Source organism: Malus domestica, chromosome 05 (genome assembly GCF_042453785.1).
Source record: "Malus domestica chromosome 05, GDT2T_hap1".
In the NCBI taxonomy this organism is placed as follows: Eukaryota; Viridiplantae; Streptophyta; class Magnoliopsida; order Rosales; family Rosaceae; genus Malus; species Malus domestica.
In genome coordinates this window covers 36,512,865-36,740,888 of record NC_091665.1, presented here as the reverse complement: position 1 = coordinate 36,740,888, position 228,024 = coordinate 36,512,865, and the positions used below count along the sequence as shown (strand labels likewise).

At 37.7% G+C, this 228,024-nt stretch overlaps 22 protein-coding genes, 3 long non-coding RNA genes, 1 other non-coding gene and 2 pseudogenes across 37 annotated transcripts in view; 15 read left to right on the top strand and 13 right to left on the bottom strand.

Moving 5' to 3' along the window:
• The first annotated feature begins 61,701 nt into the window (after nt 1–61,701).
• On the top strand, nt 61,702–64,583 carry LOC103435313 (zinc transporter 1-like). The gene is made up of 3 exons (XM_008373699.4): nt 61,702–62,427; nt 62,605–62,754; nt 64,172–64,583. Exons 1-3 carry the CDS (start codon nt 61,813–61,815, stop codon nt 64,475–64,477), a joined length of 1,071 nt encoding a protein of 356 aa, XP_008371921.2. The 5' UTR covers nt 61,702–61,812; the 3' UTR covers nt 64,478–64,583.
• A 3,469-nt stretch (nt 64,584–68,052) lies between these two features.
• Nucleotides 68,053–69,788, top strand: LOC103435312 (uncharacterized). Of its 2 annotated transcripts, none has more exons than XM_008373697.4 (3): nt 68,053–68,307; nt 68,810–68,919; nt 69,404–69,788. In XM_008373697.4, the coding sequence occupies exons 1-3, from the start codon at nt 68,270–68,272 to the stop codon at nt 69,619–69,621; spliced, it is 366 nt and encodes a 121-aa protein (XP_008371919.2). In that variant the 5' UTR covers nt 68,053–68,269; the 3' UTR covers nt 69,622–69,788. The 2 variants fall into 2 exon arrangements, with proteins under 2 accessions (XP_008371919.2, XP_008371920.2); XM_008373698.4 differs by having other exon boundaries at nt 68,055–68,231.
• A 335-nt stretch (nt 69,789–70,123) lies between these two features.
• Nucleotides 70,124–74,761, top strand: LOC103435311 (protein SUPPRESSOR OF FRI 4-like). 2 transcript variants are annotated; one of them, XM_008373696.4, is made up of 7 exons: nt 70,124–70,489; nt 71,462–71,562; nt 72,161–72,287; nt 72,428–72,801; nt 73,354–73,499; nt 73,634–73,687; nt 74,387–74,761. In XM_008373696.4, the coding sequence occupies exons 1-7, from the start codon at nt 70,296–70,298 to the stop codon at nt 74,456–74,458; spliced, it is 1,068 nt and encodes a 355-aa protein (XP_008371918.3). In that variant the 5' UTR covers nt 70,124–70,295; the 3' UTR covers nt 74,459–74,761. The 2 variants fall into 2 exon arrangements, 1 of the variants encoding a protein (XP_008371918.3); XR_011581542.1 differs by having other exon boundaries at nt 70,125–70,489; nt 73,634–74,291.
• A 694-nt stretch (nt 74,762–75,455) lies between these two features.
• LOC103435310 (GTP-binding protein ERG-like) lies at nt 75,456–79,321 on the top strand. The gene is made up of 8 exons (XM_008373695.4): nt 75,456–76,067; nt 76,729–76,818; nt 77,206–77,351; nt 77,715–77,873; nt 77,975–78,041; nt 78,258–78,365; nt 78,496–78,635; nt 78,719–79,321. The coding sequence occupies exons 1-8, from the start codon at nt 75,573–75,575 to the stop codon at nt 78,801–78,803; spliced, it is 1,290 nt and encodes a 429-aa protein (XP_008371917.2). The 5' UTR covers nt 75,456–75,572; the 3' UTR covers nt 78,804–79,321.
• A 594-nt stretch (nt 79,322–79,915) lies between these two features.
• Nucleotides 79,916–81,731, bottom strand: LOC103435309 (protein UNUSUAL FLORAL ORGANS-like). Its single transcript, XM_008373694.4, has one exon. It carries the CDS (start codon nt 81,411–81,413, stop codon nt 80,091–80,093), a length of 1,323 nt encoding a protein of 440 aa, XP_008371916.2. The 5' UTR covers nt 81,414–81,731; the 3' UTR covers nt 79,916–80,090.
• A 1,357-nt stretch (nt 81,732–83,088) lies between these two features.
• Nucleotides 83,089–85,688, top strand: LOC139195968 (uncharacterized). Of its 2 annotated transcripts, XR_011581055.1 has the most exons (4): nt 83,089–83,709; nt 84,914–85,001; nt 85,147–85,246; nt 85,434–85,688. It is a non-coding gene; the product is annotated as an uncharacterized lncRNA (long non-coding RNA). The 2 variants fall into 2 exon arrangements; XR_011581054.1 differs by lacking the exon at nt 83,089–83,709 and having other exon boundaries at nt 84,070–85,001.
• Nucleotides 85,689–93,324: 7,636 nt separating this feature from the next.
• LOC103435314 (UDP-glycosyltransferase 43-like) lies at nt 93,325–94,953 on the top strand (annotated as a pseudogene).
• Nucleotides 94,954–96,310: 1,357 nt separating this feature from the next.
• Nucleotides 96,311–96,498, top strand: LOC114825277 (U2 spliceosomal RNA). Its single transcript, XR_003773920.1, has one exon. It is a non-coding gene; the product is annotated as a U2 spliceosomal RNA (small nuclear RNA).
• Nucleotides 96,499–105,673: 9,175 nt separating this feature from the next.
• LOC103435504 (receptor-like protein EIX2) lies at nt 105,674–108,944 on the bottom strand. The gene has a single exon (XM_070822664.1). It carries the CDS (start codon nt 108,910–108,912, stop codon nt 105,970–105,972), a length of 2,943 nt encoding a protein of 980 aa, XP_070678765.1. The 5' UTR covers nt 108,913–108,944; the 3' UTR covers nt 105,674–105,969.
• Nucleotides 108,945–115,905: 6,961 nt separating this feature from the next.
• LOC114825159 (receptor-like protein EIX2) lies at nt 115,906–118,848 on the bottom strand. The gene has a single exon (XM_029103543.2). It carries the CDS (start codon nt 118,846–118,848, stop codon nt 115,906–115,908), a length of 2,943 nt encoding a protein of 980 aa, XP_028959376.2.
• Nucleotides 118,849–125,552: 6,704 nt separating this feature from the next.
• Nucleotides 125,553–126,585, top strand: LOC103427960 (uncharacterized). The gene is made up of 2 exons (XM_008366042.1): nt 125,553–125,860; nt 125,961–126,585. Exons 1-2 carry the CDS (start codon nt 125,553–125,555, stop codon nt 126,583–126,585), a joined length of 933 nt encoding a protein of 310 aa, XP_008364264.1.
• Nucleotides 126,586–131,857: 5,272 nt separating this feature from the next.
• Nucleotides 131,858–134,815, top strand: LOC103435315 (proteasome subunit alpha type-4). Its single transcript, XM_008373700.4, has 2 exons — nt 131,858–132,031; nt 133,927–134,815. The coding sequence occupies exon 2, from the start codon at nt 133,938–133,940 to the stop codon at nt 134,688–134,690; it is 753 nt and encodes a 250-aa protein (XP_008371922.1). The 5' UTR covers nt 131,858–132,031; nt 133,927–133,937; the 3' UTR covers nt 134,691–134,815.
• A 2,736-nt stretch (nt 134,816–137,551) lies between these two features.
• LOC103409066 (receptor-like protein EIX2) lies at nt 137,552–138,772 on the bottom strand. Its single transcript, XM_008347885.2, has one exon. The coding sequence runs from the start codon at nt 138,770–138,772 to the stop codon at nt 137,552–137,554; it is 1,221 nt and encodes a 406-aa protein (XP_008346107.2).
• A 42-nt stretch (nt 138,773–138,814) lies between these two features.
• LOC103435505 (receptor-like protein EIX2) lies at nt 138,815–140,227 on the bottom strand. The gene has a single exon (XM_008373902.3). The coding sequence runs from the start codon at nt 140,225–140,227 to the stop codon at nt 138,815–138,817; it is 1,413 nt and encodes a 470-aa protein (XP_008372124.3).
• A 10,409-nt stretch (nt 140,228–150,636) lies between these two features.
• LOC108172566 (uncharacterized) lies at nt 150,637–153,770 on the top strand. The gene is made up of 5 exons (XR_011581053.1): nt 150,637–151,049; nt 151,569–151,733; nt 152,421–152,806; nt 153,064–153,103; nt 153,305–153,770. It is a non-coding gene; the product is annotated as an uncharacterized lncRNA (long non-coding RNA).
• Nucleotides 153,771–155,100: 1,330 nt separating this feature from the next.
• On the top strand, nt 155,101–157,383 carry LOC139196244 (uncharacterized). The gene has a single exon (XM_070821917.1). It carries the CDS (start codon nt 155,101–155,103, stop codon nt 157,381–157,383), a length of 2,283 nt encoding a protein of 760 aa, XP_070678018.1.
• Nucleotides 157,384–158,389: 1,006 nt separating this feature from the next.
• LOC103409020 (uncharacterized) lies at nt 158,390–161,757 on the top strand. 2 transcript variants are annotated; one of them, XM_029102918.2, is made up of 11 exons: nt 158,461–158,601; nt 158,691–158,811; nt 158,925–158,981; nt 159,075–159,137; nt 159,282–159,350; nt 159,524–159,616; nt 159,843–159,947; nt 160,019–160,096; nt 160,209–160,337; nt 160,822–160,927; nt 161,190–161,757. In XM_029102918.2, exons 2-11 carry the CDS (start codon nt 158,698–158,700, stop codon nt 161,381–161,383), a joined length of 1,008 nt encoding a protein of 335 aa, XP_028958751.1. In that variant the 5' UTR covers nt 158,461–158,601; nt 158,691–158,697; the 3' UTR covers nt 161,384–161,757. The 2 variants fall into 2 exon arrangements, with proteins under 2 accessions (XP_008346060.2, XP_028958751.1); XM_008347838.4 differs by having other exon boundaries at nt 158,390–158,811.
• A 617-nt stretch (nt 161,758–162,374) lies between these two features.
• Nucleotides 162,375–178,830, bottom strand: LOC103435319 (pentatricopeptide repeat-containing protein At4g20090). 6 transcript variants are annotated; one of them, XM_070821263.1, is made up of 7 exons: nt 176,595–178,830; nt 175,895–175,950; nt 175,696–175,777; nt 174,124–174,953; nt 173,136–173,868; nt 163,560–164,240; nt 162,375–163,142 (listed from the first exon to the last, which is right to left on the bottom strand). In XM_070821263.1, exon 1 carries the CDS (start codon nt 178,600–178,602, stop codon nt 176,602–176,604), a length of 2,001 nt encoding a protein of 666 aa, XP_070677364.1. In that variant the 5' UTR covers nt 178,603–178,830; the 3' UTR covers nt 162,375–163,142; nt 163,560–164,240; nt 173,136–173,868; nt 174,124–174,953; nt 175,696–175,777; nt 175,895–175,950; nt 176,595–176,601. The 6 variants fall into 6 exon arrangements, with proteins under 6 accessions (XP_070677364.1, XP_070677366.1, XP_070677362.1 ...); XM_070821265.1 differs by having other exon boundaries at nt 162,375–162,626; nt 162,740–163,142; nt 173,136–174,953; nt 176,647–178,824; XM_070821261.1 differs by having other exon boundaries at nt 162,375–164,240.
• Nucleotides 162,510–164,495, top strand: LOC103435508 (cationic amino acid transporter 5-like). The gene has a single exon (XM_070821266.1). The coding sequence runs from the start codon at nt 162,510–162,512 to the stop codon at nt 164,283–164,285; it is 1,776 nt and encodes a 591-aa protein (XP_070677367.1). The 3' UTR covers nt 164,286–164,495.
• On the top strand, nt 173,225–175,416 carry LOC103435509 (cationic amino acid transporter 5-like; annotated as a pseudogene).
• A 796-nt stretch (nt 178,831–179,626) lies between the features above and the next one.
• On the bottom strand, nt 179,627–181,475 carry LOC139187464 (small ribosomal subunit protein mS33-like). 3 transcript variants are annotated; one of them, XM_029102905.2, is made up of 3 exons: nt 181,340–181,475; nt 180,434–180,655; nt 179,627–179,947 (listed from the first exon to the last, which is right to left on the bottom strand). In XM_029102905.2, the coding sequence occupies exons 2-3, from the start codon at nt 180,649–180,651 to the stop codon at nt 179,854–179,856; spliced, it is 312 nt and encodes a 103-aa protein (XP_028958738.1). In that variant the 5' UTR covers nt 180,652–180,655; nt 181,340–181,475; the 3' UTR covers nt 179,627–179,853. The 3 variants fall into 3 exon arrangements, with proteins under 3 accessions (XP_028958738.1, XP_028958736.1, XP_028958735.1); XM_029102903.2 differs by lacking the exon at nt 181,340–181,475 and adding an exon at nt 181,110–181,266 and having other exon boundaries at nt 180,434–180,663; XM_029102902.2 differs by lacking the exon at nt 181,340–181,475 and adding an exon at nt 181,110–181,251.
• On the bottom strand, nt 181,413–185,449 carry LOC103409022 (protein PLASTID TRANSCRIPTIONALLY ACTIVE 14). Its single transcript, XM_008347842.4, has 8 exons — nt 185,321–185,449; nt 183,352–183,502; nt 182,870–183,012; nt 182,520–182,591; nt 182,228–182,333; nt 181,925–182,125; nt 181,798–181,840; nt 181,413–181,697 (listed from the first exon to the last, which is right to left on the bottom strand). The coding sequence occupies exons 2-8, from the start codon at nt 183,431–183,433 to the stop codon at nt 181,619–181,621; spliced, it is 726 nt and encodes a 241-aa protein (XP_008346064.3). The 5' UTR covers nt 183,434–183,502; nt 185,321–185,449; the 3' UTR covers nt 181,413–181,618.
• Nucleotides 185,450–201,458: 16,009 nt separating this feature from the next.
• Nucleotides 201,459–202,598, bottom strand: LOC139195771 (protein PLASTID TRANSCRIPTIONALLY ACTIVE 14-like). The gene is made up of 4 exons (XM_070821260.1): nt 202,526–202,598; nt 202,287–202,352; nt 202,043–202,207; nt 201,459–201,682 (listed from the first exon to the last, which is right to left on the bottom strand). Exons 2-4 carry the CDS (start codon nt 202,329–202,331, stop codon nt 201,575–201,577), a joined length of 318 nt encoding a protein of 105 aa, XP_070677361.1. The 5' UTR covers nt 202,332–202,352; nt 202,526–202,598; the 3' UTR covers nt 201,459–201,574.
• Nucleotides 202,599–203,197: 599 nt separating this feature from the next.
• LOC103435322 (uncharacterized) lies at nt 203,198–205,679 on the bottom strand. Its single transcript, XR_011580711.1, has 2 exons — nt 204,768–205,679; nt 203,198–203,701 (listed from the first exon to the last, which is right to left on the bottom strand). It is a non-coding gene; the product is annotated as an uncharacterized lncRNA (long non-coding RNA).
• A 1,467-nt stretch (nt 205,680–207,146) lies between these two features.
• Nucleotides 207,147–212,251, bottom strand: LOC103435321 (vacuolar-sorting receptor 6-like). Its single transcript, XM_029102898.2, has 13 exons — nt 211,611–212,251; nt 209,682–210,374; nt 209,507–209,595; nt 209,299–209,368; nt 209,075–209,158; nt 208,861–208,937; nt 208,677–208,758; nt 208,499–208,581; nt 208,272–208,335; nt 207,992–208,120; nt 207,759–207,862; nt 207,531–207,648; nt 207,147–207,451 (listed from the first exon to the last, which is right to left on the bottom strand). Exons 1-12 carry the CDS (start codon nt 211,906–211,908, stop codon nt 207,532–207,534), a joined length of 1,890 nt encoding a protein of 629 aa, XP_028958731.1. The 5' UTR covers nt 211,909–212,251; the 3' UTR covers nt 207,147–207,451; nt 207,531.
• A 4,002-nt stretch (nt 212,252–216,253) lies between these two features.
• Nucleotides 216,254–218,080, bottom strand: LOC103435323 (uncharacterized). The gene is made up of 2 exons (XM_008373708.4): nt 217,749–218,080; nt 216,254–216,582 (listed from the first exon to the last, which is right to left on the bottom strand). The coding sequence occupies exons 1-2, from the start codon at nt 217,963–217,965 to the stop codon at nt 216,440–216,442; spliced, it is 360 nt and encodes a 119-aa protein (XP_008371930.2). The 5' UTR covers nt 217,966–218,080; the 3' UTR covers nt 216,254–216,439.
• A 6,279-nt stretch (nt 218,081–224,359) lies between these two features.
• On the bottom strand, nt 224,360–226,303 carry LOC103426401 (peptidyl-prolyl cis-trans isomerase FKBP13, chloroplastic). Its single transcript, XM_008364493.4, has 5 exons — nt 225,793–226,303; nt 225,515–225,607; nt 224,850–224,910; nt 224,688–224,756; nt 224,360–224,591 (listed from the first exon to the last, which is right to left on the bottom strand). The coding sequence occupies exons 1-5, from the start codon at nt 226,177–226,179 to the stop codon at nt 224,527–224,529; spliced, it is 675 nt and encodes a 224-aa protein (XP_008362715.3). The 5' UTR covers nt 226,180–226,303; the 3' UTR covers nt 224,360–224,526.
• Nucleotides 226,304–227,105: 802 nt separating this feature from the next.
• LOC114824967 (F-box protein At5g07610-like) overlaps nt 227,106–228,024 on the top strand; it is a 2,124-nt gene continuing 1,205 nt past the window's right edge. Inside the window, exons 1-2 of the mRNA XM_029102897.2 lie at nt 227,106–227,344; nt 227,569–228,024. The exon at nt 227,569–228,024 is cut by the window's right edge and continues 1,205 nt beyond it. Of these exons, the coding sequence (XP_028958730.1) occupies nt 227,756–228,024 (269 nt within the window). The 5' untranslated portion in view covers nt 227,106–227,344; nt 227,569–227,755. The remainder of the gene's footprint in view (nt 227,345–227,568) is intronic.

The window sequence follows — 228,024 nt, the reverse complement described above, 5'->3', positions numbered from 1 at the left end:
GTCCTTTTTCATGGTTGGGTTAGCGACCAAAGTTGAATGAGTTGGCATGGATTTACATATCGTATACAATATAGAAGCAAATTTGTCATGTCTATGTACTAACAAAGAAAAAGAAAAAGAAAAAGTTATAGGCGGGTGGGAAAAACTCGGTTTTTATACACCATCTTCAATTCATGGAATATAATTTAAAATATAAGCTTTAAAACCCTTCCAAACCATCTCCAACTATGGGCTAAAATAAGCATTGGGGAGAAAATATATCTTTGGGTTAGATTCTCCTAGAAATTAAGTCTGAATTAAATTATTCTGGACGCATCAAACGATCATATTTCTAACCTTTTTCTTTTGTTTTTTGCTTATAATCCAATGACTGTGATCAAATGAGATCAAACCTAACGGTAAAAAAAAAAAAAATTGACGGTCCAAAATTAAATCTAACATCTAAAATAATTTTAAGAAATAATTTAAATCAAATTTCACTTAAAACTTTATAAATACCTATGTATTTGTATGTTTTTTTAATTATTTGTCATAATTTAAATATTTTTATGCTAAAATGTTCATAAAAATAAATTAGGATAATCTAAATAAATTTTATTTTCAAAAAAGTTACCAAAAAATGAAAATTAGGCTAAAATTATTATTTAATAATCTCGGGCTAAAGATTTAAGCCATAAACAGTTTCTAGGTTATGGTCTTGGTGGGAGGGGGCGTTTGATAACTATTTGGTTTTTAGTTTTTCTCACATTTTTGAAATTTGAAAACCAAGAATTGAAAACTACTTTGTTGAGTATTCAAAATTTGGCATTGAGTTTTCACTTTTTGCTTTTCAGTTTTTAATTTTTCTTTAAACTGAAAGTAGTTACCAAACAAGATTTCAGTTTTCAATTTTGAAAACGATTGTAGCTTATTTTATCAGACAAAGGGAAGGGGGCCGACAACAAAGAGAGAAGAGAGAGATGTGTTTGTAGAATTGTGTAGAGGAATGTGTGTTATTCCCCCTACGTAGTGTTTTTATTTATAGTAATAAGAGGGAGAAGAAATCCTTCATCCCCAAGCAATACAAGTCCATATAGGAAATAATAGCTATAATCAAATCTAATCTAGGATTTACACAATCACACTTAAACTAGAAAGTTTATAACAAAAACGAAATAGTTATCAGACGCTCGTAAGTTACGCATATGGTGATGGAGGAAAAAACTAAGAAGGAAAGAAAGAAAAGGGCATGTGTGGAGCATGACAACTGAATTCACAAAATCACAAAAGCTAGTAGCCATGATGTTTTGGTGAACAGATGCCTCCATAGACTAATGAATAACTATTTACACGAAGTTCATAATTTTTTATAAAGTTTTATTTGAACATGTCAATTATTTTGAAAGAAGAACTAATAAAAGGTACCTCACGAACAAAAATTCGCCGGAAAACACTTTGAAATTTTTTCTTATTATTAAGGATTTTTTATATTACAATTAAGGACAAAAAACAAAAAAGAAGTTGCACTTCATAAGAGTTTTGAATTAAAAAAGTAATTAATATTAAAGAAAATATTTTTTTAAACAAATGATATTATCTACACTAAGGTGTGAAGGGATAAAGAAAGTGTTTTAAATAATAAACAAATGTTCCCTAAGTGATAAAGAAAGTTCTGAGAGTTTTCTTTTAATTTTTTTTTACGAGGAGCTTTGTATTAATTTTCTATATTTTGAAATAACCAAGTTACTAGAAGGGGAAGAAAATGTTTGCCACACCATTTGCCAATGTCAATAAAAGGCTAAAAGTCTTTATTATTTTTTTAAGCAGTATGTAAGTCCATAGAATATAGAACTTTTAAATCTTATTTTTTGATAAAAAAAAATTATCTACATTAAAGGGTGGGGAAGTGAGACAAGTCTCACAATGTACTAGCAATAATTTGGTTCAAATTCGCCTTTGACGAGAATTGAACCTAAGACCTCTTACTTACAAGTGAAGACGAATATCATTAAACTGTAGTACTATGTGACCCATAGAATATAGAACTTAAACTATGATGTACGTGTAGCATACATATGTGAGTTAGACTAGTTGATGAGAGGTAGTGTACTCATTTTTACACTTGTTGAATTGTCTCTTCATAAGTTAAAGTAAAAGTTTAGAATGTTGCTTTGTAAAAAATAACATGATGTACATGTATACAAAGTTTGTAAACAACTAATTATGTTGAATTAAAAAAGTTCCTTAATAATAAAGAAATTGTCTTTAATAATAAGAAATGTGCTCTTGATGATAAACAAAGTTGTCTGAAAGTTTTTTATTAAGAAAAATATTTACAATGAGCTGTCTATTAATTTTCTACATTTTCAAACAACCAAGTTACTAGAAGGGGAAAAATTTGTCACACCATTTGCTATAATGTCAATAAAAGGCTATGTCTTTATTATTTTTTTAAGACATAAGTAAGTCCATAGAATATAAAACTTAAAACATGATGTACATGTAGCATATATATGAGTTAGACACTCGAGTTTGATCAATTCCATCTCCATAAATTAAAGTATTAGTTTAGAATGTTGCTTTGTTAAAAATAACATGATGTCATGTATATATGGTTTGTAAACAGCTAAATATGTTGAACTAGAATAATAATTGCTTGTATATATAAGTAAGGAGGTTACCCAAGATCTCTACCCTTACGGCCTTAACCCAACTCAATTACTCATAATACTTGAGTTAAAACTGATAGGAAGAAATCATATATTCTTTCAGATAAAAAGTAGAACGTAATTGTTTTATTCATCTCATGAACTTTCATTTATGATTCAGGTAATCACGTATCTCAGCTGGCGAATTAATCTATAACAAAAGACTGATCACATGAATTTCATGTTTTAGTTACTGAAATGGTGGAGAGTATGATTGTATATTCCAACATTGAAAAGACAAGATAAATTGTTTTCTGACGTTATATCTCTTGCCTGTGCATCAACAGCATGCATGACTTCCGTTTGAATTATCGTGCATGCAACATCCATCCCCATTAATTAAGGGCGCTGGTCCTCACAATTTATGGTGGCATGAAATTTTCTTATTTTACTTCTGTCTAGTTGATGACTGATGAGTAATTTTAAGTAGATTAATTTGCAAATTATGCGACGTGTCATCGATAGAAAATAACACGTTAATCAACACTTACTAATAATTCAATCATCAACAACCATATTATATAATTTACAAAATATGGTTTAAATAGATAGTCCCCCTAACATTACCCTTAGTAGATATATTACTAAGAATTTGGTGTTATTAATGGAGGACAAATCAATATGATTATTGAAAAATCTACTCTTTTTCTATATAATTAATTAATATGGATTTGGGATTCTTACAATAAACTAAAATTTAGGTATAAAATCTGGAAGCATTAAGGGCTATGAGATTTCTCTGGCTTTGAAGAAAAACGGTTTGTGAAGGATTGTAAAAGTAATCAATTGTGAATGAAGCTGTTTAGTATTTAGTATATAGTCAAATATGAGGAATCTATGTTCAATATATCGTTTTCAAACCGTTCTGGTTCTATATACGTTTGAATACGGGGAATATATACTATTATAGTCAAATGTTTGTCAACAAACGATGCATACGTAATAACTATCTCCAGGAGGATGTGATGTGTTACTAAAACTACATAAACAAAATGAGAGAAATACAGAACCAACTGCATCTTCAAGAAAGTAGCTCATGTTATGTCTATTTTATGTCAAGAAACTCATGTATTCAAATTTTATTCCCATTCACTAGCTAGTTTAACTGTTACTGGCTTCAATGAAGAGTCAATATCAGGTCAGCTTCTAAGCAATAATTCTCAACACAGAGAAATCATCCAATTACATATTCCTACAAATACATGGTAAAAAAAATAGTCAGAAGGTGGTCAATATGAGTATAATATTAAGAAAAGATGAACAATGAACTAATTGAAAATTAATCATATGCTAAAGGATGTGGATGGTTAGGGATTATGTTCTGGTAAATCATGGATTCGATTATTGAGAACCATAAGAATCTCTTCATCATTAAGATCACCGTCTTCGTCTTCATCTTGGGTTTTTACAGCCATGGATGATCTGTTATTCGTCTCGACCAAATACGCCGCAAGAGCTAGCTTTTGTTTGTCCAAAGACATGCAGCGTCTGTTAGGACTCTAGCTTGGACTATCACTTATTATGATAAGGTTATCATGATGTTATAATTAGATTAATTAGAGTCAAGTTCAAAGTAACTAATATCCCTATAAATTAAGTACATAAGGTTGCACACGATAGAGTAGTGGATGGAACCAACTACTTCAAGCTCAGTTTTATGTGGGCATCGACGTAATCCCTTGATGGCTGGAATACGGTTAAGATGATTTTCTATATAAGGAGGTGTCCCTGCTTACCAGATTATTCATTCCATAAGACACTAGGGCTATCACTAGTTGGATATACGGTTCTGAGTAAGCAGAAGGCATTCTTTGTGAACTAGGGCTTTTAGGACTTGACAGGCTTCATCCAGGAACATGTCATCTTCAGGTAATCTTATGAACTTCAATGCCTTCCTTCACTTGTTTGCTGGTTCATATTGCAGCACGTATATATAGTGATGATAGAGCCATCTATGCTCGCAGTACATATTTAACTCTTGTATATATAATTGCATGTAATCTTTGTATTGAGCTAACCCTAAATATTTAGTATTAACAATTGATATTAGAGTCATAGGGCAAAGGACGCTGTCACAAGAAGGATCAGAATACTGAGAATTCTAATCAAGCAAACATTGCATAAGACAAGTTTGTTGTAGTTGTATCTGAAGTCAATTTAATGACTAATTCAAATGACTGGTGGGTTGATACAGGAGCAACAAGGCATGTTTGTGTTGATCGGAATTTATTTGTTTCTTACCAATCAGTTGATGGTGGAGAAAATCTGTACATGAGAAATGCAACTACATCTACCATTGCAGGGAAGGGAAAAGTGACGCTCAAACTCACTTCTGAAAAAGAGCTTTCACTCATCAATGTTCTGCATGTTCCTGATATTCGCAAGAATCTGATTTCTGAATCGCTTTTGAGTAACAAAGGTTTCAAATAGTTTTTGAATCTGATAAGTTTGTAATCACCAAAGGTAGGGTGTATATGGGAAAGGGCTACCTAGCTGAGGGGCTCTTCTAATTGAATGTACTTTCTGCTGATGCTATTAATAATAATAACAAGTCTAGTGCTTCTTTTGCTTACTTGATTGAGTCCTCTACATTATGGCATGCAAGATTAGGTCATGTTAACTTTCGTTCTCTTCAAATAATGGTTAACTTAGGCCTATTGCCCAAATGCTCTATGAACAAAGTATCTAAATGTGAGATGCACAAAATTCAAATATGCAAGACACTCATATAAATCAGTGGAAAAATCCAACAAAATACTTGGTTTGATCCATAGTGATCTTTGTGATTTCAAATCCACACCAACTCGTGGAGGAAAGAACTACTATATTTCTTTCATTGATGATTGCAACAAGTACTGTTATGTCTATTTGATTCATAGTAAAGATGAAGCTTTAAACATGTTTAAGACATTTAAAGCCGAAGTCAAAAATCAACTAGAGAAAATAATAAAAGTCTTAAGATCGGATAGAGGAGGTGAATATGAATCTAATGACTTTGCATAATTTTGTTCGACACATGGAATAATACATCAAACGACAGCACCATATACTCCTAAAAAAAACAGAGTGGCTAAACGAAAAAATCGTACATTGAAGGATATGATTAATTCCATGTTGAACAGTTCTTGTGCACCACATAATTTATGGGGTGAGGCACTCCTTGATGCCAACACGATTTTGAACCGAATTCCACATAAAAAGACTAATCAATCTCCTTATGAAATCTGGAAAGGTAGGTTACCTACATACAAAACCTTGAAAGCTTCATCATGGAATTGTATATTTATTGGTCACGCCAATAATAGTTCGGCATACAGATTTTTGGTTCATAAATCTGAAATTGCAGACATTCATGTAAATACAATACTTGAATTTGCAGAAGTTGAGTTCTTTGAGGAAATTTTCCTTACAAAGATAGGTCATATGTTCTGAATAAAAGAGTACATGATGATACTAGGAGAAATGATGACGATAATCATGCTTCAACTTCTAAAGTCCAAAGCCAAGAATTAGAACCACGAAAGAGTAAAAGAGCAAAATGTGGGAAGGATTTTGGTCCTGATTTCCTCACTTATCTAAACGAATAGGAGCCTCAAGCTGATGAGGCTGCATTAGAATCCTCTGAAGCACCTTATTGGAAAGAAGCTATTTAAAGTAAAATGGAATCCATCATGCAAAATAATACATGGGAATTGGTTAATTTGCCTCCTAGAAATAAACCAATAGGACACAAATGGATTTTCAAGAAGAAATTGAGACTGGATGGTACTATAAACAAGTATAAAGCTCGTCTAGTTGCCAAAGGGTATTGTCAAAAAGAAAGACTTGACTATTTTGACACTTATTCACCCGTAGCTAGAATAACATCTATAAGATTATTAATAGCTATAGCGTCCGTGTACAATCTTGAGATACATCAAATGGATGTCAAGACTACATTTCTAAATGGTGAATTAGGCGAAGAAATATATATGGAACAACATGAAGGTTTCATTGTCAAAGGTCAAGAAAAGAAAGTTTGCAAATTGATTAAGTCATTATATGGTTTAAACAAGCTCCTAAGCAATGACATGAAAAATTCGATCATAATAGGATCACAAATAGATTTGTGATCAATGAAAGTGATAAATGCATTTATGTTAAGCAAACGAAAAATGCTTATGTTATTGTATGTTTATATGTTAATGACATGCTTATATTGGGAACTAACAAAGATGTGATTAACTCCACGAAGAAAATGCTAAATTCTAGCTTTGATATGAAAGATATGGGAATAGTTTATGTGATTCTTGGAGTTCAAATTCTAAGGAATTCAGATGGATATGTCCTAACTCAATCACATTATGTTGAAAAGGTTCTAAAAAGGTTTGGACATTATGATTGTAAACTTGCAGTAACTCCATTTGATCCCATTCATAAACTTACTAAAAACGAAGAAGAGAGCGTTTCGCAATTGGAGTATACCAAAGTTATAGGTTGCTTGATTTACATTATGAATTGTACAAGACCTGATCTTTCTTATTCAATAAGCCGACTAAGTAGGTATTCAGGTAATCCTGGAAGAGATCATTGGAATGCTTTAATAAGGGTATTAAGATACTTAAAGCATACAATGAACTATGGTTTGCATTACACTAAATATCCCCCAGTATTAGAAGGATATTGTGATGCAAATTGGATTTCAAGGAGCACAAACAGTAAATCCACAAGTGGATATGTATTTACACTTGGTGAAACAGCTGTGTCATGGAAATCATCTAAGCAAACATGTATAGTACGTTCGACAATGGAACCAGAGTTTATAGCCTTAGATGCAGCTGCTGATGAAGCTGAATGACTTAAACATTTTCTGGAAGATATTCCATTATGGCCCAAGCTTGTGACTGCAATATGTATACATTGTGACAACATGGCTGCACAAGGTCGAGCCAAAAAACACTGAATATAATGGGAAGTTAAGACATAAAAGGTGACGACATAGAACTATTAGACAACTACTCAAGAATGGAACTATTTCCATTGATTATATTAAATCTAAGGAGAATATTGCCGATCTTTTGACAAAAGGCCTATCCAAGGACCAAGTGGCATTTACATCGAGGGGAATGGGTTTAAAGCCAACTCAATGAGTTATAACTTGACGGAAACCTAACCTAGCTAATTGGAGATCCCATGGTCTAGGTTCAATAGACAAACTAATTAAGGAAAACTCAAGGTAAGAAACACACAATCCTTACTTATTCCTATGATGGAAAATAGTGTGTTGCTTGTAAGATGTAGAGGGTGAATCGTTATTCTTAATAATGCTAATATCTTATGGTTAAGATGAATAGAAAAAGCCATTCTTAATTAGCATTACCTATATGAGATTGATGTGGGGTCGCATCTTTGAGAATTGATATGGCTACAATTCTCCAAGGGTCTCATGAAATCAGGATATGTTCAAGACCAAAATGAACACAATCGTATGAATTGAAGTGTGTCACTATATGATATGTGTGATACCTATTGTTTAGATTTACTACTTAAAATGATCAGTTCAAGATTTTAAATTCATTGCTTCATTAGGTAAATCCGATAAGTACTCACTAGAGAAGGTTCAAGTCCAAAAGACATCTATCCCGATGCATATCCTATCTAAGATCTCTGGAAAGACGTTACTAATTTAGTTAGTATCTTATTTTCTATTCAAATGTGGGGTATTGTTGGAACTTGTGAAGGACTCCCAATCCCACATCACCCAAACCTTTTTAGAAAGTTCCCTTTATAAGTGAGTTCACTCACTTATAGTTTGCAAAGAATTGGGCCAAGGCCATGGACCTTGGGCCTTAGACTTGGAGGGTTTGGGTGTATATATTAAATGTCAAAGATGGGCCTTGGGCCTTGGGGCTCAGATGGTCGAAAAACACAAGTTACGTTTTTTATTTTTTGGATTCAGTTTTTCCGAAAGGATAGAACTGATTAAACAGTTACGTCTGTTTTCAAATAATAAGCATGAACGGTTATGTATGTTCAAATACGCCATTATATATATATATATATATATATGGCAGTCAGATCGGAAACCAAATAATCAATTCCATCACTTCCTTTTTCCATCCTTCACAGAGAAACAACACAATCAATTTGCCAAGAATCCAAGTTCTAGAGCAAGAACTTGGGTTAGATAGTTGTATCCTGCAAGATAGACGTCCATTAAACCACTACACTGGAGTAGGGGCGAATTTCTGTCTTAGGAGATTGCGTCTGCAAACCTCTATCTTCCTAAACAAGTCAGTGATTTGTGATTTTTTATGCAATTTCATTAATTTTATGTGTGTGTGTGTGTGTGTATATATAGTATTTGTTGTGAAACATTCATTCAAAATAAACAGTCCAAATTATATATATTGTGTAATTGACATTTGATTGGTTGTAACATAAGTTACACAAAATATTGTTATTGTCGAGTCTGGTCGTATGAGTTTGTAACTAAGCAGAATCTTAAAGTTGTTGCATTATCACCTTTTATTTCAAAGTATTTCATGCATGTGAAATGGTTAATGACCGTCGATTTGAAGCCCCGTGATTGATTGCCCCTAGTGAACTCAAATTTAGTTGCTTCACTAGGATTGATAGTGGCCTGGTGTATAAATACTTAAATCAGGTTTGCAAAATATAAGATCATCGAAATTGAACAAATATGTTGGGGAAGAGGAAGGATTATGGAACGAAAGCAATAAAAAAGGGATGTGCTATCCACACACCCCATTTTACTTCTTACACACCATTTGATAATTTTTGTCTATTGATCTTCTTTAATTCATCCGATCTGACGGCCAAAAATTAAAAATGTGTGTGAGAAGTAAAATGTGGTGTGTGGATATCATAACCCTAAAAAAATAAGGCTCGTGAAATATATGGCACAATTTCAAATCGTTAGATTTCTATTGAATGGTCTAAATTAAATGAGGGAATGGGGGAGAGAGAAATAGAAGGAGAGAGAAATAGAAGGTGAGAGAATCCACGTGACTTCCACTGCAAAAATGTATTCAAATCAAAAGACTCGGCCGAATTGTGGAAGATTAAAGAGAAAATTAGATTCAACCACTTCTTTTTCACATTTTTTAAACTAAACATTTGTAGGTTTTTAAGTTTTGATTAAACTTTTAAAAATTTAATTAGGGTGCTTTAATTTATGTCCACATCAGCATTTTCTAATTTAATTCATTTATCTGTTATTAATGTATTTTTCTCAAATTTAAAGGATATATACTCCTCATTTCCAGTTTATCCTTAATAATTCTTAATTGTCTCACTAAAAATCAGAGACCATGTTTTCTGCTTTTTCGTTTCTCTCACCCAGTTCATCAAAAAAGAGATACAGGCGTGAAGACTTTTGCAGGGGAGAGAGAAAGAGTTAGACATAGAATAACTACTAAAAATAAGCTGCAATTTGATAGGGGATATAGAGAGATTAGGCGTTCATAAACAACGATCTATTTTATTGGCTTATGAATGTTCCGCGATCTTTATATCCACCATTATTGAGTATGCACACATATTGCATCTTGTATCTCTGGACATGGATCACCACAATTTATTTTTCAAATAGAAGTGTACCGATGTCAAATTAAAATGTACCAATATCAAATTAAAACGTAACAAAGTTAAATTAAAACGTACCAATGTCAAATTAAAACGTACCATGCAATTTGAAACTTACTCGTGTTCAAGTGAAACGTACCCACTATAATATCTAGAAGGAAATTGAGTCAATCGAAGCGAACTTTCCAAACGTACCCTGGTACGTGAAAAGTTATGAAAATATCGATGCAAAGTGTGGTAAAACAAAAGGCTTACGCTTTAGTGTCAATATTCAGATTTGAAGGTGTACAATATATCGTACCCCACCATCATCGATGACAATTTGACATTGGCGTGTGCTATCAATTAATACGGTGTGGAGTTGGAAGAAAAAGGTACGCAAGAAGCAGAAGCAAATATCAAGTCGTTTTTTTTAAAGGGGAAGCAAATATCAAGTCATTTTTTTAAAGAGAACTTTAATGAAAAACTCCCGGTACTATTCACTTTAACGAAAAATCACATTTTTACACTAAAAAGTCAATTCTAGTACTATTCACTTTACCCTTTATTTTGTCCTTATCATTAAAACTCAAAGTTTTCAAATCCTTTTTCATTAGTTTTTTTTTTAAATTGTAAAAGAATTTATGTTGAAATTGAATACTGAATCATAACCACTAGAGATTTTATAGCTAATTGGTAAAGTGCATATAATGGCAAATCATGTAGTTTTGTATTATGTGGAACCTAAATGGTAGGAAGATGTTTAATCAAAATTATAAAAGGCATGGATGTTTAATCTCAAAATTTCAAAAGCTAGGCATCTGTATCAAAAAGCCAAACTCCAACTGCCACCCGAAATTTCAAAGAACGTGAATGAGGGAGAGGATGTTAAGTACTAGTTTGGTACTGAGGTGCTTTTATAAAAAGTGAGTATAAAAAAAGTTGAGCTCAAAAAGGTGTTTGGTAAACACTTAAAAACATCTTATTTTCATAGTTTTGAGTGGAAAAAAGCTGAAAACGTAAAGCAGTAAAGATGAACTTATTCTCACAGTACAGTAGAAATATTTTTTTTTCAAAGTACATCAATACTAAACCAGCCATAAGTCTAGTATCCATTAATTAATTAACGTGGAAGAACAACATGACCTATAATAAGTTTGAGTTTTGGTTTTTTACCTGCATAATTGTAATACATTTTATATGTCGATACTAATTTAGATGCATCCAAAGCTCACTTTTAATCTAGGCGATTGAGGACGTCGTTAATAACAATATATTCTGGACGACTAAATCAGTATTAGCCCACACAACACATGAAGCTTGATGCAGCATGCATGGATCATGTGGCTTTTGATTTGATATGGTAGGAGAAGTCCATCGAATTACATATCAACATCAAAGGCCATGCTTTGCAAATTGCTAATGATATGGAATGGAATTAGATGGTGAGACTCGTCAAATTGTGATGAGACAAATCGTATTATTGAGAATTAGATGGTCATCCAATCAAAAGCTTATCCACTGATCTCTCTACCATTTGAATGAGAGATTTTTCAATGTGATCGGTACATGGAGTAGTACAATATGTGTTATTGTACAAATTGTTAGATATGTGTGCTAAAAACTTAATAACTTAAAAATGAAATTTCTCATCACTTTTATTAAAACACATAATGTATCACTTGTGTTCCCATCACAAGTAAAAATTGTTCTCCTTGAAGAGTTGGAAATTGGAAGGCATCCAATCCATGCCGGACATTTTGATGGAAACGAGGAGGATAAGATACCCTAGCTGCTAGCAGTTGTCGCTTCTGGTTATTAAGCACTATTATTTAAATGATTATATTCTTTTTTAGAAAAATTAATAAAAAAAACTTCAAAATTATGAATTTTAACAAAAAAATTAACCATTAATTTTATTTAATGGTTAAGACAAACCCAACATAAAACCAGCCCAATAAAATTGCCCAAGCACAGAGTTTCCAATTTTACCCTGATAGCAAACCTTGCTGTGTTTATTTATTTCGTTTCACTTCATACGAAAAGAGATAAAAGCTTTGTACATTTTGTACGGATCTCATATTCCTTTTCTCTATGCAATTTTCCCATTTCATCACCCCAGTCGCCGATTTTTTCTCCGTTAAATCAATGAGATCCCATCTCACTTGATTCTATAGCTCTCCGATTGACTAGGTAATTTTCTCTTCAAACTAAATCAAGATCCAACTCTTCATTCGCCATGGAAGGGAAGGCCAAGCTTCGGCCTCCTCCAATGCCTTCTCCTTCATGTCGAAAGGGTGGAGGGAAGTGAAGTACTCGGCCGACGCGGATCTTCTATCAATGAAGCACCGGCCAAACGAGTTCAAGAACCTAGCGACGTCGTTCGACCGCGAGCTCGAGAACCTCTTCAAGTTCAACTCTTTGTCGTTGTTGCCGGGGATTCGATCGTTGGCATTGCAGTCGACTGAGATAGCCTTCATAAAAAAGTTGTAATCCCATGTCGAATCTTTCTTCCTATATTTTGTGAAAATGGGTTTCACTGTTTTCTTATGGAATTTGAGTTCAATTTTGTGTTTTTGGAATATCATTTTGGGTTTAAGGCTGATTTAAAATGGGTTTTCCAAAGTTGTATCAACGGGGAAACGATTCGAGGTTTAAGGATGTCAAAAAAGATGTGATGACGCTAATAGTTGCTTTTGCCACATTTTGTTATGAGCTTAAAAGTTTGAAATGAAGATAAAAGTGAATAATTTGATTATGATGACTTGTCAATGTCTTTGGATATTTTGTAGCATTGTTTAGTCTCAAAGGTCATATGCATATCCAGTGTTCTAACTTCTGATTTGAGTCACATGTGCCTTATATTTTTATTTTGTCTCATGGGATTGCCCAGTTCCAGGATTGTAAATCTGATAATATTTTTATCATAAATTTGCTTGTCTCGACAACTTTGGATTATACTAATTTGGAAAGCTTGCAAAAAACTCCCCGTTGGTAAAATATGGTATCTTTATTCTTGGCACATTGGGTGTTTTATGAGGGAAATTCCAGATCAAAAAGCCAAAAGAGGTTAGTTGATTACTTAAGGAGCTGTACTATTTCCGACATCTATTTGGTGTTTTATGAGAGAAATTCCAGAATTTATGACATTTCTCGAATATTAGCACCATATCTTAAGACACAAAAAAACCATAAATCACTCATCCTAGATCCTCTGTAATAATGCATATTCATCTATTGCTTCAGTTTTAGAAATAATGCCTAATTTTTTGTTTGGTTTCATAAATAGTGTCTATTTGTTCATCCAGTTTCATCAATAGTGTTTACTTATTGGTCCGATTTTATAAATAATGTTTAGTTCTTAATCCAGTTTCATAATTAATGCTTAGTTCTTGGTTCAGTTTCATAAATAGTGTTTCTTTCTTAGTCTTGTTTCATAAATAATTTCCACCTATTGGTTTTGTTTTAGAAATAGTGTCACATTTTTTATTTGATTTCATAAATAGTGTCTATTTATTGGTCTAGATTCATAAATAGTGTCTCCTTATTAGTCAAATTTCATAAATAGTGTCTAGTTCTTGATCCATTTTCATAAATAGTGTCTACTTCTTGGTCCAGTTTCATAAATAATGGGTTAGTTCTTGGTCCACTTTCATAATAGTGACTTAGTTCTTGGTCTAATTTCATATATAGTGTCTAGTTCTTGGTCCCGTTTCATAAATAGTGTATAGCAATTGGTACAGTTTCATAAATAGTATCTCTTTCTTTGTCTAGTTTCATCAATTGTGTCTTTTTCTTGGTCTAGTTTCATAAAGAGTTTCCACCTATTGGTTTAGTTTTAGAAATAGTGTATCATTCTTGATTTGGTTTTGTTTATATCATATTTAGGGCCTCGTATTTAGATCTCGTACAAATACTCGGGGGACTTAAATATAATTATGTGATAAAGGAATGGGCAAATATGTAATAAGTGACTAGCCATTCATGCCATCAACCAGGTGATGAAATGTACAACCCGTACTCTCCTTCATGCCACCAACCAGGTGATCAAAAGTACGCCCAGTACTCCAAATTATACATGAGCATTACTCATGTCATTCATACATAAACATTCATGAGCATCACTCATGGCAATCATACATAAACATTCATGACCGTCATTCATGTCAACATTCATGAGCATCACTCATGTTAACATTCATGAGCATCACTCATGACAACATCCATGAGCATCACTCATGTCAATCAACATAAACATTGATGAGCATCACTCATGTCAATCAGCTTCAAAAGCTTCATTTACAGAGCTCTAGCTTCAAAAACGTCCTTTACAGAGCTCTAGCTTCAAAGCTTCACTTGCAAAGCTTCACCTATAAAGCTTCAGTGTAGGGTATACAAATACCACATTCAAACAACCGCCACTTCGGCCCATACATGGATTCAATTTGAAGTCTCCAGCCAACAGACTCTATTGACCGAAGACTTGGGGGACTACATTATGTACCATATATTGGGCCTCAAATGGGCCTCATGAAAAATACAAAATACTTGGGGGACTCTAGCCCATCACTTATGTATTGAGAAGCAAGCTATTATTCTATAAAAGGGACTCCCTCACCATTATTAGAGAACATCAACTCTAGCCCATCATTCATGTATTGAGGAGCGAGCCCTTATTCTATAAAAGGGACTCCTTCACCATCATTAGAGAGCATTAACTCTAGCCCATCACTTATATATTGAGGAGCGAGCCCTTATTCTATAAAAGGGACTCCCTCACCATCATTAGAGAACATCAACTCTAGCCCATCATTCATGTATTGAGGAGCGAGCCCTTATTCTATAAAAGGGACTCTATCACCTTCAACGCCACAAGCCGAGCCAACCAAGGCAACATAAGCCATGAGCCGAGCAGCCTCGCAGTATGTGCTACTTCTAGTTGAGCATCATTTCAGATTGAGCACCGCCTCATATCGAATATCAATTCAAGACAACATCTAGTTACTTTGGCCCACACATAGATTGAATTTCAAGTCTTCAGCCAAAAGACTCTCTTGACTGAAGACTTGGGGGACTACTGTTTATACCATATTTAGGGCATCGTATTTAGATCTCGTACAAATACTCGGGGGACTTAAATGTAATTATGTGATAAAGGAATGGGCAAATATGTAATAAGTGAGGAGTCCTTATTCTATAAAAGGACCTTTCACCCTCATAATTAGGGGAGACCAATTCTTAAGGCTCCTCACCCCCTCTCAAATCTCTCACTCTTAGAGCTCTCTCTCTCCCTCAGATAAATACATTATCAGTGTGGACGTAGCCTAAACCTTGGGGTGAACCACGATATATCTTGTGTTATTTACATTTCTTGCAGATTCACGGTCGGATTTACGTTGTTCCAAGACCTCCGGTTTTGTGCATCAACAGGTTTCATAAATAGTGTATACTTATTGGTTCAGTTTCATTATAGTGTCTCCTTATTTTAAGGAGAATTAGAATGTTATACTCTAATAAAAAAAATATATATATACGGTCAATAATGGTATCATTTGACAATTTGACAACATAAGCATCTAGACATCCTGCTAGTGTACATATAACCCGGATTTTGCTAAGTTCGTCCTTTTAAATATGGCTAAAATAACAAAAACTTATAACTCAGTTGGTTAAAAGCATTTCACATTTACTCTCGAAATCTGGAGCTTGTCCCTCAATATCTATAGTAGAAGAAAGAAAAAAAGATATGGTAAAAGTTATAATTCATACATGATTATGTTTAATTACTATTTGCTATAATTATACAAGAGGTTTATGTCTTTGTAATTGTAAGATGCCGTGAGCTCTAACTCTCAAGATATTTTCTAAGGCAGCATAATCTTTAGATGACAGAAAACTTGAAGAGGTAACATGGACTCCATCCATGTTAATTTTCACAAGCATACTCTTTCCGCTAGTTTCAACTGGTTTACCATTAGGAGCTAATTAATTACATTGGGTGTTGATTCGTATCCTTAAGAAAATGTTTAACTTTATTTTAAATTTTTATGTGATTTTTAGGCTTTAATGAGGCAATGGCATATTCGTAAATAAATGAAAGTTTAATTCTCAATAATTCTAACAGGTCTAACAGAAGTCGGGGCATAGCTGGAAAAGAAATTTTTATTTTGCACGTGGGGTTATATTGTTGGGCTGTTTTCTTTTAGTTTTTGTCTTTTTTTATTAAAATTTAAGTCCTTTATATTAAAATTTAAGTCTTTTTTATTAAATAAAGTTAGTTGATGATTTTTGGTTAATAAAAAATTTGGAGAAGCTTTTTATTAAAACTCCCTTCTTTTGTCTGTTTTTTTTTAATTATTATTATTAAGAGAGGATTCAAAATTATTACAATAATTTGACGAGAAAGGGGGTGGGGCTTTGGATCTGGGACATATAGATAGAAACTCAAAATCATATCCACTACAATATTGGACCACGTGCAAGAAATGATCATGTTCTACATTAATATTCTATTCAAAATTTATGGGGAGGAAGATTTGTACTTAAGTGCACAAGGGAACACACTTTGTTTAGTCAATGTGATTATGCACAACTTTTAATCAATATTAATTCTAAATTATACTTGAAAAAAATTATTCTCAATAATATATATTGCGACATCTAATTTAACACACTGCTTTTTTACTCTCATGTACTCCTATGAGAAAAAAGATTTTGTGAATATTTAATTTAGAGTGCAGATTGATAATGGAGTGCGAAATCGTTGCCCTAATGTATATAACTCTAGTAATCAGTGCCAAAAATTTGGAATTTGGCTATATGGTTGATAGATTGAAACTAATGTATGGCCTTGCTTGCTCATTACTTGACAAGGAGCAAGAACACATTTGGCCTCTTTCTCTACTCTGTCTGTATATGTTAGGCTCACCAATTATTGTCTTTGTCTTTGTGACTCATCACTTTATGTATCAGCGATGAGCATGGAAATATTCCCACCATAGTTTCTTCAGTTCTACCTTTTTTATCACTCTCTTTTTGTCTTTCCATTTTGTACAATGATCACAAGTTCAGACGACTTGATTTAAATTACAGTTTCTTCACCATCCTCTTCCTAATTCTTCTTCTACCAATCTTGACATCTTCAGCATGTACATCCGAAAAGAAAGACGAACACCGAAACGAATCTAAATTGCTGATCAGATATAAACTAATTGCAATAGCCTCAGTCCTAGTTTCTGGTGCACTAGGAGTTTGTCTTCCATTCTTGGTGAAGAACATACCATTTTTCCACCCGGAAAAAGACTTGTATCTCTTGATCAAAGCCTTTGTGGCCGGGGTGATTTTAGCAACGGGGTTTGTTCATCTGCTTCCTGATGCTAACGACAGCTTGACAAGCCCCTGCCTTAGTGAAAACCCATGGAGAAGGTTTCCCTTTACAGGTTTTGTTGCCATGGTGTCAGCCATTGGGACATTGATAATGGAAGCTATTGCTACTGGGTATCAGAAGAGGTCTGAGCTCGGGAAACCTCAGCCAGTTGATGGTTATGAAGAAAATGATCATGCTGTTCATTTTCATGGTTCTGCATCAAATTCGCCGGAGCTGATCCGTCATCGAATCATATCACAGGTAATCCAAATAAATTGTCTTTAAAGCTTGGCGTCTAAATTTCCTATATATATACGAACTCTACATCTTTTTTATCTTATACAAACGAAATAACAAAAGCAATAAAGGATTAGGCGAGCAGACCAACATGCTAGTCCAGTTGTCGGACTACATACATATGGACTCGCAATTATTAATTGATTGGCCATGCAATACAAAATGCAGGTTCTGGAATTGGGCATTCTGGTTCATTCAGTGATCATTGGAATATCTCTTGGTGCTTGTCAAAGTCAACACACAATCAAGCCTTTGGTGGCAGCATTGAGTTTCCATCAATTTTTTTAGGGCATGGGACTTGGTGGATGCATCTACCAGGTACTCGGTTCTCAGCTAACAAATTTTTTTGTCAAGTAAAAAAGAAGAAAAAAATGCTCCCAAAATTCCTGCTAGCTTGACCGTTGTAGGAGAAGAACTTTTATGTAACGGGAATTCCATATTGTGGCTGTATCCCAAGTTAGTTCTTGTCATGTTAAAACGCATGATTGAATTGAGATACTAATTATAAGCTAATTAAAATATCTGAAAATATGACTTTAGCCCTTGAAATTTAATTTTTTCCACGTAAAATCCGACATAAGTTTTTTATTTAAATAAAACCCATTGACTAGATTCCACATCAGCAAATTCATTAATTATATTTGACTTTACACATTTAAAAAATTTCGATGCCCAAAACACCCCTATTTGAATGTTTGATTTACACAATTAATTCCATACAAATTGTAAGGGCGAATTAATGATTTCACAAAAATTAAAAAATAATAAATTCATTGCCTAATATATAATAACAATAAAACATGCCCAATAAATGTAGTAATACATGCTTAGTTAAGTCAATAAAATTATATTTTACATATAAATGTAGGTAAATTATTTCACGCGCACACACACACACACACACACACACATATATATATAACAAAAAAAAAAGCTTGATATACAAAAACAATTCATGCAAAATAGTTTACCTACATAATAAAGCAAACCCAATATATGCAAAGTACATGCAAAATAATTTACCTACATAAAAAATGTTATTATTTTATTCAATACTAGTTTACCTATTTTTGTACATATAATAATAAAATGTGCCCAATATATATGATGATACATACAAAATAATATACCTACATAATGAAGAAATGTTATTTGATTCAAAATTAATTTACTTACAAAATAAAGCAATTTTATTTTATTCAAGATTAATTTACCTATTATTTGTGTATATATATATATTATAATAATAAAATGTGCCAAATATATGTAATAATACATGAAAAATAAATTACCTACAAAATAAAAGAATGTTATTTGATTCAATATTAATTTACCTACAAAATATATGTTATTTGCTCATCATAAATTTAAATATAGGTAGATTAATTAGTTTAATATGTTTGATCATATATGTAGTACTGTGCATGTGTGTGTGTGACACACCCCGTCCCGAAGGAGGGCATGCTGGCCGTCACGTGAGAGTGACGTAACCATTTACACAGTACGGAAGCTTTAAGATACAATTTATAAGTTGATACACCCGAAGGTGAGTCCTAATTTTGTCCAATCTGTCAGAACACCGTCAAATTCCTCGTAGTCACCACACCTTTGTGATTCCTGAACCTGGAGGGGCGCAAAACCAAAATTGAGTGGGTCAGTAAAACAATTCTTTTCCAAATCCAAACATTTCTCAAAACGTTGTAACCCCTCTCCGTAAAACCTGTATACTTTCCCAGAAATGTAAAATATAAATATACATATATATTCTCAAGACTTCAAGTCATTAACTCAACATTTTCATCATAATTATGCCATGCCACATCATCTCAACATTTCTCATATTAATTATGCCATGCCACATCATCTCAACAGTAATAAGGTATGAATGCATCAACATAAATCATATCAGGTGCAATAAAGTAATCAACCGGAGGCCCTCTATTAGCCCGGTTGAACCTAGAGCTCAAAATCTATCACTCTCACACTCTGCCGGAGTCACTCCGCGTGACCTGTTCGACCTTCTGCACACAAGTTACGCTCTAGTGCTTTCTCATCAATCATCTGTGCACATAATCTAAGGTCACCCACCAGTCGGAATCTCACTAACACTCTCGCGACTGGCCTGTCGTACCCACTCCGCGTGGACTGTACGACTAGCATCTACTTGGATCCAAGACGAGCGTGCGATGCGGTGAATACTATAAGCACTAAACTATGGTGCAGGATTTGAGCTCAATATACATCAACATCATCATAACAGAAATAAATACTCACCTGTGCGTCCACCGCACCATTTCATACATATGCATCATAAATCAATTCTTACCTGTGCGTCCACCGCACCAATTCATATATATGCATCATAAATCAATTCTTACCTGTGCGTCCACCGCACCAATTCATACATATGCATCATATATTAATTCATGCATGGCATTTCAACTCACATTTCTATATACTTTTCATATCAATTCTATGCATGGTATTTCACTTCCCGTTTTTCCACATAACTCATATGCATTTCATTTTAAACATATTTTCATTTCAATTCAATTTCTGGGAAACGTCAAGTATATATATATACGGAAAACAAAACGGCCCACTCACAGAATACATCGACGTGTCGTAGGTTCCTGAGCCTCCCTTAGTTATGCCCAACGTCCGTACAAGCCTCGCCTATACGAGAAATAACCGAATTAACGTTATTTAACGCATAACCTAATTCTTAGCTAATAACTCCTCATATATTGCTCAAATTGGGTATATGAATATACCACGGTGATCTACTCGACGTCACGGACGTCGACATATTTTTAGATTAATTTTTTTACTGTAGCACGCGCCCCCACGCGCCAAGGAAAGCACGGCCCACGCGCCCCCACGCGCATCATCTTCTTCCTTGGGTCGCCGGACTGGTTTTTCCGGCGGCCGTTTTCTGGGCAGTTTTTCAAATTGCCATAACTTTGTCATTTCTCAACGAAATCAAGTGATTCAAAAACGAAAGTTGTAGCCCTTGAAGAGACAAAGAGAATGGTACCTTGTACAACACCTAGTTCGCCGTGGTTTGGCCGGAAACTGCCTCGAAAGCCTCGGAGGTCGCCGGAAACTGGGTATTTTTCAAATGAGTATAACTTCTTCAATACTCAACGAAATTGAGTGAAACAAAAAGGAAAGTTGTAGTACTTGACGAGACGAAGAGATTGATACCTACCTCAACTCCTAACTCGCCGGGGATTCGCCGGAAAGAGCCTCGAAAGCTCCGGCCAAACTTTAAACTTGTCGATCTCCGTGTTCTTACGTCCAAAAACTTCCAACGAAGCACTCCGAGCTTCCTTGGGACTTCCTTAAGCTCACTGTGAGCTTGGTTTCACCTAAAACAAAGCCAATTCGAAGATCATGAACAGTGCTCTTCACGGGAACTTGGAAACTAGGGGTTTTCCTAAGCAAAACTTACCTGAAATGGATACCAACGTGATCGTGAAGTCCTCAGGATTCCAATGGTGGTCTCAAACTTGACGTTGGTATAGATTTAGGGTGGTTTTGTGGTGGTCCGTGTGAGTTCGAAGGAGAGGGAGAGAGAAAGTGAGGTCTGAGGAAGAGAGAGAGTACATACGGGAAATGGGGAGGGAATCAGGGTAGGACGCCCTACTTAAATCCCAAACACAACTTTAAACATACTAATGTAAATCCAATTGTTAAATTTTCGTCCCTTAGTCCCGCTTAAGGGCATTTTGGTCTTTTCACGTCCTTGGAATTAAAATTCCGGGACGGGCTGTGACAATCTTCCCTCCTTATAGAATTTCGTCCCCGAAATTCCAGCAACCAACTAAATCAACCATACTCCAACAATAGCTTCGGTTAAAAATCTCTCATCCGATTCTTTTCCTCCCACATAATTTTCCACTGAATGATTTCCTTCACAAAGCTTTTACCACTTACTCTGTCTTAATTCTCAGGACCTTCTTTTTCCAATCCAAAGTCGTCCTTGGTTCCTTATCAAGTCGAATCCAATTTAATTCTCAATAGTTGCATCAGGATCTCATGTGACGAATTTGCCACCTAGTGACAACGTATCGAACCCAAAATACATTAAGTACCTTAGCCAACTCTGAAGACATCACCACTTGTATGCAACTTCATCGATTCCTTTAGTGATCAAATCGATCTGATGTGTCTAAGACTTATCTTGTCTTCCTTTCCAAATCTTGCTATTTCTTTTCATGGTGAAATTTCCAAATATCAATTCATGAAACACATCATGCACTTACAACAACTCTGGAAGCCATTTAAATCTGTATTCAACTTCACCAACCTTTCGATGATCACATAAAATTCGGTTCACTTAGGATTTAACTTGCCTTCCTATCCAGACCGAATCACACTTTTCCAAGGTGAAAACTTCGAAAATATAAAACCATCTGTCTTATACACTTGATTAGTGGCATATCCCTCTGTTAATCTCTTTTGGCATTCCTGGTTACTTTCAGGTTAACTTAATCACCTGAATACTTCGAGGAGACTCATCCATAGTCTCAGGGTCTACTAAAACTCTTTCTTGATCGAATCTTTCTCTATTCAGAAGCATTTCATTCACAAGTCAACAAAAACCGACTCACATGACACATTTCATAGTCCTTATGGCGTTACTTCGGAAACTGCACAACCAACATACTTAAGAAACTCAGCAGTTCCGTAAACCAATTCTTCTTTCCATAAAACAAATAAGTACCGTTGTCCTGTCTGGGAAAAAGTTATTACTCAGCACTGGAGTAATTGTACTAACTTGGTACATTGACCAACTATCGCTTCAAATTCAATCATAACCATCCTATGTACAAGGAAACTTGTACACATAATCCAAAGTAATATCTTTCCATTTCCACTGCGAAACAGAAAATAGTTATCTCAATCCAAAGGTTTATCTTTTTCTGCCTCAATCTGCTGACCAAATAAAACTGTCGAATGGTATGATAAATCTTATTACTTTTGGAATATTGCAGAAGTTGAACAGTGAACTTCGTCCAATATTTGCTTGCTTCAAATCCTCAGCATTAGGCACATACTTTTTGTTTTCTTGTATCCACATACCATTTGATTCACGAATCATGTACTCATTCTTTTTCCCTTCTTTCTCTGCCTTGGTTAATTCTTAAATTTCCTCGTCAAACATTTAAATTTCGAGTACGACCTTACCAAACAGGCCTAACTTGAAAATTAACAAGTATAACTTCTTCTCGATCTTTCATTCTTAACTTTACTTTAATTGATTTTCAATCCACGAGAAGATAATCTTGGCAAGCGTGCCTGACATTAATCTTACTGTAGTCTTCTCACCAAGTGCTTCAGCTAGAACAATTCTACGATCACCCTGATCGTACAATCATGTTCATTTAACAATACAATTCACTTTCGCTGCCTCATATCAAAATCTTTCCAAGTAATGAATATTGAAGACTTTTGGATTCGTAAAAATCTTGCATTCTTACCAAATATAATGCCTTCATAACTTCACAGCAAGAATGGTAATCATGACTTCCAAGTCACCAGTAGGGTAATTCATCTCATGAGATTCCATTTGTCGTGAAACGTATGCAATCACCCTAACATTTGTATCAATACAAATCCAAGATAGCCTGGTAAGCTAAGAAATTCCGAATCTCAATTACAGCTTGTGGTTGTTCCAATTTCTCAATTCTGCTGCCTTTTAAGAATTCATTTGAATACCTTAAGCAGACATAACCAATTTCAGAATGCCATTTGATTCATCCAACATTCGCATTTGCTAAACTTAGCATACAATCGACATTCTTCCAATCTTTGTTCCACCGACTTAATACGTTTACATGCTCTGCTCTGGCTCAGAATATGCCAGAATATCTTCAATGAAAATGATATCAATTTATCAAGGTATTATTGGAATACTTCATCCATCAACTCATAAAACCGCATGAGTATCCACATAGCATCACCAAACTTCATAAGGACCATAACAAGTCCAGAAAACCATCTTATGATCAACGTCACTTATAATATTCAATTGGTAGTAACCAGATCTCAATTCAATCTTTGAATCTTCGCAATTACTTCTGAGCTGGTTAAATAAACATCAGTACATCACCATGGATAACGGTTCTCAATCGTTACCCGACTCCATTGTCTATAATCAATGAACAATCTTAAAATCCATTTTCTTCCTCACCAACAAACTGGGGCTCCTCAAAAGTGTTGTACTAGGTTGAATAAAACTTTTATCAACCAATTCTTTCAACTGAATTTCCAATTCCCTTAACTCATCATGAACCAATCTTTAACATAAATTTATACCTGGCAACAAATCAATAGTGAATCTCATATCTCTGCCTGAAGGCAATCCAGGTATACTTTCAGGGAAGACATCAAGAAAAGTCTAACCCTTTTTTCATTTTTCACACTTCTCCGAGCAACATTCTTTAGTACCACAGGAACTAAGTATTTTTGACAGCCTTTCGAAAACAACCTCTTTGCTCTCACAGCATAAATAACGGCCTGACTCAATCCACTTTGCATACTTACAAAAGTAATCTTTGGTCATCCAGATCGATGGAAAGTACTGGTTTCCCGTAACATTCCGTCTTGTCACAATTATAACCAACCAATCTAATGGAACAGAATTAACTGACACAATATATACTCTATTACTACTAAGCATTCTGAATAAGTACAATACTAACATAAAATAATCTACCGGTTTGCTTGCTTAACGAATCCACGAATGAGTTATTAATATTACGGTCTGCAGCCCGCAATACTGATAAATCATCGTTGTCTCGATAAGTAGGCAACCACTCTCAAAGATATAACATACATAATAAGAAATATATCAGCCGAAGTCAACTAGAATGATCAATACGGCTGATTCAACTCTTATCTCAATAATACGTCGGTCGGATCCACTCCGCGTGGTCGGTACGGCCGAACCTATAACTCACCAATTTCTCATGTGTCAGTCGAACCCATTTCTCATGGTCTGTACGGCTGAACATATAACTCATCAAATCTCTCTGTACTCACGGTCAATCCGACCAACTACTAAGTCCATAGCTCTGCTGAATCGACACTATGATATCATGGAAAATTGTTGAGTACAACTGATTCTAGGGACAATTCACAATTCTGCGTCCCCTCTGTTCACATAAACACATTCATTAATTTCACACTTCCCAAAGTGTTAATTTTGTACCTGCTGCACAAGGTACATTTCCTTTACTCGAGACACCTTGTCTCAAATATCTGGATGGAACGAGGCAAGTCTGAAAACTTTCTATAATATTCATTTATCGTCAACTTCCTTGATTCACATTTGCAAACTCTTGCTTACTACCATCGATAAATGCCGGAGGGATAAACTTTTCCTTAAACAAGTCCTTAAATAATTCTCAATCAGCTGTTTCCTCCGGTGACAACAATTAACAATCCTGTTTCCACCAGGATACAAATTCATACCCAAAACCAGGTAGTCGTCTCGACCCCTTGTCAGAAGGAAATTTCCTTTAATTTGCATAATCCGAAACATCTTTTCCAATTGGTTAAACCGTTACTTCGCTCCCTCAGGTTCATCATTTCATAAGGTGATTCAAATTCGACTCATAACCCGTCTTAAAATGTCCCTTTTTATAATAGACTGAATCACCATAATAATAGTTTTCCCTAAACCGCTATATTAGGGAGACTAAATTCCTCCAACTAAGTGGCTTACTACGAGGCGGTGTAGTTCTGACAGAATTCACTAGAACTTCTCAAGATGTCCAAGATTGCAACCATGCTCTGATACCAACTGACACACCCCGTCCCGAAGGAGGGCATGCTGGCCGTCACGTGAGAGTGACGTAACCATTTACACAGTACGGAAGCTTTAAGATACAATTTATAAGTTGATACACCCGAAGGTGAGTCCTAATTTTGTCCAATCTGTCAGAACACCGTCAAATTCCTCGTAGTCACCACACCTTTGTGATTCCTGAACCTGGAGGGGCGCAAAACCAAAATTGAGTGGGTCAGTAAAACAATTCTTTTCCAAATCCAAACATTTCTCAAAACGTTGTAACCCCTCTCCGTAAAACCTGTATACTTTCCCAGAAATGTAAAATATAAATATACATATATATTCTCAAGACTTCAAGTCATTAACTCAACATTTTCATCATAATTATGCCATGCCACATCATCTCAACATTTCTCATATTAATTATGCCATGCCACATCATCTCAACAGTAATAAGGTATGAATGCATCAACATAAATCATATCAGGTGCAATAAAGTAATCAACCGGAGGCCCTCTATTAGCCCGGTTGAACCTAGAGCTCAAAATCTATCACTCTCACACTCTGCCGGAGTCACTCCGCGTGACCTGTTCGGCCTTCTGCACACAAGTTACGCTCTAGTGCTTTCTCATCAATCATCTGTGCACATAATCTAAGGTCACCCACCAGTCGGAATCTCACTAACACTCTCGCGACTGGCCTGTCGTACCCACTCCGCGTGGACTGTACGACTAGCATCTACTTGGATCCAAGACGAGCGTGCGATGCGGTGAATACTATAAGCACTAAACTATGGTGCAGGATTTGAGCTCAATATACATCAACATCATCATAACAGAAATAAATACTCACCTGTGCGTCCACCGCACCATTTCATACATATGCATCATAAATCAATTCTTACATGTGCGTCCACCGCACCAATTCATATATATGCATCATAAATCAATTCTTACCTGTGCGTCCACCGCACCAATTCATACATATGCATCATATATTAATTCATGCATGGCATTTCAACTCACATTTCTATATACTTTTCATATCAATTCTATGCATGGTATTTCACTTCCCGTTTTTCCACATAACTCATATGCATTTCATTTTAAACATATTTTCATTTCAATTCAATTTCTGGGAAACGTCAAGTATATATATATACGGAAAACAAAACTGCCCACTCACAGAATACATCGACGTGTCGTAGGTTCCTGAGCCTCCCTTAGTCATGCCCAACGTCCGTACAAGCCTCGCCTATACGAGAAATAACCGAATTAACGTTATTTAACGCATAACCTAATTCTTAGCTAATAACTCCTCATATATTGCTCAAATTGGGTATATGAATATACCACGGTGATCTACTCGACGTCACGGACGTCGACATATTTTTAGATTAATTTTTTTACTGTAGCACGCGCCCCCACGCGCCAAGGAAAGCACGGCCCACGCGCCCCCACGCGCATCATCTTCTTCCTTGGGTCGCCGGACTGGTTTTTCCGGCGGCCGTTTTCTGGGCAGTTTTTCAAATTGCCATAACTTTGTCATTTCTCAACGAAATCAAGTGATTCAAAAACGAAGGTTGTAGCCCTTGAAGAGACAAAGAGAATGGTACCTTGTACAACACCTAGTTCGCCGTGGTTTGGCCGAAAACTGCCTCGAAAGCCTCGGAGGTCGCCGGAAACTGGGTATTTTTCAAATGAGTATAACTTCTTCAATACTCAACGAAATTGAGTGAAACAAAAAGGAAAGTTGTAGTACTTGACGAGACGAAGAGATTGATACCTACCTCAACTCCTAACTCGCCGGGGATTCGCCGGAAAGAGCCTCGAAAGCTCCGGCCAAACTTTAAACTTGTCGATCTCCGTGTTCTTACGTCCAAAAACTTCCAACGAAGCACTCCGAGCTTCCTTGGGACTTCCTTAAGCTCACTGTGAGCTTGGTTTCACCTAAAACAAAGCCAATTCGAAGATCATGAACAGTGCTCTTCACGGGAACTTGGAAACTAGGGGTTTTCCGAAGCAAAACTTACCTGAAATGGATACCAACGTGATCGTGAAGTCCTCAGGATTCCAGTGGTGGTCTCAAACTTGACGTTGGTATAGATTTAGGGTGGTTTTGTGGTGGTCCGTGTGAGTTCGAAGGAGAGGGAGAGAGAAAGTGAGGTCTGAGGAAGAGAGAGAGAGTACATACGGGAAATGGGGAGGGAATCAGGTAGGAGGCCCTACTTAAATCCCAAACACAACTTTAAACATACTAATGTAAATCCAATTGTTAAATTTTCGTCCCTTAGTCCCGCTTAAGGGCATTTTGGTCTTTTCACGTCCTCGGAATTAAAATTCCGGGACGGGCTGTGACAGTGTGTGTGTATATATATATATATATAAATATGTGAACGTATAGTAGTACTCTATATATATATAGTATGTGTGTATGTATGTATGTGTGTGTATATATATAGTATGTGTGTATGTATGTATGTGTGTGTGTATATATATATATAGGTAAACTATATATGTATATATACACACACACACATATATATATATATATATTGAGCTTATGGTAGTAATATATACATTTGAACATATATATGTGTGTGTCAGGGGTAATAATATATGAGTAATAACATTTATTGATTTTATTTTGAATATTGTGGTACAAATTGTAAATATTTTGTAATAATAGGGCAATTACTTATATACTTGGCAATCATTTTTAAATTTGGGTTTTATTTGGATGTTTATAACTATGTGGGTTTTTTGTCTAGGAAATAAGAGTTGCAAGGGTCTATATCTAAAGAACCCTTAGAATATTTATGATTTGGGCAGGCAAAATTCAATCATAAACCATGGCAATAATGGTAGTATTTTTTTCCCTCACCACACCAACTGGGATAGCTGTTGACATAGCAATATCAAACACCTACAATGAGAGCAGCTCAACTGCACTAATTGTTCAAGGGCTTCTCTTATCAGCATCTGCTGGGATTCTTATTTACATAGCGCTTGTTGATCTTGTTGCTGCTGATTTCATAAACAATACCAAAATGCTAAGCAATCCCAAGCTCCAACTTGGAGCTAGGTTCACGCTTCTTCTTGGAGTATGTTTTATGTCTCTGATGGCAAAATGGGGAGAATCATAATTACAATTCAATTTATTAATGGTTCATTTGATAGCCTTTTTGTCTTAATTTTTCACTTTCTGTGCTCAAGATTCAAAGTATGTGAGAGAAAAGAGGAGTGAAGAAATGTGGATGACGGTGGTGGGACTGGGAGGGATGAGGAGAAATGATAGAGAATGTATGAAACAAAAATTTGAAAGTGAAACAAATCTAAAATTGTTGTAGTTTTTTTATACCTAGTTTTAGTCTTGTGCGTATCGTTTCTTATACATATCTTCCACATTTCTCTCCCACCATGCTCACAAATTCTAAAGTTCGCTCATTGAACTATGTGATTGTACAACTACCGACACGAAAAGAGAGTCCTCTTCTATATCCCTCTTCCCACTTTCCCACCCATGGTCCCACCGGCTTGAGAGAGAAGCAGCATGCATGCAGTAGTCGTATACAAGATTCTCTCGACTATGCTTCTTACATCCTTCTTCATTTTTCATTTACCTCATGTCTTATTTACCTCTAATCAAAGAAAATTAAAACTAAAAACTAAACATGAAATAATTATCAACATAGCTCTAAGCTCTAAAGTCGTATATGTATGCTGACATGATCTAAATTACTCCAAGTCCGAAGTTCTTTTTAGCATGAGTGGGTACAACTTCAAATAGAAGTTCAAAGAAACAACAGTACGCACAATATGTTTTTTTGGGTCAATAAATTGTAATTATTTGTTAGCATTTAGGATTTCAAAGTCCACCAAAAGTAATCTTTAATGGGGTCCAACCAAAGTGGGGAATCTCTTTTTGTTTATGAGCTTATTTTTAACCCATTACATGAAATTATGTTCTAAATCTTTTAGATTGATAGTGGTCGACTGCAGTGAACTGGTCCAAAAGTTAAAATTCCAGTTGCTCTTCAGGAATAGTATTGTGAAATCTGTAGGACTACCAACCAACTAATATATTCGAAATATGTGACCGCCAACCAACCAATATATTGAAATTATGTTCTTGACCAATCAAATTATTGCTTTCTATATTATATTTTTTGTTGGAACTTACTACTTTGATTAGTCTGAAAAGAGACATACTGGGATGGAGCAGGGACAACATGGAACCACAGACATCGAATGGAAACGGTGTTTGGTCAGTTCCTCATCCTCATCAGTCTTTTGCATATGGGATCAACAGGGAAGTGATAGAATTTTCTCTTTTCGAAAAGATATGTGGCATGTGAACAATATAACGTTGGAACAAACAATCAAAATACAAATTTATTGATAACAAATTATAATAAACAACTGAAATAACTATAATCTAATATTATATTACAACCAATTCATAATTGAAATATTATAAAATAAAAGAAACAAGAAAGTAGGAAAACTGACCTAATAGAAAAGATAGAGGCTTGCAGATTTTGTAGTGTTCTAAATATAGAATTGCGCCCATACTATGTGCTTACAGTTCAACGGGCGTCCATTCCCCATGTTCCAACTATCTGTAATTCAAAGTTCCAGCACCGGAGCTTTGAATTCTAGCGAACTTTTGAATGCTTTCTCTTGCAATGATAATGTATATTATATGCAATAGATGTATATTATTATTATTATTTTTGTGTCTGACCTTTTTGGTAGTATATAGGATACTAAGTATCCTTTCCCAACAGGTATTTAGAAGTTAAGAAACTGCCCACGTAAGTCAAATTCAAATTGAAGAGATAAGTATGAAAATTTGAATTTGGCTTGTTCAAATACATGTTTGGTCTTTTACCAACAGACCTATATAATATATTATTCACACCAAATTACTATTAATATGAAGAATATAATATCAAGTATCTTGATCATATGTACACTAACGATATGTGACAATTTGCATACAAACTCCAACAATACCCCACATTTGTATGGAAATTGTCACAAATGAAATGCATGCAACCTTGGAAGAGAAAAACGAAACAAAACATGCATCGAAAGAGGTGTCTTTTGGACTTGAACCTTTCTTAGTGAGTACTTATCGGGTTTACCTGATGACGTAATAGATATAGTCGATCTTTAATTGTTCATCTTTTTGTGATAAACCGATATAATAAGAATCACACATATTTCACTTCTACATACTTAGGTTCATACATTTGTGTTCGTTTTGGTCCTCAACAACATCTTGGTTTCATTAGAGCTTTAGAGAATTTAGCCATAAAGTTCTCATAAATGCGACCCCACCTTTACTCTCATATAGGTGACCACCAATTAAGATATATAAAGATATCGGTGTCATTAAATGTAAGATATATAACCTAAACCTACTGCAAACAACACACATTCATCTTAGGAATGGTCAATTGTGTGTTCAACTATTGGGTCTTACCCAACCAGTTTGCCTATTGAACCTAGACCATGAGATCTCTAATCAGTTAAGTTAGGTTTCCGTCTGGTTCAACTCATTATATTGGTTTTAGACCCATTTCCCTTGATGAAAATTTAATTTGCTCACACGGTAGGCTTTTTGTCAAAGGATCTGCTATATTTTCCTTTGACTTCACGTAATCAATGGATATAATTCCATTTTTGAGCAATTGTCTAATTGTATTATGTCTACGTCTTATATGTCGCGACGTCCCATTGTACATCTTATTTTTTGCTCTTGCAATTGCCGCCATGCAATCAAAATGTATACAAATCGCTGTTACAGGCTTTGGCACCAATGGAATATCTTCCATAAAATTTCGAAGCCACTCTGCTTCATTTGCACTTATTTCTAAAGCTATGAACTCTGATTCCATGGTCGAACATGCTATACATGTTTGCTTAGAAGATTTCCATGCCACTGCTGCTCCTCCAAATGTGAAAACATATCCACTTGTGAATTTAGTTTCCAAGCTATCTGAAATCCAGTTTGCATCACATCCTTTAAGTACCGATGGATATTTTGAATAATGCAATCCAAAGTTCACTGTGCCTTTTAAATAGCGTAGTACTCTAACCAAAGCTTTCCAATGATCTTTCCCTGAATTACTTGTATATCTACTAAGTCTACTTATGAAATATGCCAAATCAGGTCTTGTAGAGTTCATTAAGTACATTAAACTTCCAATAACTCGTGTATATTCCAATTAAGAGACTGGATCTCCAACATGCTTTTTCAATTTGCAGCTGGGATCAAATGGAGTTACAGCAACATTGTAATTATAATGACCAAAATTTTTAAGTATTGATTCCACATAGTGAGATTGTGTCAGTATATAACCTTCATCAATTTTTTAATTTGAATTCCTAACATGACATCTGCAAGACCCAAGTCTTTCATGTCAAAATTAAAATTCAACATCTTCTTTATGGAATTAATAACGTCATTATCAGTTCCCAAAATGAGCATGTCATCTACGTACAAGCATACAATGACACACGAATTTTTATTGCTCTTTACATACACACACTTATCACTTTCATTTATTTTAAATCCGTGTGTAATTATTGTATGATCAAATTTTTCATGCCACATTTTTTGTGCTTGTTTTAGTCCATATAGGGACTTAGCAAGTTTACAAACTTTATTCTCTTGTCTTTTCACTAGGAATCCTTATGGTTGTTCCATGTATATTTCTTCTTCAAGTTCTCCATTTAAGAAAGCCGTCTTAACATCCATTTGGTACATTTCCAAATTATATATGGTTGTGATAGAAATTAGCATCTTAATCGATGTAATTCTTGATACAGGCGAGTATGTATCAAAATAATCCAGCCCTTCTCTTTGTCGATAACCTTTGGCTACAAGACGGGCTTTATATTTATCTACAGAGCTGTCTGGTTTTAATTTCTTTTTGAATATCCACTTGTAACCTATCGATTTATTACCGAGTGGTAAATCAACCAATTTTCATGTGTTATTTTGCATTATTGACTCCATTTCACTACGTAAGCCTCCTTCCAAAAATGAGCCTCAACAGAGGATATCGCTTCCTTAAAATTTTGCGGTTCGGCCTCTGACAAAAAAGCAATAAAGTTAGGTCCAAAGTTTTTAGGGATTTTCATTCTAGTGTTTCTTCTTGATTCCAAGTCTATAACTTGGACATCAGATGTTGGTGGAGTATCATCATAAATTTGTTCATGTGATCTCTTTTTACTAGAACTTAATTTATTCTCTTTATATGGAAAAATCTTCTCAAAGAACTCTGCATCAATAGATTCCAAAATTGTGTTCACATGTATATCCACAATCTCATATTTTACAACTAAAAATCTGAACAATGCACTGTTATTAGCATAGCCAATGAATGCACAATCAACAGTTTTTGGTCCAAGCTTAGTTTGTCTTCTTATGTGGAATTTGATTTAATAACCCCACACTTTAAATATTTTATAAGTGGGTATCCTTCCCTTCCACAATTCATAAGGAGATTGATTTGTCTTCTTATGTGGAATTTGATTTAAGATTTTGTTTGCAGTAAGTAAAGCTTCACCCCACATATTATGTGGAAGCCCATAACTATTAAGCATGGAATTGATCATATCTTTTAAAGTTCTATTTTTTCTTTCCGCTACACCATTTTGTTAAGGCGTATATGGTGCCGTTGTTTGATGTACAATACCATGTTCATTACCAAAGTTTGCAAAGGCAGAAGATTCATACTCGCCTTCTCTATCTGATCGTAGAACTTTGATTTTCTTGTTAAGTTGATTTTCAACTTTGGTTTTATATGTCTTGAACATATTCAAGGCTTCATCCTTGCTATGAACTAGATAAACATAGCAATACTTACTGTTGTCATCAAGGAAAGAAATATAATGATTCTTTCCTCCTCTAGTTGGTGTTGATTTAAAATCACATAAATCACTATGTATTAAATCAAGCAACTCACTGGACATATTAAAAGCTGATTTAAAAGTTTGTCTAGCAAACTTTGATTCAACACATATTTCATATTTTTATTGAAATCTATAGCATGTTTTGGCATTAATCCTAAATTAGCCATTCTATGCATTGATGGATAATTAATATGGCCTAATCTAGCATGCAAAAGTTCAATAGACACAATAGTATAAATGGAAGCCTTATTTATATTATTAATAGAAACATCAACAATTACATTGAGTTTGAATAATCCCTCAGCAAAATAACCCTTGCCAACAAACATTCTTCCCTTGCTAAGCATGAATTTGTCGGATTCGAACACTAACTTGAAGCCCTTATTGCTTAACAAAGGCCCTGAAACTAAGTTTTTCCTAATTTCAGGAACATGGAGAACATTTAGCATGGTAAGTTCCTTCCCAGAAGCGAACTTTAGTACAACTCTTCCTTTTCCAACAACTTTTGTAGCGAAGGCATTCCCCATATAAAGTTTTTCACCACTTGAATTTGGTTCATAGGTAGAGAACAAGTTTTTGTCCTCATAAATATGCCTCGTTGCTCCGGTGTCAAACCATCGTTCACTTGTATCAGACACCATGTTGGTTTCTGAAACAATACCAACCAACATATGTCCTTCAGTCACATTGACTTCATTGGTCCTGCCATTGTTGGTGTTTGAATTGGTAGATTTCATATCCTTTTGGTAGCGACAATCTTGTGCCATATGCCTTGGTTTTCCGCACACCCAGCATGCTCGTTTGATTTTTTTTTGAAGTCTTTTGTTTTTGGTGCATGGATAGAAGAGTTGTTTTTCTTTTTAGCATTCTTCCCCCTGTTTTTTCTGGAAATGCTTTGGCCTTGGATTGCTTACCTCAATGAAGTTGGCCTTGGCTTCCATGGAATATGCATCAACTTTGTCGCCTTTCCTGTGATCTTCTTCGACCCTTAGCGTGAGAATTAAATATTCCAGAGACATCTCCCTGCGCTTATGCTTCATATAGATTTTAAAGTCATTCCAAGATGAAGGTAGTTTTTCAATGATTGCCCCAACTTGGAAGAGTTCATTAATCAAGCATCCTTCAGCATGTAAATCATGGATTAAGCGTTGGAGTTCTTCAACTTGGCCTATGACAGGTTTGGAATCCACTATGTTGAATTTTAGAAATTTACCAATGAGAAACTTCTTTGATCCAGCATCTTCAGTGATATATTTCTTGGTCAGTGAATCCCAAAAGTCCTTGGCAATCTTGCATGATGAATATACATCATACAGACAATCGTCCAGCCCATTCGAAATGTAGTTTTTGCAAAGAAACTCAAAGTGAGTCCAAGCATATATTACAGACAACATGTCCTTATTCGCTGACAGTTTAATTGCCACATGAGCCTCCTCCTTCACAACATGGGCTAGGTTCAAAGTGGTCATGAAGAACAACATCTTTTGAAGTCCATACCTTTGAATTTCTCTAGTTTCTTAGGGGGATGATTCTTAACGCCTGTTGCATTCACTAATGTTTGATCCATCACAATTTCTGCCTTTAGATTGTTAGAACAAACAATAAAAAAACAACTTTATTGATAACAAATTATAATAAACAACTGAAATAACTATAATCCAATATTGTATTACAACCAATTTGTAACTGAAATATTGTAAACTTAAAGAAACAAGAAAGTAGGAAAACTGACTTCATCGAAAAGATAGAGGCCTACAGATTTTGAAATGTCCTAAAGATTGAATTGCGCCCCTACTCCGTGCTTGTAGTTCAACAGGCATCTGTCCCCCATGATCCAACTATCTGTAATTCAAAGTTCGAGCACCGGAGCTTTGAATTCTAGCAAACTTTTGAATGCTTTCTCTTCCAAATGATATGTATATTATATGTAGTAGATGTATTTTATTATTACTATGGGTAAAAGATTGTTTACTACCCTCATGTTTCGTGGTTTTCGTACATCAAGTTTTTTTCGTCTCAAATTCATACCTAAAGTGTAAATTTTGGGACAGTCTCATACATCCGTTAGTCAAACTGTTAAATCTGTCGTTAATTGTGACGTGGTGCTCATGTGGACAATGATTGGGCGCCACGTGTCATCCATGTTTTTTTTCTTTCTTTCTTTCTTCTTTCTTCTTCCTTCTTCTTCTTCTTCTTCTTCTTCCTGCAACTTTTTTTTTCTTCCTCCTTCATTCCCCTTCTTCCCCTTCTTCATTCTTCTTCCTTCTCCTTCTCCTTCTTTTTCTTCTTCCTCCGAATCTGCCCAGATTCAGTTTTTTTTTTCTTTTTTCTTCTTTCTTCTTCCTTCGACTGCAACTTTTTTTTTTCTTCCTCCTTCTTCTCCTTCTTCCTTCCCCTTCTTCCTTCTTCTTCTTTTTCTTCTTCTTCTTTTTCTTCTTCTTCTTCTTCTTCTTCTTCCTCCTCCGAAACTAGGGAAGATGAAGGTCTTTTTTTTTCTTATTGAGGAAGATGAAGAAGAAGAAGAAGAAGAAGAAGAAGAAGAAGAAGAAGAAGGAAGAAGGAAGAAGGAGAAGAAGGGGAAGGAAAAGGAAGAAGTAGAAGAAGGAGGAAGAAAAAAAAAGTTGCAGTTGGAGGAGGAAGAAGAAGAAGGAAGAAGGAGAAAGAGGAAAAAGAAGGAAAAAGAAAAAAAAATTGGATGACACGTGGTGCCCAGTCATTGTCCACATGGGCACCACGTCAAAAAAAAAATTCCCCAGATTCGGAGGAAGAAGAAGAAGAAGGAGAAGGGGAAGGAAGAAGAAGGAAGGAAGAAGAAGAAGAAGAAGAAGAAGAAGAAGAAGAAGAAGAAGAAGAAGAAGAAGAAGAAGAAGAAGAAGAAGAAGAAGAAGAAGAAGAAGAAGAAGAAGAAGAAGAAGAAGAAGAAGAAGAAGAAGAAGAAGAAGAAGAAGAAGAAGAAGAAGAAGAAGAAGAAGAAGAAGAAGAAGAAGAAGAAGAAGAAGAAAGAAAAAAAAACGTGGATGACACGTGGCGCACAGTCATTGTCCACATGGGCGCCACGTCACAAGAAGAAGAAGAAAGAAAGAAAAAAAAACGTGGATGACACGTGGCGCACAGTCATTGTCCACATGGGCGCCACGTCACAATTAACGGCAGATTTAATAGTTTGACTAACTGATGTATGAGACTGTCCCAAAATTTACACTTTAGGTATGAATCTGAGACGAAAAAAACTTGATATACTAAATGTTGAAAACCACAAAACATGAGGGTAGTAAAACGTTTTTTACCCTATTATTATTTTCATGTCTAACCTCTTTGGTATTATATAAGATACTAAGTATCCTTTCCCAATAGGTATTGGGAAGTTAAGAAACTGCCCGCATAAGTAAAATATTCAAAATGAAGAGATAAGCATGAAATTTTGAATTTGGCTTATCCAAATACATGTTCGATCTTTTACCAACAGACATTTATAACATATTATTCACACCAAATTACTATTATTATGAAGAATATAATATCAAGTATCTTGATAATATGTACACTAACGATATGTGACAATGTGCATACAAACTCCAACATATAATACCAAAAAACAACAATATGAAATAGTAAAATTAAATGGAAAATATTTCTTAATTATCGTATTTTCTTGTAATACAATATTTTTTTGAAAAATCCTATAATATAATTTTAAACTTAAGAGATAGACAACGTAATTGGGTGACGTAAAACGCGTTTTGTTGTTAGGCTTTATATGCATGTGAGCAAATCATGAAGAAACTTGATATTTCAATCGAAAAATCAATTGACAATAGAGGAAGTAACACAATTCTTTATAGCCCTAAAAATAATTTCTTAACTTTTTGAATAATTGAGATTTTTTCATCCTTACAACAGGCATGGTGTTCTACTGTGGAAAACAAAGAGCAAGGGAAGGCAAATTGTGCACCCAACATATGAAAAGTCGTAGTACGTTGTAGAGTCTGAACAACCACCATGAAGTATATGCATAACAAAAAGTGGTATAAGCTCTAGAACATTGAAGCCTAAGCTCGTTGGATCTCTCTTTCTAGTGTAATTTGCTTATTTTCCAAAAATATATTTGGTGTGGACTCGGCCTTAAATGTTGTAGGTTTTTTTGGCTAGAATAAACTTATTTCAAGCTTTTTAAATAGCCAAAATAGTAGAAAGATCCGTAAATTTTTTTGCAACTGTTGGGAAAAGGGCTTACGCACGTATACATCCCTAAAAAGCCAAAGAATATGAAATAGGCAAAGAAGTACCAAGTTGACATGCTAATCACCTCCAAAGCTGCCTAGATATCTGATAGCCGAAAAAAAAAAATGAGCAAGAGATTCCTAAGAATTATGACATAAACAACAATTGGATGCCAAAAAAATACCACATCAGTTTAGAGCACCCTTGGTGGGAAGTTTATCATGAAAAAAGCCGCCAAACCAAAATAGATAGTCCATGTGGAATAAAATGTCGCCAAATAACTTTAGCCCAACCAGTATCACTATGTTTCCTTCGACGAAGATGATAACCATAAGAAAAGAAAAAGATCCCAATAGATGAAATCTCCAAATCAACTTGTCATCTCTACATTTAAAGGCAAAGGAAATGTAAAATATGTTGCACTACAGAAGGGAATAAATCTACAAAATAATTTGACAAAGACCAACTTTGAGCTTCAATATCATCTGAAACCAAGAAGAACCATAGGCGAAATAACGGGAGATAACGAAGTGTTAATAATAGGGTCATCCAACCATTTGTCGAACCAAAAGGAAACTTTGACAGGCAAAGCATGCTTTAAACCATGCCACACAGAAAACCGTAAATAAATATCTTGTTTTTTATAATGCACAAGGGGAAAACCTGCTGAGCGAAAGAACCTCAGAAAGAACGGGATTGTAAAGCATCCCAGCCAAAACCAAACAAAGCCGTCAAGTTCAAAAAAGCTAAATCAAGAAGACCAAGCCCACTTTCCTGCTAAGGTCTACACACCATATTCTAATCAATAGTTACTAACTTCTGGGAAGCCAAGTCCCGTTACCAAATAAAATTCCTTGCACAAGCAGCATGAAACACAATATGCAAACATATGTTATTTTTTACCTTTGGGGTCAGTAAATTGTAATTATTTGAGATTAGCATTCTCTCTCCTCCAAATGCCCTCTAAATCTCCTCCCCTTCCTTCCATCCTCTCATATCTTCCTTTTTGTCTCTCTTTATAAAGAAGTCAACACAAGATATTGATGTGATTTATTATAATCATTCAAATAGGAGGAAATTGGAGAGAAGAAAATCCTACTCCAATTGTTTGTTGGCATTTGGGATTTCAAAGTGCCATCATAAATAATCTTTATTGGGGTCCAACCAAAGCAGGAAATCCCTTTTTGTTTATGAGCTTATTTTTAACACATTACTTGAAAATATGTCCTAAATCTGTTTTATTGATATTGGTAAACTGTAGTGAACTGGTCCAAAATTAAAATTCCAGTTGCTAAATATATTCCCTTCAGGAATAGTATTGTGTAATCTATAGGACCACCAACCAAACCAATATATTGGAATTATGTTCGGAACCAATCAAATTATTGCTTTCTATATAATATATTTTTTGTTGGAAATTACTGCTGGATTTTGGGCGGAGAAGGGAGACACACTAGGGAAGGAGCAGGGACGACATGGAACCACAGACATCGAATGGCAACAGGGCTTCGTCAGTTTCTCATCCTTATCAGTCTTTTGCATATGGGATGGACAGGTAACGAGAATTTTCCTCTTTTCGAAAAGATATGTGGCCAAGTGAACAATAATACCAAAAAATAACAATCTGAAATAGTAAAAATTACAAGGAAAAACATTTATGTGTTGTAGGCCTATTTGACTGAACTGTATAAAGAACAGAGAGAGAGGGGCCGGTGACGACAGAGAGAGGAGAGATGTAATTATGAGGTGTGTGTTATATCACCCTATTGTGCCTTTATTTATAGTAGTAGGGCAGGTTAAATCCTTACCCTATTAAGGTTACAACTCTAATAAGAATCAAACTACTAAAGGGAATATACAAGATACTCTAAGATACACTATGATTTACACAATTACATTCATAATCCAATAAGACTGTAACATTATGAACTTTTTGAAGTGGGACAATTAATTATATTCTCGTATTTTCCTTTGCATGTAAAAAAAAATTAAACTTAAGAAATAGACAATTTGATTGGGCGACGTATAACATGTGACGACCCGTCTCTAATTTTTCTATATAATTTCTCCCCGAATATGTATATTGACTGTTATGCCCTTATTGGCTGGCGAGTGACGTGGACGTATTCTTATCGCTTTTATTCTATTTCTAGCTATCGTATCTGAATTGTGCACATTGTTGCGAGTGTACGATTATTTTTAGCAATCTGAAAACATTATTCCGGATAGATTTTAGATTCACTTTTTGTACAAAATCTAAAACCTTATCCCTAGCTTTTACCTAGCCCATCCCGTGCACCCTCCTCCATTATTCACTCTTTCACCAATCACATATTTTCCTCATTTCTGTCCCCCAATCAAAAAAGAGGGAAAAAAAAGGAACTCTCTTTCTCTCTTTTCCCTCTCTCTCCCGTATGCTCTCTTCTCTCTCTGCAAAACCTTCAAACGAGCTTCAAAGCTCGCGGATCGAACCCAAAAACCACACCATTGTACTCCTATGATCTTCACGATCACAAGCATGTTCTTGAAACCTAGTTTAGACGAGTTTTGACTCGTTAACTCGTGAGGTCCGAACTCGGGCACATTGAGTTCAACGTGTTTTCGAACGAGTTAGGACGTTTTGAAGCTTGGGAAGGCTTCTACACAACTTTCTAAAGGTCCTAGGCTTGTTTTGGAAGAAGGTCGACGTGAAACGACCGAGTTTCGAAGAGTTCACTTTTGGCCGGAACTTGCGAGGCTTTTTCTGGCGACCTCCGTCCACTTTTTGGACTCTAAACAGGTATAACGCGATTCTACTCTTTTTCTAGCTTCAAATCCATATAAAGTACGTCGAAAATGGTGAGATATGACGGAGAATAGTGAATTTGAAAATTTTCCAGAAATCCGGCGAAAAACCGAGTTGCAAACGACGAGACGACGAGGCTCACTGGAGAAGAAGACAGAATATTCCGCAGAGTTGATGGAATATTCCTGATAGCGTCAGGTAATGCCATTAACTTATGTTAGCTTTTAACGGAATATTCCGTGGAATATTCCTGACAGACGTCAGGCACTGGCATGCGCGTGGGGCGCGTCTAGCCATGCCCTTGACGACGAGTGGGGGAGCGTGAGCCATCCAAAAATTATTTTAAAAATTTGGGGATGTTCGTGACGTTGAGGAGGTCACGATGGTATATTTAAACCTTAAGTTTGAGCAAACTATGAGGGTTTTATTTAGGTTTCCGTATATGTGCTTTAATTAATTTTATTTTAGTTATTTCACATATAGGGGAAACGTATCCCGAGGACGTTCGAGGCCAAGCTAGGCTTGAGGGTTACGACTCAGCGACGTACTTGTGAGTGGACAGTTTATTTTATACCTATACATATTGATAGTTTCCCTAATTACGTAGTTATTACACTTTTACGCTTATATTGCCAAGTATTCATTACTGCGATATAATATTGTGATAAATGCTACTATATGGTTGAGATATTATTGTCATGACATTATTTGTACATGCTCATCTTGCTGCACTGGTGTTAGTACTCGCCTCAGGGCCAAGGCCAGTCCTTCATGTGTATGTTCACATCACACCATTCGCTCGCCTTGGATCCAAGTTAGGTGCCAAACCTGTCAGGTAGATTGCATTAGGCAATCCAACTTGTATGTGATGTGCTTCTGCACCAGTCTTCACGTGATCGTAGTACTAAAGCATATTTATTACACCCAGTCCTGTTCGTATCAGAAATTATATGTTCGAACTCGTGTGTCAGTTTAGATGGATGAGCACTTAGCTATACTTGATTATCACATGATTATATTATTGTGGCATTCGATACATCATGATTTGACATATTTCTGATTTCTATACTACTTTAATGTTGTTGATTTATTGTTTACATACCTACGTAATATATTTTAAGGAAACTATACTTATTTTACGGCGAGGGGTTAGTATATTTGAAAATAAAGGATTTCGTTTAAGCATTGTTTTGCTGACCCACTCAACTTTGTTTTTTGCCCCTCCAGGACCTAGATAATTGTACTCTTGTGGCACTCGAGGAATCTTGGCAGTTCTGACATTCTCTTCTGTTTAGACATACAAACTTATCACTGTTGTGTAATAAGTGTACTTAGTTACTTTGACTACTTTTCTATAGTCTCACCGTCTATTACGCTCTGAATAATTGTAGTGGGTTCATCCCACGATTGCGCACTCTTTTACTGTTTAGTATAATCTATTTCTAATTAGTTTTAATTTCATTCACTTTTTGCATCATTTACCTTTATGGTTACGTCACCTCACGGTGATGGCCAGCATGCTTCGACCTTTTCAAGTCGGGGTGTGTCATAACATATTTTACCTTTGAGCTTCACATACATGTGTGCGGGCGAACCATAAAGAAAGTTCAGGTTTCAATCGAAAAGTTAGTTGACAACGAAAAAAGGAACACCACTCATTATAGCCTTAAAAAGATTTCTTAACTTTCTACATGAGATTCTTTCCATCCTCACAATAGTCATGGTGTTCTATTTTGAAACAAAGAGCAAGGGGAAGGCAAATTGTAGACCCAACATCTGAAGAGTACCTAATAGAATCTGGACACCCACCATGAAGTATATGCATAACAAAAAGTGGTGGAAGCTCTAGGACATTGGAGCCTAGGCTCCTTGGATCTCTCTTTCTAGTCTAATTTGTTTATCTTCAAAAAATGTATTATTTCATTTGGTGTGGACATACATGATCCACTCAACATGGGCCTTAAATGTTGTAGGTTTTTTGGCTAGAATAAAGCAGCTTCTCATCTTAGCTTTCTCAATTTATCACAATTTAGTTTTAGTCTATAGACTATGTACTGACTTTTGTTGCGTGGAACAAACTTTTGTTCAGATAAGAAATAGCTGCATAGTGCAATTTATATGGGAAGGTTTGTCCAGAAGGTAGATTAGCAGAGATTTTTCGGTATATGTCATACTACCACACGTATTATAACTTATTTATGTTCTAGTAGTGCATTACAATATCTCAAGTTTTAAAATTATCAATCATATCATCGATCAATACTATAACACGTGAGTTAATAACATTAGGTAAATTAACAACGCCGACTGTGTAACACATCATCTCGATCATAATATCATAAATTGGCTTAAAAGCACACTTGTCATTTGTTCACTTCCACACAAACTGAATTCAGTTCCATATCGTCATTTTTACTTCAGCCTTTCTTTTGCCAAATTCTCCAACTCATATATATAAATACGCAGTATATAGAGTAGGCCTTAATAAGCCACAGGCTCACAGTTTCAGAAAGACCAGTCTATAGTACCACTTATGTTTCTTACATTCTTCTTCCTCCTCTTCTTTTCCCTTTAACCTCTTGTTTCTGCAGAATGCACATGCAGTACCGATGCCGAGGATCGGAACGAAGTCAAAGCTCTCAAATGCAAGCTAGTTGTAACAAGTTCAATCGTTTATGGCTAGCTAGTGCCCTAAATAAGCATCGAACTTATTGGCAACTAGCTTTAATTTTTTTTGTTTTATGCCACCATGATTTTGTTTTAACAATGTCAATTGACGAGGAAGGAATGAAAAATAAAAAATGAAAAGTATGATGTAAATCTGGACCTCCCATGAAGTATATGGATAAGGCAAAGTTGTCAGGTCACAAAGGGTGGAGTAGGTTTTACGACATTGAATAATTCTACGTTTGTTATAAATAGGCAAAAGTTAGAGGGATAACCTTTGCTAGGAATAGGAGCGAAGTGGGTGCAAAATATCACAGTAACTTTTGTAGTTATAACACAAAAGGATGGCAGATAAAGAAAGGGAGTGATACTGATATTATTTCTTTCATTCTTTCTTTCGCAGTGTGTTTTGATAGCACACATAGTGTTCTATTTATAGAGCAACTCCTGTAATAACAACCATCCAAATACAATGATGACACTTTTGAAAGTACCAAATACTATTTCTAAGTCTTTATTCCTTTGAGTGGGCATTCACCCACTAATTCTACAACACTTCCCCTTGGATGCTCACATATCAACATCAGTTGCCTCGTTAAAACCTTGCTCGGAAAAACCCAGTGGGAAAACCCCATAGCAAAGGAAAAAGAGTACAACTTTACCTGGATTGTTGATGTAGTGTTATGTATGCTTATGTTGCCTCGTTAAAACCTTTATAGGAAAAACCCAGTGGAAAAATCCTAATCGAAGGAAAAAGAGTACAACATACATGTATCATGGATGCTCTCCTTGAAATGTATCTCCCCTTGATTCCGCATTCTTTAAATTTAGCTGATTGGTAAGCCAACGTAATCCGATACTAGGCACTACCTTCTGAAACGTGCACTTTGGTAGAGATTTTGTGAAACCCTGTTCTTGGATTTCACTATTATAATCTACGTATTGGTATTATTGAGATTTTATATTATTTTTCGGGAATTTATATTAATTTATTTGAATTTAGATTTTAATTAAACTAATTACGAAGTTTGAAGTTTGGAAATTAATTAATTAAAATATGTAGACCTTCCGAGGTCACAATTAATGTTTTCGAATAGATCTCAAAACTACAAGCGCATAGGTGAAAGCCGTTTGCAAATCCGAATTATAACGGTATAGTTACAGACATTTAAAGTCGTCTCACTAAACTATAGTTTTTAAGTTAAATAAATTCCCACAAGAGGCCCAATCAATATTGAGAAAGAGACCAATCAGTTTTTTTTAGGGACCAATCAGAAATAAAGGATAGGGGAGAACCAATTAGGAGGGGAAGAAAGAAGGAAAAATGAGGGTGGGGGAAGGCACGGGATCATGGACCCGTCCCCCTTCATTGCAACTAGACCGGTTCCCCTTGATCTTTCCGAGGGATTTCGTCAGTTTTTTCCGGCAATTCCCATCACTTAACCATCGGGAAAACATTCCTTATCGTCCCCTCTACCTATTACACCAAAAAATTGAAGATGCTTGGCCTTGATTTTGTGAAAAACCACATCGTAGGGTGCGACGACACCATGGTGTTCTTGGTGACAATTCGCCAATTTTTGAAGCAAATTACCTCTATCTCTACCACCATTAGACTCCCATTGAGCCCCTAAACAAAGCTCAATCAGTTGTAGGGGCGCCGAAACACCGAGGAGGAAGAATTAGAGAACACCCTTTCTAAGGTTTCGGCGGGTGTGTGGTTTATTTGGAGTGTTTCCAAGCCAAATTGGCCTTGGTCACAAGTATGAAACTTGCTATACTCATTGAGATCTAAGTATTTTGATAAATCTTGGAAATTGTTGAATTTTCCGGCGAGTCGAGGCGGCCGACCGCCACTGGCGGAGGCACTTTGGCCAGTGGGCCAACGATGCCTTTCCAAGTTCAATTAGATGTTCTAAATTTGTAATTGATATTCGTATGACATGGTTTGATTGTTTGAACCTAATTTCACTATGATACATTATTTGATCAACATATGAATCGACGATCCGATCGTTGGATCGTCTCCAAACTTTTATAAAAAATAGAACATAATATTTGAGGATATCAGGAACTGACGGATCGAGAATTCGACATACAGATATTTTCGAATTGGATTTCTAAGTTGTAAAATAAATTGTTAATAGTCACCTAATCCTAGTAATTGGCGAAGATTTAACCGTTGGATCGTGATGAAATTTTAGCTAGGGTGTGGACGCCAACGTTAACTGAGAGTTGACTTTTGGTTAACATGTCTGGAACCATTTTTTACTAAACTTAGTATTACTAAAGATTCAATGAGGTTTTGCGTACTTGTCTTGGTGAGTGACTTTAATAAATGTGATATGGTTATTACCCTGTTTTCTTATGTTAGTATCCTTTGTGGATATGACATGGTTTTATAAACGTGTTTTCTATTAAAATGTGATTTTTTGATAATTGGCCATTGATCTATTTTTGTCCAATGTGATCTGATTCGTGGATTGGAAATATTTGTGAAAAAAAGTGATTTGAAGTGCATATTGAAATGTTTGTTAAACATGAGAGCTAGTGGAGGACCATTACCCTAGTGTCACGGGGTTAGATGACACCGAGTCTGCACCATGTAGCAGTGGTACATGGATGGTCCTACTTGGTTAATTCGCGATGGGGGACCATATTATTTATGGATCACGCTTGGTTAATCTGCGATGGGCGATCCTTACGGCCATGTGTACTTATGAGTGATCACGCTTGGTTAATCCACATTGGGTGATCACTTCCTAACAGCTGTAGGAGTGACTCTGCTTGGTTAATCCGCATTGGGGGTCACTGCCTACTTAGTTACTTTCTCAGGGATGGCTTTGCTTGGTTAATCCATTTTGGGGGGCCACTTCCTATTTGGTTATTATGTAGGCTTCGGCTGAATTGCGTCCTTCTAACCCTAGTTTTTAATGTACATTATACATATGAACAATGGTTTTTGAGAATCTTGTGATTTGAATTAGAAAAGTCGTTGGATGTTTGAGTGACTCCTTCGGAGTTTTCAGCGGCTTGATTATGATTTCATAAAGCATGATTCTATACCTGAGGTTTATAGATTATGATTGATGGTCTGTTTTTATTGAATATCACATACTTGTATTATTGTCACTTACCAGAGCTTCGCAGCTTATCCGAGTGTCTGATTTGCCTAGTGTGCCATCTCCTTAATGTAGGCATGATTGCACATATAATAGTTCTTGGTAGATTACGAGAAGCAACTTGGTATTTTAGTTCTGTTGAGTTGTCCGGAACTCGAAATTGTTGGATTCCGTTGAGTGGTCCAGAATCCTTGTTCTTGCTCATATCCATAAGGTTAGTCCAGAACCCTAGATTTGAGTGGATGGGAATTACCCCTAATAGACCTTGTGAATATAAATTAGAATTACCATTTTTATTACTCATAATCCAAGTAGGGAATTATATAGAGTTCCTTAGTTAAATTCGTGAAATGATAAGTTATTGCATTGATTGATTAACGTAAATAAATTCTAAGATCATGCATTTTTTATTCATGAATTGATTAATTGATGGGATTGCGGAATGACTTGGATATGGATGTTATTATTATGATTATTCTAGTTGATCAATGTGGCTTGAGAAGAATATTGTGCTTCGTCATTGGTTCTTGAACATATTGCATGGTATGAATTGTGATATATTGTTGAGACATAGTGATTTATGTGATAAATGTTCGAGCATAGTGAAATGGTGAACTACGAATGGCTCGATCCCTATTGAGGGTAAATAGGCAGTCTAACGAGGAGGTTAGATGCAGCCATAAAGTATACGAAAAATCACTACTCAATTTGAGGCTTGAGCGTGCTTGGTACATATTTTGGAGGCGGGGGTATGTTAGATATACGGATACTTGGTGACGTCACGTGTCGATCCTAGACGTATGTTGACATTGGGGCGTGACACATTAACCCGAGCCTCACAGCTTATCTGAGTGCCTGATTTTCCCATTGTACGATTCCCATAATGTAGGCATTGATTTTACATGTGACAGGTTTGGGTAGTTACGAGAAACCGCTTGATAATTTGGTTCCGTTGTGTGGTCTGGAACCCGATGTTGTTAGATTCCGTTGAGTGGTCTGGAATCCTTGCTCTTGCTCATTTCCATAAGGTTATCTTAGAATCCTAGATTCAAGTGAATGGGAATTACCCACATTTAGCCTTGTGAATTTATATACCATGTTATTACTCAAAATCCAAGTAGGAAAGTATATAGAGCTCTTTAATTAAATTCGTGAAATGATTTGTTCTCTCTTGATTGATGAACATAGTTAAAAGTCAAAATCGTGCATCTTTGATTCATGACTTGATTAAGTGACAGGATTGTGGAATGACGTTGGATATGATTGTTATTAGTATGATTATTTTAGTTGATCAATGTGGCTAGAAAATAATATTGTGCTTGTTGATTCTTTAATATGTTACATGCTATGTATTGTGATTTTATGTGGAGAAACATGATGATTTATGCGATGGGTGAAGTGGAAATATAAACGGTCATGTGAGATCGTTATGTAATCCTGAAACTAGTAATTTCATGCATGTCGAGTTCTAATAATTGATTGATGAGTGCTATGATTTTCCACTTAAACGTACTGTGATAAAAGTTGGGGGAAGTGTTTGGGTGAACTACGAATGAATTGATTCTTATTGAGAGTACGTAGGCAGTCTAACGAGGAGGCTAGATGCAGCCATAAAGTATATGAAAAATTACTACGAAATTCAAGGTATGAGTTGTGCTTTGTCCATAACTCGTAGGTGCGGTATGTTAGATATACAGATACTTGGTGACGTCACATGTCGATCTTGGCCGTATGTCGGGATCGGGGCGTGACAGATTTGGTGAACATGTCTGCCAAATTTTCATTGGAACGAATTTGTCTAACTTCAATAACTTTAGCCTTCTTAAGCTTATGTGCACTAAAAAACTTTGGAGATATGTGTTTAGTCTTATCGCCCTTGATGAATCCTTCTTTCATTTAGGCAACACAGGCTGCATTATCTTCATAGGTGACAGTTGGAGTGTCTGTCTTTGAAGTTAGACCACATGAATTCTGGATATAATGGATCATTGATCTTAACTAAGAACATTCACGACTTACTTCATGTAAAACAAGTATTTCTGAGTGATTTGAAGGTTTAGCAACTAATGTTTCCTTTGTTAAGCACCATAAGATTGTTGTATCTCCATTAGTGAACATATATCAGTTTGTGAGCAGGCTTTATGCGGATTAGAGAGAAAACCAGCATCTGCATATCCAACAAGGATCTGGTCATTTGTGGATTTCTCTGAGTAAAATAAACTCATATTTGTTGTCCCACGAAGGTATTGCAAAATATCTTTGACTTATTTTCAATGACAAATTGTTGGAGCAGAGCTATACCTTGCTAACAAGTTAACTGAAAAAGCTATATCTGGTCTAGTACATTTTGCTAAATACAATAAAGCACATATTGCACTCAAATATGGTACTTCTGGACTAAGGACTATTTCATCATCTTCTTTCGGGCGGAATGGATCTTTCTTAATGTCTAAACAACGAACAACCATTGGCATGCTGAGTGGATAAGCCTTGTCCATGCCAAATCGCTTCAGGATTTTTTCAATATAAGCTGATTGGTGGACCAAAATTCCACTAGCACAATGCTCAATCTACAGGCTGAGACAATATTTTATTTTTCCAAGGTCTTTCATTTCAAATTCATTTTTCAGATAATCAGCAGTTTTATTGAGCTATTTAGGGGTTCCAACTAGGTTCATATCATTGACATATACTGCCACTATAGCAAATCCAAAATTGGATTTCTTAATGAACACACAAGGGCAAATGAAATTGTTGGTATACCCTTCTTTGATCAAATACTCATTGAGACGATTATACCACATTCGTCCAGATTGTTTCAGCCCATACAATGATCGCCTTAATTTGATTGAGAGTATTGATGCACAAAACCGGAGGGGTCTTGGGACAACGTAAATCCGATTGTGAACATGCATGAAAGCTCTGAGAGGGTGAGGATATGGCCTAAGAATTGGCCTCCCCTAATTGTGAGGGTGAGGGGTCTTTTTATAGAATAAGGGTTCCTCACTTATTACATATTTGCCTCTCCATTTATTACATAATTACATTTGAGTCATCCGAGTATTTATACGAGGTCTAAATACGGAGACTCTAAGTATGGTATAAACAGTAGTCCCCCAAGTCTTTAGTCAATAGAGTCTTTTGGCTGGAGACTTGAAATTCAGTCCATGTGTTGGCCAAAGTAACTAGATGTCATCTAGAACTGATACTCGATATGAGGCGGTACCTAATCTGAAATGATGCTCAACTAGAAGTAGCACATGTTGCGAGGCTACTCTGCTTGTGGCTTATGTTGCCTTGGTTGGCTCGGCTTGTGGTATTTGAAGGTGAGGGAGTCCTTTTTGTAGAATAAGGGCTCACTCCTCAATACATAAATATGGGCTAGAGTTGATGCTCACAGCGAGGCGGTAGCTTAGTAGGCGACGATGCTCTCTAATGATGGTGAGAGAGTCCCTTTTATAGAATAAGGGCTCGCTCCTCAATACATGAATAATGGGCTAGAGTTGATGCTCTCTAATGATGGTGAGGGAGTCACTTTTATAAAATAAGGGCTCGCTCCTCAATACATAAATAATGGGCTAAGTCTCCCAAGTATTTTTCATGAGGCCCAATATATGGTACATAGTGTAGCCCCCAAGTCTTCGGTTAATAGAGTCTGTTGGCTGGAGACTTCAAATTGAATCCATGTATAGGCCGAAGTGGCAGTTGTTCAGAGGCGGTATTTGTATACCCCGCACTGAAGCTTTGTAGGTGAAGCTTTGCAAGTGAAGCTTTGAAGCTGGAGCTCTGTAAATGAAGGTTTTGAAGCTAGAGCTTTTGTAAATGAAGCTTTTAAAGCTAGAACTCTGTAAATGAAGTTTTTGAAGCTAGAGCTTTTGTAAATGAAGCTTTTTGAAGTTAGAGCTATGTAAATGAAGCTTTTGAAGCTAGAGCTTTTGTAAATGAAGTTTTTGAAGTTGGAGCTCTGTAAATGAAGCTTTTGAAGCTAGAGCTTTTGTAAATGAAGTTTTTGAAGCTAGAGCTCTGTAAATGAAGCTTTTAAAGCTAGAGCTTTTGTAAATGAAGCTTTTGAAGCTGATTGACATGAGTAATGCTCATGAATGTTTATGTTGATTGACATGAGTGATGCTCATGGATGTTCACTCATGCTCATGAATGTTGACATTAGTGATGCTCATGGAGTTGACATGAGTGATGCTTATGAATGTTGACATGAGTGATGCTCATGAATGTTTATGTATGATTGATACGAGTAATGCTCATGTATAATTTAAAGTACTGGGTGTACTTTTGATCACTTGGTTGGCAATAATAGCGGCGGGGTGTCGAATAATTTTTTTGTAGTACTGGGCGTACATTTGGTCACCTGGTTGGTGCTATTTTGGGCTTATGGGCCTTCGCCCTCCACACAACATTCCAGCCCATTTATATTTGGGCTTTGCCTTTTTTTTTTTGTGATTACCCTCTGATGGGGTTTATACAGATGTCTCCGAAAGATAATAAATCACATCATTCTGGTAGGGTGTTTATTCATTGCTTTTGCTTTCTCTTTTGCTTTCTCTTTTCTTTTCTCTTTTCTTTTTTGCTTTTGTTTTTTTATGCTTTTCTTGATCTCCCCGCTCCTTCTCTGTCCACCTTGCTTTGTAAGGTATCTTTTGCTTGCAAGCCCACTTGCTTTGGTCGTGCCCATCCATTCTCACTTCTCTTTTTCCTTTTTTCTTTTTGCTTTTCTGTTGTCCCCCATGTGTTTCTCTCTGTCTCCGTTCTGCGGTGATTACAAACTTTGGTCGTAAAACTGCATTTTGGGAGGCTCAAAAGGGTACGCATCTGGCAATGCGATGTCGATCTGGAAAGTGCCGCCCTTATAAGGAGTACCAACTGGGCCGGGAATTGTTCCGATTAAACGGGCAAGAGTGGCTTCGCTTTTGGGGATGACTTCAATGCCAGAGCGCTCGATGTCTTTCCTGCATTCTTGAAGCTCCTTCTGAACCCTAACGATATCTACCATCTTTAATTACTCGGAGAGAATTAGCAAAACAGCAAGGGCAACGGCAAAAGTGTACTCATCCTCCACTGCCCCAAAGTGCCTCTCCGCCTCTCCAAGTTCCTTCATTTATAACTTTATGATTGTGGTCTTAACTTGGAACAGTGCTTCGTTTTGCTCGAATTTACAAATCACAGTGAGGATCAACTTGCTCGCTGACCAGCTGAGTGAGAATTCCTTATCCAATCCCATTGATAAAGAACTCTCACTGATCCTCAATCTTCTCTGTGATCTTCTCCTTCATCTTCTTCCTGATCGTCACCACCGCTTTCACCTGGATCTCTCCATCTTCGGAAGAAGACAAATTATCAACGTCTTTACTCTGCAATGGTGTTACAGAACGTTCCAGTCACCTTCTCTCCGTCGCTGATCACGGCCCTAACTGATCTTTCTTTCCGCTTCCTCCCTCATTCGACGTACGCACAGAGAACAACACAGAGTGCAGAGGGCAAGCGTTTCCTGTCACGAAATACAAGAGCAGAAGAAGGCGGCGCGCTAGGGGTCGCTGGTGGCAGTGCGCTTGGAGTCGAAGGAGGCGGTGCGGTGGAGGATGGCGGCGTAGGCGCAGAAGGCGCCAGAGCTGTGGGCGTTGGCGACGAGGTTGTGTTGGTCGATGGTAGAGAAGGGGAACGTGACTGAGATTTGAGAGGGCGATGCGTAGATCTGAAGCAGTATGTAGATCGACGCATAGATCTGGAGCAGTATGCAGACGGGACTGAGATTTGAGAGGGCGTCATCGTGAAAGCCCCTGACGTTTTGACAATACCCGCTATTCTCACCGTCGCTGGTTTAGCTTGGAGCAAACGAGAGTGAAGTCTTCATGGAAATGAAAACCCAGTTGCAGGAACAAGGTAAGAGAGAAGCAAAAATAAAAGGCCGAAACTTGAAATTATTGGGCTCCAAGACTGGGTTGCAGATAATCTATGGCTTCTGAGAAAGGGCAAAAAGTAATCTATATTTAGAGACATGAAAAGACGCTGTGGTTGCTGTGGTATTTGGTTTTCTTGGATTTTTTTGTGTAGATTTTGCAGATTCACAGTGAAGGTGAAAAATTGAGAGAGAACCGACATAGCTTTTTGTGTCGATTCCCACAGACGACGCCAAATGTTGATGCATAAAACCGGAGGGGTCTTGGGACAACGTAAATCCGACCGTGAATTTGCATGAAAGTAAATAACACAAAATGTATCGTGGTTCATCCTAATGTTTGGGCTACGTCCACACTGATTATTGTATTTCTCTAAGACGTTGAAGAATGAGAGAGAGAGCTTCTCTGTGAGGATGAGAGCTCTGAGAATGTGAGGATATGGCCTAAGAATTGGTCTCCCCTAATTGTGAGGGTGAAGGGTCCTTTTATAGAATAAGGGCTCCTCACTTATTACATATTTGCCTATCCATTTATTACATAATTACATTTAAGTCCCTCGAGTATTTATACGAGGTCTAAATACGGAGGCCCTAAGTATGGTATAAACAGATAGCATACCTCGTGGTTTGTTAGTTTTTTCAGGCAATTTAAGTCCTTCTGGGACCTTCATGCATATGTCAGTATCTAATTTTCCATATAGATACGTAGTGATGACATCCATAAGTCGCATGTCAAGTTTTTCTGAAACCATTAAACTTAGTAAGTAACGGAAAATAATTGCGTCCATTACATTAAGGTATGTCTCCTCATAATCAATTCCAGATCTTTGTGGAAAGCTTTGTGCAACGAGTCGTGCTTTATATCCTGCAATCTCGTTTTTCTCATTGCGCTTTCTTGTGAATACCCATTTGTAACCCACAAGATTTACATCAGGCGGAGTTTGAACTACTGGTCCAAAAACACTTCGTTTTTCTAAGGAATTTAATTCTGCCTGGATTGCATCTTTCCACTTAGGCTAATCTTGTCTCTGTTTGCATTCATCAATAGAGCGGGGCTCAATATCATCACTTAATATGATTTCAATGACTATTACGAATGTGAACATATTGTCGATGATTATTTCATTATGATCCCACAATTCATTAGTACATGCATAATTTATGGAGATTTCTTTGCTTTCATGTACCTCTGTCTTTTTAGGGACATGTGTCTCATTAAGGACATTTTCTTTTTCTGAAAGTACAGAATCATGGGTTGTGGATTTGTCATTCATTCTCTCTTCCTGAATGATTTCATTCGGATTCAGTTGTGTCATCGTCTTTCTCTTTCGAGGAGCCGAATCTTTTAAACCTGGAGGGTCTACCACACTTCAGGCGTGCACCAGATAATTCATTCGCTGCCACTTTATTTTGTCGAACAGGGACATCAATTCTTACAGGTGCATTTGTAGCTGATATATGTGATTTTGTCACTTTCATAGCATCATTAAATGCATTTGGTTTTTTATTAGCAATATTAAGAAGATGAACGATCATTTTTCACTTCATTTTCACATTGAGTGCTACGTGGATCAAAATGAGACAATGTGGGTACAACTTATATTAGCTCTTGCCGTTTTTCTGGAACGGTCTTTTCTCCCCTTAATGACGGAAAGACTATCTCATCAAAGTGACAATCAACAAAACGAGTTGTAAACATATCACCTGTATTGACTTAATGGGGTAATTTGGGAATTGTGCTCGGAACTTAATTATTTGAGCAAAAAGTCTCTCAAAAGCTACATTCCGAGTAGACAAGAGACAAACATATGACTATCGGGTAGATGGATTGACCAAAACCATAAAATATCGAAATGATCCACAAGATGGTTGAATAGGCCTATAAATATATCCTTGAATTCTTTGCAAAAATGATGGAGATTCAGCATCAACCTTTAGTTGTGATGATCTAATCACCAACTTCCCTTGAGAACAAGCCTTGCAAGGGTTATCATTTGAGATAGCAATGTGTCTGCTTAATAATGAATGTTCATTAGAGTTGGTAATGATCCTACGCATCATGGTGGATCCTGGATGACCCAGGTGGTCATGCCAAAACATGTAAACCTTTGAATCAATGAACTTCTGGTTCATGATAATATGTGATTCAAATCTATGTATAATACAATCCACTTGGCAAACCACACAACTTCTCCAATATACACTTCTGGGTATCATTGGAGGTAATGCATAGATACTCCACATTTTCTACACTTTTTATTTCAATATGGTATCCATTTAAACATATGGCTTTAAAACTCAACAAATTTCGAGTAGATCGAGTAACATACAACGCATTTTGTATAGACAATATTGTTCCATTTGGTAACATGATTTGGGCTTTTCTTGAGCTTCCAATTACATCTGATTGGCCTGATATTGTTATTACCCTTACTTTTGTAAGCATCAAGCTTGAGAAATACTTTTGATCTCGAAGTATTGTATGCATGGTTGCACTGTTTGCAAGACAAATATCTCCGTCATTTCTCTTGTTTTTAGAATAACCATAATTTTTATCCATGATTTCTGAGTAAAGGGGATCACGGTTAAAAACAATTTATTCATAATAAAAGGAAATTTTAATCCCACTTTTATTGAATTGAAATGCAAGTTTTAAACTACAAGTTCAGAATAAAATACATCAAACATAAATGATTCAATCGAATCGATACACTTCATTCCCTCTTTCTATAATAAAGTTCGAGACATCTAGGTAGGTTGTGTTCAAATGTCCTGATAAGTCACACACTGGATCAGGTATATCCATTGGTCTAGCCTGGTCAAGGAAATTGGTCTCGACACCCTTTTCCTTGAGGGAGGCTTGATATAGATCCACCTGATGATTTGGGGTACGACAGGTACGCGCCTAGTGCACATTACCACCACACCTATGGTAGGCTCCTTCAGAGTTTCTAAGAGCATTGTTCATATGAGCTTTGCCTTTGTGGCGATTTACAATTTTGAACCTCAGGCCTGAATTATGCCTTGGAATCTAATTGTGAAACTGGACACCATGATTCTTGCCTTTCCCGTTCCACCAACCTTGTTTATGGCCACATCCTCGTTTATGATTATTGTCACCAGAGGATGTGGCGTTCACTTCAAGGGAAACAGCATTCACTTCTAGGAATGGTGCAAATCCAGTAGGTCGGGATTGATGATTTTTCATCAAGAGCTCATTGTTTTGTTTATCTACCAGGAGCACAAATATCAGCTGGTTGTATTTAATGAAGCTTCGCTCTCTATACTGCTGCTGCATAAGCACGTTTAAGGCATGAAAGGTGTTGAAAGTCTTTTCCAGCATATCTTCCTCAGTTATGGTTTCCCCACAAAGCTTTATCTGGGAGCTAATTCTGAACATCGTAGAATTGTATTTAGCCACTAACTTGAAATCCTGGATCCTTAAATGAGTCCACTCATAACGAGCCCTTGGAAGAATCACTGTTTTCTGGTGATTGTATCTGTTTCTTAATGTCTTCCAGAGAGATAACGGATCTTCAACCGTTAGGTACTCACTCTTTAGTCCTTCATCAAGGTGAGAACGAATAAGATCATGACCTTCGCCCGATCTTGAGATGATGCATTGTTTTCCTCCTTAATGGTTTCTCCAAGATTCCCTGCCTTCAGATGGATCTTGGTATCCACTACCCAGGTAAGGTAGTTCTTCCTAGTAATGTCCAGGGCAACAAAATAAAGTTTTTCCAAGTTCACCATTTTCTTTTCTGAAGGAAAAATGAGATGTGTAAAAACTTGCAATAATATGTATTCATGGAGGAATATAATGTTAAAACTTCTGGTTCTTACAAGTTTTTTATTTTAATCTTCAGGCCAAAATGATAAGCACTCGAAACTTCAAGCTTGAGATTTTCATGATTAATGAGAAGGGCGATTGTACCGCACTATTCTCATTGAAGCAAGCATAGGATGGGCAATTATTCCGCACCACTTAAATAGCAAGAAAATTTAAATATGCAGAGCATGGTGGACGATTATACCACACCACCTAAAATTGCAATAAAATTAAATCTGCAACCCAAGATAGGTGATTGTACCGCACCATCTTTGATCACATTGAAATTAAATTTGTAGTTCAAAATTGGCGATTGTACCGCACCATCTTTGATTGCAGTAAAATTAACATAAATAAACACTGGGTTAGTAATCATGAACTACACCAAACAAGAAATCAAAGATATAAGTAATTGTTAAATTGAGAATGAGAAGCAGGCATGGTGCTAGCAGTTCATCTGCGAAGGTACATCATGCAGGTGAGGCAAAGGAAGAAGAAGAACAGGAAAATCCTTGGAGGAAGCATTTATTTTCTTTCTTTTCAATGAAGGGAGATGAGAACTAGTTAAGACTAGAGAATCATGCTATAGCGTGTTATAAATAGGCAAAAGTTAGAGAGATAACTTTTGCTATGGACATGAGCGAAGGGGGTGCAAAATATCATACTGTAACTTTAGTAGTCATAATGGCAGATAAAAAAAGGGATGGATACTGATATTATTTCTTTGATTCTTTCTTTCGCAGTGTGTTTTGATAGCACATGGAGTGTTTTATTTATAGAACAACTCATGTAATAACAATCATCCAAATACAATGATGACATTTTGAAAGTATCAAATACTATTTCCAAGTCTTTATTCCTTTGAGTGGGCATTCACCCACTAATTCTACAACAATGTTATGTATTCCTCTTCGCTTAGAAGGTCTTAGGTTCAAATCTCGTGGATGGCGAATTTGATACCAAATTAGGCTGCCCCTTGTGTAAAAATATTGATGTACTAAAAAAAATAGCTAGCATATAGCATAAAAAATTAAACAAGTGAAGAAATCTTTTTAAGGTGAAAAAACGTAAACGGAAGTCTAATTTGTTATATTCTAAAAAATGTCCAGGCATATCTAATTCTTTCAAAGGAAAACTAATGAAAAAGAGCTTGAAAATTTTGAGTTTTAACGATAAAGACAAAATAAAGGGTAAAGTGAATAGTACCAGGTTTGACTTTTTAGTGTAAAAATGCGGTTTTTCGTTAAAGTGAACAGTATCATGGGCTTTTCGTTAAAACTCCCTTCTTTCAATGGTGGGAGTCTTGTTTTGTCTAAAGGTTGGCTTAAAGCATCATGAACAATCGGTTGAAACCAACTCTACGTAGGTGAGATTAAATATAGAAAGACTTCTGTGTGTGAGAGTCCACATAGTTCAGACCTCGGGTAATAAAATTCTCCTCGCTTTGAGGCAGGAATAAAGGGGAGTATGATTCTCCCCTTTAATTTCTCTTTTTATAAATATTTAATACAAGATGTTGACGTGACTTAATCGTAACTGTTCAAATAAAAGAGGAGGAAATTTGAAGGAAAGAGAATCCTACTTCAAATAAAGAGTTTCTCATCTTAGCGTTTTTAATTTAATAATAATTTAGTGTTGATACTTGATGGTGTGCATGGAACTTGACTTAGGATGGAATGTTTTTTACTATCTTATATATTATGATTTTTGAGTATGGTATTTGATACAAAATAGAAAGCTTGTTTCAGGTGAAAAAAAAAAGAGTAAGTAGGTTTTCATCCTTATTTTTACTACTCTATTGATTAAAACCTTATTACTTTTCAATTTTTGATCAAGGTCATTTGTATTAATAATATCATTAATTATTTCAATAATAAAATATTTTTTATTTCTAAATATATTCATTTAATATTAAAAATGTTACAATTAGTATATTTATATTTATGGCTAAATTTTTTATCATATATTTTTATTTTTAGTTTGTACCCATTTTTAATTTGCAACCCTTTTTTAATTTGTACCAATTTTCCTTTCAATTTTAATTTGTACCCATATATTAATTTCTTTTTGTGCCCATATTTTTTACAGTTTTATTTGTATTGTACCCATATTTTTTTATTTATTTGTACCCATTTTTATTTTTGCTAAATGTACCCATGTTTTGATACAATCATTTTTTGGTTATTTTTTTATGAATGTACCCATGTTTACACACACACACAATAGTATATTTATATTTTAATATTTTTAATCCCACAAATTATGTTTTTTATTTAAAATCTCATTACTATAAACAACTATAAATTTTAATTTTTAATTTAAAAAATATAGTAACGTACATAGAAATAAATTATCAATTAATTTTAAGGACTTGGATCAAAAATTGAAAACCAACAAAGTTTCAGTCAAAGATTGTTCATAACTAGGGACCGCATCCAAAGTCTCCAAAAAAAAAAATATTGAAATGCAACTATGGCACTGGCAATTCTTGCATGCACTTATATTCTTGTTGTTTGGTTTCGAAAATAATATTTACAATGAAGTGCTTCTAAGAATTATGAGAATTACTGTTGTCGTCAATATTTAGACAATCACTAGTTGACTTCAAGATAAACATATACGAAACGAGAGAGAGACAGCCGGGATATCAACCATTCATTCAACATGCAAGTGGATTATACAATGTATCAGCAATTCGGCGGTCACAGACAATCAACGCACTAAATAACTGTTACTAACACAACTCATATCTATATATATAAAGTGAGCACTCTAAAATAGTGACACATTCAAAATACCTTAAATTGCCATTTAAGAATTTCATAAATTACAATTGAACCAAAAGAAGTTAAAGTATTTAACCATATTTTTATTTTGAATGAATTTAATATTTAAAATTATAGAAAAAAAACAAAACCTCCCACGTTAGTGGGTGGTTTCAAGTCATTAATTCATTTCTTTTTTTTTAAATAATTTTTTTAAAATATTTAAATTAATTATTTAAATAAAAAAAATATAAAAAGGCCAATTGACACACGCATACGCGTGTGGCAAGAGGTTAGTCTATATATATATATATATAATGAGCATCCTAAAATGATGATATATTCAAAATACCATAAATTGCCCTTTAAGAATTTCATAAATTACAATTGAACCAAAAGAAGCTAAGACCATCTCCAACCCTTGGGCTAAAAGCCAAATTTTTTAGCCTGGAAAATTTAGCTTTTAGCCCAGAAACATCTTTTCTGCTCCAACTCTTCTACCCTAAAATTTTAGCCCGGACTTATTAAAGAATGAAATTAGCCTAAATTTTTTTCTTAAATCAATTTTTTTTTAAAATAAATATGTATATTATTGTAAATTAATTTTATGAACATTTTAATCTAAAAAAATTTAAATTCCGATAAACATTTCGCATTTAGCTCGGGGGGAAAGCTGGGGGGTATTTGGCCCAGAAATAGCATTTGGCATTTAGCCTAAAATTTTAGCATGGGTTGGAGAGTGTTTGGGGGGGTAATTTGGGGGGTAATTTGGCTTTTAGCCCAGAATTGGAGATGGTCTAAAGTATTTAACCATATTTTTATTTTGAATGAATTTAATATTTAAAATTATAGAAAAAAACAAAAACAAAACCTCCCACGTTAGTGGGTGGTTTCAAGTCATTAATTCATTTTTTTTAATAATTTAAAAAAAATATGTAAATTAATTATTTAAATAAAAATATATAAAAAGGTCAATTGCCACACGCGTATGCGTGTGGCAAGAGGCTAGTAAATATAATATCTTCCTCTCGAGAGATTTTTTAGTGTGACCATCACACGAGGTGGTACATTACATGTCTCTATATAAATGGTGAGATATGTGTGTTAAAAAGTTAATAACTTAAAAATTAAAATTTTTCACCACTTATATAAAAACACATGATGTACCATTCATATTCCTGTCATAACTAAAAATTTCTCCTCCCTCTCAATTTTGAAAGACAACCTCCCAAAACCAAAGCTCTCGACCATATCGAACAGTTACAAGAAGAAGATGACAAAATGTTAAGAAAAAATTTCTTTTCCTTTCTAACAAATTTTGGTAGGCATGGGTGTCTAGAGGAGGAGGAGGGTTTCTAACGACGGCTATGTTCCTTCTAATCGCTCTAAGTCGGCTGCAGGTCTGTTGTATCCTAACTTCGTATCTCCTATGTGTCTCATTTCTAATTGTTTGACATGTGTCCTTCAATTTAACATAGAATTAACACTGTTAACTTCTACTATTTTGAATTATTAAAATAGAGTTTCAAAAATCCTTTGGGTACACCTATATCAACCCAGATCAACACGGTCGACAAGACCCCATCTGGTAGTTGCCGGAAAAAAAATCCTCTTCTTTCTCTCCATTTTTCTTTGCTTTCCTCCTTATCTCTTATTAATAATATAATCCAATCTTCCAGCCAATGCTATAAACACAACCTCAATTCACAAAATTATGTGCACGCATGTACCAGGACAAAATCAAGATGAGAAAAATCAAGAGCTACAATGCAAATTTCAAACGTTTTATAATTGAAATCTAATTAATTCGTTGCCTGCAATCGCACTGGGTTGGTCATGGGTGATGACCATTCGATGGCTGTCGGGGCTGATCGGTGGAGATTGATGGCGATTCGGTGAGGTGGGTTGGTCGTGGGTCATGACGATTTGGTGGCTGTAGAGCTTTGGGCATCCACTGCCTTCATGTTTTTGGGGTTTTTTTTTTAATATTTTTAATACAAAATACTAAAAGTTAACAGTGTTAAATCCTGTTAGGTTGAGAGACACAAGTCATACAATTATAGAAGAGACACAAAAGAGACATGAAATTTAGGGACAGCAGACCTGCGACCCTCTAAGTCGCGGTAGCATAGGGTTTTTAGCACTCCAATGACTTAGCTTTAATGTTTCGTTTTGGTAGCGTCAATACTGTCATATGTAAGGCCAAATAACATAATTGATATATCTTTATAAATAAATCCATAATAGTACAAGAACAAAGTAACAATACAAAGTGAAGGTGTGACGATCATAACTTCTAATCTGCATTACTTGCTGACATTGGAACATGAATAAAGTCCAACCCCAAACACATGCAACAGAAAAAATCTCTCCTTTTTTTACTCAAAATCAAAGCCATTTTAGTGCTCGATGGTGTCCAACACGACAAGTCAATTTCTTTTCCTAGGCATTGAATAAAATCCAAGCTCATGCAATCGCTCATAGCCCAATACCATTCAAGATGGAATACTTCGTACTTAAATGTTTCAAGTGCCTTTTTTTGCCATCACTAACAAATACTAAAGTCCCCAGTCCTAGTCAATAGTCACAGTCCTAGTCAATAGTCATTGACAGTTCAGACAGTGACTCGTAAGTCCCCCAACTTCCTTTAAACTGTTGCATTACCACATAATGTCGTCATTTGGCTTCACTAACCACACACTTAGCAACCCCACTTCCCTTTGTAACAAACAGAACCCAATTCCATGTCGCCATTTTTACCTCAATGCCTTTGCTTTCCCCAAATTCTCCAACTCATATATACAGGAAGCATTCAGCTCACCACTTCACAATCCCATTTCAAAACCCTCTCTGTCTCTCTGAAAGCCATGAAAAAGCTCACTCCCGCTTATATTCTTCCTCTTCTTCTCCTTCTCCTTTTTGTCCCCATCTCGGTTTCCGCGGGATGCGAATGCAATTCGGAAACCGTAGACCATGATAAGTTCAAAGTCCTCAAGTTCAAGCTAGTTGCAATAAGTTCAATCCTCATAGCAAGTTTCCTTGGTGTCTCCCTCCCAATGTTGGGCAAGAAAATTCCGGCTCTAAACCCCGAAAATGACATCTTCTTCATGATCAAGGCCTTTGCTGCCGGTGTCATTCTAGCAACAGGTTTCATCCACGTGCTGCCGGACGCTTTTGAGAGCTTGACAAGCCCTTGCCTCAGCGAAACCCCGTGGGGGAACTTCCCCTTTACCGGCTTCATCGCCATGCTTTCGGCGATTGGGACGATGATGATCGATACCCTTGCCACCAGCTATTATAGAAGATCTCATTTCACTAAGCCACTGCCGGTGAATGAGGATGAAGAGATGAATAGGGTGCCTGAGGGTCATGTGCATGGTCACACTCATGCCACACACGGCCGTGCTCATGGTTCCGGCGTGATTGCGGCGGAGGATTCGATTCCTTCTTTCGAGCTTGTTAGGCATCGAGTGATATCACAGGTAGAGTTTGGTTTAGATTCTCTAGTTGTTTATGCTTCAATTTTTGGTGCTACATTTTGTTGGGTTGGTGCACACTGTTTTCCCCCTGTTTCTAACTCTCCATTTTTATTAACTTTTTTATATTAACTATTTTTTCTGATTTAATTATGGAAATTCTTTGCATGAATAATTTTTCAGGTTCTGGAGCTGGGAATTTTGGTTCATTCAGTGATTATTGGGATATCTTTAGGTGCCTCACAGAGTCCCAAAACAATCAAACCTCTTGTAGCAGCTCTTACTTTCCATCAATTTTTCGAAGGCATGGGCCTTGGTGGGTGCATAACTCAGGTATCATCTATTTCCTCAAACATTTAATTCTTGTTTCATTGTCATTTAATCCCCTTATAAATGGAAACTAACTGGTTAGAGCAGTGTGGCTGTCGTCTTGTATTTTAATTTGAATCTTATTTTTTAAATTTATTATATTTTTAAAAAAAATGAGTAAGGGTTTGAAAATATTACAATAATTTAAGGAAGATGAAAGTTTCGAATTCGGAATGCATGAGTAGTAACTAGGAACCCAACGCTCTATCTAGTAGGACATCGACTATCTATTATGATATTAGACCACATGCAAAAAAACAAATTGGATTGGTTCCTGAATTTTAGTGGGGATTATTGGTCCATGAACAAAATTCTTGAGTATTTGGGTTTTGAACTTGTCAAATGTGGAACAATGATTTTTTTGGGTTACTGTGTTAGAACTCCCATCTCTTATATTCTCCTCTAAACACTTTATTTTGACAGAATTTCTGGTGGTATTATTGAAAGTGACTCATTACTTCACCCTACGACATATTGAATGATCAATATTTACAGATTTTAGTTCAGAATTAAGACCCCAGTTGACCAAAATCTAGACATCAATACTCCAATTTTCTCAAAAACCAAATATACATCACCTTTCCCATATATGTGATAATAGTATGATACATATTTACATGTTTGATGTGTCAAACTTCAACTGAAACCATGCTTTGTCTTTGAAACTTTAATTTCTAATCCTAGGCTACGATTTTCTAGCCATTGACCAATTTTCACATGGCCACATGGATACCATTTGTGGGAACCGGATCCCCTCCTGAGCATAGGGTGGGGATCCTTCTGACCGAACCATCTGGGCTATTGAAATTTGATCCAACGGCTACAAACAGGGGATCCTCTAAAAGTTATAATTATTGTAACCGTTAAATCAAATTTCAATGGCCCAGATGGCCCGGTCAGGAGAATCCCCACCCTATGCTCACGAGGGGATCCGGTTCCCATTTTGTGGGGTTTTAGAGCTCCAAAAAGTCTTGTTGATTGTCACATAATCTTCTAGGCACCTATTCAGAGATCCTGCATATTCTTTCTAGGGTCCAATTGCATATCATCGCAACTTAAAGGCCTCACACATCCGTTTATCTCAGCAGTCAACGTTCATCTTTTAGGACACTTGGATTGATGTGTCTTTTCACCAATGAGGGTTCGTAGGCCCACAAGTTTCTTCCTAATCCAACAATTGTGTAAAACTGTCGTGTCACGAAGTGCAAACAGTCGTCTCCGTATATTTATCATCGACTGATGTATACACTGGACGGCAAGACAAAATATCTACGCTCACTCCCCAATTCTTGAAACATTTTCGAGATGTGAATTAGGGTAAACTCCATTACAATTTCTATTTTCATACAATTTACATATAATGTCCCAATTGTATGTGCAGGCCAACTTCAAGTCCAGGGCCATTGCAACAATGGTGCTTTTCTTCTCCCTCACCACCCCAATTGGAATTGGTGTTGGAATGGGAATATCAAACATTTACAATGATACCAGCCCAACTGCTCTAATTGTGGAAGGAGTCTTCAACTCTGCATCAGCTGGGATCCTAATATACATGGCTCTGGTTGACCTGCTAGCAGCAGATTTTATGAACCCTAGAATGCAGAGCAATCTAAGGATCCAGCTTGGGGCTAATGTTTCACTTCTTCTGGGCTGTGGATGTATGTCTCTTTTGGCCAAATGGGCCTAAATGCCTCAAACGTAATTAGGGCTCCTTTGGGTTTTGTTTTTGCTTTTGTTGTTAGGTTTTTCCGTGTACTTTCGTATTGTAATATGGTATAGTGAAAATTTAGTAATGCTCAATGCGTCACTAAAAGCAATCTAATTCTTCCATCCACAAAAAAGTTATTAAAAACTTGGAATGAATATAACAGTAATGTGTTAACCTAATAAGATGGGATATGTGCCATAGTTCAGTTTTGAAAATCTTGAGTAGGAACACTAGTCTCCATGCCTCACAGGTTTTTCTGATGTTGATACCTTCCAAATATGCGGGCATTACAAGGAATGGAAAACATAATCGACGTAAGTACATGAGAAAAAAAAGGGAATGAAAAAATCCATGTCGATTGATAACCTGAATCTATTCGACCTCTAATGAATTGGACGACCCTCCCTCACCACTGAAGCTAACTCAAAGGCTGTAGAAAACATAGGTTCATTGTGGTAAATAGGGAAAATGATTTTTACATTCCTATTTTCTCCTTCTCGACTTGTTATATATATATATGTTCTTTAATACTATTTTGATTTATTTAATCTAATAGCTATGAAAGAGCAATATACACTGGAGCTAAAAAAATGTGAAAATAATTTTCCACAAATAAATAAGCTAAGAATGATAAAAGTTGAAATCCCACAACTTTAATTTTATGAGTTTGAAGTAAACTACCAATTAGAGTAGTTCTATGTGCACTTTTCCTGTCGCCACAGCACATTGGAGCCATTATCAGATTTTCTCATGTGACTTGAATCGATTCCAACACTATGAATAGCGATGTGCCTAAGAAATGTGCATCGATTTTTATATTTGTAATCATTTATTTTTGGTATTTCTGTATATCAACGATTGCAGAAAGAACAAAATTGAGGACGTTCCCAATGAAAAATTATATATATATATATATATATATATATATATATATATATATCAGGGCTGGTGCTGAGGGGGTGCAAGCCCCCAAATCGGAAGGGCCCCCGATTTTTTCAATTTTGCATGCATATACGTATATATAATAATAAGTGTAGAATATTACCAACTTGAGTCTTAGCGCAAGTGGAATTATTGCTTCTTTACATTGGCCTAGGAGATGGGTTCAAAGCTCATCTTCATCATTTTTTCAGTTTATATTTTTATTAAATGCATAAGCTTCCACAAAATAATATAAAATTCCACACAATAACATGAAAATTCGATCTCTGACCCTCTAAATAGTTAAGGAAAAACAATACGCCAGCTTTTCACTTGTTGATTTGTTAAATTTGTTGTGTGCTATTAGAATTTATAGAAGCTCAATTGAAAACTAAAATTATTATTTTGGACAAAAAAATAAAAAAAATAAAATTCATAGTACTTTTTAGGGCCTCCAATTCACTTTCGCACAGTCTCAAGGCTGGCTCTAATATATATATATATATATATATATATATATATATATATATCCAATAACACTATACACAAATGAAACCAAACAAACTAAAAGTTCACTTGTGTGTTTGTGTCTATGAAAATGTACGTACCTGCAGGATTACAATTAGCATCCCAGAAAAAACATTGGGACAGGTGGATCTCAGATGGCACGACTAACCGGTGTATAAAGCCATCACAAACCGATTCCAAGTCACGAAGATATGAAAAGTGGAGGTTTGATTTATTACGAACTTTTGATAAGGCAATGCTACCTGCTTGTCATCAACTTAAAAGGGGTTATAAAATTCAAGAATCTACATATAGATATTCTGTATTGTTCTCAGTGATAAAATTCATCAAGAGTCTAACTTACCTAACTAATCAGATATCTTGACAACATATTTAACTATATAAATGCGTAAAGTTTCGAATTTCAGCACGAAATAAAAGATGAATATATTTTGACACCAACAACTTAACTCCTCAATCCCAAGTTCCCAATTAACTGTATAAGAAAAAAGAATTTAATTAGACCTGTGGCATCATATTTCAATTTCATGATGAAGCTTTTGAATTTCTTTTTAGTTCTACATAAATTTCCCAAATGGTCTCAAAATTGATCGATTGAATTACTTCTTCTAATTCAGGCACAAGAGAGGATGTGTGGATCACATATGCAAAACATACATTTTTGTATTGAATGATGTGTAGGTATGCACTCAAAATATTTAAGGATTTCGCTAGATACAGTGCCCATGCACATGAAGATTACTCTCAATCACTTGTGCATGTGGTTTGCACAAAGTGAAATTGTGGATGCATGGCACGCCCCCAATACTAAAGATTATGCCCTCATACATCTCTACGCAGCTCTCAAAGACTCAAAGTCCACTAAAAAAAGACAACGAAAACTAAAGGCAATGGCGGAACACCTCAGACTAAGGAAATATGGGGAAGCTTCAACTCCCAAACAGTGAATAGATCATCACCACTCCATCTAGAATGGCATATCCGCAGACACCTAAAAGACATCGAGAGTGTTCAACAAATCGAGTCATAGGGTCCTCAATCAAATGCCATTTATATGGTCAGCACTACTATAACTACCAGACGGACCCAACTCAAAAGTAAGGGAAACCCATAAAGCCTCCAATAAAATATTCCATTGTGAAAAACGACTGGCTGGTGAGGAGTGAAATAATAAGGTCAAATCTGTTTATCTACTTGTATCTGTTGTGGGCTGCATGACAGAGCCAACTCCCTCCTCCATTCACCACTAGTCTCAGAAGAGATCATCGCCACATGGAAGGAGGTGCAGACATCACCTGACAAATTTCGATGCATTAGCACCACCGTCCACCTGTACTCAGCATTAAACTGGATGATACTACTACATACCGTCACCTGAGAGGAGAAGGAGTTACAGCAAGCCATTGCTTATGTAGTAATCACAGGGAGAAGTTATTAGGGTTAGGGTTAGGGTTAGGGAGGAGGAGGATTCAACCAATAAATGCTCGGGAAGATCAACAATACAATCCATGATCAACTCTGGTGGATTTAACTTGGTTGACGTTGATGATCTTTTGATAATATCCTACTGCAGCTTCCTTTAGTTTTTGCAGCGCGGCATTAGGGTTAGGGTTTTTCTAGCGACTGATAAATTTCAAATGTTCTTTATGGACATTCATTTATGTCCTAATTGGGTTTCAGTCGGTCACTGAAGAAGCCCACGTAGAAAGTTTCCATTCGATATGTCCTTGAGCGTCTCTCCTGCGGTCCAACGGTGCGGAAGAAGATCCAACGACTGTGATCATCCTACATAGTGATCGTCATAGTCTATCGATAGAAAGGGGAAGGGGAAGGGGAAGGGGAAGGGAGCTGGCGGAAGCAAAGTGTTTTTACTCACAGCTCCCCTACTCTGCAGCAGCAAAGTGTTTTTACTCAGAAAACACCAGACAGAGAAGGAAGAAGATGTTGTTTCAGGTCGGAGGCCAAGGGACTCGCCCCACCTTCGATACGAGAGAGCTTGAGATTTGACAGGAGCCGTCGGGTGTTTGCTTTGTAATACGGGTAATATTTCACCCGTTTCTACGCATGAGCTCGTTTAAAACACTCACCGTAAGATTGATCTCAACGGCTCACAATTGTACAGCACCTAGCCAGCACCCAAAACACAGGTTTTGCTTCCCCCTTTGCCGATATGCAATTTCTGTAGCAGAATCGATTGGATTGCGCAGCAAAAGCCAAGCTAACACTGGGAAGTCAAATCGTTTCTAGTTTACTCTCAGTCTCCCGATCCAAGGCTCTCGCTTGGGTACGCTCCTTCTCGCTCCGTTGTTTTGTCGGTTGAGTATGTGCACACCAAGTGTTCGATTTAATGTCTGTGTGAGGTTAGGTCACTCTTATACCATGTACCCTTTTGAAAAACAATGTAAAGTTTTGAAAGTTGGTGTCTTTGTTCGCTTGTGGGGTTGCTTGTTGTTTGATTGCATATGAAAAAGTTTTGATCTTTATTTGTATATATAGATGGCTTTCTAGTGGTATATCATATCCCAGTAAAAATCAAGTAGTTAGTACTTCACTTAAGCACTGCATACAAGTATCCTAAAGAGACATCTGGATCACTCATCTCTGCAATTCTTATTCTTTAGTTTTCTTTCCTTTCCATGGGTATTTGATATAAGTTTCGATTCATGAATTTACGATCATTAAGAATAATGTTTAGGTACAGATATAGGAACTGTTTTCAGTTGTTTGTTCCGAAATTCAGTTGCATATCTTCTGGCTCGATGGTCTTTTACAGCTCTCCCTCGGCAATGTTTGTGTATGGCTTATTGTTCTCTGTGATTTGTTGTTCTGTTGGGATTGATTGTTTTTCTCTTTGTTATGCAGATTGGAGATAACAATGGCAGGAGTGATACAAAAGTTCGTTACTGCATCAATGTTTATGTGGATAATTCCCGTTGCAATATTATATGCGTTCAACAATAATTTGCTTCCCGGTAAGGTTATTGTGTCAAGTACTGCAGCTTTTGTCATTTTCATAGTACTGCATCTTGTTTGAGGTCCCTCATAGAGTTATTCTAACAAAAACTTGCACTAGTTATGCTGGGTTTTTCTTCTTAGTGCTATATTACTATACAGTTATCTACCTAAGTATTCTTTTCGATAATGTTTGTGTGCTTACCCATATTTTTTCTAAATAAGCAGACCATTTCTAGTTCGCATTTTGTATTTAAGTCTCAGTCAAATCTTCTAAATCTTGCTTCCAAATTCCAACTAATGGTCTCACATGAAAAATTGTCATTGGGATCTATATTGTTTATGCGAATTGCATAATTTGATACGGTGAATGGGATTTATAAAAATGAAGATGGCATCCTATCGTCGAATTTGGGAAGGGGGCTACTAATTGTTTTTCGTAAAGTTTCTTCCCTAGGTTTTTGTTTTGGTTCTCTGAGCAAGGTGGTTATTCATTTGAAACAGGTGTAAGCGACATGTCTCCCTATTCACTCACATTGTTGAGTGGATTTCTTGCTGTTATATCTGTCAACGTTGTTATCGCATTTTACATATATATGGCAATGAAAGAACCTTCAGACAAACACAAGCCTGATCCTGCATTTCTTGCTGAAGCCGAAGCTAGTGTAAGCAAATTAAAAGGCGACGCTGATTCTTCCCAATCCTCCAAGAAAGAAGGGTAGGATATGTGCTGTTCTGCGTTTCAACGGTTGGAAGAACGAGTTCTGAAGTTTGTATGCGGCTGTCTGCAGTCCGTTTGATACATGTCCGCTAGTTTTCGTTTTCTGTCGGATGCTTTTGAACCTGAGATGATATCATGCTTGCAATCACAAGCTTCTTTCTGGTTGTACTTTTACTTGCCAGAGCTTGATGAAATCACGACACAATTAGTCAACATTAAGAAAAAAAGTGCGAATTTCTTTTTCGAAGGGCAGAAAAGTTATGAGTCAAAATGTCACAGTAAATTTTTTATGTAACCGTCACATCGTTAGTTGGTGTTATGTTATGACAAGTGGATTAGTAAAACAACTTGAACGGGTCAATTATTGGATTGGGGCTCAACTCGGGTCAACACCAATTGGAAAAGCCCAAATCCGATTTACCATTACAACTCTCGGTAAATAAAAAATTTAAAAAAAAAATTGTAAACACGCTATAAATACAAATACATGAAATTCAACAAACCACAAATCACAGCAAGAGAAATAAAAACCCCAAAACAAAAACCCAAATACCAAAACCAAAGGCTCGCACAGACAGAGAGAGAGAGAGTGAGAGAGAGAGAGGGAGAGAAGGGAGAAGAACCAGAGGAAGAAGAAGAGCCGCAGAAGGAGGGCAAAGGGGGTAGAAGGGCAGTATGGGAAAGAAGAAGAAGAGAGTGGCGTCGAAGGTGTGGTGCTACTACTGCGATAGAGAATTCGACGATGAGAAGATACTGGTGCAGCATCAGAAAGCCAAGCACTTCAAGTGCCATGTCTGCCATAAGAAGCTCTCCACCGCCGGCGGCATGGCCATTCACGTCCTCCAGGTCCACAAAGAGAGCGTCACCAAGTATGGCTTTCTATACCTTTCCCCCAATTGCCAAAACCCTAATTTTTATGCCTTCTTTCTCGATGAATTTGTTCTATGATATTGATCCCCTGTTATAGAAAGTTATGATCTTTATTGTTTTTATTCTGTTGTAAATGGATTTGGGTCTAAATGGAAATTTCATCGCTGAAAAAAATCTAAATTTGGTCAGTTGGGTGTGATTTTGTAATGTGGGCTCGGCAGTTTTGGACAATTTTTTAGCTGGAAAGATAGTTTGGGATTATATCTTTTTGTTAGCTGCATAGATGCAACTTAATGGTCAATGGAATTGATAGGCTGCGACGGTCTCTTAGACTTTCGAGCAAATTTGGGTTATAGGTGTTAATAATTTTGGTAGCTTGAAGGTGGATTAAGTGCAAAAGTGCGGGACTTTGGCAGATTTTGTGAGTGCTTGTAATTTTAGTAGAACTGGGAATCCAGGAAACAATGGGTCTGTTAATATAAATTCTGTTCTCTTTTGTTGGGATATACTGTAATATGAACTTGTTTACGTAAGGGGCCTGCTTGATAATAAGAGAGCACCTGAAACCTCAGGAGGATAATCGATTGTGTTGACTTCTTACTCATGACTGTAAGATGATTTTTATGCCCATAGGTTATTTTGTAATGGATGCCACTGTACACTGATGATGAACTTAATCTTTTTCTACTGTATTATTACCAAAAGTAACTTTCAGTTTATGTCTAAGAACAAAACATATTCAAAATCCCCAGTTCAATTGTTCTAGCTGGGACATAAGAACATTGTCATAGATGGTTGTTGATGCTAATTGTTTGTGATTAAAGTTGAACTACTTCACTTGATCTTTTTAATGAGCTATTACAGAGTATGGTTGAAGTATGTCCATTATATTTTAGCTGTGGCTCAAAATAATTCCTTTTCATGAATTTAAATTTGCTGATAGTCAAACCGGCAAAAAATGTATTTTACAGGGTTCCCAATGCGAAGGATGGCAGGGAGTCAACGGATATTGAAATTTATGGGATGCAAGGAATCCCACCTGACGTCTTGGCTGCACATTATGGAGAGGAAGGTAAAAGGATCCTTACTGGTTTTGATGTTTATCCAGACAATTTTGATATATTATCTTCATGTTATGTTATCATCGTTGGTATTTGGTGATGTGTGAACTTTTAGTCATTTTCAAATTCAACTAGTTTATGCCATGGTTTGGTTTGACTCGCATTAAATTGTGACCTGGATGTGATGATACGTTCAAGTATGCATAGATGGACCCATCTATTTTGGACTTCCTTGAATAATATAATGTATTGAATTAGACATTCTATTAGAATGTTCATAGCAGTATCCATGTAATATACTTATTATATTTTGTCCATGTAACAGTTTTTCAAATTCTCTTGTGTTCATGGTTGAACTAAGTTATGCTTATGCACTCTTGCAAATATACATTCATATGGATTTGGATGTCCTAATCTCTGCATACGAATTCTGCATAAAATGTTTTGCCATGGAATATTGACTGTGCAATCCATTTGAAAGTGTTGTCTCATTTGAGCTAAAGACTAATAAAAAAAATAAAAAATGTACTATACCTATCATTTTGAGTAGTTTATGGCGTTAATCATATATATTAAGTTTATTTTCTAAATATCTCAATTTATGTGCAGAGGAAGACGGTCCATCAAAAGTAGCTAAGGTAAACATCCCAACAACCCAGTTTGTTGGTGGTATGGTGCCAGGTTCGATGGGGGTTGCATATCCTCCCCAACCACCTTTGGGTGCAATGCGGCCAATGTATGTTTTTAGTCAGGTTTCTTGCATATCCTCTGCAACCGGCTTTGTGAAATTTTGAAATTATGTCACTGCTGTACATCATGATTAGCATTTACTTAAATAACTTATCTGTTTGTTTCTTTTGGTTTTGTTTGCACCAGGTACAATTCTGCAGTTCCGGTGACTCCGAATGCTTGGCAAGTTCCACCTCGTCCCCAGCCATGGTATCCACAGCCTCCAGCAGTCTCAGTACCTGCTTCCTCATTGGGTTATGTGCAGCAGCCATTGTTTCCTGTGCACAATGGGAGACCACCTCTACCATCAACAACCACCCCTGGACTTCTGCCTCCACATATAGCCCCTCCTGGCCTTCCTACATCCATGCCTCCTGTTCCTGTATCACAACCCCTATTTCCTGTTGTTGGTATAAATAATGTACCAACACAAAGTTCTCCCTTTTCTGCTCCCATGCTTTCAACAAGTATTCCTTTAAATTCTCCAGCTGAAGTTAAAGGACCAACGGATGCTTATCAAGGTACTAAAACTTTCCAAACAAGTAGTTCTCTAAGCGTTTCAGTTTTGATTTCTTATTGTTGATTTTTTTTTTTTTTTTTTTTTAAATGCTCCTTTGTGTGCATGATAGCAGTATGGTGTCAGAGTTGTCTTCTTGCTTTTAAGTTCGACCTATATTTCATGTCTGATCAAATAAGTAGTAGATACTTCAGCTTTTCTTTTGTTTTTTTTTATATTCTAGTTGCCTTCTGAGATTCTTATAGAGAGTTCTGTTTTGGTGAACTTCAAATTTGGATATGCTAGCAATGGCTAGTTTTCCCTTGTAGGCTTAGTGTTTGATTTATTACAAAGGCATCTTTTATGTTCCTTGATATGCACCCAATTAATCCTGTAATTGTTTTTATCTAAACTTAGCTAGTAATTGTTCTGGTATGCTAAGCCTTACGTATTTTCCCGTTGCAATAAAGAATACCTACCACATTGCTAAATTCTCCTTGTTGATGCCTTTGGATTGTTGATTTCATACGGGCAAGGCTTGTCAATCTGATATTTCCTTTGCATTTAATTGCTACAGGTGTTAATTCACACTCTTATGCATCTGGTCCAAACACTGGTGGTCCATCAATTGGACCACCCCCTGTTATTGCAAACAAAGCTCCTGCTCCCCAGCCAGCTGCTAATGAGGTGTATCTAGTTTGGGATGATGAAGCTATGTCCATGGTAAGTCGTTCTTAATTTCCCAAATGTTTGTTACGTTTCCACTTTGCTAGGCTTGCTGGTTCTTACTAACTTGTTTTATGTTTTCTGGTTCGGACTGATTGCTAACTTGTTAAATGGGTTAATTTGATTTGCAGGAGGAAAGAAGAATGTCCTTAGTGAAGTATCAGGTTCATGATGAAACTAGCCAGGTAAGTCATACTACCTCTTTAACTTACGGGGTTGCATTGCTCTAACCAGCTAGGTAGGCTTTATGTTCTGTCTTTTCAGACTGGGTTGTTTACCAATTGTTTCCTGATTAGAGAGGTATTTGTGTACTGTATGAGTTTGAACTTTTTCCATTGAAAACAAACAAATTAAGAAAGAACATGTGAACCTTTTAATCATCCATCTTTCTGCCTTCCAACCCAATTGGTTGATGGGCATGCTGTTTTGTTTATACTGCCATTCTCCGGTTTCCACGCAACTGCATCAAAAGATTCAAGTAGGTATTTACATTATTTTTGCTGTTAGTTAGTATTTACAATTTTGACAAGCTTGCTGCAATGGGATCCAGGATTCTCCTACCTAGCATTGTACTCAGTTAAGTACGGAATGTATATATTTGCTCTTTTAAAATTTGGATTTATCTGTTGTTCACTCTCCCCATGCTTTCTTTTGCGGTTTTGGGGTTCGAGTGAAACAATGTTGAGACCAATAAATTTTTTTTATAATTGTAGCAACGTTATTTTATCGTTGAACAGTGAAACCAGACTTGGCCCAGGTCAGATTCTTTCATAAAGTTTGGCATCTCCGGTTAGATCATAGGACCAGTTTACTTATCTGGCTTTAACCAAATGATTGTGCCCACAGTCCCTCTCTGATGATCTCATTGTGGTTTTGTTTTTCAGATGAGTTCAATCGATGCAGCCATAGACAGAAGGATTTTGGAGAGCAGGCTTGCTGGTCGAATGGCATTTTAGATCAAATAGCAGCAATGGGACGATGATGACAATGTATGCGCCTTCGGAATCTCATGATGAAGTGTGGACCTCGGAACTTCATGCCGATGCACGCTTCATGTCCGGCAAAGTTTATATGAAGTGAAAGGCGGTTTACCAGACTACTAACCAGTCATAGATTCGTGTTTGTATTCTTTGCAAGAGCGTGAAGTAGAAGAGCAAATTTTTAAGTGTTAAATGTAATTTTTTTCATTCTTCTCCGGTACTTCGACAGTTCTCTTCGGTTTATTTATAGATGACGAAGTTATTATATGGCTTTTAATATTTCCAGTGCTTTGACAATATTTTCTTGGACGGAATTTTTAATCCAACTCGCACTCTTGCTCGCGGGCTTTCTGTTTTTATTTCGAAGATGTTTGGTTTTGACTTCTATATGTCGTCACAATGGTGATACTTCTGTGAAAATTCAATTGATTTAGTGTGAACGTTAAACCGAATCTCTATTCAGACGAACGATTCTGATCATACGGTTGCATTGCATGATAAATGTACGTACGTGCATTTCTCAAGTTATTTGCTCTCAACTTATTTTGTCTCTCAATTGTTTTGGTGTCAAAGACGCGCATGAATTCAAGAATTCGTGAATAAAGTTGTGTTATTTATATTCATTTTTATCTCATGCAGTCATTTGAATTTGTGGCCGTCGGATCAAAAAAATTAAAGATTAATGAATAAAAATAAATAGAAAAGTATGTGAATAACACTACCCATCGGTAATGGAGTAAGGGGTGTGCTATCTACACACCTCATTTTACTTCTCACACCCCTTGATAATTTATGTTTGTTGATTTTCTTTAATTCATCTGATCCGACGACCGAAAATTAAAAAGGTGTGTGAGAAGTAAAATGAGGTGTTCCCATGAAGTAAAAGTAAAAGAGAATATAAGTTTTTATGGGGTACATTTTGAATTTGCCCCAAAATATTTATATATTCAGAAAAATTACTCAAAAAAGGAGTGATCGTCTACAGAGAGACTAGACAAGGCTCTAGGCTAAAACCCCTAAAACCTCAGATCTCACCCGCGCGCACACCCTCTTTGTCTCTGTCACTTGACACTCGGTATCAGCAGCTGAGATGAAAGCATTGAGAGTTCTGAGAACCCTCTCTTCAAAACCCAGCAAAACCCCTTTAAACCCAGCCTCCTTCTTCCACCGGTTTTACGCAGCTCAGCCGCAAGAGGACGATTCTGGCCACAACCCATCTTTCTCAGACTCCGAAAATGGTTCAGACTCGGTTTTCGACAGTACCCATTACGCCATACCATCCATTGGTTCGGATTCTAAGCCCGAAACCCCTAGGAAGCCGACTTGGGACAACAAGTACCGATCAAAAGCTAATAAATTGATTGGGGTGGACACCCCCAAGGAAAAATTGAGGCGTTTGGAGGAAGAGGAGGAGCAAAAGAGCAGAGTGCTCGCTAAGGCGCTTCTCGAGGCGGCTTTGCAGCGCGCAGATGATGAGGAATCAGGGGAGGAGGAGGAAATGGTGAAGGAAGAGGACCAAAAGGCGCTGTCTGTTGGGATAATTGGTGCCCCGAATGCCGGAAAGTCTGCTCTGACTAATTACATGGTTTGTTCTTTTGGATCTTATTGTTGAAAGATGTTTAATTTAATGGGGGTTTTGATGAATTGTTGAACATGGGGTTGGTGAAGTCAATGATTGTATTGAGTGTTGTTTATGGTTTTATATAATTGTTTCATTCGAAGGGATTTTGGTAAAGTTTTGTGTTATGTATTCTTTCATTTGCTTAATCGACTGTGGTTTAATATTTCGTGGCAAATAGGGTTCGTCTATGTTGCTCAGGATTATGTTTGTACTGACCATGGATATGGCACAATCTGCCTAATTTCCCCGAAAGTGATATCAGTATCTGTTTCATGCTCACTGCACTTTGGTCAGATAGATATCAAATAGTTGTTGAGGCCAAAACATGCTTGAGCTTTTTAATGTGTCTGAAGTTGTCCCGATAAAAAAAAAAATTATTTGGAGGGAAAGAAATGAAAAAGCTTGCGAGAATTCTCTATTTGAGATATGTATTGGCTTTGGAGATTATACTTTGTTCTTAAACTTGAATCTTTAATGTACTTCGTAGGATACAAAATGATTTGTTGTAATATTTTTTACCATATCATGTGATCTAAGCTTTTACTTTACTGGCCTTAGATGTAACCAGAACCTTTATGATGACATATTGTGCAGATTTAACATACGTTCTCTGCATTTCTTATAGGTTGGGACAAAGGTTTCTGCTGTTTCACGGAAGACAAACACCACTACTCATGAAGTATTAGGAGTTATGACAAAAGGAGACACACAAATTGTATGTTTCTTGTTTATAGTTTATAATCAACCTGCTTCTCTGGACTGGGAATGTTTTCTGATTAATTTATTTTATGTCCAAATGAGCTCTGAAAATTATTCACAATCAATATGCAGTTAATTTCTTTATCTCAGTTCTTTATTTATGAAATTATTGCACAAAAAACAATCTGATGAGCTTGCGACACTTACTTTCATCCAGTGATGAGAGTGGTTGATACATGAAGGGTAAAGGTGATGGGTCATCTTTGCATATTATTTTCTCATCAGTTACTTTCATCTAGTGATGTGTAGACATGTTATTATTATGTTTTCTCCTCACTGACTGAAGAGCACAAAAATTGAATCATATGACATTTATTGACTGTCTTCATGTATGCCTGTGCAGTGTTTCTTTGATACTCCAGGTCTTACATTAAGCAACAAGGGATGTCCTTACAAGGATTTTAAGGTTCGAGTAGAAAGTGCTTGGAGCTCAGTTACTTTATACGATGTGCTCATAGTTATATTCGACGTCCATAGGCATCTTACCAGGTTAGTAATCCATTCCATTTGATATCCTGTACCATATTATGCATGAAACAAACATAAGCATCAGAGCTAGACATATATGGCAGGTGGATTCCATTTGGGCAAATGTTTATCGCTTTTGATAATCGTGCAATTTTTTTTTTTTTTAAATTTCAGCCATTATCCTCATTCCCTGCCTTGTTGGGGAAACACATAGTTATTGCTTGTTTCCTGTTTGACTTCTTGTACATTATCACTCAAGTTTATTATCATTTTGTTGATCGGCTTGCTCTATATGCCATCACCCCCCCCTTTTTCTAAATTTCGTCCCTGTTTCAGTATTTTTGGTCCCTAATCACCTAGTTCTTTGTATTTCCATTTATATAGGCCTGATGTAAGGGTTATTGGATTGATCAAGCGTATGGGAGCACTACCACACCCAGTACAAAAGAGAATTTTATGTATGAACAAGGTTGATTTAGTTGAGAAGAAGAAAGACTTGTTAAAGGTTGCTGAGGAATTCAAAGATCTTCCTGGTTATGAAAGGTGGATTTTACTTGTTCAAAATCAAAGATGGTGTGTTTTCTCTTTTTGACCACGGACCTTAAGAGTATATCTAACCATCTGTTTCTTTCTTAACCGTGTAGGCATTTCATGATTTCTGGTCTGAAGGGCTCCGGAGTGAAAGATCTTACTCAATATTTGATGGATCAGGCATGTGAGCTTTTTAGTATTGTCATCATTGTGATAGTTTCCTCTGACATTTACCTGTCAAAAATATTCTGTTACGAAGGCCTTTTTTAGATGTATTTTTCGGTTGGAAAGAGTTTTTCAAGATATGCCTGGTTTACATGAATCTGATTATCTTTCTAGCCAATGTTACTGCTGTCCACTATATCCTCAGTTCTTCAGTGGTTTTTTTATGTATAGGCTGTTAAACGATCTTGGGATGAAGATCCATTGATCATGACTGAGGAAGTTATGAAGAATATATCATTAGAAGTTGTCCGAGAAAGATTGTTAGACCATGTGCATCAGGTAGATCTTCAGTTTCTGTTTCGAAGTACTTTGAGGCTATCATTTCTGTCTGGTTATATTTTCATTCCCAAGGTCTGAATTAATAAGCAATTTGAGAATCTTCAATAATGGCAACTTGTGCTTGTTTTAGGAAATCCCATACACTATTGAACACCGGTTGATGGACTGGAAGGAGTTGCGAGATGGCTCTCTTCGGATTGAACAGCATCTTATCACGAACAAATTAAGTCAACGCAAGATCCTTGTAGGAAAGAAGGGCAATAAAATAGGGTAAATACTGAAGTCCTAGCGTATTGGAATCACTTTGCTTTTAACACGAGCCAATTTGAATTGAATACATGCTTCTGAAACAGGAGAATTGGCATGGAAGCTAATGAGGAGCTACGGTCCATCTTCAAGAGGGATGTCCATCTCATTCTCCAGGTTAGACTTAAATGATACATTGGAAAATCGAGTTGAATGTCAAGAAGGGATACGATCCATCAGGAGATGTATTTGTAAGGTCAGACTTACGACAAGTTTAGTGAATGGAGCTGAATGTAAAAAGTCGCGACATTTTGATCCAACCCTATTTTGAAGTGTATACAAAGGAAGTACCATCAACTTTATGAAGGCCATCCAGAGTTGTAGCTTTGAGTGGCAGAAATGTATCAGCTTTAGTTTGGGGATGGAGGCGGGTGACGAATAACTGGAAGACTCCAACTTGGCAGGCAAACACATTAGTCCCGAAATTTTGAGAATGTACAATAGCAAGTCTTTTGATATGAAATCTTTCCTCTTTATATACTAACAATTTTTTTCCTTATATATCCATCTTTGTACTTTGCTTGTGGAATTGTAAAATTCAACATGTGTAAAAGGAGTACAGGAATTGATTTGTACGCTCCGCACCCTCCATGCTTGTTTGTACGGAAATGGAGTCTCTGCCCTGGACTCTTGGCATTGTTTCACTTTCATTTGAACCGCGTATTGCAAAGTCACGAGTTTAGGGTTTAAAGAACCATGTATCTCCTTGTGAATATCTCATTCATCGCGTATATGTATTATGTCCCATTCCCGTATATGTATTATGTCCCCATTCCCAGGTAATAGTGGAAGAATACCTAGTAAGGGCTGACTGTCAGTTTTTATACTCAACAAATCATTCGTTTCATCGTTCGAAATCTTGTTGATCAATTTGATTACAGTTGAAGCAGCTGCTTAAGAACGGAAAAAATATGATAGATCTCGGAAACGGCACAAACTTCATCCTAGTGGTAATCCCAAGCAGGAAAGAGAAGCTTTAAAACATTCCCCTTTTACCTAAAGTGGTATTTTTCTTTATTTATAAATGAAAGGCCTTAACTTCGACTTTCAGAAATTGTGAGTCTGATACTTCGTTATTTTAATCGGTCTATTGGGTGGTTTAGCTGAAATTCCCCAGACCCTAGTGTAAATATCGGTTGCAATAAAAAATAATAATAAGAAGAGAAAAAAAACACTTGGCTTCAATCTTGTAGTTAATTCCAGGAAATATTACTACATTTATCACAATAGTTATGCAGACTATCTCCTCATTTCATACACTAGGTAGAAGAGACTGACAAAATACATAGCAGATTACTTCAAACTATAACAAGTAGCTGCTTTTACGAGATTAGACCAAACCTACCAACTCCCATATCACAACCGCTGCTTGTCCTACGGCTACATACTAAGATCACATGCATTGCAACTTGAACCCTCCTAAGCACTGAAAGCCTGGAACGGAATTGTAGTCAGCTGATCAAGCAGCCCAGTGACCGGCGTAGCGAGCCGGGGTTCATAAGCAAAGCCATGCAAGTCCCCATCAACCCCAGCATGAACATAAGGGCACGGAGGAATCCACTGCCACCTCTTCCTGCACATATCGAACAGCAACCCCTTGTCCGAACCCAGAATCATGATGGTGATGAACTCTCCATGTCCAACACACTGGAACCCACTCCCATTCTCCAGGTCAGCAAATTGCACATAGAGCTGCTGAGGCATCCTATCAATCTCAACCCAAGTTGTTCCACAAGCCTGCAACCCCCAAATCCTCAAGCTTTTCGGCACGTTGAGCTTGCTCTTCTCAACTGCAGCAACCAAAAGCAGCTTCCCCCTGCTCTCCACCAAGCTTGGAGACCTCAGGAACCTTCTCATGGGGGCCTGAATCTTCCACCAATTGTTTGCTGACACATCATAGGCTAAGACGCTGAAAGGGCTGTAGTTCATGCAGTAGAATCTTCCTTGAACATTAACCATTTGACCTGATTCGAAACTGCAGAGCCTTGGGAGGGAAGAATTGATTCCCCACAGCGAAAAAAACCCGCCTGCGTCGATATGGAAGCTCTCGGCAGTCAAGTTTTTCACAGCGTATGGAGAGATCAAGTCGTCTCCAGCAAGAGTTACATCAATGGATGTGGGGCTGACACTCAACCCTATGGAAGGGAAGAGTCTTGATCTTAGTGTTGGAGGCAACTGAGACACAGTACCAACAATTGGGTTGCATAGAATGAGAGTCTTCGGGCCAGCCTCGTCTGAAACCCAACAGATTAAACCGCCGGAAGATGAAGCAGGGGAAAGGCCGGAGGGAAGCAAAGCGAACGAAAGGCGGTACCATGCAATTTCATAAGGATCAAAAAGATAGCCTTCACAATTAGTATCACCCCTGTTGCTGTCACCATTGCTTCCTCCATTGTTGTTGTTCCTGTATATGTAGCTTCCATTGAGGCTCTTGTTCTTGAAGAAGAGGAACCAATGACGGCGCGGAGACACTTCGAGGTAGAGTTGGAGAAAGGTGTTGGAGAACAAGAGGGCATACCACCTCTTGCAGACACATCGAGCGCGAAAAAAGGCCGGCGGTGGGAGAAAGGCGATGACACGGTCGACGAGCCGGTGGGGGAGCTTGCTCCATATCCTAGCATCCATCCATGGATTAGGACATGATGTGTCGATGTTTTCAGCAATGACACCACCAAGTGCACTAGTAGTAGTAGTGAAGGTGTAGGAGAAGGGAAATGTGAGAGAAGGATGAAAAGCTTCCATTTTTGTGTAGGATGACAAGGGCTTATAAGTAAAATATGCCTCTAAATTTAGTACGTGTTGAGTGGAACGAAGCAAAGAAATTGGAGGGAATTGAAGAGTGCTAATTTGGGAAATAAGTGCTTACATGCAAGCTTGCTTTTTTCACAAGCAGTGCGAATTTTGTTTTGGAAGATGTGAACATAAAACTGGAAAATCTCTCAGGTGGGTTTTGGAGAAGGCATGGGTTTCTACTGGGAGAAGAAGAAAGAACTGCAAGAGAGACAGCTGATGGCAGTCACCTGAAGGGTGGTTTGTTGTTAACTTTCATGGGATTGGAGTGAAGGGTTTGAAGGCTAGGAGAAAGGAGCTGAAACTTCACTTCATATATAGAAGAAAACTTTGGGGATATAACTTTTTTTTAGAAAAATGATATATGCACTTTTTTCTTTCTTTTTTTGCACATCTCTACATATTTTTATTCTTTGATTATCTTTTATTTTATTTGATTTATGGACGAAAAATAAAGAGAGATGCATATACAAAGAAAATGAATGTGTGAAAATCGTAAAAAGGTAGTGCCCAAAATAGCTCTAAAGGAACTTGCGTTTGTTTTGGATGGTCTCTCTAATGTGTGCTGTTTTTATCTTTTGCAAATTGGTTTCTTTTGTATTCCTTTTCCTGAGCGGTGATTCTGATGGATGCATCAGTCAATTTGGTGTTGTTTTGTCAAAGCCGAGGTTCCTGAGACATGTGCAATTTTGAGAGAGAGAGAGAGAGAGAGAGAGAGAGAGAGAGAGGAACAGTGCAAGGCAACAGAAGTTGGAACCTTAGGCCATCTCCAACCGAAAGTTGGTCAGATGACTCGTTTTAGTCTTCTGGCTCTCGAAGAAATTAATATTTTAATGAACAATACAGGATCATATTTGCCTCCATCTCCAACCGAGGGCCAAACATAATTTATTATTTAAAAACTACAACTTAAATTCTAATCCAACAGCTAAGTGACGTCAGCTAGCCGTTGGATTTGAATTTTTTTTTTGCTATAAATAAGGTGGATATTGGGCTATAATTCACACAACTTTGAATTCAATCTATTTGAATTCAATCTCTTTCCATTCAAGTTTGCAATGAATTCCAACTTTGGATCCTCTTTGGATTCCAACTAGGGGTCCTCATCCAATTCCAAATTGTAAGAAAAATGGGCGCAAATAAGACGAGAAGATGATGAGTCTGATGAAGAAGTTCAAGTAAGGCGCAACAAACAAAACAGAGCAGCAGTCATGCACTACAAGAAAACATGGAATAGGTGACGAATTGTTCAGAGAGTCACGCATGACTAGTTTTTTAGGTATGAAATTTGAGAACACTTAGGTGACAATAAATACGTCACCTATTCTAGAATGGAGTGACGAAAATCATAAGCGTCAATTACAATTATTTTATATCTTTTAAGATGAAAAAGTGGTGACACAAATTTTTTGAAGTCCTTACTAAAGTCTATGGCCAGGAACAATGGCGGCCTAACGAAGTATGATATGTGAGGAATTGCAAAAGGGTCACATATGTGTATTCTTAGTGACGAAAGTGATTCATCACTTTTCAATAGTAAATAAATAAAAAAAGTTAAAAGAAACATAGTAAAGTATTAAACAAATTTGAGAAAGCCCATCTAAATTCTAAACCGTTCTCTTTCACTTTCACTTTCTCTGTCTCTCAGACTTCTCCCATTTCTCATCACTGTGACCCAAGCCAACCGACACATCTCTTAATCTTCTTATTTCTCTATCGCGACATTACTGGGATCTTCTAAGCCAAATGCTCAAACCCTCTCTCATCTATTCGTTGTTTATCACACTCCACAACCAAAAACCATAGAGACCAATTCAACCAACAAGCCAAACCCACACCCTGTCGCGTCTCAACCTTCTTCCAGTTTCTTGTGCCACCACCGAAAACCCAAGAACCATAGAAACCCTTTCCACCAACTAAATAAATCTATGCAAAATTTCTCCACGCCTACGAGACCACTATGTGGCCAAATGGTTAACGAATTCAATTTTTATCATTCTTTTTAACTTAGGGTTTTGGATTTGCAGGTAATTGCCTCCAAATTGAGCACGCCAGCAGCCCCTCGACCTCTTCATCCATCTTTCAAGGACTCTAATTGGGTAAAATTTGGTTTTTAATTTTTAGATTTATATATATATCCCTGGCTTTTTTTATTTGTTTTTGGAACTTGCAGGTTTACATTCACAAATTTACAAACAAAAAAAATTGAAGGAAGGAACATTAATCAATAACTTTAGCAAAGAAACTTGTAAGAATTTCTTCTTTTTTCTTGCTACATTTTGTTTTCTTGTGAGATTATATGTATTTGTCCCTGGCTATTTTATTCAGGGTAATCGTTGGGGATTATTCAAATGATTTATTTGCACATATGGAGGCTTTAATAAGTTGTTTTATTTGGTCTTTCTATTTCAATTTTTTGTTTGTTATGAACTTGCAAGTTGGTTTTTTTTTTTTTTGGGCTTATTGGTTTTACATGGTGATTGAAGGTAAAAAATTTTGAGTTGGTGATACCATTTATTGAAAAGGAAAGTTGTTTGATTTGGCTTTGAATTGCTCTTAAATTTGAACCATAATTCTTTTAAGTGCTCTGCATTTGAAAAGATTGAAAATGGTCTCTTGGGCAAGCAGAATGATTTCCCCCATCATAGATGATTTTCTTTCTTCTAATTATTAGTGGCAATGTCTTTTCTGTTTATTGGTGTTATTATTTGGAGTCCTAGAAAACCATGAAAAACTATATAAAGAAGGATTTAAGAAACACATATATTTCTCATATATATATTTTCAGCTGCTCAATTCTTATTAGACGATATGGGGTGACTAATGCTGCATATGACTGATGTTGTATGTGAATATTAGACGATATGGGGTAACTGATGCTGCCATATTTTATGTTTCCTCTTTCCATGAGATTCTCTATTAAGTCTAATCCCTTAATTTGAGGAAGATTGACATCTAGATGACTTCTTGTGATTGTGTTGTTTACAGGTTGGTCATGTTTTTTGACAAGGGTAGTTCTCTTGCTTGTGTTTTTAAACCAAGATGTTGTTGGTATAGGTTTTATACTCTGCAAGTTTTGGGGTTGTTCTGCTTTCAGTATTTTCATCTTAATCTCACTTTATCAACATACTTGGTAACTTAAGTGATAGCCACAACTTCCAGAACTCACCTTTTGAAGGATATTGAATTTCGAAAACTAATATGTTATTCACCTTTTTTTTTCTATACTAAGTTAGATTTTGGTCTTATTGTTTTTTAGGAATGGTGTTGGAGTTGGAGTTGGGTTTTTATTAAATTTTGGCAGATCTTCATATTCTTGCAATCGCAGATTGGTTTAGAAGTTTAATTATAATTTAAGTAGTTTTTTTGTTAATTTTATCTTTTATTAGTAGATTATCTAGTCCTGACATTTGGAGTCTTGATAACTTACTAACTAGGCTATGATAAATTAGTGAAATCAAATAAGCAAAAGGAAAATGAGGATATGATAGCACAACTGAAGGATTGCAAGCCAAGGGTGGACCAACAACATCTCCAGAGGTAGTGACATCAATTTAGCCTTCATTAGTAGTGATGTCAAATTGATCTTTATAAAAGCTGAATGTTTTAAAATTACAGTGAATAAGTAGTCTATGGTATGAAACTAGATATGTTTTTCTTGTTAATTAATGGCCCTTTAATGTAGGATGTTTTCAAGCAAAATTCATATAATTGTAAGAAACAAAAGTATTACCACAAGGGAGGGGCAAAACCATTTCATCCAACATGCAAGGAAGGCTTGCAAGGTAATGAAATTAAAGTACATATAAAACTCATTGTGTAATTTAGATAGGCTCGTCTGTTATGTTTCGTTCTTCTTACTGTTAATTATTCCTTCAATTCTTATTTTCTTCTCTTTTGTTATTCAAATTCTCAATGCACCTGCTATTCTCTAGACACCAATATTTATTTTCTTCTCTTTTATTATGTAAGGATAAGATGAAGAAAAAGAAGGATGAAGTTAAAGGAGAAAGTATTCAAGAAGCACTTGAGGTAGTGATGGTGATCTTTCAAATGACAATGATACATGTGCTGAACTAAAGACCATGACATGGCTGATGACTTATATTATGTATTTTGTTGTTGGTTTCAAATATGCACACGGTATACCTGTTTTGTTACCGACTCAATGCCTTAGAATCTTGTTAGCATCTCAATATGTTTAGAGGTGTTAGGATGCTTATGTTAGCTTTTGAGATATACACTTGGTGTATGTATTGGATGTAATCTAACTTATTGATCAATGAAATGTGATTAAATAAAGTATTGCCTCATATTTGTTATGAATTCTAATTCTAGATGATGAAGCAGGGAATATGTGGTAATTGGTTCGTCGCGAATTGTTTCTAATAGGTTTATGATTTTGACACATGTGACACAAATTGCGCCACATGTCAAAGGAATATGTGACGCTTTCAGTCTCACTTATTCTTAGCCATAGCATTCTAGGATCAAATTGAGTGATGATAAATTCCTCACTTATACATTTGTTATGTGACAAACTTATAGGTCACTGACTTTTATGTTTTGTGACACTTATTTTGTCACAGTTAAAGTTATTAAGTGACGAATTTGGCGTCACAAATACTAAAAATATGTGGCGAATGTAAAATTTGTCACATGAACTATATGTGACACTGTATAGGTGACGAACATAATGATGCTGGATTTTCGTCACATATAATCAAATATGACGAATGTCTGTCGCCACATAAGTTATGTTTTCTTGTAGTGATGACTGCAGCCATGGTGTGTCAGCTAACTGAGGAACAACCTCAATGGGTGGCTCTGTTTCTGGTCACTCTTACAAACCACGAAACAGGGGAATGACGAATGCCAATCTGATGAATAACTACTTAAACCTTAACTCGGTGTACACAGAAGAGGATTTCAGACTTCGCTTCCAAATAAGGCATCATGTGTTCGAGCATTTACTTCATGATGTCCAGTTGGTCAATCCATACTTTCGACAGAAGCGAGACAGAGCAGATCGCCCTGGTTTCTCACCTCATCAGAAGGTTATTGTTGCACTCCGAATGATGGCTTATGGCTTTGGAAGTTATAGAAAAAAAGAGAATTTAAAAAATATACGAAACAAATTTTGTAAAATAGAAGTTATAGGAAAAATATATATAATTTAGAAAAAATATAAAACAAATTTTGTAAAATAGAAGTTATAGAAAAAAAAAAGAAGTTATAGGAAAAAAATTGTGTAAAAAAAAATTCAAAAATAACGACTAGCTGACGTCAGCTAGCCGTTACATTTCAAATTTGGCCTAGAATTCTTGTCGGATATAACCCACAGGAATATTAAATATATTTCTGTCGGTTATATCCGACATGAATGCTTGAATTTCTGGCCCAGCCCGGGGCTGGCTGGCTGGCTGGATTGGGCCAGCCGGTTGGCCCTTTCAAATTCTATGGGGCCCACGAGCCCTCTGGCCTATCCCTCGGTTGGAGATGGTTGTCTGGCTATTTTCAACTCTCTGGCCCTCTGGACCCTTCGATTGGAGAAGACCTTAGCATTAAAACTAATCATTGTTCACAACAAGATTCTAAAAGATGCTAGGCGCCAGTTGGGCGGTGGGCTGGAGCCTAGCGCCTAGGCGGTTAGGCGGGGTCTAAGCGGGCGCCTAAGTGAACTAAGCGGATTTAAGTAAATCCATTATATTTCGTGTAAATAAGTGTTTGTTTATACTTAAAATATATATGATTTCATCATAAACTACAAAATAGAATGACATAATGTATTATGAAGTATTGGAACATAATGAAAACATAGGGAACAAATATATAGTGTGTCCGCATTTAAGTATTCAACAAGTCTCTTACAATTTATTGAAAAAAAAATTAAATGCAAAATGAAAGTTATTTATTTTCTTTCTAAGTGAGTCGCAACCTATGCGGGTCTGGGCGGGCGCCTCAACTGGTCTAGGCACCCTTTCTTAATTTTCAAACGCCTAATCATTAATCGGGACGGTGACTAGCCGTCTAACCCCTAGGTGGGGCCTAGGCGGGAATTTTTAGAACAGTGAATGCAACCAATCTAGGAGTCTAGAACCTTTAGCTAGACCCGAATCCACCAAAATGATAGATTCAACTCCCTTCCTAAACCATAGACCTCGAACGTACAATCTAGGAGTCTAGAACCTTTAGCTAGACCCGGGTTAAAGGGAAAAGTGCACACATGCAGGAGAGATTTTTCAGTGTGACCGACATACAAAGTGGTACACCACATGTCACTTTACAAATTGTAGGATTTGTGTGTTAAAAAGTTAATAACTTAAAAAATAAAATTTCCCACCACTTATATAAAAACACATGGTGTACCACTCGTGTTCCCGTTACAATGAAAAATTTCTCCACATGTAGATCCTCAAATCACATAATAAAAGATATATGAACTACTCAACATAAGAAATATATTGATGCATACAAATTTTTCTCTTATCTAAAGTGTCTGTCTGAATTTTGACAAAAAAGTGTCAATTTGAATCTTGATTTAGTTGATATCGAACCCTTAAGTTCATGAAACACACCCATCTTTCGGACAGAAACACTGAACCTCAGGCCATCTCCAATCGAAAGCTGGCCAGAGGGCTCGTTTTAGCCCTCTGGCCCTCCAAGAAATTAATACTTTAATGAACAATACATGGCCATATTTGCCTCCATCTCCAACCGATGGTCAAATGGCCATAGAGCTCGTTTTAGCCCTGTCACAAAAAACTGTTTCCAACCGAGGGTCATAAGGCCAAACATAATTTATTATTTAAAAACTACAACTTAAATTTAAATCCAACGGCTAAGTGACGTCAGCTAGCTATTGGTAGAATGATACAAACAAGTACCTACAACAAGATCTTGTTGCATATCTTTGGGCCAAAAATAGCATGGAGTAGGTGTTTAATTTTTATGTTGGTTAATGTTATTTAATGTTGTTTAATGTTACTTAATTTAATTTAATGTTGTATAATGGCTTAGGAAGTTATAGGAAAAAAATTGAATTTAAAAAAAATATGAAACAAATTTTGTAAAATAGAAGTTATAGGAAGTTATAGAAAAAAAAAAGAAGTTATAGGAAAAAAATTGTGTAAAAAAAATTAAAAAAATTAAAAATTAAACTGTAAAAAGTTAAAAATTAAAAAATAACGGCTAGCTGACGTCATTTAGCCGTTGCATTTGAAATTTGGCCTAGAATTCATATCGGATATAACCCACATGAATATATTTATATTAAATATATTCTTGTCAGTTATATTCGACAAGAATGCTAGAATTTCTGGCCCAGCTTGGGGTTGGCTGGATTTGGCCAGCTGGTTGGCCCTTTGGCCATTCCAGATTCCATGGGGCCCACGATTCCTCTAGCCTAGCCCTCGGTTGGAGACGGTTTCGACCCCTGACCCTCTGACCCTCTGGACCATTCGGTTGGAGATGACCTCAATTTCTTTGCATCAAACTCAAACCGTACATTTCCGACCACGTGACAAACTCAAATCTCACACCATGTCCATATATGGATATGGATTACACATGCATCTCTTCTGAATGTCATCATACTAATATGTTAGTAAAACAACAAGAACCTGAAAAAAATCTACTACTTTAACTAAACTCATCACATTTGAAACTTCTTGATGTAACTCGCCTAAATGACTTATCTAATTGTAGTTGTACACTACGACTACATTAAGAGCAACTCCACCGGAGGTGAAATAGCCCAGCACCCAGTCAAAAAATAAGGCTGGCACCCTGTCAATCCATTCCAGCCCACAAACTTGCCTGGCACCCAGCCCGTGCCAGTCTCCAGACCAGCCCATTTTTGACTGAGCTTGGGACCGGTCTATCTGATGCCTGCGTGACATCAGGGACCTTTTTTTTTTCCGCGCCAGCCAACTTCACCCCACCATTGCACCCATATCTCCATTCTCCTGGGGATTTCCTTCGCGTTCCTCCTTCTGGGGATTTCCTCTGGGGATTTTTTTCGCCTTCCTCCTCCTCCTCCTCCTCCTCACCTACTCAATCTTCATCAACACCGTCGACATCCGATCTTACTTCCTCCCGCTTCTCCCCTCATTGCCGCGGTCGTTGTCCGGTCCCTCTGCGCCACCACCTCCCCAACTCTCAAGGTCCCTCTACGCCGCTGGTTGTTCGACGGTAAAGGCGGTGATGGGAAGGAGAAAATAAAAATATTATTTTATTTTTTATAAATTCATAAATTAAAAATTATTATTTTATAATAAAAATACTAATATTTTAATAAAATGGACTAGGCTATTTTTTGTTAAGGGTGGAGATGTTTTGGCCTATTACTGTTCACTGGGGTCTATTACTGTTCACTTGAGTAGATAAATACGCTGGATGCTGGTATAAAGTCTTTAGGGGTGGACTTGCTCTAAGGACCACTATATCACACAAAAACAAGCTTATTGTAAGGAACATAATTGAGTACGTAATTATTTTAACAGTATCTGGATAAGTTGGTATTATCATACTGTTGACTTGGTGGCAAAGACATCATCAACCCTAAACGCAGGTGGTGTGTATGACACAAAGACTTTGTCAGATCATATGTCCAATCCAATCTCATTGATGGGTTTTGTTGCAGTAGTCGTACACATCGGCGTGAACAACAAAATACTTTATTCGACCCTTGAGGCTTCACAAATTTGCTTCAAATTATATATAATTATAATTTAATATTAATTGCACTTGCTGTAAAGAAGCTGTGTAATCTGCTCCTTCTGACTACTCTTCTTTCTCCTTTCTTTGAATCATAATATTCTCTTTCCGTAGCCCTTCGGCTTTTGCTTGGTTTTGTTAAGAGAAGCAAATCTGAGTCAGAACAATCACCATGTCTTGTTTACGTCAATCTATTTAGTATTATCATTTGTCTCAGAGTTAATGCTTCAAAGATGGAAAAAGTTGGGTCGCTCATATTTGGAAATTTATTTCTTCCCTCAAGAAACTTCCATATTTAGAAAAAGGCTAACTCCTCTATTTGGCAATTGTGTTTTTACTTCAAGCAACCCAGCAGGTCAGTACAGTACTCATCTCTCTCTCTCTCTCGCTCTCTCTCTCTCTCTCTCATGTCAATGTTTCTTCCTTTAGCTAGCTAGCTAGCTAGTTTGGTCTCGGTTCCTCATTTGTATCTAGTTTGGTTTGGCACTTTGACTTGCCCAAAATTTCATGGAGCTTCTTTTAGCTTTTACTTTATTTATGGGAGAGAGATATTAAAACACAATTATCTTCAAGAAATCTACGGTAAATAAGTATCCATTTATAGATGTTCTTTCTTTCAAAATTAAAGTATAATTAGGGTTTCTTCCTTGAGCTAGCTAGCTAGTGAGGTAGTCAGTCATTTAGAGAGGTTCTAAACCAAAATTAAAGTATAATTAGTGTTTCTTTCAATATTGAATGTGATTAAGAAAAAATCAGTGATTCTTTCAATATTGAATGTGATTAAGAAAAAATCAGTGATAAAAACAATCATCCAATAGTTTTATTTATTTTTAGTAAGCTTTCAAAAGTTGATTAATTACCAAGTCAGATTGCAGAACTCATGTCCAATCTTCCTGTAGTGATGGTTCTGTGGGAGAGTTGGTTCACATCCATCCATGTCATCTGCTGCTGAAGGTTTCTAGGCTCTTGATGAATGGCATGCTTATTAGTTCGTTAAATCAGTTTTCACTTCATATGACACAAGCAATAAGCAAAAGTCAAAACTAAAGAAACAGAAATATCATGATAAACCCTTTTTAGTCAGAAAATACATAAATTAATGAATATAAATACTCCAATGCAACTTTTGTTTAGAGCAGATGAGTCAGATTTGAAATTACACTACATTTATTTATTTATAATGGCTTTTGAAGAAAGCTTATCTTCATGAATTCATCTAGCTAGCTCTCTTTCCCTGACAATGGCAGGAGCAGGTGCAATATTTTGCCCTATAGGTCTTGTAAGAGTTCAGCTAGTCTTCAAAGACACAAGATACAACATTTTCAGCCATATAGGTTTAATAGAAAAGTCAAATTGAAGTTAGGAATTGAAATGAGATATATTGAATTGGCTTGTGTTACCTATCCTGCACTTGACTCACATGTCAATTGTCTCACGTTTCCTCAACTCAAGTTCATAAAGATTTTAGGGCAAGTTATAAGTTTTAGTTTCCATTTTTTGTTAGTAATACAGGAGAAATACAAGAGAGAAATAAGGAATGAGCAGAGGTGGAGGTCGGTAGGTGGGACAATGTAGGAAACAACAATTATAAATACTCTCCTTTCGTTTATTTCCTTGATGTGATCGTGAAACTTAAAGTGGTGAGATACTTGTGTTATACAAGTGGTGAGATACTAGTGTTATGAAATTAACAACTTAAAGAATAAAACTTTCCACCATTGACATAATAATACGTAATGTACCATATGTTCCTCTCACGATGAAAATTTTCTTCTCCGTTGTCTTTTTTTTTGCCGTCGACGGATTATGGTTAGGTTTCCTGACTTGAAGCTCCTTTAGATAGAAAAAAGTTACAGACTTTCTTCACCTCTTTTACAAGGCTCCGACTATAGTGTTTCGCTTGTTGTTGGTTGATTGGAGTAATTGATTATATCTTCTTTGTCAAACGAGTTTCATTATGTACATATATTTTCATGAAGGTAGCCTAACTGCAGATATATACGTTAGCTTCTTATAGAGTTGCATTATAGGCTTATGATTCGGTAGTCGTCAATCCTGAAGTTTGCGGCTTGTATATATACATGTCCAAGGCCTCTCTTTTTTCCTTCATTTCTTGTTATTCTATTAATAAAAATTGGTAGAGGGGGATGAGCCAAGGGTTTCTTGATGCAACAATATTTTCCACTTCGAACAGGAGTAGGTGTCTTGCCCATGATTGCGGACGAATAGCTAATATCGCTTGGTCCCTTATTTTTCACCTAGAAAAAGAATGGTGGGAGTGAACGGGAATAAATATACATGAAATAAGTAAAAACAATTATACATGAAAGGAAACCTAAAGGTTTTATTTTCTAGTTTTGTTTCCCACATTCTTCTTCATTTCTCCCTCCTTTCTCCATCTATCTACCCTTCTTAATTTCTCCCCATGTGCATTATCTCTTTCGGCCATTTCTCATATTCTTCCATATATTTTCTCTCTATCTCTATCACAACAAATGAAAACTAAACAAAATATAAAGTGATTATCGAAGGGACCCTTAAATTTTTTGTTGTTTATAACAAAATCAAAATTTCTTATATATAAGAAAATATATTAACCTAAACTGGTATTTCGTCAAAAGAAAAGGGTGGATTAAATTCTCTTTCATAAAGAGTGACGAAGCAAATGTGAATTGTTTATGAACTAAATATTCCAATAAGCACTTCTCTTGATTTTATACTCAATCCATCCCTTTTAGTATTATAGTTTCAATAAAAGTGGTAATATGATATTTCATTTGTTGTCTATAGAATAATATTTAGCTTGGAGTAAAGCTAGGCAGACTAATTTTTTTTATCAAAGTTGTAAAATATAGATGTATCATTAATAAAAATAAACACGTTAAAGAAAAGTTAAGTAATAATTCAATCATTAACAATTACGTCATATAATTTACTAAATTTGATCTAAATAATTGGTCCCCATATCATTACTCTTTATCTTATTTGTTACCTATACGTTACGATCTTATTTATATGTTCCGGCAGGCTAATTGGTACAATAATGGAGCATGTAATTCCAAATTAATGGGCCTACCTTCGACCTATTTTCTTGTCAACGAGCGATGAATTTAAGCATCCTGCTGTGAGTATTTTACGATTCCAAGGTATTCGTTCCGATTATATATTATTTAAGGTCCTATATGTGGATCAAAATTCACAAGAAAAGATAACACCACCAAACAAAACCATACAGCAAAAAAATCACCATGGCCAAATTTCATGTAGTCTTCATCTCAACTCTGGAATCGGAAACCTTGTCCCACTCGTCGAGTTTGCTCAGCTCCTTGTCAATCATGACCGTCGTTTACACGCCACCATCCTCATCATCACCATGTCCCAAAGGCCCATTGTCAACGCTTACATCTAATCCCGTGTTGCCACGTCAACTAGCATCACCTTCCTCCGCCTGACTCTGGTGGACCCGCCCTCGCCGGACCAGTACGGGTCCACCATGGGCTACATATCCCTACTCATACAAAACCACAAACCCCACGTAAAGAATGCAATCACCAAACTCATGTCGTCCCACTCGGCCGAGTCAAACTCATCTAACTCGGACCGGGTTGTAGGGTTTTTTGTTGACATGTTTTGTACTTCCATGATTGAGGTTGCTAACGAGCTTGACATTACTTGTTACCTGTATTTTGCTCCCCCAGCAACTTTTCTGAGCTTTATGCTCCACTTACCATTCTTGGATGCCCAAAACCCCCGCCGAGTTCATTGACTTGGGCACCGAGTTGAGCATACCGGGTTTTGTCAACTCGGTGCCACCACCCGTTTTACCAACAGCCGTGTTGAATAGAAGGGAGATGCATACTCGTGGTATCTATCCCACGCGCGAAGGTACACCGAAACAAAGGGTATTGTTGTGAATAGTTTAGAGAATTGGAGCGGCATGCACTTGACTCGTTGAATACGAGTCAAGTGCCACAGGTTTACCCAATTGGGCCGGTTCTTGATCTTTACGAACCGACTCAAAAGCGGGATTTAAACCAATATGAAAGCGTCATCAGGTGGCTCGATGACCAGCCCTCATCATCGGTCATGTTGTTATGCTTCGGAAGCATGGGGAGTCTTAGTGGACCACAGGTGCGGGAGATAGCATATGGGCTTGAACGTGCCGGGGTCCGATTCATATGGGCATTACGTGAGCCGCCCAAGTCCCAATTGGATCTCCCAAGCGACCACGCGAACGTGGAAGATGTGTTGCCCAATGGGTTCTTGGAGCGGACATGTGAATTGGGCATGGTGTGCGGGTGGATCCCACAAGCGCAGATCTTGGCCCACCAATCGATCGGAGGGTTCACATCGCATTGTGGTTGGAACTCGATTTTCGAGAGCTTGTGGTACGGTGTACCGATTGCCACGTGGCCGATTTACGCGGAGCAACAAATGAATGCCTTTGAGATGGTGAAGGAATTGAGATTGGCAATTGAGATTAGGCTGGATTATAGAGAGGGTAGTGATTTGGTGATGGGAGAGGAGGTGGATATAAGCATAAAGCGGCTGATGAACGGTGGTGATGTGGTGAGAGGTAGGGTGAAAGAGATGAGAGAGAAGAGTAGGATTGCTTTGATGGAAAATGGGTCTTCATACCAAGCACTCGGAGTTTTAATCAGAAACTTAGTGCCCAAAATATGATGCAAATAGCAATTCGTCCTCTTGTATTTTTTTTCGTTTTAAATAAATTTTTAATTACAAGTTGTCAATTTCTCCATTTATTGTTTTTTTTTTAACAAATTACATTATCTACGCTAAAGTCATCTCCAATAGAGAAGATTAAATGTCTAAAAGCCAAAAAATGATATGACTTGTCCAAAAAATCATCTCCAACCGATGACTAGACTATAATTATATATAGCTTATCAGGCCATTATTTAGCCAAGAAGCATCTGACTAAATATAGCCCCCCTCCCCCCCCCCCCTTTAGCCCTTTTTTGGCGCTCAACTCCTTAATTGCAATAATTGATTCAAATTTAACGACTAGATTTGAAAACATTCAACAATAGTTTAATTAGATTAACCAATAAATTTAAAGTATAAACTTTAAAACTAATAAATTATTGAGAGGACTATGTTTAGCCTCTTCGGTTGGAAATTGTATATAAATATGGTCTGATATTGTTCATTTAAAAATATTTTTTTACAGGGCTTTATTTCTAGATGGTGCTATGTTTAGCCATTTCGGTTGGAGATGGCTTAAGGGGGAGGGGTGGGCTAAGTCTCACAATGGGCTAGCAATAATGTAGTTCAAATTTCCCTTTGGCGAGAATTGAACCTATGATTTCTCACTTACAAGTGAAAAAGAATATGACTAGACCATAGTACTAATTAATCTCATATGCAACCAGAACCCAATGGTTTTAGTAATAAGTACGAGGCTGCGAGATTTATTTCTTTGCACAAGGTCGATCAACATAGACAAGGTAAAAGCTTCTCCAAAGGAGATGTCAAATATAATATGTCAAAATTTTATTTGATGGCTGACGTGACAAATTGAATACAAGTGTTAAATTCTCTTCTTTTCCAATGGATGTGTCAAATATTTATTTTATTATTTTATTGGGCCTAGAGTTACATTAATTATTAAAAAATAATAAAAAATAATTGTAGTTTTTATTCTATTGGTTGTTAATGAGACCCATGTATTAAAAAAATTCAATTAAATATATTTGACTCATTCTTTGTTTGCTATCAAAAAAGGCAGCTAAAAAGCAATAACTCAAATGACTCACATGTCATATTATATATGGCATATCCATTGGAGAACACATAAATGTCTTTTTAATCCTATTTGGCATATTTGACATCTCATTTGAAGATGGTCTAAGGGGATATCACAAGAAGAGAACTCTCGCCACTTACAAAAGGTTAAGCAAATAATAGGTTGCATCATAAGAGAATGAGAAATTTTTTATTATGATCAGAACACGAGTGGGACACCACGTTTCTATATAAGTGGTGATAAATTTTATTTTTAAGTTATTAATTTTTTAACACACATATCCCACCATTTGTATAGTGACACGTGGTGTACCACCCCGTGTTCCGGTCACACTGAAAATTCTCTCATAAGAGAATAAGCATACTTTTTTTCTGATTTTTAGTTAAGATCAAGTATATTATCTGTTTTTATCAATTTAATATTTGATACGTGAGTCAATGATCTACACGATATTAAATTAATTAATTTTTTATGAAAGAGCCTACTACAATAACTTGTTATTGAAGCTATCACGCGTCGCCATGTGTTGCACTTAGGCTTGACACACCCAAACAAATCAAATTTTAATTTTAATTAGTTTTTTCCCAAGTTGTTAGGACTTTTTGTTGAAAAACTAAACTAAAAGAAAATTCAACCATAACTTATAAAATTTCTGGTTAGAAGAACCTTGCCATTGTGGTAATTGTTTAACGAAAGAGTTTAGGCCTAAAGGTGAGATTTTCTACTCACCTGTACGGTTTGTTTGATACACATGATTAGATTGGAATGGAGAACTCTCAAGTTCAAAGGTATATTGAAGGTGAAAGTGAATGGTTTTTCATTTGGAAGGAAATAGAAAATGATTAGATATGAAGAAAATCATCATTTCTAATCCTACCATTTCTTGAATGGATAAGTTTTCTTTATGAGCAATCTATCTTCGATTCATCTTTGGTGTTGTCGAAGAATTGAAAATAGGCATACCTCCATGATGTCTTTATGATCAACATGCCGCAAACGTCCCAAATGCCTACGATGAAACCAAGTATCATGCTGACTGAGAACCACAACTTATCATAATTTCCATCTTCATTCTTGTCTTTTGAAACCACAACTTATCATCATTTCCATCTTCATTATTGTCTTTTGCATCCTTAGCTGCGAAAGTGTCATCTCCATGGCACTTAGTTGAGAGGGGAACGCCACATTGCGATGAACTTTCCATATAACGAGACAAAACATTGAACGTTTAAAGCTGATTTCCTGAATAATTTCTTTCGGACAAGTTGTTGTAAAACTGGTTCAAGTGGGACAAAGAGATTTTAAATGACAAGCTTTGAGGAATCTATCCCGATAGGTGGTGTGAGAGACCAACAGTTTTGAGCCAACGAAAGTTTTTGACCTTGGAAAGGGATCTTTCCAGTCAATTGATTCATATACAAATTCAAGTGCCAATAGAATCAGGCTACTTATTTCTTCAGGGATTTCACCTTGTAAATACTTTGATGAAAGATCAATGCTCTTTACAAGATCTAGAGTCGTGTTGTACACAAGTTCTTCTCGTTTTGGTGTCAGTGTGGCTTGCTCAAGATAATCAGTAGAGTACGTATTTGAATCACTAACCAACGAAGTCAAATTACTTAAACATAAGGGAATAGTACTTGAAAGGCTGTTGTGACTAAGGTCGAGGATATAAAGGCTCCAAAGATTGTGCAGTTGCCGGGAAATATGTCCACTAAAGTAGTTGGACTGTAATCATAGTATATACAACATAGATTCATTTGATCCTCCTATCCATAAAGGTGTTTTCCCAAATAAATTGTCTTCAAGATCAATACGTTGAACTAGAACAATTTTACGAGGAAGCAGGAATCTCACTACCAAAATTGTTGTTGTTTAGCTTTAATTCTTGTAGTGAACTTAATACCCCAAATGAACTGGAAATATGACTAGAGAGATTGTTGTGACCAACATCTACAAACAACATATAGATCCCCACACTCCATGCATGATAAAATTCTCCAGAAAATTAATTGCTCCTTAGAGGCAAAAATCCCAAGTGTTGCATGTTGCAGATAAAAGGAAGAATAATGTCATTCAAATGATTCTCAGAAAGATACAAATCTATCAAATTGGGCATCATCTGGTCAATATTCCAAGGAAAAGGTCCGAAAAATAAATTGCTTTCAAAATCAAGGGAAGAGACATTACTGGACCACCAAAGTTGAAGTGGTTCCTCCAACTGATTATCACTTAATTCAATAGACTTTAAATTTGGAAATTTCAAATGGGATGGAAAGTTTTCACAAAATTGGTTGTGAGACATGTCAAATGTTTTTAAGGATGACAATTTTCCAATGGATTATGGAATTGAGCCCCACAAATAGTTTTGTGTAAGACTTAAGAACTTTAGCTTGCATAAATTTCCAATGCCCTTGGGATTGTGACCTTTTAGGCCCGTAGAAGATAAATCAAGGTATTTCTGAGATTTGAAGTTTGAAAATTCACTTGGAAAAGGACCATTGAAATTATTCCCGGACAAATCAAGCGTTATGAGGCTGGTAAGATTAAAAACCAACTGAGAAATTGAATACCATTCTGCAACATATCAAGGATCAAAAGTGATGTCAATTTAATCCTCTGTAGTGAGACTGGAAGGCTTTCAATTTGGCAAAAAGATAAATGTAACTCTAATGACGAAGGAAGCATGTTAATATTATATGGCCAACTGATTGCGAAGGTCAACGGAATTGAGATTAATATATTACAGGGAAGAGAGGTGAGAAAGCCAATTCAAGTTTCTAAAAGATAAGTCATAATTCAACCCGAGATCAAGAAAATTTGGACTTGGCAGGTTACTAAGATTGTAATTTACAGGTTTGCAACTTGCAAGACTGCTGCCCAATGAGGTAGTCAAGTTGTTTACTCGTGTTTGCTCCTTAAATCCGTCATGGGCCTTGCGAGCATGCCGGGGATTTGCTCACATACGAGATTGGTGGGGTGCAGGCATGCCACTACTAGATACCGCTAGTAGATGGGATTTGAATAATTGAGGTTGCACCTGAGTTTGACTTCGAACCAAGAGATTGTGCCATTGAGTGGGAGTTACTCAAATTAAGGTTTTTTGTTTGCCTTAAAAATAAGGACTTTACTTATATGGAGAGACAGAACAATATGTGAATGACAAGGTTGCTTGGAAATATAAATGATAGAGGAAAATGACTAATATTGCAGATTGCTTGTAGATTAAATGACTGAAAGAGGGTTGTACATAAAAGCTACAAATAAGATCGATACTACAAGTGAGTAGCAGAGCTAATAAACAAGAAAAGCAAAGGATGCTTGGCTAAAAATAAATGTCTACAAGGAAGCTGATGAGCTAATTTGAGTAGAGTTTTGATTGGTTGTTTTTAGTGTCTCTAATCCTTGTGCTTGTGCTCCTTTATATAGAGGTCTGGAAGAAAACCCTGCTGAGGACATTGCATCTGCCCGAAACAAACTTGGACAGTTTGTATTTCACTTGCCAACTTGCATGGAGAAATAATATTAAAAGGGGAACTTGCATTTCCACCACATGCTTTCATCACATGTCTTCCCACTTGTAATAAACTAACATTTAAAAGAAGCAAGTTGGCTTCTTTCACATGTTCTCTGCATCCACATCCGTATGTTGCCTTCCAACCCTTTTGCAAGCATGCAATTTGTTGATTAAACAAAGGCTTGACAAACCTCCACCACTCAAACAAATGGGAGAAACAATATTATAGTGTCAAACCCCTCCACTTGATAGCTAAATATCTTCAAAATTAGTCTTCTTGCTCATTAATCCTTCAAATGCCATATTTTACCCAAATTGCCCAAATAAGTAAAATGGGTATATTTTGAGTGCAAACAGTGCCCCCCAAGTTTTACAAATTTGAGCAAAGTTTGTGAAACTTACGACTCCAATGTTGCCAGGATTGATGTCGAAGGAAGAGGCACGTCTACCTCTTTGGTCATTCTGTCGTTGATAAACTTTGGCAAGAGCAGCAAGGCAATTGGTAGTGCAACTAGCATTGGAAAGAATGTTTATGTCTGGCTTGTATTCCTTCTTGTGGATACCAAAAAACATGGGAGCAACCTCACTGATTACATAGATAATAAACTGGACAAATGCCCAAAGTCGGGCAAACTAGAAAAGAGGGATAAGAGAAAAATAAACTTGGGCAACTATTATTTTTATTGTTCTTTTTCTTTTTGCCTCTTTTCATATGTAATATAATATAATAATATAATACATATACAAATATAGGTAGAAGGCCCATTCGGGCAAGTATAATATATATATATAGAGCCCTTTCGGGCAAAGTGCCCAGATTCTCTTTTTTAACTCTTTTTCTATAATATAATATATTCCAAATATATAAAGAGAGTAAGTACTTGTCTCCTTTCAAGTAGTATAATATAGATATATAGAGAGCCCTAATGGGCAAAATGGAAGAAAGAGAGAGACAAGGAGACAAGGAGAAAGAAAAAGAAAGAAAGAGAAATAATAATAAAAAAAACAAAAAGAAAGAGAGAAGAAGTCCCTCTTTCGGGTAAAAGAGGGGACAAAAGAGATAAAAAAGAAAAAGAAAAAAGAGAGAGAGAACAATCCTTCTTCGTTCCTAAACTTTGCATCTTTGGAATTAGGAGAAGTGAAGAGATGTCTCTCAAAGCAGAAGCTCCAAACAGCAAAGCCAATTTCATCATCCTCTTGGCTGACGAGGACCTTTCTACCCCTTTCTACCTTTCTACCATAACAAAGAGGGTGTGCAGGAAACAGAGCAACCAGCGCAGTATGTAACAAGAACACTTCATGTTTGCCAGATCGAATGTGGGGCCCCACATTTGATTGACAATATCTAAATCAATTGTAGTGGAGAAGATATCATGTCCTTCGGGCAAAATTGTCGTTCCGTCGGGCCACAACAACATAATTTTCTATCATCTTCCTCCAGCTTTCGAATTTCACATTTAGATGCAGCTCCATTTTTCTATTTTCTCACCCATGAAAACTAGTCTCCAGTGATTAATAGTAGCCACATCAAAAGCTCTAACTGTAGCCTCCAATGGTAGTCGTCGAAGTAGCCCGACCCTTGGTTGTAGGAGCTGGTGAGAGTTGGGGAGACATGCAGAGTCTGTTGGTGGTGAGCAGGGAAGACGTTAGTTCCATCAGGCATGGTTATGGTTCCATCGGGCACCATCAGTCGGGTAAGATAACCCCATGCTTTCTTACAATAGCCATTGAGAAACAGATGACATGCTTTTCTGCAGGAAAGCCATAGTTTCGGCTTTTTATGAAACTCCTCACTCCATGAATTTGGGTATAGCCACTGGATGGTTTTCTAATTTCAACTTTTGGGTTCGGGCTAAATACACCCATTGGATGACAGAAAAGTGGAAAGAAGGGTAAAAATGGCTACTCACAAACTGGCTAACTCTTTATATTTTCTGTTTTTTTTTTTTTTTTTTTTTTTTTATATTCATCACATAACTCAGTTCGGGCAACTGGAAAGAGGAAAGAGACAAATAAAAAGAAAGAAAGCTAGGCCTTTGACAAGCAAGTTGGAAAAAGGAAGAAAGGGTAAATAAAACGGAAGATAACAGGCAACAAAAACAACAAGAACAAAACCCCTTTCGGGCAACGTAAAAGAATACTATTATATTATATATATATATATATATATATAGAGAGAGAGAGAGAGACACACACACACACAGCCCATACGAGCTAAATGCTTTCAAATCATACATGGATAATATTATATAGTAAAATACCATGAAGCCCGTTTGGGTAAAGTATAGCTTGAAAAAAGAAAAATAATAAATAATAAAGAAAAGGGGAGAGATAGAGACAGCCCTTTCGGGCAAACCACACCAAAAAGAAAGTCTTTAATAGAAACATGAACTATACCCCCTTCGGGCAAAATATGAGAAAAAGGGTACACATTTTTTTATTTTTCTTTTTAGCTTTTCTTTTGTTTTTGGTGTTTTGTTCTTTTTTTGAAATCAAAAAGTAAGTAAACAAAAGAAAGGTCTTTTTAGACAAGAAGGCAAAAAGAGAGAAAAGGAAAGAAGAAAGAAAGGAGAAATGAGAGAAAGCAAAGAAAAGAAAGGATCAGGAAACCTACTTCGAGCAAAAGAGGAAACAACAACTTGGGCTTATTGGTCAAACCCCTTGATTGCCCAGATATCTCTTAACACTCAAATCTTTTGCTCTTTTTAAAATTGACTGTAGAGAGATCATATCCATCATTTAAACTGGCCATGCCATGTAGCTTGGGAACCATAGGAGATGGCCATTCATGTTTGACCCCAAGCTTTGTCCTCCTTGAGATCTCAGTTTGGATGACATGCTTGTGTTGGCGGGGAGGAGTGTATGAGCTTTTTTCTTCTTCTTCGGGCTCCACATGAGGTGTGAGTTCGAGCCCCCCGAGCGTCGGTGTTTGGCCTACAATAGCCACAAGCTCCATCTTAGCCGTTATCGGTTTCGATATGTCGGCTTGGTCTTCTACAACCATATCTATTTTCATAGATTTTTCATTGGGTGGGGCCATTGTTTGGCCTTCATCAACGTGTATGATTTGTTCTTCCTTGGTTGTAGTAGGGTGAGTGTGCTTTGTAGAGGGGATTTGACACATTTGATCTATCAACTTTCTCAAAGTTTCTCCAAAAGTTGTATAGCTTTCCTCCACCTTTCTAAAACACTTAGTCACCTCTTCACCATATTCGATGCTTGCCATATGGAGTTTGGACACCTTCTCTAATTTGCCCACATCCTCTCTGCAGAGCTTTTCATCTGGATGATCATGAGTTGGCATTTCATATATTGGCTCTATGTACTCATTGGAAGCCTTTTGATACTCAAAGCCATTGGTTGGCCTATCATAGTATTCAAAAGGGTGATTGTCTTCAAAAGAATAATAACCTTCATCATAGCCATAAGTTGGCCAATCTTCAAGATTATTATTTATTTGATGGCCATTAGTTGGCCGACAATCATATTCCATGGGCCTTGAGTATTCTTTAGCCATGTACCCATAAGTTGGCAACTCATAAGTTGGCTCTATGTGATAGCCATAGTTTGGGCGTTCTTCAACACCGCCATCCTCCTCATACTCCGAAAAAGCAGAAAAATCATGAACATAAGGATTGTTCATGATCTAACTTCATATAAGTATCCCACCGAGCGTGCCAAAATATGTTTGCTCCCTAAATCCGCCATGGGCCTTGCGGGCATGCCGGGAATTTGCTCACATACGAGATTGGTGGGGTGCGGGCGTGCCACTACTAGATGCTGCTAGTAGACGGGATTTGAATGATTGAGGTTGCACCTGAGTTTGACTTCAAACCAAGAGATTGTGCCATTGAGTGGGAGTTACTCAAATTAAGGTTCTTTGTTTGCCTTAAAAATAAGGACTTTACTTATATAGAGAGATAGAACAATATGTGAATGATAATGTTGCTTGGAAATATAAATGACAGAGGAAAGTGACTAATATTGCAGATTGCTTGTAGATTAAATGACTAAAAGAAGGTTGTACATAAAAGCTACAAATAAGATCGATACTACAAGTGAGTAGCAGAGCTAATAAACAAGAAAAGCAAAGGATGCTTGGCTAAAAATAAATGTCTACAAGGAAGCTGATGAGCTAATTTGAGTAGAGTTTTGATTGGTTATTTTGAGTGTCTCTAATCCTTGTGCTTGTGCTCCTTTATATAGAGGTCTGGAAGAAACCCCCCTGCTGAGGACATTGCATCTGCCCGAAAGAAACTTGGGCAGTTTGTATTTCACTTGCCAACTTGCATGGAGAAATAATATTAAAAGGGGCACTTGCATTTCCACCACATACTTTCACCACATGTCTTCCCACTTGTAATAAACTAACCTTTAAAAGAAGCAAGTTGGCTTCTTTCACATGTTCTCTGCATCCATATCCGTATGTTGCCTTCCAACCCTTTTGCAAGCATGCAATTTGTTGATTAAACAAAGGCTTGACAAACCTCCACCACTCAAACAAATGGGAGAAACAATATTATAGTGTCAAACCCCTCCACTTGATAGCTAAATATCTTCAAAATTAGTCTTCTTGCTCATTAATCCTCCAAATGCCATATTTTACCCAAATTACCCAAATAAGTAAAAATGGGTATATTTTGAGTGCAAACAACTCGCAAAGAGTCATTCCTCCTTGCGTAAAAGTTCAGTCCAACGGTAAGTTGTGGGTTACAAAAAATAATCAACTAGGATCAAGTTTTTTACTTACGTAGTTGAAGCAATAATGGAAGGGTGTATGACTTTATTGGTTGTATATACTGATGATTTTGGTATGAATATATGTTTGGCTGGTCGAATTGTAATTGAGATTAGGAGAACGTTCCACGATGTATTATTGGGTTTGGAATACTCAAAGTATATAACTTTCCATGATGTATTATTGTGTTTGGAATACTCAAAGTATATAACTTTCCATGATGTATTTATTGGGTTTGGAATACTCAAAGTATATAACTTTCCATGATGTATTATTGTGTTTGGAATACTCAAAGTATATAACTTTCCATGATGTATTATTGTGTTTGAAACACGTCCTGACTAGAAAAAAATGAAATCAAATGCCAAATGCCAACGCTGTCACACCATGAAATTGCAGGGAAAGTGCAAGTGGGGAGGGGGACTAGACTGTCTTATTTGGCTTTCACTAATGGGGATTACAAGACATTTTCTTCGGAATTTTTCGAATTCTGGTGAATCCGCGTAGGAGTAGATGATAATGATGCTTGGATGAGATCGCTATATGTGGAAAATAAATCATAACTGATGAAAGGGATTGGAAGAGAGAAGAAAGAGGCATTTTGCAATGCAATTGAGGATGATTTATATGTGGGATTTTTGTTTATTTTTACTTATTTCTGATACTAGCAATATTCTAAACTAATTCATTGATAAAACCGAACACCATGCTAATGTTAGTTACCATGTTTTTTTTTTTTTTTTTTTTTTTAGTTAAACGATAGATTTTGTTATATTAGATGTTAGATTAGCGACCGATGAGATTTGAACCTACGCCGTCATGTAAGAGTTCAACACCCTTCCACCACTATGGTAAAGGGTCACTTGCAATGTTAGTTACCATGTTAAGGTGTAACCTTTTTCACCTAAACTTGTTACTTCCATCTTTTGTCCTCATCACCTGAACAAACTATGTCAAATTACTTTCTATAGATGACTGGATATGGTATGATCTGAAAATTGTATAAAGTTGGTACTTATGTGCATGAGGAAGTAAGATTTTTTTTCTTTGTTGTGTATGTTTTTGCTCTTTCTGATTTACTCTTGTTTACAGCTTGTCGTTCAGTTTTTCTGAACTTCATTTAGAAGTAATGTTGAACCAACTTTTTCATGCTGTTAGTCCTTGTCCTGCACAATTTTTTGTTCTGTCCGTCTATAACTTATGACTGTGAGTGCAGCTTGGAAGTGTACTATGTCTTCACTGATTAATATATATGCATTTCTTCATTTGACATGTTTGATCTCAATCTCATTTTGTGCATATTCTTTTGCAGTGTTTAGAGGGTTTCATACATACAAGGATGAGACATCGCGTGGAATACTTGATTAAGGTTGTATTTTCCCTTTCCAGTATAATTTAAGCTACATTTTCTCTGCAAGTGTAAAAGAAGAGAATACATACGTGCGCTTATCTACTTTATGAACAAAGTGTTATTTTGTTAAAGTGCAACATTGAATACACAACCGTCGCATATATCTGGTATTATGCGATTGATTACAAACTAGAATTTTTTATTAGTTGCAGATTAATACATAATTGAAAGCTAGAATTCTTTTATTCAATACATAAGTTGCAAGTATCAAAAACCCAAAGTAGAAAGAAAAAACATCACATTTACATAGTACAATCAAACTTCTAAAAACATTATTCAGAACCGAGCCACTTTCAATACAATTGCTAGTACTGCCTTATTTTTGATGTTGTCGAAGAAATGAAAACAGGCATACCTCTATGATGTCTTTGAGATCAATATGCCGCAAACGCTCCAAAAGCCTACGATGAAGCCAAGTACCACGCTGACAGAGAACCACAATTTATCATTGTCACCATCTTCATTTTTGTCTTTTGCATCCTTAGTAGTAAAATTGTCATCTTCAGGGCACTTAGTTGAGAGAGGAGCACCACATAGCAATGGATTGTCCATATAAATGGACGAAAAATTGAGCGTTTGAAGTTGGTTTCCAGAAGGAATTCTTCTAGACAAGTTGTTGCAAGACAAATTCAAGTGGGACAAAGAGGTCAAAGATGACAAGCTTTGAGGAATTTGACCTGAAAGGTGGTTGTGTGAGAGATCAAGAGTTTCAAGCAAATGTAAGTTTCCAATCTTGGAGGGGATCCTTCCAGTCAATTGATTCTTTGACAAGTTCAACGTACCCAATAAAATGAGGCTGCTTATTTCTTGAGGGATTTCACCTTGTAAATTATTTGATGAAAGATCAATGCTCTTTACCAACATCAGAGTCTTGTTGTACACAAGTTCGCTTCCTTTTAGTGTTAGTGTGGCTTGCTCAATATAACCTGTAGAGTTTGTATTGGAATCGTCCACCAGTGAAGTCCAATTATTTAAACACATGGGAATAGTACCTGAAAGGTTGTTGTGACTGAGGTCAAGGATATGAAGGTGGTGAAGATTGCACAATTGTGGGGAAATATGTCCACTGAAATAGTTGGACCGTAATCGTAGCATACACCACATGGATGAATTTGATCCTCCTATCCATAGAGGTATGTTGCCAGTTAACTTGTTGTCCCCAAGATCCATACTCTCCAAACTAGAACAATTCTGCAAGGAATCGGGTATTTCACCGCCAAAATTGTTGTTGTTGAGCTTTAATATTCGAAGTGAACTTAATACCCCCAATGAACTAGGAATATTACCAGAGAGATTGTTGTAACCAACATCTAGAAACATCATATTGCTCTCCACACTCCATGCACGAAGGAATTCCCCAGAAAATTGATTGCTCCTCAGGGACAAGATTTTCAATTGCTCCATATTGCAAACACCGGGAGGAATAGTGCCATTCAAATGATTCTCAGAAAGATACAGAGTTTTCAAATTAGGCATCATTTGGTTAATATTGGAGGGAATTGGTCCGGAAAAAAAATTGCTTTCAAGATCAAGAGAAAAGACATTAGTGGACCACCAAAGTGGGAGTGGGCCCTCCAATTGATTATGACTCAAATCAATAGAATTTATATTTGGAAATTTCAAATGTGATGGAAGGTTTCCACAAAATTGGTTGTAAGACAAATCTAGTTGGATGAGTTGGGAAGATATCTGCAACAACCATTCCTCTGGAATGGAATCCGACATTCCATTACCACGAAGAATAACAGAAGACAGTTTAGTTTGAGCTTGAAGCCATACCCAAAAACCGGGACTTACTTGACAGTTTATGATCTCAATTGTGTGGAGCTTGAAAGGAGGAATCCAATCATAAGCCACGTTGAAAATGAGGGACATGGGTCGGTCTTTGTTTCCTACTTGCAGATCTTGTAATTTGGTAAGGTTTATGAAATGGGCTTCTGTTAGAATGCCTTCCCATAAATTACCATATAGACGCAGAGAAACTAGATGAGTGAGTTGTCCCATACTTTGTGGAATAGAGCCTTCCATCTTATTAAAAGAGAGGTCCAAAGTTTTCAAAGATGACAAGTTTCCAATGGAATCTGGAATGGAGCCATTCATCTTATTATTAGAGATGTCCAATGTTTCCAAGGATGACAAGTTTCCGATGGAATCTGGAATTGAGCCCCACAAATAGTTTCCACAAAGGTTGAGATACTGCAAGCTTTTTAATATTCCTAAGGAGGCCGGCATTTGGCTTTCCAGCTCACAGTTAGACAAATCTAATGACTCTAATGGGTTATTTGAACAATTTGAGAAACTCCTCAAAAAGTCTCCAACCCTCCCATCAATTTTGTTTCCAGAAAGACTCAAGACCTTTAGCTTGCAAAAATTTCCAAAGACTTTGGGAACTTGACCTTTTAAGCCTGTTTTAGATAAATCAAGGTATTCCAGAGATTTGAGACATGCAAGTTCATTTGGAAAAGGCCCATTGAAATTATTCCCGGATAGATCAAGAGTTATGAGGCTGGTAAGATTAAAAAGTGATGTCAAGTTAATTCCCTGCAATGAGAGTGGAATGCTTTCAATTTGGCACGAAGACAAGTGTAACTCTAACAATGAAGGAAGCATCGAAATATCATACGCCCAACTGACTCCAGTGCTGCTAAGGTTAATGTAATTGAGATTAAGGTATTCTAGAGAAGAGAGGTGAGAAAGCCAATTCAAATTTTTTGAAGATGAGAGTTGATTCCACCCAAGGTCAAGAAAATTAAGGCTTGACAGGTTACCAAGAGAAAGGGGAATCTCTCCTCCAAATGACGCAAAGGAGAGATTGAGATATTGCAAACTTTTAAGCTCCCCAAAGAACTTAGGAATTTGACTGCTATGAAAAAAATTCTTGCTTAGGTCCAGGTAATTTAAATGTTTCAAGCCCAACAGAGAAGCATTTATCTTACCTCCCAAGAGAGACTTTTCATAAGCTTCGTACTCCCACTGGTCATCAGAAATGGAATACGGATATGGATTCCGGAGGTCCATCTTCACGACATGACCAGTGTTGTTGTTGCATGAAATACCTTCCCATTGACAGCAATCATGGCCCACCCAAGAGGAAAGCCTACCAGAAGGATCAACAAGATGTTGCTTAAAGATGAGAAGCGATTGTCTTTCTTCGTCGATGCATGAATTTGTTTTCACACTGCTTGAAAGTTCATCACCGTCCAAACAGAAACAGAGTTTGGTAGTAGTCTGCATGTAGGAAGAGATCAAAAGAAGTATAAGTAAATAGCGAGCAATACTGAGGTGATAGTGGCTATCCATTATCACACACAATTTTCTTTTGTTTGCTTTGCTCTGCTGGTGATGATGTTTAGCTCTAAATTAGCGCGATACCGAAATTTATAGGAATAGATCATAGATGTAGGCCGGGGAGTTGAAAACGACATTCGTCTTATAGAGAAAAGTAAAAAGCGTAACTGAACTGAATGGCGGGCGTTCACAACCCTTTTACAAGTCCATCGCCTAATAGGACTGTTGTGTCGTTATTTACAAATGGGTTTTCCATGAGATGGGAAATGAAAACTATTATTAGCCCCACAAGCGGTTTGTGAATAAGTGATTGTCTGATAATGAGCAAGGAATATATGGGTTTTCCATGAGATGGGAAATGAAAACTATTAGCCCTATAGGAGGTTTGTGAATAAGTGATTGTTTGATAATGAGTAAGGAATATCCGTCTTTCTGCCAAACAGGATGTATTGAACTCATAATTCATTAGATACTTTTTTTTCTTCTAAATATTGGAATTGTTATTAACATTCAAAAATCATCATTGTCACACCAGTCACTTTCTTATTTGTCGCTCACTGATGAGAGATACTGATATTTTTCTATGGAATGTCCGAATTCTAATGAAGCCGTGAAGGAGTAGATGATAATGAATCCATGAATAAGATAGCTAGCCTTGGAAATCTTGGCACACCAATTAGTCTTTGGTGGAAAATCCATATGGCTAGCCGTGGAAATTCATAAATCATGATTGATGAAGGGGGATTGAAAGAGAGGAGAGGGAGGGGGAGAGAGTCCATAAAGAGTCTCATTTAGGAGACAACAAATTATATATTACCACAACCATGACTAGAACAGATGTACAAAGTTCCATTTTATTTTTCACAGTTGTATTTGAACCACGGGCTTGTGTTTGTGTTTTACACATACGATGGCAAATAAAGTCTTTTTGGATTGCTTTCAAAACCTGCCATTTGGAAACTATAGCATGCCTTGGTTGATACCACTCTAATTGTCTTCTTTTTTCCTTACTTTAAGTGCCCTTATTCTACCACATATAAACTTAGTTCATACATATTTATAGGAAAAATTAGTATCATGTCACTAATTACTAATGTTCACTGACTGATACCTTATTAATTTTCAGATTTTGATAAAAGTCTCTAACCTTAATTTATTAATGAATTTACATGTAAGTTACATAATTTTTTAAATGAAAATTAGTCATTGATTTAGGATTTTAATACTCACACCTTTATTAAACTCCTAATTAATTTCAATTCAAAACATTTAAAAAAAAAGAGAGAGAGAGAATAAGTTTCTACCCATTAAATTTTTATAAAAAGAGTTTCAATTTTTTTTAATAAAAAACATTCATATAATTTTTCAATTTTTTAAATCTTAAATGTACCCCTTTTTTAATATAAAATTCATTCAATTTTTTTCTAATATGTTTTTTTTAACTTATACGGGTACATTCTTTTTTTGTTAATTTGAAAATGTATCCATGTCAAGTTTAATTGAAGAAATTTACTAATGTTATTAAGCCTCATTCTTTTTTTTTTTTTTTTTTGTGGTGGTACAAGTTTTGATTTGAGAATATATCCATATATGTGTGTATGTGTGTGTGTGTGTGTACAAGATACATAGGGTATAATTTATCTTTTATTATTTTTAATCTCACAAATTATAGGTTTTATTTAAAATCTTATTAAGATAAAAGTCTATAGTATTTGTCTTTTCTTTAGTTAGTTCCTTATATTTTTGAGCTATTTACTTTGTTTTTGTGTTTTGTGGGATTTGTCAAGCAAAGAAAAGAAAAATAGCACAAGTGGGATTTTAAGTAACAAATTCGTCAAAACTGCCTGTGCAGGTCAGCTGATTTTGGAAGCAAGTTGTGGACAGCTTAGAATGAATTAGAGAATGTGCCTTATATTCTTGGAAAGCTATGGATGTCTATTTTCTGGAGCATTTCACGGATTGTTAATATCATGTTTCTAGAAGAAGTTATGGTCATTTTAACACTGAAAGGTTCCCAAGAGGCTGAGCATTTTGTAACTGACAAGAAAACAATAAATCCAATAAATCTAGCAGCCAAAACTGATGCAGCCAAGAACAAGTCAGCTGACACCTATCCAAATATCAGAGGAAATGGAAATAAAGATGAGAATTAAGTGGGAGTAATGGGCATAAAGGCTACCCAAAGAGTTACAATTGTTTTACCATTTCTTCTCACGTGGGTGAGTTATGGAGAAAAAACTGGGGCAGCAAGCATAACAAAAAGGTTGCAGGTTGCAGTGACGAAAAGGGGAAGAAAAAAGATAGAAAAAAAAAGAAAAAAAATGGAAAGGTGCAGCTGACGAAAATGGGAGAGAAGAAAGCAAGGCAGCAAGAAGTTAGACGAGGAAGAAGGCAGCAGGATTGAGGAAGGAAGGAGAGAAGGGGAGACTCGTTTCTTTTAGTTTTATCTTCTCAAACCCATGTTTTTCTTTTGGTTTTATTTGATAATAATGTGTAACTAAATTTTTAGTAGTTAGAGGCTGTTTTGAAGCCCCGAATATGATTGCAAGTTTGTTATGACATTTAGTTGAATTACTTTTATGAATGGATGAAAATTGGTTCACTACTTGTCCCATTGATGAATTATTTATGTGTTTTCTACGGATGCATACTTAGTAAGCATATCTAGGATTCTAATGCTATGAATATGTGTGTGTCTGCCCTTGTCGAATGAGGACCTACATATGTTCTAGAGTAGTACTTGTTAATTGCGATTAACATGTGAACCAATTTCTAGGATAAGTAAGACAGCGCCAGTACTTACGATGCCTTGTGATGACTCAAACTCTTTTCGTTCTTAATGATTTCTACTTGTTAAATCTATGAACATGCCATTTTAGATTGCATGCTAGAGACTAAGTTAAGTTGAAAACGTCATTCTCTTAACATACTACTTAAGAAAGAGTAATAGGTTGAGAGAATCTTCATCCGGAAATAAAAGGAATTTGAATGAAACATAACATGTTTGCATGATTATTTGGTGGTGGATAGCAATTCCCCTAACTCGTTTTTCTTAATTTGTGAACTACTTAAAATTTGTTTCTGTCCTATTTTTGTTCGATTTAATTTAAATAGCAAATCAACTCCAAAAATCCCAAAAATTTGTGTGAGTGTAGCTCTGTGTGTCTAGTGTGTTCTTATAAAATTTCATAGACTTTAGATAAGTGTAAGTTGGTCTAATAATTATTTTTCGGTGGCTGGTCAGTAGGGACAACAGCCCAGTTTTTGTGACATTTTAAGTAGATAGATAAAACAATCTTCTGCGGGAAAGACCTTTATTTTCATATGCTACAATTGACAAATCTAGTGTTAACAAGGAAAATCAATAGGACATTTGTGTGCTACTTGTGGTGTGCTTTTAATCCTATCATCAGCTCCATGGCACTTAGTTGAGAGGGGAACGCCACATTGCGTTGAACTTTCCATATAACGAGATGAAACATTGAACGTTTAAAGCTGATTTCCAGAATAATTTCTTCCGGACAAGTTGTTGTAAAATAGGTTCAAGTGGAACAAAGAGATTTTAAATGACAAGCTTTGAGGAATCTATCTCGAGAGGTGGTGTGAGAGACCGACAGTTTTGAGACAACGCAAGTTTCTGACCTTGGAAGGGATCTTTCCAGTCAATTGATTCATACACAAATTCAAGTGCCAATAGAATCAGGCTACTTATTTCTTCAAGGATTTCACCTCGTAAATACTTTGATGAAAGATCAATGCTCTTTACAAGATCTAGAGTCGTGTTGCACACAAATTCTTCTCGTTTTGGTGTCAGTGTGGCTTGCTCAAGATAATCAGTAGAGTATGTATTTGAATCACTGACCAATGAAGTCAAATTACGTAAACATATGGGAATAGTACCTGAAAGGCTATTGTGACTAAGGTCGAGGATATAAAGGCTCTGAAGATTGCGCAGTTGCTAGGAAATATGTCCACTAAAATAGTTGGACTGTAATCATAGTATATACAACATGGATTCATTTGATCTCCTATCCATAAAGGTGTTTTTCCAAATAAATTGTTGTCTTCAAGATCAATACTCAACAAACTAGAACAATTTTATGAGGGAGCAGGAATCTCACTACCAAAATTGTTGTTTTTTAGCTTTAATTCTTGCAGTGAACTTAATACCCCAATGAACTAGAAATATTACTAGAGAGATTGTTGTGACCAACATCTACAAACAACATATAGATCCCCACACTCTATGCATGATAAAATTCTCCAGAAAATTAATTTCTCCTTAGAGGCAAGAATCCCAAGTGTTGCATGTTGCAGATAAAAGGAAGAATAGTGTCATTCAAATGATTCTCAGAAATATACAAATCTATCAAATTGGGCATCATCTGGTCAATATTCCAAGGAAAAGGTCCGAAAAATAAATTGCTTTCAAAATCAAGGGAAGAGACATTACTGGACCACCAAAGTCGAAGTGGTTCCTCCAACTGATTATTACTTAATTCAATAGTCTTTAAATTTGGAAATTTCAAATGGGATGGAAAGTTTTCATGAAATTGGTTGTGAGACACGTCAAATGTTTTTAAGGATGACAATTTTCCAATGGATTATGGAATTGAGCCCCACAAATAGTTTTGTGTAAGACTTAAGAACTTTAGCTTGCATAAATTTCCAATGCCCTTGGGATTGTGACCTTTTAGGCCCATAGAAGATAAATCAAGGTATTTCAGAGATTTGAAGTTTGAAAATTCACTTGGAAAAGGACCATTGAAATTATTCCCGGACAGATCAAGCGTTATGAGGGTGGTAAGATTAAAAACCAACTGAGAAATTGAATACCATTATGCAACATATCAAGGATCAAAAGTGATGTCAATTTAATCCTCTGTAGTGAGACTGGAAGGCTTTCAATTTGGCAAAAAGATAAATGTAACTCTAATAACGAAGGAAGCATGTTAATATTATATGGCCAACTGATTGCGAAGGTCAACGGAATTGAGATTAATATATTACAGGGAAGAGAGGTGAGAAAGCCAATTCAAGTTTCTAAAAGATAAGTCATAATTCAACCCGAGATCAAGAAAATTTGGACTTGGCAGGTTACTAAGATTGTAATTCACAGGTTTGCAACTTGCAAGACTGCTGCCCAATGAGGTAGTCAAGTTCTTTACTCGCAGAGAGTCATTCCTCCTTGCGTAAAAGTTCAGTCCAACGGTAAGTTGTGGGTTACAAAAAATAATCAACTAGGATCAAGTTTTTTACTTACGTAGTTGAAGCAATAACGGAAGGGTGTATGACTTTATTGGTATGATTTTGGTATGAATATATGTTTGGCTGGTCGAATTGTAATTGAGATTAGGAGAACGTTCCACGATGTATTATTGGGTTTGGAATACTCAAAGTATATAACTTTCCATGATGTATTATTGTGTTTGGAATACTCAAAGTATATAACTTTCCAAGATGTATTTATTGGGTTTGGAATACTCAAAGTATATAACTTTCCATGATGTATTATTGTGTTTGGAATACTCAAAGTATATAACTTTCCATGATGTATTATTGTGTTTGAAACACGTCCTGACTAGAAAAAAATGAAATCAAATGCCAAATGCCAACGCTGTCACACCATGAAATTGCAGGGAAAGTGCAAGTGGGGAGGGGGACTAGACTGTCTTATTTGGCTTTCACTAATGGGGATTACAAGACATTTTCTTCGTAATTTTTCGAATTCTGGTGAATCCGCGTAGGAGTAGATGATAATGATGCTTGGATGAGATCGTTATATGTGGAAAATAAATCATAACTGATGAAAGGGATTGGAAGAGAGAAGAAAGAGGCATTTTGCAATGCAATTGAGGATGATTTATATGTGGGATTTTTGTTTATTTTTACTTATTTCTGATACTAGCAATATTCTAAACTAATTCATTGATAAAACCGAACACCATGCTAATGTTAGTTACCATGTTTTTTTTTTTTTTTTTTTTGGTTAAACGATAGATTTTGTTATATTAGATGTTAGATTAGCGACCGATAAGATTTGAACCTACTCCGTCATGTAAGAGTTCAACACCCTTCCACCACTATGGTAAAGGGTCACTTGCAATGTTAGTTACCATGTTAAGGTGTAACCTTTTTCACCTAAACTTGTTACTTCCATCTTTTGTCCTCATCACCTGAACAAAATATGTCAAATTACTTTCTATAGATGACTGGATATGGTATGATCTGAAAATTGTATAAAGTTGGTACTTATGTGCATGAGGAAGTAAGATTTTTTTTCTTTGTTGTATATGTTTTTGCTCTTTCTGATTTACTCTTGTTTACAGCTTGTCGTTCAGTTTTTCTGAACTTCATTTAGAAGTAATGTTGGACCAACTTTTTCATGCTGTTAGTCCTTGTCCTGCACAATTTTTTGTTCTGTCCTTCTATAACTTATGACTGTGAGTGCAGCTTGGAAGTGTACTATGTCTTCACTGATTAATATATATGCATTTCTTCATTTGACATGTTTGATCTCAATCTCATTTTGTGCATATTCTTTTGCAGTGTTTAGAGGGGTTCATACATACAAGGATGAGACATCGCGTGGAATACTTGATTAAGGTTGTATTTTCCCTTTCCAGTATAATTTAAGCTACATTTTCTCTGCAAGTGTAAAAGAAGAGAATACATACGTGCGCTTATCTACTTTATGAACAAAGTGTTATTTTGTTAAAGTGCAACATTGAATACACAACCGTCGCATGTATCTGGTATTATGCGATTGATTACAAACTAGAATTTTTTATTAGTTGCAGATTAAGACATAATTGAAAGCTAGAATTCTTTTATTCAATACATAAGTTGCAAGTATCAAAAACCCAAAGTAGAAAGAAAAAACATCACATTTACATAGTACAATCAAACTTCTAAAAACATTATTCAGAACCGAGCCACTTTCAATACAATTGCTAGTACTGCCTTATTTTTGATGTTGTCGAAGAAATGAAAACAGGCATACCTCTATGATGTCTTTGAGATCAATATGCCGCAAACGCTCCAAAAGCCTACGATGAAGCCAAGTACCACGCTGACAGAGAACCACAATTTATCATTGTCACCATCTTCATTCTTGTCTTTTGCATCCTTAGTAGTAAAATTGTCATCTTCAGGGCACTTAGTTGAGAGAGGAGCACCACATAGCAATGGATTGTCCATATAAATGGACGAAAAATTGAGCGTTTGAAGTTGGTTTCCAGAAGGAATTCTTCCAGACAAGTTGTTGCAAGACAAATTCAAGTGGGACAAAGAGGTCAAAGATGACAAGCTTTGAGGAATTTGACCTGAAAGGTGGTTGTGTGAGAGATCAAGAGTTTCAAGCAAATGTAAGTTTCCAATCTTGGAGGGGATCCTTCCAGTCAATTGATTCTTTGACAAGTTCAACGTACCCAATAAAATGAGGCTGCTTATTTCTTGAGGGATTTCACCTTGTAAATTATTTGATGAAAGATCAATGCTCTTTACCAACATCAGAGTCTTGTTGTACACAAGTTCGCTTCCTTTTAGTGTTAGTGTGGCTTGCTCAATATAACCTGTAGAGTTTGTATTGGAATCGTCCACCAGTGAAGTCCAATTATTTAAACACATGGGAATAGTACCTGAAAGGTTGTTGTGACTGAGGTCAAGGATATGAAGGTGGTGAAGATTGCACAATTGTGGGGAAATATGTCCACTGAAATGGTTGGACCGTAATCGTAGCATACACCACATGGATGAATTTGATCCTCCTATCCATAGAGGTATGTTGCCAGTTAACTTGTTGTCCCCAAGATCCATACTCTCCAAACTAGAACAATTCTGCAAGGAATCGGGTATTTCACCGCCAAAATTGTTGTTGTTGAGCTTTAATATTCGAATTGAACTTAATACCCCCAATGAACTAGGAATATTACCAGAGAGATTGTTGTAACCAACATCTAGAAACACCATATTGCTCTCCACACTCCATGCACGAAGGAATTCCCCAGAAAATTGATTGCTCCTCAGGGACAAGATTTTCAATTGCTCCATATTGCAAACACCGGGAGGAATAGTGCCATTCAAATGATTCTCAGAAAGATACAGAGTTTTCAAATTGGGCATCATTTGGTTAATATTGGAGGGAATTGGTCCGGAAAAAAAATTGCTTTCAAGATCAAGAGAAAAGACATTAGTGGACCACCAAAGTGGGAGTGGGCCCTCCAATTGATTATGACTCAAATCAATAGAATTTATATTTGGAAATTTCAAATGTGATGGAAGGTTTCCACAAAATTGGTTGTAAGACAAATCTAGTTGGATGAGTTGGGAAGATATCTGCAACAACCATTCCTCTGGAATGGAATCCGACATTCCATTACCACGAAGAATAACAGAAGACAGTTTAGTTTGAGCTTGAAGCCATACCCAAAAACCGGGACTTACTTGACAGTTTATGATCTCAATTGTGTGGAGCTTGAAAGGAGGAATCCAATCATAAGCCGCGTTGAAAATGAGGGACATGGGTCGGTCTTTGTTTCCTACTTGCAGATCTTGTAATTTGGTAAGGTTTATGAAATGGGCTTCTGTTAGAATGCCTTCCCATAAATTACCATATAGACGCAGAGAAACTAGATGAGTGAGTTGTCCCATACTTTGTGGAATAGAGCCTTCCATCTTATTAAAAGAGAGGTCCAAAGTTTTCAAAGATGACAAGTTTCCAATGGAATCTGGAATGGAGCCATTCATCTTATTATTAGAGATGTCCAATGTTTCCAAGGATGACAAGTTTCCGATGGAATCTGGAATTGAGCCCCACAAATAGTTTCCACAAAGGTTGAGATACTGCAAGCTTTTTAATATTCCTAAGGAGGCCGGCATTTGGCTTTCCAGCTCACAGTTAGACAAATCTAATGACTCTAATGGGTTATTTGAACAATTTGAGAAACTCCTCAAAAAGTCTCCAACCCTCCCATCAATTTTGTTTCCAGAAAGACTCAAGACCTTTAGCTTGCACAAATTTCCAAAGACTTTGGGAACTTGACCTTTTAAGCCTGTTTTAGATAAATCAAGGTATTCCAGAGATTTGAGACATGCAAGTTCATTTGGAAAAGGACCATTGAAATTATTCCCGGATAGATCAAGAGTTATGAGGCTGGTAAGATTAAAAAGTGATGTCAAGTTAATTCCCTGCAATGAGAGTGGAATGCTTTCAATTTGGCACGAAGACAAGTGTAACTCTAACAATGAAGGAAGCATCGAAATATCATACGCCCAACTGACTCCAGTGCTGCTAAGGTTAATGTAATTGAGATTAAGGTATTCTAGAGAAGAGAGGTGAGAAAGCCAATTCAAATTTTTTGAAGATGAGAGTTGATTCCACCCAAGGTCAAGAAAATTAAGGCTTGACAGGTTACCAAGAGAAAGGGGAATCTCTCCTCCAAACGATGCAAAGGAGAGATTGAGATATTGCAAACTTTTAAGCTCCCCAAAGAACTTAGGAATTTGACTGCTATGAAAAAAATTCTTGCTTAGGTCCAGGTAATTTAAATGTTTCAAGCCCAACAGTGAAGCATTTATCTTACCTCCCAAGAGAGACTTTTCATAAGCTTCGTACTCCCACTGGTCATCAGAAATGGAATACAGATATGGATTCCGGAGGTCCATCTTCACGACATGACCAGTGTTGTTGTTGCATGAAATACCTTCCCATTGACAGCAATCATGGCCCACCCAAGAGGAAAGCCTACCAGAAGGATCAACAAGATGTTGCTTAAAGATGAGAAGCGATTGTCTTTCTTCGTCGATGCATGAATTTGTTTTCAGACTGCTTGAAAGTTCATCACCGTCCAAACAGAAACAGAGTTTGGTAGTAGTCTGCATGTAGGAAAAGACCAAAAGCAATATAAGTAAATAGCGAGCAATACTGAGGTGATAGTGGCTATCCATTATCACACACAATTTTCTTTTCTTTGCTTTGCTCTGCTAGTGATGATGTTTAGCTCTAAATTAGCGCGACACCGAAATTTATAGGAATAGATCATAGATGTAGGCCGGGGAGTTGAAAACGACATTCGTCTTATAGAGAAAAGTAAAAAGCGTAACTGAACTGAATGGCGGGCGTTCATAACCCTTTTACAAGTCCATCGTCCACATCACACATGCTGTGAGTCTCAAACTGAATAGGACTGTTGTGTCGTTATTTACAAATGGGTTTTCCATGAGATGGGAAATGAAAACTATTATTAGCCCCACAAGAGGTTTGTGAATAAGTGATTGTCTGATAATGAGCAAGGAATACATGGGTTTTCCATGAGATGAGAAATGAAAACTATTAGCCCTACAGGAGGTTTGTGAATAAGTGATTGTTTGATAATGAGTAAGGAATATCCGTCTTTCTGCCAAACAGGATGTATTGAACTCATAATTCATTAGATACTTTTTCTTCTTCTAAATATTGGAATTGTTATTAACATTCAAAAATCATCATTGTCACACCAGTCACTTTCTTATTTGTTGCTCACTAATGAGAGATACTGATATTTTTCTATGGAATGTCCGAATTCTAATGAAGCCGTGTAGGAGTAGATGATAATGAATCCATGAATAAGATAGCCAGCCTTGGAAATCTTGGCACACCAATTAGTCTTTGGTGGAAAATCCATATGGCTAGCCGTGGAAATTCATAAATCATGATTGATGAAGGGGGATTGAAAGAGAGGAGAGGGAGGGGGAGAGAGTCCATAAAGAATCTCATTTAGGAGACAACAAATTATATATAACCACAACCATGACTAGAACAGATGTACAAAGTTCCATTTTATTTTTCACAGTTGTATTTGAACCACGGGCATGTGTATGTGTTTTACACATGCGATGGCAAATGAAGTCTTTTTGGCTTGCTTTCAAAACCTGCCATTTGGAAACTATAGCATCCCTTGGTTGATACCACTCTAATTGTCTTCTTTTTCCCTTACTTTAAGTGCCCTTATTCTACCACATATAAACTTAGTTCATACATATTTATAGGAAAAATTAGTATCATGTCACTAATTACTAATGTTCACTGACTGATACCTTATTAATTTTCAGATTTTGATAAAAGTCTCTAACCTTAATTTATTAATGAATTTACATGTAAGTTACATAATTTTTTTAAATGAAAACTAGTCATTGATTTAGGATTTTGTACTCACACCTTTATTAAACTCCTAATTAATTCCAATTCAAAACATTTTCAAAAAAAAAGAAAAAAAAAGAGAGAATAAGTTTCTACCCATTAAATTTTTATAAAAAGAGTTTCAATTTTTTTTAATAAAAAACATTCATATAATTTTTCAATTTTTTAAATCTTAAATGTACCTTTTTTTTAATATAAAATGTACCTATTTTATTTGTATATAAAATCCATTCAATTTTTTTCTAATCTATTTTTTTTTAACTTATACGGGTACATTCTTTTTTATTGATTTGAAAATGTATCCATGTCAAGTTTAATCGAAGAAATTTACTAATGTTATTAAGCCTCATTTTTTTTTTGGTGGTGGTACAAGTTTTGATTTGAGAATGTATCCATATATATGTGTGTGTGTACAAGAATGTATCCCACAAATTATAGGTTTTATTTAAAATCTTATTAATATAAACAACTAAAATTCAATTCTTAATTTAAAAAATATAACAACCTACATAAAAAAAACATTATTACATTAATGTCTTGGATGTCGATAAAAAACTAAATCACAACAAGGTTTCAGTAAAACAAGTTTGATAGTTAGGGATCGCATCCAAAGTCTCTCATATTTATATCAAACAAAATCTGTGAATATAAAATTACACAAAAGAAGATAAGAGGATATAGAAATTGATTACTTAAATGCACTGTTTATGCTACATAAATGATGATTATAAATAAAATTTACCAATGTAAAATTAACGCATGGACAGAAAAAGAAAAAAAACTGCTTTTGTTGTGCTTTTTTAAAAATTGCTTCTGATGTGCTTTAAAAAAAAAAAAAAAAAAAAAAAAAAAAAACTGTTTCTGCTATGCTTTAACAATAATCAGTTACAAAATAATGTAGTTGAGCGTTGATAAATTGTATATTTAAAAGTGTTGTGAGTATGAAAAACAATGTAAAAGCGTTTGGTAAATTTAATGTAAAAATGATGTAGTTGTGTATAATTGCAAAAATGGACATGATAGTGTGAGTGGTGATGACGACAATGGTAGCGAGGGCAATGGTTGTGATGGTGCCAATATAAAGCAGTGTGGTTGTTGGGCTGCAGACATAACAATGATAGTAGAGGCGGTGATAAGGGGTGCATGTCATACATCGTGTAACATATCACAATATGTCACTTTAGAGCCTATAAGCTGTTAGGACTTTCGTTGGAAAAAACTAAAATAAAAAAATTTCAACCATAACTCAAAAAACTTCTAGTTAGAAGAACCTTGCATTTTGGTAATTGTATTCCGAAAAAGTTTAGGCCTATAGGTGAGATTTTCGACTCATCCATAGGTTCATTTGACACACATGGTTGGATTGGAATGCAGAACTCATAAGTTTCAAAGTATAGAAAGGGATCATCTTCGAATCCTTTCCTCCTAATCCACCAAGTCTAAGGATCTAGGCCATTGAAATTTGATCCAACGGCTACAAACAGGGGCTCACTTTAAAAATTATAATAACTTTAGCCGTTTGATCAAATTTCAATGGCCCGGATCCCTGGAGTTAGTGGATTAGAATGAAAGGATCCGGATAGGATCCCTTTCCTCAAGGTATATTGAAATTGAAGATGAAAGTGAATGATTTTGTATTTGGAAGGGATTAGAAAAGGTTTAGATATGAATAATTTCATCATTTTTAATACTACCATTTATTGAAATTGACACGCCCCAACCCCGATATCCCTAAATACGAGGATTGGCACGTGCTGGCCGACACCTGAGGGTGACCAAGCCATTTTTAAACATGCATACTAATGAAATATGTCATTAGAAAGAGTTACACCAATATAGAATCGTGTTTAGAGCATACAACTAATCAAGAATAATGTGAAGGAATTATCATAGAAAGGTACAAACCGAGGAATGGATCCTACACAGAGGAGACTCGAAGGTGCCTAAGCGAAAGTGCCCTGACGTCGGGATCGTGTGCCTCGAATCTAAATCCTGAAGGGGGCGCAAAACAAAAAAGATGAGTGGACCAAGTTTATAATAATACTAATAATAAGAAAACCATTTTATTTCTGAATATACTAACCCCCTCTTTTGAAAACACATACATAGTACTACATAGTAGTTTTCTGAAAACTCTACATGCCATGAAAACGTTCATAAAACATGTACATATAAAACGATGCTCAATAATGGTGTTATTGTCGTCCGAAGGCAAATCTGTAAATCTCATCAATACTATACTCACTAGGGGTATCATAATGGCCCGAAGGCATAACCATCACCAGAGGTGAAGCTGTACGACACTGGGTTACGCTAGTGAAGAAACCATGGCCCATCACCTGAAGGTAAAGTTGTACGACACTGGGTTACGCTAGTGAAGAAACATGGTAGGCCTTATCACCCGAAGGTGAAGCTGTACAGCTCTGGCTTACGCCAGAGAAGAACTATATACGTAGATATCCTCAACTGTGTCCTATGGCCATAGATGTCTAAATACCAGCGTTGTGTGGATGTATTGTATGATAACCCACTAGATAAGTACCGAAAACATATCTCAAAATCTCATCTCAAATCCGAAGCTCAAAAGCTCAAAGCCTTATCCCATCAATCCATAATAATTCATGTTCATAGATCAATCGTATCCGCAAATCCATAGAATTCCATATACAAAAATCTAATAATTTATAACCTTTCGTAAAACGTAAATTCAATAAGTCGTAAATATCTCGTAAAAGCAATTTAAATAAATCATAATTTCTCCGTAAATCATAAATATAGAAATCCATAAAAAAAAAAAAAACATATTATAAATCATGCTCTATTCATGAAATGTGCAATGCATGCAAGCCTAATATTTTATAAAAAACATGCAAGTTTAGAAGGGGTCCACTCACAATATTCCATCGCCCGTAATCCGCTCAAACTAGCGAGGATGATGTCATTTCCAACCGACGACACCTAAACACAAAGAGAGGACATTTAATAAAACTCTACTAAAACGACAGAATTAGGGAAAACAGATAGCGAATTCGGATCCAGCACGTCAAAAAACCTAAAGAGGGACCTCGGGTTCCCCTACTCGCCGTCGCACTGACTTGGAAGACCACGCACCACCGCAAGCGCAGCTACGCTTCGAGTTGGTTTGCCAGAAAAGTTGGCGGCACCGCCGTGGATAGCCGGATTGGGTCGGGTGTAGGACTGGGCCTAGGCTATTAGGTTTAGATCCAGTTTAGGGCTTGGGTTACATAGGCCCAAGGTTTGGGCCGAGTTAGTGGATTAGGCTTAGTTGGATCTGATTGGGTTGGGTTGGCTATTAGGCTGTGGGTCGGGTCTGACCTGATAAAATTCACGGGTCGCCGAAGCCAATGAAGGAGAAGGCCGGAATCGCAGGGAAGTGGCCGGAAAACTTTAAATGGCCATAACAAACTTATTTCTCAACCAAATTCAAAGATTCAAAAGCCAAAATGAAGTTCAAGAGGTATGAGATAGAAATATACCTAAGTGGAACATGAGTCGTGGCCGGAGTTGGCTGGAAAAGGTTTGCAAACCTTCGGACTTCACCCGAATCTGGGAATTAGTTTCCCTGAGCTATTTTATATCCTAACACCCTTCCAAAACACACAAGCATACTCAAAATCGAACCACGAAGACGAATGTATAAGATGTAGAACATACTTGAGGCCCACCTTGGCCATAATCGTGGAGAACTCGCCGGAGTTCAAGAGGTTAGGTGGTGGTGGTGGTGCTGTCTCTGTGTTTGCAGAGTGAATGAGAGATAAATGGCTGTTAAGGGAACATCATGGTTGTGGGTGACTTGTTGCGAGGCCTAGAGCAAGTAGGTGATTCGGCTGTGCTCGCTGGAGATGGTAGATGGTGAAAATGGTGGTGGGTGTTGCTTGGAGAGAATAGGAGTAAGGGGGTATATGGGTGTGCTTGGGGGAGAGAAAGGGTGACAGAAAAATATGGGAGAGAGATCCCGGGAGAGGAAAAGGAACACCCCAAAAATGGGGACAATTTTGCCATGTGTCACCATCCCAGTGGTCCCTAATAGGGAAATACATTTTAATTGCAAAATTACCAAAATACCCTTATCGTTCCGAGTCCCGTAAAATCTTCGTTTAAACTCCAAATTCAATTCCACTCGCGCCCACTCGTTCGTAGCGACAAGTGCTACAAGGATATGTTAAGAAAATGGATCTTACATGAAATGACAAGATAGTCAATAAAAGTCAATGTTTTTACCTCAAAGGGCATTTTCATAATTTCACGTTTTACAATTATAAAAACCATAAAATTTGGGGACGGGTCGTTACAAAATGGATAAAAAAATTTCATGAGTAATCCATCTTCGATCATCTAGGTGGTCATAATTTTATATTTTCTCCTTTCGACGTACCTTTGATTTAGTATGTTATTTATTTCAATTCAATTATGTGTACTAAACGAGCCCATAACGAGCGGGGTGCCCTATCTAGGACATGCTTAATGTGACATTGCAACACCCAATAAACAATAACTTCAATAATCCGCATGGTTACAAATTTGCGTTGCCAGACTATGCAATAATAATATTTTGTGTAACTAATCTCTACGTTTAAAAATGTGAGACTTGCACATCCACATCCAGAATCTGGAAAATGTGAGAATCTGTGATTGAGCTACTTACCCATCGTTAATCCCAACTTACCATAAATTTTTATGTGGTTTGATTATTGTAGTGTAAAATTAACATGCTCTTGATATTGGACATTCATGTTCCTTCCCATTTGATCCTCTACAGATTCTATGCCAAATGATCATGCTAGTAGGATGTTTGAAGCTGCAATGTATCAAGTATAGGGAATTATCCCTCCTCAACTCTCATATTTATTGGTCCTTCTCAAACCACCCCGCATCTCACTCTATTCCGGCCGGTCATCGATTTTTCAAGGATCAAACAATAACCAACAATTTGATATTTCAAGTACTTCCACTGTCCGAGTCATAAACGCAAGCACAAAAACCCTAAAAATTAAAGGCCGGTAAGGAAAACCAGTTGATCACTTGATCTAATCATCTTAAGAATTATCTTTGTAATATTTACTTTCTTGATTTAGTCTAGTAGATCAAATCCCACCATTTAGCCTTAGATCAAATCTCACCAAATGGGGATCACGGAATCCTAGCCCTAGAAATAGGTGTGGTTGAATGTTGTATTTGTATCTATATCGTGTATTGTTGACAATGAGAGCATTCAGAAAATCATTCACCCAATTACTTATTATTCAAAGAAATGTGCTATCTACGCATTCATTTTTACTTCTCACACACTCCTTATTAATTTCTGTTATTTGATTTTCTTCAATTCATTTGATCCGACGATTGAAAATTATAAGAGTGTGAGAAATAAAAAAGAAATGGTGAATACCCCTTATGTAAACTCTTAACAAATTCTCCGTTCAAGGTTCGGGTGCATGAGGGACTGCAAGCAATTATGGTGAGAGACCTTATTGATCCTGGCTCTTATGAGTGGAAAACTGACATTGTTAAAGGGGGTTTCTTGAAAGAGGATGTGTCCTCGATTCTCAATATTCCTCTTAGCAGGTGCGGCATGAGCGATCGCCTGGTTTGGCATCACTCTAAGAACGGGGAGTATACCGTTAAAACTGGATACGGGGTAGCCTTGGGGCTCATGGAAAATGGTGATTTGGGAAAGAAAGGGCGGGGAATGCCAAGCTTAGTTTCAAGCCTCACTCAGGTTTGGAACAAAATATGGAAACTGGAGGTCCCAAATAAAATGAAGTTTTTTGTTTAGAAATGTTGTAATAATGCTTTGGCTGTTCGAAGGAATCTGAAAATAAGAATTATGAGAGTTGACAATATCTGCGAGGGGTGTATGCAGCCTGACGAGACGGAGAACCATTTATTTTTTCGATGTGAAATCAGTCATATCTTTTGGTTTTGCTCCCCTCTACAGCTCAATTCTTTCGACCTGGAAGGGAACGATTTCCTTGCTTCCTGGGGGTCCTTCTGCAGCAGAGTCAAGGGGAAAGATAACGAAATGGAGTTGTTGCAAGAATTTGTTTGGGCTTTGGCGTCTCTGGAAAAACAGGAACGACTTAGTCTTCAAAGGCGTGATCCATCAACCCCTTGATATCCTTGGGCTCTGGATGAGGAACCTGGGCGAGTTCAGGGAGGCGGGATCTCAAAGGACGAAGGGCGCACAACCTACTGATGGCTTGTTATCACCATCTTCGGCGAGAAGACCTGGACAGTGGAAGAAGTCGGGTTTTGGCACTATCAAGGTGAATACTGATGCTGCTTGGCGCAAGGAGACGTTATGTGTAGGTGTGGGATGGGTTGCCCGTGACTTTGCTGGGCTGCTGCAGGCGGCGGGGGGGGCTCGAGAGGGCTACTATGCCATAGTACTGCAGCAGCTGAGGCGCTTGCAATCCGAGCTGCTTTGGACTTCTGTGTTCGACATGGCTTCAATTCTGTGGCCATCGAATCAGATGCTAAGGCTATAATCCAAATGATTCGGAATAAGACTACCCCTGACTTCAGTTTGGAATGTACTTTAGGTGACATTGAGACTCTAGCCCGTGGTTTGGAGTCGGTAACTTTCGATTTTGTTTCTCGGGAAAGTAACCGTGCGGCGCACTCGGTGGCCAAGTATGTTTTCCAAGAGGGTAAGGAATTTGTTTGGGATCGTATTGGGCCTGATTTTCTTTTTAACATTTTAGCTCACGATGTAAATCTATCTATTCAATTATAAATTTCTACCTTTGGTTTAAAAAAAAAAAAAACAAATTCTCCGTTCAATCTTCCTTAATTTTTATTCTTAAGATGGTATCATAGCACTATCCTAAGCGCCTGATTTCTCTTTTCCCGGAAAGTCCATGTCAAATCAAATACTCCCAGTAAGCACAAAATCCAATTCTCAAACACCGTGTCAAATCAAACACTACCAAAGAAAAGACGAAACCCAATTCTCAAAAAAATTCCACCACGTGAAATGCATAGTTGACTAAGCCATCGGTGATCAGACTTTTATTGGGCTGACCATCAGGTGCATCATCAGCAAGTGCAACATCGTTATCATCATCATCAGTTCATCATCGTAGCATGATGCCAAAGCATGCTTCCAGCGCAGGATGCCGACGAATGCAGCCAACGCATGCCGCCAGCGAGGACCACAAGGCACCTGCCTTCTTACATGCTGCCAACGCAGCAAATGCCTCTGCACGTCCAGCCCATTGTCGCCAGCAGTTCAAAGCTTTCATGCGCCGCCCAGTTCTCCAATTCACAATCTTCTCAACCGAACCCATTAAATGGGCTTTCTGCAAAGGAGCTTCAACAACTTGTTCATGGCATATCTATAATAAATACAAATCATGTTTTTAGTAATAACAATTCTTATGCAAATGCTTCAGGTCTGTCGTCTTTTACAAATGTCTCGATTAATTATGCCTTCATTAAACCCTGGATTTTTTTATAGTGAAGCTACTGTCCAGTGACCACATCATTTCTAACTCCACGCTTTTCACCAAGAAAGAATCTTGCTCAATACCCATTATTAATTTAACCACTGGATCTACAGTCTTATTTACTTCCACTGGCACCGTACCTTTCAACTTAGATAACACCTTAGGCAAAGTTTTACGCATTCCTTCTTTCCGCTTAAATCTCATGTCTGCCAGTAAATTTACTAATTCTTTAAACTGTTGTGTCCTTTTGTTTTCCACTTTTTATGTCCTGTAGAACTTTTCTATGGGAAAGATGATTGGTTCGGGTAAACAACGTAGTTATCTCTATTACTTCTCTTCGTTATAGAGGACACCTGTCCCAAATCAAGTTTTGTAGCCCTCCAATTTGTGGCATATGCGACTTGGTCACCCGTCGCTTTCTCGTCTCAAATTAGTGACTCCATACTATCTTCAAAAAAAAAATATTTCTATATAATAATTGCAATATTTGACCCATGGCAAAACAAACAAGACTTCCGTTTCCTTTAGGTTCTATATCAAGCCATGCTCCATTCAATTTGTTACATTGTGATATTTGGGGTCCGCACAAAGTTCCCACACATTCAGAACACTTTTCTTTCTTGCAATTGTAGATGAGTTTACGCAACATAAATCTGAAACTCAATATCTTTTATAATCTTTTGTTGCTTTTGCTCATACTCAATTTCTTGCCAAAATTAAAGCCATCAGGGTAGACAATGGGTCTGAGTTTTTTTTCATGTTGCCGAACACAAACATTGACACATTCTCACGTACCAAGAGCCTTATTGTTCCAATCCCACTTACTCCTTTCTTTCTAGGGAGTATGTGTCTTAACCGATGTCTACCTCATTAATTGCCTACCATCACCACTCTTATCCACCAAGTCACCTTTTGAGATGTTATACAACCGCCCACCATCCTTTGATCTCTTGAAAGTATTTAGTTGTTTATGTTATGCAACTGTTGTTCATCCTACTGACAAATTTGATCCCCGTACCAAACACTGCATCTTTGTTGGATACCCCCTGCCAAACTCTTTTGTGATTCATATTGGGAAGGTTGTCGTACCACTAGAAGGTCAGTTACTAGATGATGTGTATTTCTTGAAAACTATCCCATCTCATGGAAGTCTAAGAAACAAACCATGACCATTAGCAGAAGCCGAATATCGAGCTATATATGGCTAACACATGTTTGGAGCTCACTTGGTTGAGCTATATATCTTATAGGATTTAAAAGTCCCACAAAAAGCTCCTACATCATTGTTATGTTATAATCACGCAACTTTGCATATTGCAACAAATCTTGTTTTCCATGAGTGTATGAAACACATTAAAATCCAGGTTCTAAAAAACATTAGGTGCTAGTTGGGCTTGGGCCTAGCGCCTAGGTGGCTAGGCAGAGTCGAGGTAGTGGCCTAGGCAGACTGGGCGGATTGAGTAAATTTATTATATTTTATAAATAAGTGTTTATTTATACTTTAAAAACACATAATTGTATGTGTGTGTGTGTATATATTGCAAAATAAAATGACATGTAGATTATAGACTTAAGTAATAGAACATATTGAAAACATGTGAAACAAGCATATAATTAGTGTTCATCCAAGTATTCAACAAGTATCCCTTCATTTTATTGAAAAAAAAAAGGAATTGTTATAAGCACTCAAAAAATCTTATTCAACACTCCTTACAAGTGTATTTTTCCTTCTAATTCTAGAAAGTTTGGAGTGCCAAATGAGATTTTTGGAGTGTTAATAACAATTCCCAAAAATAAAATACAAAATGAAAGTTATCGATTTTTTGTCTAAGTGAAAGTCGCGACTTAGACGGGTTTAGGTGGGCGCCTAGGCGGGCTAGACGGATGCCTAAGCAGGTTTAGGCACACTTTCTTAATTTACAACCTATGTACTTGTGTAAACCCTTCACAATTGATGAGAACTCCTCTACTCCGTGGACGTAGCCAATCGGGATGAACCACGTAAATCTTGTGTTTGCTTCCCTGTCTCTATCCATTTGCATACTTATCCACACTAGTGACCGGAGCAATCTAGCGAAGGTCACAAATTTAACACTTTCTCTTGTACCAAAGTCCTCACTGATTTTGTGCATCAACACTCTGTGTTACTTAGACAAGTTGATTAAGGGCTTAGAGATTTGGATCCTATCAATTGAATACAGACTTACAAGTGAAGAGAAATATCACTAGACCGTAGTACTAACACAAACTTGAAAAATGAGTTTAACCCAATCAAATTTGTTGGAGAGGAAGAATCCGTTCATGATTTTCTTCCGAGTTAGGATATATTTACTTGTCCTAGTTGTATTTGGATTACGAGAATTCAAGTAACCTTACTTGCATCCCAAGTATACTTGGTAACAACTTAATAGAGAAAAAAAACAAAAAGCAACACTCTTAACACTTTCTTATAGGATCTCTTCAAGTCAGAGTTTACAAATACTACAAGGATCTCTTTCGAAAACCGTATGAAAAAAAAAATGAAGTAAAAGAGTAGAAATTGAAGGAAAAAAAAATGCTTTGGGGTTTCTCATTAAAAAAAGAAAAGATCAAAGAAAATAAATTAAACATTCCCATTTGTTTATGACATCTGTAGAAATTTAATAAAATTGCATATAGCAAGGGATGTATGTAAAGAAGAAGATGGGGAGACTGAAATTAATTTCTTCATAATTTATTGCATGGGTTAAGTTTTTTTTGTTTGTTTTAAGGGTATTTATGTCTAATTATTTTTTGTGAAACTTTGTGACCCCAAACACAGGGGCTGACTTTATAATTGTAGAGATAATACACTAGTAGAGATAAGGGGCCAAAAGTTTGGCGTTCGGGAATTTGACTGTCAATCAAATCAATTATGGTATCGTAGTATTCTTTTAATTTTGTAAGTAAAAAACCTCAAATTTTTTTTAGCAAACAATATTATTTACACTAAGAGAAAAATGTGTGGTTAGCCTCATAATGGATTAACAATAATGTTGTTCGAATTCGCCTTTTACGAGAATCAAAACTAAAACCTCTCACTCGCAAATGAAAATGAATACAACTAAACCGTAGTACTAAGTGACAGAAGTCTCAATTTTTTTTTTAAAAAAATTCGATATCAGTTTATTCACTCACAAATATATCGTTATATGAAAGAAAATTCGACCGTCAATGAAAAAAAAAAGGCTTTTTAGCTAAAATGGTCCCTGAGATTTGCATAACTCCTCACTTTGGTCCCTGAGATTTCAAATCAATAGAAGTGGTCCTTGCGATTGTCCATCATCCATCGTTTTGGTCATTCCGTTAAAAACTCTGTTAAGTGTCCCGGAGCTATTGGCCGGAAGTTTGGGCAATTTTCAAAACTTCGTAACTTAATCATTTCTTAACTAAATTCGACCCATAATATATCAAAATGAAGATAGGAAAGTGTAGAATAAGATTATACCTAATTGGAAGCCAAATGGTTGCCAAAGATGGTCGGAAAATAGCCTCAAAGTTGACTGGTCTGAGGGAAAACTGAAAAACTCGCCGGAAACTGGGTAAACTTTAAACGTTCATAACTTCTTCAATACTCAACGAAATCAAGTGATTTAAAAACGAAAATCATACTTCCTTATGAGAGGAAGAGAATAGTACCTTTTTCAATGGCTAAATAGCCATGGTTTAACCGGAAAATGGCTCGAAAGTGGCCATCTTGGTCTCGAGTTAGCCACTTTTGAGCCGCTTTTCGACCAAACCACGATGATTTAGACGTCTAAAAAGATACCATTATCTTAGTCTCATTGAGAAGTATGATTTTTGTTTTTGAATCACTTGAGCTCGTTGAGTATTGAAGAAATTATGAACGTTTAAAAGTTTACTCAGTTTCTAGCAAGTTTTCCAATTTTCTCTCAGACCAGTCAACTTTTGAGGCTATTTTCCGACCATCTCCGGCAACCATTAGGCTTCCAAATAGGTATAATCTTATTCTACACTTTCCTATCTTCATTTTGATATATTATGGGTCGAATTTGGTTAAGAAACGATTAAGTTACGAAGCTTTAAAAATTGCCCAAACTTCTAGCCAAGAGTTCCAGGACACTTAACGAAGTTTTTAACGGAATAACCAAAACGATGAATGGTGGACAATCTTAGGGACCACTTCTATTGATTTGAAATCTCAGGGATCAAAATGAGGAGTTATGCAAATCTCAATGATCATTTTAGCTAAAAAGCCAAAAAAAAAAAAAAATCCGAAGGTTTTGGTCGAAAAAAGGGGCTCTTAAATAAAACATAACTGGTCGAAAACCGAAGGTTCGGGTATAAATTTGGGCTGATCCAAGTCGTGTTTCGAAGCGACGGCCCAGATTGATGAGCACTAACCTTTTGCGCAAGACAAAACGAGAGAGAGAGAGAGATACAAGAACACACCTGCTGCTACAAAGACTATCTCCGATTCCCTACTGCTCAAGATCTACCCAATCAGGTCCGCTTCTCTTCTCTTTGTGTAAATTACTTGAATTTTGTGTCGTGAATTTACATACGCATTGCTTTTCATGGTTGATTCGTGCTTAAATTTTTGGGGTTGGAGAGAGCGAGTAAAACCCCAGCTGGGTACCGTTTGTTTGTTTTCAATCAGTCCAATTACTCGCCGTTTAGGAGGAATTAGTGACAGTTTTTTTTTTCTGGGTTCTTTTCTTCAGCGGTTTTAGAAGTCGAATAAGGTAAAAGATGAAGCTTTTTGTTCATTTCTGATATTTCTAGGTCATATTCTGATAGTATTTTGATATTTCCTGAGAATTTCGTCACTTTAGCCTTGTTAGCGAGATCAATTTTTCATCTTCATGGTTTTGAAGTAGAATCTTCTCGTATGTTTAGCGAATATCGGGTTTATTGGTTGTGATTCTAATTCCAATGCTTTCCGTTCGACTTTGAAGTAGTCAATGCGTAAACTTTGCTTGTTCTTGACCTAGTAGGCTTGTCGGCTTTTCTGATTCGCCGACGGTGCTAAATAAAATTCAATGTGTTTCCTTGAATGGTTAAGTTACAGTATCTTCATTGGATGTGGAAATTAGTAGGAATTTTCTACTGCTATAGGACTTGTAGTATTTTTTATCGATTCCCGATAGTTTTGGTAGGAAATTGGAGTCAGAAAAGACTGGAAATAAGCTATGGTTGTAATTAAGGTATAGGATTTTAACCTGGATACCGGGAACAATTTATATAGTTTTCAGGTTTAAATTCGAATCTTCTCGTAAATTAGCTAGTATCAGGTTTATTGGTTATGGATCTAGTTCTGTTCTTTTCCCTTTCAAGTTGTACTCAGAAGTAGTCTACACTTAAATTCTGCTAGTTATTGACCTAGTAGCCTTGTCCATTGTGTTGAGATGTGTATTGATGCTATATAAACTTCAACCTCTTTCTTTGAAGGGTTGTGTTATAATATCTTTATTGATGTGGGAATTGGTGTGGTTTTTCTACTGCTGTAAGACTTGTTTGCCTCTGGCAAATACGTGAACAGTTGGCCCTGTAGTTGAGCAGTTCTCTTAAAGGAGTAGATAGTAACTTTCTTACTGCATGTATTAGTGATCGCGGCAGATAATAACATCAAAGTGGACGATGCAAGATGTGTTATTTATATTTGTTTGTTAGGAGGTTGGTATATCTGCAGACACGTACCAATATTTTCTGTATTCCCAATCCATGAAACCAGAAAAAGGGGTGGAAGTCTTTACCACATATTGAAATTATATCGATATATTCTAAGGCCATTAGGGAGGGGAAAGCTCTCCATTCACCGAAAAATCAGTAGTATAGATGTATGCAATTTTTTTTGGAACCTTGATATTCAGCTATTGGGAACAACTGGATTTGAAGCAGCATAATGTGAACAGGAACATTTTGCAGCTAGATTGAAAATGCAGCTACAAAAACTTGCAGAGAATTTCAGTCTTTTATGCGTTATTTCTAAATCTGACAACTTTGTGGAAAGTTTACCCCTTCAAGTCCAGTTTGGAACTCAGTGATGTTGCTGAAGTATATTTTGTTTTAATAATTCAACTTTATTTACTGGAACCTACAAGAACTATTCTTTTCTTCCTTTCCACTGTATGGTAAATTTCAAGAGCCACTTCAATTAGTGTTTTTCCTTTCTTCTAATACAATTTTTTTTTTTGTTTTGTTTTTTTTATGAGTAACAATGATTTCTTGGTTCTACTACGTATTTCTATTGTTTCTATAGATACTATTTGTGAAGATGACTTGTTTATTTGATGCATTCCTGACTCGTTTAATTCCATGTTCTTATAAAAAAACTGAGATAATTGCCATTGATACTTCTTATGGGCTGGTATTTATTCAATTTCATTGTAATTCTTCCAGTGTGATACCAAATGTCTCGAAGGTATGACAGCCGCACGACGATCTTCTCTCCTGAAGGTCGTCTCTACCAAGTTGAGTATGCTATGGAGGCCATTGGAAATGCAGGGACTGCAATTGGGATATTGTCGAAAGATGGAGTTGTGTTGGTAGGTGAAAAGAAGGTGACTTCCAAGCTCCTTCAGACCTCTACATCAACAGAGAAGATGTACAAGATTGATGACCATGTTGCATGTGCCGTGGCTGGGATAATGTCTGATGCCAACATCCTGATCAACACAGCCAGGGTTCAAGCACAGCGCTACACATTTGCTTACCAAGAGCCAATGCCAGTTGAGCAACTAGTCCAGTCTCTCTGTGACACAAAACAAGGCTACACGCAGTTTGGTGGGCTCCGTCCATTTGGCGTTTCGTTTCTGTTTGCAGGTTGGGACAAAAACTACGGCTTTCAGCTGTACATGAGCGACCCAAGTGGAAACTATGGCGGCTGGAAGGCTGCAGCCATTGGAGCGAACAACCAGGCAGCACAGTCAATGCTGAAGCAGGACTACAAGGATGAAATAACAAGGGAAGAGGCGGTTGAGCTTGCACTGAAGGTGCTCAGCAAGACAATGGACAGCACTAGTCTGACATCCGACAAGCTTGAGTTAGCGGAAGTCTTTGTCTTGCCTTCGGGTAAAGTGAAGTACCAGGTGTGCTCGCCAGATGCGCTGAGCAAACTGTTGGTGAAGAGTGGAGTGACTCAACCTGCCGCCGAGGCCTCTTAGGTTTCTTCGTTATAATGGACGTGATTTTCAGAATATGATTTGGCATTATAACATTTGAATTGTATGTTTGATCACTTTGTATGACTTTCTTTCAAAACATACGATGGATTTTAGCTTTGCTATAATTCCTTCTGAATTCTAACATTAAAGCTCGATGGAATTTGGTCTTCTAGAATACGTTCCCACGGAACATAGGCATAGGAATTTAACACTTTAACAACACTACAACGCGAAGTGACACTCAGTAAAAAATAAAAACGATGCCTTCATTGTATAGCGAGGATAACTGAATGTTTTCATTGTAAAATCTTATCCATAAATATTTCATTCGATTTGGAGACAGTTAGGCATATGATTTCTGCTTTGATTACTTCATGGTTTTACGAGTGTTGTTCTCAACACAATGATGAAAGAGGTAATTTTCTTTTGATACATTGATGAAAGAGGTAGTAAATAGCTTAGGTTACAAAAGGTTGACACGTTGGTCCGCCAGTGCTACAAGAAGGGTTTTGTATAAATATACATAATGAGTGGGGCTATTCATATATTCGTTTTTATCTTTCACTTATTTTTTAATTTCTGACCGTTAATAAAATGAATTGAATAAAATTAATGGACACTAACTACATCAAACTACAAGTAAAATATTGATTTGCCTTCTTTCCGGTGCTTCAACTTGGGTAAGTTTGCTGCCTGCATGCATTGTTCACCAGTAGAATTTAGGTTCGTGAGGCGTTTTTCATTGTATCTTTGTATCTACATATTTTAATATTTGTACTGTCTTTGACTTGTCCGATGATTAGCTACATAGATAGATTTTAGTTTTGTACTTTGAAATTAGAGGAAAACAAATAAAAATAGTTTGAAAATTTTGATTTTTAACGATACGGACAAAATAAAGGGTAAAGTGAATAGTAACAGGATTGACCTTTTAGTGTAAAAATATGGTTTTTCGTTAAAGTAAATAGTACCGGAAGCTTTTTGTTAAAATTCTCTTAAATTAGATGTAAACTTTTTTTTGCATCATCTGATTTACTCTTGTTTGTAGCCCGTCGTTCAGTTTTTTGCATCATCTGAACAGATATGTTTGATCTCAATCTCTTTTTGTGCATATTATTTTGCAATGTTCATAGGGTTTCATGCATTCAAGGATGAGAGGTCGCGTGGAATCTTTGATTGATGTAGTATTTTACCTTTCCAGTATAATTCAAGCTACATTATCTCTATTTCTTCAGTTGCTTGATAATATCTTGAGTGATTCTATATTAACCCCCCGCCATTCTGAAAATTTTAAATTGATTTTACCTTGAAAAACGTCTAGATTCAGACAACTGCCGATGATATAATTAGTAGCAATGAATCCCATCTGAAATGAAATAGCACACGAAGAAACGGAGCCGAAACCAGAGGATTGAATTTTGGGGCTGGGGAGACAAACTCTGTTGAGTGCGGCAGATAAGTTCTCTGCTGTTCTACCCGGTTGCATTGACAAATGTGTAAAATCGACATATTTTTTTTCCCTCAGGCTCTTGATCGTGCTGAACCCGGTATGGAAAATGAAAAGAACGATGCTCAAAGTAGATCCTTCAAACGGCTGGTTTGTAATCAATTTAATGCTTTTTCAAAAACCATAATGATGAAATTGGTGTACCGGACCCCAAGAAAGTATGTCCTCCAATGAATTGCTCGAAGATAATAGAGAACCATTGTTTGATGCAGTACAAGTGGTTGTATTTGGTTTCTCTACAAGTGTAAAAGAGAAGAAGAGTAAACTGTCGGTTTACCCCCTGAACTTTCACCTCACTTTCGATTTCCCCCCTGAACTTTTCCATTGGAAAATTAAGGACTCAAACTAATTTTTTTAGCCAATTTGCCCCCTACCGTTAGTTTTTCATATATTTCATCCATATTTCCGTTAAGTGAGACCATGTGCACAACATGTGAGGGTAGTTAAGTCATTTCACTCTTAAAAATGATTAAAAAACTAAAAATAATAAAAAAAGCAAAACTTTCCCTCTATTTTTTCCCGCTAATTCCTATCCTCGATTTTATTTTTGCCTCTAATTCCTATGCATGAGAAATGACATATGGTGTTATTGTCTACCATTTTTATTTTCTCTAACAAATTAATAATTTGACAAATGCTAATGGTGCTATTGTCTCCAAAGCAGTGCATTAATATAAGAAACCCTAGTCTTTTTTATGGACATGTTTCTTATATTAATGCACTGCTTTGGAGACAATAACACCATAAGCATTTGTCAAATTATTAATTTGTTAGAGAAAATAAAAATGGTAGTACATGCTTCAAAAAAAAGATTAACTTAGCTACTTATGAAGACAATAACACCATATGTTATTTCTCATGCATAGGAATGAGAGGGAAAATTAAAATTGAGGATAGGAATTAGCGGGAAAAAATAGAGGGAAAATTATTATTATTATTTATTTTCAGTTTTTAATCATTTTTAAATTGAAATGACTTAACTATCCTCACATGTTATGCACATGGTCTCACTTAACGGAAATATGGATGGAATATATGAAAAACTAACGGTAGGGGGCAAATTGGCTAAAAAAATTAGTTTGAGTCCTTAATTTTCCAATAGAAAAGTTCAGGGGGGAAATCGAAAGTGAGGTGAAAGTTCAGGGGGTAAACCGACAGTTTACCCAAGAGAAGAATATACGTTCACTTTTATCTACTTTATCAACAAAGTGTTATTTTGTTAATTCCAGGTTAATACATAAATTTTTCTGGGAACATTTATTGAAACATAGAATTCTTTTATTCAATACATAAGTAGCAAGGGCAAAAAACACAAAGCAGAAAGGGAAAAACATCACATATATATATAGTACAATCAAACTTCAGAAAACATTCTTCGGAAACAAGCTACTTTCAATGCAATTGCTAATGCTAACTTATCATTGATCTTGTATAAGAATTGAAAATAGACATACCTCCACGATGCCTTTAAGATCAATGTGCCGCAAACGCCCCAAAAACCTACGATGAAGCCAAGTACCACGCTGACATAGAACCACAACTTATCAGCATTTCCTTCTTCATTCTTATCTTTTGCATCCTTAGCTGGGAGAATATCATCTCCAGGGCACTTATTTGAGAGAGGAACGCCACATAGCAATGGATTTTCCATATAAATTGATGAAAAATTGAGCGTTTGAAGCTGGTATCCCGAAGGAATTCTTTCGGACAAGTTGTTGTAAGACAAGTTCAAGTGGTTTAAAAATGTTAAAGATGATAAGCTTTGAGGAATCTGTCCCGAGAGGTGGTTGTGTGAGAGATCAAGAGTTTCGAGCGAACGCAAGTTTCCGACCTTGGAGGGGATCTTTCCAGTCAATTGATTCATGGACAAATTCAAGGTGCCCAATTGAATGAGATTGCTTATTTCTTCAGGGATTTCACCTTTTAAATTATTTGATGAAAGATCAATGCTCTTGACAAAATCTAGAGTGTTGTTGTACACAAGCTCGCTTCCTTTTAGTGTCAGTGTGGCTTGCTCATTATAATTAGGATAGCCTTCATCATAATTAACATTGACCAGCAAAGTCAAATTGTTTAAACACTTGGGAATGGTACCTGAAAGGCTATTGTGACTAAGGTCAAGGATAGTAAGGTACTGAAGATTGCACAGTTGCTGGGAAATTTGTCCACTTAAATAGTTGGACCGTAATCGTAGCCTTAGCAACAATTTTGATCCTCCTATCCATAGAGGTATGTTACCAGATAACTTGTTGCCTCCGAGATCAATACTCATCAAACTAGAACAATTTTGCAAGGTATCAGGAATTTCACCGCTAAAATTGTTGTTGTTGAGCTTTAATACCATCAGTGAACTGAATACCTCCAATGAAGTGGGAATATTACCAGATAGATTGTTGTGACCAACATCTAGAAACACCATATTGCTCCCCACACTCCATGCATGAGGGAATTCTCTAGAAAATTGATTGCTCCTTAGAGACAAAGTACTCAAATTTTGCATGTTGCAAACAGATGGAGGAATAATGCCATTCAAATGATTCTCAGAAAGAGACAATTCATTCAAATTAGGCATCATTTGGTCAATATTTGAGGAAATTGGCCCGGAAAATAGATTGCTTTAAAAAATCAGGTACTTGACATTAGTGGACCACCAAAGTGGGAGTGGACCCTCCAATTGATTATGACTCAAATCAATAAGTTCTAATTTGGGAAATTTCAAATGAGATGGAAAGTTTCCACGAAATTGGTTGTAAGACAAGTCTAGTAGGATGAGCTGGGAAGATATCTTCGACAACCATTCCTCTGATATGGAATATGAGATTCCATTACCACGAAGCCCAACATAAGACAATTCAGTTTGAGATTGGAGCCATACCCAAAAACCAAGACTTATCTGACAGTGTATGATCTGAATAGTGTGGAGCTTGAAAGGAGGAACCCAATCATAAGCCACGTTGAAAATGAGGGACACGGGTTGGTATCGGCCTCCTACACCAAAATGTTGTAATCTAGTAAGATTTATGAAATGGGTCTCCGTTAGAATGGCTTCCCATGAATTATGAGACAGATCTAGGTAAAGTAGGTTGGTGAGTTGTCCTATACTTTCTGGAATGGAGCCATTCATTTTATTACTAGACAAGTCCAATGTCACGAAAGATGACAAGTTTCCAATGGAGAATGGAATTGAGCCCCACAAATTATTGTCCCCAAGGTTGAGATGATGCAAACTTTTTAACATTCCTAAGGAGGCCGGCAATTGGCTTTCCAGACTGCACCCAGACAAATCTAGTGACTCTAATGAAGGAAGCATGTTAATATCATATGCCCAACTGACTCCTGTGCTTCTAAGGTTCATGTCTCTGAGATTAATGGATTTCAGGGAAGAAAGGTGAGAAAGCCAATTCAAGTTTCTGGAAGATAAGTTGTAATTCCTCCCGAAGTCAAGAATGTTCAGGCTTGACAGGTTACCAAAAGAAGGGGGAATCTCTCCCTCAAATGATGCAAAGGAAAGGTTGAGATACTGCAAGCTTTTAAGCTCCCCAAAGAACGTAGGAATTTGATTGCTACGAAAAAAGTTGTTGCTTAGGTCCAGGTAATTTAAATGTTTTAGACTAAGCAAAGAATTATTTATCTTACCTCCCAAGCAAGACTCTTCATCATAAGCCGCCGGCTCATCTCGTGTATCATAAAAATCGAAATATGGATATGGATTTTGGAGGTCCATCTTCACAACATGACCGGTGCGGTTGTCGCATGAAATCCCTTCCCATTGACAGCAATCGTGACCCACCCAAGAAGAAAGCCTACCAGAATGGTCAACAAGGTCATTTTTAAAGTTGAGAAGCGCTCGTCGTTCTTCCTCAATGCATATTATTGATTTCACAGTCCTAGTGCTCGGAGTTCCGGTATCACCCAAGCAGAGTATATCAGTGGGTAGATACGAAGACGCCAAAAAGAGAATGAGAAAGCAGTGAGAAATATTGAGGTGATTGATAGGTTTGAACAAGTTTTTCGCACACAAGGTATCCATTGGAGAAGTCAATGTATAATTCCCAATTGGTTGCAGAAAAATCAATATATATAGGAATCAATGAGCAAGTAAAAGGAATAACGTCGAATCTCAACTATGGATTATAATATAGACAAAATCATGTAAATTTTGGCATCAACATCTTTGGTGGGTTGGTGGGTTTCTGAAAGAGAAAGGAGTTAAATAGGCTTTATAAACCACTTTACATTAGCACTAATCAATAATCATGACTTATTGACTCAAAAGTCTTGGTAAATGACATATTTAATCGTAACAGGATCTTTGTTATAAAAAAATAATTATTATGCTTGAAAATTAAGGAATAAAGTGTAATTTAGTCTTACTAACGGTGGATTGACTGAATAAAGTAGTTATTTTCAATTCATTGTATTTTGGGTTCAATTTTTTCCTCACACTTTAGTGTAGGAATATAGTTATAGGTGGAAATATTGATATGCAAATTTATTGAAATATCGATATCGGTTGCTTTAACGAAAAATGATGAAAATTTGCTAAAAAAGGCAAAATTTTAAAATAAAACTTTCGAGACTATCATATGAAACCGATGTATGAATCAAGAAGTCTACCAAATTTGACTAGATTAGCAAATCGGGATTAAAATAGAGAAGACCATGTAAAGTTTTGGCATCGAAGTGTTTGCCTCTTTGGTGGGTTGGTGGGTTTCTGAAGGAGTAAGGCTTATTAACCATTAATCACTAGCAATCATGGCTTATTGACTTAAAGTCTTGGTAAATGGCATATCACTAATAGTTACTCACAACAGAATCTTTGTTATAAAAAAATTATTATTATGTTTGGAAATTAAGGAATAAATTCTCATTTAGTCTTGCTCTAGTAGATTGAACAGTTCTTTTTAACTCAATGTGTACTGAGTTCAAACATTTTCCCCATATTTTAGTGTCGATTAGAGTAATAATATCGTTTTTTTTTAAGTTGGTCTTTGTGCATGCATTTTCCTGTGTGCTTGCTTCTCATTCAATGAACTTGCATCTCTCTGCTCTGCCTTTTTCCTCTTGTTTCAGCATTTCACTTTCTCTACAAATATTTACCAACCATAACCTAACGTAATTTCTCACTTTCCAAATACTAGCCTTTCTGTACAAACATACGCGCAAGCGGAAGTCCTTTTATTTATTACGAGCGATGCGCAATCTCTTAAATATATTTGATAAATGTGCAAATGAAAATGACTTTAATGTTTAATTGTACGATGTAGGTCACATTTTTTCAAGGTATCATGACCAAATGATGGTATGTTTTGATACATTGATCCAAAACATTGAATGAACAGTATATACATACAAAAACATAAAGTCTACTTGTAATGTGATGGTGCCATTACCAAATCATGGTCTCTTTAACCATGGTCCGTTTTATTGTATCAAGCAAAGAAAAATATTAAAAATATGTACATATGTAAACAAGGCATCTACTTGTGACATCAAAGTCATGCTTGCCACCTATTTGTTTGCACTAATTCTTCAGATTTTCAAAGTCAATTTACAAGCACTAATGCACTATAATGCACAATCCCAAATATAAAAGGTTGCAAGGAATTTGATAAAAAAAAAAGTCTTTTTTTTTATAAAAGTCATTTGACAAGAATTTTATTATGAGAAGGTATATATATTGTGAAATTATTAATATGTATAATTAAAAGTTATGGCCAACATAAGTTTTAACCCAAGTGCCTTTAACTTTGACAATTTACTCGTAGCAATACTTCTACTCTAGTTACTTGAAAAAAAACTGAAAATACTTTGTCAAGTTTGAGTTAACAAATTATAATCATGTTTATGAAATTAAATAATAAGAAATGTTACCTTAATCTTGTACTTCAACCTTTTCAGTTTAAGATGAGTGTGATGCTTGTAAAACTGGCAAAAAATGCAATTTTATTTATGGTAGCAAAACTTCTATACTAATAACTGGCTTTATAATGCCACAACTAAATGTATTTTGGGAGACAAAACTCTAGCATTCACGTAGCAAAAACGAATAAGGAAAACACACGCAAAAAAACCCACACTTATGCTCTCTAAAAACTAGAAATTCAATGAACGCCCTTCCCCTTAAATACGATTTTCCAACAATATACACCTTCCCCATAAATACGATTCTCCAACGATTGTCCAACAATATATGTTTGGCTGGTCGAATTGTAATTGCGTTGGCCGTTCCATGATGTATTATTGGGGTTGGAAATACTCAAAATATATATATATATATATATATATATATATATATAAAATTGGCTACAATACTTACATGTATTATTGCCTACGAATATATAACTTTCTTTACCAAAACAACAATATTTACTCTGTTTACTTGCTGCTTTATCACAAATTGGTTTTTTTCAGTTTTTTTATTTATGGGGGTAATTGAAACACGACCTGACTAGAAAAAAAGAAATCAAATAACAAATGCTGTCCCAGTCCCACCATGAAATTGCAAGGAACGTGCGAGTGGGGTGGGGGACTAGACTGTAAAGGTGCGTTTGTTGCACTGGACTATCTCGGATTGAATTAGCTTCACGGGCTAAACTAGACTGACTTAAACTAGACTAAACTGGACTAGCTTAGTGAAATGTTTGGTACAGTGTCGAACTAAGTCACAGACTTTTTTTTTTGCCATTTTTAATTCACTTTTGGCTCAAAAATTATACAAAAATTAATAATTAAAGGGCAGTGAACCCAAGCAAATTTTCTTTCCCCTTCCTTCCTTTACCCTTCCTCGTTTCTCTTCTCCATCATTTTCTCTCTATCAAATTATGCATCAATCTCTTACTTTTCTTGTATAATTAAGAGACTTTGTTGGTTAACCATTCGCCAAGCCTTCAGAGATTCCAAAAAGAAAGGCAAGCCTTCCAATAACCAATTAAACCTGCAAATCCTAGAAGAAAAAAAAAATTCCAGAAACTAGAAAAAAAATAAACCCAAAAACCCAGAACAAAAATTTATTTACTGAGATTGCGAAGCAGTCATGGCGGAGATGACCCAGTCGATGGGGAGGCAAGCTGAAGGCAAAGCCAAAATCAGTAGCTTCAAAGCCACAACCATGGCAATAGCGAAGGAGAAGAAGATGACGGAAATGACCCAATCGACGAGGTCATCATCGGAGATGAAGAAGTCGACGAGTTCGTCGATGGAGATGAAGCCGCGCCCGAAGCTTGTGCCGTCGAAATCGAGGTCGGAGAGGTGATTCGAGCAGAACGAAGAAGTTCTTAGCTAGTCCGATGGTTTTCGAGGGGACACGCTAAGAACGGCTAGTGAGGTTGTTAGTGAAAGCGAATCCTGGCTAATCCCATTAAAACTAGTCCAGCCAGGAAACAAACACGGGACTGGACTAATCTTTAGTCTAGTCCAGTCCACTGAACTTTAGTGAGGGGAAACAAACACCCCCTAAGACTCTTATTTGTTTTTTACTAATTAGCCGTGGAAAATCTTGGCACACTAATTAGTGTTTAGCTGACTTTGAAAAGTGAGTCACCAGTATTTGTTAGGCAGAAAATAAATTAAACTAATTCGTCTAACATCCAGTCCAGACAACAAATTCCAGTCAAGAAGAAAACAAGCAAACAAGAACAAGAACAGAAACATTCGATTGTAACTTTGGTTTGCAGCGACGAGAGCTAAAGATGAAGAATTCCTCGGTTTGTTCAATCGCGTAGTGCAACTACATTTGTAAATTCGAATACAGGGAAGAATAAAAATTCAAAAAAAAAATAAAATGAAATCACATGGTACATGAATTTCATGGTTACATAAAATTTCCTTTGGGTTCAATAATGACTTCTATATTTCTTTTCTAGTCAAAATTTCTTTTGAAAACAAGCCACTCCCACTGAAATTGCTAGCATTATCTTATCTTTAATATTATCGAACCATCCAAAAAGCGATAAAACTTGCAAGACACAACAAAAAATGGATATTTCCCAATAGAGAGCTATTTCTCAATCCAAAGAGATCACAGTTTAATTTGTTTGGAGCCAATCAGTGTTTGAGGGACAAAAGTCTTGTTAACAAGTTGCTACGTGCCAGATTATTTTTTCCATTTAAAATAATAGGGAGACCATATATCTAAACTATATTTTATAGAACATGTGATGCATGGTTTAATTATTTATTTATTTAATGATTTAAAAAAGGAATTCAATTATCAACCGCCACATCAGATGATTTACAAAATATGATTTAAATAAACGGTCTCTCTAGTATCACTATTTCACATTTTACCTTTTTTTTTTGTGGTTGAACAATGATATTTTTACACTAATGGGTGGAAGAGTAGGCCAAGCCTCACAATGGGCTAGCAATAATGTGGTTCAATTCACCTTTGGTAAGAATCCTTACAAGTGAAGAAGAATATCATTAAACCGTAGTATTAAGTGGTATCCCAATAGTTGAATTAAACATGGTAAAATACCAAAAATATATATGACAATATTTGAAAATTTCTTGTATATTCATTAATCTCCAAAGTAGAGCATATATAGAAGTTACAATTGATATTACTTATGTACTTCGTTAATTTGAGACAACAGACTACTATTTACATTTTAATTAATATATAAAACTCGCAACACCAATATAACCGGTGTGGTGAGTGTGCTCATGGTCTTTGGTTAAAGGTTGACAGGAATTGGTAAATGGACCGGCCCAGTTTGTAATTAGAACGGGGCGGGGCAGAACCCATCCGGTAATAATGGGCTTGTTGCTCTTTCGCATCGACCAAACGAGTCCTTTTTCCTTATTCCTCGGTTAAAATTACATTAGCTAAACAAGTTATCATTTTGCTCTTTGTGGCTTTTGTGTTCTGTGCTTTGGCTACCAAGAGGGACTGTGGTAGATGCCTTCGATAATGCGAGCTTGTTAAACTCTGGTACCCTCCAACCTACGCTTCCTTGGATCTATTAACTCTTGTTTTGACGTGTTTTAATTGCTAAGTGTGATGGTTTAAATACCAGTTAAGAATTTGTGGATGCAAGACGTACAGTTATTTTCCCTCATCACGTGGAAGGCAAGAAATTGGATCGAACAGTTTGGAGTTTAACAACTTTTCATGCTTATGTTAGTTACCAGGTTAAGGTGTGACCTTTTTCACCTAAACTTGTTCTTTCCATCTTTTGCCCTCATTACTTGAACAAATTATGTTATATTACTTTCTATTGATGACTTGATATGATATTATCTGGAAATTGTATAAAGTTAGTATCTTATGTTCAGGAAGTAAGATTTTTTTCTTTGTCATATATGTTTTTGCTTTGTCTAATTTACTCTTGTTTACAGCTCGTTGTTCAGTTTTTCTGGACTTCGTAATGGTGGACCAACTTCATAGTCCTTGTCCCGCACAACTTTTATGTTATGTCCGTTTGTAAGTTATTGACTGTGATTGCAGCTTGGAAGCGTCTATATATGTCTTCACTGATTAATATGTATGTATTTCTCCATTTGTTTGATCTCATTATGTTTTTGAACATATTGTTTTGCAGTGTTCAGAGGTTTTCATGCATACTTGATTTTACCTTGAGAAAAAGGAATCTGAATTTGAATGGAAAATGGAAAATTCTTTTTCCCATCTTCCACCCTCCCCTCCTCCCTCCTCTCTCAGTACATGCACATGTTTTGTTAACTTGACTCATCAGTATTTTGTATCACAAGCAAAGAGATCGAACGTAGCTTTTCTTTTACTTGTGTTTGATCCCTAGATTGCAATGAATCCCATCTGAAATGAAATAGCACAAATGGCAAGTCATAGCCTCTAAATCTTGCGAAGAAATGGAGCCGAATATAGAGGATTGAATTTTGGGAATGGGGGAGACAAACTGTGTTGAGTTTGAGGTTAGTTTGCAGTCTGAAATACAGCCTTTTACTTTAGTCTATTGGAGTGCAGGAAATAAGTTCTTTGCTGTTTTACCCGGTTGCATTGACAAATGTGTAAAAGTATACATATGTTTTTTTTCCCTCAGGCTCTTGATCGTGCTAAACCCGGTATGGAAAATGGAAAAAAAGGCTGCTCAAGGTAGATCCTTCAAACGGCTGGTTTGTAATCAATTTAATTCTTTTTCAAAAACCATAGTGATGAAGTTCGTCTACTCTTACTGAAAGACGTATTTCTCTTGATGTGTTGCATTGTAGAGCCTGAAGGAAGCCAGGACCAATTCAAGCTAATAAAGGACACGCTCCTACCGGACCCCAAGAAAGAATGTCGGCAAATGAATAGCTCGAAAATAATAGAGAACCATTGTTTGATGCAGTACAAGTGGTAGAATTCTTTTATTCAATACATAAATTACAATTACCAAAAACACAAAGTAGAAAGGAAAAAAAATCAGATTATCATAGTATTATCTAATATAAGAAAACATTCTTTGGAAACGAGCCACTTTCATTGCAATTGCTAGTGCTACCTTATCTTTGATGTTGTCAAAGAATTACAAATAAGCATACCTCCACGATGTCTTGAAGACCAACGTGCTGCAAATGCCCCAAAAGCCTACAATAAAGCCAAGTACCACGCTGACATAAAACCACAACTTATCATCATTTCCATCTTCATTCTTGTCTTTTGCATCTTTAGCTAGGAAAGTGTCATCACAAAGGCACTTAGTTGAGAGAAGAGTCCCACATAGCGATGGATTTTCCATATAAATGGACGAATCATTGAGTGTTTGAAGCTGGTTTCCCCAAGGATTTCTTCCAGACAAGTTGTTGTAAGACAAGTTCAAGTGGGACAAAGAGGCTAAAAATGACAAGCTTTGAGGAATCTGTCCTGAGAGGCGGTTGTGTGAGAGATCAAGAGTTTCGAGCCAACGCAAGTTTCCGATCTTGGAGGGGATCTTTCCAATCAATTGATTCATGGACAAATTTAAAGTGCCCAATAGAATTGCTTATTTCTTCAGGGATTTCACCTTCTAAATTATTTGATGAAAGATCAATGATCTTTACAAGACCTAGGGTCGTGTTGTAATCAAGTTCTCTTCCTTTTAGCGTGAGTGTGGCTTGCTCACCATATGTAATAGAGTTTGTATCTGGATCATCCACCAACGAAGTCAAATTCTCCAAACACATGGGAATAGTACCTCAAAGGTTGTTGTTGCTAAGGTCGAGGATATGAAGGTGCTGAAGATTGCACAGTTACCGGGAAATATGTCCACTCAAATAGTTGGACCGTAATCGTAGCATAAAGAACATGTGTACATTTGATCCTCCTATCCATTGTGGTATTTCTCGAGAGAACTTGTTGTCTCTGAGGTCAATACTCATCAAACTAGAACAATTTTGCAAGGAATCAGGAATTTCACCACCAAAATTGTTGTTGTTGAGCTTTAATATTTCCAATGAACTTAATACCCCTAGTGAAGTGGGAATGTTATGAGAGAGATTGTTTTGACTAACATCTAGAAACAACATAGGGCTCTCTACACTCCATGCATGAGGGAATTCTCCAGAAAATTGATTGCTCCTTAGAGACAAGACTTCCAATTTTTGCATGTTGCAAACCAAGGAAGGAATAGTGCCATTCAAATTATTCTCAGAAAGAGATAGAATACTTAAATTTGGCATCAATTGGTCAATATTGGATGTAATTGGCCCGGAAAATAAATTGCTTTCAAGAGAAAGGACAGAGAAATTAGTGGACCACCAAAGTGGGAGTGGGTCCTCCAACTTATAATGACTCAAATCAATGGTGTCTAAATTTGGGAATTTCAAATGGGATGGAAAGTTTCCATGAAATTGGTTATAAGATAAGTCTAGAAAGATGAGTTGGGAAGATATCTTCAACAACCATTCCTCTGGTATGGAATCTTCAAATATTCCATTACCACTAAGAGTGACGTCGATCAGTTCAGTTTGAGATTGAAGACATACCCCAAAACCATGACTTACCCTACAATTTATGATCTCAATTGTGTGGAGCTTGAAAGGAGGAACCCTATCATAGGTCACGTCAAAAATGAGGGATTTTTCGTCTCCTACTAGAAAATATTGTAATCTGGTAAGATTTATGAAATGAGCTTCAGTCAGATTACCTTCCCATGAATTATCAGACAGAAGTAGGAAAACTAGCTCCGAGAGTTGTCCCAGGCTTTCTGGAATGGAGCCGTTCATATCATTATCAGAGAGGTCTAATGTTTTCAAGGATGACAAGTTTCCAATGGAATCTGGAATTGAGCCCCACAAATGATTTCCTCCAAGTTTAAGATTCTGAAAACTTTTAAACATTCCTAAGGAAGCCGGCAGTTGGCTTTGCATCCCACAATAACGCAAATCTAGTGACTCCAATGTATTATTTGGACAATTTGAGAAACGCTTCCAAAACTCTTCCATTCCCCATCAAAATTGTTTTGGGTAAGACTCAAAAACTTTAGCTTGCATAAATTTCCAAGGACTTTGGGAATTTGACCTTTTAAACCTGTTTCAGATAAATCAAGGTATTTCATAGATTTGAAATTTGCAAATTCACTTGGGAAGGTATCACTCAAATCATTAAAGGATAGATTAAGTGTTATGAGGCTGGTAAGATTAAAAAGCTAACTGTGAAATGCAAAATTTTTTATATGATTCTGTGACAAATCAAGGACTAAAAGTGATGTCAAATTAATGTGTTGCAGTGAGATGAGTGGAAGACTTTCATTTAGGCACGAACGTAAGTGTAACTCTAACAATGAAGGAAGCACAAAAATATCATACGCCCAACTGCCTCCTGTGCTCCTAAGGTCAATGCCATTTAGATTAAGGTATTTTAGAGAAGAGAGGTGAGACAGCCAATTCTGGAAGATGAGAGTTGATTCCACCCAAGGTCAAGAAAATTGAGGCTTGACATGTTACCAAGAGAAGGAGGAATCTCTCCCACAAATGATGCAGAGGAGAGGTTGAGAAATTGCAAACTTTCAAGCTCCCCAAAGAACTTAGGACTTTGATTGCTTTGAAAATCATTATCGCTTAGGTCCAGGTAATTTAAATGCTTCAAGCTCAACAGAGATGCATTTATCTTACCTCTCAAGCGAGACCTTTCATGAGCCGACTCGCTCCACTCGATATCATATTGGGCATATGGATTTGGATCCCGGAGGTCCATCTTCACGACACGACCAGTGCTGTTGTTGCATGAAATTCCTTCCCATCGACAGCAATCGTGACCCACCCAAGAGGAAAGCCTACCAGAAGAATCAACAAGATGTTGTTTAAAGATGAGAAGCGCTTGTCTTTCTTCGTGAATGCATGAATTTGTTTTCACAGTGCTTGAAAGTTCATCACTAGCCAAACAGAAACAAGGTTTAGTACTACTCTGCTTGTAGGAAGAGACCAAAAGCAATAGAAGGAAATAGGGAGCAATACTGAGGCGATGGATAGGATTGCATAAATTTGCAAAGGTATACATTGTCGTAAAAATCGAGTTTTCTTTGCTTTCTTTGGTGCAGGTGGCTACTGAGCATAATGACCGAATACTTATGGGGAAGTTAGGGAAGTGTAAAATCAATATTCAAATTATCACCCGCCCGATTTCAAGTGGGCAGCCCATTTTACATGTTTGCCACTTGCAAGTCCACTGAATTTGACTAGATTAGCAAAACCATGTAAAGTTTAGGAATCAAAGTCTTTAGAGCGTGCTTAAACCACATTATTGCTAACTCATTGTAAGGCGGAGGCTCACCCCCCTTTTCTTAAGTGCAGATAATATCGTTTATTAAAGAAAAAATAAAAAGTATTCAAGGGGTGTTTGTCTGCCCTTACTAAGTTTTATTAAACTTGACTGGCTTAACTAGAATTACTAAATTCGTGTTTGGAGCAATAAGGGGCTAACTTTAATGAGATTAAATCAGACTCTTGTGGACAACATGCCTTACACGCATGAGCGTGTGACAAGAGGCTATTGTATATGTGGCTCAGAAGATAATGTGGATTCACATTTCTAAATGAAACTGATAAAGGGAACTATAGTGAAACCATACGTAAGCAACCATATATTAAAGTTGTCACTATATAGAAGCATATTATGTTGTCTCCAAGGTGCCTTACATGTTTAGTCTTGATGTAACAATAGTGCCATCCTTTTGGCCATTATACAAGATTGTATGATCACTAATCCAACAAACAATTAATTGATGTATTTAGGATTTAAGGTGTTGATTTCCTACCTATGTGTCTTGAATTTAAAATTCTCATTTTCCTAAATTATTACATTTCTTTTAAGCCCCTCCTGTTGCCTTGGTAAATTAAACAAAAAGTAAAAGTGAAGGGTGAAATATTTAAAGCAAATAAATAATGAAATGGAAATATTTTTCCATGTGCCAAAACACAGTCCGCTACAATGTAATAATAAAAATATTGAAAATTTTGGATAACTAGCCATATCCTGTACTAGGAAATTATTTTTAGCCTACTTTTTATGATTCTTACAAATTTAAACTAAAAAAATCATGCAAAAGCTCTGAAGTCCAGGGACGCAGATTCCAATTAACTGCACCTGCTGTATTTGATGCATTTTGGTCTACTCTATAAATTCAGGACCTTCATTTTGGAAAGGGATCTCACCAAATCCACCTAGTACGGGATTTGGATTGTTGAAATTTGATCTAACGGCTATAAACAGAGGATTTCTTTCAAAGTTATAATAATTGTAGCCGTTTGATCAAATTCCAACGACCCGGATCGCGGACTAGATGGATTTGGTGGAAAGGATAAGGAGATAATCCCCTTCCCTTTATTTTTTTCCTCCATGAATGTGCAGTCCAAGCCTCAAACGACTTTGCGTTTTCTCCTAAGAAATTCAGGTTCCCTGCCAATTTCAGCATGTGAGTAAGTTTCAAAATCTCTTCTTGCTCAATATTTTCAATTTTACTAATTTTTATTTTGGTGATAATTTGAGTTTGATTTAGTTGGTATCTCATATTTTTTCAAGCTGCATTTTCTCTGATTTTTTATATGTATTTTTTTCCCTCAGAATTAATTTAAAGGAAACTAATGAAAATTGCAAGGACAAAATAAAGGGTAAAGTGAATAGTACATGATTAACTTTTTAGTGTAAAAATGTGATTTTTTGTTAAAATGAACAATACCGGAGCTTTTCATTAAAGTTTTCTTAATTTAATAGGGTTAACCTTTGAGTGGATTCTTTTGTTTATGTGTTCAATATTGGATGCTTTGCTGAAAAATTAGAAGAGAAATGAAATGGAAAGGCTAAAACTTTTTATTTTTAGTTTTGGTGATTGGGGATGATTAGAAAGGCTAAAACTTTTGATGATACAGATAAAAATCTTATATGTGTTTGGGCATCTGGGTAAGTTCTGACTTGGAAGTTGGACTTGTTGCAGATTCATCCTTTAATGCTTGTGTGTGCAGTGTGCACTAGTAAACCAAAAATTATATGTTGGGGGAAGGGCATTTCTTTATCATCAAGATACAGCAGTAACAACCAAGCCTTATCCCACTAAGTGGACATTTCGTTATCATCAAGATACTATGTAAAAAAATCTAGGGTAAGGTATCCGTTTGATTATTACGTTAATTTATGGGAACGAGCGTGCCCTTTTGGCCTAGCTTTTGTTTCAACAACTGATGCAGTATCTGATGCTATTAACCATGCAATTCAGAAATCATTTGGTCCTGATGTATAGATTTGTTACATCTATCATTTGTTGATGTCAGGCGAAGGGCTTACTCGCTTTGATCTTTCATAATTATTTAATTAGTGATGTTGATCTGCATCTGTATTTGATTCCATTCTATGTTTGTGAGGTTTTTATGTTATTAGAAACTAAGAAGCACTGCCTTTTACATTTTTGTTTTGTTTTTGTAGACTATAAGAAGCAATGTATAAGTAGGAAATGTAGATATAGCTGATGCAGCTCATCTTTTTCCATTCCAGTTTTGTACATCGAGCTACTTGACTTAAAGAACATTCATATTAGTTTTACTTGTACAAGGAAGATAGTTAGCATAACAGGAATGATATATAGATGGGGTGGTATTCACGGGGTGTCTGTCATTTGTTTGAGTCGTTTTCATCCCTATATAGAATTCCGAGTCTGATGACAGCAATGCTATAAGATAAGCCCTACAGGATTATGAATCTGAATCTGAATCTGATGCTATTTTGACAGAACTCATCATCCGTAATTGGAACGTTCCCATCATAACCTAATAAATCTACTATGAAAATGCAGTGATAACTGGAACTCCTTGAAGAGGTTGGTTGACTCCAGCAATATTTGGTGCTTTGATCCCATCGTATACTGAAAGTTCCTGCATTTTCTGGTTCAGTTTTGGGGTTTCACTACAAAACAGTTTTACAATGTCCTTGTTGGCAAAGTTGCGGTGCATTACAGTGGATGTTACTGGTACATTGCTAGCTTACAAGGGGGAACTTCGTGAATACTATTGCATGGCAGCCAAAGCTGTTCGGCCGGAATGCCCTGGCTACAAAAGCGTGCATGAGGGCTTCAAATATGCACATAAAGACATGGCCACCAAGTATCCATGTTTCAGGCATGCTGCGAAAATGTCCAACATCATGTGGTGGAAAACTTGTGTTAGAGACTCCTTTATAAGGGTAAGATATTTGACATGGCTTGTCAATCTTTTGGTACAGTCCGATGTGATAATTAGCTTCTCGACAACCGTTGTATGTGATGCCAGGGTTTTGTGGTGCCTCTGAATAACTCACAGAACTTGCTAATCTAGAAAAATGAAAACATCAACCCCCTAATGAATTTAGACGATAAATAGCATCAGCTAGGACTTTATATTTTCTCGAATAATTTCCTTGTTCATTTATTCTGAAATGGACATCTATTTTTTTTATGATAGGCTGGATATCAGTACGATGAGGAGACATTTGAGAACTGACGTATGTACGCATCCTTTTGGTTCCTCTGCTCCTTATTCTATCTTTCCTGACTCCCAACCCTTTCTAAGATGGGTCCATGAACAAGGATTTAAATCTCTGTTTCAGCAGCATTACTTGAGACTTCAGTATGCACATCCCTTAGGATTGGTTTGCTTTCATTTCTTTCTCTTCCTGATGGTATCATACCAATTGTTTATTCAGGGAACTGATTGGGATTTTGGAGTGTTCTCTGGTATAGAAGGTGTGGAGAAACCAAACCCGAGAATTTATGAGCTTGTGCTTGAAAGGGCTGGAAATCTGTCACTGGACGAGGTTCTGCACATAGGGGACAGCACGCGCAAAGACTATGTCCCAGCAACAGCATTGGGATGCTTGAATTGTTATTGGATAGGTTCAAGACATCTGATGCCGATGAGTGGCTTTTTCCCGACTTAGAAGCTGCAAAAGAATGGCTTACTACAGAGAAGTCAGCCAGCTGAGCTGCAGAGGGGCTTTTTCGCCGGTGATGCTATTAACTTGTAATCTCTTACCCGTAATCAATGAAATTTCGTTAACTAGTACTCGGCCGGGGGTCTGTTTGTGAAATTTGTTTCTGTGCCATATGAATCGAGACTGTAGCACTTGTAGCAAAATTACAAAGGAAGAGAGATGCTTTTGGTTTCAATCATTTTTGCTTCCTTTGCAAGCAAGTAGCAAATAATTGAAGATCTTTGTGAGATTCAGATAGTGGTGGTTAATCCGGAAATCAGTCACGTTAATAAAGCAAGCCTACAACTTTGCAATCCAACTGTCTGTGATGATTGCAGGAAAAGATGAGAGCTGTGAACCTGCAAGATTTTGGCCACCCAAAGTGAGAACTTTACCTAATTTTCTATGACACAAAATACATACTAGATGAACACTTGACTCTAATTGACCCTTTGTGCCCCCCTTCAAACTTTTTATTGTCCCCTTTGTTTTTTATATTCATTATCCTTAAAAACCACTAAGAATGTTTTTCATGTTGGAAAAGTGAACATAGCAGTTGGTCAGAACAATATATTTGCAACTTTGTACTCAAGTTTAAATTTATATCAAGTTAGTTGATCAGAGTATTGTTTCGACCCCTCACACCCAAATTTGAATCTCTTCCTGCAAATTAAAATAGTTTTAAGTATTGTCTTGCTAGAAAATTAGAATCTTGTATGTATAAACTAATGATTTGTTATTAGTTTTTTTATTTATAATTTCTTTTTTGGGTCAGAAGTTGTTTCAGTTTTTAACTACATTAAGAATGGTCATTGTCACTGGGTCGAATGGGACCAAAGGGGCCAGCTACCAAGACGACCCCATCGTTGTGAGGATAGACAAAGCTCACTTGGGTTCCTTTCAGCCTTCAACCCCTTTGCTTCTTGTCCCTGTTATTGCACTTCTTCTGCCTCCCCCACTCGTCAACTTTTTATTATTCTATTGATGTCCCAGCTCTACAGGCCTCCCTCTCTCTCTCTCTCTCTCTCTCTCTCTTCTCTCTCTCCTGAGAGGTGCTGAGAGTTTTTTGGACCCTACTTCCAAAGCCAATGCACCACCACACCTACAACTAGGGACAAGAAGAACAACCATTTTTTGGGGTTAAAAAGCAGCCATTTTTGTTCTCTGGAAAAAAAAAAGCATCCATTTTGAAGGATGAGAAGAAGAACCCATCTGCATTTTTCAAATGCTTTTCACATTCCCATCCACTTTTTCGGCCATCAATGCTTCAGAGATCTGAATGGGACTCTCCAAGCTCCTGGGTTTTCAGTAAATTTTCAATCTTTTTCCCACCTTTCATTTTTTCTGCACATTTTTTTGTTTAATGAGGGTTCAATCTTCTTGTTGTAACATTGCAAAACATGGTTTTTGTTTATTGGGTTGTGAGGAATGCAAGCCTTGGACTCCTCAAAGATCTCTAAATCATCAGTTCATTGGTGTTGTTATTGTTGTATTCCTGCTTCTGGGTTTTGTTCTGTTGAATGTTAGCAATGAAATTAGGTTACCAACATAACGATTTCGATTCGTCTTTGGAGCAAAGTTTGAGTGGAAGTTTCAGAAAGTTCACATCTGGTTTGCTGCAAAATGATATGGGACTGCTGTCTCCGGGCCATAGCTCGAATGGTAGTTTTCGGAGGTCTAACTCCGTTATTTCCACACAGTCCGCCGCTTCAAGTAAGTATGCCTCTTCTTCCAGAAGAGTGTCCAATGGGCTAAAGGACTATGCAAGGAAACTTGCTGACCTCGAGTTGTTCACACATTGTATTGAGGATTGGGTTTCGGAGAATACGTGTGAGGATTCAGACACTGGTTTCAGTCCCCCATTCATGATTGATGAATTGCGCAAGCTTGATGTGGCGTTGGAGGGTGTTCTGTTTCAGCAACTCGTCCGGATGCCATGCTCACCTAATGTTTCCGGTGATCCAAATGAAGATGAGTATCTTGCGTTGGAAGACTTCCTTCAGGCTGTAGTGAGTGGTTTATGGCATGCATTTTGGCATAAAAGAGGTGAGCTGCCGCTATTTGTATCTTGTCCGCGTTCTCTTGGATCCAAGTTTTATAGTGTAGAGAAGGCAATATCAAGGGGAGGGCTTAGAAAGCTCTGCGGTTTATCTTTGATATCGAAAATTGGGGGTGATCAGAAAGTCCAATGGGATCAGATCATGGAGTTTGCCCTGTTTAAAGCTGATATATTGTCTGGAAATGAGATGAAATTATCAGCTCCCGTTATTTGTGAAGCCCTCTTTTATGGTTTTCATATACTTGTTTCTAGGTGTTTGAGCAAGGTTAAAGCTACAAAGAGCAGTTCTGTTTTCCTTTTGGTTCTGGATTCTAATTATGGAGGGGTGGTTAAACTTGGCGGTGATCTTAGTAAACTCGATTTAAGCTCAAGTAATCCGTACAAGTCTGCAGTTGAATGGATCAAAAATCATGCTGAAGTTTGTGTTTCTCCAGTGGACCGGATATGGAACAAATTCGGGAATGCAAATTGGGGGGACCTAGGAACTCTGCAGGTACTTTTGGCAACTTACAATGCTATTGTACAATGGAATGGACTGCCTAGGAAGTCAGTAGCTTCATTAGTCTCAGATCATAGCCTTCGCCTTCAGAAGCGTAGAATGGAGTTCTGCCTCAGTCAGAATGGGAATGTTCTGGTTCCCTTCCAACAATCTAGCCACCAGCAAGAAGATATTGTTGAAGTTGACCAAACTAATGGTCGAGCTGTCAAACACAATGCTTCGCGCTTAAGGCTTAATCAGGGCGAAGTTTTGCTACTGGAAGATCAACAGCAGGGGCAGAAAACTTTCCAAGTACAAGAGTCTCTGGTGGGAGGGAACCATTACCTCTATAGTGCGGTTTGTGTAGATTGTCCGGCGCAGCTGTTGACTTTATACATTGGCGCGCATCCGACCAGACTTGAACCTTGTTGGGAGGACATGAGTCTTTGGTACCAAGTCCAGAGGCAAACAAAAGTGCTAAACATCTTCAAGCATCAGGGAATTACAAGCAAGTATTTGCCGGAAATGATTGCCTCAGGGCGGATTTTGCATTCTGGTCCCTGCAAGAAGCAGACCCCCGGGGGTCGATGTGATCATCCGTTGTGTGGGACTCCAATACTAGTGACATCTCCAGTTGGTGAACCTGTTTCATACGTTGTTTCTCAAGATGGCCCCCTTTCCCCTGAGGAGGCAATTCGCTGCTGCAGAGACTGCCTAGCTGCTCTAAGAAGTGCAGCAATGCCAAATGTGCAACATGGTGATATTTGTCCGGAAAACATAATTCGGGTTGTTGACGAACAAGGCTCAAGAAACAGCAGTTTCTATGTTCCAATATCATGGGGCCGCGCAGTTTTGGAAGACCGGGACAGTCCAGCCATAAACCTACAATTCTCTTCATCACATGCACTTCAGCATGGGAAACTTTGTCCATCATCAGACGCGGAAAGCCTTGTTTACCTCATGTTGTTCGTATGCGGTGGAGCAATGCAGCAGCAGGACTCCATCGAATCTGCGTTGCAATGGAGGGAGACGAGCTGGGCAAAGCGCTCAATCCAGCAGCAGCTAGGTGAGGTTTCACCTCTCCTCAAGGCATTTGCTGACTATGTGGACAGCCTTTGTGGAACACCATATCCTGTGGACTATGACATATGGTTGAACAGATTGAGCAGGGCCGTGGATGGCGTGGGTGAGAGGGGTAAAATGATCGAAGAAGTGGCGGTTGCGTTGAGGTTGAAGGATGTTGCTGAGTCCTCGGGGACATCTGCAGGGTCCTAGTTTTTTTGGGGGGTTTGGTTTTGTAATTACATTTGGTGAGAGGAGATTCAACTGCATTTTGTTGTTGGGGCTCTGCGGGAATTCTGAGATCTTTACAGATTGGTGTCGTGCATGGCATTGTGATTGGGATGGATTGAGTGCAAATGTATCTGAATTGTTTTTTGTTCATAACTTCTTGTTCTGGATCCTCTTCTGTTTCTCTGCTTTTTCGTTTATGGTTGAGATTTCTAGTATGCTTCCGCTGGAACAAGGGTAATAAAGTAATTGCGCATAAAAAAGAAGTAGGAAATAAATAACTGAGGTGCCATTGGACAAGGTTCATTTAGCATAACACTTCTTAATATCTACCAAAAAAATGCAACAATTGTTTTTGGTGAACAAAAGTTTAGGGGGAGGGGAGATGACCCCATTTCAGAACCAGGTCAGGTCATATCACAAGTCTTTTTGAAGGCTTACAGAGGGGTTCATGCCCCTTTATTAGTTTTTACAGCTCGCCCATCAACATTGGTCTGCTGACAACAAGACTCGAATCTTAGTGGGGTGACACACAAGGCAGGGACCTTACCACCTAAACCAACCCGTGTTGGCTAAAAAACAACGATTTTGTTAGTAAAAAAATGGGGAACTTTTTGAATTTGCAACATAAACTTTACCTGATTTATAATTTGTCACTTGAATTGTCAATTTTTTATTTACGAATAATATTCTATGCTAACTTATTCAAAGACGAGAATTTGAATTTAAAAAAAAATTAACTATCAGGTTAATCAACCACTTGCATCACTTAAATTACCAACTAATTACAAATTTTCGATACAAATAACCTTTAAAAGACTAATATGTTCTTGGAAATAAGTCATGCATGTTATACATGTTTTATTTTTTTTACTCGAAATTTAATTGAGTTTACCATATGTGACAAATTACAACTAATTATTTATTAATGTGACACCTCTACAATTTTTCTCAAATAGCAATTTGAGAAAGTTTTGTTTTCCTCTTTTTCCCCGTTACAAGTAAAATTGAAATGAAATGACCTTTTTAGCCTTAGCGAACTCAAAACCTGCATGCTGGCATCCAGTATCCAATCGATCCACCAAAACCCTAAACCCTTGATGCTCGTTAGTCGTTCCCGAATTCAAATCTGTATTTCCTTCAACTGCTTTGGAAATTTTAAAAGTCGAAAACTTTATCGGACTTGTGTTGCTGGGTCCGAAGGTGAAAGACCACCTCTTGGCTTGCACTCCACCTGTTTGATGAAATTCCCCTTCAGTCTTTCTTCTCAATTTTTCTGTGTGCATTGCTAGTGTGACTATGGAGAATCACGACGAAGCGCAGCTCCAGAGTTTTCTCAAAACTCTCCCCCCTGTTGAGTTCTGCTGTGTCTATGGCTCATCTCTTCACCCCAGCCATCCTTCCACTGCCACGGTTTTTTTTACTTTGCTTCTGCAATTCTTTTTTACTATTTTACCGGTTGTTTTTTTACTTGACTGTGTAAATATTGAAGCTTTACTTTGCATTTGTGAATTTTGGGGTGGCAGTCAACTATGGTGGATTGCATTCTTGGTGTATCAGATCCCCAGCAATGGCATTCTGAGGTGAGCTTTTAGACTACAACTCATTATTTGCATCTTTTTGATGTATCGATAACTTCTCGCGGCTTTTACTTCTTTTGTGCATTATACAAGTAGAATTTGAAATTGAACAACGATCATTACGCCTCATGGATGGTGCTCCTTGGTGGAGCAAGGCTGGTCAGCTCTCTCTCTCTCTCTCTCTCTCTCTCTCTCTCTCTCTCTCTCTCTCTCTCTCTCTCTCTCTCTCTCTCTCTCTCCCTCTCTCTTCCATATTCATTTGTAGTTTCATTGATTCTGACACATTATATTCTTGCATGCTAGATTACTGGCGTTGCAGATGAAATCGGTGTAGGAGTGCACTTCAATCCTTTTGTTAGTTGGAATGACAAGGTATTGATCACTCAGCCGCTTGTATGTTCAAGTATAGACTGTTAGGCATATGAGCTTTCTTGCCATGTTTTAAACTGATATTGTTCTAGTACTTTGGTATACATTCCACAATCTTTTGCATCTTAGTATCTTTTCGTGATTCATCACAAACTAACACTATGTAATTTTTACAGACGTATAAGTATGGGGTTGTTGGCATGCACAACTTGGTTCAGGATGTGCTAACTTGGGAGAGGTTCTATTTGAGCGGCCGATTACAAAAGCCAGTATGTCTTTCTCATTGATTCTCACTTTTTTTGTTGTGTGGGTTTGTATTTGTGGGACATTAATCTTCAGCTCCATAATTGTCCGCTTATTTGGTTTTAGTTAACTCCTGCTTAGTTACATTTTTCTCAACTGTCTTCTAGTAGCACTGTTTGCTACATGAGGAAAATCTAAGTACCAGAACTTCTAGTTGTATTGGGAGTTTTCAATGTTTTTTTTTTTCAACAGGTTCAGGTACTTTTGGATAATTCGGATATCACAAATGTAAACTCGGTTAATTTGAGGGCTGCAATGTCTGCTGCGCTCCTTCTTTTGCCATCCAATTTCACTGAGGTCTTATTCTTAGTCACTGCTCAATCAGTTTAGAATGTCTGAAGTTCTATTACATACTTCATTTAATGCAGGAAGATCTGTATGCCAAAATATGTAGCCTCTCGTATATGGGTGACGTGCGTATGCTTTTTGCAGAGGACAGAAATAAGGTAAAGCTCAATCTCAGGTTACACAAATCCACAAACTTGCATTCAGTTGGTGGGTCTTCTAATTATGTAGCCAAACTTAAGCTATTTCTTTAATTTAGATGATCTACTGCAGGTGAAGAAAATAGTACAAGGGCAATTTGAATTGTTCCAGTCGATGTATAAGCCATTTATAGAAGAGTATGAGACCAAAGAGTTTTTGAGACGCTCGTTATCTGGGAATCCTCAACCAATTATATCTCAGGTATATTATAACCCTCAGGTTGTCAATGTGGGATTGATGAGTTGATCCAACATTATCTCTCCAACTTTTATTGCCTAATGGATAGCATACAAAATGTTTTTGACAAAAATACGTGTACTTTTTTCATTTGTATACAACACGTTTTTGCTTTCATCTTTGTTAATTATATTGCTAGCTCCTGCTTTTGGAAGTCGAAACATTTGTAGTTTGTTTAACCTTTTTTGCAACTTTGATCTCCGTGAAACCCTTTTATCCACAATCACTCTTATTGTCAAAGTGTTTATTTATAGTTTCTTAGACGTTAAAAGTATTTAAATGGTTGATTTCATGGATCTTTGGTTGCATGTTTTTGAATTTATTAAGCTAAATATCAACTTAAAGACTTAAGTATATGGCTAATTCTTCTGAAAGTTATTTAATTTAGTCTACAGTTCACTTTTTGTTGTGTTCGAAGATTAATATACGTTATTGCCTGATAAAACAGGATTGTGGTTTATCAGCCGCCCGATCTCTCGTTTCTTCTCTGCCCCCGATGATCAGAAGCCAAATGGGGATGAAGCTAGGAGAGAAGAAAGCACTGTGCGGCTCTGGTATGAACCTTAACTCATCTGCATTACGCTTCTCAAGGTATTTGAAGTATTTATCTAATCTCATATGTAATGATCATAACCGTTCCCGAAGTTTTTTAGGAAAACCTCGCTTGTTAGAAAAGGAAAGGAAAATTCATCCCAAACTTCCAGATTTGTGTGGCACAAAGATAGTGTTTGACTTAGCTAGGATGGCAGTTTAACAGCGTACTTGTAACTCCCGATTGGAGTCAATCATTACACATGTCACTTACTTCAAATGCAGGTCGAGCTGTTCACGATATTGTGATTGGATCCAAAGACGAGGCTGCTAAATGCATGCAGAGTATTTTGAGGCGAAAGGTCATGGTTTCAAGTGCAAGACAGGCAGTAGCTGGTCTCATAGCTGTTGGTGGCATTAATGGCATGAGATATCTTGGTGCTAAAATGAGCAAGGCATGGAAATCCTGGAGATCATAACTCTTTTTTATTTATTCATGCCGTTTTTGGTGCGAGACTTTTTCAGGAAGAAACTTTTAGTATGGGATGGACGTTAAAAGCGTGGTTTTGCAGTCCGATTCAACAAGAGGTGAGGTGCTTGAAACATAACATAAACAAGAACTTTCTTTGTACCAAGGAAGAGTAAATTATCGCTACCAGCGGCCTACGACATCATGTAATAAGAAACCGAGGGAGAAAGCAAGCCTTGAATGGAAATGTAAACTTCATCTTGCGTTAACTACAGAAGAATTACAGTTTTGAACATGTAATTCGCACGATAGAGCTCGAGTATTAAGGTTTTCTTTACTGCCATTTTCTGAGAAAGTTCGGAGAATAGAATGACTTTTTTATTACTGTGTTAGTTTTCAGCATTTTGTTCAAGATGTTACCTTTGATTCCGATTCGGTGCTGTCGAATCTAAGACTTTTTTTACGAATGCAGTCAGTTAGATGACATGAAGTTCTACCAACTCGTTTAATTTTGAACTAGCAAATTCGACTTAGCTGGCTTGTTGGTATCATGCGACAGTGTGACAGTCACTAGAAAACTTCCCGATGCCAATTCTGTATAAGTTAAAAGGGTCCGGCAGCATCTTCATAATTTTGTGGTAGATGACAATACAACCGATCAAGGCAGTGGAATCTTCAGTTTAAATGACAATATGCAAACATTATTCAACACAAAATGCAGTTTTCCGAACAAAACGCGTATCAATTATGACAAGTCATCACAACAACACAATCCCACAAAACCAGCCCCACCTGCATCATTTCGGTCACTTTCAATCAACAGTTATGCAAGAGACTGGTAACCCAATTGGTTACGAGCGTTTATCACTACACACGAGATCATAGGTTCAATTTAGCCGTCCCCTCATTCTCGTTTGTACATAAAAAGAAAAAAAAAGGTAAACGTCACGAGTTATGCATATCAATAATTGAAGAAACAATCCAAGAAGTAGGAGACAAGATTAAAACTCTCGGGACTGGATCCCATATATTCTAGCATTTCTCACTAATCTTAAAATTGTTAAGGAAGGATACAAGGACAGCACTCTAAAATATCACAGTGCCTTGAGTGTTAAGGAAAAATACGAGGAAAAATAATGGGTTCCATGGAAGTGCGGGGTGAAGACGTCCAGCAAAGAAGTTACTGGAGATGCAGCAAACAAGATTTCCTACCAGAAGAATCCTTTCAGAATTGGAGTACATACCGAACGGCCCTGTCACAAACAGGCCACAGGTTCAAGAACCGTCTCCTCAGCAGATCAAATGATAACGATGAGATTGGGGAACTTCGGAAACAAAGTGAGAATGACATGAAGCGCTGCCTTACTTGGTGGGATCTCATGTGGTTTGGGTTTGGTTCGGTCATTGGTGCAGGCATCTTTGTGCTTACTGGCCTAGAAACTCAGAGACATGCTGGACCAGCTATTGTCTTGTCCTATGTTGCTTCCGGTCTCTCCGCAATGCTCTCTGTCTTCTGCTACACAGAATTTTCAATAGAAATCCCTGTGGCTGGTGGAGCTTTTGCTTACCTGCGGATAGAATTGGGGGACTTTGTTGCATTCATAACAGCAGGAAACATACTTCTTGAAAGCATTGTTGGAAGTGCAGGACTTGCTAGAGCATGGACTTCTTACTTCACAGCGCTCTTGAATCATCCTTCCAACTCGCTACGCATCCACACAAATCTGGCGGAGGGGTTCAATCTGCTGGACCCGATAGCTGTCACTGTTCTGGCAATAGCGGAAACAATAGCAATGATCAGCACAAGGAAGACCTCTTACTTAAACTGGATAGCATCTGCAGTCAATAATGTTATAATTTTGTTTGTGATAATTGCAGCTTTTGTCCACGCCAAGCCGTCAAATTTGAAGCCCTTTTTTCCTTTTGGGGCCAAAGGAGTCTTTCAGGCAGCTGCAATTGTTTACTTTGCTTATGGAGGATTTGACAATATTGCCACCATGGCTGAAGAAACGAAAAATCCATCAAGAGACATACCTCTAGGATTGCTTGGATCAATGACAATCATCACTGTCGTATATTGTTTAATGGCACTTTCACTACCTATGATGCAGAAATACACAGATATAGACCCAAATGCAGCGTATTCTGTAGCATTTCAAAGTGTGGGCATGACATGGGCCAAGTACCTGGTAGCTGTTGGTGCCCTCAAGGGAATGACCACTGTTCTTCTGGTCGGGACACTTGGACAGGCACGATATATCACTCATATTGCACGAGCCCACATGATTCCACCATGGTTTGCTCTTGTTCATCCGAAGACAGGAACCCCCATAAACGCTACAGTTTTGATTGCCATTTCAAGTAGCTGCATCGCTTTCTTTTCGAGCTTGGAAGTTTTGACAGGCCTGTTATCAGTGAGCACGCTCTTTATCTTCATGATGATGGCAGTCGCACTTCTGGTGAGGAGGTACTATGTGAAAGATATCACCCCAAAACACCACCTCTTAAATCTTGTCATCTTCTTGCTGATCATTATTGCTTCCTCAATGGGGACTGCAGCTTACTGGGGGCTGAATCCCAATGGTTGGGTTGGCTATGTCGTGACAGTTCCTCTTTGGTTCTTTGGGACTTTGGTGATGGCAGTGTTTTTACCTCAACAACGGTCACCAAAACTTTGGGGGGTTCCGCTGGTACCTTGGTTGCCATCCCTGTCAATTGCAACAAACATCTTTCTTATGGGATCTTTGGGTCCTGAAGCTTTCGAAAGATTTGGAATCTGCACTGTAGTCATGCTTATTTACTACGTCTTCTTTGGTCTGCATGCAACTTACGATGTGGCTCATAAGCAAGACATGACAGAAGAATCCCTGAAAGTCAATGGCAGCAATATCAGAGAAAAGGCAGAGCCTTGAAATCACAGTACTCTCTAAATATTTGTATGAACAAATGTCAAAATAATGCTGGAAATAGAATGCAAGCTCAACATGTTAAAAATATGAATAAATGCATTAATCTGGGTACAAAAATTGGAACATAGAAGGCTGGGTTCATGCCATCCTTGCCAAATTCAGGTTTCTACCAACAGAAATTTCAATTTTCTTAGAAGTTGAAAGGTCCGTCACGCTCGCGGTCAAAGTTTAAATTCAAGACCCGTTATTGAATGCGACAGAAATACAATTTTTCCTGGTTTATTTAGAGACGGCAGTTCTTCATTATTTTGTGGAATCATCAGACTAAATGACAATACTGCAAACATTATTCGACCCAAATTGCAGTTTCAGAAGCAACCGCATTTCAAAATTGACAAGTCATCAACAACAACAACAACAACAAAGCCTTTTCCCACTAAGTGGGGTCGGCTATATGAATCCTAGAACGCCATTGCGCTCGGTTTTGTGTCATGTCCTCCGTTAGATCCAAGTACTCTAAGCCTTTTCTTAGAGTCTCTTCCAAAGTTTTCCTAGGTCTTCCTCTACCCCTTCGGCCCTGAACCTCTGTCCCGTAGTCACATCTTCGAACCGGAGCGTCAGTCGGCCTTCTTTGCACATGTCCAAATCACCGGAACCGATTTTCTCTCATCTTTCCTTCAATTTCGGCTACTCCTACTTTACCTCGGATATCCTCATTCTCAATCTTATCCTTTCTCGTGTGCCCACACATCCCACGAAGCATCCTCATCTCTGCTACACCCATTTTGTGTACGTGTTGATGTTTCACCGCCCAACATTCTGTGCCATACAACATCGCTGGCCTTATTGCCGTCTTATAAAATTTTCCCTTGAGCTTCAGTGGCCTACGACGGTCACACAACATGCTGGATGCACTCTTACACTTCATCCATCCAGCTCGTATTCTATGGTTGAGATCTCCATCTAATTCTCCGTTCTCTTGTAAGATAGATCCTAGGTAGCGAAAACGGTCGCTTTTTGTGATCTTCGCTAAATTGCTCCGGTCATTAGTGTGGATAAGTATATAAATGGATAGAGATAGGAAAGCAAACACAAGATGTACGTGGTTCACCCAGATTGGCTACGTCCACGGAATAGAAGAGTTCTCATTAATTGTGAAGGGTTTACACAAGTACATAGGTTCAAGCTCTCCTTTAGTGAGTACAAGTGAATGATTTAGTACAAATGACATTAGAGTACAAATGACATTAGGAAATATTGTGGGAGAATGATCTCGTAATCACAAAACTTCTAAGTATCGGAGTGTGGTATCATCTTGACTTGCCTTATCTGTCTCATAGGTAGATGTGGCAGCTTCTCTGGAAGTACTCTTCCTCCATCCAGGGGTGGTATCTTTAACTGGTGGAGATGCACAAGGTAATGTATCAATTTCACTTGAAGCTTACTTGTAGTTTCAGGCTTGGTCAAGCGCGATACAAACCATGTAGTAGGAGTCCCCCAAGTCGCCGAGCTAGGGGATTTGCTGAAAGAGGTGACAGACAAGGTAAGCAATCAGAGCTCCGGCTGATTGTTCACCTTCTCCCCATCTTGCAGCAGAATGAAGGATAAAGAGAAGAAAAATGAGAAGAGATGATATGGGATACTTTTGCTTTTGAAGAAGTAACTTTCCACAGGCTTATTCTTGAACTGAGCTGGAGGGTTTTCTGGTTTCCTCCAGAGTATAAGGCCGACTGAAGAATTTGAGGGTCAAAACAAGTCCATCAAATCTAGAGTACGTTCGACCCTGCTGATATGGGATACTTTTGCTTTTGACAGAGTAATGGATGGATCGGCACGTGTGCTGTTACGCTTATCTCCACATGCTTCCTTGTATCCTTCGCACTTGCCCTATCTGTTCCTCAAGCAGATGCGGTATCTTCCCTGGCAACATAAGATGTTGAAGATGAGTACTCGAGAGCAATGCCAGGTAAGTAATCAGGTAAGGGGTTCCAGGCTGTCAGTTCCTGGCTGGGAGCTTGATTTCAAGTGCTGACTGATTGCTCTCTTTCTCCTTATCTTGCAGGTAAAAACAAGGCCAAAGGAAAAGACAGGGAAAAAGCATGATATGGGATACTCTTGCTTTTAACCCTGATGATATGAGATATTCTTGCTCTAGTATAGCTTGTTTGCAGAGGTATTATCGGGGGGAAAGAAAGCTGAATATTTCGAAAGGCTTCGTTGGGAGTGCCCTCTCAGATATGAGGAAGGGTTGAGCATTTTTGCAGGTCTGCCTGTCCGTTGGGGATGGAGGTCGACATATATAGGAGTCTCCCTAACAACAAGTAGTAATGCTATTCCTTTACCCTGCTTGGTCATAGCACGGTAGTGGGAGCTGCCAGCTTCACATGTTTTAACTCTGTCAGAGCACTTTGAAAAAGTGGTATGTGGTATCTGGCTCTCGAGATTCGGAGAACGATGCTTCTTCGATTTTTGAGAAAGCAATCATGGTGGGGGTCTGGCTCTCGAGATTCGGGGAGCAGTGTCTCTTCGATTTTTGAGAAAGTAATCATGTTGAGAGTCTGGCTCTCGAGATTCGGAAGGCGGTGCCTCTTCGATTTTGGAGTAAGCAATCTTGTTGGGAGTGTTTTCTCGGATGTGAGTAAAGGTTGGGCATGTTTGCTAGTCTACCTTGCCACGAAGCACGGAGGTTGACACACAGGGACTTTCCAATTATCCAGCAGTGGTACTGTTCCTTTACCCTTGTGGGTAATAATATGGTAGCTAGACCTTCAAAATTTATGTGTCTAAACTTTGTTAGTGCTGTTTCTTTGCTATTCTTTTACCTTTCTTGGTCAGAGCGATGTAGTGGGAGCTGCAAGCTTCACATGCTCAACTTTGGCAGAGACTTTGACAAAGTTATCTGTGGTACCCATGAGCTATTGTTGCGTGTGGGAAGTGGGTGATTGAACAGTAAGATTCATGTGCTTTCTACTTCACCAGAAGTCTTCGACAGAATGCCCATAATTTCCGCAAAGCTGAGTGTGCGTGTGACAGGTGCTGACAAGGCTAGAAAAGAAGGTGCCTCTTCGATTTCTGAGATCGGCCCTCGTGGTCTCTGAGCAGCCCAGCTTTTGAGAAAGCGAGCGCCTCTTCGATTGATTCGGAGAACGATGCCTCTTCGATTTTTGAGAAAGCAATCATGCTGGGGGTCTGGCTCTCGAGATTCGGGGAGCAGTGTCTCTTCGATTTTTGAGAAAGTAATCATGTTGGGAGTCTGGCTCTCGAGATTCGGAGGGCGGTGCCTCTTCGATTTTGGAGCAAGCAATCTTGTTGGGAGTGTTTTCTCGAATGTGAGTAAAGGTTGGGCATGTTTGCTAGTCTACCTTGCCACGAAGCACAGAGGTTGACACACAGGGACTTTCCAATTATCCAGCAATGGTACTGTTCCTTTACCTTCTCTTCGATTTTTGAGAAAGTAGTCATGTTGGGAGTCTGGCTCTCGAGATTCGGAGGACGGTGCCTCTTCGATTTTGGAGCAAGCAATCTTATTGGGAGTGTTTTCTCGAATGTGAGTAAAGGTTGGGCATGTTTGCTAGTCTACCCTGCCACGAAGCACGGAGGTTGACACACAGGGACTTTCCAATTATCCAACAGTGGTACTGTTCCTTTACCCTTGTGGGTAATAATATGGTAGCTAGACCTTCAAAATTTATGGGTCTAAACTTTGTTAGTGCTGTTTCTTTGCTATTCTTTTACCCTTCTTGGTCAGAGCGATGTAGTGGGAGCTGCAAGCTTCACGTGCTCAACTTTGGCAGAGAACTTTGGCAAAGTTATCTGTGGTACCCATGAGCTATTGCTGCGTGTGGGAAGTGGGTGATTGGACAGTAAGATTCATGTGTTTTCTACTTCCCCAGAAGTCTTCGACAGAATACCCATAATTTCCGCAAAGCTGAGTGTGCGTGTGACAGGTGCTGACAAGGCTGGAAAAGTAGGTGCCTCTTCGATTTCTAAGATCGGCCCTCGTGGTCTCTGAGGAGCCCAGCTTTTGAGGAAGCGAGCGCCTCTTCGATTTCTGAGATCGGCTTTCGTGGTCTTTGAGCAGCCCAACTTTTGAGAAAGCAAACACCTCTTCGATTTATGAGATCAACCTTCGTGGTCTCTAAGCAGCCCAGCTTTTGAGAAAGCAAACGCCTCTTCGATTTCTGAGCAGGCGCCTCTTCGATGTCTAAAGCTCCGTCGAGTGCAGCTTTTTATAGGGGCTGGCATTAAGTTCCAAAGCACACTTGAATCTCCACCAGTAGAAGCTCCATTCTTGCACTTCTAAGATCTTGATTTGTCCGACCTCTTCTCTCTTCAATACCTTTGAAAATGTCTGGCCCCTCCGACCGTCGTTTTGACTTGAACCTTGTTGAAGAGGCAGCCCCGCCTTCTCCAGACAACATATGGCGCCCATCCTTCGTCTCCCCTACTGGTCCTCTTACCGTTGGGGATTCCGTGATGAAGAATGATATGACCGCTGCGGTGGTGGCCAGGAACCTTCTCACTCCCAAAGATAACAGACTACTTTCCAAACGGTCTGATGAGTTAGCTGTTAAGGATTCACTGGCTCTCAGTGTTCAGTGTGCAGGTTCTGTGTCTAATATGGCCCAACGCCTATTTGCTCGAACCCGCCAAGTTGAATCATTGGCGGCCGAAGTGATGAGTCTCAAACAGGAGATTAGAGGGCTCAAGCATGAGAATAAACAGTTGCACCGGCTCGCACATGACTATGCTACAAACAAGAAGAGGAAGCTTGACCAGATGAAGGAAACTGATGGTCAGGTTTTACTTGATCATCAGAGATTTGTGGGTTTGTTCCAAAGGCATTTATTGCCTTCGTCTTCTGGGGCTGTACCGCGTAATGAAGCTCCAAATGATCAACCTCTGATGCCTCCTCCGTCTAGGGTTCTGTCCAGTACTGAGGCTCCGAATGATCCCCCTCTGATGCCTTCTCTTTCTGGGGCTCTACCGACTGCTGAGACTTCTCCTAAGCAACCTTTGTGAAGGCTCCATCTTGTTTGTTTATTTTGACTCATGTATATGTACATATTTGTAGCTTATCGGGGATATCAATAAATAAGTTTTCCTTCATTTCAACGTATTGTGTTAAATACACCAAAGCCTTCTTCGCTAAGTTCTTTGAATTTTCTTTTGTTGAAGCTTGTATGTTGAAGCTTTCTGAGTGGAGCATGTAGGTTGGGGTAGTGTTCCCTTAATTTTTCGAGTGAGGAAAACTTCTCGGTTGGAGACTTGGAAAATCTAAGTCACTGAGTGGGATCGGCTATATGAATCTTAGAACGCCATTGTGCTCGGTCCTGTGTCATGTCCTTCGTTAGATCCAAGTACTCTAAGTCTTTTCTTAGAGTCTCTTCCAAAGTTTTCCTAGGTCTTCCTCTACCCCTTCGGCCCTGAACCTCTGTCCCATAGTCGCATCTTCTAATCGGAGCGTCAGTAGGCCTTCTTTGCACATGTCCAAACCACCGTAACCGATTTTCTCTCATCTTTCCTTCAATTTCGGCTACTCTTACTTTACCCCGGATATCCTCATTCCTAATCTTATCCTTTCTCGTGTGCCCACACATCCAACGAAGCATCCTCATCTCCGCTACACCCATTTTGTGTACGTGTTGATGCTTCACCGCCCAACATTCTGTGCCATACAGCATCGCCGGCCTTATTGCCGTCCTATAAAATTTTCCCTTGAGCTTCAGTGGCATACGGCGGTCACACAACACGCCAGATGCACTCTTCCACTTCATCCATCCAGCTTGTATTCTATGGTTGAGATCTCCATCTAATTCTCCGTTCTTTTGCAAGATAGATCCTAGGTAACGAAAACGGTCGCTCTTTGGTATTTCTTGATCTCCGATCCTCACCCCTAACTCGTTTTGGCCTCCATCTGCACTGAACTTGCACTCCATATATTCTGTCTTTGATCGGCTTAGGCGAAGACCTTTAGATTCCAACACTTCTCTCCAAAGGTTAAGCTTTGCATTTACCCCTTCCTGAGTTTCATCTATCAACACTATATCGTCTGCGAAAAGCATACACCAAGGAATATCATCTTGAATATGTCCTGTTAACTCATCCATTACCAACGCAAAAAGGTAAGGACTTAAGGATGAGCCTTGATGTAATCCTACAGTTATGGGAAAGCTTTCGGTTTGTCCTTCATGAGTTCTTACGGCAGTCTTTGCTCCTTCATACATATCCTTTATAGCTTGGATATATGCTACTCGTACTCCTTTCTTCTCTAAGATCCTCCAAAGAATGTCTCTTGGGACCCTATCATACGCTTTTTCCAAATCTATAAAGACCATGTGTAAATCCTTTTTCCCATCTCTATATCTTTCCATCAATCTTCGTAAGAGATAGATTGCCTCCATGGTTGAGCGCCCTGGCATGAACCCGAATTGGTTGTCCGAAACCCGTGTCTCTTGCCTCAATCTATGCTCAATGACTCTCTCCCAGAGCTTCATTGTATGACTCATTAACTTAATACCCCTATAGTTCATGCAATTTTGTACGTCGCCCTTATTCTTGTAGATAGGCACCAAAGTGCTCGTTCGCCACTCATTTGGCATCTTCTTCGTTTTCAAAATCCTATTGAAAAGGTCAGTGAGCCATGTTATACCTGTCTCTCCCAAAACTTTCCACACTTCGATTGGTATATCGTCTGGGCCTATTGCTTTTCTATGCTTCATCTTCTTCAAAGCTACAACCACTTCTTCCTTCCGGATTCGACGATAAAAAGAGTAGTTTCTACACTCTTCTGAGTTACTCAACTCCCCTAAAGAAGCACTCCTTTCATGTCCTTCATTGAAAAGATTATGAAAATAACCTCTCCATCTGTCTTTAACCGCGTTCTCTGTAGCAAGAACCTTTCCATCCTCATCCTTGATGCACCTCACTTGGTTTAGGTCCCTTGTCTTCTTTTCCCTTGCTCTAGCTAGTTTATAGATATCCAACTCTCCTTCTTTGGTATCTAGTCGTTTATACATATCGTCGTAAGCCGCTAACTTAGCTTCTCTGACCGCTTTCTTCGCCTCTTGCTTCGCTTTTCTATACCTTTCACCATTTTCATCGGTCCTCTCCTTGTATAAGGCTTTACAACATTCCTTCTTAGCCTTCACCTTTGTTTGTACCTCCTCATTCCACCACCAAGATTCCTTTTGGTGTGGGGCAAAGCCCTTGGACTCTCCTAATACCTCTTTTGCTACTTTTCGGATACAACTAGCCATGGAATCCCACATTTGGCTAGCTTCCCCCTCTCTATCCCACACACATTGGGTGATTACCTTCTCTTTGAAAATGGCTTGTTTTTCTTCTTTTAGATTCCACCATCTAGTCCTTGGGCACTTCCAAGTCTTGTTCTTTTGTCTCCCTCTTTTGATATGTACATCCATCACCAACAAGCGATGTTGATTAGCCACGCTCTCTCCTGGTATAACTTTGCAATCCTTACAAGTTATACGATCCCCTTTCCTCATTAGAAGAAAATCTATTTGTGTTTTTGACGACCCACTCTTGTAGGTGATCACATGTTCTTCTCTCTTCTTAAAGAAGGTGTTGGCTAAGAAGAGATCATATGCCATTGCAAAATCCAAGATAGCTTCCCCATCCTCGTTTCTCTCCCCAATACCATGGCCACCATGAAAACCTCCATAGTTGCCTGTCTCCCTGCCCACGTGTCCATTTAGATCTCCTCCTATAAATAACTTCTCCGTCTGAGCAATTCCTTGCACCAAGTCTCCAAGGTCTTCCCAAAATTTCTCCTTCGAACTCGTATCCAACCCTACTTGAGGTGCGTACGCACTAATCACATTGATAAGTTCTTGTCCTATTACAATCTTGATTGCCATGATTCTATCTCCTACCCTCTTGACATCTACAACATCTTGTGTCAAGGTCTTGTCCACGATGATGCCAACACCGTTTCTCGTTCTATTTGTGCCCGAATACCAAAGTTTAAACCCTGAGTTTTCTAGATCCTTTGCCTTACTACCAACCCACTTAGTTTCTTGTAGGCACATAATATTTATCCTTCTCCTCACCATAACTTCCACTACTTCCATAGATTTTCCCGTTAAGGTTCCTATATTCCACGTTCCTAAACGCATTTTGCTCTCTTGAACTCTACCCTTCTGTCCTAGCTTCTTCACCCTCCCCCGTCTAATAGGATCAAAGTACTTCTTTTGTGTGTCCCGTGTAAAGTTGATAGGAGCATATGCTCCCAAACAACTTTGAGTGGAGTCGTTCGAAAAGAAGTTTCTACGGCCCCCTTGCTCATTTAACACTGCATCCGGGTGCCGATGGAGATACAGCGACCCTTGCTCACTTATCACTGTGCTCGGGCCACACAGCGCGCCACTTACGGGTGACGCCCTAGCTTTAGCGCGATTTTGTTCTGGATTCATTTTCATAAGGATTCGACGTGATCATGGAGTGCCGGCTGTCGACTACCTGACGCCCTCCCCCTCCTCCTTTATCCGGGCTTGGGACCGGCAATGTAAAATTACATAGGCGGAGTTAAAATTGACAAGTCATCACAGCAAAAAATTCCACAAAACCAGCCCCCCTTGCAGCATTTTAGTCACTTTCAATCAACAAAGTGGTTTGGTTACGAGCATTTATCACTGCATACGAGATCATAGATTCGATTTTCCCGTCCCTCACTATCAATTGTAGAGAAAAAAGGTATATGTCAAGAGTTATGCATGAAGCTCACACAACCTCAGCTTCACTATCAATAATTGAAGAAACAGTCCAAGAAGTTGGAAATGAGACTGCAAATCTAGGGACTGGATCCCATATAATCGAGCATTTCATACCAACCTTAAAATTGTTAAGGATAGAAGGACAGCACTCTAAAATATCACATTGTCTTGAGAGTTGAGGAAAAATACGAGGGAAAATAGAGAGTAATGGGTTCCATGGAAGTGGTGGGTGACGATGTCCAGCCAAGAAGTTACTGGAGATGCAGCAAACAAGATTTCCTACCGGAAGAATCCTTTCAGAACTGGAGCACATACCGAAAGGCCCTGTCACAAACAGGCCACAGGTTCAAGAACCGTCTCCTCAGCAGATCAAATGATAACGATGAGATTGGGGAACTTCGGAAGCAAAGTGAGAACGACATGAAGCGCTGCCTTACGTGGTGGGATCTCATGTGGTTTGGGTTTGGTTCGGTCCTTGGTGCAGGCATCTTTGCGGTTACTGGCCTAGAAACTCAGAGACATGCTGGACCAGCTATTGTCTTGTCATATGTTGTTTCTGGTCTCTCAGCAATGCTCTCTTGTCTTTTGCTATACAGAATTTTCAGTAGAAATCCCAGCGGCTGGTGGAGCATTTGCTTACCTGCGGATAGAATTGGGGGACTTTGTTGCATTCATAACAGCAGGAAACATACTTCTTGAAAGCATTGTCATAAGTGCAGTAGTTGCTAGAGCATGGACTTCCTACTTCACATCTCTCTTGAATCGTCCCTACGACTCGTTACTCATCCACACAAATCTGGCGGTGGGTTTCAATCTGCTGGACCCAATTGCTGTTGCTGTTTTGGCAATAGCTGCAACAATTGCAATGATCAGCACAAGGAAGACCTCTTTCTTAAACTGGATAGCATCTGCAGTCAATATTGTTATAATTTTATTTGTGATAATTGCATTGTTTCTCAACGCCAAGCCATCAAATTTGAAGCCCTTTTTTCCTTTTGGGGCCAAAGGAGTTTTTCAAGCAGCTGCAATTGTTTACTTTGCTTATGTAGGATTTGACAATATTGCCACCATGGCCGAAGAAACAAAAAATCCATCCAGAGACATACCTCTAGGATTGCTTGGATCAATGACAATCATCACTGTCATATACTGTTTAATGGCACTTTTTCTACCTATGATGCAGAAATACACAGATATAGACCCCAATGCGGCGTACTCTGCAGCATTTCAAAGTGTGGGCATGGCATGGGCCAAGTACCTGGTAGCTCTTGGTGCCCTCAAGGGAATGACCACTGTTCTTCTGGTTGGGACACTTGGGCAGGCACGGTATATCACTCATATTGCACGAGCCCACATGATTCCACCATGGTTTGCTCTTGTTCATCCAAAGACAGGAACCCCCATAAACGCTACAGTTTTGATTGCCATTTCAAGTGGCTGCATTGCTTTCTTTTCAAGCTTGGATGTCTTGGCGAGCCTGTTATCAGTGAGCACGCTCTTTATCTTCATGATGATGGCGGTCGCACTTCTAGTGAGGAGGTACTATGTGAGAGAAATCACCCCACAACAGCACCTCTTGAAGCTAGTCATTTTCTTGCTGATCATTATTGCTTCCTCAATGGGGACTTCAGCTTACTGGGGACTGAATCCCAATGGTTGGGTTGGCTATGTCGTGACGGTTCCTCTTTGGTTCTTTGGTACTTTGGCGATGGCAGTGTTTTTACCTCAACAGAGGTCACCAAAAGTTTGGGGAGTTCCGCTGGTTCCTTGGTTGCCATCCTTGTCAATTGCAACAAACATCTTTCTTATGGGATCTTTGGGTCCTGAAGCTTTTGAAAGATTTGGAATCTGCACTGTAATCATGCTTATTTACTACGTCTTCTTTGGTCTGCATGCAACTTATGATACGGCCCATAAGTAAGACATGCCGGAATCCCTGAAAGTCAATGGCAGCAATATCATAGAAAAGGCAGAGCCTTGAAATCATAGTACTCTCTGAATGTTTTTATGAATGCTTCTTTAGTTTCTTTTCATATTACGATGCAACGTGTTCCGAGTACAAATTGTTCTTAGTGTAACAGTAAACAAAACTATACTACTTGCAGCAATGTGATGATTACTAATAAATGAGTATCGAATGTCAGAATAATGCTGGAAATAGAATGAAAGCTGAACATATGAAAAATATTATCAAATGCATCTGCATACAAAAGTTAAAATATAGAAGGCTGGGTTCATAGCATCCTTGCCACAGTCGGAAGAAAGAAGGCATGCCAAAATAAATAGCTATCTGGATATTTTGTTTTGTAATATGCAATCTACAATAGTCTCAGTTAAAGTTTGTTGTTAACTTGTGCTCAGTCTTCTCAGCAATGAAAGCGATACAAAATATTAAGAGAGTTAATTCCCAGACACATTTCACCACTACAATGCAAATAGATATTAAAAATTCGTTATGCTAGTAAAAGTTGTAGGGGCGATTCTGTGATAACCACTGTTAGAATGGGTGTCAAATTACAAAGTTGTTTCACCTTTTTAGCATTAATGCATTAATAGCTATCTAGTCTTAGACACAAAATGGAAAAAGTGAAGAAACATACGAGTAATTCAAGGTTCAAGAAAATCGATGACCATAACATGTCAAGCATAAGATAAGAGATCAGTCTTCAAATCTGTACCTGACTCCAAATTCACCTTTTTACCAACAGACATTTCAATATTCTCCAACAAGCTTATTGCCCAGGGTCGACCTGCACCAACCTAGAACCAAGGAAAAATAAATTTTAGTTATCTGTATTTTCTGAAGAAAAAAAAAGAAGAAGAAGCAAACGGCTAATAAGAGATTTGATTGCAGTTCGTATAGTTTCAGTCAAGTACCTTTGCTCATCTGCAGATTTGACATATGCTGCTTAGGGGAATAAAAATGAGGCAGCCTGTTTTGCACATTTCATAAAACAGATGTCCAAACATCAGTATTTGCAAGGGTGCCGACTGTAAGAGACCTTCAAACAAATCTACTTTTTCAGAAGTTTCTTATGAGAACAAATTGGTACAAAATGTAAAGTAGACAATGCCAATGGTAAGTAAATAAGAAAGGCTGGATCACATATATTATTAATCTTTCAACCAAAAGTTAGCCTCATTATTTCATATAGATGGTTTCCTTCTCAAAAACAATGTACAGAAGAAACTAAAATATGCCGACCGAATATGCAAAATACGTTACAAAACAATCACTGATACTGAAGTAACACTACTCTATGCAGCAGAAACTAATATTGATTTTCCATTCCACGGCTTACTATGTACCATTATATCCAAAGACAAATTTGTATTATCAACAATCTTCAAAGTTACAGGGTAGACAGCCAACTATATAAAGCCAAGCAGACTGCATGCCATTAAAATTTATATTTTAGTATGTTAGAAAATACGTGAGATATGAAATGAAAAGACATCACCTCCTGTTTTTTACTCTTAAGAGTTTAATACCTAGCTGTGACAACCCAAGTAAGAAAGAAATAGTTCCAGTCACAGTCTAACCAAGCTTTGATAAGAAAAAAAATAAAAGCCTTACTTTAAGACTAGAAATATAGGTTGCTCCAACATTTGTCAATGGCTGCTCTAACCTTCTTAGGTTTGCAAAGTTCTTGCACAACTTTTGTCCAAACAGAGGCTTTGGGTGGCAAATATTTTTTCAGCATTACTTCTACAATCTGGGAAGCACCTACTATCCTCTGCTGCTTTAACAGCCGGACCACAAGCTCATTTAGGAACTCCCTTCCATCTTGAGGAGGGTTGAGTTTTTCTCTCAAAGTTCTCAGGAAGATGTCACACGTAACCAAATCGGGATCACAACCCCTATCCATCATTCTATTTAAAATATGAATGGCAAGGGAGATATTACTCTGCTTGCAGATGGCATCGAAAAGTATGTTATAAGTGATAACATCTGGTTGACATTCAGGCTCCTGAGAAAGCATTTCATTGAAAAGTTTCAAACCCTGCTCAACCAAACCATCATTGCAAAGGCCATGAATCATCAAACTATAAGCCACAACATCAGGTTTATGTCCACTTCCCAACATCTTCTGCCACGCCATCAGGGCCTCTTTGAGTTGCCCATCCTTGCATAGCCCATGAATTAGGACACTGTAACAGACCTCATTGCGCATAAAATTCTTGTTTTCCATTTCATTCCACAAAAGAATGGCTTTTTTACTCCGACCCGTCTGAAAGAACCCCCTCATTAAGGAGCTATAAGTGAAGGAATTGGGCAAGCAACCATTACTCACCATCTCACAGAATACTTCCTTGGCTTCATCTGGTTTTCCTTCTCGACAAAGGCCATCTATGAGAGCACTATAGACAACGGTGTTGGGTTTACATCCCTTCTCCATCATCTCCTTCCACAATGTCATCGCATCATCAAATTTTCCCTCCTTGAACAGTCCACTAACAAGGACTGAATAAATATACTCATTTGCATGACACCCTCTTTCCTCCATAGAGATCAACACTTGAGCTCCATCAACTGCTCGTCCTTGCTTAACAAGTCCATTGATGATTGTTCCGTATGTCACATCATTAGGCACACATTTATTCGAAACCATTCGATCCAAAAGACTAACTGCTTTGTCCAACTTACCCTTGAGACACAAACCATGAATAAGGGTGTTATAAGTGACTTCATTTGGAACACTGCCTTTGAGAAACATATTATCAACAAGCTTCGCTGCACGGGCCAAGTCACCCTTCTTGCACAATGCATTAATTAACACATTAAACGTCATAGAACTCGGCAAGCACCCCTCAATTTGCATCTCATCCAACAAAAAAACTGCCTCATCAATCCTATTATCCTTGCATAACCCATCCATCAATGTACAAAACGTGAACACATCAGGAGTGCAATTCCTACTCGGCATTTCTCTAAACATTTCGACCGCTCTATCAACCAATCCAAACTTACACATGGCCTTGATGACCAAATTATAACTAAGTACATTGGGCGAAATGTTTATGTTTGTATTACCAACAACACAGGAATAAAACTCCAAAGCATGAGAATAATGACCCTCCTGTATAATAACATTAAGAACCGAATTAAATGACTTAACAGTTCGTCTACACTGAAATTCATCCACCATTCTATAAAACAATTCTACAGCTTTATTGGGTAAATGCGCTTTTCCATAAGCTCTAAACATCAGAATAAAACTCTTCTCAATAAAAACTCGCCTTTCGCACTTCATTCGATCCAAAACCTGCTCCAGGGACCTAAAATCGCCTGAATTGGCGTAATTCTCAATGAGTGAATAAAATGTGGAATCACCCGATCTGTAAGAACCCAATTTGGCACCTTTCCTGAACATTTCATCAGAAAATGGGGGCTGGGTTTCGTCATTATTTACAGGTTCAGCTTCTAGGGCTTGGTTCGATGGAATTGCAAGAACTGAAAAGTGAGAGAGAAGTGAAGAAGTTAACAACTCACATGGCGGGATTGGATAGAGACCCAGCTTCTGAACGCCATGTGGGATTGAGCTGCCGAGGAGCTTCGAGTAGTAGGTTGAGCATTTTGGCATGGGATTAGAAGGGTTTCTTCTGGGTTTTGGATTGAAACCTGCATAAAACTCCAAATGGGTTGAAAGATATCGGAATCAAAATACTGGGTTTTGATAGGTTTTTTCCGTTTCAGAGAGAGGCTAACTCTCCGAGTGAACTCGCTGAGTGGTTTCGAACTCAGAATATCACAGAATCCTTTAAACCAGAGCAGCAGAAAGAAGGTAAGGTGAAGAAGTTCTGGTTGGAAGAAGACGCCGGTTTTTACAAACACGCTCAAAGTACAAAATAAAAGTGGTTAATTACATTTAACACCTCCATGTTTGGGTGATTTTCAAAATGGGCTTCGTTTTCAGTTTTTCTCATATTGCCCACCGAGGATTTTAAAGTTGCGTCTGTTTATACATTTTTTCTGATGAATCATTTGAATGTTCATCAAATTGATGACATGACGTGCATAAAATCCATAACTGCAATGACATGTAAGCTACATTTGCACTATATTACTTAAAAAACTTATAAACATAATGGATATTTGAAGTTTTGAAATTGTATCGATATATACATTTTGTCTAATGAATTATTTGAATGTTCGTTAAATCGATGACATGGTGAACATGAAAGCGTAACTGCGATGACATGTAAGCTATATTTGCACTACATTGACCAAAAAACTCATAAACTTAATAAATATTTAGACGTTCAAATATCCAAAAAGTGTAAATCAATAGAATTTCAAAACGTCCATTTCAAAACCTTAGTTAGCTGAATAAAGCCTTCGGTTAAGGTTAAACCCCAGAGGACTGAAAAATGAATGACATGCGGAACCGTTAGATCATAGCATCTGACAGACGTGAAAGCCGCTGGCAGCGGCGGCGTCCAGTACAAGATTGCAGCCGGCGCTCTGCCTCCACATCAAATCATAGAATATGTGAATGATGGGGATGCCGGGCAAGCGGCCGAGCTTCAGTGCAAGGCAATGGTGGAGGACATGAGGATCGACTTAAACAACCAAGACAAGGGAAAAGGCGAGAACAAGAAGAAGAATTTGAGAAATACCAGTAGATCCCCTGCACATGGTTTCACTACCAAATTCATTGCTTCAGCATCGTTGACAAACGAAAACGAGTTGAATTCTGAAATCTTCTTGTATCAGAAAAATGAAATGGGTCTTGAAACAGAATTTTAGGACCAAATTGTTACAAGATGTTCAAATACTAGTAGTGTTCTTATTCAAAACACTACTCAAGAACCTAACCCAACATGTTAAAGTACTACTTTTTGTTACGCTTGGCAGCACGCCTTCCTTGACCCTTCTTCGGTGGTCCTTTTCCTCGACGCTTCAACATTTCAAGCTTGGATAAGCGCCTAGAAATACACCAAGTAGAGAAACATCAGGACTGTTAGTCACCAAAAGCTACTAATACTTCTTATTATACAAATCATGAAATCGGTACAATTTACATTCTGTAAAGTTCATGTAGAACAAAGATGAAATACATCGATCAAAGGCTAGGTTGCAACACTCGAACGCGAGGTAGAAAAAGGAGCAGTTCTTATTTTTGTAATAAGCACTCAGTTGCCTATGAAATATGCATTAGTTGCTCACTCAATTGTACAGAGAATCTACCTACGAAACTGAAAGTAACACTATATACACTACCCACTTTCATGCTCTATAAACAAAATACGGTAGTGCTGTAATGCATGACATTCCATAACGAAAGTGTTCATAAATAATGCCATGGTATGTTACCGAAATTACAAGTTCTACATTGAAGAATAAACCAGTAAAACATAAAAACAGATATTTAGAAGACATTAGAGAGAGGGAGGGAGAGAGAGAGAGAGTACTCTTGTTCTTCCATAGCCATGATTCGGGGGTCATCTTTCTTGATGTCATAAGGGTACCACTGGGCAACTTTCTCACCGATCAACTTCTTGCGCAGAATCTTATGGGCAGATCTCTGGCCCGTTGGGTTAATTACGTGCCCGAATATCCTCGCCCTAGCCTCAGTCACCCCGGTATTGACTGCCGCAACCAACATGTTCTTTAGACCACCGGTAGCCATCTCACTTCACCTCTCCAATTCAAAAAAGATACACACTTTCAGTATTTGAGGATTATTTGTCACCTCACAAGGCGAAGTCCAAATTTTTCATAGTTACAAAACTATGCAAGACAGTTTGACACTACCGTAATTCAATTGATAGTGCCATTGTAACCTCATCAGTCACCACGTTGACATTTTATCAAACACCTAATGTGCAACTCAAGCTACTGTACTGATGCAATTACAGGGCGCATATAAACTGATCCTAACTAGTGTGTATCAAACATCCAATGTGCAACTCATCAGTCCACTTAACTGACATTTTATCAAACACCTGGTGCGCAACACAATCACCTACTGTAATGATGCAAATACAGGGATATGTAAACACCCACATATCAGATTGATCTTAACAGTAATGAACAAACCATTCTTTATATATATATATATACATATATATATAGAAAGAGAAAGACCTGAAAATGGGAATGGTATACGATGGGTGCACTACTGGAGTTATCGCTTCTACGATGAGAGCCGTTATGCGACCCGCTGGCTCGTTATCTTCTAAAACGAAGGGGAAAAAGGGCTAAATTTTACATATGGGAAGGGTTCTATTTCGAAACAAACCCGCCAAAAGCCTTTGTTCTAGCTAATAGGATGTGTTTATTTTGACCTTGGTATAAGGTGACAATGAGTCTCTCACCCCTTAACTTATTCTTCGTGCATCCAAGTCTTTAATGCCCTGCTTAGTTCAAGTCCACGCTACTAGGCTCTTATCCATTCAAGCCACATATATATCTCTTCTCCGGTCCAAATGATTAGTGTTTATAATCTTACGATAAGATGATCCGCCACGATTCGAGGGAAAAAAAAAAGACGTACTAAAAATGAAGATAAAAATCTTTGCACAAACTCATATAAGTTTGTGCAAAATTGAATGCCACAAAACTTTCCTAGCTTTTCTAAACTTGTAAGCTTTTTATCAGAATAATATCCGCTCTTGGTATAGATCCAGCGCCTGCATCACCTTCTCTATGAACAATTTCCGGTGCAACCTATACCTGCGTATGTCGAGATCAGCGAAATCATCAAGAGTGGTTCTAGTTTGCCCTACATTTAAGTCCAAAAACCTCTGAAATGAATAATTTGATGATTACATACTTGATTGCAGCTTCAAGCGTCCTACTAGCATCCGGCATTGAATCTGCAGAAGGTAAGACGGGAAGAAACATACGTTTTCGGTGTCAAGACAAGAACAAAATTATATGGGAGCTCGGTTTCCCCTTACCTAGGATTTTTTGGTCTTGCTTAGAGTTGGTAGGAAACGCTGCAATTATCTGCCGGCATTCTTCCTGTAATTCCTTTATGGCTTTTCTTTCCATGCTTGGGATTGGAGGCACGTCCCCTTCTGACCACGTGGGCAATGTTCTTGCTGCTGCTATGATCGCTCCGTCAACAGAAGTATCTCCATCATTAGATAGGCGACCTGCTACAAGTTTTATACAGATCTTTTAACCACGATGCTGATAGGTATAAAGGACTACAAATCCTGTATAGAACAAGCCATAGAAAGAGTCCAAATGCCTCATTCTGTTATGATAGTACTCTTCGTGGAGTCCGGACATATTGAATACTGACAAGAAGGAATCCAAATGAATACGTGCATTTCCAGAGAACGGAATCACATCCCAAGGGTTCTGCAATTTCAAGCCAGATAGAGAGCACTAAATTTTAGAAAAAGTACAAATCCATGATACTTCTAATTACTGGATCTATATATTCAAATATTTATCATACTTAACCGAAATAGAAAAATAATCTGAAGCACTAGTTTTCGGTGAAGTTGAGGTTTCACCATAAAACCATTGGCAAGAGAACATTACCACAGGAGAAGAGAACCCATATCGTTGCATTAACATGTCATTCTGTTGTCCGCTCATGTAATTGACGGTCATCTGTAATACTCCTCCAAATTAGTAGCAGATCATCTTCATATATGTGCAACATTAATATTATTGAGGGAGGGTGAAATATTCAAATAAAAAACTGAAGGAGGAAGAGTTTGAATTGGGAAGGATGACCAAACACAGTGCCGAGGAAGCTCAAGTTACTCCTGACAACTGTTAGTCAGGTAAACAAAAAATGAAACTCATCCCTGCATAAGTATCCTTGCAAGCATTTAACAGTGAAAGGAATTTATCGAAGTCAATTGATAAAATAGAATAGATATTACCTCATCACCTTTCTTAATCCTTTTTCCAGCATTTATCATCACTTCAAGCATCCGATCCTTAAAACGCCAATGAAAAAAGCAGTTTGGCTCGAACGAATGGTTTAGCATGTCCGCAAAATGTAGCAAATTGATTAGACAGCAATCTAACATAAAAGGGAACATAATGGTCACTGAATGCAGATGGTTTAAGGAAACCATTTGCTCCAAAATCCCGATAAGTAAAAATAGAAACCATATATGTACATAACACAACTAATGTAAACAGAAACTGAATTTCAGAGACACAGTTGTTTCTTCATCAAATGTTGCTAGATTTAAATTGACAAAGGTGTCAAAACCAAATTGAACAAAGAATATAATATATAATAACAAAGATAAGTTCTCGATTCTCCCCTCACAATTGCAATATTAGTTTTATAATATAACCACGAGATCGAAATTATAAATCAAACGTGGATGATTAGAAGAGAATAGAAGCTTACCTGCATGAGGAATTAGCATATTTGCATCTTGAATAAGTGCACCAATTCTCATTTGCATGCCAATGCATCGTGTTGGTGCCATACTCACTGCCCAAATGAATCTTTCAGAATCACGAGCAAGGCGCTTAATTTTTAGTGGTACACCAGAGTGCTGATTGAGGTTTAGCGCACACACAAACGCATGCGTAATGAGTTCAAACATATGATAATCAATTTTTTTTCAGCAGAATAATGATAAGATATACAGGCTGGTTAATACTCAAGTTTTGTGGCTGATTTTTTTTTTCTTGCAGTCATGGTATTTTTCAAGTGTTTTAAGAGCAACACCATCACCATTCTTGCAAAGGACGGCGATTCGCAAGATAAGGGAACAACGTTGAAGCTTTACGTGCCACTGACTGGTCCTAAGGCGCTTGCTCTTCTCGCGAAAGACAACTTCATGCATATTAAGTCGTGGTCTTCCGAAGTATCTTAGGAGATGGTAGACTCTGTTCGACCAAATACGAAGAAGGCGTGCATATTGAGGGTTTTTATCTTGAATCCTTGGTGTCAATCATCCGGCCTCGTTTAAACTTCTTGGTGTCACCACTTGCGGCGAGGATGTTCTTGTTCTTCGCGTTGGTTGCGAGAACCGCTTGAACCTTCCTTGATGTCATTTGATTTTCAAATGTGTGCTTTGATTTCCTTGAATGGAGAAAGAGATGAGAGGTAGAGACCTGTCCCACTGGGTGTGCCAAATTTGTGAACACGAAAATTCTTGAAACAAGAACGTGTACAAAGAAAGATTTTGGTGTTAATAGATTTGTAGGGTTACAATCTCTTTATAACTTGATCCTCTGATTCGATCTCCATAAGGTGTTGATTTGTGGATGTTTTGTTGATCCAAGGGCCGTCGAGGCTTGATCTTGGATGAACTGTTGGAAGTTTTTTCAAGAGCCCTCGGGCTTGATCTTGAAGGTTGAGGGAAGTTTCTTCAAGAGCCCTCGGGCTTGATCTTGAAGGTTGAGGGAAGTTCCTTCAAGGGCTTTTAGGCTTGATCTTGAAGGTTTGAGGATGAACAGATCTTCAAGAGCTTTTGGGCTTGATCTTGAAGAATGGATATGTGGATTTGTTGATGTTGTTGATCCAAAGGGCCGTTGGGGCTTGATCTTAGGATGAACAATGAACACTTTCAAGGGTCGTCGAGGCTTGATCTTGAATTGGTGGTAGTTCTTCAAGAGCCGTTAGGGCTTGATCTTGAAGGAGGATTTGACGAAGAACGAAGAGGGTTTTCTTGATCCTTTGGGATTTGCTTGAGAGCGTTGGAGTTTCAAAGCTTCAAGGTGTTTGTGTGATGTGAATTGGTGTTTTTTTTAGGATGCCTGATACCTTGATGGAGAAGCCTATTTATAGGCTTTGAAAATGAATCACCAGCACAAAATTTTCCCACTTAACCACCATTACCTAATTTTCCCACTTAATGCAATATTAAAATTAAAGTGGTCTAACATTTGACCTAATTTCCCACTTAATACCATTTTAAACTTAAAGTGGTCTAACTTATGGCCTAATTTTCCCACTTGATACAATTTTAAACTTGAAATGTGCTTGCTTTGTCATTGCCCAAAAGAGAAAAACTTGTTTTGATCCGTAATGGATTGAAATGTGTTTACCTTGTCATTGTCCAAAATGAGAAGAAAAACTTATTTTCATCCATAATGAATTGAAGTGTGCTTGCCTTGTCATTGCCCAAACATGAGAAGAAAAACTTGTTTAATCCTCCAAGGGTATTTCTTCCAATTTGTTGAGTCACATGCCATGTGTACAATTGTGTGACACGTGGCGCATCCCATGTATGCCGTGACACGTCGAAACTTTAATGCGTTGGTGAAGATTTATTTACGGAAATTTCATTGTCTACAAATGCCTCCACTTCAAGGCGTGTCGTATACATGTGTTTGTCACGTGTAGAAGATGCGTTTTGAAGTACCTTAATGTAGATGTCAATCCAAGGGCCGTCGAGGCTTGATCTTGAATTGGGTTGGAGGGTTTTCTCCAATTGTTGATTTTCCACAAGCTTAATCTTGAACTGGAGGGTTTTCTGGTTTCCTCCAAGGGTTTGAATTTACTTTCCACAAACTTAATCTTGAACTGGATTTGTTTAACATCCTTGGAGGATTAAACAAGTTTTTCTTCTCATGTTTGGGCAATGACAAGGCAAGCACACTTCAATCCATTATGGATGAAAACAAGTTTTTCTTCTCATTTTGGGCAATGACAAGGTAAGCACATTTCAATCCATTACAGATCAAAACAAGTTTTTCTCATTTGGGCACTGACAAAGCAAGCACACTTCAAGTTTAAAATTGTATCAAGCGGGAAAATTAGACCATAAGTTAGACCACTTTAAGTTTAAAATGGTATTAAGTGGGAAATTAGGCCAAATGTTAGACCACTTCAATTTCAATATTGCATTAAGTGGGAAAATTAGGTAATGGTGCTTAAGTGGGAAAATTTTGTGGTGGTGATTCATTCTCAAAGCCTATAAATGGGCTTCTCCATCAAGGTATCAGACATCCTAAAAAAAACACCAATTCACATCATACAAACACCCTGAAGCTTCGAAACTCTAAAGCACTCAAGCAAATCCCGAAGGATCAAGAAAGCCCTCTTAGTTATTCGTCAAATCCTCCTTCAAGATCAAGCCCTAACGGCCCTTCAAGATCAAGCCCCGAGAGCTCTTGAAGAAACTTCTAACAGTTCATCCAAGATCAAGCCTCGACGGCCCTTGGATCAACAAAACATCCACAAATCAACATCTTACGGAGATCAAATCTTTAAGGATTTGATTCAAGGGTGGTGAATCGGCACGTGCAGCTCATAACGCCTAGCGAGTCGACCCAAGAATTTGAGGGTCAAAACTAGTCCACCCAACCCAGAGTGATCGCAACCCTGATGATATGAGATACTTTTGATTTTGAAGAAGTAGCGGATGAATCGGCACATACTTTGTTGTGCTTGTCTCCATATGCTTCAATGTATCATTTTCACTTGCTTTACATGTTCTTCAGACAGATGTGGTATCTTCTCTGGAAGCACAAGATGTTGAAACAATGGGTACTTCGAGAGCAGTGCTAGGTAAGCAATCAGGGAAGGGTTCCAGGCAATCAGTTTCAGATCAGAAGTTTGAGTGGAGGTTCCGACATATTGCTTTCTTTATCTTTGTCTTTGCAGGTAAGAACAATGACAAAGGAAAGAACAGGGAGATTGCATGATATGAGATACTCTTGCTTTCTACCCTGATGATATGAGATACTTTTGCATTGGTGTCATTTGTTTGACAAGGTATTCCTGGATAGGAAGAAAATTGAGTATTTCGAGAGGCTCTGATGGGAGTACACTCTCGGAAGTGAGGAAGGGTTGGGCATTTTTTGCAGGTCTGCCTTACTATGGAGGAGGAAGGTCGACATATATAGGAATTTCCCAACAGCCAGTAGTGGCACTATTCCTTTACTCTTATCGGCAACCGTTGGGTAATTGAAACAGTAAGATTCATGCGTTTTCGACTTTGTCAGATATCTTTGACAAAGTTGCATGTGCTTTCTGCAAAGTTAAGGTTGCGTGTGAAGAGTGGCGACAAATCCGGAAAAGCCGGTCTTTTGAAATTCCGAGAGCGGTGCCTCTTCGATCTCTGAACAACCACGTTGCCTCTTCGATTTCTGAACAGGCCCTGTTGCCCCTTCTTTTTATAGAGGCATTAATCGTGTTCAAAAACACACTTAGAGAGTTGCTACCTGTTAGGAATTTCCCTCCTTTTGTGGTTGCTAGAAATCTTCACCCCCAAGGATAGTAGGATCATTTCCAAACGGTCTGATGAGCTAGCTGTTCAGGACTCTCTGGCTTTCAGTGTTCAGTGTGCGGGCTTCGTATCAAATACGGGCCAACGCCTTCTTGCTCGAACCCGTCAAGTGGAGTCACTGATGGTTGAGGTGGCAAGTCTTAAGCAAGAGATTAGAGGGCTTAAGCATGAAAACAAAGAGTTGCACATGCTTGCCAATAGTTACTCGACGAGCATGAAGAGAAAGATTGACCAGCTGCAGGAATCCGAAAGTTGGATTCAGAATGACCATCAGATGTTTGTGGCTTTACTCCAGAGGCACCTATTGCCTTCGTCCTCTAGAGTTTTACCGAGTGTTGAGGCTCCAAACAATCAACCTCCAGCGCCTCTTCTTCCTGGCGCTCCGCCGAGTGATGAGGCGGCACCTGATCAAACTTTGTGATGGCTCCCTATTGTTTGTTCATTTTATTTTATTTTATTTTATTTTTTGGACTCATGTAAAAATGTTCATTTATGTAAATTTTTAGAGAAATAATAAATGAGTTTTATTTCATTTTAACTAAGATGTGGTACTTTTTTTTTTCTTCTCTGCGCCTTGACCAATCAATGCATATTTTTAGGAAGACTGATTGAAGCATTAAACAGCCTCTGCATGACCTGCTGCTACTTTGTTGCATATATAATATTTATATACACAAACTCTCACAGCACCATTCCAATTGCCTTTATTTTTTATTATAAATATTTTTTTTCTTTTTATTTTTTTATTCTCATGGTGCTTGAAGCACCAAAACAAAAAAACCTTTTGTATATTTTTTTTATTCTTTTAAGATGGTGCCTGATGCATCGAAGACCTGATATATATTTATTTTTTTTGTTATTTTGTTATTATTTTCTTTGCATGGTGCTGCAAGCACCGAAATTTTTTAATAATATATACATATATTTTATGTTTTCTTTAACATGGTGCATGAAGCACCCAAATTTTTTTTTTATTATATTATTATCATATATATTTCTTTCTTTTCTTTTCTTCATTTGGACGGACGAGTTGAGCCTACAAAATGACCATAGACATAACTTCCTTCTGCTGTGAACGTTCTTCTGTGCTTTGCTGCTTGTCGGACTGGTGAACTTTGGAGCTTGGAGCAGACCACGTGGTGTTGTGCAAAAGACTGCAGCGGGATTTTGTTGTGTAGTGCGATTGCGTAGCATTTTGGTTTTCTTTGCCAGTGTAGCGTGCTTTGAAGGACCGCTCTGTAGCTGCCCTATTTGCCGTGCCGCTCAAGTTTTGTGGCTGATTTTTTTTTTCTTGCAGTCATGGTATTTTTCAAGTGTTTTAAGAGCAACACCATCACCATTCTTGCGAAGGACGGCGATTCGCAAGATAAGGGAACAACGTTGAAGCTTTACGTGCCACTGACTGGTCCTAAGGCGCTTGCTCTTCTCGCGAAAGACAACTCCATGCATATCAAGTCGTGGTCTTCCGAAGTATCTTGGAAGGTGGTAGACTCTGTTCAACCAAATACGAAGAAGAAGCCGTGCATATCGAGGGTTCTTATCTTGAATCCTTCACACCATGCTCGTGACAATCATCCGGCCTCGTTTAAGCTTCTTGGTGATCACATCCGTAGCGGAGGTATGGCTTGGAATCGTACCATGTCGATTACTGAAGAGGCCGTCTTTGATGAGTTTTATTGGGAGTGGCTTGAAGATGTCATAAGCCGATCTAAATATGTGCTTACTAACGTGGGCCTTTACCACGCTGTGTACGCATCTTTGTTTAGTTATGATCGCCATCCTTCCGTCCATCGTGAATTCTTTTAGCATTGGTGTTCGACGACCAACACACTTCACACGACGCAAGGGGAGATGTCAATTTCACTTTGGGATCTTCACAGGATAGGAGGCATGCCGATCAAAGGTAAGTTTTACGACGAGGTCGTTCCCAGCGGGGAGGAACTTTCTCTTTGCAATAGCTGAGGATTGCCTGCGAGTTGCCGTTGTTTGTTTTGGGCGTATCACAAGTTTTTTCAGGATGCTCAAGGTAAATCAGGTGTGAGAATTTCCTCATGGATCCGATTTCGGTACAAAGAGGCCGTGAGGAATAAGAAGCATTTGAAGAATAGTGGCCATAACAAGACCACTAGGCCAAAGGGAGAATCAGACCCGTCCGGTGTTATTGGCTCAACCAGGCGCTGCTCTTCTGACGAGTTGAGAGCGTTTGAGAATCTTGGCATAGCATCAGAGCATGTGGAGGAGTCTTACCTAGCTGCTTTCTTAGCTTGTTGGCTTTGTAAGTTTGTTTTCCCAACAGGCGACGTCAACTTAGTTCGTCCTGGAGTTTTCAAAGTTGCTACCAAGACGGCTGCAAGTGAGTCTTTTAGCCTTGCTATTCTGGTCTTAACCAACATTTATAATGGCTTGAGCATTGTTTCGAACTTGGCAAGCACTGAAGATCGTGCTGCAGTGCTTCCTTACCACTATGTGTATGGTTGGTTGGGTGAATACTTTGGCACTCATTTTTCTTTGTCGACTCTAGACAAGTCAAGGCTTTCTTCATCGATTGCAGCCAAGCTGGGGCCTTTGATGACAAAATATTATGGCGTGCTCTCTGATAGGAGTATACTTATGCGACTTAGTTAACATGTTTTCTTGCACTTATTTAGTTAGTTATTGCTTATAAGAGTGTTTTAAGCCATTTTCGTATGTTGGTAGGTCCTAATAACAAAGTTGGCAAGAAAAGTGCATTTTGGGCTGAAATAGATTGCATGCACTTGGAGACATGAGGATTGACGTTTTGGGAAGATTAAAATTCAACATATGTGTGTGCAAGTGTGTGACCTACAACTAACAAACATCATAGTTGCCATGTGATGGAGAACATGTGTTGATTGTGGCTGATATGATGAAGATGTGTGTGTGCAAATGCAAAAGTAAACAATGACAGCACAAACACATGGAAACCCACGGCAAGGATAGGTTGGAGGGTAGCAAATGGGTGATTTGTGGCTGAAATAATGAAGAGCATGTGTGTTTAAGTGTGACAGCTTGTGGATGTGGAAATAATGATAACATGACAACAAAGACGCATGCAAAGAGACCTTGAGCACCATCCTTCACACTTGTGCAGCAGCAACCCTTCATCATTACTTAACATTTCTGCCACAAGAATATGGAGACAACATCATACAAGGCATGTGCAAAAGAGAAACATAGACAGCCAACAAATTCGTCAAAACTGCCTGTGCAGATTAGTTGACTTTAGAAGCATGTTACGAACAGCTCAGAATGAATGAGAGAATGAGCCTTATATGCTTGGAAAACTACGGAGGTCTATTTTCTGGAGAAATTTACGGATTGTTAATATCATTTTTCTAGAAGAAGTTATGGGCATTGTAGCACTGAAAGGTTCAGAAAAGGGATAAGTAGATTTGGCTAATAAAATGAGAAAGTAAAGGCACTTGTTTTGTGTTTTTCTTTGTCATCAACACTCAGCATCAAATAGGGTTATGATTGCACTCATTTGGCTTTGGAGCAAGTGGAAATGCACAGCTAGAAAGAGAAGACACACCCACATGCAAAGGAAATGAGAAACATGGGCAGAAAATGGGTGGATTGGTGGCTGAAATGATGAAGCATGTGTGTGCAAAAGAATAGGAGAAACATGGACAGCATACACCCATGCAAAGGAAATGGAGTTTATGGATGAATGGAAGGATCATGGATAGGTTTAGATTGGATGGAGAACGTGGCAAAGGGAGAAAATGTATTTGTGTTTGTGAAATGTAGTGTGTATATGGATGAAGATGGATGAAATGGAATGGAGCTCACGGCAAGGGACTTGTGTTTGTAAATTTAGCAATTGTGGATCAAGATGGTGTTCTTTTGGAAGGGGGTGGTGGATGTATTTATAGGCTAGGGAGAGGACCACTCTATTTCCTTTGCATGTGCAGATTGCATGGGTGTGTGCTGTCCATGTTTCTCCTTTTCTTTTGCACACACATGCTTCATCATTTCAGCCACCAATCCACCCATTTTCTGCCCATGTTTCTCCTTTCCTTTGCATGTGGGTGTGTCTTCTCTTTCTAGTTGTGCATTTCCACTTGCTCCAAAGCCAAATGAGTGCAATCATAACCCCATTTGATGCTGAGTGTTGATGACAAAGCAAAACACAAAACAAGTGCATTTACTTTCTCATTTTATTAGCCTAATCTGCTTAGCCCTTTTTTGAACCTTTCAATGCTACAATGCCCATAACTTCTTCTAGAAAAATGATATTAACAATCCGTAAATTGCCCCAGAAAATAGACATCCGTAGCTTTCCAAGCATATAAGGCTCATTCTCTCATTTATTCTGAGCTGTTCGTAACATGCTTCCAAAGTCAGCTAATCTGCACAGGTAGTTTTGACGAATTTGTTGGATGTCCATGTTTCTCTTTTGCACATGCCTTGTATGATGTTGTCTCCATGTTCTTGTGGCATAAATGTTAAGTAATGATGAAGGGTTACTGCTGCACAAGTGTGAGGGATGGTGCTCAATGCCTCTTTGCATGTGTCTTTGTTGTCATGTTATCATTATTTCCACATCCACAAGCTGTCACACTTGCACACACACATGCTCTTCATTATTTCAGCCACAAATCACCCATTTGCTGCCCTCCAACCTGTCCTTGCCGTGGGTTTCCATGTGTTTATGCTGTCATTGTTTACTTTTGCATTTGCACACACACATCTTCATCATATCAGCCACAATCAATACATGGTCTCCATCACATGGCAGCTATGATGTTTGTTAGTTGTAGGTCACACACTTGCACACACATATGCTAAATTCTAATCTTCCCAAAACGTCCATCCTCATGTCTCCAAGTGCATGCAATCCATTTCAGCCCAAAATTGCTCCAAAATGCACTTTTCTTGCCAACTTTGTTATTAGGACCTACCAACATACGAAAATGGCTTAAAATACTCTTATAAGCAATAACTAACTAAGTAAGTGCAAGAAAACATGTTAACTAAGTCGCATAAATATGCTTCTATCACTCTCCGCAAAAAGCCTTGATGATTTGCAGATACGAGCGTTGTTTAAAAGTTGTGAAGATTTGAGGATGGACCCCTTAGCGAGAGCTGGCTCGGTGCAGCAAGGCATCGTAGACAATTCACATCTCCGCTTCTCAAACTTGTCTTATCTTATAAGTCTTCGCTCGGGGTTTGTTTCTTTGCCTTCTTGGATTGTGATGTGGAAGACATCTTGGACTTCCTCTTCAGTGCCGTCCTCTTGGGCTTGTTGGCATGAAGATTGTCCAGTGTGGATGATGGTGCGCCTTCTTACTTTCAGTGGTCCATTTGTGTCAACCTCCAAGATTGTTTGGCATTTCATCCTCGAAAGAATTGAGCTTTGAATATCGCCTTTTTCTGCTAGCCTGTCGAGCTTTTCTTCCTTTGACGTTGTCTCCCTATTTCTAGAAAAATTCTTGTTATCTTCAAGTCGTTCCAAAGCTGACCGACAAGGAAGAGAGCTAGCCATGTTGCTTTGCTCTCCTCCTCGTCAAAACCTAAGAAGCAAAGCAACACGACTAGCTCTCCTCCTCGTCGGTCAGCTTTGGAACGACTTGAAGACAACAAGAAGTTTTCTAGAAATAGGGAGACAACGTCAAAGGAAGAAAAGCTCGACAGGCTAGCAGAAAAATGCGATATTCGAAGCTCAATTCCTTTAAGGATGAAGCGCCAAGTAATCTTGGAGGTTGACACAAATGGACCACTGAAAGTAAGAAGGCGTACCATCATCCACACTGGACAATCTTCATGCCAACAAGCCCAACATGACGGCACTGAAGAGGAAGTCCAAGATGTCTTCCACATCATAATCCAAGAAGGCAAAGAAACAAACCCCGAGTGAAGACTTATAAGATAAGACAAGTTTGAGAAGCAGAGAGGCGAATTGTCTACGATGCCTAGCCGCACCGAGCTAGCTCTCGCTAGGGGGTTAATCCTCAAATCTTCACAACTTTTAAACAGCGCTCGCACCTGCAAATCATCAAGGCTCTTTGCGGAGAGCACGCCAGAATATTTCGTCATCAAAGGCCCCAGCTTGGCTGCAGTCGATAAAGAAGGCCTTGACTTGTCTAGAGTCGACAAAGAAAAATGAGTGCCAAAGTATTCACCCAACCAACCATACACATAGTGGTAAGGAAGCACCGCATCACGATCTTCAGTGCTTGCCGAGTTCGAAACAATGCTCAAGTCATTATAAATGTTGGTTAAGACCGGAATAGCAAGGCTAAAAGACTCACCTGCAGCCATCTTGGTAGCAACTTTGAAAACTCCAGGACGAACTAAGTTGACGTCGCCTGTTGGGAAAACAAACTTACAAAGCCAACAAGCTAAGAAAGCAGCTAGGTAAGACTCATCCACATGCTCTGATGTTATGCCAAGATCCTCAAACGCTCTCACCTCGTCAGAAGAGCGGCGCTTGGTTGAGCCAATAACACCGGACGGGTCTGAGTCTCCCTTTAGCTTAGTGGTCTTGTTACAGCCAGTATTCTTCAAAGGCTTCTTATACCTCACGGTCTCCCAGCACCAAAATCGGATCCATGAGGAAATCCTCACGCCTGATTTACCTTGAGCATCCTGAAAAAGCTTGTGATACGCCCAAAACAAACAGCGGCAACTCGCAGGCAATCCTCGGCTATTGCAAAGAGAGTTCCTCCGTGCTAGGAACGATCTCGTCGTAAAACTTACCTTGGATCGGCAAGCCTCCTATCCTGTGAATATCCCAAAGTGAAATTGACATCTCCATTTGCGTCGTGTGAAGTGTGTTGGTCGCCGATCACCAATGCTCAAAGAACGCACGAAGGACGGAAGGATGGCGATCATAAAGGTCGTACCCAGTGCACAAGGCTCCCGCTTTAAGCAGGGTCTGTGAGAGGTGAATGTCGGCTAGCCTTACCCCCATTTATGGAGAGGCTGCTCCCAAGTCTCGAACCCGAGACCTACCGCTCATGGGCGAAGGCAAAGGCCCACGTTAGTAAGCACATCTTCAGATCGGCTTAAGACATCTTCAAGCCACTCCCAATAAAACTCATCAAAGACGGCTTCTCCAGTAGTCGACAGGGTACCATTCCAAGCCATAGCTCCACTGCGGATGTGATCACCAAGAAGCTTAAACAAGGCCGGATGATTGTCACGAGCATGGTGCGAAGGATTCAAGATAAGAACCCTCGATATGCACACTTCTTCTTCGTATTTGGTCGAACAAAGTCTACCACCTCCCAAGATACTTCGGAAGACCACGACTTAATATGCATAGAGTTGTCTTTCGCGAGAAGAGCAAGCGCCTTAGGACCAGTCAGTGGCGCATAAAGCTTCAACGTTGTTCCCTTATCTTGCGAATCGCCGTCCTTCGCAAGAATGGTTTTAGTGTTGCTCTTAAAACACTTGAAAAATACCATGACTGCAAGAATCGACCTCCGAGTGTTGAGGCTCCAAACAGTCGACCTCCGGTGCCTCTTCTTCCTGACGTTCCACCGAGTGATGAGGCGGCACCTGATCAAACTTTATGAAGGCTCCCTATTGTTTGTTTGTTTTTGTTTTTTTTTTTTTTTGGACTCATGTAAAAATGTTCATTTATGTAAATTTTTAGAGAAATAATAAATGAGTTTTATTTCATTTTAACAAAGATGTGGTACTTTTTTTTTTTTTCCTTCTCTGCGCCTTGACCAATCAGTGCATATTTTTAGGAAGACTGATTGAAGCATTATGTAAACTTACAATGGCGTTCTAAGATTCATATAGCCGATCCCACTCAGTGACTTGGATTTTCCAAGTCTCCAACCACGAAGTTTTCCTCACTCGGGAAATTAAGGGAACACTACCTCAACCTATATGCTCCACTCACAAAGCTTCAACATACAAGCTTCAACAAAAGAAAATTCAAAGAACTTAGCGAAGAAGGCTTTGGTGTATTTAACACAATACGTTGAAATGAAGGAAAACTTATTTATTGATATCCCCGATAAGTTACAAATATGTACATATACTTGAGTCAAAATAAACAAACAAGAGGGAGCCTTCACAAAGGTTGCTTAGGAGAAGTCTCAGCAGGCGGTAGAGCCCCAGAAAGAGAAGGCACCGGAGGAGGATCATTCGGAGCCTCAGTACTGGACAAAACCCTAGAAGGAGGAGGCATCAGAGGTTGATCATTTGGAGCTTCATTACGCGGTACAGCTCCAGAAGACGAAGGCAATAAATGCCTTTGGAACAAACCCACAAATCTCTGATGATCAAGTAAAACCTGACCATCAGATTCCTTCATCTGGTCAAGCTTCCTCTTCATGTTTGTAGCATAGTCATGTGCGAGCCGGTGCAACTGTTTATTCTCATGCTTGAGCCCTCTAATCTCCTGTTTGAGACTCATCACTTCAGCCGCCAATGATTCAACTTGGCGGGTTCGAGCAAATAGGCGTTGGGCCATATTAGACACAGAACCTGCACACTGAACACTGAGAGCCAGAGAATCCTTAACAGCCAACTCATCAGACCGTTTGGAAAGTAGTCTGTTATCTTTGGGAGTGAGAAGGTTCCTGGCCACTACCGCAGCGGTCATATCATTCTTCATCACGGAATCCCCAACGGTAAGAGGACCAGTAGGGAGACGAAGGATGGGCGCCATATGTTGTCTGGAGAAGGCGGGGCTGCCTCTTCAACAAGGTTCAAGTTAAAACGACGGTCGGAGGGGCCAGACATTTTCAAAGGTGTTGAAGAGAGAAGAGGTCGGACAAATCAATATCTTAGAAGTGCAAGAATGGAGCTTCTACTGGTGGATATTCAAGTGTGCTTTGGAACTTAATGTCAGCCCCTATAAAAATCTGTACTCGACGAAGCTTCAGAAATCGAAGAGGCGCCTGCTCAGAAATCGAAGAGGCGTTTGCTTTCTCAAAAGCTGGGCTGCTCAGAGACCACGAGGGTCGATCTCAGAAATCGAAGAGGCGTTTGCTTTCTCAAAAGCTGGGCTGCTCAAAGACCACGAAGGCCGATCTCAAAAATCGAAGAGGCTTGCTTTCTCAAAAGCTGGGATGCTCAGAGACCACGAGGGCCGATCTCAGAAATCGAAGAGGCACCTACTTTTCCAGCCTTGTCAGCACCTGTCACACGCACACTCAGCTTTGCGGAAATTATGGGCATTCTGTCGAAGATTTCTGACGAAGTAGAAAGCACATGAATCGTACTGTTCAATCACCCACTTCCCACACGCAACAGTAGCTCATGGGTACCACAGATAACTTTGCCAAAGTTCTCTGACAAAGTTGAGACACGTGAAGCTTGCAGCTACCACTACATCGCTCTGACCTAGAAGGGTAAAAGAATTGCAAAGAAACAACACTAACAAAGTTTAAACACATAAATTTTGAAGGTCTAGCTACCATATTATTACCCACAAGGGTAAAGGAACAGTACCACTGCTGGATAATTGGAAAGTCCCGGTGTGTCAACCTCTGTGCTTCGTGGCAAGGTAGACTAGCAAACATGCCCAACCTGTACTCACATTCGAGAAAACACTCCCAACAAGATTGCTTGCTCCAAAATCGAAGAGGCACCGCCCTCCGAATCTCGAGAGCCAGACTCCCAACATGATTACTTTCTCAAAAATCGAAGAGAGGGTAAAGGAACGGTACCACTGCTGGATAATTGGAAAGTCCCTGTGTGTCAACCTTTGTGCTTCGTGGCAAGGTAGACTAGCAAACATGCCCAACCTTTACTCACATTCGAGAAAACACTCCCAACAAGATTGCTTGCTCCAAAATCGAAGAGGCACCGCCCGCCGAATCTCGAGAGCCAGACTCCCAACATGATTACTTTCTCAAAAATCGAAGAGAGGGTAAAGGAACAGTACCACTGCTGGATAATTGGAAAGTCCCTGTGTGTCAACCTCTGTGCTTCGTGGCAAGGTAGACTAACAAACACGTCCAACCTTTACTCACATTCGAGAAAACACTCCCAACAAGATTGCTTGCTCCAAAATCGAAGAGGCTCCGCCCTCCGAATCTCGAGAGTCAGACTCCCAACATGATTACTTTCTCAAAAATCGAAGAGACACCGCTCTTCGAATCTCGAGAGCCAGACCCCCAGCAGGATTGCTTTCTCAAAAATCGAAGAGGCATCGTTCTTCGAATCTCGAGAGCCAGATCCCCGACAGGATTGCTTGTTCGAAAATCGAAGAGGCACCACTTTCCCAACTTCAAGAGCTGGATCTCCTTGGATAAAGCTTGTCTGTAATCTTCACACGCAACATCAGCTTTCCAGATACCACAGACCACTTTTTCAAAGTGCTCTGACAGAGTTAAAACATGTGAAGCTGACAGCTCCCACTACCGTGCTATAACCAAGCAGGGTAAAGGAATAGCATTATTACTTGATGTTAGGGAGACTCCTATATATGTCGACCTCCATCCCTAACGGACAGGCAGACCTGCAAAAATGCTCAACCCTTTCTCTTATCTGAGAGGGCACTCCCAACGAAGCCTTTCGAAATATTCAGCTTTCTTTCCCCCCGATAATACCTCTGTAAACAAGCTATACTAGAGCAAGAATATCTCATATCATCAGGGTTAAAAGCAAGAGTATCCCATATCATGCTTTTTCCCTGTCTTTTCCTTTGGCCTTGTTCTTACCTGCAAGACAAGGAGAAAGAGAGCAATCAGTCAGCACTTGGAATCAAGCTTCCAGCCAGGAACTAACTGCCTGGAACCCTTACCTGATTACTTACCTGGCATTGCTCTCGAGTACTCATCTTCAACATCTTATGCTTCCAGGGAAGATACCGCATCTGCCTGAGGAACAAATAGGGCAAGTGAGAAGGATACAAGGAAGCATGTGGAGACAAGCGTAACAGCACACGTGCTGATACATCCACTACTCTGTCAAAAGCAAAAGTATCCCATATCAGCAGGGTCGAACGTACTATAGATTTGATGGACTTGTTTTGACCCTCAAATTCTTCAGTCGGCCTTATACTCTGGAGGAAACCAGAAAACCCTCCAGCCCAGTTCAAGAATAAGCCTGTGGAACTTCTTCAAAAGCAAAAGTATCCCATATCATCTCTCCTCATTTTTCTTCTCTTTATCCTTCATGCTGCCTGCAAGATAGGGAGAATGTGAACAATCAGCCGGAACTCTGATTGCTTACCTTGTCTGTCACATCTTTCAGCAGATCCCCTAGCTCGGCGACTTGGGGGACTCCTACTACATGGTTTGTATCGCGCTTGACCAAGCATGAAACTACAAGTAAGCTTCAAGTGAAATTGATACATTACCTTGTGCATCTCCACCAGTTACAGATACCACCCCTGGATGGAGGAAGAGTACTTCCAGAGAAGATGCCACATCTACCTATGAGACAGATAAGGCAAGTCAAGACGATACCACACTCCGGTACTTAGAAGTTTCGTGGCTACGAGATCATTCTCCCACAATATTTCCTAATGTCATTTGTACTAAATCATTCACTTGTACTCACTAAAGGAGAGCTTGAACCTATGTACTTGTGTAAACCCTTCACAATTAATGAGAACTCCTCTATTCTGTGGACGTAGCCAATCTGGGTGAACCACGTACATCTTGTGTTTGCTTTTGTGTAAACCCTTCACAATTAATGAGAACTCCTCTATTCCGTGGACGTAGCCAATCTGGGTGAACCACGTACATCTTGTGTTTGCTTTCCTATCTCTATCCATTTATATACTTATCCACACTAATGACCGGAGCAATCTAGCGAAGATCACAAAAAGTGACCGTTTTCGCTACCTAGGATCTATCTTGCAAGAGAACGGAGAATTAGATGGAGATCTCAACCATAGAATACAAGCTGGATGGATGAAGTGTAAGAGTGCATCCGGCGTGTTGTGTGACCGTCGTAGGCCACTGAAGTTCAAGGGAAAATTTTATAGGACGGCAATAAGGCCAGCGATGTTGTATGGCACAGAATGTTGGGCAGTGAAGCATCAACGTACACAAAATGGGTGTAGCGGAGATGAGGATGCTTTGTGGGATGTATGGGCACACGAGAAAGGATAAGATTGGGAATGAGGTTATTCGAGGTAAAGTAGGAGTAGCCAAAATTGAAGGAAATATGAGAGAAAATCGGTTCCGGTGGTTTGGACTTGTGCAAAGAAGGCCTACTGATGCTCCGGTTCGAAAATGTGACTACGGGACAGAGGTTCAGGGCCGAAGGGGTAGAGGAAGACCTAGGAAAACTTTGGAAGAGACCCTAAGAAAAGACTTGAGTACTTGGATCTAACGGAGGACATGACACAAAACCGAGCGCAATGGCGTTCTAGGATTCATATAGCCGACCCCACTTAGTGGGAAAAGGCTTTGTTGTTGTTGTTGTTGTATTTTTTTATTCTCATGGTGCGTGAAGCACCAAAAGAAAAAACCTTTTGTATATTTTTTTTATTCTTTTAAGATGGTGCCTGATGCACTGAAGACCTTTTATATATATATTTTTTTTTTTGTTATTTTTTTATTATTTTCTTTGCATGGTTCCAGAAGCACCCAAATTTTTTTAATAATATATACATATATTTTATGTTTTCTTTAACATGGTGCATGAAGCACTCAAAATTTTTTTATTATATTATTATTATTATATTTTTTTTTCTTTTCTTTTCTTCACTTGGACGGACGAGTTGAGCCTATAAAATGACCATAGACATAACCTTCTTCTGCTGTGAACGTTATTCTCTACTTTGTTGCTTGTCGGATTGGTGAACTTTGGAGCTTGGAGCTTGGAGCTTGGAGCTTGTCGCAGACCACGTGGTGCTGTGCAAAATACTGCAGCGGGATTTTGCTGTGTAGTGCGATTGCGTAGCATTTTGGTTTTCTTTGCCAGTGTAGCGTGCTTTGAAGGACCGCCCTGTAGCTGCCCTATTTGCCGTGCTACTCAAGTTTTGTGGCTGATTTTTTTTTCTTGCAGTCATGGTATTTTTCAAGTGTTTTAAAAGCAACACCATTACCATTCTTGCGAAGGACGGCGATTCGCAAGATAAGGGAACAACGTTGAAGTGAACGTGCCACTGACTGGTCCTAAGACGCTTGCTCTTCTCGCGAAAGACAACTTCATGCATATTAAGTCGTGGTCTTTCGAAGTATCTTAGGAGGTGGTAGACTCTGTTCGACCAAATACAAAGAAGAAGGCGTGCATATCGAGGGTTTTTATCTTGAATCCTTGGTGTCAATCATCCGGCCTCGTTTAAGCTTCTTGGTGTCCCCACTTGCGGCGATGATGTTCTTGTTCTTCGCGTTGGTTGAGGAAACCGCTTGAACCTTCCTTGATGTCATTTGATTTTCAAATGTGTGCTTTGATTTCCTTTAATGGAGAAAGAGATGAGAGGTAGAGACATGTCCCACTGGGTGTGCCAAATTTGTGAACATGAAAATTCTTGAAACAAGAACGTGTACAAAGAAAGATTTTGGTGTTAATAGATTTGTAGGGTTACAATCTCTTTATAACTTGATCCTCTGATTCGATCTCCGTAAGGTGTTGATTTGTGGATGTTTTGTTAATCCAAGGGTCGTCGAGGCTTGATCTTGGATGAACTGTTGGAAGTTTCTTCAAGAGCCCTCGGGGCTTGATCTTGAAGGTTGAGGGAAGTTCCTTCAAGGGCTTTTGGGCTTGATCTTGAAGGTTTAAGGATGAACAGATCTTCAAGAGCTTTTGGGCTTGATCTTGAAGAATGAATGTGTGGATTTGTTGATGTTGTTGATTCAAAGGGTCGTTGGGACTTGATCTTAGGATGAACGGATGATGAACGATGAACACTTTCTTCAAGGATCGTCAATGCTTGATCTTGAATTGGTGGAAGTTCTTCAAGAGACGTTAGGGCTTGATCTTGAAGGAGGATTTGACGAAGAACGAAGAGGGTTTTCTTGATCCTTAGGGATTTGCTTGAGAGCGTAGAGTTTCAAAGCTTCAAGGTATTTGTGTAATGTGAATTGGTGTTTTTTTTTTAGGATGCCTGATACCTTGATGGAAAAGCCTATTTATAGGCTTTGAGAATGAATCACCAGCACAAAATTTTCCCGCTTAAGCACCATTACCTAATTTTCCCACTTAATGCAATATTGAAATTAAAGTGGTCTAATATTTGACCTAATTTCCCACTTAATACCATTTTAAACTTAAATGGTCTAACTTATGGCCTAATTTTCCCACTTGATACAATTTTAAACTTGAAGTGTTCTTGCTTTGTCATTGCCCAAATGAGAAAAACTTATTTTGATCCGTAATGGATTGAAATGTGTTTACCTTGTCATTGCTCAAAATGAGAAGAAAAACTTGTTTTCATCCATAATGAATTGAAGTGTGCTTGCCTTGTAATATGAGAAGAAAAACTTGTTTAATCCTCTAAGGATAAACTCCAAACCCATCTGGCCCTTCTTTAAATTCAAATCCATAAGCTCTCATACTTCTAACGTACCCTATCTTGTAGAAATCGGGGTCTGCTGGCTCCAACTGCAGGTATTAAAAGATAAAGATACAATCTTTTGTCTTAGTAATGAATCGAAAACAAGAATACGAATCCTTATTCAAAGGGCATATGCAGAAAAGAACAAACATAATATGCTGTTCGGATTCCTTAATCCTTATCAACATAAAGCATTAATTAATTGTGTGGTTACCAATAAACACTTTGAACACACCCATTTTCTTGCAATATAAAAACTTGGGCAGATGCAATTATATTATCAGCAGTTAATCAAATGACACCTTAAAAAGTCTGAAAAATGGTGAAGTTTTCTAACTTCCATTTTGTCTGCATTTTCTCAGCAACCAAACAGAAAATAGTGGGAGAGGCAGAGTTGGGTAAGTTACCTCAGAGGGAGAGTCCTCAGCTTGTGGAGGCTGAAAGAGAGAAAATGGAGGAGCCTCAGTGGCAGCTTTGGCTTTAATGGGTTGGAAGCGGACGCCTTTCTCTGTGTCTTTTGTGGGGAAATAGTTTCTGGGTCTTGGGGAGCATCCATTGTTGTAGCCTTTCAGCTGCTTCTTCACATACACATCAAAACTGTTCAGCAATAGTAAAAGGGCGGAAATGCCCCTGATTTTTTCGGTCCATTACCTTTTTGCTGCCTGCTTCACACAGTAAACTACATGTATTGCCCATGATTGTCCTGTGTTGATCATGCTTTGTCCTCTCACAAAAAAAGATAAAATAATTAATTAAAAAACTGACAAAAAATTATTTAAAAAATATGACTTAAATCAGACCACATGATTTGTGGCGCACAACACAATATAAAGTTATAAAAAAATTGAATGCATGTACAAAATAATTATTAAAAATTATGAGAAACCCACATGATCCCATTCCTTTGCCTTTTGATTATTTTATTTTTTGATTTTGCTCGGCTTTTTGTCTTCCACGCTGAGTCTGCTGCAGTAGGTGGCACGGATATGTCACACAGAATACAATAAAATATTATAAAAAAATTTGAACGCATGGAAAACAAATATTAAAAATTGTGAGAAACCCCGCTGTCTTCCACCTTGCCTTTGGTTATTTTATTTGTAGGTTTTTTCTGCTTTTTGTCTTTCACGTGTTGATCATCGGTGGGAGGGGTGATGGAGAGGAAGAGAAGAGGCCATTGGAGATGACAGAGATTTAGGATTGAAACTCCAACGACATACTTGATAGCAGCAGCAGGAACAAGAGTGAGTGTTTGAAGTGAGTGAAGAACTGAGCCACGTTATCCACCTGACACTGTCCTCTGTTCTCGTGTTTTAACTTTTGACCGCTGGAGTACGAGAAAAGACATCTTTTGCGCTCTTTTTTTTTTGTTTTTTTTCTTTTCCCTTGGCCATCTTGTTTCTGTTTTCTTTCTGGTCTGGATTTATTTTGTAATTTTATTTTTCCAATTTGGTTCTAAGTCTCTAATCATTTGGAACATACCAATTTGCCCTCCAAGTCTTTGAATTTATACCATTTTTCGGTTGGTTTTAAACACTTAAATAGGCAAAAATAACCCTTAATTGACGGAAAATTTAACAGATTATCAATACGAACAAATGGAAACGTTTTAAAATATTACAAGGCTAAAAAACAAATTGAAAGTTCAGGGGCAAAATCAAAATGTAGTATTAGGTTCGTGGGAATTGCTAAAATGTTGGCTCTCAGGCGATGGAGCTAAACTAACAAGTCATTAAATTTCCCATGTTGCATATACCAATATGAGGTGAGATAATTTCTTCACATCTCAACGCCATTCTTCGACCATGCTGGTACCAAGCAGTAAGCACCATTTCTAAAGCGGACAAAGGGGCAATGCTTTCTGCTCGACTGCTTTTTAGAACAGAAGATGAAAATGGAATATGAATGGACAGACCCTGTGCAAGATGCAGGACCGAGTTTGCAGCTCCGGAAGTCTTCAGCTGTGGAATGCAACTGCAACAGCAGATACAGGAGCTCCTCAAGAATCCTGCTACCGTCTTGCACGCAGGAAGCAACAATCTTCACAAAAATGCCACGCCTTACTCCTTCTCAAAAGCCAGTTATATAAATATTAGTATCGATGAAAAGATCAAACAAACACAGTTGAGACTGAACGAGTAAACGAGACTTGCTGTTGCTCACATGCAACTTATTAAACAGTTGTAACACAACTCACCATTGCACACCACTAGCATAGAAGATGGCCTAGATTAATCCCTACTACATAGAAGGTCAAGTATGATACAGACCTAGAGGTTATCAATGCACTGGTCAGTTTAAGATTCGAACAAAAAACATCTCCAACATAAAGATACTTTATATAAGCGATAAATTTAGTAGTCTTCACTTGAGATCAAGCAAGATCGTATCAACTATCAAGTCTACTGCAGCTTGAGAAAACACAAATGGAACAGAGCCCAACCCCACAGAGGCAAGGACAATCAGAACAGAGTCCAACCCCACAGAGGCAAGGACTCTGAGTCTTTGCAACTATTGTGAAGCACAAATGGATCACATGATGGATTATATACACTCATAGCATCATAAAATGTTGTTGATGGTTTGGTGTTTAAAATCAGTGATCTAGATAGGAAAGATATATCCTTTGGGGAAGCGAAGGATAACGTCAACGATCAAGACATGTGAACCACATAACAAATGTTGCACATTGGAGGAGAACACAATTCCAAGTCACTAACTATAAGTCACTACAATTCAAAATCAAATATTTACTTCAGCACCATATAATGCAGGATAAAAAAAATTAAAAACAAAAATACTTCATGTTGAGTAATTAAATTGAGGCGCGCACACACAATCACAATTTTCCGAGTTACTGAGGATGCCTACTCTGGCACCTACGAAAAGAATTGATATTTGCATCTACACACTTCCTAAAATCGCACAGAAAGGACTATGTTTGCATAGTTCGTATGTGAATGTGTCATATAACACCATCATCCTACCAAATGGAAGATAGAACAAAGGTAATACTCCAAGATAGCAGTTTAGGCACAAAAGCAGAACCCTTTTAGCTAAAAAAAGATTCATTTTATCATATCAATGTACTGTTTCAAGGCTTAATGCAAGCAGTAATCCAGAAATCTATACCTGCTTTAGTCTGTACAACTGAAAATCATGTGATCCAACAAAGCCAAAACCTTCTTCACACCCTCTGATTCATCACCATTCGCCCCAACCCTGACACACCCTAAAGCCTCATTCAACTCCACTGCCTCCTTAATCCTAGCCTCCCTCAACAACCCCCTATAAACCCACTTCCTCACACCGCCTCCCGGCACGATATTCGCACCCAGCATTGCCCTCAGAACCTTCAAACCCTCACAAACCATCCCTTTCCTACAAAACCCATTAACCAAAACCTCACAAACTCTCTCATCGAGCACACACTGGGACCCTGGCCTCACCAACCAGCTGAACATCTTGAATGCCTCTCTGGGTCTGTTTTTCTTAAAGTATGAGGCAATGAGCATGGTTGCGATGGGCGTAAGGTGGGGATGCGAAGGCGGGTTGTGTCTGAGGCGGGTCAAAAGCGACATGGGTCGGGCCAGGTCGGGTTGGGAAGTGAAGGAGTGGATGAGGACGGAGAGAGAAATGGATTCGAGAGGTGAGTTTGTGAGCAGGGCGGTGATAGCGAGGTGGGTCGCCGTGTCGAGGTGGTTCAAGAGGCAGAGGCGCGGGAGGAGGAGGTTGATCTTTGTGTGATCTTCTTGGGTTAGGCTTTCAGGTTGGGGTTGTTTGGTTGGTTTTGGTGCAGTGATTGACTCAGAAACTGAAGAGGAGATGGAAAATGAGAGCGGTGTGGTTGTGAATTTTGAGGCACGGGAGAGGATTTGCAATGGTTTCTGAACTGATTTCATTGTCTTTTCTGCAACTCTCACCCAGTCGGTTTCAGTTTGAGAAGAAACAGTATGTACATATTGAGGAAGTTGATAACAAGGAAGAATGGGAATTGGAATGAGGGAAAGGAACCTCTTCGGATCCCTTCCACTAAATCCTACCAATCAATTAAAATTTGATCCAATAATTAAAAAGTTAGGAAAAATTTGAAATAGGTCCAATTTTATAGCCCAAATTTTGAAATAGGTCGGCCCCTTGTTTTTAGCCGTTTGATCAAATTTCAAATGTCTAAATTTGTTGATTGGTAGGATTTGGGGGAACGGATAGGGAAAGAATCCCTTTCCGGAATGAGGTTAGATAGTGATAACCACACACCCATTTGAATAAATTAAAAAAGACTAATGACAAAAAATTAAGAATGGTGTGTAAAAATGAGAATGTAAATAACACTTTCCTCTAAAATTTGTAATGAGTTACGGTAAAAATTTGAATTTTTTTTAAGGAAAACTAATGAGAGGAGCTTGAAAACTTTGAGTTTTAACGATAAGGACAAAATAAAGGGTAAAGTGAATCGTACTATGATTGACTTTTTAGTTTAAAAATGTGGTTTTTCATTAAAATGAACAGTACTGAGAGTTTTTCGTTAAAATTCTATTTTTTTTATTAACACACGTCTTTTTTTTTAATGAACACATTTGTTTTTTTTTAGGCGTTAGTAAATATCATAGAAGAGAATCAAAAAACCGAAGTAATTCTAACACTTCGTTTGTCTAAACTCTAAAAAATTCGAAGAAACCAGAATTCGGTTGACACAAATTGAATCACACAAAAACTTTATTTATTTGTTTTATATTTTGCTACACATATCTTTTTTTATCCAACTAAAACAGTTTAAACTCAATCACTTGTATCCGAAACGCGAGTATCATAGTGCAAACAGGTTGCTCCACCATTTGGGAGGTTTGATTCAAGGTTCTATTCTTTCATTTTCGCAAACGCAATCAGGTCAATTTCTCTCTGCCGCAAATGGTGGGTGCTTGGATCAAACCACTCACCATCTGGGAGGTTATTCAAGGTCCTTTTTTTCATTTTTGCAAAACCGGTCAGGTCAGTTTCTGCTCCATCTCAGAAGTGAAAGCTTTTATGCAACTTATCTGTAGACTACTGCATAATCTGTCAAGTCTCGCGTAATATCTAATTTTTCCCACATTTGTTACCATGGGCTAGAAATTGTCTTAAACATGTTTTGTGCTGGATGCCCAACACTTTCTCAAAGATACTCCGCTAGTATGTTTAATTTCTTCCAATATTCCATCTTTACTGAGGTGTAAAAGTGAAACGAGGTGAGTAATTAATTAATGATAGTGATTAGTTGAGATCGAGGATACTAGTTTGTCATAGAGGATTGAGATTTCTTCAAAAACGAAACAAGCCTACTCATAGCTGCCAAGTGAAATTTTTGTTTTATAAATATACATATACATATATATATATATATATATACATGCTTTACTTGTCAATTAATTTTCATGTTACTTGTCAATTAATTTTCATGCATTTGGTATTTACTTTGCACGATAATTGCTAAGCACATGATCGTTATTCATGAATACAAAACAATCCAAAACCTTGACTCACAAATCACAAGTATAAGATGAGTTCATATATTGATCCTTGTTTTTCCTCAAACCAAAATTTACATCTGAGCACGTTTATCTACACAGAAAAGAGTGTTATGGGAAGAAAATCTCCTGCATCCAGCAGATATCTCACAAATACATCCTATACTATTGTATACCGTATCCGAATGGAAGCTTTCACTGCTTTACTTAAGTGCTAGTAAATGGAGTTGAGTATCCGCAGGAAGCGTTTGCGTACAAACAGTCCGGCTCACGGATGCCCTTTCACTGGAATAGGTGGTTTAGCTTGTGTTTCTGCAGATAGCAGCAACAATTTTAAGGACAAATTGTTAACAAGAAAGAAGACTGCTTATAAAGGCAAAGAATTAGCTACCTTATACTGAGCCTTGTCGTTGAGGTTCTGAGTCGGCGGTGTGCACTTGACTGGCCTGCTGACTGTCCAGAGGCATGTATTGCGACATGATAGCCGTGATCTCAGAGTCCATGTAAGACTGTGATTGAAGTAAAAGAAAAATTAACAAGGGTAGAGTTCCTAAATTAATACGTAAATCAAACCAAGACGGATATATAGAGCTCGCCAAAGGAGAATGTTTAGACATACTCGAAGCCTGTATTTGTAGAAGATGTAACCGGCTAGGCCAACTCCCGACACAGCCGCAAGGACCATGAAAGTTAAAAACCAGGCAAATCTTGATCCATGTCTCTCTGCATTTAAATGGATGAACAAAAATTTAAGACATACATCTTGCAGGATGGAAAACATTCCCACTATCAACGCTGTCCTGTGCTGAGCAACAATTAATTAGTGATTAGGACTCAAATGTGACGCCTTACCAATACAAGTATCTTGCTCCTTCATATACAACTGGCCTGCCTTACATTTGCAGTTGTACCCGCCCCAAGTGTTCTTACAGCTGCAACCATCACACTGACAAGCAGTATGCGCCTTGCATTCATCAATATCTGATGCACAGTAAGAACGAATGTAAGAAAGGATGAAAACATGATTTACGGATATATTGGATTTCAAAAAAACCTTGAAAAGTTGAATATTTAGTGTACAAGAAGAAAATTAATCTTTGAGAGTTATTAGTCACAGTGGAACTCAAATCACCTTCACATTTATGACCGTCCCCTTGAAAGCCTTGTGGACATTTGCAGCCAGATAACTCAGAATTCTGTTTGGGTTTCGAAAAGAAAAAAGAGAAGAATTAAGATAAGAAAAAAATAAGAAGATGACGAAGTTTTGAGGTCTAAGAACTTCAAATTGCAAGAGAATTCTGTTCAAGAAGCACAGAGAACAACTAATAAAGTGAAAGATTATGATAAAGATCACTGAACTGAGCAAGCTGAGAAATGCAATCCATTTTTAGATTCTGACCAGCAACCTCCATTGCTTATAGCACATCTTGCAGGTCCAAAAGCTGTCAAGAAAAAAGTAAATGTTTTGAGACTTGCAACCCACATGTTCTAATAAAGAGGAGAAATTTGTTGCAATTGTCATAAAGAGGTGGTCTACCATCGCAAGATGTATAACCATCGCCTCTATACTGAACACCGTTCACAATAGGGCACTCACAAACTCTTCCCCTAAATGTGTCCTGACAAAAGGAACCAATTAACATGCAGTTAAAATCTGTAATGCAGGAAGATTTTCTCAAGTGGCATCAACTGTAGAATTTACATGTAGATTTTCTGCATACCTTGCAAGCAGTTATATTAGAGTGGATGTCCTGCCAACAACCGCCATTCCTTTCAACGCACTCATTTGTCTCGAGGTCTGTTGAAATAACACGGTGGATTGGGAGGGGAGGAGGGAGGAGGGAGAGGAACGGAAAAAGACATCAGTACGTTATTCAATCATCAAGAAACAGATATCAAACAGTATAGACTGGAAAGTGAAATAAGAACGCCAACCTCCAGTCAAACAAATAGGAGGATCAGCCATCTCCTTAAATCCAGCACATAAGGCCTTTAGCACAGTAGTTCTCTCTAATTTTCCTTCGGATCAGTTAAACAACAAACTTCAGGATTCTGATTTAGTATAAAATGTTTCCAATGAATGAAATGAAGGAACCAATGTAAATTCATAGATGGTTCCTAGCAATATCTTAAACAATGTTGGCAAAAGTGTGACAAACCTCGAAACTGAACATTGTTAATAACCAAAGTCGGCAAGATGGTAACATCACCACGAGATCCTCGTCCAACCTAAATATAACAAAAAGAAAAGGAAAAATGAGATAACTCTGTGGCTAAATTAAAAAGCTGATTATACAAATCCATTTTGCTTATGCATCTTTGTAAATGTTGTGGTTTTGAAAGATATGTGCAGTAAGTATGTCTGACCTGGATTTCTTGTTCGGCTTTTAGCACTGCATTCTCGGCATCATCTTCAGGATTACCCATACATTTTTTTATCTTGTCAACAGGCAAATCTGCAGCAATCAGATTAAAGCTATTAAAACCACAAAACAAGCATTTTTTTCCGTACACATTACACAAATCAAAACATGCGATTTACCAAGTGATTTCATGACATCCTCAGCGCATTCTTTGCTATACTTCTTTTCTTTCATTGAACATCTGATATGGAAGTCTGTCACATAGTCCCACCAAACCCATGACCGGCCGCTCTCATTGGCAACTCTATGCACACAAAGCTGCCTCAAGTTCTCGTATACCACGTCCTTCCCTTGGTACCCTTCTCCCAAATCTTTTTCAGGATCCGGTGCACAATACCTCCCATGATTTATGCATTGAGACTTGCACTGTTTTGTAAGGATGAAAGCCCGAGGACAATACCAAGTTATATAATGTGGAGTGAAGAGGGTGTAACCCCCTCTCTCAAGAACCTGAGCGTGACCCTTGAAATTTTTTACAAATGTCATTTGCTCATCACAACGAGCCCCACACTCGTCGTTGCTGTTTGTCCAGAACTCGTATTCAACTCTTTGATCGGGGTTTGGCACGGACTCTCTCCAGTCAAGTTTCACCACAACATCTTCTTTCTTCTTTAACGCTTCCTTCAAGCTATCACCAAAAGCTTTCTCTACCAGAGCTGATGGAATTCCAATCTTCTCTATGTAACCATCTGCATCTGTGCTCTCTTCCGGGGAATCCATTGTTATTAAAGGCTCTTCAATGTTATCCGCCACTAAAACGGCTTTAGCTCCCGCCTGTTGAGCATTCCACACCTTCAAAGCAAAGTAGCAACCTACAAGGGCAGTAGCATGAAGTTCAAACTACAAGTCCATAGCATTGGTTGTGTAACATCAGACCCACTTAGAATATAATCTGTCACTAACAAACAATATAAAAAATGTTAAGTTACCTATCATCAAACAAGGCTATTGGCGAGAGATTCTACCATATAACCGAGGTATATAGATCCCCTTCTTTCAATCTCTCACATCATGCGATGAGAGAGATAGACTGGTTACTAGAATTTGCCCCTCTTGGCACGGAGGAATTACAAAATACAAAGAAAGCAATATCTATTGAACAGTAAGCTAAAGCCAAAGAGAAACGGAGTGGACTGGAAAGGGACTTTTGATTAGTCGATTTTACCAAATAGAAGGAAAAGTGGAAGAACAAGGGAAAAAGCAGAGAAACCACACGAAAGAAAGTTCAAATCCACAATCTCCAAAACAGCATCCGAATTCCGGAAAAAAGAAAAATACGCATGTCATCCTTGCCGGAAAACTCACCAAATCAAAACAGTCCAACAAGAAAAATAACTCTCACCCTTTTGCTAAATCTATTTGCTTTTTCAAAAGAAACTCAAAACACACAACAAAAAGGGAAATTTAAGGGCTGGTTTGGTATTGCTGTCATTTGAAAAAAAACTGCTGTGAGAATAAGCGGCTGTGCTGTGAGAATAAGCGGCTGTGAAATAAAGCTAGTAGAGTGTTTGGTAAACTTTTTTGTGAAAGTGCTTTTGGAAAAAAAAAAAGCAGGATGATAGTGTGTCTTTTCATTAAAGGAGCACTGTAGCTCCGTGTGCTTTGAAAAAACTGGCTTTTTTTCAAAGCAGCAAATAGCAGCTTCAGCTTTTCCTTTGATTTTCAGCTTATTCTCACAGCAGCTTCCAAAATAAGCCATTTTTTTCAGTTTACCAAACACAAAAATGACCCTCAGCTTTTTTTCACAGTGGCTTTTTTTAAAATCACCTCAATCCCAAACGGGGCCTAACTATAAAAACAAGCCATGCAAAAACAAACACATACCAAATTGATTTCCAGACACACCTAGGTGAACTTGCATCTTCATCATTCAAATTCTTAACAATAATGGAAAATGATCTCAAGTCAACCTACTAATCGAAATTGTAAGTGGGGATTCAAACACGCGACTCTCTAACGCTTTTAATCACTTGAACTACAAACCACCCTGCCCGGAGTTTGAAATTTAATAAATGAAGAGAGACATGATGATTGATTGATTGATTTACCTCCGCGATCAAGTAAAACAATGGTGGAGCGACAGTGTCTCGACTTGAAAGGCTTGTCACCCTCAAAAGCTTCACACCCGGAAGACCCCTTTTCAGGATAGACAACAGCGCCCACCAGGGAGCCTCCATAGTTCGGCCGCCCAAAATTGCCGATAGCTCCGTCGTGCTTCGAGCGCAAGCTCATTGGATAGAGAACCTTAATGCTTTCCGTCTCCACCACAAACCTTGCATGCACATGGTTCTCAAAAACTGATAACAACACCACAAAAAAAGCTGTGAGCTTTGGCAGAAAAGCCATGCAAGCGGAGACTTGTTTGTGTTTTTTTTTTTTTTTTTTAGAAAATAAGAAGTGGGTTTTCTGTGTTTCTGGGGTTTGAGAGGTAGAGGAGGTGGAAGAAAATGGCGACGAGTCTTTGAATGGCCTTTGCAACGGTCTACGGGTGGAGGGGGAGTGGAGGACTAGAAAATAAGAAAGGGTTAGTTGGTCCGGTTCGGTTCAGAGAGAGAGAGAGAGAGAGAGAGAGAGAGAGAGATTGTTTGTCGTGTAAAAAGGGGGTTTAAGTTTTCTCTTTCAATCTGTAACGTAAGGGAAACGACAGGTGAGAGAAAAGAAGGATGGTAGACTGGGTCGTTGGAACCACTTCTACACGTTGAGAGATTTTTTAGTGCATCCGTAATATAAGCAAATATCATAATCTAAATGGATAAACATTTGAATGGAATTTGTGATGGATAATAACATAACATGACACCTCATATTTATTTGTAAGTAAGATGTTTTAGGTTTGATTCTTGCCAAAGACGATTTTGAACTACATTGAACTATATTATTGCTAGCTCATTATGAGAAAAAACATACCTTCTTCATTTAACGTAAATAATATTATTTGTTAAAAAAATATTCATCGTACTTGATAGGAATCTTGACAGAGGGAAGAGAGAGGGGGAGAAGGAGAGAAGTCAAAGAAACTTTAAATGAATTTTAAGTCATTAATTAATATTACCTAATTCTTGATAGGAGAAACATGTGTGTTGATTAATGTTTATTTAAGGTTTATTACTTCATTTTGAAGGTACAAATAGGGTAATGCTATTTGTTAAATTTTCATTAGAGAGTTAATTGGTGTAGGTATAAATATAATTCATATACGGACTATAAATCAATGACCTTTCTCTTTTAAAAAATCGACAAATCTTGGACTGCCAAAATCTGTGTGCTATTTTTTTTTAGGAAATAAATTTTATTAAGAAAAAGAGAATCTCCTACAACATTTAGAATACATACAGTAAAATACAAACGTTTGACGTGCCTCGCTAAAAAGTATCTAATCCAAATATAAATATTATTAATATTGTGACCAATGAAAATAATAGCATCTGCTAAGTGAGATTGAATGATCTGATAAATACCCACCTCTTTTATTTAACTTTTTTTAACTAAAAAGCTTTTGTTCTTTCAAAACTGAATCCCCAAACTGAACTTACATTTACATGCTTTGAAAACTTCAAGATTCAACAATGAAAGTACACCAAGCTAGGAGGGGGATTGTCTGCCCTTCCATTTTCATACTCTCCCATATCTTCCTGTTTATGTGGTCACGATTAAGCCACGTCAACATTTTATATTTCTATTACTTTTTGTTTTATTATTTTTACAAAAATTAATATAAAATATTGACGTGACTTAACTGTGACCACACATCACAGGAGGATATGAAGAGAGTATGAAAATGGGAGGGCAGACAATCCACCTCCACTAAACTAAGCAATGTATGTGAGAGAGTGGGAGAGTGTGTGTGAGAGACAGAGAGAGGTTTCCCATTAATTAAACTAGTTTTATATGAGAAAATCAAAGTTAAAGACTTTTTTAGCATATTCATATTCGAAGCACAATGATGCATGCAGATTAAATTTTTTATATGTTAGGTGCAACTCCATTAATTTATGTTGGGTGGTGTCCAAGGGAGTGGATCAAGTAAGCCTTATATGTATATTCTCATTTCTACCTAGCACGAAGCTTTTAGGGAGCTCACTGGCTTCGAGTTCCATAGGAACTTCGAAATTAAGCGAGTTCACGGGAGAGCAATCCCAGGATGGGTGACCCACTAGGAAGTTCTGCTCGCGTGAGTTCCCAGAAACAAAACCGTGATGGCGTGGTTGGGGCTCAAAATGGACAATATCGTGTTACGATGGAGTTGAGCCCGGAATGTGGTGGGGGCCTAGGCCGGGATGTGACAGTTTTGTTATGTAATCACACTAATATGTTTCCGAAATTACTTTAAACTTTTGAGATCAGCTTAACTAAGTCATGTTTCACCCCTTAAAACGATTGATTTGGGATTGACTGATTGTATATGGAATATCTGGTGCAGGGAAAATAAAGGTAGAGGAGGAAAACAAATTTATGTATTAAGTTTTAGAGTGATATACAGTTTGTACTTTCACTGCCGACTTATAATTTGCATAAGTTAATGGCTAAAAAAAACGTGTAAAAAAAAATACAATATGCATAAATCATTTTCCTTAAATTGACTCTAAGAAAATTAGGGATGCGATTTCTTATCACAGAGACTCGTAGAAACCTAGTTTTCTAATCATTATTTCTCACTAATGAAGCAAAAACAATGTGACAATAATTATTTCTCCTAAATACTCCATTTTCATAAGCTATAAAACCAATTAGATATGGGAGGATGTTAGAAATGAGATTATTGCAATATGGTACGTAGTAGAGAAGTTATGAACACTGTTTTAAAATTTTCCGCCTATGCTCCGTCTCGGTGCTAGACGGCTAGCTACCTTCCCGATTAATTCTTAAGCGTTTGAAAATTTGAAAATGGTGCTTAGACCTACTTAGACGCTCGCCTAGCATGCCCAAACCTGCTTAGGTCGCGACTTTCACTTAAACAGAAAATAAATAATTATTTTCATTTTGCATTTTATTTTTTCAATAAATTCTAAGAGACTTATTGAATACTTAGATGAACACATATTATGTGCTTGTTCCCATGTTTTCATTATGTTCTAATATTTTATAATATATATGTCATTCTATTTTATAATTTATGTAACTCAATGTAATTATGTATTTTTTAAGTTTAAACATAAAATTAGATATACGGTATATAATAAATTAACTTAAATCAATCTAGTCTGCCTAGACCCCAACCCGTTACCCGTCTACCGCTCAGCGTTTTTAGAACCTTGGTTACGAGTCAAGTCAAGTTTCTAATTCCATATTCTCTGCAGAATGGGTCAATTGTACAAGGAAAAGAACAAATATAGAATAAGTGGAAGACTTGACTTAAAAACATTATACATCCCAAGTCTTCTCTGGTATAGTAAAGGGAAAATTGATGTCCTTACACGGCAAGTGTGAGTGCCTAAGGGGGCAAAGCAATTAGAATAAAATTATTGAATTTAATCTACTACCCAATGCATCTCATTCGACATGAACAATCATTCTTCAACTTCATGACACAAATCACAAAATTCTATAATCCTATTGGGGGGACGTCAGTTCGTCCATTGCGATGTTCTCTTGTCACAATTGTATATGTGTTTATTCCATTTCTTATTTTAAATTTTACCTAATTCTAAGCTGCATTCATAAGCGGAATTAAGCTGAAGAATTAAAAAATAGAATTAGGATTTTTAAGATAAGGAATAAACAAAACATGGATAAATTCAAGAAAACTTTTCCTAGGCATTTGCCACCGATCCAATCGGAGGATCGAATTGATTATTGAAACATGAGTTTAATTAGTTGATTTATTAGCAAACAAAGAAAAATATTATCTACACGGATGAATAAATTGACCTTAAAACAAAAATATTATCTACATGGATGAATAAATTAACCTTAAAACAATAACGATTAATTACTATTGCTATAAAACAAACTCGTATTTTATCTCTGTTGTCCTATTGGGAAAATGGGTCATGGATTTTCGGTGTTTTTTTGGGGCTTGATAGCTACAAGTGGTAGAAGAAAATGGGGACGTACATTAACTAGAATATAAGAAAATGTCTCCAAATTTGACTGATTCCAGTTAGTCTAGACACAACTAAAACCAAACAGTCCAACAAGTCATTTTTCACTCAATTTTGAAATCCTCTGTAAGTAGTCATTTTTCACTCAATTTAGCTTATATTCTCTTTTATATATATATATATATATATTTTTTTTTTTAACAAACAATACTATTTACACTAATAGAGAGGGGATACATTAGTCTTAGTATGGGCTAGCAAAAATAAGACGATTCAAATTCGTTTTTGATAAGAATCGAACCTAAAACCTCTCACTCACAAATTAAGATAAATATCACTTAACCGTAATACTAAGTGGCTAGCTCAATTAGATTAGAATAAATAAACAAAAGCAAAGGCCAAGGCAAGGCCGACGAAACCCAAGGTCCAACAGCCAGAACCAAATATGGCTTGTATAGGAAAAATAAAAACAAGACCATACCCCAGGTTGTTTTGGGCAGCTCAAGTGATAGCACATAGACAAAAGGCGAAGAACAAAAACAAACAGGACATATCACCTCGGCATGACAGCGTTTGCATACAGGGGCATCACTTACAGCATACCGGTCCGTCAAATGGCATTAACAGTTTGGATCCCTAGAGAAGAAGGGTAATTTCAACAGAAGATCATCCATAAATGCGGCTTAAATCCAAAGTTAACATATGATGTGCTCGATTACAACTTTCGAATGATAACTCTCAAACATCTATAATAGAAAAACCGAATACAAGACAGCCTTAAGGATAATGTTATCGTATTGGGCTACAATTGGGCATTCTGTTCTTCTATCAAAGAGTTAAATATGACGCCTCTTAACCTTTCCTCCCTTGCCGTGGCGCCTTCTTTTGCCCATCTTGAACACCCTTTTGGATTTCTTACTTACCCCACCAGCAGGCTTCAATGCAGCTATTCTTTCATTGACAGCATCCATGTCCACATCTATTAGAAGCATACAACATCCACATGGTTAAAGTTGAAAAGAGCGGACAAATAAATTAATTGATGCTGAGTAGCTAGAAAATATTATACGTCAATGACAATGCGAATTGCTATGCATCTCAAAAAGGACACTCAAACTTTGTAAATCAACACTTGCCTACATAATATAATCATACAAAATGCAGGCATCATATAATTACATTTATGAATAAGAATACGAGAATACAACCTAAACAATAATAATAAGTACTCACTTAAATTTTCTGAAAAATGAGCTCGCCAAATGTGTGATCAAGGCAATGTATATTATTAATTACTTACGCTACAAACCCAATGTGCCAATAATTCCCACCAACTGACCTACCCTTTTATCTCGCTTGAGAAACTTTCTGAAGACAAGAGTTGGTTAAAGTTAGAGCAGATATCCAACACTAAGGGATGCAGAAACTAAAAATCTACATAGCTTGAAATAAACTACTGAAACAAGGCACCCCCTGCCCCCATCTAATTCGATTTGTTCGTTTTACGTTAAAATCAATTTTGAATTCAGACAACATGTATTAACCAAGCATCGGAATCATGCTGTAAACTGAAATTAACTTCCAAGAAAGTTCCATACTAAAAGCTTCTGCCTAGTGTTTAACCCAGCTACAATGTCCCCACTTACAAATGAGAATCCCAAGTACACAACTCACTTTTTGAATGGTATCTTCCGAAAATACAAACCTACTCTAGTTGTTTTGATGACGAAAAGTTCACTCTTTCAAAACACTCCAATTATATACTTTGTAGAGAAATTGCAAGGAATGAAAAGTAATTTTCTTCCCTCTGTTGCTGAATAAAATTTCAGTTTTTCCCTAAACAATAATTCCATCACAAAACGTGTACTGTCTGTCAATCTATGGATGCATATATGTTAAGAGTTAACAATAAAAAGACCATTTGTTCAATCAATATGTATCGAAATTGCACATTGCAAGAGCAGGGCATCACAAAAAGCAAGCGGATTGATAGAAATCTAAGCAAAACTAGCAGATGGGTAATGAAAAAAAATGAAGAAAAATGGGTGGAAACACATAATTTCCAACAAATTAAGTACAAATTAGAACATGGGTAGTTGAATTTAGCAAAAAATTAAAACGGGTATCGACCAAAAGAGAGCATACCCATGTTGCTCGTGGAGGCGGAGGCGCCGTTAGTGGTGCTGACCTCCATAGCAGAGGTGGATTTAGGAGGCGGCCGTACGGGAAGCTTAGGGGCAGCGAGGGCAGCTTCCTGGGCAGCAAGCTTAGCTTCGTCTTTCTTGTCGTAGTAGGGCTCCACCATCTCTCTGCGAATGGCTCTCAGCCTCTTTTCTCTCTTGCATCTCATCGACTTCGCCATTGTTTCTGCACCGCCTTCGCCTCCCTTGCTTTTGGGTTTAGGGTTTTGCGAAACGCGAAAGGGCAGGACCAGTATTTACGTTCGGTATTTATAGTTCGGTAGAGTCCTATCGGTTTGGTTGATTAGTTGGGGGTGAATTGGTCTTTTTCTTCTGTTCTTTGGAATTCCAATTTTAACCCTGAATGCATTAATAAATGGAAGTGATTTTCGCAATCATTTTCTCCTCAGCGCCTCGAGAAAATTTTCAATATGACCAGCACATGAGATAGTATATTATGTATCACTATACAAATAGTAGGATATGTATGTTAAAAAATTAATAACTTAAAAAATAAAATTTCTGACCACTTATATAAAAACAAGTGATGTACTACCGTGTTCCAGTCACATGAAAAATTTCTCATGTGCCTCCATGCTTTTCCTTAGCTTCAGGATTAAAAAAATGATTCGTGTTTATATATGTCCCTTGAGTTTGTAAATCACTATTCAATAAGATATGGATTTCAACGCCCCTATGCCATTCTTTAAATACCCTTAAATATTTCCACTAATGGTTGCCCAAAGTTTGGGGATGAAGGTGATTCCGTAATGTCTGTGTTGAATAAGTGGCCAAGTGGCCAAGTGGCTATTAAACAAATCAAAAGAAAAAAAAAAGACAACATGATTATGTTTCTTCCTTGTTTTGGGGAAAATAAAAGTGCAATTTGTCTAAAGTTTTTTCTTTGGTCCATGTGAGAAGTCACGGGACTCCTGGGGTTTTTAACTAGCAGCAACAGCTGCCTTTTGGTGTGGGAGAAAGGTTGTCGCATAGAAGAAGAAAATAGAAAGGAGCAGCAGAAAGAAGAAGAGAGGTACGCAGCTCCCATATAAGAAAGAAAGGTGATTTTCTTTTTTGGTTAGTTCTCACTCCATCAAAGTTTTATTGTTGTAATAGCTTTGAGCTTTATATAGAGAAGAAATTAATCACTATATTTCTTTCTCTATTTGTTTCTTTAGTGTGTGAGAGTTATTGGTTGTATTGGGGTTTTGGGTTGTGAGCTTGCCAACACTTTGTAAACTCCCATTTGGTTGATAGTGGATTATTGGGTGAGCTCCTACTGCTCCGAGGACGTACTCCAGTTACACTGACTGTTGAGGAACCTCGTTAAAATATTGATGTCTTTAATATTTTGTTCTTGCATTTCATTTGATATATTTCTTGTGGGTTAAAAAGAGTTGGTTCTAAAAGGTTTGCTGCTATCCTAGCACAACAATTGGTATCAGAGCACTGGTTGCTCTTGGGTACTGTCTAGTTGTTAAAGATGTCAGATGGGCAAGATGAAAATCCTTTTGGAAGCAGCTCCGGATTTGCAAGAACTACGGTGCAAAATACAAAGTTCGAAGTGGAAAAGTTTGATGGCACAAACAACTTCGGAATGTGGCAATGTGAGGTCAAAGATGTGTTGGCTCAACAAGATCTACTTGCCGCTTTGGGAGAGAAGCCGGAAGCTATGTCGAAGTCATAATGGGAGAAATTAAATTTGTGGGCTTGCTCTTCAATTCGGTTGTGCCTTGCAAAAACTCAGAAGTATTTTGTGATGCGGGAGACATTAGCAAGTGTGTTGTGGCAAAAATTGGAAGACAAGTATATGACGAAGAGTGCAGAGAACCGGCTACACTTGAAGAAAAAGCTCTACCGCTTCTAATACAAAGAAGGTACAAAAATGATTAGACACCTTGATGCTTTTAATAAGTTGATTGCCGACTTATTAAATTTAGATGAGGATATTAAGGATGAAGATAAGGCCTTAATATTGTTGAATTCCTTGCCGGACTCTTATGAGCATTTTGTTACCACTATTATGCATGGTAAAGAAACTGTGAAATTTGAAGATGTGTCAAATGCCTTGATGAATTATGAAATGAGGCATAGAGATAAAAACCATGATAGTACATCGGAAGCTTTATTTGTTAGAGGTAGATCATCGGAGAGAAGATCATTTTCTAGTAGGAAAAAATCACAGTCTCGACCTAGAGGAAACTCTAAAGGTAGAAAACCTTTGGAAAGGGATGAATGTGCCTTTTGTCATAATAAGGGCCATTGGAAGAAAGATTGTCCTAGGTTGAAGACCAAAGGCAAAAAAAGTTCTGAAGCTAATGTTGCTGAGGTTGAAACAGATTTTTCTGATTTTGCTTTAACCACTTCCTCATCATTTGATTGTGCTACTAAGTGGGTGTTGGATACGGGTTGTACTCATCATATGACTCCTCACAAGGATTGGTTTTCAAGCTTGAAAGAGTTTGATGGTGGCGTTGTGTTCATGGGAGATGACAATCCTTGCATAACAAAATGGATTGGCACAATTCGTTTGAAGTTGCATGATGGCATGGTTAAAGAGTTGACAGGTGTTTGGTATGTACCGAATTTGAAGAAAAATCTTATTTCTTTGGGTACTTTAGAATCCAAGGGCTTCAGGTTTCATTGAGATGGACATACATTGAAAGTTACTTATGGTGCACTTGTTGTGATGAAAGCTCCTCGATGTGGCCATTTGTATTTATTGCAAGGAAGCACTATGACAGGTGAAGCATCTGTAGTCTCTGAAAATATGAGCACATCTGATTCAGATACTACTAGACTGTGGCATATGAGATTAGGCCATGCCGGTGAGAAAGCTCTACAAGGGCTTGTGAAACAAGGTCTTCTAAAAGGTGCCACGACTTGTAAGCTTGATTTCTGCAAGCATTGTGTCTTGGGGAAGCAAACTAGAGTGAAGTTTGGTACTGCTGTACATCAGACGAAGGGCATTCTTGATTATGTGCATTCAGATGTTTGGGGTCCTACAAAGACTCCCTCTTTGAGTGGTAGACATTGGTTTGTGACCTTTGTTGAAGATTATTCAAGAATGTCTTGGGTCTACACTATGAAGCACAAGAGTGAGGTGTTAAACATTTTCTTGGGTTGGAAGAAAATTGTTGAGAACCAGACTGGGAGAAAGATTAAGATTTTGAGATCGGATAATGGTGGTGAATACACATCCGACCCTTTCTTTAAAGTTTGCAAAGAGGTAGGAATTGTGAGACATTTTAGTGTTCGGGGAACTCCACAACAAAATGGAGTTGCAGAAAGATTGAATCGAACCTTGCTTGAGAAGGTTAGATGTATGTTGTCTCAGTCAGGTTTAAGCAAGTCATTTTGGGCAGAAGCAGTTAATTATGCATGTCACATCATCAACCGGTTACCCTCAGCTGCTGTTCAGGGTAAGACACCAATGGAGGTATGGACTGGAAAACCTTCTTCTGATTATGACTATGTCCGTATTTTTGGTTCACCTGCTTCTTTTCATGTGACTGAAAATAAACTTGATCCTAAAGCCAAAAAGGCAATCTTTCTTGGTTTTAGTAGTGGTGTCAAAGGTTACAGGTTGTGGTGCCCAGAGATGAAAAAACTTGTAATCAGCAGAGATGTGACATTTGATGAAGAAAGTATGTACAAAGTCTCTGAGAAGAATGTGAAAGATGTCCAACAGGTGGAGCTTGAGAAAGTTGCCTCTGGTACTTCAAATCCTATTTCCGCTGATGTCGAAGCCACTACAAGTGAAGAAGTTGGAAATCATGAGGATGTTGAAGAAGTTGAACTTGAAGATTCTATTCAAGTTGAAGAGCAAGTTTCACCTCAAGAGTCTATTGCCAAGAACAGAGAAAAGAGACAAATTACCAAGCCAGCTCGGTATAGTGACTATGTTGCTTTTGCTCTTCCTATAATCACTGAAGAGATTCCATCCAATTTTGAGGAAGCTATTGAGAGTGAGGAGAAAAAGAGGTGGTGCAATGTCATGGGTGATGAGATGAATTCTCTCTAGAAGAACAAGACTTGGGAGTTAGCTAAATTGCCTAAGGGCAAGAAAGCTATCGGTTGCAAATGGGTGTATGCCACGAAGGAAGATGCTGATGAGAAAAGCAATGTGAGATTTAAAGCAAGATTAGTTGCTAAAGGGTATGCACAAAAGGAGGGCATTGACTACAATGAAATATTTTCTCCAGTTGTGAAGCACTCCTATGATCTTGAGCTTGTGCAACTCGATGTGAATACGGCTTTCCTACATGGTGATTTGAATGAAGAGATCTATATGTGTCAACCGGATGGGTATATAGTGAAAGGGAAGGAAAATTTGTTTTGCAAATTGAAGAAATCACTTTATGGCTTGAAGCAATCTCCAAGGCAATGGTATTTGAGGTTTGATAAATTTATGAGAGGCCAAAATTATTCTAGAAGTCAATATGATCATTGTGTGTACTTCAAGAAGTTGCAAGATGGGTCTTTCATTTATTTATTGATATATGTTGATGATATGTTGATTGCCTCAAAGAATGTTGAAGAGCTTGAGAAATTGAAGAAACAAATGAAGAATGAGTTTGAGATGAAGGATCTTAGTGAAGCAAAGAAGATCCTTGGCATGGAGATCACTAGAGATAGAGAGAAGGGTTTGGTCAGTTTGAATCAAAGACAATACCTTGAGAAGTTGATTTGGAAGTTTGGAGTTCATGATTCAACCAATCCAGTTAGTACCCTTTTGGCTCCTCATTTTAAATTGAGTTCTCTACAGTGTCATAAAACTGATAAAGAGAAGCTGCAAATGAAAAATATACCATATGCAAATTTGGTTGGTAGTTTGATATATGCAATGGTATGCTCTAGACCAGATATTGCTCATGTAGTTGGCATGGTGAGTCGATATATGCATAATCCAGGTAAAGAGCATTGGCAAACAGCTAAGTGGATATTGAGGTATCTCCATGGTACTCGAGATGTTGGTTTATGCTTTGAGAGAGATGACTCTGGTATTGGTCATTTTGCAGTTGGTTATGTTGATTCAGATTATGCAGGTGATCTGGATGGAAGGAAGTCTACTACAGGCTATGTGTTTACTATGGCTAAAGGGCCAGTTTGTTGGAGGTCCATTTTGCAGTCGTCTGTTGCCTTGTCTACTACAGAGGCTGAATATATGGCAGTTGCTGAAGCTATAAAAGAGGTCATTTGGATACATGCGCTGATTAGAGATTTGGGGGTTGATCAGAAGCAGGTGGAGGTACATTGTGATAGTCAGAGTGCCATTTATTTGGCTAAGTATCAGGTTCATCATGCGAGGACCAAGCACATAGATGTGCGTTATCACTTTGTTCGTGAAATTGTTGGTGAAAGGGAAATCATTCTCTAGAAGATTCCAACTAAAGACAACCCCGCTGATATGTTGACTAAGGTTGTTGGTGTAGCCAAGTTTGTTCACTGTTTGAACTTGGCTCACATTATGCCTATATAAAGAAGGCGTTGAGCAGTAGGAGTTTTGGAGCATTTGGCTCGGCATGAGTTATTCTCTTGCTAATGTTTGGGAGTGATGTTGTGTGTTAATTGTGTTGGTTGGCTTATCATGGCGTTTTTCGGAACTTGGCCAAGGTGGAGATTGTTGAAAAAGTGGCCAAGTAGCCAAGTGGCTATTAAACAAATCAAAAGAAAAAAAAGACAACATGATTATGTTTCTTCCTTGTTTTGGGGAAAATAAAAGTGCAATTTGTCTAAAGTTTTTTCTTTGGTCCATGTGAGAAGTCACGGGACTCCTGGGGTTTTTAACTAGCAGCAACAGCTGCCTTTTGGTGTGGGAGAAAGGTTGTCGCATAGAAGAAGAAAATAGAAAGGAGCAGCAGAAAGAAGAAGAGAGGTACGCAGCTCCCATATAAGAAAGAAAGGTGATTTTCTTTCTTGGTTAGTTCTCACTCCATCAAAGTTTTATTGTTGTAATAGTTTTGAGCTTTATATAGAGAAGAAATTAATCACTATATTTCTTTCTCTATTTGTTTCTTTAGTGTGTGAGAGTTATTGGTTGTATTGGGGTTTTGGGTTGTGAGCTTGCCAACACTTTGTAAACTCCCATTTGGTTGATAGTGGATTATTGGGTGAGCTCCTACTGCTCCGAGGACGTACTCCAGTTACACTGACTGTTGAGGAACCTCGTTAAAATCTTGGTGTCTTTAATATTTTGTTCTTGCATTTCATTTGATATATTTCCTGTGGGTTAAAAATAGTTGGTTCTAAAAGGTTTGGTGCTATCCTAGCACAACAATCTGCCATCCGAGTTGGATGCCCACATCATGTAATCCACAAAATATGATTCAACTAAATAGTCTCTCTAGCATTACACCGCCACACATCTTTTCAACCCATATATATTATAGCTTGCATATATTATATCATGAAATATAAACTCTGTCGCTCACCAATGTTATAATGCGTAGGCTAGTGACAATATTACAGTCACAAAACACATTTTCTCTGATTTAAGATGGGAGCCAAAAACGAAATAAACTTAGATGATCGGTTAAGTGAGGACTAAAATGAAAGAGGAGGGGAATTGAGCAGTTTATAGTGAATAATGGCCATAAATCTCGTACTCTTCTTCTCATAAGAATTTACTGATATCCACAGAACAAGAAGACACGGAGTATCGGACTTCCATTTTACCACTAGTAAACCAATTCACAAGATCAAGTGGTAGTCTGCTTCCTCTCTCCTCGGTCGCTTCGATCTCATGGCTTGCCTACGAATTCCACATCAAACAGAAGAACTGAATCTGGTGGAATGATACACGAGCCTGGACCATGCCGTAGAACGGTACACTTCATCAGGTTCTACAACAAACACAGGGAACAAAATGGAAAATGCATAACATGACTGACTGACTGCTTACCTCCTCTACACCCAGCTCCTCTTCCACCATACGCAAGTTCCGGAGGAAGCTTCAACACGCGTTTCCCCCCTAATCAAGTTGAAAAACAATCAACTTCCTGATGTCGATTATATGAGTAAGAACACAAGAGTAAACAGTGCAATCATGGATTTTGTACAATACCCGCAAGCATTGGAGGAATCCCATCACCGCCTAGAATACCTTGATCCCACCCTTTGATGACCTGTGAAGTTTACAGAATACAATACTTTAGTTCAATCTAGGGGTAGCGAAAACCGCTACGTGTGCTACACTTACTGATCAATTAGTAATGTGATAACTAAATGCAGTAAAAGTCATTACGTTTGGGTTAAATTCTTAACCCTGCAAAAGATGGGGTGATTTCATTCAAGAAGGTTGATGCGTTCTATAGGCACAAGGTTGCACACATTCGGCGAAAGGAGAGATGGTTCTAAGCCTTGGCAACAGCACAAAGATACTACCTTCTGCATTGTTTCCATTGTCCTACTTCCGTAAAAATTCAACACAATGCTCCCTCTCCTATCAATATTACATGCTCCAAATTTCGGGCTTCATCCGAAATCATTGGATCATTTTTTTCCCTTTCAGGCAACAATTTATCACAAAGCAAGCCACCCAAACATCAAGTCAGGTTCTTGAGCTAGCAAATCAAAGTACCGAAAGCAGGAGACCGCCAAATTTAGACAAGTTCATAGCTCAAATAAACAGATTTCTTGATTTGATATTGGTCAAGGCAATTAAGCACAGCATTGCTGAAAATTATGAACACATTCATATAACTCATGGATGTACAATTAGCGACACACCTCACCAACACCGACACGAAAAGTAAGAGGTTTCCCACGATTGTAGCTGCTGTCAAACACCTTTCCATTCTCCAATTTCCCAACATAGTGTGCCTGTGCATTTGTTTCACAAAATTGTTCAGAACCCACATGTAAAAACACCCTAATCGTAATTAGTTAATTACAATTCTTAATATCGTGTTTGCTTCAAGAATTTAAATACATAAACAAGAAACCCATATTGTAGAATCCAGTAATAGGCTTTGATTATCTGGAAAAATAAATTCCTGATTAATTACCTTAATCAGCTGTCCTTGAACAGCCTCAGGGCCATACCCCACAACTTTGTCACAGAAAGCAAGGCCAGATGGAGCCACGGTTAGCTCACAAGCTGCTGCCCCCTCAGCTGCTTTTGTGGGCTGAGGAAGCAAAAGCACATCAAGAAGCCCAAAGCAGAAGCCAAAACCAATTGCTTCTCTTCTGCTGAACAAATTTGGCTTCTCATTATTCTGCAGTTGTTGGGAAGAAGAAGAAGAAGAAGAAGAAGAAAAGCTCCTGTGTGGGTGGCTTAAGATATTGAGTTTTGGTGCTTCTGATTTGCTGAGATGATCCCTTTGGAGCAAAATGTTGGGTGTTTTCAAGTTTCTGGGACTGCAAGTGCCAAGTGAAGATGCCAAGGAATTCATTTGCAATTTTGAACCAACCAGTTATCAACTGAGAGATAAAACAAAGATTGGCTTCTGCAATAAAGTTGTGAGGAATGTTATATGGGCCAAGATGTCCCAAATAGGATTTATCAGTGACTATCTGGAAAGCCCAATTAGGATTTGCCAAATTGGATATAATGGTTATGAAATAATTTACAGGATAAAATTATGAGAGTTTTAACAAAAACACTTCTATTACTATTCATTTTTAACGAAAAATTACATTTTTGTCTTTAACTGTCACTATTCACTATACCTTTAAAAATGACTTTTCATTAAAATGGAAGTTTTTTTGGATTTTTCGTTAGTTTTCCTTAAAATTAGAGCTAATTTGAAAAATGTGACCGAATAAATTACGTTTCACGTCTGTTAAACACTCATAAATTCTCTTAAAATTAGTTTGTGTTTATATAGTCATTACGCGATAGATATATCACAGGATAAGAGTATATTCAGCACAAAAACTTATTCTCTGCTCGAGATGATACAACGATTGTATTTCAAACCTATCAAGCACTTCTATGTACGTTAATTTACTATTAGTTTATATGTCAATGCCTAACTAGCGTTGAATATCACTATCGTATCATCTCAAGCGTCGGTAAGTCTCTTTGCTCTTGGCCTAATGTGCATTACACACCGAAAACCCACATACTCTTTTTCTTCTTTTACACACCATTGCATTTTTTTTTTTGGTAATGAGAAAAGGACCAGGATACCCTATAGATCTAAAAAATCTGAGCCTTATGATCAAATGATCCGGACAGTTGAAATTTGATCCAACGGTTACAAATAGGAAACCCCTAAATAAGTTATAATAATTATAGCAGTTTGATCAAATTTTAACGGTCCGAATCATTTAATCCTTAGGCTCAGATTTTTTGGATCCGGAGAAGATCCGGATTCATTAGAAAATACCTGGGAGAAATAAGAAATGAAGAGTTTGCCAAAAAAAATAAGAAATGAAGATATTCCGGATCTGTTAAAATATGGACACTCATTTCAGTCAACGCCCAGCAAACCACACCTAGCTTCCTTCGACCTCCCGAATCCCCTACCTCTCTCTCTCTCTCTCTCCTTGGCCTAACTTCCCAGGGATAGAAGATTTCCGTCCGTTCACCGGTGGCCTGAGAGATTGTTCAAGGTGTGTGCAGAGTACCTTATATTGTTTTCGTTTCAATTTGCTTTCGATCGTTTGTATTTTTCTAAATTCCTGGGTTTGTTTGTGAAAGATTGGAACTTTAAATTGTGAAACCCTGTGTCTTAAATATAATTCTCTGTTAAAAAACTAAATAAAAATTTGAGGCACCCGCACTGTACATAACTAGTTTGAACAGAAAATTTACGCAATCTATATTTTTCTGTCAGGTGATATTTTGCAACTCGAGTAAAAGTTCAAGTGGCATTGCTATAAATTTCCCCAACTTTCGCTCCAATTTATGTTTCTAAGTGTCGATCTTACCCCATCAGAATTCCTTGGAAGCTTGCTACCAAAAGTAAATATATAGCTGCAGCAGAATAGTATATCACCGAGTGACCATCAGAGTTGATCACGATGATATGCATTGAAGATCTTCCTGACCCTTTATTGGTTGAAATCCTTTGTCGAATTCCTTGCAGTAAAGTTGTCTTTCAGTGCAAAAGTGTGTCGAAGCGTTGGTTACGTCTCATCTCCGATCCTTCTTTTCTTCGCCGTTTTCTATGTGTCCAACGCGTTCAACAGAAGCCCATCCTAAGTACTCTAGTTATATTGGCCTTTAGCGACGTGGAGGGGCACAAAACTGAAGTCTTTACAACGTCCAAACATCCGCTGTTCCAATCAAG

Coding starts and splice junctions, on each gene's coding strand:
- LOC103435313 (XM_008373699.4), top strand. CDS start 61,813: ATGAAAAAGCTCACTCCCGCTTATATTCTTCCTCTTCTTCTCCTTCTC. Junction 62,428..62,604: donor GGCATCGAGTGATATCACAG/GTAGAGTTTGGT, acceptor ATAATTTTTCAG/GTTCTGGAGCTGGGAATTTT. Junction 62,755..64,171: donor TTGGTGGGTGCATAACTCAG/GTATCATCTATT, acceptor TTGTATGTGCAG/GCCAACTTCAAGTCCAGGGC.
- LOC103435312 (XM_008373697.4), top strand. CDS start 68,270: ATGTGCACACCAAGTGTTCGATTTAATGTCTGTGTGAG. Junction 68,308..68,809: donor CGATTTAATGTCTGTGTGAG/GTTAGGTCACTC, acceptor TTTGTTATGCAG/ATTGGAGATAACAATGGCAG. Junction 68,920..69,403: donor CAACAATAATTTGCTTCCCG/GTAAGGTTATTG, acceptor CATTTGAAACAG/GTGTAAGCGACATGTCTCCC.
- LOC103435311 (XM_008373696.4), top strand. CDS start 70,296: ATGGGAAAGAAGAAGAAGAGAGTGGCGTCGAAGGTGTGGTGCTACTAC. Junction 71,563..72,160: donor TGCACATTATGGAGAGGAAG/GTAAAAGGATCC, acceptor ATTTATGTGCAG/AGGAAGACGGTCCATCAAAA. Junction 72,802..73,353: donor ACCAACGGATGCTTATCAAG/GTACTAAAACTT, acceptor TAATTGCTACAG/GTGTTAATTCACACTCTTAT.
- LOC103435310 (XM_008373695.4), top strand. CDS start 75,573: ATGAAAGCATTGAGAGTTCTGAGAACCCTCTCTTCAAAACCCAGCAAA. Junction 78,366..78,495: donor TGTTAGACCATGTGCATCAG/GTAGATCTTCAG, acceptor TGCTTGTTTTAG/GAAATCCCATACACTATTGA. Junction 78,636..78,718: donor AAGAAGGGCAATAAAATAGG/GTAAATACTGAA, acceptor CTTCTGAAACAG/GAGAATTGGCATGGAAGCTA.
- LOC103435309 (XM_008373694.4), bottom strand. CDS start 81,413: ATGGAAGCTTTTCATCCTTCTCTCACATTTCCCTTCTCCTACACCTTC.
- LOC103435504 (XM_070822664.1), bottom strand. CDS start 108,912: ATGGATAGCCACTATCACCTCAGTATTGCTCGCTATTTACTTATACTT.
- LOC114825159 (XM_029103543.2), bottom strand. CDS start 118,848: ATGGATAGCCACTATCACCTCAGTATTGCTCGCTATTTACTTATATTG.
- LOC103427960 (XM_008366042.1), top strand. CDS start 125,553: ATGGTGAGAGACCTTATTGATCCTGGCTCTTATGAGTGGAAAACTGAC. Junction 125,861..125,960: donor GAGGTCCCAAATAAAATGAA/GTTTTTTGTTTA, acceptor GGGTGTATGCAG/CCTGACGAGACGGAGAACCA.
- LOC103435315 (XM_008373700.4), top strand. CDS start 133,938: ATGTCTCGAAGGTATGACAGCCGCACGACGATCTTCTCTCCTGAAGGT.
- LOC103409066 (XM_008347885.2), bottom strand. CDS start 138,772: ATGATGCCTAATTTGAATGAATTGTCTCTTTCTGAGAATCATTTGAAT.
- LOC103435505 (XM_008373902.3), bottom strand. CDS start 140,227: ATGGATACCTTGTGTGCGAAAAACTTGTTCAAACCTATCAATCACCTC.
- LOC139196244 (XM_070821917.1), top strand. CDS start 155,101: ATGAAATTAGGTTACCAACATAACGATTTCGATTCGTCTTTGGAGCAA.
- LOC103409020 (XM_008347838.4), top strand. CDS start 158,698: ATGGAGAATCACGACGAAGCGCAGCTCCAGAGTTTTCTCAAAACTCTC. Junction 159,948..160,018: donor TGCCATCCAATTTCACTGAG/GTCTTATTCTTA, acceptor CATTTAATGCAG/GAAGATCTGTATGCCAAAAT. Junction 160,928..161,189: donor GAAAGCACTGTGCGGCTCTG/GTATGAACCTTA, acceptor CTTCAAATGCAG/GTCGAGCTGTTCACGATATT.
- LOC103435508 (XM_070821266.1), top strand. CDS start 162,510: ATGGGTTCCATGGAAGTGCGGGGTGAAGACGTCCAGCAAAGAAGTTAC.
- LOC103435319 (XM_070821261.1), bottom strand. CDS start 178,602: ATGCCAAAATGCTCAACCTACTACTCGAAGCTCCTCGGCAGCTCAATC.
- LOC139187464 (XM_029102905.2), bottom strand. CDS start 180,651: ATGGCTACCGGTGGTCTAAAGAACATGTTGGTTGCGGCAGTCAATACC. Junction 179,948..180,433: donor ATGGCTATGGAAGAACAAGA/GTACTCTCTCTC, acceptor GTGTATTTCTAG/GCGCTTATCCAAGCTTGAAA.
- LOC103409022 (XM_008347842.4), bottom strand. CDS start 183,433: ATGGCACCAACACGATGCATTGGCATGCAAATGAGAATTGGTGCACTT. Junction 182,592..182,869: donor GGATTAAGAAAGGTGATGAG/GTAATATCTATT, acceptor GGAGTATTACAG/ATGACCGTCAATTACATGAG. Junction 181,698..181,797: donor ACGCTTGAAGCTGCAATCAA/GTATGTAATCAT, acceptor CGACATACGCAG/GTATAGGTTGCACCGGAAAT.
- LOC139195771 (XM_070821260.1), bottom strand. CDS start 202,331: ATGGGCAATACATGTAGTTTACTGTGTGAAGCAGGCAGCAAAAAG. Junction 202,208..202,286: donor GTGAAGCAGGCAGCAAAAAG/GTAATGGACCGA, acceptor GTGAAGAAGCAG/CTGAAAGGCTACAACAATGG. Junction 201,683..202,042: donor CTGAGGACTCTCCCTCTGAG/GTAACTTACCCA, acceptor TAATACCTGCAG/TTGGAGCCAGCAGACCCCGA.
- LOC103435321 (XM_029102898.2), bottom strand. CDS start 211,908: ATGGCTTTTCTGCCAAAGCTCACAGCTTTTTTTGTGGTGTTGTTATCA. Junction 208,582..208,676: donor TGGTTATACATCTTGCGATG/GTAGACCACCTC, acceptor TTTTCTTGACAG/CTTTTGGACCTGCAAGATGT. Junction 208,336..208,498: donor TGCATTTCTCAGCTTGCTCA/GTTCAGTGATCT, acceptor AAACCCAAACAG/AATTCTGAGTTATCTGGCTG.
- LOC103435323 (XM_008373708.4), bottom strand. CDS start 217,965: ATGGCGAAGTCGATGAGATGCAAGAGAGAAAAGAGGCTGAGAGCCATT. Junction 216,583..217,748: donor CGCCTCCACGAGCAACATGG/GTATGCTCTCTT, acceptor TGCTTCTAATAG/ATGTGGACATGGATGCTGTC.
- LOC103426401 (XM_008364493.4), bottom strand. CDS start 226,179: ATGAATTCCTTGGCATCTTCACTTGGCACTTGCAGTCCCAGAAACTTG. Junction 225,608..225,792: donor TTCAAGGACAGCTGATTAAG/GTAATTAATCAG, acceptor ACAAATGCACAG/GCACACTATGTTGGGAAATT. Junction 224,592..224,687: donor AGGAGCTGGGTGTAGAGGAG/GTAAGCAGTCAG, acceptor GGCATGGTCCAG/GCTCGTGTATCATTCCACCA.